The following is a 275,386-nucleotide window of genomic DNA, read 5'->3' as shown; positions in this document are numbered from 1 at the left end:
TTTGTATAGAAAAATAAACCCTGGTATTGTCCTCTGTGTACAGCAAAACAGACCTCCGAAATGATCTCTGTGTATAGAAAAATAGACATTCGAAATGATCCCTGTGTATAGAAAAATAGACCTCCGAAATGACTCCTGTGTATAGAAAAATAGACCTTCGAAATGACTCCTGTGTATAGAAAAATAGACCTTCGAAATGACTCCTGTGTATAGAAAAATAGACCTTCGAAATGATCCCTGTGTATAGAAAAATAGACCTCCGAAATGACTCCTGTGTATAGAAAAATAGACCTTCGAAATGATCCCTGTGTATAGAAAAATAGACCTCCGAAATGACCTCTGTGTATAGAAAAATAGACCTTCGAAATGACTCCTGTGTATAGAAAAATAGACCTTCGAAATGACCTCTTTGTATTGAAAAATAAACTGTCGAATTGTCCTCTGTGTATAAAAAATAGAACTTCGAAATGGCCTCTGTGTATAGTAAAATAGAACTTCGAAATGACCTCTGTGTATAGAAAAATAGATCTCCGAAATGACCTCTAGCTGTGTGTAGAAAAATAGACCTTCGAAATGACCCCTGTGTATAGAAAAATAGACCTTCGAAATGACCTCTGTGTATAGAACAATAGAACTTCGAAATGACCTCTGTGTACAGAATAAAAGACCTTCGAAATGACCTCTGTGTATAGAAAAATAGACCTTCGAAATGACCCCTGTGTATAGAAAAATAGACCTCCGAAATGACTCCTGTGTATAGAACAATAGATCTTCGAAATGACCTCTGTGTATAGAACAATAGATCTTCGAAATGACCTCTGTGTATAGAACAATAGACCTCCGAAATGACCTCTGTGTATAGAAAAATAGACCTCCGAAATGACCTCTGTGTATAGAAAAAAGACCTCCGAAATGACCTCTGTCTATAGAAAAATAGACCTCCGAAATGGCCCCTGTGTATAGAACAATAGACCTTCGAAATGACCTCTGTGTATAGAAAAATATACCTTGTAAATGACCCCTGTGTATAGAAAAATAGATCTCCGAAATGACCTCTGTGAGTAGAAAAATAGACCTTCGAAATGACCCCTGTGTATAGAAAAATAGATCTCCGAAATGACCTCTCTGTATAGAAAAATAGACCTTTGAAATGACCTCTGTGTGTAGTAAAAATAACACTGATGTCATTGTGTGTACTCGCTCTCTCTTCAACTGTATGACTCATGCGTTTTCATTTGTACAGAAAGGTGTTTAGTAGCACGGTTTCTGAATTATTTCATTCGTAATTATTTTTTTTTGACAAATAAAGATTACAAGTATACAGTTTCATGTACATGTAGTTAAAGTATATTAAAGTATAATATTATCACGTCAAAAATAAAACCTGATATTTTTTCTCGGAATTACGAGAAAAACATCCCATTGTTACGTGAATGTATCTCATTATTACGACGTAATTTTTCGTAAAAAGATGAACATTTTCAGATTTTATTTTCTATCTGACACTGTTAAGTTTTTTAGCATCTATACGTTAGAGCTGAAAATTGTATGTTTTTGAATAGTGACCCCCGAATTCGAACCGAAATGACATTAGTTACTATAGAAAACTACCTACAAAGCATCTCCACTGACATCCAAGTCCGACACAATTCGGTAATAAATGTATTACTAATAGACATTTAGCGTGTGTAATTAGTAATGCTCATTTTCTGTCAATATAACATCTTCATCATGTCTAAATGAAAAAAAAGTTTGATTGCCCAGTATTTCCATTTAATTTCATTCTACATTTTCTAACGTTAATTTCGATGCAGACATATAGGTATTGTTGGGATATATGATATAACGTAGCGAAGGTAAATGTGTGTATATTTACTATGGGGATACTGCAAGCTACTTTACCAAGGACTGTACATGGGTTGAATCCTTGTAGACACTATATCTGTCAATTTTAAAATGGGATTATCTGCACTTCAATTTTAGCATCGCATCGCAAATGTGTTTTTTTTCGTTTTGATGAAACGTTCGATAATATCATAAGCATAAATAAACTTATCATTTGCTTAAGAAGTGGATTGACCGATATTGAAATGACATCATAAAGATGTTTGACAAAAATATATTTAAAATTAATATGATAGTTCGGAGTATTCTGATTTGAACTCTGAACTATTAGCCTATATTTGGTTTCACGCTTACGCATATTCAACATGAGTACTAATCCGTACAGTCGATAACTCGTAAATCTGTATTTTAATGAGCTTTAACATAATCTTCATATTATTGCCCTAGTTCCTATAAAACAAAGCTGTAGACTGAACCTTATACCCACTAACGGTGTTACAGGGAATTACAGTCTTAGTCACACAGGGGAGCTATACGTTCTGTAGATTATTAGAGCGACTGACCATTAAAGCTAAAAGTTTAATAGGAAGAGATTAATCTCTTATGAGTAGTACGCAGTGATAAGTTCTCTCAAACATCTACAGCTATCAGACTGGACTGAGAAATGGAACTTACACAACAAGCAAGGCACTTAAATGATAACATGAACAGTGTAATTGTCATAGGAACCAAGACATTTGAATTGGATTTAGTTGTTGTTTGCGGTATCAATCAGCGACAACAAATATGATATCGGTGCACAAATATCATTGTTTCAAAACTCCGTTGTATTTCATAAGCAATATTGGATAACAACTCGATGTAACATCGTGACAATCAAATGTGTCCCTTCTATGGAGTGTTACATATGTTTATACCTTGTGATATTTAAGTAGCATAGTTTTAGGGAAAGGATAATTCACTGAGCGGAACATGGGGTCTAGTACATCAAAAGATTCTTCTACAGTCGTACCTAGAACGATACCAAAACCGGTACAGTATTTCATTTAGCTAAATGTTCATTATGAATTCAAATTGATGTAGCAAATATGTAGTTAAAAACGATTCATATTACTAAAGTGTATACCTTCTACAATTCATTATACCTGCTGATTTGGCCTTTCATTCAGTCAGAATTGTACAGTGTGTTTTCAATTCCGGTAAACATGTAAAATATTAATAATGTGAAATTTGCTCTGTTTGCTAAGATAATATTTTGTGATATTCTCAAAATACATACCGTCATCCATTTCATTCAAAACGGTGCTTCAAATTAAAAAATCGTTTCGCGGAAGTTTATATGTATATTTTAAATAGAAAGTAATTTACGGAGTCGATTCTTTTTCTGAGAGACAAAAAGCTATCAACTAGAAACTTCAATAAGTAAGGCAAATAAAACAATTTGCAAAAGCGTACATTCCTCGCGTTCTTCATCATGATATGTCCATTGTTACAATTCCCAGGCATTGAGGAAGCAGCAGAAGCCTCGAGTGGGGACTCTCAAACCCGATGGGACACCTGTGCCGATTCCTCCGCTCACAACCAAAGCCGAAGTATTACACGGCCTGAACTTTGACTTATTAGACGAAATAGCGTTACATGTAAGTATCTAATAAAACTAGCTTTCTTCATACACTAAAGTAATACATTATATTTCACTTCAAGAATCACAAAACACCTGTCGACAATCCTCTAGTTTCCTCTAGAATATCATCTTTCATCATTATCCAAAAATGAGTTTCCTTGCATACCAGTCATTATCCCCATGCATTACTCAAAGGTGTTAAAACATATCAATTATACTTAGTGTTATATGTGCCGTAATTTTCCCCCTCTACTATACTGTAGCTGTTATAAATTAATAAAGAGAAAACAAATTGTTGAAATTATCGCGCAGGTATGACACATTTTACTCTAAGCAATAATGGTTCATATTTTAAGAAAATTAATAATGAGCTTTTCACATCCAAAATAAAAGAAACCGTTAGAGAGAAAATCTAAATGAATAAATAGAAATGACATGTTGGCATCATTAGCTTCAAAACTAAAAAGTTCTTGAACTGAACAAGTATTATGTTTGGAGTTTATGTGACATGATTTCCCCCTGAGCTAATGCACTTATTCTTTGATATATATTTCAATTATTTCTTTTAGGCCCCTCTGACATTATTACTCGGGACATTTTGGGACGTGGTGGAACATCTCGTGATCACACCGGAAGGGGACGTTTTGGATGATCTGTCGAAGGCAAGAATGTTTTTCCGGTGGATGACGTCATTCGATGCCTATACTATTGACACGGAAGTGATTCCACCTGAGGAATCACCCCTTGAGTACTTCATGAAGATCCAGTATAACCTCGGAGACCACGCCCACATGTTTTACTGCCTTTGCAAGTACGTCCACTTTCTCTTGGATAAGTAAACAGACTTTTGATATCTAACGGTTTTTGTCGAACGCAGTGCAAGCAACTGTACGGGCTTTGTTTAGTTTGAATTAAGATTTCTTCCCTTAAACTGACTTTCATTATCTTGGTCCCAGTTCAATTTCGCTAAAAACAAAATACAATGTTAATACCATCTGTAAATCATCAATAACGTTGCTGCACTAGTAAGAATTGTTTAACCTTTAACCTTTAAAAGATTTCAAAATCAATTGCTCAGACTGCCTCGCCATCGACGATATTTTTGACATTAGAACAAATCAATTTTCCGGATAGAGTTACGGGTTGACTCAGGCGAAAATACTTTTTAAAATCCTAAAATGAATGAAAGAAAATAGCACAGTTACATGATAAACGAAGTATTTAAGTGTTTTAATTGATCTGTTACATCCAATTGTCATCTTTTGTTGTAGGATGGCCGACGTTCCCTGTGTCGTGATTGATGGGATGAGTAAGGGCGGAGGCTACGAGATAGGAGAGGCAGTGGACAGGGATAAGATGCAGGGGAAATGGAACGCAGTCTTGGTGTCGGGGGAATGGAGACTTATTGATACGTTCTGGGCCAAAGTAGCCGCACCGCGGCAGTCCTCGGATGTTATTTGTGTGGATTCCAAGGGAAGGATCACTCGCGAGACAGAGGATAAGGTCCTGGATTTCAGTGTTAACGAATTTTTCTTCCTTTGTGATGCTGAACATATGATTCACACGCATTTCCCAGACGATAAAGACTGGCAGTTGATGCATCGTCCAGTGGATATGGGGGCATTCGAACGAAACGCTTATGTCAGAGAGCAATACCATAAACTGGGGTTGTCTATCCCACAGGAATTAGGGAAAACAACCTGTGTAATAAACTCTGATACTGACGCAATAAAAATAGTACTCAACATTCCACAGGAAAATGCGCACAACGTCAAGTTCAAATATGGTTTGTTACAAACGAGGAAGCAAGTTGACACTGAAAAGGAGGTTGATATGGTTTTTGAACGGTTCGTTCGAATGGAACATAGAACCAATATCCTGAAATTAAAACTGCGCTTTCCCATCGCGGGTAAGTTTTTATTCGACGTCTATGCTGCGGACTCGTGGGAATCGTCTAGGTACGAATTAGTCTGTACATATATCATCAATGTTTCCATGAAAACAAAGAATCATCAGCCTTTTCCAGATTGCCCTATGCTTGGATGGGGACCAAATCCGTTTACCGACATAGCCGGACCTGTGCCTTTGGAACCAGAAGAAACTTCTATTCGAACTTCAGACGGGAAATGTCAAATATGTGTCTCTCGACGGGGAATACTGGACATTAACCATGCTTTACGAAATGTTCTCATGGATGAAGCAGTGCTTACTAAACATGCCATAGGAAAATTCGACGAAGACAAATACGTTGTCGATCTTATTCTACCAGAAGAAGGTGAATATGCTTTGAAGATATTTGCATCAACAGAACGGACATTACCAATTCCAACAACAGATTTGCTAACATTTCTCGTTAAGTATCGCAACTCACATGGAAAACGAACAAAGAATGTACCATTCCCAATCGTCGCAAGTGCCCATGTTGGTAAGAAAGATGCATACGCAAAGCTCGGAATCCAGGCTCTAACCTACCAGTCCGTGCACGTTGATGTGCTGGAAGGGGAGGGTAGTTTTGTGTTCAAAGCTGGCGAAAATGTGCAGCTTCTTTGTGAACTCGCTGGTGCTACAAAAGAAGGTCAAAGTCGACTGTCTGTGCAAACGAAACAAGAGGGAAATAGATGGATATTTGTGGTTAACATGCCAATAGCTGGAGTGTACTCACTCAATATTTTTGCTATTGAGAAGACTGACCCATTGACTCTTCATGAAGTACAAACATACATCGTGCAATCTCAAGGAAGACCTATCAAGGAAGTTAAGTTCACCGACGACTTTGGTCCGGATGATATCGTTGTTGAAACAATCAAAACATCTGAAGACAAAATTGTGATATCCGTGCCCAATCCTGTGGACGGTGAAGTATTGTACGCTAACATCAGCAGAAGAGATGCAGCGAAAAACGATATTGAAAACCGTGCAAGCGTATTCATTCAAAAGGATAGCTTAGAAATAAGACTGAAAAGTGACGGAGAGTACTTATTGGAAATATACGAAAAGGAACAGGAAAACGTTGTTACTACAATAGCACGATTTACAATCAGCAAAAGTCCATCATTTAAAACATACACGAGTGATATAGACGCTCTCGTGAAGATGCTTAGGCCACAAGAAAAATCCCGAAAGTTTAAAAATACTCTAGAACAAAAACGACGAAAGAAAGCCGCAGCAAAGAAGAAAAGAGAGGAAGAATTACGGAAAGAAAAGGAAGAACAAAAAAGAAAGGAAGAAGAGGCTAAGAAGAAAATAGAAAAGGAGAAAGCGAACAAGAAACATAAAGATAAAAACACGCCTGAAAATGAAGAAAATGCAGAAGAAAAGGAAGAAGCCCGAAGCATAAGTCCAGACACTCTAGCTACTGCATTAGAAATAGCTAAGGCAGCAGAACAAGAAGAAAAAGAGAAAAGGAGACAAACTACTGCATCACGCAAATCTAACAGAGACTCGTCTGAAGAAACAGATATTCAGGCTGAAAATATTAGTCCTGAAAGGTTAGCAGCTGCTGTAGCGGTGGTTACAACTGCACACACAAATGGAAATGCAAAGGAAAATGAAGATATCACACATAAAAGTGATAAATCAAATGCAGACACAAAATGCGACGCGACCACCGAGGAGTCTAACGAAGACATACAAAAACTCGACCAAAACGCCTTTGATGCTGCTCTGTCTATAATTGCAGCTGTTGAATCTAAATCTTCCGATGGCAAAGAGAGTCAAGTACCAAATATCGACACTGACACCATATCAGCTGCAAAGGAAATAATAGCTTTGGCTAATAAAGAAGGGGTGACAGGCGGTAGCAAAAATAGTTCTAGTGTATCAGCTCAAAAAAAGAACAGCAAGGCTGATGGAGAGACAATATCTGCGGCAACTAGATTAGTGAAATCGACTAAAACAAATATTATAGACAAGAGGAAAGACACAAAGAGTCACAAAGCTAGTTCACCTCGCAGGGAGGAAACCAAGGTTAGCCCTGAGACACTTTCTGCTGCTACATCAATCGTAGCTGCGGCAAAGCAAAACGCTAAAACGAGACATTGTGAGGCCGAGACGGACGGAATTGTCTCGGAGGACATCGAATCCTTAAAGAAATACGGTTCCTCTGAAGCTCTAAGTTCAGAAGTAATTGCAGCGGCATTTTCTATTGTGTCCTCAGCACCTTCAGATCAACGACATAAAGTCGGCAGTAATGTATGGCAGACAAAGAATTCAAAGTCACAAAGCATGGATAATGGGTTACCTAATGAAGAAACTGTTGATCCAGAAACGTTAGCTGCTGCAGTGGCTTTAGTAGTGGCATCCAAAAAGCATGACGAAGCGCGTAAAAGAAAAAAACGGAATAGTGCAAAAAAGAATGGCAAACCACAAAATACACAAACGCCAAGAAAATCAAGTAAAACATCAAGTGAGGCAAACACATATTCGCAGGATTCTATAGAACATTTGAATTACACAAGCGACACATCAAATCTGTCATCTAGAAGAGTGAAAAAGACAGGAAAGACTGGTACAGCAACGGTCAAATCTAATCATACTACAAGTAATTCCAAATCAGCATCACCAGTTCCTGACCCATCGTCTAAGAAGGGTACAATGCATCAAAAGAATGCCTCTAAAGAGAAGGCGGTTAACGATACAGCAAACATAAACAATGCGTCACCGACAACTGCCAACGGAGCTACCAAAACCAATCATCCGAAAAATAACGAATCTTCTGTCTCGAAAGCAGATGGAATTGTAAAATCTCAAGAAAAATCTCCCATTGTGGACACCAATGCGTTGGCAGCAGCAACGGCTATCATCAAAGCAGCAGGACGTACTGACCGAAATAGCGACCCAAAACAAGGGTCTAAAGACCTAGCAATTAAAGAACAACCCGCTGTAGATTCCGAAACACTCAAAGCAGCAGCTATGATTGTAGCGGCTGCCTCGCGAGAAATGGAAGGAGATAACAAACAGTCTTCAGGAGGTCAAAGGGACAACAATTCAAAAACACAGGGACATAAAGACCAAACACAAAACAAAAATGAAAGCGAACCTAACGACGAATTTGACTATTCCAAAGTTGATGTATTGAGCCCTGTTGCTCTTGCTGAAGCCTCTAAAGCTATTGCTGCCTCAATACAGCATATGGATGAAACGATTTCTAAACAAAACACTAGAGACCTGACGACTTCAAGTAAGAAAGGTCCGGATGCGAACAAATCGCCACGGAGGAGCTTTAGTCCAAACACTATTTCTAAAGCTCGTGCTATCGTAGCTACCTCTAAACATATTAACATTGAAGATCAGGATTCTAAAAGTGGTCCTTCTAAATCATCAAAACCAAAATCTAGTAAATCCAGTTCAAATGAATATACATGCGTAAGTCCTAATACATTGTCTTCCGCCCTAACAATAATTTCAGCATCTGAAAACCATTCAAAGACACAAAACGGACATATCGTTACTACAAGTGATAAAGTAAAGAAAGCGGAAACAAAAGAGAGTACAAAACAAACGAAAAAGAATAGTAAGAAGGTCAACGTTGTATCTGGCAGACTTAATATGAACGGTAACAAAGGAAGGAAGACTTCGACGACCACTACCCCGAGGTATAATAGGAATATCAACGAGGATAATGCTAATGATGACGATTACCCAACGGACTCATCGCTTGATTACAGTGACCCTGATTCTTATTCAGGGAGTGAAGATGACAGCGAGGAGGAGAGAATTGCAGAAGGTAGGTGCTGTATTCAATGAAGGTATTTTTTTTATATAAGCTTACCGGTGTGAGGATTTCTTACTACATTATTTGGCCTTTTACAGGTAATCAACAATTGTGTGACGTCACACAAGCAATAGCATGTTATCATGAAGTCATTTTTGTTATTGTATTTTATAGTTGAAACACCATCACGTATGATGATAAACAGGGTCAAAGCTAGAGTTTAGGATATACTTAACCGACGTAATGTTATTCCGCCTCGTCTTATTTTGAAACTCAGAAAGAAGAACTCAAACGCAAACCATGCTATCATAATAACTCATTACTTATATAAACTATGCGATCGTTTGCTTTACTTTGACAACGATGTAATAATGGAATAACATTAGCCGTTTTTGGTATTTTTTATCGGCGCATGATATCTTATGTTATCATATGGAAGGCAGAGTTAATATACTCTTCAAATAATGCGAATTATTTGTATAGCTTCAGAAGATACACGTATTTTCTTTATTACTTAAGTGGTCAGTGTAATACATTTATAATAAACACGCTTATGATTTCATGGTAATAACAAAGCAATTGTCATTCACTGTCAAAGTTCCTATAAGATGTTGTTATATATGATGTATTCAAAAGAACTGTGTTTATAACGAAGTAATTTCGTTTGTCTCCAAAGGTTTGATATAACTGTGGTTTAATATATACAGTACATGAATTTGTGTACAATTTCCCTTCATACTACTTTAATTATATACCTCTATACACCTAGCTACAAGAAGGAAAAAGAGTGTAGCACAAGCGATGAAGAAAAAAGACCTGAAAGACCTGGTATACCAGCTACAAGAGTTCCGGAAGACGAAGGACCCTCAGGACGAGGCGCTGGTCGGGGAGGCGACAAAAATGGTGTCCCAGCTTAGAGCTAAGGACGGTGAGCGGTTGTTGTCCAACTCTGTACTCGTTGTTAACTATAATATAGCTCACCTGTATTTGAAGGTATTAAGATACTGACCAAGTTCGGCATTTTTATTATATCCCACTGATAAGTCAATGATTGTTCGTTTTCTCAAATACCGTCAACTCTGCTTTTGTATTAAAACATGCTTGATAAGACGCTTTCTCTGGGTCCCATTTGGTTAATTTCAACATACATGCGACTTTTCCTGGTGTGTAATAACCGCATACCGTTATTTAAGATATTCAAAGATAATTATTCTTTGCACGACAGATTTGAAAATGGCATGCAATATCCGTGAGGTACCTGCCCTTGAGAGAGCTATCCGCAAGGCTAAGAAGGCTGACGATGGCAAGGCGATTACTATTCAGATTATTCTGGCATCCCAACTCCTCAAACGACTCAACCGTATCGAACGGTTATCACGGACTGTGCTTCAAATCAACCAGAATGCTCTTACAGAGATGAAGAAGTACGTCACTCCTCCACTAGGCGTGCACGAGTCACTCCACGCCACCTTCCTCCTCCTCGGGGAACAGCCTGCTGCTTTGACGGTAATTTGACAATGGTTAAAATATGATGATAATAATGTCCAAGAAGAATAAAAACAATGAGTATTTTGTCGATGGTACAATTAATTAAAGTGGATGCTTCGCCATATAACCGGTTATATTTTCGCGACTAAAAATTTTCTTGAACTTAAAACAAAAAATAAAATTCTTGGATTTGTGACCATCGCAATGTCTCAGGAAATCGCGAATTTTTCATCATAAACCGTTATGTATAATACTATGATCTTTTTAATAAGATTTGATTTTGAACTTTAAAAGTGGATGAGAACGTCTTTTCATTATCTAAGGGATATATTGTACTTATTACCATAATCATCCTCTTAAAATGTTTGCTAGAAAAATTCGATGTTAAAATTATACATACCCTCCTCCCTTATACAACAGCAATGACACGTTGACCTGTTAATCTTTCATCATTTGTCGTATCTATCTTCAGACCTGGAAGTCCTGTCAAGCACTTTTGTTCAAGACAGGGAAAGAGAATATAATGAGGCGGATATCAGAGTTCGACCCAAAGGTTACATCTAAGGTGGTGGCAGCTACGGCAAAGAAAATTGTCGCTCCTTATTCTGTAGTACAGATCCGGGACGCTAGTCTGGGTGCTTCTGCATTCTATGTATGGGTAAGTATAGGGGCACATCTTCTCTAATAACAGGAAACTATTTTGCTGTTTTTAGATCAGTCAATATGTTATGTATATGTCAATCGATAACGGCTAGAACAGGTAGTAGAGGCTATAGTGTGAGTTTCCTCTATCTGGTCATTCTTTTCACATTTCTTCCGTTTATTAGGATACAATGTTATCTTATGGATATTGCAAAAACATGTCATTTATGAATGGAACATATAAGTTACAATTTGTAAACCAGAATCAACCCATGGTACTTTATAACGGTTCAATTTCGCGGGTAGCTTATTTCCGACCCGAAGATCATGAAATAATCTTAAATTTAAAACAGTATTAACATTAGACTTAGCCAATCGCAGATGACGTTACAAAAATTATCTCTTTTTTGATTGGCTACGCAAAAACTAAAAACGGAATCTAAACACAAGTGACATATACATAAAACAATACTATCATATAAGTTCACGAATTAAAGGCCAATTAAATTTAAAGCGCTATAAAAAGATGGTTCATTTTCGGGGATTTTGTTAGGTGTAAAGCTGTTTATGGATGTTATGTTCCAGGTGAAGGGGATGATAGGCGAGATAGAAACAGCAGGAAGAAGTAGATCCCGAGGGGACAATGCCCGTTCGGCTCGTCAGCTGGCCCCTCGCTCAGCTGTCCTCATTGACAACACACTGGCTAGGACAGACACCATTGTCATGATGATGTGAATGGTTTCATGTCGTGATGGAACTTACCAATCTCTCTACTGACACCGATTGGTTTGTTGCCGTCTGTTCAAAATGGCGAGTGAAGCAGATTCTGGGCTTTACAGGAATAACATATCAAAATCATAAAAACGTATAGGTTATCCTTAAACATCAAAATTGGACATACGAGACAGCCGAGGAAGGTGGTTGTGTTGAGTCACAGTCAAACGTCATAATTTCAACGTCAACGATGTTGTTTGTGTAGTTGTTTATACTTGATGTATTTTATACATTTGTTCATCGTTATTGTATCAAGTTTCATTAAAAACAAATCGTAAGATGATAAAAATGCATTGTACATTTTGTAATTTAGAGGAATTCGTTTAGATAAGGTCATAAGATTGTCTCGCTACAATATAGTGGTTTTCCTCTGATATTTTTTTTTTTTTAATGTTGCTGACGAAAAGGCTCTGATATATGTTGATCGATCAGCTGGACGAGAAACCCCAAACCCCAAACAAGAAGGTGACAATGGAATGTGAGGCATGAAAATAGACTATGTCATTGGTTCCTCTCCATATTACATTTATTAATTGATACTTAATTTTTTCCGTTTTTGCTCACAGGTAACGAAAGATTCAAAACGCATTTAATAAATCTTATGTTAAAAAAGGACACTACCGGAGCATTCATGGAATGACAAACTCTTGTAATGTGTTTGTTTTTATATAAACTTTCAAGACGATGTACATATGTCACTGTAGTTTATTTGTTTTAATATTTTTGGTGAAATAATATGAGCACTTTATGTGTATGTCCCACATATTTCACTCTTGTTTTCAATTGGCAGCTTCTTCTTTAATGCTTTTACGTAACCATCGACTTGTTGTCGACATGTATCAAAATGTCATTTTTTTTAATTTCCAGTATCAAATATAAGCAGTTGTAATGAAATACTCACTTACTGTCTTTTTGCACATTTAGAAATACATTATGCGCATGAATTTTCTCACATGTAGGAATCAGTTAAAACTATGACTTATTCATTTCTCTCTTTTTTCAATTTTTATGTGTTTTGGTTACCTTTATAATGTATTTTTAGTATGTATCATTAACTAGTCAAATCGGTTTGATGGTATAGTGTGTTATTTTTGCGAGTCAACAAAATTCCCTCAACAATTACTAGATATACGGTACGATGTTTCCATCATTATACTCTCTCATAAAAGTAATAATCATATTGGAGTTATTTCCCTTCATTTTAATTATTGTGTGTTACTGTTAATGGTAGTTTGTAAATTATTAAATCACTTTTTTTGGTTTGATAGGAGAAGACTTATATGCATTGTTTGATGTCTAATCCCTTTGACTTTATCTTGGTCAATAAAATGAAATATGTTTGAAAAGAATGTTCAATAGTACATGTATGCAATCTACAGCGGTTATACAGAAGCGCAGAATGTACATGCAAAGATACATATCATTAGCATGATCCGGCATTAGTGCAACGGTAAACTCGAAATCACAATAAACATGTAATCGTGTGTTTCTATCTGTACTCAGATCTAAAACAAATACATTGAAATAAGAGGATTCTTAAAACTCAACTGTCAACATGGAATTATTTGTTTTTGTGCTTTGAAGTAATAAAATAATTCAGGTTCGTTTTAATATATATATATATGAACTGAAAATGATAATGAATATCGTTCCTCGTGCTTGAACACACGTGTTTAGAGACAAAAAAAAAATCAAAAATCATTTCTGTTAATATATGCTCAATTTAATTGTGTACATGTTAATTAAACCATATATATAAAGAAATAACAATGTAGCATAAAAAGTGAGATATTTTTGGGACTTCTGATATATGACATGAATTGTATTCATAAGGATCTTCCATGTCCAAAATAGATTCATATTTTATATGGTGGCCACTACTAAATACATCTGGCGCCCATCTAGCTGATATTGAGTTAGATTATTTTGTCATATGTCGGTGCATACACTTTTTGTTATAGGGATTAAAATTGCATTTTATTACACTAAATACAATGAGTAAAACTATAAGTTGGTCTTCTTATTCTTCTTCGATACTCAAGGGATTAATATCATATATTATATCCACCCTGAACTATATCATAGAAAAAACAACAACAAACAAACAAAAACTGACCAACTTCTTTAGAAGATTACAAAGAGATCGGCGCCCAACTTCAAGCCACACAGTCAACCTCAGTGTACCGTCTATTTGGTACTATTTCTATGACCATTGTCGAATTATATCCCTAACACGTCGAACCTAATTTCATCAGCGTTCCTTAAAATTATGGATATTATTAAATTAAAAAAAATCTACATAGAAAAGCATAACAGAAGTTAATGTAACAAATATAAGTCATGTCACTTTCTTCAAAGCTGACAATACAAAAAAAATCATTCAAATGAAGTATGTAAAGCATCGTTTATGAGAAATACCATTGATGAAGACCAGCATCTCTCTCCCTCCCTCTCTTTCTCCCCTCTCTCTTTCCCACCCTCTCTCTTCTCTCTGTATCGGCATTCCTACGCGCTCACCGACCCGAGAGAACCAAGCAAAGTAAACAGACTACTCACTACTTCCTTGGTTACGGCACTCTCATAACCAGGGTGTGTCTCAGATACGGCTTTGGAAACATGCCACTTCATTATATATATATCTAATTGCAGATGATGTTTTTGAAATTCCTTTGTCAACCTTAACTTCTCTTGGATAGTTTTAAATTAAGGAATTTTCTTACGTTAATGAATGACAAAACGGTGTTCTGAAATATAAACACTAAGTACACGTAGTGTGTATCAAATTCCATGTTCCTTGTGAGAGGAGCTAAATACCGTTAGGAAAATCGTATTAACGTAAGCGCTTCTTTTATTCGAATATATGTTTATGTAGATACATATTATTAAGAGTTGTAAACAAAACATTAAAAAATACGACTAAATACACAAAGACAATATTTTATATCATTAGGTACACACTCGGTATACGGAGCATTGTGAAGTACGGACTGTTGCCCTAATAATCCTATTTAAAATGACACCAATGGTCAGGTTAGGTCAACAAAGGTATTAGGCCTCTGTATTGGCTTTACATTACACACCGTGTTGACACTGTATTTTAAAATACAATATTATGTCTTTGTGAAATAAAACTTTAATTTTAAATATCACTAAACATACTCCAATCCGGTATCATTCCATGTAATACGGTACCAGGGCTGTCGGATAAATGTCGCTTCTAGACACACAGACTTTCGGAGAAACACACTGCGGGGTGTTAGTACATTCTACCACTAAACGTGACGGTACTGATGTCTACCATGGATTTTAAGTCTTATTCACCCCGTATATACTGTACTCGGAAACCTCCAAGTCTTTAATCATGGGAAGTGCTCCGTCTAAAGAGGAACCCCCTGAGGTAAGCAGATAAAACACATTTCTATTTTTTCCTATTTATCATACACGGATTTGGAATTTTGTTCAATAAAGCAATCGAAATTATATAACCGACAAATTAACGATATTTGCAAAGAAAAACTTCGAACAAAGTACCATTTGAATGTATCATGTAGTCTATGAATTATAATACATATGTATCACTATGTAAAATCTGTTATTGTTGGAAAAGAACAATATTCTATAATCTGTTTTTTTTATTGAAAACGGATGTGCCTACACAAAAAGAAATATTTCAATTGATGCCTTACCTAGACTGTTTCTTGTAAAACTTATGTATTTAGCATTTATCTTATTTTAAGCGCATTCTGCGTCAAAAATCTAAAATATGATTAAGCTAATAGCATTTTACTGTATGTCGCCTATATAGCCTTTGATGTAAATGTAATAATTCCTTGTTCCTTTAACCTAACCAAAATCATTTTTGCGGTTATATATGGTTGCATTGAAATGTAAGTTTAAAATAACCAAGGTATTTCTTTACCTATAAGGTGTCCGAGCTTGCGACAGACGAAGGGACGATAACCCAAGATGATTACCCCCCAGCCGTCCCACCGCGGACAAAAAAGCTTCAGATCACCAAAGGCGTTAGCTTCAAAAGTATCGACAAATTCGCATGTAATGTACGTTTTGCGTTGTGAGTCTTTAGTACATATTTTTACTCCATATAATTATTCAACACAAATGATTTAGGTACAAAATTATAATCCGCATTATCAGAACTTGACTTGACGAATTGACTATATCAACATGACTACGTGGTGATCTATATTAATATGGCTCCTCGAAAAAAATAAGCAATCGTAAAGTAAACTGTTTTAAGTTTTGGCTCTTTTTATGTTTGTCTGGATCATAATTGTTATAAAAGCTACATTGGAACTATACTAATCTGTGTATTATTCAAGTCGATGTACAGTACGAGCCGTTACGCCACTGTTACCTAAAGGCCAACGTAAATCCTTGGTATCGGATATAACAGTATTAAAGCAGTATAGATGGATCCCCAATGGATAACACATACATGTAGTGCAAGTCAGCTAAAGAATTTTGGCAAAATTTTGCTTTGATTTAACATACAGAGATCTATAATCCATCATGTTTTCCCATTACTTCCATAGCATATACCATATTTTTGACCAAATATATTATGAAAGGGTACATGTATTTCTCTGTGTCATCGTGACAGAAACTGGTCTTTGTAACAGGTACCACCGACACTTCTTTTCGGGTCGTTTTGGGATTTGATAGAGCATCTTGTGATGGCTATAAACTTTGATGTCCTCGACGATTTGTACCGTGCGAGGGCCTTGTTTAGTTGGATGACGTCATATAATGTCAATAACATAGACACAGATATCATTCCACCGGAAAACTCTCCGCTGGACTACTTTACAAAAATCAGATGGGATTTCGGTGACCACGCGCACTTGTTATACGCTTTATGTCTGTAAGTATATATCAATATAAAATATTTGAGAGAAAATAAGTCAAAGCATATGTGTTTCAGATATGTGACACACATTCCTTACTTTTTATTCATAACACTCGTTTCAAAGTTGGCGTTTGTACTTGAAAAGTATAGCAAAGGTACCTTTATACATATAAATTGTTTTACTCTAGTAATGAGGTATCAGTATAAGCATTCCTTATCGGCGAAAATAATTTATGAAGCTATCATTATGAATACAAAACGTTTTTCGAGAAGTAACATATTGCCATTTATTATCATTTTAAAACAAAAGGCCAATACTTTTCCTGCCTTAGTGTTCTACATACTCCAGAACACAATTAGTTTGTGACGTTATGGCCTAATCAACAACAAATTCATCTGAAGGTCTTATTCTTAGGGATTTGTTCGGGATTTGAATCAACGGCATGGAAACACTATTTGTAATGTTTTACCATTTCTATTTTTGACAGAATGGCTAAGCTACCGTGCGTCATTGTTAACGGCGTGACCAAACATGGCGGATATAACATTGGAGATCCGATAGACAAGAAAATACACAACTCGAGGTGGAACGCGGTGTTAATAAATGGTGAATGGCGTTTGATTGACGTATACTGGGCGATTTCAACCGTGGACGACGGAGGGAAGTATGACAAAATCTACGTCGACTTTGAAGGAAACCTGAGCGTCTACTCAAATGCCGAAAATGACGATGAGCATATGCAGCGCGCTAATGAAGCTTTTTTCCTGGCGGATCCTGAAAGCCTTATCTATACCCATTTCCCAGACGACCCCCATTGGCAACTCCTTTCCGAGCCAATCGACCTTAAGCAGTTTGAACGACAGTCATACATTCGAGAGAGATTTCATGAGATGGGAATAACTTTGCCTAAAAAACTTCAAGATAAGCCATGTGTGCTCCTATCAAATGGGAAACCGCTTCGAATACCACTAGACCTTCCCGAAAAAAGAAGCAAGGATTTCAGATTTAAATATAGCCTGATACAGACGAGTGGTACCCAGTCTGAAGACAGAGCAACAAGAACCGCACTGGATCGTCATGTGTTGATGCAACATGCTCTTGACAGAGTTCAGTTTACCCTTAATTTTCCCTGCGAAGGTATGTTTCGATTTGATATATTTGGGATGGATGTGACAAGAGCGGAACCATACAGTCTGATAACTTCGTATGGAATAAAATGTAAAGCTGCTACCCCGAATTGCCAGACCCTTCCTGATATTCCCCTGCTAGGATGGGGTCCAAATCCAGCTGCGTCCGCTTTCGGTCTCACACCAGCGACACCTATCGGATCAATCATCACTACAGACACGGGTGAGGTTGATATCCAGTTGGTGGCAAAGGGAGTATCGCAAATTACACACACGATGAAGAGTTTACACGTAGAAGAGGCAGAACTTAGCCGATGTGTCGTATCTGAGATCCACAAAGGCGTTTGTACGATCAGTGTTCGAGTCCCCATGAATGGAGAATATGGACTTAACATATTCGCAAACATCAAGGAAAAGGGTAATAGGAAAAACACGAACAGAAACCTCCTTAGTTTCTTGATAAGATGCGAAAGGAAATCTGAAGCACAATTACAACCATTTCCGAATGTGTTAGGAAATCAAGTTGGAATGAAGCCAGGTGCAGCAGAACTAGGTATACTACAACAAGGAGACGTCCAGGATAGAAATATCGCAGCCAATGGTAAAGCATCTATACAATTCGCTGTGCCAGAGAATGTCAGCTTACATTTCGAGCTCCATAGCCATGATCCACAAGGGAAAAATACAATGGTAGGAGAAGAAGAAAGATTAGACAACATGTGTAATTATGTCATGGATCTACCAGTGGCGGGCATGTACGCTGTGAATGTCTTTGGGACCAGAAATGAGCCAAATTCAACCATTAAAGAAGTATATAGTTGTATCATAGAATCACCGGGCAACGGCAGCTTCACAAATACCATCAACACGAAAACCAGTGGTCTCAACAAGAACGACGGAGGTTTGAAAATGTCCGGAAGCAACACAACTGGATTTAATAAGACGATTCACTCAGCGACGAATTCGGTTAAAGTACCAATGCCTGCCACACAAGGGGAAGTATTTCCATCTTTGAGGCGAAACGACGCGATTGATGAGGGTGACTCGCCTCCTGCATCTGTCATTGTGGCCAGTGATAATACACTGGAGATCAGAATGAAGGTACCGGGTGATTACATCCTAGACTTGTTCTCTAAGGAAAGCACGGGAAGCATCAGAACCATTGGGAGATACACCATTACATACGAGTCTAATTCTGCTAATGAGTCGGGTGACGAGTGTGAAGATGATCAAAATGACGAACTACAAATTCTTCCGTCCGGGGCGTTGCTGAAAATCGGAACTTCAAATCAATCTGATGATAAACCTGTGCTAGCAAAAAAGACACAACCGAAAAAGACAGCAGTGAAAACGGAAGGTAAGGAACATCATATGCATGTATACGGTTTTAAAAAAAGTCAACCATCTTATAGGTTCGTGATGGTCATGGAACAGCTTCCGTTAAAGGAAGAACATTTATTCATTATAAAGGTATTATTTTGTAACGTTATGTGTTTCTAAAGCAGTACATTTCATTGATGAGCAAGTATAACAACCTATATAATCTTATAAGCTGAATTCCGATCGCTTTCTTACATATGCTTGGAAAACCAGCATGAGAAGACCCAACCATTAGTATACTGAGTAACTGCTTGTATTTCAGTACCGAAAAAGTCACCACCGCCACCACCAAAGGTTGAGCCCGTGAGAAAAACGCCAGAGAAAAAGGAATTTGACGAGTTGGTGAAGTCTCTGAATCGTCAGTACAATACAAAACCGATCCCTGTCAATATTGGACTCGACGCCTGGTTTGATGCCAATGATAAAGAAAAAGCAATAGAAGGTATGAGGCTATGCATAATAACATAAAGTTGTAATTCATATTTCTTATTCATAATATTAGCGATAATATCATATCAATTGTATATCGATGTCATGACATCCGTCTTAGCCAGGGGTAATGAGTTTAAAGTACTTGATAAATATGCAGGTATTTGATCTCTCTACATAATATCGTGGTAAATTTGTAAATCGATATGTATATGTGAATAGACTAAATTATTTAAAAAATACATATCATTAATATCGGTAGATATCACCAAAGCATGCAGCTTCAAAAAACCTGTGATGCTGGAGGAGGCTATTGAGCGAGCTGTTGAGGTCCAAACAGCCAGCGGAGAGAAAAACTTTCTAGATCCACAGATCAAAGTGGCAGCTAGGGTTCTCAAGACGGTTACGAAAGTAGAAAAGAATTTAGACGATTTCTATGGCTTGCATTTCAAGTCTATGACAGAAATAAAGCGGTACCAGTCACCTCCCCTTGGCGTCCATCATGTAGTTGCGGCCACATTCCTTTTGCTTGGAGAGAACATCGAAGATCTGAAAGTATGCTTGGGCTGTTCTTAAATATAGTAATGTGTTGAATTTGATAAGATACAAGTGCCAATGTTTGAACGTATGTATATTATTTAAAAAAAGTAGACTAATTTCAATTAATTACCCTTCTCTTCTGTATGATAACAATAAATGTTTTATTTTATTCACCGAGTTCCAACTTGTATATGATTCAAAGTATTTTCTTTATCTACTCTTGTAGTGATGAAACAAAAAATTTTTATTTCAGAATCTATTATATTATTTTATGTGTCTCTTTATCAGAAATGGTCGCTGTGTCGTCGACTCCTCTCCCAGATGGGCAATCAATTTGTGTTCCGAAGGATGGCTTTGTTAGACGCCAAAACGGTACCGCCCATTGTCATTCGAACCGTAACCCGCATTCTACAGCCATTTACTGCCGTTCAGATCCGCGAGGCAAGCATGGAGGCAGCGACACTTCACGCATGGGTTCGTATACATTAAACATAAGTAATGCTGAGGAACACAGTCTGTGCAACAAGTATGTATTGTAATATTGTTTGGTAATATAACGTATTACAGTAAAACACGTTTAGAAGTAGCTATATAGCATAGCATGGCTATAACAGTAATTTTCGTGTCCCGTCAAAGTTTCCATGATATGTTTATAATATACGTATATAACGAACTGTTCTTATAACGAAGCGATGTTACTGGTCCCCAGAGGTTCGTTATAAACGTGCTTTATTGTACATTCACGTAGCATATCTATACGGATACAAGATATTGAAATCAAACATCAAATGTTGAGTTAATAGAAAATAAAGCTGTTATTTCCTATGATAACACACATTTTTGTAAGAAATTTTGAATGTGAAATAAGTACAAAAAATACCAGCATCCATCAAACTAAGTTGTTTCTCCATTCTCATTTTAGAATTTTTAAACTATATCAAATATTATTATGAAATATTGTTTACAGTATAAAATATCATTCGAATGATTATAGATGCAAATCAACATGCTTACATTTATCTATAGTTTTTTTTCTTCTCAAACTTAGATAATGCGGATTGTTAGAGAAAATAAGAATAAAGAAGAGCGGAGTCCCTCTCGTCTGTCGTACGTTCCGCCTAGACCAACTGCCATGCCGGAAACGACAGCATCCCAACAGACAGAAGTCATATAAGTCATTCGATCATCTTCTCGGAAATTAAAGTTTTAGCTTGATTAACAACGATGCAGTGCTTTTTTTTTGTTTTAATGTAGAAGAATGATAAATATAGTGATAGTTGCATTGTGTTTCCCTGTACAGTTTTGGAGGGATTTTTAATATTCTTCATAAAACTTTGAATAAGTTCTATACGTGACTATTCAGTCTGATTGCATGTACGTAAAGGTGATAATACTTCAAATAAGTTGTCATGGTTTAAAGTATTTTTGCATGATGATAACGAAATAGATTGTCTTTAATTTTAAATTACATACACATTTGGCAATTAATATCTCCCTTTCAAAAAGATATATATACATGCATTCCTTAAATTAATTAAAGTTAACAATCATTGACGAGTTTCTTGTTATTTTTGATGTAACAAAAACATTGCACACAATTGATAATAATCAAAATATCGAAAAATAACAAAACAAAAACCCTTACTAATCTTACCAATAATGCAACTATTTGAATACCTACATATAAACAACAGAGGCTGTTATCGATAGTAATATAGTTTACAATTACAAAATACATTTCAGTGTTATATATATAACAAAATGGTAAAATTTTAAATAAAGCATAACACTTATATTCATAGCATATTCTTGAAATAAAATTAATGCATTTTAAACTTAATATTCCTAATGACAAAAAAGTGGTTACTACAGGCAGATGTCACAGTACGTAGTATACATTTGGTTAGGTTTTAATAGTTTAACGTCCTATCAACAGCCAGGGTCACATAAGGACGCGCCAGGTTTGTTAGTGGGGGAAAGCAGGAGTACCCGGAGAAAAAGCACCGACCAGCGGTCAGTATCTGTGCAACTGCCTGGGATTCGAACTCGTGACCTAGAGGTGGAAGGCTTGTGGTAATATGTCTAGACGTAGTAAACAACGTGTTGTATTACTGATTTATAAACACTAAATGGCTTGTCCTTAACTTTTGTGTAACATTTTCCACCGCACTGTCCTGTGAGAGTGTCCCCTTGATTATGTTCCTTTCCGTCAGTTTTTCCACTGTAGAACCTTTCATATGTCTTATGTAATGTATTAGCCCTAGTTCCCCTAGCACGGTAACTGGTTGGTGGAGTCCCTGTATGTACTGTCCACTACCCATTCACTTTTCAAGTAATCATCGATCAAGTCTTTTTCAAATATTATCGCATCCCAATAGATGTATGGTTCCTGAAATTAAAGAGAGAGATTATTCAGGTGACAAAAACCCCATTTATTTATTGACATGCTTATGAGCGATTTTGTTGAAAGACATGATCAGTTTAAGTTAAAGTTAAAGGACGTATCAGATTTAGGAAGTGGATCACTAGGAAAAAACGCCATCGGAATTAGGTCAACACCTTGTATCTGCCTGTTAATGGAAGTAGAAGTGATTAGAGTAAGGGTATCTACTGCAGTGTTACTCTAGACAGTTGTCAAGTCTGAAGAGGGCTTCTCAACAAGGCATTCTACTTTATTCCATGATTGGAAAATATCTAGACTTGTCAATATTGACAAGATTATTCAAAACCCAATAATATGGTTTGAAATGATAAAATGTGATATATAGTAAAGAAAGCAGTACAACAAGTCAACAAAAAGCAAACAACGTCTTTTGACGGGCGTCGGAAAGATATTAAATTATTATAAATGCCAATATGGGTAGCATCATATGATACGTACCAATAATGATGGGTAATTTTTGAGCTCGTTGATACCTGGTGTTCATCGGTGAGGAGTCCGTATTTGCATGAAACTAGAGTTGGTTATCTCCTTGCAGTAATATAGCCTATCCTGCACCTATATGGACAAACTATACAGTATGCCATTGGATTTAAACTAAAACATAGTACACAGGCAGTATATCTTCAGGTCAATTTAACCCGAAAAAAATCTTGACCTAAAATTGACATGACATTCACTCGAAATTGACATTTCAAATGAAGAAAACTTTTGGTCTTCATGCGAATTCAGGTCAAAGTCTTTTCAGGTAAATTTGGCATGAAAAACTTCACCTGAATTTGACCCGAATTGACCTGAAGACATATGGCATTTATACCTTATATGTATATTTATGATTGATGTAAACATAAAATGATGATTGATCTCAAAACTGTTTTGTGCTTCTATTCTGTATACATGTGCTTTGTTCATGACAAAAACGAAAGCAGAAGATCGAAAATAAATAGACTATAAATATCAATACGGAAAATAATCATGAATTTTCCCGTTCGTGTCATAAAGATCACGTTATAAAACGTTTCTATCCTGAACCTGTATAGAGTATTTGTAAAATCATCGTTAGAGCATCCTCTTTAATCTTTGAACTGGCCAGATATTAACAATCCTTATTTCACTTACCAATGCGGTCAGGAATCGTCTGTTTGAATTAGGGATCAGCTAATGAAAAGCGTGCTTTGAAAACACCGATGCCACCGATTTTAATTGTAGGTTATAATTTATAAAAACGAAACATTAATCAAATATAAATAATAAGACAGCAATATAAATATCAAATCATTCAAATATGAAAATATGAAGAGATACAACACATATATCAGAAAATATACGACATACATATAAATGTAGATAAAACAGTATGTAATACTAGTAGGATTTAGCAGAGTTAATTAAATACGCTATAGATGACGTTAATTTGATTTGTAAATATATAAATTATCATTAGATATTCCTCAGTAGATATTTGAGAATTATGCAATATAATTCGAGTACCACTATACAACCTTCAATTTCAAATTTACGTATATCCGACAAGTATGATGTAAGTTTTTACGTATATCCGACAAGTATGATGTAAGTTTTTACGTATATCCGACAAGTATGATGTAAGTTTTTACGTATATCCGACAAGTATGATGTAAGTTTTTACGTATATCCGACAAGTATGATGTAAGTTTTTACGTATATCCGACAAGTATGATGTAAGTTTTTACGTATATCCGACAAGTATGATGTAAAGTTTTTACGTATATCCGACAAGTATGATGTAAGTTTTTACGTATATCCGACAAGTATGATGTAAGTTTTTACGTATATCCGACAAGTATGATGTAAGTTTTTACGTATATCCGACAAGTATGATGTAAGTTTTTTACGTATATCCGACAAGTATGATGTAAGTTTTTACGTATATCCGACAAGTATGATGTAAGTTTTTAATTTTTTTACGTATATCCGACAAGTATGATGTAAGTTTTTACGTATATCCGACAAGTATGATGTAAGTTTTTACGTATATCCGACAAGTATGATGTAAGTTTTTACGTATATCCGACAAGTATGATGTAAGTTTTTACGTATATCCGACAAGTATGATGTAAGTTTTTACGTATATCCGACAAGTATGATGTAAGTTTTTACGTATATCCGACAAGTATGATGTAAGTTTTTACGTATATCCGACAAGTATGATGTAAGTTTTTACGTATATCCGACAAGTATGATGTAAGTTTTTACGTATATCCGACAAGTATGATGTAAGTTTTTACGTATATCCGACAAGTATGATGTAAGTTTTTACGTATATCCGACAAGTATGATGTAAGTTTTTACGTATATCCGACAAGTATGATGTAAGTTTTTACGTATATCCGACAAGTATGATGTAAGTTTTTACGTATATCCGACAAGTATGATGTAAGTTTTTTACGTATATCCGACAAGTATGATGTAAGTTTTTACGTATATCCGACAAGTATGATGTAAGTTTTTACGTATATCCGACAAGTATGATGTAAGTTTTTACGTATATCCGACAAGTATGATGTAAGTTTTTACGTATATCCGACAAGTATGATGTAAGTTTTTACGTATATCCGACAAGTATGATGTAAGTTTTTACGTATATCCGACAAGTATGATGTAAGTTTTTACGTATATCCGACAAGTATGATGTAAGTTTTTACGTATATCCGACAAGTATGATGTAAGTTTTTACGTATATCCGACAAGTATGATGTAAGTTTTTACGTATATCCGACAAGTATGATGTAAGTTTTTACGTATATCCGACAAGTATGATGTAAGTTTTTACGTATATCCGACAAGTATGATGTAAGTTTTTACGTATATCCGACAAGTATGATGTAAGTTTTTACGTATATCCGACAAGTATGATGTAAGTTTTTACGTATATCCGACAAGTATGATGTAAGTTTTTACGTATATCCGACAAGTATGATGGTAAGTTTTTACGTATATCCGACAAGTATGATGTAAGTTTTTACGTATATCCGACAAGTATGATGTAAGTTTTTACGTATATCCGACAAGTATGATGTAAGTTTTTACAAAAACATCATTTTGCTGATAAACGATATTTTATTTACCTAGAGAAATATCGACCGAGAGCGGCTTTCATACTTCCTTGATAAAGTTTAACAAAATACTGAAATAATGAAAGAAATGGCATTTTGTTGACTAAAATCATAAAAGGGTAAATAAAAACTCAGAAAAATAATTAGATTTACCTATGTTAAATAGTTATATCAAAAACATCCTCGATATTCCATGGGTTACTATAACTACGTTATGTCATAACTGGACAATGTCATAGCGAAACTGAAGGCTCTATAGGCGACAACAGATGGAACAGGTAGCTTGGTCCTTTGATGTACATCAAAAGAATCAATTATCGGTTCACCGTATAGCTTTGAAGTTGGGCGTTGTCTGTAATATTAACATAAAGTTTGTGCTGTCCTGTGATTGGAATTGTTTCCTAAATCTCCTGAACTGCCTTCAGTTTTGTTGTCCAGTAATGGATATGACGACAGTGATAGTAACACCTAGAATAATATAAAAATCTGAACCATCAATCTGTTGTACCTTGGTCACAAGCCGATCCAGTCCATCCAGATTCACATCCTGCTATTGCACAAGTTCCGTAGAAGCGGTCACATCCTGGGACGGCACAGTGACACGTGTCGTTACAGTTCTCACCAAATCTACCAGGCCCGCACACTGAATAGATAGTCATTACATGTGACTGTCACATTTAGTTATTATACTATATCTTTTTTTGTTTTCACTGATTATTAAATACCGACAAGATTTTATACTAATGGATGATAATATATTTATTTGAACATAATGATAAAGATTACAATTTTTTTTTTCACAAATCAAATTATAAACAAAATAAGCAAAAATGAAAAAAACTACATGACAAGAATAAAGGGTTTACTTGATCTCTGAAGAACCAAAATTGAACGATTGACGTTAGAAAACACTGTAATTATAACTATATGTCACCTGTAGAACAGCTTGGCCCCTTCCATCACCTCTGACATCCGATGACGTCACAGATCCCGGTATCCGGGTCACATCCGCCCCTACCACAGTGACACGGTGTATAACAGGTTGGCCCAAATGTGTTCATAGGGCACCCTAACCAACAGAAAATGACGTAAGCATATTTGGTGACACGACCAAAGCATATCAATGATTTTAGACGGAAAATTATATTAATTTAATAATTTGTCTACTTCTTATTATTCCGTCTATGTATATAACAGTTATTTTTCTGACCGGTATTTATCCAGTATGACGTATTTTTTGGGGAAGCGAAACCCAGGTCGCTTTCTCTCGCAAACACATGACGCCATAATCAATCTTTACCCACAAGGGTAGATAAATATGTATTGTACAAATACAGAATACAGTTGAACTCGTTATTTCGAACTCATGTAACTTGATCACTCTGGTTTAATAGGAGTATTTTTTATCCTTATATTTTTATATCCGGTTTAGACAAGTAAACTGCATTTCATATTTTGATATGAATAGACATATTTCAGATAAACGGCGTTTATTTCACTAATAAACTAATGACATCACAATTATAGCGACAAGGGCAGATAACTGGCTTTTTGAGAACTAAAATAATTCGAATTTAAAATTTACCGAACACTTGCACCTCACACAATTCTACAACGGCTTCAGTTGTAGAGTAGTAAACATGTGATTTTGGTCCGTTATCAGCCGGACGTTTGTTGTAGAATATGACGTAACGACCATCAACATTGCATGGACGTGATTGGTTGAACGAGGGGAGAGCAGGATCCCTTGTGTTGTCATGGTAGCAGAGATGTCCAGTATTTGATAGATTGTTCATCGCAGTTGTATTGGCAACATAGAGATGAAAGCCTGAGAGACGGAAGGGATCTGAAATGTGTAATTAGTATACACCATAGATTAATATGTATCAAACGGAATCGGGGACGGGGATTTCATTTTGTTAATAGTAGAATATTTTTTTATTAATAAAATTACAAACTAAAACGCAATGTGACTTTTCTTTATCTCCTTACATGGTTTGTTTTTATCAGCGTTATTGACTTCGAAATGTAAATAGTTAACCGTAATATCGAAAATAAAATTAGAGAACGTGGTCTTAAACTGACCAAATACTGAAACATTGGTTACTTGTAAATTCAATCCCTTCTTTAATTCGATAATTATTAAATTTGTTGTTAGTTTGCCTGACCTTCTATCATTGTTTTTACACATTTTCTTCCCACAACTTTGCTTCGAAAAAAACAACCCCAAACAAATACATCTAGTAGATAATATTCTATGATACTTGTTGAATTCAGGGTTGAAAGTGTTAATCATTAGCATTGAGAGATTGTGGTACATAGTCTTTTACATTAAATGAGTACATTAATTATTAGTACTAATTACTAACATAGTTCTCTGTATGTGATATTGATGGATTTTATCCTCGTCATTTGTTGGAGATCAACACGCCACCACGCCTCAGGTTCTCCATGATCACTAGTACTACTACAGCTTCCTCCTCCACTGGACTCGAAATCCTTCCCGATAACCCCGTCCACAGCCTTGTTAGCTACCCAGCCTCCGGTAGTGCTACTTTGGGCTGCCGGCTTTCCTAATGCAATATTATCTAAAATTTAACGTTGAAATGATATACAAAAAATATCTTCATATACAAGTGATATATTTGTCTCTAGTGTAGCTGGTTAGATTTTAGTCTTTAAAACTAAATGACATGATTTGGGAAAATGTGCTAATATAATTTTCTGAATGTCGCGAAAGTTTTTTTTTCTGACAAAAAAGTTTTAGAGATAATAGCAACAAATATGAGATCAACATTCGTGTTCTCGTTCAACGCGAATTTCATGTTTTAACTTTATTTATCGAAAACAGAAGCATTACCATTCAAATATATGATTAGTGATGTCTAATTTGTTAAAGAATATAATAACTCTTTGTTTTATTGAGTAGTTCAGTTTGAATAAGATTATTTTGCTTATTATTCATAGCAAAATGTCCCTTAGAATAAAAATAACTATTCCTCGCCTCCTTTTTACCATATTTGATGCTTAAACACTTTCTCAATTAATGTTTTTAAGTAATATTTTGCAGAACATTTGCTCTTTTTGACGCTTTTGTAAAGTTGGTTTTCTGTATGCTAACATATTGTCTGCTTAATTCTCGTATATTTCATATGCTACACTTAAATATAAATCCAAAGGTCAACAGTCGATCATATTCTCTTTGATCTCTTTAACCCGTGTGCATTGCAATGTAACATATAACCAATCTCTGACATGAATTGAAAACACAAAAAATAAACCATGTAATTATTCAAAAATCTGTCAGAATGTACAGTGCCATTTTTTATATACAATATGTTACAAATCTATTTAAAGTACCATAAAAATAAATAATTATTTAGATATAAGTACGAGTTTCTTATTGAGTAGCTTGTGGTTACTTACATGAAGATTGAGCAAATTGAGGGAAAACAACCACACAGATGACGAAAAATAGAAACATGTTATTCTTGCAAGTATCCATGTAAGTGACACCAATGACAAAGCGATGCGTCGCTCCCATCTACCTCCACTTTGTTTAATACTAGTGTGTTACCGAAGTTAGGGAGCTATGGTTACAAAGGTAATCTTAGTGTTTACAGTTCGACAAAGATAAGATAATGTGTGGGAACAAACTTTTCCAGAAATAAATTCATGGATACATGATTACAACGATGTCCATTGCAAATCATAGTTATAAATTAATTAATCACTCTGATAACTACGGGAATATTCACATTATCTGGTCTAATTTCGAAACGATTTTAATCAGTCTAATATAAGTGTAAATGAATGACATATTATGTTTATCATATGGGGTTTTCAGTCGACTGGTTGATCACCCGATCAGTAGCGTTTTGGACAGAATCATTTAAAACAAAAGGTCGGTCAAATACAAATGAGCCTTAATAGATAATACGATCATCACTGTCAAGCATTACTGGTCCAGGTCAAACCGGAGGAGACTATAGTGTTTGTCCCAGTCTGTCCGTCTGTCCGTCTACCTGTCTGTCCGAATTTGGTTTCCAGAGGATAACCCGAGATAGAATTGATGGATTTTGATCAAACTTCACACAGTTGTAGCGTATGAGCAAATACAGCTTGGAGGTCAACTATAAAGGTCACTACTTCTAAAAATATATTGTTTAGTTTCTAGACGATAACTTGAGAACACATCCACAGAATTTATTCAAACTTCATACAATGGTAACATAGGAGATAACACAGCTTGAGATCGAATTTCAATTACAAAGGTCACTGTTACTAAAACATTGTTTCATAAATTTTAGTTTCCGGACGATCACATGAGAACACATCAACAGAATTTGTTCAAACATCATACAATGATAGCATAACTAAGCAATAATAATAACTTGCCTTAGATTAGAAAATGTAATGTAATGATTGCTTGCAACACTTACTGTATGTTTGTTTATTTACAAATGTCACCTTTTCTGCAAGGATTTCATCAAATCAATAAATGACGGACGAAGATGAGGTACCAATTTCTGCATAGTTTTGATTCTAAAGTGTTGTCTAATTTTAATGAATATATCACATTTGTGTTTGAAAGAACCCTGAATAATTCTTTTTTCGTGTGTACGTTATAAATAAATGCTGACTCTATATAAATGCTGATAGATTTTAGCATTATTGGATTGTTTTGGGGATGATATTCGTCCTATAACTTTAGGTGAAAGTGTTTAGATTTCGTATTGAAAATCTAAGTAAAATGGAAGGTCTTTCTCACACGAAGGATTACCATTCATTTGTAACCAACAAATCACACCACATATAACACACCAGCTAATAGTAATTTTCATCCATCAAATACAAGAACAGACGAATTAATATTTTCTTCAATAACAACAATTACTTACTTAACGCTATTACCATTATTGACAAGTTTAAGTTTCTTGTTTTATTTCAGAATTAAAGTATATAAAATAATTTACTTAACCAACATCCTCCAATTGATAAATTCTGTTTTGCTCTGTCGGTTTTTCATTCAGGTATAAACCCAAAATATAGAACATGGGGGATCTTTGGAAGTAGATGGAAACTGTATATTGAAAACCACTTCTACCACTATTAATATATTTCTATTCCAATTTTGCTTTCTGTTTTTGCCCTTGCGGTTAGGTTTTTATTGTGACATCATGCGTTAACGAGCGTAACGTGAACTTTTCAGAGGAAGTTACGTGAGTTTTTATCATAAAATAATGACGTCACAATGGATATATATCCGCAAGGGAGGTAGCTGTAATAATCAAAAATGGACTATTATACGATGTTGATAAAAACAAACAACAACATTTTTAATTCGAAAAGGGAGAGGAAATGGGAGTGTTCATCTTTCATAGTAACAGTATTTTGATCCCAGAGACACTTTACCATGGGGCTATACGTCACAAGTGTTAAAATCGAGATTATTAAACTGCGTGAATGACTGAGACCAGAACACATCGCCACTGTAAAGCGACGTGTGTTTGTGCAGTCTTGTAAAATATCGATGTCCTTGGAAAAGATAGCTGCTAGCTGAAGAGCCCGTAATGTCCTAGTTTGTCTCTCTACAGGATGAATCCAATTGACATTGCTGATACGTTTCACGTTATCGTAATAAAGACAATCGACTTTACAATATCAAGTGTATCGCTCCTCATCCAAGTCTTATCATAGTCACCTCTCAGAAAAAACCCAGACCAGTTCACATTCTTGCCTTTAAGTTTTGCTGATGCTAGATGACCTCCAAATGTAAATAGTTTCGTTTTCATTTATAAAGAGTTGCAATAAGAAGAACTGGCGTATCCATTTTTTCGCAATCACATCTTAACGCCAACGAGGACTTATTATATTCATGGTACAGCTATAATGCCTCCTGTACCATAACGAGTGCTGTAGGAGGCTCTCAAAATTCAATAGTTAGCTAACGATAAGCGTAAATAGTTGTTTTGTTCTCTAAAAAACCCATTAAATATGAGCATGTTTATACATTTCACGTGCTTCTGTTAATTTATGACCTACATTGTTCTGATTTATTCATCGTGACCTCGGAGAATATTTCTTACTGCTTTTGATTCTCTGCGTTTCTGCTGTAGCTTGTCTGATAATGTATATGACTATATACTGATATGGGTCAAGGAAATAATGTCAACGGTTGTTTTCCAGATAACACTAGATCCTTATTAACATATATTTGTAGGATTCGAATTGTTTGAAATAGTAAATATTTGAAAAAGAAGTAATTATAACATTGTCGAATTTTCGAGGCGATCTACCCTTTTGTCAAATAAGATAAATAGTTAGAGCGACTGACCGAAGAGATTATCCAGACAGTCTTGACAAAGGGGCAGGTCGCCCGAAAATTCGACAATATTCTGTCCACACTCTTAGAATTACTTCTTTACTGTATACTGAGAGATATTTGAACATTAATAAACCAACTCTTTTTTTTTTCAAAAAGAAATTTAATAACAATTTAAGAAAGAATTAGATCAATATGTAAATTAAAAAAAATCAACAGTAATGAATGTAGATTCTATCTTAATACGTATCGAAAAAAAGATAATTTTATGCATGCAAATGATCAAATTTCAGAAATGTATACAAATATTAAAATGACAAAGACAAATTATCACAGAATGATTAGATATCACAGATTTCGATCAACTCATAAAACTCACATGCTGTTTAAACACTACAAACTATAAAATATCTAAATATATAAATGTTTCATTTTGCATAAAACGTATTGTTCATAAGACCTAATTTTGTCTCGTGTCTGATAAGAATACATGAAAATATGACAATGAAAACCAGGCAAACCATTTATGACAAGGAATATAATTAAAAAATAATTATATATAATATCGAAATGTCATCAATATTAGTATGCATTGCTAAATTCAGTTACACTATACATGTAATATACATAAAAATGGTCCATATGGTTTCAAGTGATAATTAAACGAGGACAAAATGTAGATGCTAAATAGAAAACTGAAATTAATTGCCTGATGATAATAGAATGACAACTTGTTGGTAGTATTTGAAATAAGAATAGTATATTCTAAAAAAAATATTTTTCTTGTTTTAGTTTATTATATAAGAGATCCTTACCCAATTATCGACTGATAAAATTGATTGACAAAGTTGACTGATCTTTCTATAAATATATCGGGACTTACTTAAATCAGTGTACTGCAGTGTCAAAGTCATATAAGCGTTTGAATACGACATGATTATATCGTTGATAAATCAAGCGTTTCTAAAACGCCGATTAGTAACAGTCGTCAAACCTAGTGAGATAATAAGCAGACATGATAAAAGCGTATGATACTGTATTAAGACAGTATCGGAGCTCTAAACGTCGTTCATCGCACTTTGTGAACTATGATCTTTAAAGTTTGATAATGCATTCGCAAACGTTTTTCTCGAAATAGAAAATTATTAAGAAATGTTAGACTGGATATCAGATCCTTTCATTGATCATTTTGATATTTTACTATTCAATGGCTGGTATATCCTGAAATACAAATGTAAATGTTCATACTAAACTGTTGTATGTCTTTTAAAAAGCCAAGTAAAATAAGAAAACATTTTAGCATTTTGAATTCCGTCTATGCATGTGTTTATTGAGCAAAGAAAAAAAAGTTCATCCTCGGACTGCCAATTCTGTCGATTATTTTTTTCGGTTGATAAAAACATTAATCGACCACATGAGATAATTGCATATTATAAGAATTATAATTAATTGTTATTTACAATATCTGAATAATCTACAATTGTCATACATAAAGATGCGAACATCTCATAAAACAGATAACAACACATTTGCCGAAAAGGTAAAAACCAGCAACGTGATCATAAATGTGGTTCAAGGAATTTAGTTACATCAATTTAATTAATTATTTATGTATTTAAACATTAGTCCTAAGTTTGGGTTAATGGAGTCAAAGACAAAAGAACGAAATGACATAAACGTCATCAATAAAATACCTCAATGGGGTACTATATAGTCAATACTTTTTCTGCTTTTCTTATTTTTAAATTAAAAAACAAACCCAGTTGTGGTGTAATTATATCCTCATAAAACAGATAACAACACATTTGCCGAAAAGGTAAAAACCAGCAACGTGATCATAAATGTGGTTCAAGGAATTTAGTTACATTATTTCATAAGTCGAATGGTTCAAATGTCTGGACATATTACCATAAAGCTGCACTTCTTTGTTCTGATTTGGAAATCCATGAGGGACAGTTATCAGGTTCTGTCCTCTAGTCGGTGGTTTACATCCGCGTATTCCGAATTTCCGAGACATAACCTAAACCTGCCACGTCTATGAACTATGATTATGACTTAAAACGAATGTAACTAACTAATAAACATATATTCTGTATTTGCATATTACAGAGTTGTCTTTCCTTGTGGGTAGGTATTAATTGTGACGTCATGTGTTTACGAGCGTAACATCATACTTTTCGGAGAAAACGACGTGAATTGCGCGCACAAAATAATGACGTCACTATTTTTTTGTCACCCACAAGGTAATATGCAAAGACAGAATAGATACGGGACACGTTTTAGCTGAAATTGTCATCTTATGAAATTGAATTTCCTTTTTGATAAGACGATTGTTCTATTTATAAAAACCTGACACCTAGATGTGCATGAATTCTAATGCAAAACATATTGATATACATCGTATATGCATAGCTATAAAAATGAAATGTATATCATTAAGATTCATTTAACATGAAAATAATTAAAACTTTAACGTCAAAAACTATATATGAAAATACCAACATTGGAAAAATTGCAATAATAGTTTTGAAGGCACAATCAGCTTTTGATTTTCTTATGATGTTTCAGAGCAATAGAATCCTCTATAATCCTCACATTTACAACAGTATAAGTAGTCCATCATCGGCGCCGCTTGCTGGTGGTTTCCGTTGTGAGAACAACACATCCGTCTTCCTGATAATAATCAAGAAGGTCTGACCAGACTGGGTCGGTTCTCAGAAGGTTTCGGTTACCTAAAAACATTAAAAAATAACGACATTCACATCAGACAATAACATACTTACATGTATTTGTCAATACGATTCCATTCTAGTAAGAAGAAAAGGTTCAGTGACCTAAAAAATCACAATTAATTATATTTTTGTCCAAGTACCTGTTTGTCTTTCATTGGTAAAGGCAGTTTTGTTTTTTGCTCATATGTCCCATTAACTTGGCTTAGATTTTCTATTATGATATTTACTAGATATTGACTTCAAAAATTAAATGTGTGATATGAAAATTAACTTATCATTGGTTAAATATTTTTCCGTAATTTCGAATTTGAAAATTAATTGATGATTGTTTAAATATTATTTCCCCATCATCGAATTAGATTTTAATATCGATGTCAGTTGGAGACGGTTAACCATTTCTTACATCATAGGGTAATATTGAGTCTCGTATATAAAGCTCTTACAGTAGATCTACTTTGTGCGGATCACTCATGGGGTAGTACAATATGAAGAACCTTCATACCCATAGGAATTTTACGTCAAAATGTGTAGTTCAGAACACCGGTGACGAGACGTTTGCAGTACCTACCAATGATAATAAGTCCTTTCCGAGCCCTGGAAAGAGCGACGTTTATCTGATGCTCGTCTGTGATGAATCCAAGGTTCTCCTTGCGCCAGCCCAGTGTGGGGTTAGGTTCAATCTTGTAATCAGGCAACGACCTAGCCGTGCTGAATATGACGTAATCCCATTCTCCACCTACAATAATATACAAGGTATTAGGTAGTACGTTTATGGAAATTTTCGTTCCGCCACTCTATGACATGTCAGAGATGCTAACGATCGAATATCTAGTATTCCGTCTTTGCATATTCCAGAGTTAGCCCCCTGCCGGTAGGTATCGATTGTTACGTCATTTTGTGAGCGCAATTCACGTTGGGTTTTTTTCCCGAAAAGTATGACGTCATGCTCGCAAACACACCTACTCGCAAGGGCAGATAACTCTTTAATATGCAAATGCAGAAATGACACATAGGAGGTGAATATAGAAACTTGATAATGGTTTATTTTAAGGATGTATTCTTCTGAGGTGTCAGTCCCGTTGAAGTCTCGTTTCGACATAGATCAAAGAAGTTACGAGGTTTTCAAATAAAATCTATCAGTATCTGTAGCAAGTTGCCAGTTGAAAATTTTTGTAAAAATTACGTTTCTATTCTTAGTAGATTTTTTATACGGGGATTTAAAGAAAGTACCTATTTGGCGCCACTTTGAAAATGTCCGTTTTTTTCGCTTTGAGTAGAGCCAAAGTTCTTCCATTTTTTGCTTAAATTGTTTTACTTATATCGTCACTGACCCAATATTTTTAGCTGTAACGACTTAATTTCTAATTTTTGATGTAATTCTAGTTTCGTTCGTGGTTATTAAATATTACACATTAATGTGTGAAGTGATACGTTTTTGTCTCTCTCTTTTTTTATAAATTTAATGGTAAATTTAGCAGTTTTATTTTTTACTCTAAAATATTGAAAAATAATAGATATTAAAATGAGGCAAACAAGTAAGCATACGGACCCATCAGTTTTCTACCTGATTTAGAAAGAACAACCTTTTCCTTATTGATATGCAAAATATTTTCAAAAGTATCGTACCAGTGTTAAATCTGGCAAAAATGGCTGAAACTGGTGCATTTTTAACTCTAAATTAAGGGGTAGGGGTAATATATGTCGTTGTTCTTCTGAGAAAAAATATGAGTCTTATTAATCATAACTGCTATATTTTTAAAGAAGACCATGCATATCAAACACCTCATTTGGAAATTATGGCTTCAATCTCTGGTGTATATGGTCAAAACGCCAAATTTCCCATAAAATCCAAAATTTGGTCAATTAGATATCCTTGAGTGACAATAGATAAAAAACGAGCACATGGACATCCGTTTTAATTAGAGAAATTTAAGATAATTTTGACTTACATTCTTAAATAAAAATTGACATGCAATATTTCGAACAAATTTGTGTAGGATGGTTTTAGATCTTTTTTTTTAATTCATATTTTATTCATTATCAAAATATATTACAAGACATCCAAAAGCAACACACACTTAGATAAAAAGACACGAAAATAACAATAAAAAAAACATATAATGTTTGTTTTCAGACTCTCAGATGTGAAATTATGTAATATAATTTGAATTGTTGATTATTATTATTTTATAAACTCTTATAAAGAGGCAATCTGATGAGTTATGAATATTAGAAAAACATGATGGGAAAATTACTATTAGACGAGTCAATTAATGTGGATAAGAATTTGTTGCATACATGCATATAATTGATGTGTAGTAATAGGTATAAACGTGAGACACTATAACAATGACAACCTAAACAAGCTTACAGTAAGTGTTATAAACAACACATGTCCCCTGCCTTCAAGTACATTTCTCTAATCTATGGCTAGTTATTATTGCTTAATTATGTTTTATCATAGTATGAAGTTTGTGCAAATTCAATCTCAAGTTATCGTCCGGAATCGAAAATTTGTGAAACAATCTATTTTAGTAACTGTGACCTTTGGACCCTAAATTCAATCCCAAGTTATGTTTTCTCCCATGTTACCATTGTATGAAGTTGCAACCAATTCCGTTGATGTATTGTCAAGTTTTTATTCGGAAACTTAAGTTTGTGAAACAATCTATTTTCAGTAAAAGTAACCTTTGTAGTTGACTTTTGACCCCAATTCAATCCCAGGCTGTATTTTCTCCTATGCTACGATTGTGTGAAATTTGACCAAAATCCGTTGATGTTTTCTCAAATTATCGTTTTGAAAAGGAAAATTTTTCAAACAATTTATTTTTAGTATCAATGAGCTTTGTAGTTGACCTTTTGATCCCAAATTCAGCCCAAAGCTATATTTTCCCATGTTCTACCATCGTGTAAAGTTTAATTAAAATGCATTGATGTTTACTAAAGCTACCGTCTGGAAACTAATATTTTATTAAACAATCTATTTTTAGTAGCCGTGACCTATGTAGTTGCCCTTTTGACCTTAAATCAAGTCTCAAGCTGTGTTATCCAATATGTTACCTTTGTATGAAGTTTGAACAAATTCCGTTGATGTGTTCTCAACTTACTATCCGGAAATAAAAATTGGCGAAATTATCTATTTTTAGTAACAGTGGCCTTTGCAATTGACCTTTTGAAACCAAATTCATTCCCAAACTGTATTTTCTCATATGCTACCATTGTGTGAATTTTAAGCAAAATGCATTAACGTTTTCTCAAGTTATATCGTCTGGAAACTAATTTTTTATTAAACAATCTATTTTTAGTAGCAGTGAATTTTGTAGTTGACCTTTTGACCCCAAATTCAATTCCAAGCTGTATTTTCCTATATGCTACCCATGTGTGAAGTTTGATCAAAATCCGTTAATTTTTTCTCAAGTTATCAACTGGAAATGAAATCCGGACAGAAAGGCTAATGGACGGACGGAAGGACTGACGAACAGTCAGACACACAGACAGACAGACAGACAGACAGAAAGACAGACAGACAGACAGACAGTCCCCTATAGTCTCCTCCAATTTCACCGACAGGGGACTAACAAGCACAATATATTGTCAGTTAGCTATACAAAAATAAAATTTATTTTAATTTATATTTTCATAAATGTAACCATTAGTTTATTTGAGGAATTATCTGAAATTCATGTCTGTTGTCAATATCCGAAATAAGACTTTAAACGTTCTTAAAGGCCCACTACCTTTCCGGAGCAAAATTTAAAGGTTTCTTAAAAACATTAATAACAAAAGAAAATATATATAGATGGCTTAAGATGAGGTTACAACACCAAACATATACAAGATTTCCTGTCTAATGTACGATAAAAGTGGTTATTCATTTCGCTGTTTTGCCGTCTGGCGCAGTGATAGTCAACTACCGCGCGGCATTTAGGACGACGGCGGGAAACATAAAACGACCCGCGTTATGAAAATTAACATTTTATTTATTCTAATTAAACAGTTCTGAAAGTGATGATAAGTGTGCTAGTAAACGTATAGTTAATAACTTCTGCGACTCTACAAAATTATTGATCTCGTTTTACATTCCTATTTTAAAAATTAAAAGCCGTTTCGGAAAGGTAGTGGCCCTTTAAGGTAGCTCCATACTTTTGGGAAAACCCATGTCATTTTTTTCTAACAGGTTTTATTTTTTGCATCTTTCATGTAGATTTCTAATCTGTAAAGATAAATGGGTGTTCTCGACCTACTTTTTGAGATATTTGAGCTTGAAATATACCATCCGTACAAATTTGCTGGCCGAAAATAGAAAAATTCATAAAATTGTGTTTTCTGTAATATTAGGGTGAATGTAGTCTCGATCCTGATGATTTTTTGTCTTAAATTTCTAACGATAGAACAATATACAAAACTCTTGTAATTTTACAAATGCTAACTCATTTTTGTTATTTTCCGTTTCTATACGTAATTATCATGTTTTGCCATATTTCCGCCAGTAAAAAATCAATCAATAGGCCAAAAAGGAAATAAAAACCCATGTCAATTTCACAATATTTGTATATGATATGGCCAAGATAATATATTTTTCAAATATCATATTAAAACATGGACTCCTCGATCAAAATTTCACAATTTTGTAAGCTTGAAGTTTGTAACTCAAAACCCTACCCCCGGCCATTTCATCCAGTGCTAAGATGGGTCATAGTTGACTATTTTTCGAAAATCCTGCCGCAAAAAAAAAAAAAAAAAAAACATTCCCCATCAGTTCATATGTTTTTGCGATAGTATATCTGGTTTATGTCTGTTTGCTTTTATGATTTTCTCCAAATTTTGTGTTTAAAGGAAATCCGTATGCGATTTTTTTAGAATTCCGGAATTTTGGTCCGGCCGGGTCCCCTCTTATCATTTATAGCGACGAACGGCACTACTGGTGTTTGAAAATCCATTCCCATTTACGACAGGGAACGCAAAAACCTCAGAGATAGCATATAATTTTCACTTCACTGCTTTTATTTGATTTATTTAATTATTCTAAACATTCAATATTATAGACAATTTTCACCTATTGAAAAAATATCGTAGTGGGATGTCGTGGCGTATCGGAAACCATCCTGGAATTCAGAACAGCCTCCGCAACTTCCGGTGTAGCGTCATATGAATTGGCGCGGTTTTCAAAATTATGGACCTACCTTAACTCATTTTTAATATTTCTTTTCAAACTGATGAGGTTAAGATCAATTGTCAAATATTTTCTTTTATATATGAAATGTTTTATTGTCAATAAAATTACATTGTGTATGTGGAACTTTTTGTGACCTTTTATTAGTTTACCAAAAATGAATTCTGCTTTATCGAATCTAGGGTCGAGATTCTTTGCTATGATATTTATTCTCAAGCCATCATTTAACTTGGATACATTTTCACAATTCCATAAAATATGTGTTATTGTTTCAGGTTATGTTTTGCAGAAGAAACAGAGATTATTGTTTGATTCACAAATTTTAAAAAGAAGGGAGTTTGTTGTAAGAAATATATGATTTATTCCATATTGAAGCCATTGGAGTTTCGAAATTAGAAGTAAAATCAAAAGGAGAGGTGTTTTTTCAACGTTTCTTCATTAAAGTTAAAAGATATGTTCCATTTTCTTTGTGCAGTGGGTTTTTGAGTATTCCTCATTAATATTTTGTAAATGTCTTTAGCACTTTTATTGGTTTTTTTAGGATACGCTTTAGATTAAGGGGCATGTTTGGTTAAAAAAATGTTTTTTTTTTAACGTCAAAACCTTATTTATATTTTTGGATGAATTCATGATCAGAGTTTTTCAATCCCTGGTAATTAAAAAAAATGTTCGCATAGAGAACTTATGTTTTCATAATGTTATAAATAAAATTTACGCCCTTTTCGTACCATGTCTTATACAAGACAACTTTTCTGTTAATCTTTAATTTGCCAGTTCTCAATGACGTAAGCGATTTTCTTTGCAAACACCTAAGCGGCAACCGGAACAACCGGACAAGTTACCGAAGTGGCTAATATATAATAGTGCTTGCTTCTATGATTTACAATTCGTTTTAACTTAAAGAATGAGATATGCCATTTCTTATCTTGAAACAACACAAATCAGTAATAAGTTAAATAAAAGTTAAAGAAAATTAAAGGGATTAGGTGATAAATTTATAATTAACATGTAAACTAAAGCGGCAAAACATAGCTAACGTTAGTCTTCAGTGCATGAGCACTATGAATAAAACTATTGAATAGCAGACAAAAACACCGCGCCTATCGGCATATTTGGAACTTAAAGTGTATATGACTACATACAGGGATTAAGAGAATAAAAAGATAAGAAAGCATACATTGCTTTATTGAAGAGATTCGAGATGACGGAGCAAGGGTTTCGGAAGCGGTTCATAGATGGAAGACCAGAGAAGGGCGAGACATTTAGTCAGTTTGCGGTCAGACTAGGAAGATATTTCCAGATATGGCTAGTCCGTGGAAGAGATGTCCAAAATCAGCAGGTACAGTCTGGCAAGACATCTGGTGATACGATACCAAAAGACACATTTAACAGTTCGGGTTCGGTGAAGCGTTGCTACATATGTCAAAAGACCGATCATCAGTCATTCAATTGTCCCCGGAAGAGAGGTAACGAGAAAAACAAAGCCAATTGTGTTGCTTCTAAGGATAAGAGGAAGGAACGGAAGTCAGATGCTTTACAGGGAAAGACGGAACCGAAGAAAACTGATTTTGACAGAAAGTAACATTTATCTTCTTCCTGTAGTGAAACAACAGAAATGCCAGTTGTGCAGGGGTTCGTTGGAGATCAATCAGTATCAGTTTTGAGGGACTCCGGCTGTGAGCGCTGTATTGTCCGGACGTGTCTAGTGAGAGATGAAGATCGCACTGATGAGGCAGAGAGTGTATATTAGCTGATGGACAAAAACATGATGTTCCTGTTGCTTATTTGTTGACACACCATACTTTAAAGGTAAAGTACGTGCTTGGTGTATGGACAACCCGGTATATGATGTGTTACTTGGTAAAATTTAGGGAACAAGGAAGCCACATGAACCAGATGAGGATTGGAAGCGAGATGAAGGATTGGATGCGCTTGTTGTACAGACAATGGCACAGAAGCGGAAAGAGAATAAGCCTTACCGTCCGATCAAGGTTCCTAGCCCGAAAGACTTAGGGTCGCCAGTAGATATCAAGAATGCTCAGAAGGAGGATGACAGTCTGAAAACTATTTGGGAGATTGCGAAGAATGGAACTACCAAAGTGCGGTTAGATGGTGGGCAATCCATAGGACTGTTGTTTAGGGAATTTAAGAGCCCTACATGTGCAGTGAACAGTTGTTCAAACAATTTGTTGTTCCTAAAGTGTATAGACCGACAGTCCCACAGTTAGCTCATGAGTCGATGATGGCATGTCATATGGGAGCGAAGAGGACATTTGGCCAGGAATCACATCTGACGTAACAAGATACCGCAGGTCATGTGATGTTTGTCAGAGGACTTAACCAAAAGGAAAAGTTGGAAAAGTGCCGGTTGGATCTATGCCGTTGATAGACATTCCTTTCATCGAGTAGCAATAGATATTGTGGGACCAATGGATACAGTGACGGAGAGGGGTAATCGGTATATACTTACCTTAGTTGACTATGCGACGAGGTACCCTGAAGCAAATGTTGCGAAGGATGTATGCTGAAAGACCTCTTGACTGGGACAAGTACATAAGCGCTTTGTTGTTTGCTTATAGGGAAGTGACGCAGGAAAGTCTTGGTTTTCCCCATTTGAGTTACTCTATTGACGTAAGTTGCGGGGGCCGATGATGAAGGAATTGTTGACCAAGGATATTCCAGATCCTGATACTAAGACTACCTATCAATATGTGATTGATCTGAAGGAGCGTCTGCAGGAGACCTGCAATATTGCTCAAACCTGAGATCAGCAAGGACTCGTCAAGCAGCCTACTACAATAGGAAGGCGAAGGATAGGATGTGCTGCTTCCAACTAAGAGGAATAAGTTGTTAATGCAATGGAAAGTGCCGTTTGTTATATGTTAAATGAAGAGAAGAAGGGTTCCATGGACAACAAGGTCAATGTTGATGGCAAGGCAAATAAGTACCATATCAACCTTTTACGGCTATATGTGGACCGCAGTTGTGAAAGATGTACCAGGAGTACTATCGGTAATATCAGCTATGGCTATTGAAGAAGACGACGGTAATGATAATACCTTTCCAGGTGAAGGCATTGTTACACCACCTAAACCAACGAGGACCGATACATCTGAAGATGTACTCATATCAGAGTTGCTCAGTGAGAAACAGAAGAAAGAGGTGCATGATATGCTAGATGAGTTTGAGGATACTCTTACAGGTGTTCCAGGAAAAACCAATCTTGGAGAACATGATGTTATAACATTGACAGATTAGCCAGTCAGAGCAAAGAGTAACAACATACCCTACAACATGAAAGCGACCATACAAGACGAGGTCAAGAAGATGTTGAAGATGGGCGTGATAACTCCATCAGAGTCACCATATTCTGCTCCTGTTGTGATTGTCAAGAAAAAAGATGGCAGCAATAGATTTTGTATCGATTATCGACAGCTCAACAGAGTATCTTTGCGGGGTTATCAGGACATCGTTATTTTTCGCGCCTGGACCTCAGCAAATGATATTGGCAGTTGCCAATGGCAAAATCAGCAAAACAGAAAACTGCATTTTCGACTCCCATGGGCTTGTTCAAATTTTCTTTCATGCCATTTGGTATCGTGAATGCACCCGCTACATTTTGTCGCATCATGAGGAAGTTACTCAGGGATATGACTGGTATAGAGATTTCATAAATGACATTCTGGTGTACAAAAGGACACGGGAAGAATATGCTTCAGTCTTGAGAGAGCTATTCCAGAGGCTGTTGTCATCAAGTCCTATTCTTAAACTTCCAGATATTGAGAAGGAGTTTGTGCTACAATCTGATGCTTTAAATTACGGGCTTGGAGCCGTTCTTCTTCAAGAAGACGAAGGGGTTTTGTTTCCTGTAGCCTACGCCAGCCGGAAGCTGAAGGGCGGTGAAATATCATACGCTGTGGTAGAGAAAGAATGCCTGGCGGGGATATGGGGATCCTGAATTTTCAGAAGTACCTTTATGGACGGAAGTTCATTCTTGAGACTGATCACCAGCTACCTCTATACCTCAACAAGATGAAAGGTACAAACGCAAGACTCATGCGGTGGGCGTTGCAGATACAGCCATATCGTTTCACGATCAGGGCAATCAGAGGTAAAGACAACGTTAGTGCAAATTGTCTTAGTAGGTTGTAGGTTGTGTGAATTCACAGTATTTGTATGCATTCCAGTAATAGTAGTAAATGTCTTATGTGTTGTTTAGAAACAAAATCTGTTTTCCATTATATCATTTCTCGAAATGGGGGCATGTGTCCCATATCGACATTTGGGTTTGATATTTGACCTTTATAAAGGCAAGCAAGTCGAAAGTTAAAATGTAAGTATGTTCGAATTTCGCGGGTAAGAGGAAGCGCGCAAATTGCCTGGGTGCACGGACGGTCAGTGGATCGAGCGGGCAGGTAAACAATGGCGTAGTAGCGGTGATCGTATGGCAGTGGATACTACGGGATAGATATTGGAAATATAAGTGAATAAGCGTGAAATTCAGCTCACGGTAAGTATCGTTTATTTTCTTGTAGATATGTATGTAATCCGGCTGTAAGTTTGATGATTCTGTGAATGTTTGAAGGTATAATTAGTATCGTATCTATATATTCACTACAGTATACAGGTGTGCTATATATGTACGGTGAGCAGTGAGTGCAATCGTGTGTTTGTTTGATGTTTTGACGATTAGTAGGATTCATATTCATAATCCTAAACTAGATGTTTGTTTACTATAGTAAAGTATATGAATTACAAATAATGTTGTTTATAGTAATAGTACTTATGCTAGCGAACGATGGAGGTTTGTAAAATATCTTATGAGTTCAGTTGTGTTATATGTATTATCATGGAATATAGTCAGGGATAAAATGAATCTATATGTAATGGATAAGGAATAATGTTTAGCAATGTAGTGAATTTCGTTATTAATTTGTTGTAGCTTATTATTACCCAGTCAGGACTACGATCGACTGAGGAGTAAAACTATGGAAGCCCGTAATGGGCGACAGCCCGTTCCACTTATGTACTACTATACGCAGACTACAGACGCATATAGATAGTCTTTGTATGTCCATGAATAGACATTCATGCGTAGGAGATGTTTATCCTGAGAGGGTTATGTCATGAGTATACATTTCCCGTATATTGACACCTATGTAACGACCGGAAGTGTCCGACAACATACTGCGGTATGATGACCCGCTGGTGTCAAGGAGGTATACTTTGATCGTGCGTGGAGACATTCAGCAGCTGAGATACAGTTCAGCTGTATCCTAACGGTTACCGTATTGGAACATTACTGAACAGATGTGTGTTCGTCAACGAAGGGTTACATAGGCTATATAGAGTTAGACTTTGTTGTATATTATACAAATATAGCATTTTAATGAGGTCAATACATGGTTATATCGACCAAAGAAAAAGTATTGCGTCCGAGGTCGATTTTTTTTCTGTGGTCGATATAACCATGTATTAACCGAAATCAAAATGCTATAATTGTTTTATTATTTTTCTGGATTTTTTACATATTGAAATGAGTGTGAAACTAAATGAGCATCGCATTGTAAATTCTGCTTCGTGATGACAGTTACAATCCTATGATTTTGTGACAAGTATAATTCAAAAACAACATATGAAACAGTATCAGTTGATGCACTTCCAGCTTTTATTACATGAACCCAGTGCATGCGTGTTTGTAAATTGCATACATGTACATGTACTCCATTATACATTTAGCTCCATGTCTTAAGGACACAGACAATTAAATGTATTGTTTGTTCTCCGTTGAAATATTACACTTCGACGTCAAACATATATTAACAGATTAAGATACATTATCTTATGCTTAGTACTCAATTCCGTAAGATAAAAATCGTATACATACATTAGGATTAGCCTAGGCCTAATGTTGTAAGTAGCCTAGGTGGAATTTTAAAAATAAATATCAATCGTTTTCACTATTCAATGGCTCCAGACGCTTAATGAATGGTATTCGATTATTTCCTACTCTCCTACCGTGTTCATATTGAAAATTTAGAAGCTTAAACTGTAGTCATCAGCTGAAAGTCATCATCATCTTTGATAGAAACCGAAACAATCAACGTCGTCTGTCACATTTTGTGGCGATTCAAACTCAGGTCATCAAAGAGTTTGTTTCAAAGCGCCAGGAACACGAAGCGTTTTGGTAACGTACAAAATGTAGGTGATAACGTTATCTAAAAATAACCGTGCAATATACTTTTTTATCGGTGATCACGTGGCGTGTTTTTGACTAATGAGAAGTGACAAAAAATCCAGAAAAATAATAACGACTATATGACGACTGGGAGAAGCTACAAGACTTTGATAGTGTTATATAACTGTTTATGTAATATTTATGTGTAGGATAGGGTATATGTATATTAGATTGGCTAGGTTTCATAATAATATATGTGTAAGGATACTGATTTGTACAAGAGGTGTATGAGGAACTGCAGTGTGAGTGTTGGAGAGTATGCCTTTAACAATGTATTTGTTCATGTACATATTGTAAATAAATGTATATATTGTACTCAGTACTCATTGTAGTGATTTCACCAAAACTGCAGCATCACTATACTCGGCATACGTTTAAATCTATTAGTAGGCATACATATATCGCCCCTTATAACATTTAACCGGTATATTGAAATTAATAACCAGAAAAAGAGCATGTATGCATTTATTTGAGAGCTTGAAATATTTTGTTTACAACACAAATAGAGGAAACATGTACAGTGAAGTTTATATATAAGCGTAAAATAGGTCAGAGGTATACTTTAAAAGAGAGTTTATTTCCGTTGTATCACCGCTTTCCGCATAAGTTATTGTAATAAAATTACCGATACAAACAAACAAATCAAAATACATGACTTCTTATACAGCAGGCGATAAATAAAACGTTTCGCTATGTCCGGCACAGGCTGTATGTGTGCACGATTAATTCGGATTTATCGCTATTTGAATATTTTGACAGCCTTTACACATATCTCTCAGCTTTATTTAATGCACTAAGCACAGGTGTAGCAAGCAAATATAAGCAAAAATAATTTAATTTTAGCGAACACAGCATTTCAACTGAGCTTCCTTTCTTATTTAAGTATGAGTTAAGCAAACCTGTATAATACCTTGACTTGAAACAACTGTTCTGACATTACACCCAGTAAATCCGGCGTCTCCCAGAGATTTTTCAATGGCGTTGCACTGAGCTCTGTACTGGGACATGATGTTGATACACTTGCGCTGTACTTTCTCGATCTTCACTAGGCGGTGAAACGTCTTAACCTGACAATAAAAACAAGGCACAATTGATCTCAAACGGCACAGTGAATTGGCGGTTTGATTTGTTCAAAACTACAATTAAAGACCCTAATGTTTAAATCGCGTTAGAAAATAAATCCAACAATATCCAAGCATAATTCCTATTCTTGCACCTTTAAATTAATAATTGTTTTAAATGATTTTTTTTAGAAATTGAATGTTTGCCTTGCACCACTTGAGATTATTACAGAAAAAGACTGCTTGCATTATATGACAACTTGCCGACGATTACTAGTCGGTAGGTTGAAGCACACAAAATGTCACCTCCTCTATACAACGGTGTTAAAATAAGAATTCAATCACATTGATAGGCAAAATTAGTCATATTTATTTTGGCAAGGAACCGATTCTTTCTCTTGATAGGAAAAATATTTTTAAAATATCATTTAAAGTATGCATATCAAGTGTAGCAGATTTTAATGGTGATGCGATCGCCATCTAGCTTCGCGCTAGTGGGAATTTCTCTTTAACGCAGTCGGAATTACGGGGTCGTGGATTCGAGTCCGGCTAATGGCACACTACTCTTGTCTTAATACACAAGCAGGCATGCAAGCAAACAATCAAAAACAGATAAATACATACTACTTGATTAACCTCCTGTTGGTTACTACATGACCGTTCACTGCCTTCATCTGTCGAGACAGTGAGATATTCCTCTTGTCCCTCTACATGATAAAAGATGTATCGATGAGATGGATCTTTCCATAATCTCAAAGGATAATATTCTTTCCATAGTGAAGACTCTTCAGTGATCAACATATCGTCGTAAAACTGGGTCGAAACAAAGTGACATATTGAAGGATGCTGAAATAAGAAAAAAATAGATTTAACAAGTAAAATTCAGTTCATTTTACACTTCATCGACTTATGCGAAAATGATTTGTAAACTTTTATAACCCGTTTAAAATGCTTCGTTATGAATTTATTATTTAAATAATTGATAGAGAAAAGTTTAGTAATTTTTACGAATCTATGTTCAATTCTGTTGTAGATTTGCTCTATTGCATCGAGTTCTATTTTTTTTTTAATTTATTGGTTTTGTCTAAAACATTCCTCATGTTAAATGGTTGAAAACATGAAATGAAACATGCAATATGACTAAAAACAGAAATGCAATTATTTAGCATACACACCATGCGGTATTGTCTCTTGAGCATTATTGCTTTGTCTGAATATCGTTCAAAGAGTGACGTCTCCAGGCCCAACTTTGCTGCATCATGGCATGTTACAACAGGTCTAAGTTGTTTGTGATCACCGATAAGCACAACTTGTTCTGCTTGTGTCGCAATGATTGCGGCCATACATTCTGGTTCTGTGCACATCCCACATTCGTCCATGATGCATTGTCCAATCCTATCTTTTACCGCTCTCACGATCGTCGGATTTGTTGCCATCGTAGTTGTGCAGAAGATGACGTCATAGTGCTTGAGTTCTTCGAGTTTGGCCTTGTACTTCAATGTTTTGAAATCTTTCATTTTTGTTTTAAATTCCGTTGCCTTTTCAGGGTTTTTTATGGAGGGAAGATCACCTTTGAACTTACTGAAGTATGTGTCATATTCCCTTATTTCTTTCGCGTGTGGTTTGCCAGCCATCCGGATCAGGTGGTGAAGAGATTCGGCCCACAGGTCTTTATCGGGCTGCTGATCCTGTTTTCGAGAATTGATTTTGCCTGGGATGGGATAATCGCAACATTCATGTGCAGAGCCATAAACACGGACAAACTTTGGCGCTTTATTCCCAAGTAATTTCTTTGTCAGCTCTTAAAAGTGAATAAAACGAACATCACTGTTGAATTTGGATTTATTTCTTCTAAACCATGCTCACTGTTAATAGGTTACATTGTACTTTATGGTTAATATTGACGAAGAAGCTATTATAGTGCATCAATGGCTCACTGATATTAATTACAATAAAATAAGAATATCTTTATGGTTTATACTTTATAAGTGCTCATGAGTTTCATTATTCGGAATGTCAATGATGATAGATATATATACCGTCAATTTAAGCGGCGAAAGTGAGGAGTGTACGTATGTACACAATTGTAGGTTAAATATTGTGTTTCTTCTGGATAACTAACGAAGCTAAAGCTAATTAGAACATCACATGACAAAATACTGTCTCCTGAATGTCTACACACATTGGTACTATGGCGCAATGTTGCCCACATCTCCGGGGACTGTTGACGTTACGAAATAGTGAACGTGAATTTGTTGCGACGTCACTATAGCACGACGTCTTTTATAGCGTTGCGTTTTAGCAAGTTATATTGCCAATGTTTGTTTTATTAGGTAGTGTGTGAATAAACATAAAAGGGGAACATTTGAGGTTTTGTAAAAACGTAGAAATGAGCTGATAAAATAAAGGTTAAGTTACAACACAATGTAAGAAATGAAATCGTTTATAGTTCTACACAAAAACTCATGAATTGAATTTATTTCTGATTTTTCTGTTTTCGATCGATAACGTGTCATTTGGTGATCTCAAATGTTTGTCATGCAATGCAAATTATTTTGTTTTCACCATCAGTGCCAAACTAATCCATACATTGTCTTATTAGAATAACAATACCTACATGCTACGTGGTCGACTGATTTGTTTGAAGGACCACAGAAAATGATTTGTTTCCGATCGGTATCTTTTAGTGCAAGTTGCTTGTTTCTCTTCGTGAAGAGATACAGGAGTTTAATGCCAGTGTATGTCTTTCCTGTTCCTGTTAACACGAACGTAAACGGAATCACACAACGAAACAGAAGTTTCTAAATTTAAATCTAATTTAAAAAAGTGTTGTAAAATAAGTTATATATATTAGATTACGAAATGGTTACAATCAAGTGTCGATTTCATGAGCAATAAGTGTCAAAGCACATCGGCAGTGACCACATTTTTCATTTATCAACAAAGAAACCAAAAACAATCGTATTATTTTCCCCAAACAATGTAAGGATCAAAACCATGATTTGGTATATTTTCTGGTCACAACAATACAGGCTTTAGTCAATATTTCATACAGTATACATTGTATATAATATCGCATTTTCCGAGATGTAAATAATAGATACCTACCAAAATATCTGTAAATTGACAGAAATATTTCTAAAAACACTTGATATAGTCACAGTTTAGTTTCGTAGAACGGATTTTCCGTAAAAAAATCTTTGTTTTTATTTCATACTGGAAGTAAATCTTATTAATACGAAATCAACTAAAACACCACAACTACAGAACGTTTAATTCATGTTAACCGCGTAATGCAGGAGCAATATAAAAGAAAGTAAAGGACATAGAATCTAGCAAATAAATGAGCAAAGGAATCTAAAATGACGATTTTACCTGGAGGGCCTTGAATCAGTGTAAAATCAGTTGACAAAGATGCAACTATGGCCTCATTTTGTTCATGGTTATTATTGGGTAGTTTAGTTCCGTCCACATCAGTTTGCAATGAATACCCGTCGACCTCTGTTAAAAAGATATATAAAGACATTGTTTTCAAATTCAACTTAATCTACATGTGTATATCAAATCATTGAAATTAATTGAATGGGGATCTTACAGTGTCAACTCACCTGATATTGGGAGACTTTTCCCGAGCGCAACCGACTGTATCAAGCTATTGGCAGACTCAAGACACTTCAGAGCTGATTCTGGTCGTCTGAAATGATACATATAATATAAAATATTTTTGTGTGAAATAATAATACACTAATTAATACACTACATATTATATACACTAAATAGCGTATACTATTAGTGTGGCCTTTCATGTTCAAGTTCTCAACAAATTATTTTTTTTCTGAATGGCAATACTAATGTTCAGAATTTAATCCCTAATGCCGGAGAAAACGATCAATTACTGGATTAAAAACAAAAAAATTAAAATAGAACAGGTGTGCATTATATATGCTCTGACGTTATGATAACGAAATTTCAAATGCTTCTTGAAGTCGAAATCCTAGTGTATTATGTTCTGCAAAAATAGCTTTGAACTCACCTGATAGACACGGGAGTAATCATAAGCTCAACACTACATAATGGCTTGCCTCTTCCATTGGTCAACTGTTGAGGCGGCGGCGGACTTGTCGGATGCAACAGGAAACGAACTTTCCACACATCGGATTCCTTTACTTCTTGTATGCTTTCAATTTGCCCATGTGCTAGCCAAATGCGTCTTCTCTCGGGGTGATCCTTTGGCAACGATGATGACGAATCATTCAAGTGATATGAACATTTGAAACAGAGAAAATCTGAACTTTTGCGAGCGATAACGTTTTCTTTCTTTTCTTCTCGGTTTCCATCATTCAAAATGGCTTCTATTGGTGAACAACTGAATTTGATGTTCCTGTCGTCACAGAACAATTTTGTTAACTTGAACGTCCCATGACGATTATATAGTTTGATTGGCACGTCATTGATTGTGATAGAATCAGCTTTGGCTGCCATCGTTGCGGCTTCCATCCACAGTAAAGGCAACCATGTTTTCAGATAAGAATCAACCGTGTCATACTGATGCCTATTTCCTGTTCTTCTAGCATACTTAGTGAGATACCTCAAGGGATCTTTGGTGTGCAACAGACATAGCTTCACATTGTTTGTAAGTTCCAGCAGTTGAGGTGACGGTTCTAACACCCCTTTATATATATCCGCACCTAGCTGAACCGACATAATTTGTGCATGATTGAACGACACGGAGAATTGACAGAACTGCAATGGAATCGCATTTTCCCTTTCCTCGCAGCTAACATCGTTCACTGTCTCTGTACACGCTGGAACAAAATCTCTCATTTGATCATGTTCGTAAAATGGAGCGCTAATAGACATTGTTTTCTTGAATTCAGTCTTATTTCTGGTGGTGCAGGCCTTTAAGATATCTATCCAGCGCGTATGTTCTTGAAAGGTTGCTCTTTGATGTGGGTCTATGCGTAGCTGCTTTTGAAACCTCGTAGCTCGTCCAAACCCTGTATGTGAATAGATACGCTTTCTCCAGGTCAGAGATAAGATATCGAGCGGTCTTCTGGTATCTTGTTTTATTTCAGGCTTACGTGACACATTAAGCAGTTTAAGAGGAATCTCTTTGCTCCTTGGCGTGAAGGATTTCTTCCCTGGGAAGTAGATGGACATTTTGTCATTAGTTATTTCTTCAACGAATCCATTGCACAGAGTTGGACTGTTTCGGAGTTCATGACCACAATACAATGCTTTACATTTGTTCTCAAACAGTTTTGCCCGTCTTGACACTTGGTTCAGATGGATACATATTTCTTCGATTTCATCTTGTCTGTATGGTGAGGGTGTTTGATCGATTGCAGCGTGGATAAGGCGTTGATTTACCAGGTCTGTATATCGACGAATCGGTGACGTACACTGCAAGTATGGCGATATGCGTAGGTCGAAATGTTTGAAGTCTCCGGATTTCACGTGGCATTTATACTGGGCTAGCTCTTGAAACGACCTCCACTCGCGGAGTGCCAGAGCTTGCTCTGGGTGCAATTCGTCACATCCAATGACCGCCCACGCTTTCTGAAAATCTCCCTTCATAGCACATTGCTCCAGAAATGACCATACCCACGATTGTATTTCTATAGGGATTGGTTTTTCATTGTTTTGTTGAACGTTTGATATAAGTAATTGCCTTTGTTGTGATGGAAGAATAGTTGTCTTTTGGAGTCGTAAGATCAGATCAGTAGTGATTGGATATTTCAATAACCATTGTTTAACTTTTGTTACTTGAGGGGCATTTTGACATCTGAGAATTGGACTATTCGGAACGCTCGAGCACACAAAAATTGCAATGGTTTTGTTGGTAAGAATCATGAATTCCTCTACGAGGTAATGCGCTTCTGGTGAATCTGATGAATTCGAGGTCGTATTGAAACAGCTTTCGACTTTATCATTGCAGCTCATAGCGTCACCAAGACGATTACGCCTGAGATGTTTTGATATCTGAAAAAGTTTTGGAATTTGTGACGAAAATTTGCCGCAAGAGGTATTGCCGTTCACAATAACTTGAACCTCTTCGTATGAAAATTTGCGTCTTGAAACCACAACTGTTTTCTTTATAGAAGGAGGCCCATTGATCAAACTTCCATCAGAATTGAAGCGGAAGAATGTTGAGATTGCCCGCCTTCGTTGATTTGGTACCAAGCTACAGTGATTTTGACTAAGAGGCTCTGGTAACATGTGATAGGCTTGCTTATCATGATAGAACGTCATGGCTCTAAACTGTGCCTCATTGTCTATGTTACCTCCTTTTTGTACAACGGTTGCCACATCTGATATATGGACTCCAATTTCGATTTCTCCGTTTGGTAGTTCTCTCATGCTAAATGCATCATCTAAATCTCTAGAATCCTCAGGATCAATCGTGAAAACCTCTAGCGGTGAAGAATCGTCCGGTTTTGCTTGATCCTGTTCCATTACCAAACGGTTTGCTTCTTTAACCGTTTTTGGTCTGTATGTGGTTGGTATCTGGTGTTGGATTCGGAGGATTTCTAAACCGTTTCCAAGGTTACCTTCCGCTTCCATCACTTTGGTCACAGCTCCTAGTGGATAGACTCCCTCCCAGTGAATGTAAACGACCAGAAATACATATGTATGTATTTTTGTAGGTTCAATGGTAAACTGTTCTTTGAATTTTAAATTTCCTGTCTTCGAATCATATTCAAAAATATCAACATGAGGCATGTTGTTATCGTTTTTTTTCTTTCGATAAAGATGAAGTTTTGGCACTGTTTTATCAAGAGGTTTCATTTTGTGATATTCGAAACTGTCTATTTCACACACAAAAACAGGATGGTCAATGTTGGAAAATCGATTCCTGATTAATCTTCCAACGACCTCCCCGTTTACAGTTCCTACCTTTGGAGAACTTTTCTTGTCATTTCTCAAACATCTCGGATTTGTGAGCACCTTTACGACTACTTCGTCTTCTGTAAAATTTCGTCCGCATTTTGACCGACCACTTATTTCAATGTCTGTCATGTTTGATTCTGGTTTAATCAAAGTGCATATCGATTTGTGTGCTGTTTGTATATGAAGGGTACACCTTTTGTATTTCTGTGGTTGATTTTTAAGGAGGTAGTTTAATTCATCAACAGGCAAATTCACATTGTATTCTGTTTTGTTTTGTTTTCCGTTAGGAAGAGTTGACTGGACAAAGGACTCGGATAAATTCATTCCGCTTAGAATAACGTCACCTTCTTCCAGATATCTTTTGTCCTTCTTATTGAGTAGCTGCACACTTTCGTCAAAGAATGATCTCACTGAAGGTTGTTCATAACAATCGTCCTTGTCGAGATTCAACTTTAAACTGTTGTCAAATCGGCTCGATTCCAACATCTGTATGTCCTCTCCGAAATCGTCCTCACTTTCATCTAAACTCTGGTCCTCTATTGACTTGGCAGAACTAGAGTTATCAGCTGCTTGATTTGTTTGTCTTAAACGAACGGTTTTACGCCTTTTCTTTCTTTTTCGTGCACATTTGTTATGGATCCAAGATGGTTCTTTGAAATGGTCTGTTCCGAGATCAACGTCCTCCCAGCTCTGTGTCTTCATAAAGCAGCACACAAGTTCGACTTTTCTTGATTTTGCTACAAAAGAATCAAAATTATTTATGACTTTATCAAATGGCAAATAACATACAACACTTTACCTACTTAAAATTGAAATTACAAAGTACCTTCGATTTTGTCAAAATTTGAAGGAGAAAACAACTGCTTATAGTGATTGACCATTTGACATTATGAAAAGTTTAAAATTAATTGCTGTTATTACATGTAGGTCTATGGTCGAATGAATGCGCATATTATTTGGGCGAGTTTACCTTATATTATAGATCACCAAACAAATTGTTAATAACTTTTAACTCTGAAGTGTGAATATATATACAGAAGTCATCTTGTAATTTACAGTAATCGACGCATCGTCCTGGCTTTGTTTAATTTGTTACACGCGTTTTTTATTCTTAGCTTACACACTTCATGCACACTAAATGCTTTATGTTTTATCCTCCTAAAACCAATTATTAGAGTTATAAGAAAATAATTCAATTTCATATGTTACACTCATTTCCATTGGTTAGATCTTTGAGGTTATTTTTCCATAGACCGAAAAAAGTTGTATGTCAAGTATTATGATGTCATACATACAGGACGTTTTCGCGGGGTATTTTAAAAGCGGCACAGTCATTGGCCAAACTGAACTATTGGATAAGATATCAATACGCCACAACTCTATTTGTAATATTGTTAAAGTAAGTAAAATCACGGAAATTTTAAGCTTAATTAGTGCCTGATTGAGTTATCTAAATTATATTATAAGCATTATCTTTTGGGTTTATGAAGTCATATACAAAAACGGACGGACATACTTTTTCATAGACGCGAAGAATGTCCTTCCATTTTTTGTCTATGACTTCATAATCTCAAAAGATATTAAAATAATGTTTAAATATTATAACAAATGGTTATATAATAAAAGAACAAAGCCTCAGACCCTACATGTTTTTCCACATCCTTTTTAATCACTTTGATTTAGTAAGTTTTGTTAATTCGCGAACGTCTATAAATACATCAGCATTATAACATTGAGTGCTTAGTTTTTATTTTACTAAAATTTTCCGAGCTAATATGAGTGAATTGCCGTTACATGTTATACCTAATTAAAACAATTGTAAATAGAATGTATTACTACTCCAAATAACACCATAAATACTTATTCATAATACCTATATCGATACATCCAACCACCGAATGGATATAATCCATGTTTAGGAAATTAAATCACCTTTACCATTCTTTAGTTTTTTTTTGAAAAAACTTACGTCGACTTCTGTTGTGTTTTACATGTGAATTCTTCAGTTCTTCTCTTCGCCTGCTGTTCTGATAAAGTAATGACAAAGGATTAAAGTGCATTATAGAAATACACCAAACCTCTGACAGCATGTCTTGAAATACACTTTTTTAATATATATAAATACCAGACTATTTCAATATATTTACCAATAGCTATGCGGAACTGCAACCTCTAGCGATATATCTCAAATATACTATCTTTCTCCCTCACTCTCTCTATTTTTTCTCTGTCTCTATCTTTAATACATGAGAAGGATGGTGATGATGAGTAAAAAGATGAGGATATATAGAACAATACAAATAATTATATTTATGAAGAATGTAAAATATGTTTGTTTCTGATTGGTAACGATGAAGGAAATGTACTGCTTTTTTGTAAGAATGTATCCGGAAGAGATAAAAAAAAGTTGCCAAAACATTGTATTAGTTAAAATATATAATTAGTTTCCTAACACAAAAATAAGCATGAAACAACCAAATGCGAGCACATTATCTTATATCAAGCTAAATATATGGTTATTTGAACTAATATCCGATAGAAAAGTTTAAAATCGATCATCAGTTATAGATATAGATATGATAAAATATTAGTGCGATTTATTTTGACTTTGAGAAGTTGATAAACCTACCCGGGTAATCTCATTAATGTTTGTTCCAGCCAACCAATCAGAGTCAGGAACATCGTTTTCATGTAATGTCTTTTCACGCTCCATTGCAGCAATGATAGATGTCTTCAAATCACGTAATGCCTGGGTTTTGACTGAGTTCTTAAAAGAAGAGAACAACTGTAGTTATTTTAAATATCTTAACAGAATCACAACGATATACAAGTAACACAGATATATTACCTCAATACCTCAATGATGAACTGGAAAGAGTGTGATTTTAAAATGAGAACACAGATTAAACCGTTATCTGATCAAGAAAATCGAAAGTGTATTTCACTTTTAAAACAGCTGACGTTTACAAAGACTAGCACGCAAGATATACAGTCCATAATGTTATTAAAGATGCCAGAATCTCATTTACCTTCACCTTTAACTTAAATAATGGAGTAACAATTAGTCTAAATATATATATGAAGTATTTCGAAAAATCGTCAATATAATAAAAAAACCCGTTAACAGACATTAAGGTATGTGAACTGTGTTGAAGGAGTATTTTTCAACGGATTAGCATCTGGCTGAAATGTCAATTGGAACACCGATGCTAAAGTGTACAATACCTTTGTAAGCTCCAGCGCTGTATCTACTTTCTTTAATGCGACATCCATTTTCCCTATCTTCATCAACCCATGGGCCCATGTCTCTAACAGTTCAATATTTTCTGGGTAATTTGCATCTACTGTTTCGATAAAAACATAAATGGGAGATATGTTTTTTTTTTCAAATCAGAAGAAAATGGAGAAAAATGATAGTAGTGATACTGTTATATCTTCATATGTTCTTAATGAGATTTATGTACTTTTAACGCGAAGGAATGACTTATCGTTCAATATTGAATAAGTTAAAGAAATGGCTCTAGCGTCAAATCTTCAATAGTGTATTAGGTTTATTTCTTTAAACAAGACGCTTTCTGTTGGTCTAAGAATTCCCACGTCAGTGTCAGGTTTACTTACATTCTTTGCACTCGTTGACAACATCTGATGCATCACCCTGGAAAATACAGTTTTTCAAGGTTAAAAGCAGTAAGTTGGGCATTTGTAATTCATATTTCATGGTTGACTGTTGAATGTATAGACTTAACAGCGATTTTCCTTGCTGATAAATAAAACTATAGCAATGGAATATCTTAAATGCTTGATTAATGTTTTGCTGTTACGGTATATCTTTGATGAAAATTAATACATGTATATCTATTTCATTTTATTATTCCAATCACTTACATGGAATACGCGGTATCTCAGCAACACAAGTGTTGATTTCAACCATTTGTCGGTGATACATTGAGGTGCCTTTTGACTTTGCAGTAAAGTACGAAAGGTTACTAGGAGACTGCTATGAAAGCACGTATATGCTAGACTGTATTCCGATCCTCCATTTTTACTTCGATCAAGCTCCGCTGTTATTTGTAGCTTTACAGCAATCTTTGATATGTCCTACAAAATAACAAATGTTGGCATATATCATAACGGATTCCAATGGAAACAATACTAAAGCAGATATGTGAAATATACTTTGGTAAATACTGCTTGTGAATGGATTAGAAGTATAAAATTTAAATTCAGTGCATTTCTCACACTTTACGTGAGCCATCCGTATGAAGTAGATACGTTTCTTTCCTTATCTCTACTATTTACAATTGATGTTACAAACATAAATAACATGATTGCTTTTTATTATGCGTTATCATTTTCGTATTTTTCATAACCGTTACTGCCAGTGTAGTGATTATAGCTACGTGATATTGTCATACCTCAATCTGAATAGCCGAAGAAAAGTAATCCTCCCAAAGGATTCTTGCGCAATGCATATGTTCCAGTATATTTAGCTCTTCATCACGCTGATGGAGTATTGCTAGAAAAAAGACTATGATGACAATAATAGGACCAAAAAAAAATTCCACTCTAAAAGTCCAACTTCATCTCCGAAAAAAACTGATAAAGATCCATGACAATGTTAAAGTCGAATCAGAACTTCAATATCGATATTCTAAGATGAACCTCGCATGGATAATTTCTGAGTCAAGAATTATAGTAAAAACGGTAATGTACTAAAGAAAACGTAACCTGGATGGTTTACTCAGTGTACCAATGCTCGGTCTCAAAACCAACCTTTAGTATATCAAATTTAAACGTAATTAAGTGATTAAGTCTGTGTTTCCCTTAATAGCATGGCACTTTTGTGTCTTTGAGAATGAGCACATCTATTGTTTAGTGCCGAAAATTTCTTTCGCTTGTTCTCAATGATAATCAATAACATTGTGCGTGCTTTCTCGACCCTTCCCCCCTCCGCCGTGGTTGTAATTTAGTAATCAGAATCAAATTCGTCGGAAGCGTCTTCGATGTCGATGAACTGATGTTGCAAAAGTCCAGGGATGTTCGAGCTCTTCCAGTTTCCCACCTTGTGATTCACATATTGTATGATGTTCCATATTTCCCCAGCATGATAGAAAAGACACCAGATTCACATTTTTGAAGGGTTGTGTTGGTTCTCCTTAATCCTTAATCTTCGGAGTTCAACTGGTGAGCAGTTCCTTCGCAGATCAGGAAAATAATACTGCTCTTGGAGTTTCTTGTTGGACAGTTCCAAATATTACAATGCAGACTAATGAAATGTGAGTCTTGTTTTCATCATTCACAAGGAACAGTTCTAATCAGTCACCCTACTGTATTATGCGCTGACATTGAAAGATGTCATTCTCTTGGACACCGGCACAGGAAATAGGAAAGACTGATGTCCAGAGCATGCAGAAGGCTACCGGGTATACACAGAACCACTGGACAGTGCTTATGTCTTCACGGATATACCAGATGTGAAACAACCAGCACCTTCAAGAAAGTGGGAAAAGTAGACCATTGAAGACTCTAGAAAAGTTAATAGTTCGCTGCAAGTGCTTTCCAGGCTTAGCGAAGAGTAAAACATTTAACAATTAAAACCTCGTTAATGACCTCTGGGAAATCACCTATGGCACCTATGGTCGCACGAGGGTCCACAAGGTTGATGAATGGTGTATCCTACGAACTATGGAGATTGTGGATCTGGTGTAATTTCCATTATGCTGAGAAGTCTGAAACAGTATATACATGTGAATCACCAGTTAGAATCTGGAAGAGCTCTCACACCCCTGATCCCGTTGTTCCTGATATGAACTCTGGCCATGAATGGTAGATCATGAAAGATGACAAGCTAGAACAACAGTGGTAAACAGGTAATGTACTGTTATATCAGCTCATCGACATCGAAGACGAAGCTCTGGCTCCGACGAATTTAATACTGATAACACTATTACTCTTATTATTCAGACTGCCTGTACCAACTACCAGACATACCCAGTCACTTCAGTGGATAGGGCAGTGAGAGGAGAAAGCACGCACAATGATAATGATTATTATTGAGAACCAGTGAAAGAAATATGTGACACTGTAGTAACCAAATGACATTTTGCTTATGTTATACGCAGGAAATAAACAATAGATGTGCTTCTTTTTAAAGACACTTTCTTTTGAAAACTGTTAATGATATGGACGGAAACATTGCCTTAGCTTATAGCTTACATTTGTTACGCTATCAGTAGGTGTTGTGCAGTAATAAGTATGTTTGAGACGCTACTAGTCTACAAAATATCAAACATAAAAATGGATTATGTTAGAAAATTGTTAAGTCCCATCTAGATATTCAGTCATCTTTAAATTCATTTATTCTACTTATAAATCGTCAATAATCAATCCTCTATTTAGGGAAATTATAATGCACCTGGAAACTATAGTGTCATTGGTTTGCAGTTGGAAAAATAACAATCCTATGCCGAGTATACGCATCAGTTGATGTTTTGTAACCTTACCGATAATTCTATTTTGCATCTCTCTCTATATTTATTTATATATTTGTTGTTGTTTTTAGTGATTGAGAAAAGGTCAAGTAACTGAGTAGGAATAATAGTTTGTTGTATGGAAACATTTTTGCTGCGTCAAGCCAAATATGAAAAATTTGCTAAAAAATTACCATTTTTTATCTTAAATACGATTTTTTGATCTTCTGCATTTCAAATCACCATATGTATTGGATAATTTGGTCCTGGAATATATTTCTCGTTCTTTTGTGGTCATTTTGATACCTTATTTGTCCAATTCGGTTGAAAATGTCAATGTTATGACTATTTTTCACTTTTTAGTGAAATTCGAGTTGGCGGCCATCTTGATGATGTCATAACCGGAAGTTCATCCCAACTTATGCAATGTTAACTTTTTTATTTGTGATCAGTGGGTCAAAGGTAATATGGTAATTAGTATAAAAGACATGATAACGAAATGAACTACCTGTATAGTAAGCCTCCAGTGCCAAAGAATGATTCGAAGTCTGGAAGGAATAAAACGTCACTGTCAGTGGAATTGATATTATCATCGGTTTTATATTAATAGATGATAATCATCTTTAATTTGTGTCTGATTTGATATTGGTTTTGATACAGGAACATTGCAGGAAAATACAAACTATTGATTTTTAAAAGAAATCAGTATAAAGCATTTTCATGTTGTTAAAATTTAGAAGCTTTTTAGTAAAGCCTTTCATTTCGATTCATTGAAAAAGAAAACATTTATTGAGTTATTAAAGTTTGGTTGAAATGGTGACTATATTTAACCTCATTCTTTAATTCAAACTTACCTCTTTAAACAACCCTGCACATTGTAAGAGATAATAAACGTAGTCCAGATATTTCCTATCCTTTTCGGATGTATATGACTGCTCAATACGACGGTAGGTGTCCAATAAAAGTTTCTCTGCGTCATTCTTTCTGTTGTCTTGAACTAGCTGACGGACAGTCGCAATAATTTGATCCAACTCAGGTCGGCGTCCTTCCCTCGGCACATCCTCGTCACAGCTGAGTGAATCTTCAGCACTGTCACCCTCACTGGAGCAGGCATCCATGGCCTGGGCCATCGCTGTATGGTTAACACACACTACTTATCCAAGGATGTGGCCTGGCAATACGAACAACTATACATAAGAGCAGGATGATATTTGAATCTATATCCTCAAATTTGATTTTTTAGCATTCATTACTTTTTTGTTGTTGTGTTTGTGTGAAGATAAGGATATTAAAGATAAAATCATACATAAATTATTTGTTTTCAATAATAATGCTCTAAATAATGATTAACAGGAAGGGAAACTATATTCACAAATACGATTCAATGAACACATACAATACCCATGTATCGATTACTGAGATATCGGGTAGGTATCAACTTACTTTACAACACCAAACGCAAAAATCTTAATTTCAACATAACAGCTGCTAAAAATGTCAAAATTATATTATCGATAGCAAATTTCAGTTGAATGAAATGATACACCACTGACGAATGCTATTTTTTTGTGTTTAAAACAGTAGCAGACGACATTAGTATCTTTCTTCAGTTACAAAAGTTACTTACTTTACACCATTACCAACATTGAAAAGTTTGAGCTTCTTATTTTACATCAAGATAAAACTATTAGAAAAAAATAATTGCGTCCCTTAAGGAATCCATGGCACTATACACTATATGGAATAAAGTACTGATAGCGTATGCACTAAAAGCAAATTTAAAAAATAATTATGTAATTTTGTGTTAGTTAGTCACACATATGCACGATTAAATTTTAAGTATTGTTCGAGTGCTTAGTATCGTTCATGCTCTGTCGGCAGTGGAAAATCTTTAATGAAACTGCTTATGTCATTTACTTGCCTTTATGCTATAATTGAATTGATGGTATGCATGTATATATGATAATGTATTTATACACAGCAGAAAACAAATCCACAATCTAGTGAAGTTCACACATGTATATCGCTAAATTAAGACTTGACATAAATAATGATTTTATAATATCAACTAATTAAACTTATATCTTTCAGCTGATATGTAAAACAAGAGCTATGTTGACAAAATAGTCTGAACTGTACTAGACTATCCGGAACTATTTACTGGGTACAATGATTGATTTTGTGTGGATTACCACTGACTGCTCATACACCTACAGACTTACATATAAATAGACAATGTACAGTACAGATTGTGATTTCAGAAAACACTCGGTGTGGAAATTCTACAGGTCTATTAATAACAGCCACTGTGTGTATCGGAATGTAAACTTGTGCATATGTGTGTTTAATGTAAATAATATACAATACCCATGTATAGATTTATACAGATAATGTAGAAGGATCATCTTACTTCACACCACCATACACACAAAAAGCAGAATTTTAACATAATTTCAGTTAAGAAATGTCAAAATTATATTATCGATAACAAATTCAGTTGAATTATATATATGCACAGTATAATATTCCAGTAAATTTATTGTCTATTTCCATATTTAGAAATATATATATAATAAATTAACTGTTTTCACATGTAACATATTTATACACTGTACTTTATGATTTAATTGTTTGACATGTAATTTATTTTGTGTATTACATCTGAATTAGATTTCTTGGAATAAATAAAGAAAATTACTCCCAAATTATGGCGTATATCTATGATCAATTAAACAGAAATACATACAGGTAATCTTATCTAGTTGATATAACATAGATTGACAAGTCAAGAATATACATCATTAAAATCATGTTAAAGTATACAATAGTTACAATTTATTGATCTCACTCTGAAACTGATATACACGTACATTTATAAAACGTTTTCATCGAATTCATGGTTAAAATGTAGTAGTTTTTATTCGCTGTCAAGGTTCCCATTAATATATCTGTAATGTGTGTACAACGAACTTTGCTTTATAACGAAGTAATTTCGTTGGCCAAGAGGTACGTTACAACCGTGTTTTGTTTTACTGCAAATATATGTACAATGTAAGCTATTGAATAACTTTTTATTAAGAATAATGTTTAAAAGTGTGCTTTTATTTAAGTAAGATAACAACATACAATGCATAAGTAATTCTTCATATGCTACGTATTTCCATTCAAGCAAGCGTATTAAACAATGTAACATTAGGTTCGTTGAATTCATATTTGTGATTCTGAAATAACAATGGAATGTCTGTGATATACAGTAGGTGTGGGTGTGGGTGTGAATGTGTGTGTGTGTGTGTGTGTGTGTGTGTGTGTGTGTGTGTGTGTGTGTGTGTGTGTGTGTGTGTGTGTGTGTGTGTGTGTGTGTGTGTGTGGGAGGGGGTGATGGGAGATGGTGGTGGTGGGTGTTAGGGGTTCTTATGATATTGTTAAGATTTCATTTAAAATGATGTATACTCGACATTAAAATATTGTTCAAAGTCTAGAAAACGATACCAAACATATACTTAACGTCAGAATTATTTAAAATACGTCCTCTTTTAATTAGAACCAATGATAATGGAAGATAATCAAAGCTCGGCTGTATGAACACTGCTATATATTAAACAATTGTTTTTACTCACCATTCACTAGCGTCACAAACACAACACGGATCATTATTCATCATTCTTCTCTTTCTATACAATGAGTGTCTCATGTGTTGAGGAAATATTATAAGTGGGCTGTCGAAATACGTCACTGTTTTTTGTGATTGCTGTAGGTTTTTCTTAAACCTGTGATCTAATTATAGATTAAAGGTGTCGTCTATTAGATCAGCATATTAATATAAACATTACGATATGTTTCGAAGAAAATCATTTATTTCACTTTCGTTTCACTGAAACGAGTATTAATGGAACAAAGCTTTTAATGACTTTCAGTTTTATCTTATAAAAACAAACAAGAAGATATATTAATTTCAGCGTCAACTCTATTTTTTTGATGAACACACTGTAAGCACTAATACCTTTCTGTACAACTAGATACCTAGTCATGATCCGGACTTAGGACGAATGTACCATTCTTGTCTGTATAAAGTCATGATCCGGACTTAGGACTAATAATGTACCATTCTTGTCTGTATAAAGTCATGATCCGGACTTAGGACTAATAATGTACCATTCTTGTCTGTATAAAGTCATGATCCGAACTTAGGACTAATAATGTACCATTCTTGTCTGTATAAAGTCATGATCCGGACTTAGGACTAATGTACCATTCTTGTCTGTATAAAGTCATGATCCGAACTTAGGACTAATAATGTACCATTCTTGTCTGTATAAAGTCATGATCCGACCTTAGGACTAATATTGTACCATTCTTGTCTGTATAAAGTCATGATCCGGACTTAGGACTAATGTACCATTCTTGTCTGTATAAAGTCATGATCCGAACTTAGGACTAATAATGTACCATTCTTGTCTGTATAAAGTCATGATCCGAACTTAGGACTAATATTGTACCATTCTTGTCTGTATAAAGTCATGATCCGGACTTAGGACTAATAATGTACCATTCTTGTCTGTATAAAGTGATGATCCGAGCTTAGGACTAATGATGTACCATTCTTGTCTGTATAAAGTCATGATCCGGACTTAGGACTAATAATGTACCATTCTTGTCTGTATAAAGTCATGATCCGGACTTAGGACTAATGTACCATTCTTGTCTGTATAAAGTCATGATCCGAACTTAGGACTAATAATGTACCATTCTTGTCTGTATAAAGTCATGATCCGGACTTAGGACTAATAATGTACCATTCTTGTCTGTATAAAGTCATGATCCGAACTTAGGACTAATAATGTACCATTCTTGTCTGTATAAAGTCATGATCCGGACTTAGGACTAATAATGTACCATTCTTGTCTGTATAAAGTCATGATCCGGACTTAGGACTAATGTACCATTCTTGTCTGTATAAAGTCATGATCCGGACTTAGGACTAATAATGTACCATTCTTGTCTGTATAAAGTCATGATCCGGACTTAGGACTAATAATGTATCATTCTTGTCTGTATAAAGTCATGATCCGGACTTAGGACTAATAATGTATCATTCTTGTCTGTATAAAGTCATGATCCGAACTTAGGACTAATAATGTATCATTCTTGTCTGTATAAAGTCATGATCCGGACTTAGGACTAATGTACCATTCTTGTCTGTATAAAGTCATGATCCGGACTTAGGACTAATGTACCATTCTTGTCTGTATAAAGTCATGATCCGGACTTAGGACTAATAATGTACCATTCTTGTCTGTATAAAGTCATGATCCGAACTTAGGACTAATAATGTACCATTCTTGTCTGTATAAAGTCATGATCCGAACTTAGGACTAATAATGTACCATTCTTGTCTGTATAAAGTCATGATCCGAACTTAGGACTAATAATGTACCATTCTTGTCTGTATAAAGTCATGATCCGAACTTAGGACTAATAATGTACCATTCTTGTCTGTATAAAGTCATGATCCGGACTTAGGACTAATGTACCATTCTTGTCTGTATAAAGTCATGATCCGGACTTAGGACTAATAATGTACCATTCTTGTCTGTATAAAGTCATGATCCGAACTTAGGACTAATAATGTACCATTCTTGTCTGTATAAAGTCATGATCCGGACTTAGGACTAATGTACCATTCTTGTCTGTATAAAGTGATGATCCGAACTTAGGACTAATAATGTACCATTCTTGTCTGTATAAAGTCATGATCCGGACTTAGGACTAATAATGTACCATTCTTGTCTGTATAAAGTCATGATCCGGACTTAGGACTAATAATGTACCATTCTTGTCTGTATAAAGTCATGATCCGAACTTAGGACTAATAATGTACCATTCTTGTCTGTATAAAGTCATGATCCGGACTTAGGACTAATGTACCCCTGTACCATTCTTGTCTGTATAAAGTCATGATCCGAACTTAGGACTAATGTACCATTCTTGTCTGTATAAAGTCATGATCCGGACTTAGGACTAATGTACCATTCTTGTCTGTATAAAGTCATGATCCGGACTTAGGACTAATGTACCATTCTTGTCTGTATAAAGTCATGATCCGGACTTAGGACTAATGTACCATTCTTGTCTGTATAAAGTGATGATCCGAACTTAGGACTAATAATGTACCATTCTTGTCTGTATAAAGTCATGATCCGAACTTAGGACTAATGTACCATTCTTGTCTGTATAAAGTCATGATCCGGACTTAGGACTAATGTACCATTCTTGTCTGTATAAAGTCATGATCCGGACTTAGGACTAATGTACCATTCTTGTCTGTATAAAGTCATGATCCGAACTTAGGACTAATGTACCATTCTTGTCTGTATAAAGTGATGATCCGAACTTAGGACTAATGTACCATTCTTGTCTGTATAAAGTCATGATCCGGACTTAGGACCAATAATGTACCATTCTTGTCTGTATAAAGTGATGATCCGAACTTAGGACTAATAATGTACCATTCTTGTCTGTATAAATTCATGATCCGAACTTAGGACCAATAATGTACCATTCTTGTCTGTATAAAGTCATGATCCGGACTTAGGACTAATGTACCATTCTTGTCTGTATAAAGTCATGATCCGGACTTAGGACCAATAATGTACCATTCTTGTCTGTATAAAGTGATGATCCGAACTTAGGACTAATAATGTACCATTCTTGTCTGTATAAATTCATGATCCGAACTTAGGACCAATAATGTACCATTCTTGTCTGTATAAAGTGATGATCCGGACTTAGGACTAATAATGTACCATTCTTGTCTATATAAAGTCATGATCCGGACTTAGGACTAATAATGTACCATTCTTGTCTGTATAAAGTCATGATCCGGACTTAGGACTAATAATGTACCATTCTTGTCTGTATAAAGTCATGATCCGGACTTAGGACGAATGTACCATTCTTGTCTGTATAAAGTCATGATCCGGACTTAGGACTAATAATGTACCATTCTTGTCTGTATAAAGTCATGATCCGAACTTAGGACTAATAATGTACCATTCTTGTCTGTATAAAGTCATGATCCGGACTTAGGACTAATGTGTACCATTCTTGTCTGTATAAAGTCATGATCCGGACTTAGGACTAATAATGTACCATTCTTGTCTGTATAAAGTGATGATCCGGACTTAGGACTAATGTACCATTCTTGTCTGTATAAAGTCATGATCCGAACTTAGGACTAATAATGTACCATTCTTGTCTGTATAAAGTCATGATCCGAACTTAGGACTAATAATGTACCATTCTTGTCTGTATAAAGTCATGATCCGGACTTAGGACTAATGTACCATTCTTGTCTGTATAAAGTCATGATCCGGACTTAGGACTAATAATGTACCATTCTTGTCTGTATAAAGTCATGATCCGGACTTAGGACTAATAATGTACCATTCTTGTCTGTATAAAGTCATGATCCGGACTTAGGACTAATAATGTACCATTCTTGTCTGTATAAAGTCATGATCCGGACTTAGGACTAATAATGTACCATTCTTGTCTGTATAAAGTCATGATCCGGACTTAGGACTAATAATGTACCATTCTTGTCTGTATAAAGTCATGATCCGGACTTAGGACTAATAATGTACCATTCTTGTCTGTATAAATTCATGATCCGAACTTAGGACTAATAATGTACCATTCTTGTCTGTATAAAGTCATGACCCGTACTTAGGATAAGTGTACCATTCTTGTCTGTATAAAGTGATGATCCGGACTTAGGACTAATGTACCATTCTTGTCTGTATAAAGTCATGACCCGTACTTAGGATAAGTGTACCATTCTTGTCTGTATAAAGTGATGATCCGGACTTAGGACTAATGTACCATTCTTGTCTGTATAAAGTCATGATCCGGACTTAGGACTAATGTACCATTCTTGTCTGTATAAAGTCATGATCCGTACTTAGGATAAGTGTACCATTCTTGTCTGTATAAAGTGATGATCCGGACTTAGGACTAATGTACCATTCTTGTCTGTATAAAGTCATGATCCGAACTTAGGACTAATAATGTACCATTCTTGTCTGTATAAAGTCATGACCCGTACTTAGGATAAGTGTACCATTCTTGTCTGTATAAAGTGATGATCCGGACTTAGGACTAATGTACCATTCTTGTCTGTATAAAGTCATGACCCGTACTTAGGATAAGTGTACCATTCTTGTCTGTATAAAGTCATGATCCGGACTTAGGTATAATGTACCATTCTTGTCTGTATAAAGTCATGATCCGAACTTAGGACTAATAATGTACCATTCTTGTCTGTATAAAGTCATGATCCGAACTTAGGACTAATGTACCATTCTTGTCTGTATAAAGTGATGATCCGAACTTAGGACTAATGTACCATTCTTGTCTGTATAAAGTCATGACCCGTACTTAGGATAAGTGTACCATTCTTGTCTGTATAAAGTGATGATCCGGACTTAGGACTAATGTACCAGTCTTGTCTGTATAAAGTCATGATCCGAACTTAGGACTAATAATGTACCATTCTTGATTGTATAAAGTCATGATCCGGACTTAGGACTAATGATGTACCATTCTTGTCTGTATAAAGTCATGATCCGAACTTAGGACTAATGTACCATTCTTGTCTGTATAAAGTCATGATCCGGACTTAGGACTAATGTACCATTCTTGTCTGTATAAAGTCATGATCCGGACTTAGGACTAATGTACCATTCTTGTCTGTATAAAGTCATGATCCGAACTTAGGACTAATAATGTACCATTCTTGTCTGTATAAAGTGATGATCCGAACTTAGGACTAATAATGTACCATTCTTGTCTGTATAAAGTCATGATCCGAACTTAGGACTAATGTACCATTCTTGTCTGTATAAAGTCATGATCCGGACTTAGGACTAATGTACCATTCTTGTCTGTATAAAGTCATGATCCGGACTTAGGACTAATGTACCATTCTTGTCTGTATAAAGTCATGATCCGAACTTAGGACTAATGTACCATTCTTGTCTGTATAAAGTGATGATCCGAACTTAGGACTAATGTACCATTCTTGTCTGTATAAAGTCATGATCCGGACTTAGGACCAATAATGTACCATTCTTGTCTGTATAAAGTGATGATCCGAACTTAGGACTAATAATGTACCATTCTTGTCTGTATAAATTCATGATCCGAACTTAGGACCAATAATGTACCATTCTTGTCTGTATAAAGTCATGATCCGGACTTAGGACTAATGTACCATTCTTGTCTGTATAAAGTCATGATCCGGACTTAGGACCAATAATGTACCATTCTTGTCTGTATAAAGTGATGATCCGAACTTAGGACTAATAATGTACCATTCTTGTCTGTATAAATTCATGATCCGAACTTAGGACCAATAATGTACCATTCTTGTCTGTATAAAGTGATGATCCGGACTTAGGACTAATAATGTACCATTCTTGTCTATATAAAGTCATGACCCGTACTTAGGATAAGTGTACCATTCTTGTCTGTATAAAGTCATGATCCGGACTTAGGACTAATAATGTACCATTCTTGTCTGTATAAAGTCATGATCCGGACTTAGGACGAATGTACCATTCTTGTCTGTATAGAGTCATGATCCGGACTTAGGACTAATGTACCATTCTTGTCTGTATAAAGTCATGATCCGAACTTAGGACTAATAATGTACCATTCTTGTCTGTATAAAGTCATGATCCGGACTTAGGACTAATGTACCATTCTTGTCTGTATAAAGTCATGATCCGGACTTAGGACTAATAATGTACCATTCTTGTCTGTATAAAGTCATGATCCGGACTTAGGACTAATGTACCATTCTTGTCTGTATAAAGTCATGATCCGAACTTAGGACTAATAATGTACCATTCTTGTCTGTATAAAGTCATGATCCGAACTTAGGACTAATAATGTACCATTCTTGTCTGTATAAAGTCATGATCCGAACTTAGGACTAATAATGTACCATTCTTGTCTGTATAAAGTCATGATCCGGACTTAGGACTAATAATGTACCATTCTTGTCTGTATAAAGTCATGATCCGGACTAAGGACGAATGTACCATTCTTGTCTGTATAAAGTCATGATCCGGACTTAGGTCTAATAATGTACCATTCTTGTCTGTATAAAGTCATGATCCGGACTTAGGACTAATGTACCATTCTTGTCTGTATAAAGTCATGATCCGGACTTAGGACTAATAATGTACCATTCTTGTCTGTATAAATTCATGATCCGAACTTAGGACTAATAATGTACCATTCTTGTCTGTATAAAGTCATGACCCGTACTTAGGATAAGTGTACCATTCTTGTCTGTATAAAGTGATGATCCGGACTTAGGACTAATGTACCATTCTTGTCTGTATAAAGTCATGACCCGTACTTAGGATAAGTGTACCATTCTTGTCTGTATAAAGTGATGATCCGGACTTAGGACTAATGTACCATTCTTGTCTGTATAAAGTCATGATCCGGACTTAGGACTAATGTACCATTCTTGTCTGTATAAAGTCATGATCCGTACTTAGGATAATAATGTACCATTCTTGTCTGTATAAAGTGATGATCCGGACTTAGGACTAATGTACCATTCTTGTCTGTATAAAGTCATGATCTCGAACTTAGGACTAATAATGTACCATTCTTGTCTGTATAAAGTCATGACCCGTACTTAGGATAAGTGTACCATTCTTGTCTGTATAAAGTGATGATCCGGACTTAGGACTAATGTACCATTCTTGTCTGCTGTATAAAGTCATGATCCGGACTTAGGACTAATGTACCATTCTTGTCTGTATAAAGTCATGATCCGGACTTAGGACTAATGTACCATTCTTGTCTGTATAAAGTCATGATCCGGACTTAGGACTAATGTACCATTCTTGTCTGTATAAAGTCATGATCCGGACTTAGGACTAATAATGTACCATTCTTGTCAGTATAAAGTCATGATCCGGACTTAGGTCTAATGTAAAATTCTTGTCTATATAAAGTCATGACCTGTACTTAGGATAAGTGTACCATTCTTGTCAGTAGATAGCTCTGTTTCTGGTTTTCTGTACAGCTAGATACCTAGTCATGACCCGGACTGTTCTTAGGACTTAATATACTCAAATGATTCTTGTCTGTATATAGTTCTGTTACTATTTTTAGAGATTTATTTGTTTTGAACAATTGGTTAGTTTGATACAATATCGTGTATTACATGTTTAACAAATAGCTCTGATTACACGTCAGCAGGTAAAAATGCTTATGAAATCGAATAAAAGGACTTTTAATCACATCGGTGATAATGTTATCTGACTGTACCGACACGTACTACGTCAACAGATGATAACATGCTGACAATAATTCAGATATCGGAAATATCGCCACTGTCAGTTTTAGTACTCCCCTATAAATGACTTTGAGTAGGATGATTACATCATTGTTCATAAATAAATAAATGTTATCTTCACTCCTACTGTCAATAATGATCGAGCAACTTTCGAAAAATATTTTTTCCGAATAATCATATGACAATATAATTCATATGACAAGATAATTTAAGAAAACGTTTCAAAATTGGTAATGAATTGTTTTACAAAACACCTTGTTGATGTAATTTGGTATCATAATCTCGCTTTTATATTGGTATTCAGTATGGTTTAATCTTCCAGAACAACGACAATGATCGACACTTAATTCAATAAAACCAATACTGAAACCACGTGCGTACATGTTGATGTCCATTGAACAATAAGTAGTGCTATCGACGACAACGTGACCTATTGCAACTTCTTAGCGAGGGTTCAGAGCGAGTTACAAAATGAGAACTTCTAGGTGTTGTGTAGCCAACAGATTTTAATCCATAAATATAAAGCCTGTTTAAGACATGTGATAATAGTACATCAAAGTAATTTACATAAATCTCGCAGTCGATATAGGAAAGACCACCCCCATAAAATAGGAATGCAAAGGAATGTTTCTGCTTGAGAAATAACATCTTATATGCATGTACTACACGTGTGTTAAAAACCGACAGAAATAATAGTAGTATCACTTTTGTAAGACATTTTTTTAAGAAAAACCGTGTAACATACACTGTATGTTGGTAAACTCATCACTTATTTAACTATGCACGCTGGCCGCGTGCCTTTATAGAGAGCAACCAACTAAATGATTTTACATAGACCACAGTGTTAAACTTTGTTAAAGTTTTGTACTGTATTATTAAAACAAAGACATATTAGCTAGGTATTGTATTCTATAATTAAAGCCTAGGTTCTCATATAACACTAGATAGAAAAAAAAGTTTGTGTCCTTCTGCTCAAACTCCATCCAGGATAGCTTTATTGAAATCAGGCGCATTTTGCACTAAAATATCCGGAAATTCTAATGTTTTTACCTATTCATTATCAAAATTGATATTTTGAACCTAAATCTCAATATGAATTTCCAAATTGATATTATGGTTTTCTAGGAATAATTACCTGTCAGAAAACATTTTTACTTTTGAAATTCATGATTAGCCAGCCAATCAGCGGCCGGGTTAAAATTCTATCCTGGGCTCAATCTTGTATACACAGGGGCCATTTCGAAGGTCTTTTTTTATTTAGTTGGTTGATCCCTATAGCAGAAATTAAAAATCTAATACTCACCTATGATGTAAAGTGTATTTCGGCTGTATGTCAAATCTGTAATATTAACTTAATCGGTCAAGTGGTTTGTCCAGGACAGGGCTTCACCTTCGGACAGTCACCCGCGGAGTAATTCTGAAAACATGAAATGTTGAACTTACACACTGTGTTGATTAATTGCAAATTATGTATTAAATATTGAAATAGTATTAATGTTGTTTAAGTTAATTATTAGTTACATGATTAAACTTTCTGAATATAATGAAAAATAGGAAAAGTCCCCAGCCAAGGGGAGATAATCCATTACATAATCAGGTACCCCTATAATATAGAAAATGTCAAGATTTTGGAAGAAAACTAGATATACCAAACCTTTTTCACATTCAAATTTACCAGGAACATGGTTCCAGAGCCTTTCTGTTTAAAATAAACAAATTAAACAAAGATCAAACTGTAATGAGCTAAAAAAAGATGCATGTCTTTGTCCATGACTGGAATCTGAGCAACCAACACATATTTCCGGAAATCTTGAATGACCCTGAAACACCATTAATATGTTTCATTAAAGGAAAAAATATTCACAAAATGGTATTTTTCATCATTATAACATAAAATGCATACTTTTAATAAACTAATTAGCCCTAATATTACAATTAATCAGTACAATTAGTTAAATTAGCTTACCTGAGATGACTCCCCCGCATTTTGCACTACCACCCCCCACCACCCCCCCCCCCCCCTCCCACCAATGATACCTGGCAGGTCTAAATACCACACCCCAAACTAGACATTATGTAATACAATGTAATTGTCTCCCCTAAATGTTACCAATTTCAAATGTATAAGCTGTAACTTATGTTTTATACCTTTATGGCTCTCGGCACTCCAATATGGCAGAGATGACTGACCCCCAATTTCTTGATTTGACCGCTAATTCCTGGTTCACCTAAACTGGAACATGCATACAGTTCTGTGTACTAAATTCTGACAACTGAGGAGACCATGCACCGCGCACCCATGTGATCGTACCCATCTGATGTTAAACGCACATGTCACACGTTTACAGCCGTGCTAATTACCTGAATCTACGTTATATGTACCATTAACTTACTGGCCAATCCTAAATAAACTGCATGAATAGTCACAGTGACACATATTATTCTAAAACTTGGCGACTTACCTTTGTATCCATGGACTCACTCGGCTCCAGTGACTGACTATTATACTTCAGTTCTCTACTTTTCTTAATTCCGTAGTTTCCTGCGTATTACCCGCGCCGTGGTATAGTCCACAGGAAGTAAATTCAGGCATTTTTTTATGATTTTGTAAATAAACTACAGATAGCCTGCACCGGCAGATTGCCAACGGGTTATACTTCGATGGTATCCTTGAAAGCGTAGTATGTACTTATAATAGTACGTTTATGTGAAACTACTTAAGCATAGAAGGTAATAAAGAAGGTAAATTTGGTAATATTTTTCACAGATAGTCCGATAGCCCACACCAGGCATCATTTGATATAAAAAAATCGTATAGCCCGCGGGCAATTCGCAGGAAATTACGGTACCATCATAAAAACGTGCATTTGTTAAAATTAAAACATTTTCGATTTTCAAATACAGAATATTTTGCTCGCCTTGAATATAGATCAAAACATTCATGTAACAGTGTTCCATCAGTATTCCCCGAACAAATACTAGATATTTGAGCCGAATGTTTATTGAACTGTCTTTGACTTTTTCATCATATCTGTCAACATCTCGGCTTGGTTTATCCAGCTTCAAGTTTTGGAAAGAAAAAGAAGAAAGATGAAGATTCATTAACATGATTTTATTGACATCTATGTGTAGAGTGTGGATGAAATAAAACGAAAATCCACGTAAACATGCATGCAAATAACAAATATAATGGAACTATCATTGTTTATATTCAAATAATGTTAGGATATTATTCTATTATGGCACTTTCCCTCGGGAATTATTCTCCTATAGTATTGTCTGGCGAGGTATAGTCCTCTGTATTACTGTAACAAAAAGTGACGTTGTGTGTAATCTAACCAAACTTGTCATGATGTATACTAATGCACTTGTCACTCACTTTAAGTGTAAGAAAGCATAGCTATGTGATATTAATTATCCACTATAGAGATTATATGATGTTTCATATGGAGTATTTGTCTTTATCTAACCACTTTTTATTAGCATATTATTAGTCCCTAATTTGTAGAATACAGAAATCCGATGATGAGTTTGAATTTATCGCCCGTCGAATAATCTTAATTAATTAAAGATAATGAAAGTGTAAGGTCTTTTTGCCATTTGATTAATAATAATAATATAATAACTACAATTTAAAGCCTCGTCTACAGTTGTTGTTGGTATATTGTATATATTTTGAATGTTTTAAAGGCTAAATAGTAAAAAGTGACATGTGTATGATATTTTTGTAAGTTAACCGTGAAATATTTATTTGTGAAATATTAATAAATAATCATCATTAAAATGTATTTCTTATTAAAATGTTGCTGCTTCCATTTCAATATGAAGTGGTTTTAGTTTATAATACAGTTATATTGACGCACTGATAAGTCATCGCAATTACATTTAAAATAGCAGTACACACTTAACACTATAGATTACTCCTGCATTATGTAGCCAAATTACTTGCCACAATAGAATGTGTTATACGTTCATAACAAGCATGTTAATCAAAAGATACATAAAAAATTTGTGTCTATTTGAATATTTACACCTGAAATACATATTACCTCTGAGGACAGATCACGTGTTAATAGCTACCATTTCCTAATATTGATACAATAATAATTTAATCCCGAGTTTTTCATGCACTGATCAGTACTAAATAGCATATAACGATGTAGGCGCATTGATATTGTACTTGTATACATGAATACAATCGTACATCAAAGTTATAAAAAAACGTGTACACGTTAAAAATACTTCCAGTGCTGCATCTTTATAAAAAGTGGTAAAATTAGAAAGTTTAAACCTCGGACAGACGGAGAAAAATGTGTATAACACTTAAACCGTTTTCACTATGACAAAAAGAGCGACAGTGATAGACCATACAACTTTAATGGAAAGAGCAACAAAATAGCTTTCAACGTGCTGCCCAAATCGTCAATCACGGTTGAAAATGTGTGTATAAGCCCCTCTAAACCACTAATATGGGCACATAGGAAAATAATATTTTTCACTAAATTCTGAAAGGATACTACATGTAGGTCATTTTTAAGGGCAGTTTTCCACATTTTTTACATCTGGCTAAAATGTGGCTGATATTGTAGTTACACATAATTATATAAGGTGTAGCTTAAAATGAAGATATGGTGAAATATCAGTTAAAGGAACAATTCAATGAGGCTAATTCTGTTATATAACCATTTAATTTAAATATTTTGATTGAAACCGTTGAAATTCCAAATCGTTGATCATTACGATTAAGCAGGTATATCATGTATGCTGTACCCATACCCGAGCCAAAGTCACGTACGTTACTAAAATACAATACATAACCACCGAGGAATTGGTGAAATTATATCTAGACAAGAACATGCATCTAATAACGTAAACACACTACTGTAAGAGCGATTTGAGTAGTTCTAGACACAAAAAATATTTACTACACTCACAAGGGCAAAGGTTCGGCATAAAAGACGTCCGACCACAATGTGTAATGGCGGATACCAAGCGAGTTTGAACATTTTACATACATTTCATTACAGTGGGCTTTTCTGGCATATTACAGTAAAACCAACTGATCTAATTTCCATTAGAACTGGTTTGTTTCCGATGTATATGCAAATGTTATTGTACTTTTAGACTGAATTGCCCTTTTAAGAAACTGTATGCAGGTTTTTTTGAACTAAATAAGATGTTTTTACATATAAAATTGTAATAGCCATGACTATTGTATGCCTCATTAATACGAAAGATGTTATTGGGAGAGTACAAATTACAAAACTAAAAAAGTACATTCATTCTGTAAGCAAATATATGATTAATGCATAAATGGTTTACATTGAATGAGCAACATTATCTATAAAGCCGTAAAATATTTCAAATTTTGCTACATCCTTGAAATTAATGTGCTCTACTCAACACTACACTTTAGTGTTAAAGACTTGATTAAGCTTGAGAACATCGTACAACACAGCATTTCTATACGAATACAAAGAACTGTAATATTTGATGTTATGGTGCCATGAAGTATTTTTTCAGCACCTTTCCCCACAGAAATCTCGACATATTATATTCTTAGACATTACTGTACCCATTATCGCGATTGTTTTCAAAACATATTAAAAATAGTTAGGTGTGATGAAATAAAATAAATCTAATATCAATATATTCACAAAATATCTCAATTGTTTAGAAAAATATTTGATGTGAAAATATTCATGCAAAAGATGAGAAATACGTGTCTTTTTGTCACCAGTGATATTGTTTCTGACTACGGAGGAAATGAAATGCGGCCGCCGTTTCTCGATCTATTGTCCTGCCAAAAAAACGAATAAATTTTAACATGTCTTCATCAATGCTTGGCATTTTGAATAAATTATATAAAGATATCTAAATTATTTTCGATAGTGATTGATTCTTTAATCATTGAAATAACAAACAAAATCAACATAGTGGCCGATGGTCTACTTTGTATTTTGTCGTCTGGCTAAAAGAGCGCTTAGGTGACCCCGACCAGCGCTCTTTTGTGTCAAGTTAGGAAGACTGAATTTTCTCCCTTCCAACTTTCGTTTTTTAAGCTGTTGTCTGACATCATAGGAAGCAGACGATATGCAAATCGGTACTATTTATCTTAAAATAAAGCCGATAACATGCACCCCCCCCCTGACTTAATTTCATTCAAGTGAGTAAAGGATTTAACTGAAAATCGCCATTAGATAAATCTAAATATAGAATTTTCCTCTAAAACTTGAGAAAATGTTTGAGTGATAATTTTGGTATTGTGTGCTTCTTTATACACACAAAAAGTGTAAAAAAATTCGCATTTTGCATTATCACGCCAATTCAAAAATCTCCGATAATTGTATTACAGTCACGATAATAGGTCACCTAGCCTTGTATACTTAGGTGGAATATTGCTGTATCAAATACTTCATATACAGTAGTTTGGAAATGTGTATGGCTGTTTGACATATGGCACACATTCCATGAAGCAAAACTAATTGATGTACGGACAAATATTTAAATTAACTAGAGGCATTTCTAGTTTAACGCCTCAAAAAATTAGCATATTTAAAATATAATAGGAAAAGATGTGTTTATAATAACACCTTCATTTTATCGACAGCATAAAAATACTTTTAAAAGGCAAAAAACATGAATGCGCAGATCACAGAATTTTTTAAAGCGATTTTTTCCATGAAACCGGAAGTATGTTGTATTGACCGCTCATACCAGATATTCATTATGGTCGTCGCTGAGCGGAGCAATGAAATTACTAAGTCTTTCGCGTTTACCTTTCTCTAGATTCATTTGTCACTTCAGTTTGTGCCACACTAAGAAGATATGGACATCTGTTACAAAAAGACTAACAAGATGTTTACTGTGACTTGATGACGCAGTAATAGTGATGTTTACTCCAGAATCTGTGCCGTTAATAGAACTCCTCGGACGTCAGGGCCGAGTGAATCCCTGGTGGGCACAGTACTCCTTTGGTTTACGGAGTCTTGAACCCGGCGATGAGTGAGGAATTCATATTTGCGATCAAACAACACAGCCTCTCCTCTCATAGTGATCCAGAAGGCGATGATCCCCATACTTTGTCACATTTCAACAGGTTTTTGTTTCCTAAAAGATATTAAAGTTGTGCTTTCAGGATTTGACACACATAAAAAACATATCAGATTTTAAAATAGATCTAAAAATTATCGTTGTGAGTCAATATCAGTCGTTTTAAAATAACGTTTGAATTGAACAGTTTCATTTAAAATACAAAGGTTAAATGCCAGTCTTCATTGTATTTGTTGTGTTAGGTGATTTAACCTGATAAGGTCTTGTAACGGTGTTTTTGGACATAAGTTAAAGTTTTGCCTACCAATGCTGGACGACGTCCTTTTACGAGCTCAGGACAGGGCTACATCTATCTGGTGTTCGTCTGTGTGATGGAATCCCAGATTATCTGTTTACAGATCGCAGCCCAGTGTGGGGGTTATTGTGCAGCATTTTGTAATGCGTGAAGTGATCCGTGTTGGTGCTGAATAATGACGTAATCCCATTCTCCACCTTACGATGTATGAGCCACGCACGTAAAACAGTATAGTTCATTACAGGATACAATAAAAACAAATAAAGTAATTTCAATAATGTTATTAAAAGGTTAGATGACATAGGTTTAAGCATTGTAGCATTGACGCTGATTTCCTCTGTACACATGTGCAAAACTAGAGATTACTAATAGGGACAGATTCCTGGTCTATTAAGAGTTACATTAAAATTTGTACAATATAAAGGAGAAAACAAGTTATATTTATGTAATTATATTCTGTCAGGTTTTACTGTGTATAAACCCCGAAACGCTCATGTTAGTGAATTGCTTTGTGTGAAATGTTCAAACTCGCTCGCTGTCCGCCGCAATACAAATTGTGGTCGAACATTTTCATGCCGAACGCGATTGGTCCGCTTGCTCGTAGAGTAAGTGCAAAGCCTTTTGTGTAGAAACTGCTCAAATCGTCCTGAGACAGTAGTGTGTTTACCTATTAGGTGAAATTGTCTTTGCCTCGAAAATCATTTATCACCTCCTCAGTGGTATATGTAGTTCATTTGTTTAACGTGTGTTGACTTGGACTCGGGTATGAGTACAGCGTACATATTGTACCTGCTTAATCGTATTGATCAACGATTTGTAAATACAACGGTATCAATCAAAATACTAAACATTAACGTGGAATATGTCAATATTTTTATGTTATTAAATGTTTCATAAGAAATGTAGAACAATACATTTATGCCATATTTTGCTTCTTGGTTATGTAAAATAATTAGCCTGAGTGAATTGTCCCTGAGTAAAATGTAAATCTAAATTACTTCCTGTAAAACATGTTTTGATCATGACAGATAGCTAGTAATGCTGACGAATTAAATGAAAGCCGTTAATTACCTTGACTGGCCACGACAGTATGTACGTTACAGTTGATATAGCCAGAGTCCAATAGTGCCGACTTGATAGCGTTACACTGGGCGTTATACTGAGATATGATGTTGATGTAGCGGGGGTCCACGCCCTCCGTCTTCACCATACGGTGGAACACTGCTAGCTGTAAATAAAATATAAACGTTTCATTGATGGTCTCATTGTGAGAACAAATGAATGGTAACAAAATATACAAACTTATGCTGCAAACAGGAACCACAAGGATATAAAATACTAGCAAAATATTGAGAACACGATATAAAAAAAAAAACCAATAAAAAAAACCTCACCACTTTTTCAACTTCTTCTTTATTGCTACATGACTGTTCATTTCCTTCCTCTGTCGACACAGTTAAGTATTCCTCTTCTCCCTCTACGTGACAGAATATGTGGGGAACACCATGATATTTCCACAGCTCCAGGGGGTTATCTTCCTTCCATGCACGAGAAGGGGCAGTTTCAAGTTTGTTTTCGTAAAACTCCTTTGACACAAAATCGCATATTTGTGGATGCTGAAAAAACCCATAAAAATCGATTAAACATTCATCTTTACTTCGTCACTTGATAATATTGGATGAGTGGAAGTCATGTGAAAAGTTATTTTGGAAAGACTGCACAGATCCCTGAATGTATATATAAAGAAAATAATAAAAAGTAACTTAAAAGTTATTTTCAAAGTATACAATGTTTTTGTTGCATAAACTTAGCTTTGACATATTTTTTTATCCCGTCAGAACATTTTGGTATCTATGACTATAACTGAAACCATACAGCCAGCTATTTGTTGCATACCATTCGATATTGCGTTGTTAGAATAATCGCTTGTTTCGAAAACCTCTCGAAGAGTGATGTCTCCAGGCCAAGCCTTGCGGCGTGTTGACACATGACGACGGGCCGCAGTTGTTTGTGATCCCCGATGAGAACGACTTGTTCTGCCTTGGTAGTGATGATAGCAGCTAGACATTCTGGCTCTGTGCACATACCACTTTCGTCAATGATGCATTGGAAGATTTTGTTTTTCGTGCCCCGGATGAACTTGGGGTTAGTTGTCATAGCCGTTGTACAGAATATGACATCATAGTGCTGCAGTTCTTCTTGCTCTGCTTTGCTCAAAAGAGATTTGTACTCTTTCAGCTTTTGCTTAAACACATTGGCTACCTCGGGATCACCGATTGAAGAGCAACTTTTGAACGACTGGAAATACTTGTCGAAGACTAGGATCTCATCAGCATGGGGTTTTCCTTCTTGCCGAATTAGACGATGTAATGCGATGTCTTGAAGTTCCCTGTCTGGTCGGTTGTCAGGTCTGTGCGATTTAGCAGACTGAACATTTCCCGGAATAGGATAGTCCATACACTCTTGAGACGAGATCCATACATTCGGACCATTCTCGGCGCCAGCTCTCCAAGTTTTCTTTTTGTCCACTCTACAAGATAACAATGATGGTTTACCACATAATAAGTCGACAGAATACGAAGGGTTTTTGTCATTGTTGTGAATCTAACCCAAGAATCTGTGGTTTTACCAATAATTGTAAGAGATAATAATCTGAATATTTCAATACAAACGACGTTTTTTTATTGTGTACTATTCTTTCTGTTGTCTTGAACTAGCTGACGGACAGTCGCAATAATTTGATCCAACTCAGGTCGGCGTCCTTCCCTCGGCACATCCTCGTCACAGCTGAGTGAATCTTCAGCACTGTCACCCTCACTGGAGCAGGCATCCATGGCCTGGGCCATCGCTGTATGGTTAACACACACTACTTATCCAAGGATGTGGCCTGGCAATACGAACAACTATACATAAGAGCAGGATGATATTTGAATCTATATCCTCAAATTTGATTTTTTAGCATTCATTACTTTTTTGTTGTTGTGTTTGTGTGAAGATAAGGATATTAAAGATAAAATCATACATAAATTATTTGTTTTCAATAATAATGCTCTAAATAATGATTAACAGGAAGGGAAACTATATTCACAAATACGATTCAATGAACACATACAATACCCATGTATCGATTACTGAGATATCGGGTAGGTATCAACTTACTTTACAACACCTAATGCAAAAATCTTAATTTCAACATAACAGCTGCTTAAAAAAATGTCGAAATTATATTATCGATAGCATATTTCAGTTGAATGAAATGCTACACCGCTGACGAATGGTATTTTTATGTAATTTAAAACAGTAGCAGACGACATTAGTATCTTTCTTCAGTTACAAAAGTTACTTACTTTACACCATTACCAACATTGAAAAGTTTGAGCTTCTTATTTTACATCAAGATAAAACTATTAGAAAAAAATAATTGCGTCCCTAAAGGAATCCATGGCACTATACACTATATGGAATAAAGTACTGATAGCGTATGCACTAAAAGCAAATTTAAAAAATAATTATGTAATTTTGTGTTAGTTAGTCACACATATGCACGATTAAATTTTAAGTATTGTTCGAGTGCTTAGTATCGTTCATGCTCTGTCGGCAGTGGAAAATCTTTAATGAAACTGCTTATGTCATTTACTTGCCTTTATGCTATAATTGAATTGATGGTATGCATGTATATATGATAATGTATTTATACACAGCAGAAAACAAATCCACAATCTAGTGAAGTTCACACATGTATATCGCTAAATTAAGACTTGGCATAAATAATGATTTTATAATATCAACTAATTAAACTTATATCTTTCAGCTGATATGTAAAACAAGAGCTATGTTGACAAAATAGTCTGAACTGTACTAGACTATCCGGAACTATTTACAGGGTACAATGATTGATTTTGTGTGGATTACCACTGACTGCTCATACACCTACAGACTTACATATAAATAGACAATGTACAGTACAGATTGTGATTTCAGAAAACACTCGGTGTGGAAATTCTACAGGTCTATTAATAACAGCCACTGTGTGTATCGGAATGTAAACTTGTGCATATGTGTGTTTAATGTAAATAATATACCATACCCATGTATAGATTTATACAAATAATGTAGAAGGATCATCTTACTTCACACCACCATACACACAAAAAGCAGAATTTTAAACATAATTTCAGTTAAGAAATGTCAAAATTATATTATCGATAACAAATTCAGTTGAATTATATATATGCACAGTATAATATATCCAGTAAATTTATTGTCTATTTCCATATTTAGAAATATAATATATAATAAATTAACTGTTTTCACATGTAACATATTTATACACTGTACTTTATGATTTAATTGTTTGACATGTAATTTATTTTGTGTATTACATCTGAATTAGATTTCTTGGAATAAATAAATAAAATTACTCCCAAATTATGGCGTATATCTATGATCAATTAAACAGAAATACATACAGGTAATCTTATCTAGTTGATATAACATAGATTGACAAGTCAAGAATATACATCATTAAAATCATGTTAAAGTATACAATAGTTACAATTTATTGATCTCACTCTGAAACTGATATACACGTACATTTATAAAACGTTTTCATCGAATTCATGGTTAAAATGTAGTAGTTTTCATTCGCTGTCAAGGTTCCCATTAATATATCTGTAATGTGTGTACAACGAACTTTGCTTTATAACGAAGTAATTTCGTTGGCCAAGAGGTACGTTACAACCGTGTTTTGTTTTACTGCAAATATATGTACAATGTAAGCTATTGAATAACTTTTTATTAAGAATAATGTTTAAAAGTGTGCTTTTATTTAAGTAAAATAACAACATACAATGCATAAGTAATTCTTCATATGCTACGTATTTTCATTCAAGCAAGCGTATTAAACAATGTAACATTAGGTTCGTTGAATTCATATTTGTGATTCTGAAATAACAATGGAATGTCTGTGATATACACTAGGTGTGGGTGTGGGTGTGAATGTGTGTGTGTGTGTGTGTGTGTGTGTGTGTGTGTGTGTGTGTGTGTGTGGTGTGGGTGTGTGTGTGTGTGTGGTGTGTGTGTGTGTGGGGGGGGGGGGGGTGATGGGGGATGGTGGTGGTGGGTGTTAGGGGGTTCTTATGATATTGTTCGATTTTATTTAAAATGATGTATACTCGACATTAAAATACAGTTCAAAGTCTAGAAAACGATACCAAACATATACTTAACGTCAGAATTATTTAAAAATACGTCCTCTTTTTAATTAGATAATGAAATGGAAGATAATCAAAGCTCTGGCTGTATGAACACAGTCTATATATTAACAATTGTTTTTACTCACCATGTCACTAGCGTCACAAACAACAACACGATCTTATATTCAACATATCTTCTCTTTCTTATACAATGAGTGTCTCATGTTTGAGGAAATATTATAATGGGCTTCGAAATACGTCACTGTCTTTTTGTGATTGCTGTAGTTTTTTCCTAAAGCCTCATGATCTAACTTAAGACCTTATTTTACCAGTGTCATCAGTATAAATATCATGATCCGGACTTAGGACTTACGAATGTACGCCTTCCATTCATGTCCTGAATAAAGAAGTCATTTATTTTCACTTCGGACTCATACACACTATGCTAGACGAGTATTAAAAACAAGAACCCGACTTCGTATCATGATCCGAACTTAGGACTAATGTACCATTCTTGTCTGTATAAAGTCATGATCCGAACTTAGGACTAATGTACCATTCTTGTCTGTATAAAGTCATGATCCCGGACTTAGGACTAATGTACCATTCATGACTTATAAAGTCATGATCCGGACTTAGGACAATAATGTCTTCTGTTTATAAAGTCATGATCCGAACTTAGGACGAATAATGTACCATTCTTGTCTGTATAAAGTCATGATCCGACTTAGGACAAATGTACCATCTTGTCTGTATAAAGTCCATGATCCGAACTTAGGACTAATAATGTACCAATTCTTGTCTGTATAAAGTCATGATCCGGGACTTAGGACTAATAATGTACCATTCTTGTCTGTATAAAGTCATGATCCGACTTAGGACTAAAGATGTACCATTCTTGTCTGTATAAAGTCATGATCCGAACTTAGGACTAATAAATGTACCATTCTTGTCTGTATAAAGTCATGAAACCGAACTTAGGGCGGAATAATGTACCATTTTGTCTGTATAAAGTCATGATCCGGAACTTAGGAACTAATATATGTACCATTCTTGTCTGTATAAAGTCATGATCCGACTTAGGACTAATAATGTACCATTCTTGTCTGTATAAAGTCCCATGATCCGAACTTAGGACTAATAATGTTACCATTCTTGTCTGTATAAAGTCATGATCCGACTTAGGACTAATGTACCATTCTTGTCTGTATAAAGTTCATGATCCGAACTTAGGACTAATAATGTACCATTCTTGTCTGTATAAAGTCATGATCCGAACTTAGGACTAAAAATGTACCATTCTTGTCTGTATAAAGTCATGATCCGAACTTAGGACTAATAATGTACCATTCTTGTCTGTATAAAGTCATGATCCGGACTTAGGACTAATGTACCATTCTTGTCTGTATAAAGTCATGATCCGGACTTAGGACTAATAATGTACCATTCTTGTCTGTATAAAGTCATGATCCGGACTTAGGTAAAGTCATGACCGACTAATAATGTACCATTCTTGTCTGTATAAAGTCATGATCCGACTTAGGACTAATGTACCATTCTTGTCTGTATAAAGTCATGATCCGGACTTAGGACTAATGTACCATTCTTGTCTGTATAAAGTCATGATCCGAACTTAGGACTAAATAATGTAACCATTCTTGTCTGTATAAAGTCATGATCCGGACTTAGGACTAATAATGTACCATTCTTGTCTGTATAAAGTCATGATCCGGACTTAGGACTAATAATGTACCATTCTTGTCTGTATAAAGTCATGATCCGGACTTAGGACTAATGTACCATTCTTGTCTGTATAAAGTCATGATCCGGACTTAGGACTAATAATGTACCATTCTTGTCTGTATAAAGTCATGATCCGGACTTAGGACTAATAATGTACCATTCTTGTCTGTATAAAGTCATGATCCGGACTTAGGACTAATAATGTACCATTCTTGTCTGTATAAAGTCATGATCCGAACTTAGGACTAATAATGTACCATTCTTGTCTGTATAAAGTCATGATCCGAACTTAGGACTAATTGTACCATTCTTGTCTGTATAAAGTCATGATCCGGACTTAGGACTAATAATGTACCATTCTTGTCTGTATAAAGTCATGATCCGTACTTAGGAATAATGTACCATTCTTGTCTGTATAAAGTCATGATCCGGACTTAGGACTAATAATGTACCATTCTTGTCTGTATAAAGTCATGATCCGGACTTAGGACTAAATAATGTACCATTCTTGTCTGTATAAAGTCATGATCCGTACTTAGGACTAATGTGTACCATTCTTGTCTGTATAAAGTCATGATCCGGACTTAGGACTAATGTACCATTCTTGTCTGTATAAAGTCATGATCCGAACTTAGGACTAATGTACCATTCTTGTCTGTATAAAGTCATGATCCGGACTTAGGATAATGTGTACCATTCTTGTCTGTATAAAGTCATGATCCGGACTTAGGACTAATGTGTACCATTCTTGTCTGTATAAAGTCATGATCCGGACTTAGGACTAATGTACCATTCTTGTCTGTATAAAGTCATGATCCGGACTTAGGTATAATAATGTACCATTCTTGTCTGTATAAAGTCATGATCCGGACTTAGGACTAATAATGTACCATTCTTGTCTGTATAAAGTCATGATCCGGACTTAGGACTAATTGTACCATTCTTGTCTGTATAAAGTCATGATCCGAACTTAGGACTAATAATGTACCATTCTTGTCTGTATAAAAGTCATGATCCGTACTTAGGATATAAAGTGATGTACCATTCTTGTCTGTATAAAGTCATGATCCGACTTAGGACTAATAATGTACCATTCTTGTCTGTATAAAGTCATGATCCGGAACTTAGGACTAATGTGTACCATTCTTGTCTGTATAAAGTCATGATCCGAACTTAGGACTAATGTACCATTCTTGTCTGTATAAAGTCATGATCCGAACTTAGGACTAATGTACCATTCTTGTCTGTATAAAGTCATGATCCGACTTAGGACTAATGTACCATTCTTGTCTGTATAAAGTCATGATCCGGACTTAGGACTAATGTACCATTCTTGTCTGTATAAAGTCATGATCCGAACTTAGGACTAATAATGTACCATTCTTGTCTGTATAAAGTCATGATCCGAACTTAGGACTAATAATGTACCATTCTTGTCTGTATAAAGTCATGATCCGGACTTAGGACTAATGTACCATTCTTGTCTGTATAAAGTCATGATCCGGACTTAGGACTAATGTACCATTCTTGTCTGTATAAAGTCATGATCCGGACTTAGGACTAATGTACCATTCTTGTCTGTATAAAGTCATGATCCGAACTTAGGACTAATGTACCATTCTTGTCTGTATAAAGTCATGATCCGGACTTAGGACTAATGTACCATTCTTGTCTGTATAAAGTCATGATCCGGACTTAGGACTAATAATGTACCATTCTTGTCTGTATAAAGTCATGATCCGAACTTAGGACTAATTGTACCATTCTTGTCTGTATAAAGTCATGATCCGGACTTAGGACTAATAATGTACCATTCTTGTCTGTATAAAGTGATGATGATCCGAACTTAGGACTAATAATGTACCATTCTTGTCTGTATAAAGTCATGATCCGACTTAGGACTAATATGTACCATTCTTGTCTGTATAAAGTCATGATCCGAACTTAGGACCATATAATGTACCATTCTTGTCTGTATAAAGTCATGATCCGGACTTAGGACTAATAATGTACCATTCTTGTCTGTATAAAGTCATGATCCGGACTTAGGACTAATAATGTACCATTCTTGTCTGTATAAAGTCATGATCCGGACTTAGGACTAATAATGTACCATTCTTGTCTGTATAAAGTCATGATCCGGACTTAGGACTAATAATGTACCATTCTTGTCTGTATAAAGTCATGATCCGGAACTTAGGACTAATAATGTACCATTCTTGTCTGTATAAAGTCATGATCCGGACTTAGGACTAATAATGTACCATTCTTGTCTGTATAAAGTCATGATCCGGACTTAGGACTAATGTACCATTCTTAAAGTCATGATCCGGTCTGTCTGTATAAAGTCATGATCCGGACTTAGGACTAATAATGTACCATTCTTGTCTGTATAAAGTCATGATCCGGACTTAGGACTAATGTACCATTCTTGTCTGTATAAAGTCATGATCCGGACTTAGGACTAATAATGTACCATTCTTGTCTGTATAAAGTCATGATCCGACTTAGGACTAATAATGTACCATTCTTGTCTGTATAAAGTCATGATCCGAACTTAGGACTAATAATGTACCATTCTTGTCTGTATAAAGTCATGATCCGGACTTAGGACTAATAATGTACCATTCTTGTCTGTATAAAGTCATGATCCGGACTTAGGACTAATAATGTACCATTCTTGTCTGTATAAAGTCATGATCCGGACTTAGGACTAATAATGTACCATTCTTGTCTGTATAAAGTCATGATCCGGACTTAGGACTAATGATGTACCATTCTTGTCTGTATAAAGTCATGATCCGACTTAGGACTAATAATGTACCATTCTTGTCTGTATAAAGTCATGATCCGAACTTAGGACTAATAATGTACCATTCTTGTCTGTATAAAGTCATGATCCGGACTTAGGACTAATGTACCATTCTTGTCTGTATAAAGTCATGATCCGGACTTAGGACTAATAATGTACCATTCTTGTCTTGTCTGACCGTACTAGGATATATGAAAGTCATGATCCGGACTTAGGACTAATAATGTACCATTCTTGTCTGTATAAAGTCATGATCCGACTTAGGACTAATGTACCATTCTTGTCTGTATAAAGTCATGATCCGAACTTAGGACTAATGTACCATTCTTGTCTGTATAAAGTCATGATCCGAACTTAGGACTATATGTACCATTCTTGTCTGTATAAAGTCTGATCCGATTAGGATATAAGTACCATTCTTGTCTGTATAAAGTCATGACCGAACTTAGGATAATGTACCATTCTTGTCTGTATAAAGTGATGATCCGGACTTAGGACTAATGTACCATTCTTGTCTGTATAAAGTCATGACCCGTACTTAGGATAAGTGTACCATTCTTGTCTGTATAAAGTCATGATCCGGACTTAGGACTAATAATGTACCATTCTTGTCTGTATAAAGTCATGATCCGGACTTAGGACTAATGTACCATTCTTGTCTGTATAAAGTCATGATCCGGACTTAGGACTAATAATGTACCATTCTTGTCAGTATAAAGTCATGATCCGGACTTAGGTCTAATGTAAAATTCTTGTCTATATAAAGTCATGACCCGTACTTAGGATAAGTGTACCATTCTTGTCAGTAGATAGCTCTGTTTCTGGTTTTCTGTACAGCTAGATACCTAGTCATGACCCGGACTGTTCTTAGGACTTAATATACTCAAATGATTCTTGTCTGTATATAGTTCTTTTACTATTTTTAGAGATTTATTTGTTTTGAACAATTGGTTAGTTTGATACAATATCGTGTATTACATGTTTAACAAATAGCTCTGATTACACGTCAGCAGGTAAAAATGCTTATGAAATCGAATAAAAGGACTTTTAATCACATCGGTGATAATGTTATCTGACTGTACCGACACGTACTACGTCAATAGATTATATCATGCTGACAATAATTCAGATATCGGAAATATCGCCACTGTCAGGTTTAGATCTCCCATATAAGTGACTTTGAGTATAGGATGATTACATCATTGTTCATAAATAAATGTTATCGCCACTCCTACTGTCAATACTGATCGGGCAACTTTCGAAAAATATTTTTTTCGGAATAATCATATGACAATATAATTCATATGACAATATAATTTAAGAAAACATTTCAAAATTGGTAATGAATGGTTTTACAAAACACCTTGTTGATGTAATTTGGTATCATAATCTCGCTTTTTATATTGGTATTCAGTATGGTTTAATCTTCCAGAACAACGACAATGATCGACACTTAATTCAATAAAACCAATACTGAAACCACGTGCGTACATGTTGATGTCCATTGGACAATAAGTAGTGCTATCGACGACAACGTGACCTATTGCAACTTCTTAGCGAGGGTTCAGAGCGAGTTACAAAATGAGAAACTTCTAGGTGTTGTGTAGCCAACAGATTTTAATCCATAAATATAAAGCCTGTTTAAGACATGTGATGATAGTACATCAAAGTAATTTACAGAAATCTCGCAGTCGATATAGGAAAGACAACCCCCATAAAATAGGAATGCAAAGAAATGTTTCTGCTTGTGAAATAACATCTTATATACCTGTACTACACGTGTGTTAAAAACAGAAATAATAGTAGTATCACTTTTGTAAGACTTTTTTTAAGAAAAACCGTCTAACATACACTGTATGTTGGTAAACTCATCACTTATTTAACTATGCACGCTGGCCGCGTGCCTTTATAGAGAGCAACCAACTAAATGATTTTACATAGACCACAGTGTTAAACTTTGTTAAAGTTTTGTACTGTATTATTAAAACAAAGACATATTAGCTAGGTATTTTGTTCTATAATTAAAGCCTAGGTTCTCATATAACACTAGATAGAAAAAAAAGTTTGGGTCCTTCTGCTCAAACTCCAACCAGGGTAGCTTTATTGAAATCAGGCGCATTTTGCACTAAAATATCCGGAAATTCTAATGTTTTTACCTATTCATTATCAAAATTGATATTTTGAACCTAAATCTCAATATGAATTTCCAAATTGATATTATGGTTATCTAGGAATAATTACCTGTCAGAAAACATTTTTACTTTTGAAATTCATAATTAGCCAGCCAATCAGCGGCCGGGTTAAAATTCTATCCTGGGCTCAATCTTGTATACACAGAGGCCATTTCGAAGGTCTTTTTTATTTAGTTGGTTGATCCCTATAGCAGAAATTAAAATTCTAATACTCACCTTTGATGTAAAGTGTATTTCGGCTGTATGTCAAATCTGTAATATGAACTTAATTGGTCAAGTGGATTGTCCAGGACAGGGCTTCACCTTCGGACAGTCACCCGCGGAGTAATTCTGAAAACATGAAATGTTGAACTTACACACTGTGTTGATTAACTGCAAATTATGTATTAAATATTGAAATAGTATTAATGTTGTTTAAGTTAATTATTAGTTACATGATTAAACTTTCTGAATATAATGAAAAAATAGGAAAAGTCCCCAGCCAAGGGAGATAATCCATTACATAATCAGGTACCCCTATCATATAGAAAATGTCAAGATTTTGGAAGAAAACCAGATATACCAAACCTTTTTCACATTCAAATTTACCAGGAACATGGTTCCAGAGCCTTTCTGTTTAAAATAAACAAATTAAACAAAGATCAAACTGTAATGAGCTAAAAAAAGATGCATGTCTTTGTCCATGACTGGAATCTGAGCAACCAACACATATTTCCGGAAATCTTGAATGACCCTGAAACACCATTAATATGTTTCATTAAAGGAAAAAATATTCACAAAATGGTATTTTTCATCATTATAACATAAAATGCATACTTTTAATAAACTAATTAGCCCTAATATTACAATTAATCAGTACAATTAGTTAAATTAGCTTACCTGAGATGACTCCCCCCCCCCCCCCCACCACCCCCCCCCCCTCCCACCAATGATACCTGGCAGGTCTAAATACCACACCCCAAACTAGACATTATGTAATACAATGTAATTGTCTCCCCTTAATGTTACCAATTTCAAATGTATAAGCTGTAACTTATGTTTTATACCTTTATGGCTCCCGGCACTCCAATATGGCAGAGATGACTGACCCCCCAATTTCTTGATTTGACCGCTAATTCCTGGTTCACCTAAACTGGAACATGCATACAGTTCTGTGAACTAAATTCTGACAACTGAGGAGACCATGCACCGCGCACCCATGTGATCGTACCCATCTGATGTTAAACGCACATGTCACACGTTTACAGCCGTGCTAATTACCTGAATCTACGTTATATGTACCATTAACTTACTGGCCAATCCTAAATAAACTGCATGAATAGTCACAGTGACACATATTATTCTAAAACTTGGCGACTTACCTTTGTATCCATGGACTCACTCGGCTCCAGTGACTGACTATTATACTTCAGTTCTCTACTTTTCTTAATTCCGTAGTTTCCTGCGTATTACCCGCGCCGTGGTATAGTCCACAGGAAGTAAATTCAGGCATTTTTTTATGATTTTGTAAATAAACTACCGATAGCCCGCACCGGCAGATTGCCAACGGGTTATACTTCGATGGTATCCTTGAAAGCGTAGTAAGTACTAATAATAGTACGTTTATGTGAAAATACCTAAGCATAGAAGGTAATAAAGAAGGTAAATTTGGTAATATTTTCACAGATAGTCCGATAGCCCACACCAGGCATCTTTTGATATAAAAAAATCGTATAGCCCGCGGGCAATTCGCAGGAAATTACGGTACCATCATAAAAACGTGCATTTGTTAAAATTAAAACATTTTCGATTTTCAAATACAGAATATTTTGCTCGCCTTGAATAGAGATCAAAACATTCATGTAACAGTGTTCCATCAGTATTCCCCGAACAAATACTAGATATTTGAGCCGAATGTTTATTGAACTGTCTTTGACTTTTTCATCATATCTGTCAACATCTCGGCTTGGTTTATCCAGCTTCAAGTTTTGGAAAGAAAAAGAAGAAAGATCAAGATTCATTAACATGATTTTATTGACATCTATGTGTAGAGTGTGGATGAAATAAAACGAAAAACCACGTAAACATGCATGCAAATAACAAATATAATGGAATTATCATTGTTTATATTCAAATAATGTTAGGATATTATTCTATTATGGCACTTTCCCTCGGGAATTGTTCTCCTATAGTATTGTCTGGCGAGGTATAGTCCTCTGTATTACTGTAACAAAAAGTGACGTTGTGTGTAATCTAACCAAACTTGTCATGATGTATACTAATGCACTTGTCACTCACTTTAAGTGTAAGAAAGCATAGCTATGTGATATTAATTATCCACTATAGAGATTATATGATGTTTCATATGGAGTATTTGTCTTTATCTAACCACTTTTTATTAGCATATTATTAGTCCCTAATTTGTAGAATACAGAAATCCGATGATGAGTTTGAATTTATCGCCCGTCGAATAATCTTAATTAATTAAAGATAATGAAAGTGTAAGGTCTTTTTGCCATTTGATTAATAATAATAATATAATAACTACAATTTAAAGCCTCGTCTACAGTTGTTGTTGGTATATTGTATATATTTTGAATGTTTTAAAGGCTAAATAGTAAAAAGTGACATGTGTATGATATTCTTGTAAGGTAACCGTGAAATATTTATTTGTGAAATATTAATAAATAATCGTCATTAAAATGTATTTCTTATTAAAATGTTGCTGCTTCCATTTCAATATGAAGTGGTTTTAGTTTATAATACAGTTATATTGACGCACTGATAAGTCATCGCAATTACATTTAAAATAGCAGTACACACTTAACACTATAGATTACTTCTAATTATTATGTAGCCAAATTACTTGCCACAATAGAATGTGTTATACGTTCATAACAAGCATGTTACCCAAAAGATACATAAAAAATTTGTGTCTATTTGAATATTTACACCTGAAATACATATTACCTCTGAGGACAGATCACGTGTTAATAGCTACCATTTCCTAATATTGATACAATAATAATTTAATCCCGATTTTTTCATGCACTGATCAGTACTAAATAGCATATAACGATGTAGGTGCATTGATATTGTACTTGTATACATGAATACAATCGTACATCAAAGTTATAAAAAAACGTGTACACGTTAAAAATATTTTTTACTGCATCTTTATAAAAAGTGGTAAAATTAGAAAGTTTAAACCTCGGACAGACGGAGAAAAATGTGTATAACACTTAAACTGTTTTCACTATGACAAAAAGAGCGAAAGTGATAGACCATACAACTTTAAAGGAAAGAGTAACAAAATAGCTTTCAATGTGCTGCCCAAATCGTCAATCACGGTTGAAAATGTGTGTATAAGCCCCTCTAAACCACTAATATGGGCACATAGGAAAATAATATTTTTCACTAAATTCTGAAAGGATACTACATGTAGGTCATTTTTAAGGGCAGTTTTCCACATTTTTTACATCTGGCTAAAATGTGGCTGATATTGTAGTTACACATAGTTATATAAGGTGTAGCTTAAAATGAAGAGAAGATATGATGAAATATCAGTTAAAGGAACAATTCATTGAGGCTAATTCTGTTATATAACCATTTAATTTAAATATTTTGATTGAAACCGTTGAAATTCCAAATCATTGATCATTACGATTAAGCAGGTATATCATGTATGCTGTACCCATACCCAAGCCAAAGTCACGTACGTTACTCAAATACAATACATAACCACTGAGGAATTGGTGAAATTATATTTAGACAAGAACATGCATCTAATAACGTAAACACACTACTGTAAGAGCGATTTGAGTAGTTCTAGACACAAAAATATTTACTACACTCACAAGGGCAGGGGTTCGGCATACAAGACGTCCGACCACAATGTGTAATGGCGGATAACAAGCGAGTTTGAACATTTTACATACATTTCATTACAGTGGGCTTTTCTGGCATATCACAGTAAAAGCAACTGATCTAATTTCCATTAGAGCTGGTTTGTTTCCGATGTATATGCAAATTTTAATGTACTTTTAGACTGAATTGCCCTTTTAAGAAACTGTATGCAGGTTTCTTTCAACAAAATAAGATGTTTTTACATATAAAATTGTAATAGCCATGACTATTGTATGCCTCATTGATACGAAAGATGTTATTGGAAGAGTACAAATTACAAAACTAAAAAAGTACATTCATTCTGTAAGCAAATATTTAATGCATAAATCGTTTACATTGAATGAGCAACATTATCTATAAAGCCGTAAAATATTTCAAATTTTGCTACATCCTTGAAATTAATGTGTTCTACTCAGCACTACACTTTAGTGTTAAAGACTTGATTAAGCTTGAGACATCGTACAACACAGCATTTCTATACGAATACAAGAACTGTAATATTTGATGTTATGGTGCATGAAGTATTTTTTTTCAGCACCTTTCCGACAGAAATCTCGACATATTATATTCTTAAACATTAGATACCCATTATCGTGATTGTTTTCAAAACATATTAAAAATAGTTAGGTGTGATGAAATAAAATAAATCTAATATCAATATATTCACAAATATCTCAATTGTTTAGAAAAATATTTGATGTGAAAATATTCATGCAAAAGAGAGAAAACGTGTCTTTTTGTCACCAGTGATATTGTTTCTGACTACGGAGGAAATGAAGCGGCCGCCGTTTCACGATCTATGTCCTGCCAAAAAAACGAATAATTTTAACATGTCTTCATCAATGCTTGGCATTTTGAATAAATAATAAAGATATCTAAATTATTTTCGATAGTGATTGATTCTTTAATCATTGAAATAACAAACAAAATCAACATAGTGGCCATGGTCTACTTTGTATTTTGTCGTCTGGCTAAAAGCGCTTAGGTGACCCCGACCAGCGCTCTTTTGTGTCAAGTTAGGAAGACTGAATTTTCTCCCTTCCAACTTTCGTTTTTTTAAGCTGTTGTCTGACATCATAGGAAGCAGACGATATGCAAATCGGTACTATTTATCTTAGAATAAAGCCGATATCATGCTCCCCCTGACTAATGTCATTCTTGTGAGGTAAGATTTACTGAAATTCGCCATTTTAATCTAAATATTGAATTTTCCTCTAAAACTTGAAAATGTTGTTGATAATTTTGGTATGTGTCTTCTTTCTATACACAAAAAGTATAAAAATCGCATTTTGCATATCGCGCCATTCAAAATCACGATAATTGATACATCACGATAATAGGTCACCAGCCTGTATACTTAGTGGAATATGCCTGTTCATATACTTCATATACAGTGGAAAATCGTGTTGAAATATGGCACAAGGCATAACAAAACTAATTGATGTAAGACAAATATTAAATAACAAGCATTTAGTTTAGCCTAAAATAAATACAAATTTAATATATAGAAAATATGTGTTATAATAAACCTTCATTGTATCACAGCAGAAAATACTTTTAAGGCAAAAACATGAATGCGCACCACAAAGTTTAAACATTTTTTCCATGGATAACCGGAAGTATGTTGTTTACGCTCAGACAATTATACATAATGTCTCGCAGAGCAGCAATAAATACTAGTCTCCGTTTCCTAGATTCATTGTCCTTATAGCCACATAAGAGTATGACATCTGTACAAAATCTAACATGATGTTTACTGTGACCTCTGACGCAGTACTAGAGATGTTTACTCCAGATCTGTGCCGTTATAGAACTCCTCGGACGTCTGCCGTGAATCCCTGTGGGCACCTCTCCTTTTGTTACGAGTCTTCCGGCGAGGTGGGAATTCACTTGCGTCAACAACACAGCCTCTCCTCTCATAGTGATCCAGAAGGCGTCCCCATACTTTGTCACATTTCAACAGGTTTTTGTTTCCTAAAAGATATTAAAGTTGACTTTCAGGATTGACACACATATAAAACATATCAGATTTTAAAATAGATCTAAAATATCGTGTGAGTCAATATCAGTCGGTTTAAATAACGTTTGAATTGAACAGTTTCATTTGAAATACAAAGGTAAAATGCCAGTCTTCATTGTATTTGTTGTGTTAGGTGATTTAACCTGATAAGGTCTTGTAACGGTTTGGACATAAGTTCAAGTTTTGCCTACCAATGATGACGAGTCCTTTACGAGCTCTGGACAGGGCTACATCTATCTGGTGTTCGTCTGTGATGAATCCCAGATTCTGTTTACACCAGCCCAGGGTGGGGTTGTGCTCAATTTTGTAATGCGGAAGTGATCGGGTGGTGCTGAATATGACGTAATCCCATTCTCCACCTACATGTATAGCACACGAAAACAGTTATCATTCAGATAGATATAACAAATAAAGTTATGTCAAGGTTGTTGTTATGGTAGATGGCATAGTTAAGCATTGTAGCATTACGCTGATTTCTTTCATGCAAAACTAAAATTACTTAAAGGGACAATTCGGTCTAAGAGTACATTAAAATTTGTACAATATATAGGAAAAACAAGTTATAATAGAAATTATATCAGTCGGTTTTACTGTGATATACCAGAAAAGCTCATGGTAGTGAAATGCTTGTGAAATGTTCAAACTCGCTCGCTGTCCGCCATTACAAATTGTGGTCGAACATTTTCATGCCGAACCGTGTCCCTTGCTCGTAGAGTAATGCAACCTTTGTGTAGAACTGCTCAAATCGTCCTGACAGTAGTGTGTTTACCTTATTAGGTGAATTGTCTTGCCTCGAAAATCATTTTATCACCTCCTCAGTGGTTATGTAGTTCATTTGTTTAACGTGGTTGACTTTGACTCGGGTATGAGTACAGCGTACATATTGTACCTGCTTAATCGTATTGATCAACGATTTGTAATTACAACGGTATCAATCAAAATACTAAACATTAACGTGGAATATGTCAATATTTTATGTTATATGTTTCATAAGAAATGTAGAACAATACATTTATGCCATATTTTGCTTCTTGGTTATGTAAAATAATTAGCCTGAGTGAATTGTCCCTGAGTAAAATGTAAATCTAAATTACTTCCTGTAAAATATGTTTTGATCGACAGATAGCTAGTAATGCTGACGAATTAAATGAAAGCCGTTAATTACCTTGACTGGCCACGACAGTATGTACGTTACAGTTGATATAGCCAGAGTCCAATAGTGCCGACTTGATAGCGTTACACTGGGCGTTATACTGAGATATGATGTTGATGTAGCGGGGGTCCACGCCCTCCGTCTTCACCATACGGTGGAACACTGCTAGCTGTAAATAAAATATAAACGTTTCATTGATGGTCTCATTGTGAGAACAAATGAATGGTAACAAAATATACAAACTTATGCTGCAAACAGGAACTACAAGGATATAAGAAACTAGCAAAATATTGAGAACACGATATAAAAAAAACCAAAAAAACAACAAAACTCACCACTTTTTCAACTTCTTCTTTATTGCTACATGACTGTTCATTTCCTTCCTCTGTCGACACAGTTAAGTATTCCTCTTCTCCCTCTACGTGACAGAATATGTGGGGAACACCATGATATTTCCACAGCTCCAGGGGGTTATCTTCCTTCCATGCACGAGAAGGGGCAGTTTCAAGTTTGTTTTCGTAAAACTCCTTTGACACAAAATCGCATATTTGTGGATGCTGAAAAAACCCATAAAAATCGATTAAACATTCATCTTTACTTCGTCACTTGATAATATTGGATGAGTGGAAGTCATGTGAAAAGTTATTTTGGAAAGACTGCACAGATCCCTGAATGTATATATAAAGAAAATAATAAAAAGTAACTTAAAAGTTATTTTCAAAGTATACAATGTTTTTGTTGCATAAACTTAGTTTTGACATATTTTTTTATCCCGTCAGAACATTTTGGTATCTATGACTATAACTGAAACCATACAGCCAGCTATTTGTTGCATACCATTCGATATTGCGTTGTTAGAATAATCGCTTGTTTCGAAAACCTCTCGAAGAGTGATGTCTCCAGGCCAAGCCTTGCGGCGTGTTGACACATGACGACGGGCCGCAGTTGTTTGTGATCCCCGATGAGAACGACTTGTTCTGCCTTGGTAGTGATGATAGCAGCTAGACATTCTGGCTCTGTGCACATACCACTTTCGTCAATGATGCATTGGAAGATTTTGTTTTTCGTGCCCCGGATGAACTTGGGGTTAGTTGTCATAGCCGTTGTACAGAATATGACATCATAGTGCTGCAGTTCTTCTTGCTCTGCTTTGCTCAAAAGAGATTTGTACTCTTTCAGCTTTTGCTTAAACACATTGGCTACCTCGGGATCACCGATTGAAGAGCAACTTTTGAACGACTGGAAATACTTGTCGAACACTAGGATCTCATCAGCATGGGGTTTTCCTTCTTGCCGAATTAGACGATGTAATGCGATGTCTTGAAGTTCCCTGTCTGGTCGATTGTCAGGTCTGTGCGATTTAGCAGACTGAACATTTCCCGGAATAGGATAGTCCATACACTCTTGAGACGATCCATACATTCGGACCATTCTCGGCGCCAGCTCTCCAAGTTTTCTTTTTGTCCACTCTACAAGATAACAATGATGGTTTACCACATAATAAGTCGACAGAATACGAAGGGTTTTTGTCATTGTTGTGAATCTAACCCAGATCTGTGTTTACCACATAATAAGCTGAATCAATACAAACGTTTTTTTATTGTTACTTTGAATCTAAAATCCAGATCTGTGTGTGGTCGATGAGCGGTTATATTTATGAGCACCTTCTACGTTTTAAAACCAAACGCCAATTAGGTCATGGGCTAGGAGGGTCCCACATGCACCCTCCAAACCTCCGAACCAATATCTTTTGAACCCTTATGACCCACTGATCACAAATCAAAAATGTTTCCCAACAAAAAAATTATTATTAGTAATCAATTATTTGACTTCTTATCAATCAGTTAAAACAACAACAACAACAACAACAATGTATAGAAATGCAAAAGAGAATTATTGTTATACTATCATTTGGTTAACTCTTTACATAAAATGGGAAAACAAGACCAATCCTGCAGGTTTTGTAAATCTCACCTGGAAACAACATCTGTTTTGGGGATGTGATTAAGTTAATAATTTAATGAGAGAATTTAAACACGCGCTTACAGCCATAAATATTGAAGTTGATTGGGTAAAACATGAATTTAGTTTGGGAACATTTAAATTTTGTGATGCTGACTTAATTATAGACAATCTTATTTTACTTATCATTAAACAATACATATTTAAAATGAAATGTTTTGAAAATGAAATCAGCTTAATAAGCTTAAAAAACCATATACGCTTGGAACTAAAATCACAATAAAAAACAAAAACATAAAGTGTATAGAAATAGCATTGATTTGCAAAGTAAATTGGAAAAATGGCTTCAGTTATGAAAAATGAATTATGTTACTTATATATATATTACATATTAAATAGTATCTAGTTATTTAACAATGCTGTATTATATACTTAGTAAACAAAATTGCAATCACTCAGTATCAGACTGAATGATTGCACCCCCGTCCCCAGGTAATAATATTTTTGTTTCGCGTTTGTATGTATGTGTATGCATATGGGTGAGCGTATGTGTGTGTGTCTTTGTGTACATGTAAACATGTATGTGTATATGTTATGCGCAGGTATATGTATGCATATACATGTGCGTGTGTACGTATGTTTATGCGTAGACATGTTTGTATGTAACTGTATTATTTATATATGTATGTAAGTTTGATAGTGTATATGTGAGGGTGTGTGTGTGTAGACTGGATATAAAACTTAAGTTCAATGCGGTAATACATTTTGCAATTCCTTTCTTTACAAACGAATTCCTTTATCAATGAATTTATTTAATAGAAATACGATCTCTATTTAGATTGTTATAGAAAGTATAATGTTCAACTTTAGACCTTTTAAGTTAAATATGATCTATATTCTGTATTCTGTATGATATACACATGTATATTTGTAGGTATGCGTGTATGTGTAGATATGCAAGTTAATGTTTTGTATTGTCGTGTATTGTTTATTATGATGAAAATAGAATTTTTTTTTTAAATCATTTATAAAAAATGTTATATTCAGGAAATTCTAAGACGTAAGGAAACTGTAGTGTCAGCGGCTTGGAAAAAATAGCAATCATATGCCCTGTATACGCACCCGGTGATGTTTTGTAAACCAAATGATGGTATAACAATAATTCTCTTTGGCATTTCTATATATTTTTGTTGTTGTTGTTTGTACCGATTGATATGAGGTCAAATAACTGATTACGAATAATAGTTTTTTGTTGGGAAACATCTTTGCTGCGTCAAGCCAAATATGAAAAATTTGTTAAAAAAATACCATTGTGAGCTTATTTTTTTCATTTCCTGCGTACAAATCACTACATATAGGATTATTTAGGTCCTGATATGTATGTTTTGATATATTGTGGTCATTTTGATACCTCATTTGTCTACTTCGGTTGAAAAATGTCAATGTTATGACTATTTTTCAATTATTAGTGAAATTCGAGATGGCGGCCATCTTGATGATCTCAAAACCGGAAGTTCATCCCAACTTATGCAATGTTAACATTTTGATTTGTGATCAGTGGGTCATTAGGGTTCAGAAAAATATTGGTTCGGAAGTTTGGGGGGTGTTGGTGTATGTGGGACCCTCCTAGCCCATGACCTAAATAGAACGTTAAGACTAAAGGTTATTACTGAAAGAACAATATACTACACCTCGAATAAAACGATCGATCGTTAGATTGACTTGCACTGCTTACTTGCAACAAGATCAACAGATTTGTTCGATGGGCCACAAAATACGACTTGTTTGAATGGATTTCCTTCTTGATGCCACACTCTGTTCAGTTTTGTAAACAGAAACAACAGTTTGATGCCAGTGAACGTTTTCCCAGTTCCTGAAATAATTAATAAATTATCATATAAAATAGTTTGATGTAAGTCAATCCTCACTTTCCCGTTTAAAGTCAATACATGTAACGCATCCGCTTCAACGGTTAACGTGAATCATTGTTTAAGCTTAATATAAAACATGTCTACAAAATAATGCAAATCAATATTATTGATACATAAGAATAGCTAACAGAGGACACTTGATTGAACTAGGACATAAAGACCAAGAAAACTAAAATGATCTCAAACAAAAAGTTGGAGATGTGTTCCACATTTTCACATAATATGTCATATTTCATGTATATTATTGTTTCTGTGTAGCGACACGTTCGGGCAGGACGCGAAAAGACATGCCAGACTTGGTTAACACTAAATGTCCAGTCCCCCGTTTTATAGCAAGAACATCATGGGAATTTAAATATATAATTACCTGGTGGACCCTGGATGAGAGTAAATCTGTTGGTTAGTGCCTTTTGTATGGCTTTGTACTGTTTAGGGTTGTTCCGAGCTAACCCGACAACATCCACTTCTACCTCTATCCTCCTGGCTACCGCCAAATAATTCTTGCCTACAAATAAAGGCACATGTATTAATAAGAATTTCAGATCAATATTTCACTAAGTAGAAAGGATCAAATTGCTAAGGGATTTTTACCATTGTTAATAATAAGAGGCCCATTGGCCTTAGCGGTCTAAAAGATTTTAAATTTTGACAAAATATTCGTAATACAACGAATGATAAAACAGCAGTTTCAGAGATGATGACATAAAAAATATGTTATCATTTCTGAAAATGGTTTACTCTTTTAAAGTACTTATCGCATTGTAAGGACTATGTTTGATAATCAAGACATATATATACACATAAGGTCAAATTAAATCGGATTCAATACAAACCGAGAGGCGGAATCTTGTATCCCAACGCAACTGCTTGGGCCAAACCGTTTGCCTTATCCAAGCAAAGTAACGCAGCTTCTGTTCTCCTAAAAGTGTATGTTTGATAACGTTATCAAAACAGTTTTGAAAATCAACAATTTCTCATTCAGTCGGTCGAATTGAGAAGTAAAACAAGGATTATTGAATGATATATTTGTTTGCGATATTTTTATCTGAAAGATCTCAACTAAAGCAAGTAAGCTTCTTACCTGTTTGATTCTGGTTTGACCATAATATCTACACTGCAATGCGGTTTCTTGTCGCTGTTCAGGATTTGTGGCGGTAAACTTGCACTTGAAGGGTGAAGTAAGAAGTGCACTTCGATTCTTCCTTTCTTTTTCATTTTCTTGATCTTATCCACCTGTCCGTGCGCCAGCCAGATCCTCTTTCCTCCTGGTGATCCTTTCATGTGTTTGTATGTGACATCATCTACATCGTAGCAGCACTTCAGACAAAGGTAGTCTGAACTAGACACGTACTTCGTTTCATCACTGTTGTCGTCGTCTTCGTTTCCGTGTAAAAGGAAGTCCATCGACATATTGCTAAACTCGATGTTCCTGTCTTCGCAGAAGTCAAACGTCACGGAAAAGGTTCCGTCTTTTTCATTCAGCTTCACAGGAAGATCGTTTACTGTGATTGAGTCGTCATGACCTGCAATAGTTGCAGCTTCCATACGTATCAGCGATAGCCATACCTGGAGATAATCCTCTTTCGATTTATAGTTTTGTAGATGAGCTTTGCTGGTCGCATACTTTGCCAGGTATTTCACAGGATCACTTGGATGTTGTAAGCAGAGCTTGACGTTGTCAGTTAGATGAAGAATCTGTGGTGTTGGCACTAGTACTCCCTTCTGCGGCTCTGCGCCGATTTGCACTGAGAGAATTTGTGCATGATTGAACGACATTGTGAATTCACATAAATGTTTTGTAATCGCTCCTTCTCTGACTTCTGAGCTAACGTCTTTCACTGTTGATGTACAAGCGGGAACATATGACCTCAGCTGATCACCTTCTTGATAATCAGCATGTGTAGAGAAAATGCTCCTAAGCGATGCCGTATTTTGACTAAACAATGCTTTAAGAATGTCGGTCCATCGTGTATATTGCTGAAAAATGGCCCTCTGATGTGGATCAACCCTAAGCTCGTCAAGACCTCTCGTTGATGGGGCATATCCCCTGTGAGAGTAAAGTCGCTTTTGCCAGCGTAAGGTTAGAATGTCGAAAGGCCTATCGTCATCTGCGTCCTTTTGAATCTTTGGTTTAGTTGAAACACCAAGGAGGTTGAGGGGTACTTCCAGACACGCTTGTGGAAGACCATGCATTCCTGGAATTAGAAGCTGAATACTTTTGTCGGAAACTGTTTCTATGAAGCCATTAAACATCGCAGGACTGTGTCGTAGAACATGACCGTAAAACAAGGCTTTGCATTGCTTCTGGAACTGTTTCGCTCTCCTTGAAAATTCATTGATGTGACAGCAAATGTCATCCACTTCGCCTGTCGTGTAGGGAACTTTTTCTTTGTTAAGGGCAGCATGGATGAGGCGGTGAATCACAATATCTGCATAACGTCGAATTGGTGAAGTGAAATGAGTGTATGGGGAGATGTTGAGTGTGAAATGACAGCTTTCTTTTCGGTTGGTCACAGAGCCAAGGCATCTGTATTCTGCATGTTCTTGAAAAGATATCCATTCATTCCAAGCAACTGCCTGTTCAGGATGACATTCGTCGCTTCCGATAAGTTTCCATGCCTCTCTGAAGTTATCATTTTTCACATGTTGCTCTAAGCATGACCAAATCCATTTCTGTAGTTCGATCACGACTCGGTACCTCGCTTTCGGTGCGTTAGCCACCTTCAGCTGTCTTTGCGGGGTTGGCTTGATGTTTTGGAGTTTCAAAATAATATCAGCAATCCGCGGATAATCGTTCAGCCACTTTTACTTTCTCAGCTGATGGAGCATCCTGGCACCGCAATATCGCAGAATTTCTAAAACTTGAACACACACAAGCGGCAGCTGACATGTTTGCCAATATCATAAATTCTTCAACTAGAAAATGAGCTTCTAGTGTATCGAACATGGAATCACCTTCTCTCTCGTTTAACAAATCCACCTCAGTTGGGAGCGAATGCATTGAGTCACCCAGTCTTCTAAAGCGGCATGCTTTTGCAATCTTAAACAAGGCAATGATATCGGAGGCAAAAGCCTCATTTTTATCCGTTCGCTCAAGAATTATGTCCTGTACATCCTGGTAAGTGAATTGTCGTCTCGATTTGACAACGGTTTTCTGTATGCGTGTACGATTGGTGAGTTGCTTTCCATCTTGACTGAAGTACAGGAACACTGACAGAGCAAGCCTCTTCTTGTTTGGAAGTAGGCTACAGAGATTTTGACTGAGTGGTTCAGGTAGCATGTGATAGGGCTGTTTACTTTGTCCAGGGTAAAAAGTTGTCGCCCTTACTTTTGCTTCCTCATCAATAGGACTTCCTTTGTGGATATAGCTAGTAACATCTGCTATGTGTATTCCTACTTCTGTAACATTGTCATCTTCAAGTTGTTTAATACTCAGTGCATCATCGAGATCTTTTGAGTTCTTTGGATCAATTGTAAAGATAGACAGGGATTCGGAAAGATCGATCCGGCCTTCCGTTAAAATTGGTGTTGGTTCTTCTGGCATTCTGCACATGATACTCTGAACGCTTTGGACAGTATCGGAACTGTAGATTGTTGGCACTTGATGTTGAAGCTCGAGGATTTTCAGTCCACTGTTGGTCCCACCGTCAGATCGCATGACTTTGATCACTGCACCCAAAGGATAAACTGCATCCCAGCGTATGAATACGACCAGAAACACGTAACTGTGCTTTAGAGCTGGGTTGATATTAACAAAATGACTGTATTTCAGTTCACAGGAACTTGAATCGTAGTCATAAACTTCCACTTGGAAATCATTTTCAACATGCTTGTTGAATATATGCAACTTGGGGACTGTTTTGTCAAGAGGGCGCATCAAATGGTATTCAATTTCATCAAGTTCACACACCAGAACGGGATGATCAATATTTCGGAATCGGGTTCGATCCAGTCTACCAACGACTTTTCCAAAAGTCTTTTGTGCTTCTTGTGACTTCAGTGCTTTCTTTAAGCGCGGAATAACACTGCACTCTTTGCTTCCATCGCTAAGGATTTCTACGACCACTTCATCTTCCATGAAGTTTTTTCCACATTTCGATCTGCCACTGATCTCGATTTCTTTAAGATCCCCATTTGGTTCCATTAACTCGCCAATCGCCTTGTGGGCTGATTCGATCTTGAGAACACATTTCTTGAAACGGCGTGTATCATTTCGCAGCAACGATTTCAGCTCTTGTACGGACGTGTTATCTGTGTAATAATTCATCTTATCACGAAAACCACACCTGTCAACAAATCTAGGAGAGAGATCCGCTCCATACATAATCAGGTTCTGTTCTGTTTCTTTGATTCCTTCTTCAAGATTCTCTGCGTCGACATCCATACTCTGCTCAAACAGTGTCTCCGTATCGGCATTTCTTATCGACTCTGCATCAGAGCAATCGCTTTCAGTTGGAGCATATGAATCAATACAGAATATACTTGATCCAAACCTTTTGGAGACGTTGAATTCTCCATCACTTTCTATTGATTGGTCGTCGGCCTCTCCTGACCTTGTAATATGATCATCTACATTGTCATTAGATATAGATTTACCAGGTGATGCAATGTCGGATCCCGCTGTATTTCTTCTCCGCCGTTTTGTTGTAATATAACCATCACTAAAGGGCGATGCTGAGTGTGAACGGATTGTGTCCCTTTTCATTCTTTCCACATTACCCAAATTTGAAAAATCGTCAGAGGTCGACGCCACTGTTTTTCTTGCTTTGGCTGCAATGAAAACATATTTGTCTTTAATTTCACGAATTAGGTTAGCAATATAGAACTGTAACATATGATATAAGCTACATATTAGTACCTCTAGATTTAAATGAAACAATCCAATTAAGCAGATTATTACATAAAACGATTGTTCTATATTCCTTATGAAGAATGAAACAAAACATATTGATAATTCCACATTGTAATGTTATGATTAATGAACTTAAGTGATACTTTTGGGATTCCTGATCGTACAGTTATTCGATTACGGTAACGCGTGTACTCTACACCTATAACGGAGCCGGACTCACGTAAGGTTTGATTAAAGCTATCTGTGAGTTGCCTCTTTTGTAAGGGAATATACTTTTCACTTATGATAATGTATCTAAATAAGTAAATTACACTACTGTAAGAACGCTTGGAGTAGATGTATACGTAAGTTACCTTTCTCCAATGTGTCATGGCAGACAGCGATCTGGTGTTTGCATACACTGATTATGATAGTATATACATATGGGCAGGTCACAGTGATACAAATTACTCCAACTTCATTCCGTACGTAAATCGACATTTCAATACAATCTTTGACTCTTTTATTCCTACGTAATGACAGTTATTATGGAGTAAATTTGCTCGGTTTAGTGTTTGTTTTATCTTAACATCCTTTTGCAAGCCAAAGTCATTTAGCTTGTTGTATTCAAAATAAAAACAGGAAATAAGAAACAGTTCAAAATCAATTTACTACGCTAACTTGACATGAATAATGACTTGAACAAGAATTGGTGTTATTATGCTAGTTACTGACTACGTAAGATGTGAAAAAGTTAAGAAAAGTCCCCTTAAAATCCACGGTAATCGATGTGTCCTCCTACCTCAGATGATTAGATCTGATGGTTGTTTAAAAAGGTTACTCCTTAATTCTTTATCTTGTTTTTGTATTACAAAGCACAAAAAGAGATATTACGGTATGCAAAGCAGTTCTGAATCAATACTATATTTTTCAGATCTTCCCGTCTCCATACTCCAAATTCTGGCATACGATTCCGTTCCAATTCAAATAAAACTTGTTACATATCATTTCTCTTTATCATCGTAATTTACGTAGATATATATCTATATATCGGTTCCTAGGACTGTTTATAGTATTACATGGTCTTGCTGCGTAAATATTAATCACAATTAATATACTTTTTGAAAAACAAAATTACTATCTATAATCTCATTAATGATATCTCATATACTGTTATGACTTCTGAAACATATACTTTCAAATGCTTTCAAATACTCTTTCATGTCATTTGTATATATACATTTTGTTACCAGGGAGAGAACTTACATAGGCACTGCCTGTTGTTTGATCCCATTTCAATTTATTTGAAATAAAACATTGTTGAAATTGAAATCTTCGTTTTTACGAATTTGTTCTCGAGCGGCAAAAGGGCGAATGTTACTAGTAAATTAAAACAAATAATAGAAATACCGCATAATATGTAATGTATATCCTGGTTAAAACAACTCCCGTTAATAACATTACTAATAAATACAACAGCAAAATACTATATATTTCTAAATGAAGTGATTATATCATCGTATTTTGTTTAACCAGCTGAATAACTTAACCCACAAAATTCACTGCTATGTTTTTTGGCCACAAAACAACAAAGACTGTGTATATGTCGAAATTGAGCATTTATTAAATGCCAGTGATAAACTTGTTTTACATGCCAAAAAAGATGGGGGTAGCTTACAAATAAAAAACGCCATCCCATCATTATATCAACAGAAAGAATAGTATCAAATTTTAATTCTGATGCAAACAAATTATATAAAATCTTCTATCACACTTGTCTGGAGGAAATTACAGAAAGGGGAGGTGGTGGGTATTTTCAATTTCTTTCCCAGGTCGTTGCAAAGTGTGTGAAAAAATTTTCATCGAGAGTCACGTGATAAATCAACGTCACGTGACTACTAAGTAAGGGAGATAAATCCCAGATACGGAACATAATTTTATACTGATGAACCGGAGAAACATAATAATAGATGAAAAAATAGTTGATATAAATTACTTTATGCTGTGCATAAATCTAATTATATCATCGTATTTTGTTTAACCAGCTGAATAACTTAACCCACAAAATTCACTGCTATGTTTTTGGCCACAAAACAACAAAGACTGTATAAATGTCGAAATTGAGCATTTATTAAATGCCAGTGATAAACTTGTTTTACATGCCAAAAAAGATGGGGGTAGCTTACAAATAAAAAACGCCATAAACTTGAAATTAAATAACGAGTATCTAATATCAAGTGCCCCTAGAATACTATTTCTAAATGAAGTGATTATATTCCATATTTCTGGTACATAAAGCACCTCCTACTATACCATTCTTTAGTTTTTGTTAAAACTTACGTCGACTTCTGCTGTGTTTTACGTGCGAATTCTTCTGAATCAGTTCTTCTCTTCGTCTGGTGTTCTGGTAAAGTAATGACAATGAACATTAACAGTTATTTTCAGTGCACAAAAATAGTGTTTTAATTCATTAGAAGCGAGCGGCCTGATACTTACCCGGGAAACTTCATTGATATTTGTTCCAGCCAACCAATTAGGGTCAGGAGTTCGTTTATGCTCCATTGCATCCACTGATTCGACTGGGTTCTTGAAAGACGAGAAAAAGACGAGATAAAATAAAAATATCATTATCTGTACACGACAAATTTATTTAATTCAAAGTGCATCTAAAGTTTCAAACAGCTGATGTTCCCAAACATTTCGCTGTATATATGCAGCTGATATGAACGTTGTCAGAAGACATTTAACTTGCATACGTTACTTCATGTTTTATAATGACTGTATATATATAGGCAAATAAACACATACCCAACCCCAATTAGTATGTATGTCTATTTCTATCAAAACCGATCACACAAAATATAATAAGATCCCGAAAAATAAAAGGAATGTACGGTATCAAAGTTGGACCCGTGGTGATTCAAACTCTGTTGCAGGGTATTTTCAACTATTTAACACCGAAAATAAACAATTATGGCAAAAATTGCAATACCTGTCTGTACGCGAAATTGATGTTCCCCATCTTCAATAACCTGAGGGCCCACGTCTCCAACAGTGCAGTATTTTCCGAGTGCAGGTTATCTCCTGCTTCGGTAATTAAATACATTAATGCCTGGTAAGGTTTTTCTCAAACCAAGAAAGAAGCAAAATTGACATACTATGGTCGTTATATCGTTATGTCTTAGTATGTTATAATGACATTGAAGGCCATGGCCTCTCTTGAATAGAATAGTTTATAATTTGATATCAAAATGTCTGAAAAGCTGATACTGACTTCCAAATGTTTATGTAGTTTATTTGTTTACATAGGGTGATTTATTGGGTGTTTTTGTGACAGTTTTATATTTACATAGCTATTATACATACCTTAAACTCGTTGACATCATTTCATGCTTCATCCTAAAATATATTTTTGAATGAAAAAAAATATTCAATACTTAGCTGTGATTATAATCATGATAAATGGCCATCATATAATTTGAATAATGAATACACATTAATGAAGTGATCTTCTAGAGGTTATATTTTAACTTAAATTGCCTTTAAACATTTATGAATACCTTATATGACATTTAATGAGATCATAGAGTTAAATGATTTATGTAAATTTATCTGACATTAAATATTCACATGAATCAAGCGTTATTTCAGCAATACCAGTGTGGATTTGAACAGTCCTCTATAAACACCTAAGCGTCAACGCCTACGTATTATCAATATCTACTTGTATCTACAGACAGGTAAAGAAAATGTTCGCATTAAAATAACGTAGATTGACAACCCAACAATGCACGTCATGTAAGCAGTGAAATCATGTTTAACCTCCACCTTGGGTAGCATTTATTGTTCTCTTTCAGAAACTGAAATACATGTTGATTTCAGAAATTGCATAATCTTCTCTGCCATTCATTTTTTTTTTTTTTTCTGGTTTTTCTCTCACTGTTTCCCTTCTGTTAATCTTTTTAGGATATATGTAAGATTTAGAGCAAAAACCTTTGACAATGATGATAAATACAAGTTTAAACAAAAAATTAAGAACAAAATAACGATACGGCTCGGTTGTTTGTTGTATTTACATGTATATTTGTGATTCTAAAGTATTAATGTAAAGTGTATGCTCGAATAAAGAAGCAGTTTATCTGAAGTTGTTGGAGACTATAACGCACATTCTACATTAAAACATAACTCTAAATCAAGTTTGGTTTGGGTTTCATTAGTTTAACGTCCTATTAACAATCAAGGTCATGCATGGACGTGTCAGGTGTGTTGTTGGAGGAAAGTCTGAGTACCTGGTGAAAAACCACCGACCAGTGGTCAGTACCTGGCAACTGTCCCACATGGGATTCGAACCCGCATCCCAGAGGTAGAGGGCTTGTGGTAATATGTCGGGGCATCTTAACCACTCGGCCATTGCGGCCCCTTAATCAACGACATTATACAGATTTGAAAGCGTCCTTTACTAGTTTTCAACTGATAAAAATGGTTTTATGAGATAAAAGCAAGTAAAATACCACATAATTACCATAAAAGTATACAATAATATCAGATCGACGAAAAATAATATTTTACTTACCATTTCAATAGCGTTACAAGTACAACATTATCCAACTTTCTCTTTTAACCCCATATTTGAATAATCTGATTGGTACGTCATTATGTAAGTTGTGGTTGTTGTAGGATTTTTATGAAATCTTTGTTCTAATTATAGATTTAGGCTGGCGTCATTAACGACAGGTCTTATATCAGCATATTGATATAAACATTGCGGCATTCAAGGAAAACTCTTTATTTCACTTTCGTTTCATCTTCAACAAAACCTTTAACCACAAAATGGGTTTCAGTTTTAGATTTTAGACACAAATCAAGTAGCAGATGTAGTCATTTCAGCGCCATACCTTTTTCACAATCCCCCTCCAATGTTTGTTTATGATGAAATAAACGCTAATGCACTTCTTTACAGCCACAACCTAGCTAGGACCCTGACTGTACACGCTAAAACGATAATTTACTTTTATAATCAAAAATACTTCCAGTGCGGCAACTTTATAAAAAGGTGGTTACATTAGAAAGTTTAAACCTCGGACAGACGGAGAAAAATGTTTTTAACACTTAAATAGTTTTCACTATGACAAAAAGAGCGAAAGTGATAAACCATACAACTTTAAAGAAACTAAAACTTTTCTGTTTGATATTTAGTTCAAAGACATTCACGGTAATACAAGATTTCGTAATATAGAATTAGTGTTTACCATCAAAATTGGACCCATGTTGATCCCACTCTTTTGAAGCGCTATTTTCAACGGTTTAACATCTAGTGGAAATCAAAACACTAATGTTCGAAAGTGCAATGCATTTCTAAACTCCAGAGCTGTAGTTTTATTAAAACGAAATTCATGTTCAACATCTCATCTTTAGGAAGTATAATTACCTACGGTTTCGGTATTTAAGTACATAAATATATAATATGGCTTATCTTCAACAACGACAGATGTAAAAAGAACAAGATATAGTTGTTATACCATAATGAATTAATATGTTGCAATGGGATTTAAGACATCGTCCTCTCCATTGGATAAAATGAATACTCTACATTAAATCAAAAGGTTTCTGACTAGTGATCTTTTGTATGACTATATATAATCACGTGTTATGTACACCTGAACATACCTAAGTTGATAAAAAATGTGTATGTAGCAGGCCTATATATACGTTGTGGTTGTTGTAGGATTTTTATAAAATCTTTGATCTAATTATAGATTTAGGGTGGCGTCATTAACGACATGCCTTACATCAGCATATTAATATAAACAGTGCGGCATTCAAGGAAAACTCTTTATTTCACTTTCGTTTCACTGAACGGATGTCTCCAACAAAACCTTTAAACATAAATATTAGAGTATGACTTTCCTCAAACCATGATATATTTCTTTGCAGTATAACAACAACTGTTAAATAAATGTGCATATGTTCCTTTTTTCCCCATTAAACATAAGTAGCAAAATAACGATACGACTTGATGATGCGTTGTATTCATTTTTTTATTCTACAGTATCAACGATACGTGTATGATAGAAAGTAGACGTTTAGCTGAAACTGTCAGAAACTCCTTCAAAATAATGAATACTCTCCATTAAACAAAACTCTAAATCAGGGAAAGGACGATACATTCGATTCATCGAAGTTCGAATCATCGAGGTTTGACTGTATGTATATAAAATTAGATATATATATATATATACATTGTAATCAACATCTACAGATTTGAAAGGTGTCCTTTACTAGTTTGAATTTAAAATAGAAATACTGTTTCGGAAGAAACTGATGTAATATACCACCATAGTAAATATAATTAGATAGATGTAATAAATTATTTTACTTACCATTCAATAGCGTTACAAATACAACAATATCCAACTTTCTCCCTCTACCCCATATTTGAATAAACGAATCGGTAGTAACACGTCATTATTACATATACTTGGTTGTACGATTTTTATAAAATATTTGGTCTAAAATTAGATTAAGGGAGGCGACATGCCTTAGATCAGCACATTAATATATTCATTGCGCCATGATTCAAGGAAAGCTATTTATTTCAGTTTCGTTTCACTGAGCGGATATCTTTTAGCAAGACCCTTTCACCGCAAAATGGCTTTCAGTTTTAGATTTCACACGACCGGACATTTACAGCTACAGTCTAGGTAAAACTTGTTTGTTAAAGCCATGTCATACTTGAATTAATTGCGTGGCAGATCACAAAGGAATACTAGCGTGGCCTATGTATCATTGAACAGCTATTCTGTAAAAATCACATACTGTCTTTATAGAACACAATAGCAAGATCACACCGATCAGACAGGTTACTTAATGTTTTCTGTATGCTTGCCTTGAATATAGATCGAAGCATTAATGTATCAGTGTGTTCCATCAGTATTCCTTCGAATAAATACAAGATATTTGGTCAGAATGTTCATTGAACTGTTTTTGATATTTTATCATATCTGTCAACATCTCGGCTTTGTAAAGAAAAAGAAGAAAGATCGAGATTCATTTACACATGATTTTATTGACATTGATGTAAAGAATGTGAACGAAATAAAAACAAAATAATACGCAAACATGCAAATATCATATGTAATGGAATTAGCATTGTCAATATTCAAATAATATTAGGATATAGGTATACACGTATAAAGCTTTATATGAGATCCGTTATTAGAGGGTATTCTATGGAGACCAATTTAAACTCCAACTCACCTGTCATTCACTTTAAGTGTAAGAAAGCATAGCTATATGATACTTAACAAAGCAATGGTTTGTTACGTGCGTGAGAAAACGTTTGAAAAAATCTTGTATTTTTCATTATAAAAATCATACATAATTATATAATATTCCATTTATTAAGGACTTTTTTGGATTTCTTCATCTAACCACTTTGCATTAGCACATCATTGGTCCCTATTTTACACATTAAAGAATTCGATGACAAGTTTTGAATTCATCGCCCATTGAATAATCTTATTGGAATTAACCATATTTAATGAATTTTTTTTTTTTCGCCATTTGAGTTACACTACAACTACAATTTAAAACCACTCCTACAGTTGTAAAGACACTTTAGTTCTCCGCATGATATTTCATGTTTGTGTTTATGATATTAGCAGTGATCATCATTGAAAAATGATTCCGTAATAGCATACAAAATATGGAATCAGATGTTATAGTAGCTGAAACGATGATAATGATAATAAGAATATATCAAATATAATCTTTTTGCGACAAACCTGTTGTAGTTAGCGAATAACATTTTCCTTTTTATTTTTGTTACGAGAAATCAATGATGTTATATGAGATAAATAAATGGAATATATATATACCTAATATCACCGGAAAACAATGATGTTATATGAGATAAATAAATGGAATATATATATATACCTAATATCACCGGAAAACAAACGAATGACCTAACAAAGAGAAACGTATTAGGTCATGGTGAAAAAGTATCACATAAAAAAATCAATACAAAATAACATTTGTTGCATTTATGAGAGTGCATAAGTAATACATTATCAATTGCAGATCAAATAAATTATTATAGAAACAGGAATAAAATTAATTAATTATTATTTTCTACCTGAATTTCGCGTTTTATATTGCCGTACTGGTTTGAAACATTTTCACGGGAATTAGTTTTAACATCCTTCGAAACACACGGAATTCAATTGCATTAGAAAAGGAGTCGATATTCGGGTGGTTTATGAGAACATTAAAAATGAAATTGAACAGTTTAAAAGTGAGATAATAAAAAATAAAAACCAAATTAACCAGATCGACTAAGATGTATTGTTTTAGATTGTCTTAGAAGTATAAACCTCAAACACTGTATTACCTACATATACCTTATGTTAATATAGAATAAGTTTTAAACGTAATGAAGGTGAATTCAATTTTATACTTATTAATATTCTTTATGATATACAAAAGTATCGTCAGGTAATAAAGAATCAAAAACAAGATTTAAGATCATTAGACTCATATGGGGATATTAAAGATATTCGATCTGAGGGTTACGAAATGTATTCATACCTTAGGTTTGCGGATGGCAATACAACGTTTTTTATCCCTCATGCCTCGACATTGGTTTTCTAGATATTCTGTCATTTTGATAACAAATCAGTAAGAAGTTCTATGAAACAGGCAACTGGAAATCAAATTTCCGTAAACGAACATAATGCGATATTTAAACGTATAAGCCGCTGGTTAGGTCCTTGACAGTAATACCAGCCACATTTCTGGAATTGACATGATATTTTACAGAGTAAAGTAAAATATTAAAATATACTGATTAACTTAGATCTATCCAGCTGTAGTGCATAGGTAGCCATGTAATAAACTACATAAGAAGCAAGTGTACTCTATCTATAGGAGATATACATTATTACGCCCGTAAATATGACAGGGAAAGAGCTTTCTTAAATTTTGAAGAGGGATATGTAGTACTAAAATGATAATGCTGACAAAATATCTTAATGCTCGATTTTCTCAACTAAATAACAAAATGGATACCGTACATATTTACAAATATCATGAAGTGGAAAATCTAAATAGTAAAAAAGTGACATGTGTGTGAAAGGTTTATGAAATACTTGTAATTTAATCATGAAATATTTGTGAAATACTAAAAAAAATAATACAATTTCTCATTGAAATGTTGCTGCTTTCATTTCTATATGAAGTGCTTTTAGTTGATAATCGTGTTAAGAGTAGATTTTGTGATTGTTAAAAGATGCGTTGGCATATTTAGATTTATATTGATATACTGAAAAAACATCGCAATCAAATTTAAAATAGTCATACAGACTATAGATTAATTTTAATATTGTGATTTACATCAGAAAAAATAGCTGCACTTGATTTAATCATAACTTATTTGATCAAAAAATAAAAAAAGATTGTTCCTGCATTATGTAGGCAAATTACTTGCAAAAATCGAATGTTTTATACGTTATAACAAGCATACATGCTAATAAAAAGATGAGAAATTTAGTGTCTACTTTGAATGATTACACCTGAAATACATATTACCAAAGAGGACAGGTCACGTGTTAATCCATATCCTGGAACTAATATAATTGTAAGGTAATCCCGATTGTTTCCTGCACATATCGGTAATAAATATCATTTAACGATGTAGGTGCATTGATATTGTACATTTAAGAAAAGAGCAACAAAAATAACTTTCAACGCGCTGCCCAATTCGTCATAAATCACGATTAAAAATGTGTGCATTAAAGTGGCCCGGATAGCTTTTAATAGGGAAAATTGAAAAACCATATTTTGAACTAAATTCAGAAAGAATACTACAAGTTTGTCATTTTAAGGATATTTTCCACGTATTTTTATTTACATCTGGCTAAAATGTGGCTGATATTGTAATTACACATAAGGCGTGACTTAAAATGGAAAAATATTGCAAAGTATCACTTAAGAAACTGTATTCAGGTTTCTTCCAACAAAATCAGATGTTTTTACATATAATATCGTAATAGCCATGGATATTTGATGCCTCATTAATAAGAAATGTGTTATTGGTAGAGTAAAAATTACAAAACTGAAAAAAGTACATTTATTCTGTAAGCTGATATTTAATGAATTGATGGTTGACATCATTAAAGAACATTTCTTCAGAATGAGCAACATTATCTATAAAGTTCCTAAAATATTTGAAATATTGCTACATCCGCCAAATTAATGTGATAAGATCAATAATGATAAGTTGTTGTGGACGGAGATAACAGAAGAGAAAACTCAGCACTACCCATTAGTGTTAAAAGGCTTGATTAGGCTTGAGACATCCTACAACTCAGCAATTCTATACAAATACGGAGATAACAGAAGAGAAAACTCAGCACTACCCATTAGTGTTAAAAGGCGTGATTAGGCTTGAGACATCCTACAACTCGGCAATTCTATACAAATACAAGAACTGTGATATTTGATGTTATGGGGTATTAAGTACTTTTTTTACCACCTTTACGACAGAATTCTACATCTGATGTTTTTAAACCTTAGATATATATTATACACAATTTATGATTCAATAAAGGCGGCTAAACCTTTTTGGTTGATAAAGTACAAACATGAAATGTATTATAGATACTCGTATTATGTCAACCTATGGTACTCCACAATACAGTAATCGTTTACATTAATCTCATACAGTATTTAAATAATTAACATCAAAACAGTTTACAATGCAAACATCATGAAGATCTTATAAACATGAAAACATACTTTATGAAGTATGATATTATGTATACACGACAAACACAACAAAAAGATAAACTTAATGAAGAGATATACAATAATTGGAATATGCCTGTTCATATACGTCATATACAAGCAAATCTTGTTGAAATATGGCACAAGGAAAGCATAAAAAATCGATTTATGCAAGAAAAATATCACATAACAAACATTTAGATCATGTCTACCTGTTAGCACTATACCAATTAAACACTTATCAATGTACAATAAAGGTAACTGTATACAACACCGATTTAACAGATGATAACATTGCAATACATCATAGAGATATCAGTTATAGTTATAATACATCATAGAGAAATCATAGTTATAATACATCATAGAGAAATCATAGTTGTAATACAATAAATCCTAGAGATTTATCATAGTTATAATCAATACATCCTAGAGAAATCAAAGTTATAATACAATACATCATAGAGAAATCATAGTTATAATATAATACAATACATCCTAGAGAAATCATAGTTATAATACAATACATCCTAGAGAAATCATAGTTATAATACAATACATCATAGAGAAATCATAGTTATAATACAATACATCCTAGAGAAATCATAGTTATAATATAATACATCCTAGAGAAATCATAGTTATAATATAATACATCCTAGAGAAATCATAGTTATAATATAATACATCCTAGAGAAATCATAGTTATAATACAATACATCCTAGAGAAATCATAGTTATAATACAATACATCATAGAGATATCATAGTTATAATACAATACATCATAGAGATATCATAGTTATAATACAATACATCATAGAGAAATCATAGTTATAATACAATACATCATAGAGAAATCATAGTTATAATAATATAATAACAATACATCATAGAGATATCATAGTTATAATACAATACATCATAGAGATATCATAGTTATAATACAATACATCATAGAGAAATCATAGTTATAATACAATACATCATAGAGAAATCATAGTTATAATGCAATACATCATAGAGATATCATAGTTATAATACAATACATCCTAGAGAAATCATAGTTATAATACATCCTAGAGAAATCATAGTTATAGTACAATACATCCTAGAGAAATCATAGTTATAATATAATACATCCTAGAGAAATCATAGTTATAATACAATACATCCTAGAGAAATCATAGTTATAATACAATACATCCTAGAGAAATCATTGTTATAATATAATACATCATAGAGAAATCATTGTTAAGCCAAACCTGTCTATAACGACCGCTGAGGAGGAGACAGAAAACGGCCTATATAGACAGGTTGTTTATATTGATAATAATATTATACATTTTAAAAGGTCAACAATATATAGAGTCTACCAAAAATAAATTTGCATAGATAGTAAGCCTTTGATGTTTATCGACCTAGTTGGCATGTATAAAAAAAAATTAATTACTGAAATGGAACCGATATTTCCGAATCTCTTATTTTGATAATGCATTGTATTCCTCTTCCTTAAGATGTTCTATACATGTGGACTCGGGTATTTTGACAAGCACTGATACAAAAGATAGATTTAAATAGTTTATCATCCCTCTTCTTTCCGAGAAACAAAACGAACAATCTTCAATATTTCTTTCTAGAAGTAAATTATTTTTATGTAAGACAAACGACAGAAAAATTATCTTTTATATACAATATATACATGTAATTATACTTATAGTTTTATCTTTCCTCACCGTGCATTCAAATGGACGATACACTGGTTTTTAACAAAAAATAAGGACTTTAAAAATAGTTGTTACACTTTTTTTCTGTGTCCTGCTCTCTACAAAACGTTCACAAATAAACCAGTATAACAATCATGGGGTGCAATAACTAAAAGATAAAACAATACAAAGTGAATATTAAGAACATAACATGTGTTATAATACACTCTCATTGTATCACAGCAGAAAATACACACCAAAATATTTACATGGATAACCGGAAGTATGATGTTAACGCTCTGACAATTATACATAATGTCTCGCAGAGCAGCATTGATTCCTAGTCTGCGTTTCCTAGATTTAGAGTCATTATAGCCAATACGTGTATGGCATCTGTACAAAATCTATCACGTTTCTGTGACCTCTGAAACAGTACTGGAAATGTTTACTGTGGCCTCTGACGCAGTACTGAAGACGTTTGCTTTGACCTCTGACGCAGTAGTAGAGATGTTTACTGTGTCCTCTGACGCAGTATTGGAGATGTTTACTGTGTCCTCTGACGCAGTATTGGAGATGTTTACTGTGGTCTCTGACGCAGCACTGGAAATGTTTACTGTGGCCTCTGACGCAGTATTGGAGATGTTTACTCTGACCCCTGTCGCAGAATTGGAGATGTTTACTCCAGATCTGTGCCGTTATAGAACTCCTTGGAAGTTTGTCGTGAAGCCCTGTGGGCACCTCTTCTCTTGTTGCGGATCTTCCGGCGAGGTGGGAATTCACTTGAGTCAACAACACAGCCTCTCTTCTCATAGTGATCCAGAAGGCGTCCCCATACTTTGTCACACTTCAACAGGTTTTGGTTTCCTATAAGATGTTAAATTTGACTTTCAGGATTGACAGAAATACAAAATATATCAGATTTTAAAATTTTGTGTGTGTCAAAATATATTGACTTTTGTAAATGGTTTTCGTTTGCAAAATCATCCTTGTTCTGGCCTATCAAAATCTAAAACTATCATGAGTGTCAAAATCTGTCAGCTTCAATGACGTTTGGATTGAACTTTCAGTAAGTTTCAAGAAACAGATATAATTTGAAATGTAAAGGTAAAATGGCGGTCTTCATTGTATTTGTTGTGTTAGGTGATTTAACCTGATAAGGTCTTGTAACGGTTTGGACACGAGTTCCAGTTTTACCTACCAATGATAAAGAGTCCTTTACGAGCTCTGGACAGGGCTACATCTATCTGGTGTTCGTCTGTGATGAATCCCAGATTCTGTTTACACCAGCCCAGGGTTGGGTTGTGCTCAATCTTGTAATGCGGAAGTGATCGGGTGGTGCTGAATATGACGTAATCCCATTCTCCACCTACATGTATAGCACACGAAAACAGTTATCATTCAGATAGAGATATTAAATAAAGCAATGTCAAGGTTGTTGTTATGGTAGATGGCATAGTAACGCATTGTAGTGTTACGTTTATTTTACTCGTGCAAAACTAAAAATACTTAAAGGACATGAACCTTAAATATGTTCTGTATACTTGAAAATGGTTTACAGACGTTTATTGAATAGTATATTAAAACGATTGGTTATCTAAAACGACAGGAAAACGTGGGGAATACCTACCCCAAAAATAATAAAAATAGACCGTTACATTCTATTTTTGGAACACAAAACTAAAGCTGGTCGAAAACGAGGTTATAATGAACAACAAACTTGCTGTCACGACAAGGAATATTAGTTTTCCGCATTTTAATATTAGTTTCTAATTGTTGACATATGAATTATAAACCATATTTGTTAATAGCGTTATAAAACAATTCGTATCTAGCGTAAGAATAATAAGTCAAAGGTCAAACGAGACTTTTCATTCGAAGGGACACCGCGAAGGGAGGTCCTTCATTATTGCACATATGTACATCACTTAAGTATAAAGTGGGTTGCTCCCGTCTTTTGTATTTCAGCGATCCATTTAAATTTACCTACTTTCTCAATCGCGCATTTTACTGACTCTTGTCGAACTCCGTTTTTTATCGGAATTCATTTGGTTTCGCTTTAACCACGTTTTTGACCCACCATTTTGTTTACATTCATTTAATTTGTGCAGTGCATTATGGAAGATCACAAAAGTCCAACACTACTATTTTAATGACATTCAGTATTACAAAATGCGACCGGGTTGGTTCAAAGTACATAAATATGGAATTTTCATTATAATCATTTTATTTGACACATTTGCACAATAACTGATATATATTACTTAGTAAGGTATCTGACACGTCTTAAATATGTGTTTTACTCAAATTTACATGGTTTATTAGGGATCATGTCCCTTTGATAAAATCAGAGAAAAATGTCAATCTTAATTACTTCTAATAATGCTGACGAATTAAATGAAACCCGTTAATTACCTTGACTGGCCACGACAGTATGTACGTTACAGTTGATGTAACCAGAGTCCAATAGTGCCGACTTGATAGCGTTACACTGGGCGTTGTACTGCGATATGATGTTGATGTAGCCGGGGTCCACGCCCTCCGTCTTCACCATACGGTGGAACACTGCTAGCTTTAAATAAAATATAAAAAACGATTCTGTTTGAGAACAAGTGAACGTTAACAAAATGAACAACCCACGCTGTAATGAGGTTAAATGTACAAGAACACGATATAAAACTTAAAATTAAAAACTCACCACTTTTTCAACTTCTTCTTTATTGCTACATGACTGTTCATTTCCTTCCTCTGTCGACACGGTTAAATATTCCTCTTCTCCCTCTACGTGACAGAATATGTGGGGTGTACCATGATATTTCAACAGCTCTATGGGGGGTGTACCATGATATTTCAACAGCTCCAGGGGGTTGTCTTCCTTCCATACACGAGAAGGGGCAGTTTCAAGTTTGTTTTCGTAAAACTCCTTTGACACAAAATCGCATATTTGTGGATGCTGGAAAAAAACCCATAAAAAACGATAAAACTTTATTTTCTTTGTCACTTGATAACATCGAATGAGTGGAAGTCATGTAAAAAGTTAATTTGGAAAGAGTGCATAGATCCCTAAATGTATGTATAAAAAATAATTTAAAAAAAAATAATAAAAAAAGTAACTTGATAATTTTAAAAGTATACAATATTTTTGTTGCATAAACTTAGCTTTTATTTTTTATCCCGTTAGAAGATTTTGGTATCTATGACTACAACTGTAAACCATACAGCTAGCTATTTGTTGCATACCATTCGATATTGCGTTGTTAGAATAATCGCTTGTTTCGAAAACCTTTCGAAGAGTGATGTCTCCAGGCCAAGCTTTGCGGCGTGTTGACACATGACGACGGGCCGCAGTTGTTTGTGATCCCCGATGAGAACGACTTGTTCTGCCTTGGTAGTGATGATAGCAGCTAGACATTCTGGCTCTGTGCACATACCACTTTCGTCAATGATGCATTGGAAGATTTTGTTTTTAGTGCCCCGGATAAACTTGGGGTTAGTTGTCATTGCCGTTGTACAGAATATGACATCATAATGCTGCAGTTCTTCTTGCTCTGCTTTGCTCAAAAGAGATTTGTATTCTTTCAGCTTCTGCTTAAACTCATTGGCTACCTCGGGATCACCGATTGAAGAGCAACTTTTGAACGACTGGAAATACTTGTCGAAGACTAGGATCTCATCAGCATGGGGTTTTCCTTCTTGCCGAATTAGACGATGTAATGCGATGTCTTGAAGTTCCCTGTCTTGTCGATTGTCAGGTCTGTGCGATTTAGAAGACTGAACCTTTCCCGGAATAGGATAGTCCATACACTCGTGAGACGATCCATACATTCGAACCATTCTCGGCGCCAGCTCTCCGAGTTTTCTTTTTGTCCACTCTACAAGATAACAATGAGGGTTTATGCATAATAAATCGACAGAGTAAAAAAGGTTTCTGTCGTTACAGTTAATCTAACCCAGATCTGTGTTTAACACATAATAAGCTGATTCAATACAAAAGCTTTTTATCATTACTTTGAATCTAAAATCCAGATCTGTGTGTGGTCGATGAGCGGTTACTTTTATGAGCTCATTCTACGTGTTTTAAACCAAACGCCAATAGAAAGTCAAGAGTAAAAATATTCTGAAAGAACAATATACTACAACTCAAATTAAACGATCGATCGTTAGATTGAATTGCACTAAAATATACTTACTTGCAACAAGATCAACAGATTTGTTCGATGGGCCACAAAATACGACTTGTTTGAATGGATTTCCTTCTTGGTGCCATACTCGATCGATCGTTAGATTGAATTGCACTAAAATATACTTACTTGCAACAAGATCAACAGATTTGTTCGATGGGCCACAAAATACGACTTGTTTGAATGGATTTCCTTCTTGATGCCACACTCTGTTCAGTTTTGTAAACAGATACAACAGTTTGATGCCAGTGAACGTTTTCCCAGTTCCTGAAATAAATATAAAATTATCATATAAAATCGTTTGATCTAAGTCAATTCTCACTTTTTCGTTTAACTCAATAAAAACAACCCATCCGATTATACGGTTAACGTGAATCATTGTTTAAGCTTAATATAAAGCATGTCTGCAAAATATTATTGAAATATAAGAATAGCTTAAAGAGGAAATTTGACTGAACTAGGACAAAAAGACAAAGACAACTGCATAATGTCAAACTTAAATGCCCCAGTCTCCGTGAAGCTGGAGAAGTGAAGCAAGTTTATCACATATTTTGTCATATTTCATGTATATTATTGTTTCTGTGTAGCGACACGTTCGAACAGGACGGGAAAAGACAGGCCAGACTTGGTTAACACTAAATGCCCAGTCCCCCGTTTTAAAGCGGGAACATCATGAAAATTTAAATCTATATCTACCCGGTGGACCCTGGATGAGAGTAAATCTATTGGTGAGTGCCTTTTGTATGGCTTTGTACTGTTTAGGGTTGTTCCGAGCTAACCCGACGACGTCCACCTCAACCTCCATCCTCCTAGCTACCGCCAAATAATTTTTGCCTACAAATAAAAGCACATGTATTGATAGTTTTTCAACTCAATATTTCATCAAGTTAAAAGGACTTCGTCTCAGGTTATCTAAAAATACGAAGATTTTAAATCTTGACAAAATAAAAGTAATATATAACCGTATTTTCAGAAGTGATGGCCTAAAATATGTTATCATTTCTGAAAATGATTTACCCTTTTAAAGTACTTATCGCATTGTAAGGACTGTTTGATAATTTAGACATAATTTTGGACGCAATTTATATTATAAACATATTAGGTCAAAGAATTTCCAATTCAATACAAACCGAGAGGCGGGATCTTGTATCCCAAAGCAACTGCTTGTGCCAAACCGTTTGCCTTATCCAAGCAAAGTAACGCAGCCTCTGTTCTCCTAAAATGTAGGTTTAATAACGTTATCAAAACAGATTTGAAAATCAAGAATTTCTTATTCAGTCGGTTGAATTGAGAAGCAAAACAATCTTAAGGATTAATGAATATTTGCGATATTTTTTATCTGAAATATCTCGATTCAGGCCAGTAAGCTACTTACCTGTTAGATTCTGGTTTGACCATAATATCTACACTGCAATGCGGTTTCTTGTCGCTGTTCAGGATTTGTGGCGGTATACTTGCACTTGAAGGGTGAAGTAAGAAGTGCACTTCGATTCTTCCTTTCTTTTTCATTTTCTTGATCTTATCCACCTGTCCGTGCGCCAGCCAGATCCTCTTTCCTCCTGGTGATCCTTTCATGTGTTTGTATGTGACATCGTCTACATCGTAGCAGCACTTCAGACAAAGGTAGTCTGAACTATATACGTACTTTGTTTCATCATTGCTGTCGTCGTCTTCGTTTCCGTGTAAAAGGAAGTCCATCGACATATTGCTAAACTCGATGTTCCTGTCTTCGCAGAAGTCAAACGTCATGGAAAAGGTTCCGTCTTTTTCATTCAACTTCACAGGAAGATCGTTTACTGTGATTGAGTCATCATGACCTGCAATAGTTGCAGCTTCCATACGTATCAGCGACAGCCATACCTGCAGGTACTCCTCTTTGGATTTATAGTTTTCTACATGAGCTTTTCTGGTCGCATACTTTGCCAAGTATTTCACAGGATCACTTGGATGCTGTAAGCAGAGTTTGACGTTGTCGGTCAAATGAAGAATCTGTGGTGTTGGTACGAGCACCCCCTTCTGTGGCTCTGCGCCGATCTGCACTGAGAGTATTTGTGCATGATTGAAAGACATGGTGAATTCACATAAATGTTTCGTAATCGCTCCTTCTCTGACTTCTGAGCTTACGTCTTTAACTGTTGATGTACAAGCCGGGACGTATGACCTCAGCTGATCGCCTTCCTGATAATCAGCATGTGCAGAGAAAATGCCCCCAAGTGATGTCGTGTTTCGTCTAAACAATGCTTTAAGAATGTCGGTCCATCGTTTATATTGCTGAAAGATGGCCCTCTGATGTGGATCAACCCGAAGCTCGTCAAGACCTCTCGTTGATGGGGCATATCCCCTGTGAGAGTAAAGTCGCTTTTGCCAGCGTAAGGTTAGAATGTCGAAAGGCCTATCGTCATCTGCGTCCTTTTGAATCTTTGGTTTATTTGAAACACCAAGGAGGTTGAGGGGTACTTCCCGACACGCTTGTGGAAGACCATGCATTCCTGGAATTAGAAGCTGAATACTTTTGTCGGAAACTGTTTCTATGAAGCCATTAAACATCGCAGGACTGTGTCGTAGAACATGACCGTAAAACAAGGCTTTACATTGCTTCTGGAACTGTTTCGCTCTCCTTGAAACTTCATTGATGTGACAGCAAATGTCATCCACTTCGCCTGTCGTGTAGGGAACTTTTTCTTTGTTAAGGGCAGCATGGATGAGGCGGTGAACCACAATATCTGCATAACGTCGAATTGGTGAAGTGAAATGAGTGTATGGGGAGATGTTGAGTGTGAAATGACATCGTTCTTTTCGGTTGGTCACAGAGCCAAAACATCTGTATTCTGCATGTTCTTGAAAAGATATCCATTCATTCCAAGCAATTGCCTGCTCAGGGTGACATTCGTCGCTTCCGATAAGTTTCCAGGCTTCTCTGAAGTTACCATTTTTCACATGTTGCTCTAAGCAGGACCAAATCCATTTTTGTAATTCGATCACGACTCGGTATTTTGCTTTCGGTGCGTTAGCCACCTTGAGTTGTCTTTGCGGGATTGGCTTGATGTTTTGGAGTCTCAGGATGATATCAGCAATCCGCGGATAATCGTGTAGCCACCTGTTCACTTTCTCAGGTGATGGAGCATCCTGGCATCGCAATATCGCAGAGTTTCTAAAACTTGAACACACACAAGCGGCAGCTGACATGTTTGCCAATATCATAAATTCTTCAACTAGAAAATGAGCTTCTAGTGTATCGAACATGGAATCACCTTCTCTCTCGTTTAACAAATCCACCTCAGTTGGGAGCGAATGCATTGAGTCACCCAGTCTTCTACAGCGGCATGCTTTTGCAATCTTAAACAAGGCAATGATATCGGAGGCAAACGCCTCATCTTTATCCGCTCGATCAAGAATTATGTCCTGTACATCCTGGTAAGTGAACTGTCGTCTCGATTTGACAACGGTTTTCTGTATGCGTGTACGATTGGTGAGTGGCTTTCCATCTTGACTGAAGTACAGGAACACTGACAGAGCAAGCCTCTTCTTGTTTGGAAGTAGGCTACAGAGATTTTGACTGAGTGGTTCAGGTAGCATGTGATAGGGCTGTTTACTTTGTCCAGGGTAAAAAGTTGTCGCCCTTACTTTTGCTTCCTCATCAATAGGACTTCCTTTGTGGATATAGCTAGTAACATCTGCTATGTGTATCCCTACTTCTGTAACATTGTCATCTTCAAGTTGTTTAATACTCAGTGCATCATCGAGATCTGTTGAGTTCTTTGGATCGATTGTAAAGACAGAGTGGGATTCTGAAAGATCGATCCGGCCTTCCGTTAAAATTGGTGTTGGTTCTTCTGGCATTCTGCACATGATACTCTGAACGCTTTGGACAGTATCGTAACTGTAGATTGTTGGCACTTGATGTTGAAGCTCGAGGATTTTCAGTCCGCTGTTGGTCCCACCGTCAGATCGCATGACTTTGATCACTGCCCCCTTAGGATAAACTGTATCCCAGCGTATGAATACGACCAGAAACACGTAACTGTGCTTTAGAGCTGGGTTGATATTAACAACGTGACTGTATGTCAGTTCACAGGAACTTGAATCGTAGTCATAAACTTCCACCTGGAAATCATTTTCAACATGCTTTTTTGATATACCTAACTTGGGGACTGTTTTGTCAAGAGGACGCATCAAATGGTATTCAATTTCATCAAGTCCACACACCAGCACAGGATGATCAATATTTCGGAATCGGGTTCGATCAAGTCTACCAACGACTTTTCCAAAAGTCTTTTGTGCTTCTTGTGGCTTCAGTGCTTTCTGTAAGCGGGGTATAACGCTGCACTCTTTGCTTTCATCGTTAAGGATTTCTACGACCACTTCATCTTCCATGAAGTTTTTTCCACATTTCGATCTCCCACTGATCTCTATTTCTTTAAGATCCCCTTCCGGTTCCATTAACTCGCCGATTGCCTTGTGGGCTGATTCGATCTTGAGAATACATTTCTTGAAATGGCGTGGATCATTTCGCAGCAAGGAATTGAGCTCGTCTACTGACATGTTATCTGTGTAGTAGTTCATTTTATCACGAGAAGCATACTTCTCAACAAATCTAGGAGAGAGATCCGCTCCATTCATGATCAAATTTTGTTCTGTTTCTCTGATTTCTTCTTCAAGATTCTCCGCGTCGACATCCATACTCTGCTCAAACAGTGTCTCCGTATCGGCATTTCTTATCGACTCTGCATCAGAGCAGTCGCTTTCAGGCGGAGGAGATAAATTAAGGTCAAAAATACTTGATCTGAAAATTTCTGAGACACTGAATTCTTCATCACTTTCTATCGAGTGTTCGTCGCCATCTCCTAACCTTGCGATATAGTCGGCCTCATCTACAACGCTATGAGAGGAAACTTTGCTATTCCCAGTTGATGAGATGTCGGATCCCGCTGTATTTCGTCTCCGCCTTTTCTTCTTAACATGACCATCACCGAAGGGCGATGCTGAGTGTGAACGTGTTGTGTCCCTTTTCATTCTTTCCACATTACCTAATCTTGTAAAATCGCCAGAAGCCGATACTACTGAATTTCTTGCTTTGGCTGAAATGAAAAAAATATTTTTCCATTACTGTTTGGATTAAGCTGGCAATAATGAAATGTATGAACTAACAAAATACTATTATATCAGCTACATATTAGTACTTCTAGAATTAAAATAACGATAGTGATTAACATGTAGTTTGGTTAGGGTCGATTTGTGTTAGCTTGAAACGTTCAATGTGAGTTACGAAAAAAAAATCAGTTCCAAACAAATAAGTTACACCTACTATCGACCGATGTTTTGATGTTTGCATAACTATCATCACGTATAACTTGACAGCCAGTTTTCTCTTTCTATACGTTCTACTTAATATGAGTCCGATGTTCCTACTTTTATCATGGTATTGAAAACATTTTATCAATTTGACGGAAAAAGAAAACTCCTCTTAAAAGATGATTTTAAATATTTCTGCATAACCAAATAATTAAAGAATCTTACATGGATCTTTCAAGTGGACAGGGATATCTCAACCTGAGTGAAATGTTGATGGTCGAAATCCTTCAAGAGGGTTGGGAAAAATCCCTGTCCTCCTGATAGACCCAGTTTTGATTTTTGTCTCAGGTTAACGTTAACGAAAAATGGTGAAAATTCGGTTGTTTGACAAAAAATAAAATGAACGTCGCGGTGCATAAATATTCATGACGTCGTCAACAATAATTGTCGCATGTATTGATGACGTCACGCCATTGTCTAGGACGTGTGAGCTGTATTTCCCATACCTAGGTAAAAGGCAGTGTTTTCTCCCATACTTCACAGGGATATCCCGTGGTTGCTAGGGGAAAGATATCTCTATCTTACACAGTGGGTGTAAGACAGCTCACACGCGCTAGACAATAACGTGACGTCATCAAAACATGCGGCGTAACTACGGCGCTCATTGTAGATGACGTCATCAATTTTGACGCATAACGACGTTCCTGCGATAATGGCGCGATGAAAAAGCTGGAAACCAAGTGGAATTTCATCATTTTTTCTGCTAAGTATGGGAGAAAAAGAATCAAACATGGATCTGTGAAGTGGGCAGGGATATCTCAACCCTCGTGAAAGATTTTGGCCGTCAACCCTCGGCAAGCCTCAGGTTGACCGGCCAAAATCTTTCACTCGGGTTGAGATATCCCTGTCCACTTCACAGACCCATGTAAGATTCTATTAATCTGTTCCCTAGCAACAGCGGGAAAACCCTGTCAGTTATTGGAAATTATTCTTCCTATTCCATAACTAAATAATTGTCGCATGTATTGATGACGTCATGTCATTTTTTAGGATGTGTGAGCTGTATTTTCCCTACCCAGGTAAAGACAGGGTTTTATCCTGCAACTGTCACACATACTGACCGATAACTATTGCCGGATAAACTGGTGCTTTGTCCGTCAATACGATCACGTGAATTTGTTCCCCATCTGACGAAACTTTTTCTAACTTGACCCCAAACATTTAACCTTCTCGTGAATGAAACGTCATTCTGCCCAGCTAAAATGTGACGTCACATTCACTGGAATTACGTCATTTTTACGATATCGAAAAATCTCGAATGGCGGTGTCGTCATTTTCATGGCTCATGGCAAAGGTATGCATTATAAAGTAATTGTATGGTGGGTAATTATTTTTTTACCATTTGTATATTGTTTCAGTTGTATTACATACTAGACAGAATTGCCTGTACTGTTTGCGAATGCGATTATATATTTCCACGGTAGTAAAAAGGAGTTCACTCTCATTCGGTATAGTGAATGAATCCCTTCCTCCGCATCAAAGAAGCGTCTCGCTTCGAGCGAAACCAAGTAAATAACTAGCTTTCCTTTTGAATGTCATAATGGTTAATGGTTACAGGATTAACAGAATACGCGGTTTGTATCTTACAAGATTTATTTTGGTGCTCGACACGGAAAGCCGAGATTAATCGGCAAAGACTCGTCATCTCGGCTCTCCTAAGTCTCGCACCAAAATAAACCTCATATTGTAAGATACAGTATATGTTCCCTAGCAACAGCGGGATAATCCTGTCAGGTATGGCAGAAATATTATTTCTATTCCACTAAAGTGTTAAGCATCTTCCTTACTTCAGAAGTTATTATCACGGTTATTCTATTCAAAATGAATACCAGACAGGATATGTACATCGAAAGAAATCGGTTGACCGTTTGCATGTTCACTCTGGCTTTGAAGATGGGCGTCACACTTTTGTAATCTTTAATGAAGAAATGTCTTTATTTACCTTTACCTTTTCCTCGATAAATTGGGAGTATCTTTATGCCTATGATTGTGCAGTTTTTGTTTTCTCCTGAACACCTGAATCGAACGCCTTTGATTTTGCTATCACATAGTCAATGTATGTTAAAACAAGAGTAATAGTAACCTCCGGAAATCAAGAATACATTGAATACAAACTGATATTTCAGAAAACAATACTCACGCCTGCGATGTGGTTTTTTGACGTGGCTTTCTTTCAATTTCTCAACTCTGGGACTGTTCTGTACGATAGAAGAAAATAGTGAATTAATATGTTTCCATAAAACATTACCACTTATAACGACCGAGCACGTGTTGACAATTTAGATTACATCACATTAATGAGATAAAAGACAACTTACAATTTGAGGTTCCTTGAAATTGCTACCCTCCAGCCAAGCTTCGATTGGTCCTTGTTGGTCTCTTGCTTTGATTTGTAGGCATTCCTCTGTTGCAAGATCCTTTATAAACACTTCCAGGGACGATTTCTGCTTTGGACTCTTTAAAATAAATGTGTATTATTTTAAATCGCCGTGTAAACATTTCGGTCAACGGCCATGATAACGTAACGTATCTAACGTATACCCAGTGGTTTTCGTGGGCCATAAATATCGCGATTTCGCCTACAAATAATTTATAGAGTTAGAGAGTACACTTAATATGTCTATTACTAATATGTATTAGATGGCGCGGATTAATTTATGTGACAATACCAATGTCCCACGAAAACCGTATCCCGCAAAAATTATCGCCTATACTGTATACATAACTCATAAAAGGAAAATACTCAAAAAATATGTAATGAAGAAAACTAATCCATGTACTAGAAATTTTGAATCCCCTAACCTTAGCATGCAGAAGTGCCGATTCCGCCTTACGGACTGCCAGATCCAGTTTACCCATATCGTGTAGGGCATGGGCCCATATTTCAAGGATAGAAGGTTGGTCCGGATAATCAACCATTACTAAAAACAAAATGTGTATAAAGAGTTATTTAAGGAGGAATCTGGGTAGAATTTTATGCTATTGGGATATAACACAAAAGAGAAAGCGTCCGTTCTCTTAATAAACGAGGGAACACTCTTATCCTGTGAAATTCCAAATTTCATGTGATGGTTTTATTTCTAAAATCGTTACGCCGTTGTCAATATCTCCCAGGGTTCATTGCGGTTTCCACATTTCATTGAATATAGGGACCGCAATGCACCCTTTGAGAGATTACGATGTAACAAAGGGTGGTGCCATTTTAACGCTATGAATCGTTAGCAGTAATAACCTAGGTTACAGTTATAAACAGTTAATACAGCCATATTATATTGTTTGTTAGGATAGTTATCAAGGATTGGAGGCCTGATTTTGAAAATAAATGTACTGAAGAGAAACAGAGAACAACTCAAACGAATCAAGATCAATATTGGTTCCATATGCAAAAATAATGGCTGAATAAAAATGTATTTATTTATTTTGTGTAATATCAGTGACATAATTTAGTTAAGGACATTATCATCGTCATTGTTTAGTTACCTTTTTTACATGTTTCTGCTATCACCTGAGGCACTTTTCCCTTGAAATAGAAGAAATGCATGAATGTTATGTTCAAAGCAATTTCACAATAAACCATTAGAGGTTATGTGCTACAAAAGATTGAATACAAATAAAATATCAAGTAGCAAAAACAGTTTCCATGCCAACGTAACACTTACCTCATTTAGTCCACATCGCAGCCACTGAAGCAGTGCCTTAAGTTTACCGTCCTTTACACTAGGGCCCCACGGCAGTCTGTTGTACACAAACAACAGGTCATTGTATATAGTCCAGGGGATGCCGAGCGATCGGCCATCAGACTTCTCAAACTTTACATCAGCCAAAATCTGTATCTCCGAGGCGACTTTTAAGACTTCCTGTTCAAATGGAAGATAAACATAAAACGGTTTAAATCATGAAACAAAATCAATCCCTTTGTATAATTCCAAATAATAAAATATGTTCTTAACCTACAATAAGGATTTAATCATGACATTTTTGAGGTAAATCATCCAAGTCAACCAAAGAGGATTTCAGATGTTAATATTCCACGCATGTAATAATACATCCTCGATACTCCAGGGGACACTATCACTATCGTAATATCCACCCCTAGACTAGGTCATAGCAAAACCATATCGAGGATGCTTACAAGAGTAAAGTCGATGTTGTCACATCGAAGAGGATACTGAAGGGTAGGGGTTACATGTTTCACTACCTAATATTTTAAGTAGGCCTATATTGATATTGCATAAGGATATAATTAGTTTGGTTGTTTTCATATTAAATCCGACTTTCTGTTTGGTCTATTCCTTTAGCCTTTTCCTTACTATGAAAATATAATCGGAGAATAGCCCAAAAAACCGACGTTTTCCTAACGTCAAAATAGTGCGTTGCGTATTGATTTGGAGAAAAAATATCAACAGAATTTTACATAAAAAACATATTTTAAATCATCAAGTAAGTAGTCTGCAAAATTGAAATTTAAAGCATTGATATCACTATCTTTTAATTTCATCGGGTTATGTGAAAAATATATATGTTTGCATACTTTTGTGAGAATGGAAAACTTTTTTCTCGTTACAACATAGTGACGTAAAAATTCTTTATAAGCGCAGGAAGATACGTATACATTTATTTGATATTTGAATATATGAACCAAATTAAATGATCGTCTGCTATTTAGTGCCTGATAGCATACCTTTCTCTCTTTTCCTTCGTGCTTTAATCAGATTCATTCATTGTAAAATCAAGTATTGTGCTGATAGTGGTGCCGAATTAAATCAGTATCTTTATAGCAAACAATCCAACCTACCTGAAGTGATGCTTTAGATTTGAGAAACTCGTCCCAAATCTGTACAGATATTTGCACGTTGGACAAAACCGAGATATTCTGTTGATGAATGATGCCTGAAACATATCACCATATCGGTACGGTAAATAAGGGTTATAAACATACCACCATATCGGTACAGTAAATAAGGGTTATAAGCATATCACCATATCGGTACAGTAAATAAGGGTTATAAGCATACCACCATATCGGTACAGTAAATAAGGGTTATAAACATACCACCATATCGGTACAGTAAATAACGGTTATAAACATATCACCATATTGGTACAGTAAATAAGGGTTATAAACATACCACCATATCGGTACAGTAAATAACGTTTATAAACATACCACCATATCGGTACAGTAAATAAGGGTTATAAACATACCACCATATCGGTACAGTAAATAAGGGTTATAAACATACCACCATATCGGTACAGTAAATAAGGGTTATAAACATACCACCATATCGGTACAGTAAATAAGGGTTATAAACATACCACCATATCGGTACAGTAAATAACGGTTATAAACATACCACCATATCGGTACAGTAAATAAGGGTTATAAACATACCACCATATCGGTACAGTAAATAAGGGTTATAAACATACCACCATATCGGTACAGTAAATAAGGGTTATAAACATACCACCATATCGGTACAGTAAATAAGGGTTATAAACATACCACCATATCGGTACAGTAAATAACGGTTATAAACATATCACCATATCGGTACAGTAAATAAGGGTTATAAACATACCACCATATCGGTACAGTAAATAAGGGTTATAAACATACCACCATATCGGTACAGTAAATAAGGGTTATAAACATACCACCATATCGGTGCAGTAAATAAGGGTTATAAACATACCACCATATCGGTACAGTAAATAACGGTTATAAACATACCACCATATCGGTACAGTAAATAAGGGTTATAAACATACCACCATATCGGTACAGTAAATAAGGGTTATAAACATACCACCATATCGGTACAGTAAATAAGGGTTATAAACATACCCCACGGTACAGTAAATAAGGGTTATAAACATATCACCATATCGGTACAGTAAATAAGGTTTATAAACATATCACCATATCGGTACAGTAAATAAGGGTTATAAACATACCACCATATCGGTACAGTAAATAAGGGTTATAAACATACCACCATATCGGTACAGTAAATAAGGGTTATAAACATACCACCATATCGGTACAGTAAATATGGGTTATAAACATACCACCATATCGGTACAGTAAATAACGGTTATAAACATACCACCATATAGGTACAGTAAATAAGGGTTATAAACATACCACCATATCGGTACATAAAATAAGGGTTATAAACATATCACCATATCGGTACAGTAAATAAGGGTTATAAACATACCACCATATAGGTACAGTAAATAAGGGTTATAAACATACCACCATATCGGTACGGTAAATAAGGGTTATATAAACATACCACCATATCGGTACAGTAAATAAGGGTTATAAACATACCACCATATCGGTACAGTAAATAACGGTTATAAACATACCACCATATAGGTACAGTAAATAACGGTTATAAACATATCACCATATCGGTACAATAAATAAGGGTTATAAACATACCACCATATCGGTACAGTAAATAAGGGTTATAAACATACCACCATATCGGTACAGTAAATAAGGGTTATAAACATATCACCATATCGGTACAGTAAATAACGTTTATAAACATACCACCATATCGGTACAGTAAATAAGGGTTATAAACATACCACCATATAGGTACAGTAAATAAGGGTTATAAACATACCACCATATCCGTACAATAAATAAGGGTTATAAGCATACCATCATATCGGTACAATAAATAACGGTCACAAGCATACCACCATATCGGTACATAAATAACGGTTATAAGAATAAAACCATATAGGTACAGTAAATAAGGGTTATAAGCATATCCCATATCGGTACAGTAAATAAGGGTTATAAACATACCACCATATCGGTACAGTAAATAAGGGTTATAAACATACCACCATATCGGTACAGTAAATAAGGGTTATAAACACCATATCCACCATATCGGTACAGTAAATAAGGGTTATAAACATACCACCATATCGGTACAGTAAATAAGGGTTATAAAATAACCAAAATAATATATACAATATCGTACAGTAAAAGGGTATAACATACACCATATCGGTACAGTAAATAGGTATAAAATACCATATAGGTACAGTAAATAAGGGTTATAAGCATACCACCATATCGGTACAGTAAATAAGGGTTATAACATACCACCATATCGGTACAGTAAATAGGTTATAAGAATACCACCATATAGGTACAGTAAATAAGGGTTATAAACATACCACCATATCGGTACAAAATAAGGTTATAAATACACCATATGGTACAGTAAATAAGGTTATAAACATACCACCATATAGGTACAGTAAATAACGGTTATAAACATACCACCATATCGGTACAGTAAATAAGGTATAACATACACCATATATACAGTAAATAAGTTATAAACATACACCATATCGGTACAGTAAATAAGGTTATAAACATACCACCATATCGGTACAGTAAATAAGGGTTATAAACATACCACCATATCGGTACAGTAAATAACGGTTATAAACATACCACCATATGGTACAGTAAATAAGGTATAAACATACCCATATCGGTACAGTAAATAAGTTAAAACATACACCATATCGGTACAGTAAATAAGGGTTATAAACATACCACCATATCGGTACAGTAAATAAGGGTTATAAACATACCACCATATCGGTACAGTAAATAAGGGTTATAAACATACCACCATATCGGTACAGTAAATAAGGGTTATAAACATACCACCATATCGGTACAGTAAATAAGGGTTATAAACATACCACCATATCGGTACAGTAAATAAGGGTTATAAACATACCACCATATCGGTACAGTAAATAAGGGTTATAAACATATCACCATATCGGTACAGTAAATAAGGGTTATAAATATACCACCATATCGGTACAGTAAATAAGGGTTATAAACATATCACCATATCGGTACAGTAAATAAGGGTTATAAACATACCACCATATCGGTACAGTAAATAACGGTTATAAACATACCACCATATCGGTACAGTAAATAAGGGTTATAAACATACCACCATATCGGTACAGTAAATAAGGGTTATAAACATACCACCATATCGGTACAGTAAATAACGGTTATAAACATACCACCATATCGGTACAGTAAATAAGGGTTATAAACATATCACCATATCGGTACAGTAAATAAGGGTTATAAACATACCACCATATCGGTACAGTAAATAAGGGTTATAAACATACCACCATATCGGTACAGTAAATAAGGGTTATAAACATACCACCATATCGGTACAGTAAATAACGGTTATAAACATACCACCATATAGGTACAGTAAATAAGGGTTATAAACATACCACCATATCGGTACAGTAAATAAGGGTTATAAACATATCACCATATCGGTACAGTAAATAACGTTTATAAACATACCACCATATCGGTACAGTAAATAAGGGTTATAAACATACCACCATATCGGTACAGTAAATAACGGTTATAAACATACCACCATATCGGTACAGTAAATAAGGGTTATAAACATACCACCATATCGGTACAGTAAATAAGGGTTATAAACATACCACCATATCGGTACAGTAAATAACGGTTATAAACATACCACCATATCGGTACAGTAAATAAGGGTTATAAACATACCACCATATCGGTACAGTAAATAACGGTTATAAACATACCACCATATCGGTACAGTAAATAAGGGTTATAAACATATCACCATATCGGTACAGTAAATAAGGGTTATAAACATACCACCATATCGGTACAGTAAATAAGGGTTATAAACATACCACCATATCGGTACGGTAAATAAGGGTTATAAACATACCACCATATCGGTACAGTAAATAAGGGTTATAAACATACCACCATATCGGTACAGTAAATAAGGGTTATAAACATACCACCATATCGGTACAGTAAATAAGGGTTATAAACATACCACCATATCGGTACAGTAAATAAGGGTTATAAACATACCACCATATCGGTACAGTAAATAAGGGTTATAAACATAACAATCATATCGGTACAGTAAATAAGGGTTATAAACATACCACCATATCGGTACAGTAAATAAGGGTTATAAACATACCACCATATCGGTACAGTAAATAAGGGTTATAAACATACCACCATATCGATACAGTAAATAAGGGTTATAAACATACCACCATATCGGTACAGTAAATAAGGGTTATAAATACCACCATATCGGTACAGTAAATAAGGTTATAAACATACCACCATATCGGTACAGTAAATAAGGGTTATAAACATACCACCATATCGGTACAGTAAATAAGGGTTATAAACATACCACCATATCGGTACAGTAAATAAGGGTTATAAACATACCACCATATCGGTACAGTAAATAAGGGTTATAAACATACACCATATCGGTACAGTAAATAAGGGTTATAAACATACCACCATATCGGTACAGTAAATAAGGGTTATAAACATACCACCATATCGGTACAGTAAATAAGGGTTATAAACATACCACCATATCGGTACAGTAAATAAGGGTTATAAACATACCACCATATCGGTACAGTAAATAAGGGTTATAAACATACCACCATATCGGTACAGTAAATAACGTTTATAAACATACCACCATATCGGTACAGTAAATAAGGGTTATAAACATATCACCATATCGGTACAGTAAATAAGGGTTATAAACATACCACCATATCGGTACAGTAAATAAGGGTTATAAACATATCACCATATCGGTACAGTAAATAAGGGTTATAAACATACCACCATATCGGTACAGTAAATAACGGTTATAAACATACCACCATATCGGTACAGTAAATAAGGGTTATAAACATACCACCATATCGGTACAGTAAATAACGGTTATAAACATACCACCATATAGGTACAGTAAATAAGGGTTATAAACATACCACCATATCGGTACAGTAAATAAGGGTTATAAACATACCACCATATCGGTACAGTAAATAACGTTTATAAACATACCACCATATCGGTACAGTAAATAAGGGTTATAAACATACCACCATATCGGTACAGTAAATAAGGGTTATAAACATACCACCATATCGGTACAGTAAATAAGGGTTATAAACATACCACCATATCGGTACAGTAAATAACGGTTATAAACATACCACCATATCGGTACAGTAAATAAGGGTTATAAACATACCACCATATCGGTACAGTAAATAAGGGTTATAAACATACCACCATATCGGTACAGTAAATAAGGGTTATAAACATACCACCATATCGGTACAGTAAAGGGTACGTAAATAAGGTTATAAACATACCACCATATCGGTACAGTAAATAAGGGTTATAAACATACCACCATATCGGTACAGTAAATAAGGGTTATAACATACACAGGTATATATCGGTACAGTAAATAACGGTTATAAAATACCACCATATCGGTACAGTAAATAAGGGTTATAAACATATCACCATATTCGGTACAGTAAATAAGGGTTATAAACATATCACCATATCGGTACAGTAAATAAGGGTTATAAACATACCACCATATCGGTACAGTAAATAAGGGTTATAAACATACCACCATATCGGTACAGTAAATAAGGGTTATAAACATACCACCATATCGGTACAGTAAATAAGGGTTATAAACATACCACCATATCGGTACAGTAAATAAGGGTTTATAAACATATCAACCATATAGGTACAGTAAATAAGGTTATAAACATACCACCATATCGGTACAGTAAATAAGGGTTATAAACATACCACCATATCGGTACAGTAAATAAGGGTTATAAACATACCACCATATCGGTACAGTAAATAAGGGTTATAAACATACCACCATATCGGTACAGTAAATAAGGGTTATAAACATACCACCATATCGGTACAGTAAATAAGGGTTATAAACATACCACCATATCGGTACAGTAAATAAGGGTTATAACATACCACCATATCGGTACAGTAAATAAGGGTTATAAACATACCACCATATCGGTACAATAAATAACGGTTATAAACATACCACCATATCGGTACAATAAATAACGGTTATAAACATACCACCATATCGGTACAGTAAATAACGGTTATAACATACCACCATATCGGTACAGTAAATAACGGTTATAAACATATCACCATATCGGTACAGTAAATAAGGGTTATAAACATACCACCATATCGGTACAGTAAATACCGGGTTATAAACATACCACCATATCGGTACAGTAAATAAGGGTTATAAACATACCACCATATCGGTACAGTAAATAACGGTCATAAACATACCACCATATAGGTACAGTAAATAACGGTTATAAACATATCACCATATCGGTACAGTAAATAAGGGTTATAAACATACCACCATATCGGTACAGTAAATAAGGGTTATAAACATACCACCATATCGGTACAGTAAATAACGGTCACAAGCATACCACCATATCGGTACAGTAAATAACGGTTATAAACATACCACCATATAGGTACAGTAAATAAGGGTTATAAGCATACCACCATAGAGGTACAGTAAATAAGGGTTATACACATACCACATTTTCGGTACAGTAAATGACGGTTATTAGCATACCACATTATCGGTACAATAAATAAAGGTCACAAGCATACCACCATATCGGTACAGTAAATAACGGTTATAAGAATAAAACCATATCGGTACAGTAAATAAGGGTTATAAACATACGACATTATCGGTACAGTAAATAACGGTCACAAGCATACCACCATATCGGTACAGTAAATAACGGTTATAAGAATAAAACCATATAGGTACAGTAAATAAGGGTTATAAGCATACCACCATAGAGGTACAGTAAATAAGGGTTATAAGCATACCACCATATCGGTACAGTAAATGACGGTTATTAGCATACCACATTATCGGTACAGTAAATGATGGTTATAAGCATACCACCATATCGGTACAGTAAATAACGGTTATAAGCATACCACCATATCGGTACAGCAAATAACGGTTATAAGCATACCACATTATCGGTACAGCAAATAACGGTTATAAGCATACCACATTATCGGTACAGTAAATGACGGTTATAAGCATAACACCATATCGATACAGTAAATAACGGTTATAAGCATAACAACATATCGGTACAGTAAATATCGGTTATAAGCATAACACCATATCGGTACAGTAATTAACAGTTGTAGATAATGAGAATTGTTAAAATGAGAACCTACCACGGTAGAACATCTTCAACGCGTTACCAGGCTCTGCTATCTGAAATAAGAAGAGTTAGATATCGTGAAACTTGATGTTTTATCGCTAATTAATATTTACAATTATCCATAGAATTGCATATATTTTTCACTTAACTTTTGTAATATTATTCTATGGACAATTTTACATGCAAGTTAAGGAATTCGTTTTTAAGAAAACTTGTTGAAATTGGGGCCATGGTCACGAATCAAGTCAAAAACAGCTTTAAGTTTAGACTCATCACTTAGGCAATAACAGATCATAAAATGTTACGCCATTTTTGTTTGGCTAAGCAATGCCTCAAGTTTAAGATAAACTTGAGATAACCATATATTTTCTTTGTCTTTAGCTTATACAAAATTCACCTTAAGATCTGTATGCACACTTATGACTTAGATATAACGAGAGCAGTTCAACGAATTTAAAATATTTAAAGCGACCAATTGAAGCCATAAAACTGTTGATTAAATAAAACAATGTTCATACGAAATGTCACAGAAAAATTACTACGGATGACTTTAAGTGTAGTATTTTTTCCATCTGTTGTTGCATATTGTGGAGTAACCTGAGCCTCCCTTGTGGATAAGTATCCATTGTGACGTCATTGTTTTGAGAGCGAAATTCACGTCGTTTTCTAAAAAAGAAGCATGACGTTACACTCGTTATCAATACCTATCCACAAGGAGGGCAGATAACTCTGTAAAACGCCTGAATATATGATGCACTTACCGATTGGTACAAAGCCCCACATGCGTGAAAGTAGTGACTATAGTCCAGATACTGGTGCTCCTTGTCAATTTTAGAGGACTTGTCAAGTTTGGCATATATATCACCGATAAGTTTTCTGGCTTCTTTAAACTTTTTTCTGTTGATATGTATATTAGTCACAGCAATAAGCTGGTCTAACTCAGGAGACCTGATCGATGATATCATAAAGTCATCATTATCATCATCGTCATCTACGTCGTCGTACTCAGGTGTATAACGACTACATGAACTGGCCCCAGACGAGCCAAGCTCCAGGCTCATTGGGCTAACACTACTGCGACTTCTGTCTTCGTCTGAGGAGTCAGTGTCTTTGAAACTTTCTCGCTGATAAATTATTTCACATTTACTTTCAGCATTGTTTGATTTGTCACGTTGATCACAATTTGGATCGTGTTGGTTTGACAAATGGACATTATCAGTGGGTTGATCGTCCAAATTAGACGACAGATAAGCATCATCTACAGATGAGCACGGCTCCATAGTATTAGGAGGATCTGGAGGTCCTCCCCACCAACGTGTCTATACAAAGTGTCACCAATGTTTCCCATCAGAGGGGATGAGTTCACCACATATAATGTCCCAAGTCATACTCCATGCTGGCTTCATTCCTACGTAAAATAAAATATCTCCATAAATTATCTTCACAAATACGATTCAATGAACACATACGATACCCATGTATCGATTACTGAGATATCGGGTAGGTATCAACTTACTTTACAACACCTAATGCAAAAATCTTAATTTCAACATATCAGCTGCTTAAAAAAAGTGGGTGTTACGGGTTCTTATGATATTGTTGAGATTTCATTTAAAATGATGAATACTCGACATTAAAATATAGTTCAAAGTCTAGAAAACGATACCAAACATATAATTTACGTCAGAATTATCTAAAATATGTCCTCTTTTAATTAGAAACAATATCCCGGAAGATAATCAAAGCTCGGCTGTATGAACACTGCTATATGTTAAACAATTGTTTTTACTTACCATTCACTAGCGTCACAAACACAACACGAATATATAATGAGTGTCTCATGTGTTGAGGAAATATAATAAGTGGGCTGTCGAAATACGTCACTGTTTTTTGTGATTGCTATAGGTTTTTCCTAAACCAGTGATCTAATGATAGATTAAAGGTGTCATCAATTAGATCAGCATATTAATGTAAACATTACGACATGTTTCGAAGAAAATCATTAATTTCACTTTCGTTTCACTGAAGCTAGTATTAATGGAACAAAGCTTTTAAATGACTTTCAGTTTTATCTTATAAAAACAAACAAGAAGATGTAATAATTTCAGCGTCAACTCTAAATATTTCACGATTTCCGTATTTTTATGAACACTATAATCACTAATACCTTTCTGTACAGCTAGAGACCTAGTCATGATCCGAACTTAGGACTAAGTGACCATTCTTGTCAGTACATAGTTCTGTTTCTGTTTTGTCTGTACAGCTAGATACCTAGTCATGAGCCAGACTGTTCTTAGGGCTTAATATACTCAAATCATTCCGGTCTGTATAAAGTTCTGTTTCTATTTTTAGAGATTAGTTTGATTTGATATTGTTTATTATATCTTTAACAAATAGCTCTGATTACACGTCAGCAGGTAAAAATGCTAGTGAAATAGAATAATACAACATTTAATCACATCGGCGATAATGTTATCTGACTGTACCAACGCGTACTACGTCAATAGATTATATCATGCTGACAATAATTCAGATATCGGAAATATCGCCACTGTCAGGTTTAGATCTCCCATATAAGTGACTTTGAGTATAGTGTTATGTATGACACTAAATACATGTAGTTATGAGATAAGGGAGATAACTCCTATAGCTTTTTTATCAATACATCCTATAAAGGTCATATCATTAATCTAGGTTATAGAACTTTCTAGAATATAATCATGTATAAACAAATATGTTTCTAAACATGTTGATTTTAAGTAGAGATCTAGAATGATCTATTTCCAGAAACTTATGTGTGTTTATTTGTTTACTGCTTTTAGTTAGATATTTCTAGAAGTAGAAGGTTCTCCAATATTCTTGAATTAGGGTTAAGCTATATATACTCCAGCTGTCCAAGGCTAATCAGAACTGTAATGAGAACTGTAATAAGACATATCAAGAATTGTACAGCGCCATATAAGATTCTATTGGGAGAGCTATTGTGACTTTATCTGTGGATTATTACAACACTTTGTGTGGATTTATTCATATTGCCTGGAACTTTACAAATCATCGGTGGACATTCAATTTCCTTGTGGATTTGTGATTATTGTTAATTTGAAACCTGGAAGGATCAAGGATTATACCAGGACATTTGCATACAGATAAGTAATACTTTAAATCATCGTACTACTCTTGTACCACCACCAATTACTTTAGATATTGTAAACCATCTCTGTATAATATTGTATATATAATTAAATTGTGTTTTGAATTTAGCTGCTGGTTTCTCATTTCTGTTATTCGTTCATGTAACAGGAATTGGGGGCTCGTCCGGGATCGATATTCAATTTGTGAAATCTAACTTTGAAAAATTAATTAAGAAATTTTCAAAATTTGTGTACAAACTTTGAGTTTACATTTGAAACCAACAGCTAGATAAATATGACTACTATGCAGGTAGAACAGTTTGTTAAAGCGCCATCCCTGGAAGTTCTTTTGCAAGTTAGTAAGAAGGATTTACTGTTATTGTGTAAACATTTAGGCCTTACTATCAAAACTAATTTGAGGAAAGCTGAAATTAGGAATGTAATTATAAGATATTTTGTTGACAATGGCAAATTTGACTCTAGTGCATTAGATAGTATTGAGGAAACAGTCAGTTCAGAAATTCAAATTAGACAAATGGAACTTGAACATGAAATGAAACTAAGACAAATGGAAATAGATAAAGAGAAAGAAATGAGAGAAAGAGAAATAGAAAAGGAGTTAAGAGAAAAAGAAATAGACAAAGAAAGAGAGTTAAGAGAAAAAGAAATAGACAAAGAAAGAGAGTTAAGAGAAAAAGAAATTGAGAAAGAATTAAAAGAAAAAGAGAGAGATCAGATGTTAGAGCTAGAGAAGCAAAAAAATTCAAGCTGAAACAGAACTTAGAATGAAAGAATTAGAACTAGCTTCTCAAGACGGTTCAAGTAATCTAACTTTTAGGGGTTTACAAGGAAACAGAGGTTTTGATGTCAGTAGAAATATTAGGTTAGTTCCTCCTTTTCAAGAGAAAGAAGTTGACAAGTATTTTCTGCATTTTGAGAAAATAGCTGATAGTATGAAATGGCCTGAAGATAAGCTTAAAATGCTTCTTCAGAGTGTCCTGATTGGTAAAGCTAGAGACATTTATTCTTCTTTATCTGTTGATGACATTTCAAATTACCAAGTAGTCAAGAAAGCTATTTTGAAAGCTTATGAGTTAGTTCCTGAGGCTTACCGCCAGAAATTTCGAAACTCAAGAAAGAGAGATGAACAAACTCATGTAGAATTTGCCAGAGAAAAAGAACAATTATTTAATAGGTGGTGTGATTCTAAAGAAATTGATGAGGATTTCGGTAAATTGAGGCAATTATTGTTGATAGAGGAGTTTAAAACGTTGTGTCCACATAAACATAAAAACTCACTTAGATGAGAGAAAAGTGGAAACCCTTAGTGAAGCAGCAACAATGGCTGATGATTACGCTCTCACCCACAAAGGCTCATTTGTTAAAAACAGTTCTCAAGACAAAAACAGTACCACATGTACTAGTAAATTTGGTCAGCCTAGGAACCCAACCTTTAGTGGCCCTTCTAACGACAAACCTAAATTAGGTGATAAGACTAAGTCTGATTCTAAAACAGATCATAGGGCAGGTGTGGGGTCTCCTTCTGGTCCTGTTTGTAATTACTGCAAGAAAGTAGGGCATGCTATGTCTGAATGTTATTCCCTCCAGCGTAAGGAGCAAAGGCGTAAACAGTCAGTTCCTTCTGTGTTAGCTATGTCAAAGCCTAGTCAGAAACTTAGTGATATTGTGGAAGATTCTAAAGTGTCTGTTGAAATTAAGAGCTCAGAGTCTGATAGTGTCTTGGAGAAGTACTCTCCCTTCATTTCTGAAGGATTTGTTTCACTTACTAGTGATATCACCAACTTGAAACCTGTGAAGATTTTGCGAGATACTGGGGCTTCTCATTCTTTGATATTAGATGGCGTAGTGCCTTTGTCTGAGGAGACCTCATGTGGTAGTAGTGTTTTGCTTCAAGGTGTAGAGTTAGGTTTTGTTAATGTGCCTCTCCATTCTGTTTATTTAAAGTCAGACTTGGTTACTGGGCCTGTCACCATTGGTGTTAGACCGGAACTTCCCATAGAGGGCGTGTCGCTCATTTTAGGCAATGACTTGGCTGGAGAGAAAGTTAGGGTAGATCCCTTAGTGTCCAGTATCCCTGATAAAACAGATGATGCCGAGACTATTCAACAGGAATTTCCTGGTATTTTCCCTTCTTGTGCTGTAACTCGTTCAATGGGTAAGAAGGTTTCTGATGTTGCAGTAGTTGAGGATCATTATAGTCCAGGGTTAGGTGACACTTTCTTGGCTCATGATATAGAGGATATCGGGGGCAAGTGTGATCTTTTGAGCAATCCTGTAGACTTTGATAGTGATGGAGTTGTTCCTAACAAGGGTACTTCTTTGTCTGACATGATGAGCAAATCATCTTTGTCTAGAGAGGAGCTTATAGTAGAACAGGAAAAAGATCCTGAAATCTCCTTACTGTGTAATCGGGCTTTGAGTGAGGAAGAGGCTGAGAAAGTCCCAGTTTGTTACTTCCGTAAGTCAGGTGTGTTGATGCGCAAGTGGCGTCCCCCTGATGTGTCTCCCGAGGAAGACTGGACGGTTGTCAATCAAATAGTTGTCCCACCGAGGTATAGGCAAGATATTGTGAGTTTGTCTCATGACGTACCTATGGCAGGGCATTTAGGTGTGACCAAGACTTATAACAGGATCTTAGATCACTTCCTTTGGCCCAAGTTGAAACGGGATGTGGCTGATTTTTGTAGGTCTTGTCATACGTGTCAGGTGGTAGGGAAACCTAATCAGAAAATCCCTGTGGCACCTTTGCATCCCATTCCAGCATTTGAGGAACCATTTAGTAGAGTCATTATAGACTGTGTAGGTCCTCTACCCAAAACTAAGTCTGGGAATGAGTATCTTTTAACTATTATGTGTGCTTCCACACGCTTTCCTGAAGCCATTCCACTCAGAAATATTAAGGCCCCTAACATAGTCAAGGCTTTGGTTAAATTCTTTACACTGGTTGGTCTTCCAAAAGCTGTCCAATCGGACCAAGGTTCGAATTTCATGTCTAGTATTTTTCAACAAGTCATGTACCAGCTCCAGATCAAGCAGTATAAGTCTAGTGCTTATCATCCAGAGTCTCAGGGTGCTTTAGAACGTTTTCATCAGACATTGAAAAATATGATGAGATCTTATTGTTTTGAAAACAAAAGAGATTGGGACGAAGGTATACAACATGTTGTTGTTTGGCGTTAGAGAATCTGTACAAGAATCTCTTGGCTTTAGTCCCTTTGAACTTGTGTTTGGACACACTGTACGTGGTCCTTTGAAAATTTTGAAAGACAAAATTTTGGACGAAGATTCTAAAGTGAATCTCTTTGAGTATGTGTCTAACTTTAAGCAAAGGTTGACAAGGGCATGTGAACTGGCAAAAGAAAATTTGGCCGTTACTCAGACCAAAATGAAAACATGGTATGATAAAGATGCCCGTGCAAGAAGTTTTGATCCAGGTGACAAAATTTTGGCTCTATTACCAATACCGGTCAGCCTTTGCAAGCTAGATATTTTGGACCTTATGTTGTTGAGAAAAAGGTCGACCAAGACTTATAACAGGATCTTAGATCACTTCCTTTGGCCCAAGTTGAAACGGGATGTGGCTGATTTTTGTAGGTCTTGTCATACGTGTCAGGTGGTAGGGAAACCTAATCAGAAAATCCCTGTGGCACCTTTGCATCCCATTCCAGCATTTGAGGAACCATTTAGTAGAGTCATTATAGACTGTGTAGGTCCTCTACCCAAAACTAAGTCTGGGAATGAGTATCTTTTAACTATTATGTGTGCTTCCACACGCTTTCCTGAAGCCATTCCACTCAGAAATATTAAGGCCCCTAACATAGTCAAGGCTTTGGTTAAATTCTTTACACTGGTTGGTCTTCCAAAAGCTGTCCAATCGGACCAAGGTTCGAATTTCATGTCTAGTATTTTTCAACAAGTCATGTACCAGCTCCAGATCAAGCAGTATAAGTCTAGTGCTTATCATCCAGAGTCTCAGGGTGCTTTAGAACGTTTTCATCAGACATTGAAAAATATGATGAGATCTTATTGTTTTGAAAACAAAAGAGATTGGGACGAAGGTATACACATGTTGTTGTTTGGCGTTAGAGAATCTGTACAAGAATCTCTTGGCTTTAGTCCCTTTGAACTTGTGTTTGGACACACTGTACGTGGTCCTTTGAAAATTTTGAAAGACAAAATTTTGGACGAAGATTCTAAAGTGAATCTCTTTGAGTATGTGTCTAACTTTAAGCAAAGGTTGACAAGGGCATGTGAACTGGCAAAAGAAAATTTGGCCGTTACTCAGACCAAAATGAAAACATGGTATGATAAAGATGCCCGTGCAAGAAGTTTTGATCCAGGTGACAAAATTTTGGCTCTATTACCAATACCGGGTCAGCCTTTGCAAGCTAGATATTTTGGACCTTATGTTGTTGAGAAAAAGGTCGATGATGTTAACTACATTGTACAAACTCCAGGGAGGCGCAAGAAAACTCAATTATGTCATGTTAATATGCTTAAGAAATATGTAGATAGAGAAGAGAGCAAGACCTCTCAACCTATTGCTACTTTGGCCTCTGTACCATCACAAAGTGAAAGTACAGCTGATATTTGTAAATTAGACTTAGATGGTGGTGTACAAGATGTAGGTTTAGACTGTGGTGTTAAGTTACGGAATTCAGATGTGCTCGCGAACTTGGACAAGAAACTATGTCATCTATCGGAAAAGGAACGCAATGAACTTAAAGATTTGATACTTGAGTATAAACATTTGTTTCCGGATACACCAGGTAAAACAGATGCTATCTATCATGACGTGGATGTAGGCGATGCGCCACCTGTCAAGCAACATCCTTACCGTGTCAATCCTTTTAAAGAAGAACACTTAAAGAAAGAAATTCAATACATGTTGGACAATGATATTATTGAACCAAGCAAAAGTGAATGGAGCTCTCCATGTGTTCTGGTACCAAAGCCAGACAAGACATACCGGTTCTGTACTGACTTCAGAAAAGTAAATTCTGTTAGTAAAACAGACTCTTATCCAATTCCAAGGATTGACTCGTGTATTGACAAAGTTGGCAAAGCCAAGTATGTTAGCAAGTTTGACCTGTTGAAAGGTTATTGGCAGGTGCCATTAACAGAAAGAGCTAAAGAAGTGTCGGCATTTGTAACCTCGCAAGGTTTGTACCAGTACAAAGTTATGCCATTTGGTATGAAGAATGCCCCGGCAACATTTCAACGTCTTCTTAACAGCGTGATATCAGACCTGGAAGGCTGTGATGGATACATTGATGACGTCATCAAATACCACGACACGTGGGAAGACCATCTACGCGGGATTCGTGAATCCTTCGAGAGACTCACTACCATGAAATTGACTGTAAACTTATTGAAATGTGAATTTTGTCATGCAACTGTTGAATTTTTAGGCCATGTTGTAGGACAGGGGCAGGTTAAACCTGTTCAGGCCAAAGTAGAATCAATTATAGATTTTCCAACTCCTGGAAGCAAGAGAGAGCTGATGAGATTTCTTGGTATGGCTGGATACTACAGAAAATTTTGTCAAAATTTCTCTGTTATAGCAGCTCCACTTACAGCTTTGTTAAAGAAAAATGTCAAATTTGTCTGGTCAGACGAATGTAAGTCTGCTTTTGAGAAATTGAAAGCCATACTATCAAACTCACCAGTTCTGACTGCTCCAGATTTTAATAAACAGTTTAAACTGTTTGTTGACGCCAGTGATGTAGGTGTTGGTGCTGTTTTGATGCAAGAAGGTTCTGAACAAATTGACCATCCAATTTGTTATTTCTCGAAAAGGTTTGACAAACACCAGAGAAATTATTCCACCATTGAGAAAGAATGTTTAGCGTTGATTTTGGCCTTGAACCCATTTGATGTATATCTCTGCACTACAGTTGTGCCTGTGTTGGTCTTCACCGACCACAACCCTTTGACTTTCTTTGGGAAAATGAAAAACAAAAATCAAAGAATTCTCAGGTGGGGTTTGACTTTGCAAGAGTACAATCTTGACATCAAACATATCAAAGGGAAAGACAATATTCTGGCTGATGCTTTATCAAGGATTTAAACGTTACTTGATATTTCAAGAAAGTTTCCTTTTCAAGAAAACTTTCTTTTCTTTAAGGAGGAGTGTGTTATGTATGACACTAAATACATGTAGTTATGAGATAAGGGAGATAACTCCTATAGCTTTTTTTATCAATACATCCTATAAAGGTCATATCATTAATCTAGGTTATAGAACTTTCTAGAATATAATCATGTATAAACAAATATGTTTGTAAACATGTTGATTTTAAGTAGAGATCTAGAATGATCTATTTCCAGAAACTTATGTGTGTTTATTTGTTTACTGCTTTTAGTTAGATATTTCTAGAAGTAGAAGGTTCTCCAATATTCTTGAATTAGGGTTAAGCTATATATACTCCAGCTGTCCAAGGCTAATCAGAACTGTAATGAGAACTGTAATAAGACATATCAAGAATTGTACAGCGCCATATAAGATTCTATTGGGAGAGCTATTGTGACTTTATCTGTGGATTATTACAACACTTTGTGTGGATTTATTCATATTGCCTGGAACTTTACAAATCATCGGTGGACATTCAATTTCCTTGTGGATTTGTGATTATTGTTAATTTGAAACCTGGAAGGATCAAGGATTATACCAGGACATTCGCATACAGATAAGTAACACTTTAAATCATCGTACTACTCTTGTACCACCACCAATTACTTTAGATATTGTAAACCATCTCTGTATAATATTGTATATATAATTAAATTGTGTTTTGAATTTAGCTGCTGGTTTCTCATTTCTGTTATTCGTTCATGTAACAATAGGATGATTACATCATTGTTCATAAATAAATAAATAAATGTTATCGCCACTCCTACTGTCAATACTGATCGGACAACTTTCGGAAAATATTAAAAAAAAAATAATCTTATGACAATTTCAGTTAAGAAAACGTTTCAAAATTTTTAATAAATGATTTTACAAAACAACTCGTTGATGTAATTTGGTATCTCGCTTTTACATTGGTATTCACTATAGTTTACGTTTCAAGAACAACGACAATGATCGACACTTAATTCAATAAAACCAATACTGGAACCACGTAGGTATATTTTGATGTCCAATGGACAATAAGTAAAGTCCTACCGACGACAACATGACCTAATGCAACTTCTTAGCGAGAGTTCAGAGCGAGTTATAGATGAGAACTTATAGGTGTTATGTAGCAACTAGCTATAGGTCATATCAACATAAGGTTATTTACTGAATCTACAAGGTACACTTTTATCCTGAGAAAACCAAACTGTTCAGTCTTTAATCTAGGAGAGGAATTGATGTAATCTATTAGTGCGTTTCCCAATCCAAGCTTCAAATGTATTTGTATGTTAACGTAATCTTAGTTTATTTGAATAAAATATTGTTTTAACTAACTTAAGGATTAACATAAATAGATAATTTGTATTCGGAGACTACCGTAATAATGAGAATAAGGTTAGAACAGCGACGCCATCATTTTACGAAGAAATTCCAAACCAATCACAGTGCTCAGTGCAAACAAGCAGCTTGGAGTATAACCAGTTACTCAAGGGGTTTGAAATATGCATACTGTTGAAGATAAAGATGAAGTTTAACGGATACATCGTATCGGCTAATATTGCGTGTCACTTTCAGTTTGAGGTCAGTCTTCTTCATGAAGGATATGGATATCTCACTCTGCTCTCGGAGTTACTGTATCACGTAAAACCTTACCTAATTTGATGGGAGTGTAATATTTCCTTTTGTCCCTACCCTCTTATGTACGAGTATCGGCCTATGTTTCCTTTACGTTATTCCGTAGACTTGTATAAATATGTAATTGTTGTAATTTGTAATGTTTATCGATTCCTATTGTCAATACGCTGTACACTGTTTTTGGTATTGACGATCTCATTAGTGAGTGGTGGATTGTGCTATAGTAGCCCACAGGAAGTAAATCTTTGAATATCTTCCTCTTTATTAAAAAAAGTGCCGTTGTGTGTAATCTAACCAAACTTGTTATGATGTATGCCAATGCACTTGTCACTCACTTAAAGTGTAAGAAAGCATAGCTATGGGATACCTAACAAACCAATGGTTTGTTTTATGCGTGAGAAAACATTTGAACAAATATAATGAAAGAATTTTTTCTTAATTATCCACTTAAAGATTATACGATGTTTCATATGGAGTTTTAGTCTTTATCTAACCACTTTTTATGAGCATATTATTGGTCCCTAGTTTATAGAATACAGAAATCCGATGATGAGTTTGAATTTATCGCACGTAGAATAATCTTAATAAATTAATTAAAGATAATGAAAGTGTAAGGTTTTTTCGCCATTTGATTAATAATAATAATATAATAACTACAACTTAAACCTTGCCTACAGTTGCTGATGGTATATTTAGTGGAGCGGCTAAGGTCGATTTTTCGGCAAAAGCGTTCAAAGTTTGAAGAAAGCATGAAACTTTGCATATGGCTTCTTCAGGACATAAGGTTTCAGGAAAAAAATGGACCCCAAACAATCATGGTCCCTAGCGGCCGCCATATTGGTTTTCAAAATGGCCGCCAAAAATCACCTTCTGTGACCCTTAACTCACGTTCTATACCAGCTAAAGCCAAACTTTAAACGTCTACACCCATTTTATTGATACTTAGGAACATTCTGGTAGTGCTAAACGTCATGTAGAAGGATCGCCATTTTGAATTTCAAGATGGCCGCCGACTTTGCGAGCTATATCTTAATATAATGCATTGAAATGAATTGGCTGACTTTAAGCAAATATAGTGAGAGTACTTACATTTGTGTAGTGTTTGATACATAAATAATTTGATTCTTATTTTAATTTCAACATGACCGCCATTTTAAAATCTAAGATGGCCGTTTAAATTCAAGTTGTTTCCTAATTTCACTCTGTAAATTATCGAGCAAAAAATCAAATTAACATTTTTAAACGTCTACATCCGTATTATTGGAACTTATTATTATGAATATTTAGGATCATTCTGGTAGCGTTTAACTTCACGTAGAAGGACTGCCATTTCGTATTTCAAGATGGCCGCCAACTTTGCGAGCTATATCTATATATATATTGCATTTAAATTGATAGGCTGACTTTAAGCTAATATAGGGAGAGTATTTATATAGTTTTAGTGTTTGATACATCAATAATTTGATTTTTATTTTAATTTCAACATGACCGCCATTTTGAAATCCAAGATGGCCGTTTAAATTAAAGTCAATTCCGTATTTCACTGTGTAAGAGCAAAAAGTCAAGTTAACACTCTGAATATGTTGATATATATGAAATGCCTAAAATTGCAACTCTGCAGGCGTCATCAGAGGATCATCTTTCATGGGCTTTATCGAATTCTCAACTTGAACATCCTCAAAGTCGCAAGTCAACATCGATTGACCAAATCACTGCCCATTTGCTGATAACTTATACCCTGTTACTTCTATTGCGATCAATAAGGCGTCTATCATTCCTATCTGCCTTTAGCAAAGTTGATGAAAGTGTTTTCTTTTAGTGGCTAGGGCTTCTTTGTTTTTTCTCTCTCTTTTCATGATGTAAGTCAATTTACTTAGAGCCTTCTCATGGAAACCGCTATATCTTGTTTAAGGAGCTTGATATGTAGAACGCCAAAGAGTTCTCGGTGGTACAATCAGCAGCCAGCACTGCAGCCAGCACTTATCATATATCGACGGCAACCAGAACTAAATTCCAAAATGACCAATATCTGACTAAGTTAGTTAGCTGTCCAGATGACCAATATCTGACTAATTTAGTTTGCTGTCTATTGTTTGCACTTAGTTTGAAGGCTTATTGGTCTTTAGTTCTAAATCACTCCAATATATGCTCACCCAGTACTTGGTGCCGTTTGCATGTTTTACTGACGATGGCTATGTGTTTTAGGTGGAATTAGTTTGCATATACTGCAATGCTAGCATAGCGCTTCATATCTGTTCTTAATTTAACACCATCATCTGTCTTGCCTTCGCCACCTTCATCTCCAGTAATGAGATTGGGAGTTCTAGCTCGGAGGTTCAGCTAACATTTGTAAAGTTTTGACTTAAATGTACTTATGACTATCTTCGCAGGGACTTTGTGGTTAATTCTAGTGCCACTACTGTCAAACTGACAGACATACCACAAGGGGTTATGTCAGACGAGGTACACATCCAAGCTTTGGTGGAAAACCTTGCTATGAACTTACTCGAAGTCCTTCCTTAAGTGGAGTCTCCTGAAGTTGGAATCGTTCGGCATTACATCGAACCAATTTCCCTGACATTTTATCTGAATATTAACAATAGAGGGAATATCTTCCACTGAATCAACATCAAAATGTCCTGAGATGCGGTTGACGGCCCGGCATAAACGTTGTTATGCAATATAAATGCGACCATCTCATCAATGAAGCCTCCTTTGGAAGACGAATCCTAAATGATATCCTTGCAATTAGTACTTCTGCCTGCAGGTCTGATATTTCTCCATCACACAAAGTATCTCTCGGATGACTGCCAAAGTGATTTCGGTTAAATATTTTGATAATTCCCTTGCTGTGTTCAGGAATAGAGGTGTGATATCATCCATATGCATTAAGTAGTTGCAGTCATAATAAACCATTAGAAGCCTTGAAAGCCTCCTTGCTTTATCCAAAATATATCCGTTAGCTGCCATGACTATTTCCATTCTTCTAACAGATAACATCTTACATTCCACTTTCAAAAAGGAGATGATCCTCAATTGGTTTTGAGGAAAACACCTGCTCTGCTCTCTACAGTTTATCAGATAGCATATCTTTCTTCCGAATGACATTAAATAGTCTCTACAGTATCTTCTATAAGATTTTGGCACATCTTGCATTTATAGACAGTGTAAAGTATACCAAAAGGGTATTGTAATGTAGAGAAGATCTCCTTCAGGAAAAGTTATTCCCAATTACATGATATAGACGATTTCACAGATCAATTTGTTATTTTTTCTCTAATTAAATATTAACTTACATTTTGTGTTAAAAAGTCTCTGCCCAAGCCTCCTTTTGGAGTTAAAGCACTGAGTTCTTGTATGACTGTTATTTTCAGAATGGCAAATATTGCTATCGTGTAAAATTTGATTCTGGAACTATAATTATCTTTCAGGCATGTAAATGAATGTGAAACATGAATGTTTTTCAAGCTGCTGTACACTGAAATAGTTAAAGGTCTGATACCTGTCCGAAAGGATGAAATGATAAGAACGATGTCGGGGATCATAAACGACCCGCTTTATGGAAATTAACGTTTGCATTCAATTCATCTATTCATATTTGTTTAGAGAATAATGCTAGGTGTAATATTTACAGAAGTTAATAACATTTGGGACTCAAGTTTTAAAGTAATGTTTCATTAATTATCAGCCGTTTCGGTTAACTTATGTACCTTTAATTTAATGCTGCCAGTCATCTTGAATTTCAGATTGGCGGCCATTTTGAAAACTAAATAAGAATCGAATTATTTTGTATCAAAGGCTACAAAATATAAATATTCACTGTATTTGCAGGTGTTTTATTTGCTTAAAGTCAGCTTAGCCAATCATTATATTATTATTATATATAGATATAGGCACATGTAGTAAATTTGGCGGCCATCTTGGAATGCAAAATGGTGGTCTTTCTACATAAAGTTTAACACTACCAGAATGATCCTAAGTATCAATAACAATAAGTACCAAAAATATGGGTGTAGACGTTTAAAAATGATACTTTAATTTTTTGCTCGATAATTTAGAGTGAAATTCGGAAACAACTTTAATTTAAACGGCCATCTGGGATTTCAAAATGGCGGTCATGTTGAAATTAAAATAAGAATCAAATTATTTATGTATCAAACACTACACAAATATAAGTACTCTCTTTATATTTGTTTAAAGTCAGCTTATCGATTTAAATGCAGTATATATAAAGACATTGCTCGCAAAGTTGGCGGCCATTTTGAAATACAAAATGGCGGTCGTTCTACATGAAGTTAAGCACTACTAGAATGTTCCTAAGTATCAATAATATGGGTGTAGACGTTTAAAGTTTGGGTTTAGCTGGTATAGAACGTGAGTTATGGGTCACAGAATGTGATTTTTGGCGGCCATTTTGAAAACCAATATGGCGACCGCTAGGGGCCATGATTTTTTGGGGTCCATTTTTTTCCTGAAACCTTATGTCATGAACCCGAAATATATGAAAATATAAAGAAATAACACTTTTGACCACTTTTAAAGTACAATATCTGCTATTTTTGCAATACTTGAAATATGAAATCGGGTATATAGTAAGACAAACATTAGGTTAGTACAAATAAGTTGAAATGATACAATAATTCCAGTCAATCAAAGAAATAAAGAAGGATGAAAACGGCTCAAAACCTTTTGAATTTAGCTAGCATTACCGTTTTTGTTCTTTTTAGATGCAAATATTTATAAAAACTTACCCTGAACAATATCAGTTTATGTTTTATGTCTTAAAGGGTTACTTTTTCTTTGATATTAATGCATGATCGATAATACATTAGCTAGAAAAAAACTAAATATTAACCTGTCAAGTTGACTGATCGTGCCAATTTGAAGCGTTTTTATACTTAGATTTTTGGCAAAACACCCATTTTGGTAGTTAATATTTCGGAAAATAAAAAAGCAAATGCTTCCAAATATGTTATATCCTTTTTTGTATATTTTGTACTTGTTATTTTGATCATTTGTTGTAAAAACGGTATAAATATGCACATCTTATTTAGTATTAAAAACTTCCTATCACGTTAATTTGGCTGAATACCAAAATATGTCAAAGTCCATAAATCTGCGATAGAAAAATCTTATTTTTTCGAATATGCTTTATTCGTTTGTCTTAAAATTTTGCCAGTAAATAGATCAGAACTGTGATGATTTTCAGCTATAAAATTGAAATTGAACTTTAATTTTATTCCTTTATCTCATTGAAAATTATGTAACCCCCATCCGGTTCCATTATGGAAAAATGAAAAACGGTCTTGTACAAATATTTGATCAAAAAGAAACTTTAATCCCACTTTATAAAGAACGCTCCATTATGGTGGTAATATCTGCCAAAGGATTTTGCAATATGATTAGTCACAAAATATATATTCACATTTTTGATATTTCAACTTAAGGACTTAGCCAATTAGAGAAGTTTAGTCAAATGGCACTAAATGAGGATTTGGTCGACCTCACGTCTTTTTTATTTGGGGATATCTTGATATAGTTGTCTCTTTTAGGTGAGTATAGCCTACATAGAATCTGAATTGATAACTATCTAAACACTTATAACGGTACTTACTGAATAATTTTTGAATAAAAAAGACATAATATGTAATTTGGACTTCAAAATATCCTTGGAAAAGGCCAAAAGACCAACTTTGAGCAACCATGTTATCTCAGGTAGTGAAAGTAAAATGTTTTACTTTTAAAGCCTTTAATCAACAAGTTTTATTTAAAAAGATTCCACCAAAATGAGTATCAATGGTATTGTTGATAATAACAATTTTTTATCTTAACAATCCAACAAAAGCATATTTGGCTGTTACAAGGACATAATTATGCAATTTTCATGTTGTCATACTTTTTCCCTGTGTTGATTTCAACTTATGTTTTTGGCAATATGTGCTGTCCTTATAACGTTCTTGCCATACAGTAATTTTCTAGTATCTAATGATAACCATGTAAGTTTATATTTGGCTTCAAAGTTGGCAAATTATGCAAATATCCTTATTTTTCTGATTTTTTGGGGGTCAAGAAAAACACTTTCCCAAATTTTTATTTGTGGCGACTTTTTTTCTTGTATAAAACAAAGTCAGATCTGTATGAAAAACAAAGAAAAAATTCTGTTGCAATTATTTTGGGGTAACACCCTATCTTTACTGGACTATATGACAAAAAGAGCGAAAGTGATAGACCATACAACTTTAATGGAAAGAGTAACAAAATAGCTTTCAACCAGCTGCCCAAATCGTCAATCACGGTTGACAATGTGTGTATAAGCCCCTGTAAACCACTAATATGGACACATAGGAAAATAATATTTTTCACTAAATTCTGAAAGGATACTACATGTAGGTCATTTTTAAGGGCAGTTTTCCACATTTTTTACATCTGGCTAAAATGTGGCTGATATTGTAGTTACACATAATTATATAAGGTGTAGCTTAAAATGAAGAGAAGATATGATGAAATATCAGTTAAAGGAACAATTCAATGAGGCTAATTCTGTTACATAACCACAAAGCAAAATGTGACATAAATGTATTGTTCTACATTCCTTATGAAACATATAACAAGAAATATTGACAAATCCCACGACTTTGTTAAGTATTTTGATTGAAAAGCAGGTATAACATGTATGCTGTACCCATACCCGAGCCAAAGTCATGTACGTTACTCAAATACAATACATAACCACTGAGGAATTGGTGAAATGATATTTAGACAAGAACATGCATCTAATAACGTAAACACACTACTGTAAGAGCGATTTGAGTAGTTCTAGACACAAAAATATTTACTACACTCACAAGGGCAGGGGTTCGGCAGACAAGACGTCCGACCACAATGTGTAATGGCAGATAGCAAGCAAGTTTGAACATTTTACATACATTTCATTACAGTGGGCTTTTCTGGCATATCACAGTAAAACCAACTGATCTAATTTCCATTAGAGCTGGTTTGTTTCCGATGTATATGCAAATTTTAATGTACTTTTAGACTGAATTGCCATTTTAAGAAACTGTATGCAGGTTTCTTTGAACAAAATAAGATGTTTTTACATATAAAATTGTAATAGCCATGACTATCGTATGCCTCATTAATACGAAAGATGTTATTGGGAGAGTACACATTACAAAACTGAAATAGTATATTCATTCTGTAAGCTAATATTTAATGAATAAATGGTTTACATTGAATGAGCAACACTATCTATAAAGCCGTAAAATATTTCAAATTTTGCTACATCCTTGAAATTAATGTGTTCTACTCAGCACTACACTTTAGTGTTAAAGACCTGATTAAGCTTGAGACATCGTACAACACAGCATTTCTATACGAATACTAGAACTGTAATATTTGATGTTATGGTGCATTAAGTATTTTTTTCAGCACCTTTCCCACAAAAATCTCGACATATTATATTCTTAAACATTAGATATATATTATACAAAATATATTATTTATTCATCCAATGAAGGCGACTATACCTTTTTGGATGATAAAGTACAAACATGAATAGTATTATAGATACTCGTATTGGGTCAAAATATGGTACCCCACAATACAGTAATCATTCATATTATCTTATAAATATTTAAATAATTGACATCAAAATTGTTTACAATGCAATGGAAATATCATGAAAAGTTTATGAACATGAAAAATACATTTCATGAAGTATGTGTACACGATAATTATATAAACAAAAAATATCAATTTTATGAAGTTGGGTGGATACACGATAATGAAATAATATGGCTGGAAAAATGGAGATTTTTCTCAATTTCTTCTAAACGTTGTATTTAATGTCGGATTTCTAGGTATCTAAATAATCTTTACCTCACAATAGTTCAATTTAATAGCAGTTCCACCGACTTATAATCAATTTTATAAAACCAGGCCGTAACATATCGTGATCACGTCAAGTTACTGTACCCATTATCGTGATTGTTTTCAAAACATATTAAAAATAGTTAGGTGTGATGAAATAAAATAAATCTAATATCAATATATTCACAAATATCTCAATTGTTTAGAAAAATATTTGATGTGAAAATATTCATGCAAAAGAGAGAAAACGTGTCTTTTTGTCACCAGTGATATTGTTTCTGACTACGGAGGAAATGAAGCGGCCGCCGTTTCACGATCTATGTCCTGCCAAAAAACGAATAATTTTAACATGTCTTCATCAATGCTTGGCATTTTGAATAAATAATAAAGATATCTAAATTATTTTCGATAGTGATTGATTCTTTAATCATTGAAATAACAAACAAAATCAACATAGTGACCATGGTCTACTTTGTATTTTGTCGTCTGGCTAAAAGCGCTTAGGTGACCCCGACCAGCGCTCTTTTGCGTCAAGTTAGGAAGACTGAATTCTCTCCCTTCCGACTTTCGTTTTTTTAAGCTGTTGTCTGACATCATAGGAAGCAGACGATATGCAAATCGGTACTATTTATCTTAGAATAAAGCCGATATCATGCTCCCCCTGACTAATGTCATTCTTGTGAGGTAAGATTTACTGAAATTCGCCATTTTAATCTAAATATTGAATTTTCCTCTAAAACTTGAAAATGTTGTTGATAATTTTGGTATGTGTCTTCTTTCTATACACAAAAAGTATAAAAATCGCATTTTGCATATCGCGCCATTCAAAATCACGACAATTGATACATCACGATAATAGGTCACCAGCCTGTATACTTGTTGGAATATGCCTGTTCATATACTTCATATACAGTGGAAAATCGTGTTGAAATATGGCACAAGGCATAACAAAACTAATTGATGTAAGACAAATATTAAATAACAAGCATTTAGTTTAGCCTAAAATAAATACAAATTTAATATATAGAAAATATGTGTTATAATAAACCTTCATTGTATCACAGCAGAAAATACTTTTAAGGCAAAAACATGAATGCGCACCACAAAGTTTAAACATTTTTTCCATGGATAACCGGAAGTATGTTGTTTACGCTCAGACAATTATACATAATGTCTCGCAGAGCAGCAATAAATACTAGTCTTCGTTTCCTAGATTCATTGTCCTTATAGCCACATAAGAATATGGCATCTGTACAAAATCTAACATGATGTTTACTGTGACCTCTGACGCAGTACTGGAAATGTTTACTGTGAAATCTGACGCAGTCCTGGAGATGTTTATCCCAGGTCAGTGCCGTTATAGAACTCCTCGGACGTCTGCCGTGAAGCACTGTGGGCACCTCTTCTTTTGTTGCGAGTCTTCCGGCGAGGTGGGAATTCACTTGCGTCAACAACACAACCTCTCCTCTCATAGTGATCCAGAAGGCGTCTCCATACTTTGTCACACTTCAACAGGTTTTGGTTTCCTATAAAATGTTTAAGTTGACTTTCAGGATTGACAGAAATACAAAACATATCAGATTTTAAAATAGATCTAAAATATCGTGTGAGTCAATATCAGTCGGTTTAAATGACGTTTGAATTGAACAGTTTCATTTGAAATACAAAGGTAAAATGACGGTCTTCATTGTATTTGTTGTGTTAGGTGATTTAACCTGATAAGGTCTTGTAACGGTTTGGACATAAGTTCAAGTTTTGCCTACCAATGATGACGAGTCCTTTACGAGCTCTGGACAGGGCTACATCTATCTGGTGTTCGTCTGTGATGAATCCCAGATTCTGTTTACACCAGCCCAGGGTGGGGTTGTGCTCAATTTTGTAATGCGGAAGTGATCGGGTGGTGCTGAATATGACGTAATCCCATTCTCCACCTACATGTATAGCACACGAAAACAGTTATCATTCAGATAGATATAACAAATAAAGTAATGTCAGGGTTGTTGTTATGGTAGATGGCATAGTTAAGCATTGTAGCATTACGCTGATTTCTTTCATGCAAAACTAAAATTACTTAAAGGGACAATTCGGTCTAAGAGTACATGAAAATTTGTACAATATATAGGAAAAACAAGTTATAATAGAAATTATATCAGTCGGTTTTACTATGATATACCAGAAAAGCTCATGGTAGTGAAATGCTTGTGAAATGTTCAAACTCGCTCGCTGTCCGCCATTACAAATTATGGTCGAACATTTTCATGCCGAACCGTGTCCCTTGCTCGTAGAGTAATGCAACCTTTGTGCAGAACTGCTCAAATCGTCCTGACAGTAGTTGTGTTTACCTTATTAGGTGAATTGTCTTGCCTCGAAAATCATTTCATCACCTCCTCAGTGGTTATGTAGTTCATTTGTTTAACGTGGTTGACTTTGACTCGGGTATGAGTACAGCGTACATATTGTACCTGCTTAATCGTATTGATCAACGATTTGTAATTACAACGGTATCAATCAAAATACTAAACATTAACGTGGAATATGTCAATATTTTATGTTATATGTTTCATAAGAAATGTAGAACAATACATTTATGCCATATTTTGCTTCTTGGTTATGTAAAATAATTAGCCTGAGTGAATTGTCCCTGAGTAAAATGTAAATCTAAATTACTTCCTGTAAAATATGTTTTGATCGACAGATAGCTAGTAATGCTGACGAATTAAATGAAAGCCGTTAATTACCTTGACTGGCCACGACAGTATGTACGTTACAGTTGATGTAACCAGAGTCCAATAGTGCCGATGTGATAGCGTTACACTGGGCGTTGTACTGCGATATGATGTTGATGTAGCGGGGGTCCACGCCCTCCGTCTTCACCATACGGTGGAACACTGCTAGCTGTAAATAAAATATAAACGTTTCATTGATGGTCTCATTGTGAGAACAAATGAATGGTAACAAAATATACAAACTTATGCTGCAAACAGGAACCACAAGGATATAAAATACTAGCAAAATATTGAGAACACGATATAAAAAAAACCCCAAAAAACAACACAACTCACCACTTTTTCAACTTCTTCTTTATTGCTACATGACTGTTCATTTCCTTCCTCTGTCGACACAGTTAAGTATTCCTCTTCTCCCTCTACGTGACAGAATATGTGGGGAACACCATGATATTTCCACAGCTCCAGGGGGTTATCTTCCTTCCATGCACGAGAAGGGGCAGTTTCAAGTTTGTTTTCGCAAAACTCCTTTGACACAAAATCGCATATTTGTGGATGCTGAAAAAACCAATAAAAATCGATTAAACATTCATCTTTACTTCGTCACTTGATAATATTGGATGAGTGGAAGTCATGTGAAAAGTTATTTTGGAAAGACTGCACAGATCCCTGAATGTATATTTAAAGAAAATAATAAAAAGTAACTTAAAAGTTATTTTCAAAGTATACAATGTTTTTGTTGCATAAACTTAGCTTTGACATATTTTTTATCCCGTCAGAACATTTTGGTATCTATGACTATAACTGAAACCATACAGCCAGCTATTTATTGCATACCATTCGATATTGTGTTGTTAGAATAATCGCTTGTTTCGAAAACCTCTCGAAGAGTGATGTCTCCAGGCCAAGCCTTGCGGCGTGTTGACACATGACGACGGGCCGCAGTTGTTTGTGATCCCCGATGAGAACGACTTGTTCTGCCTTGGTAGTGATGATAGCAGCTAGACATTCTGGCTCTGTGCACATACCACTTTCGTCAATGATGCATTGGAAGATTTTGTTTTTCGTGCCCCGGATGAACTTGGGGTTAGTTGTCATAGCCGTTGTACAGAATATGACATCATAGTGCTGCAGTTCTTCTTGCTCTGCTTTGCTCAAAAGAGATTTGTACTCTTTCAGCTTTTGCTTAAACACATTGGCTACCTCGGGATCACCGATTGAAGAGCAACTTTTGAACGACTGGAAATACTTGTCGAAGACTAGGATCTCATCAGCATGGGGTTTTCCTTCTTGCCGAATTAGACGATGTAATGCGATGTCTTGAAGTTCCCTGTCTGGTCGATTGTCAGGTCTGTGCGATTTAGCAGACTGAACATTTCCCGGAATAGGATAGTCCATACACTCTTGAGACGATCCATACATTCGGACCATTCTCGGCGCCAGCTCTCCAAGTTTTCTTTTTGTCCACTCTACAAGATAACAATGATGGTTTACCACATAATAAGTCGACAGAATACGAAGGGTTTTTGTCATTGTTGTGAATCTAACCCAGATCTGTGTTTACCACATAATAAGCTGAATCAATACAAACGTTTTTTTTTATTGTTACTTTGAATCTAAAATTCAGATCTGTGTGTGGTCGATGAGCGGTTATATTTATGAGCACCTTCTACGTTTTTAAACCAAACGCCAATTAGGTCACGGGCTAGGAGGGTCCCACATGCACCCTCCAAACCTCCGAACCAATATCTTTTGAACCCTTATGACCCACTGATCACAAATCAAAAATGTTTCCCAACAAAAAAACTATTATTAGTAATCAATTATTTGACTTCTTATCAATCAGTTAAAACAACAACAACAACAACAAAAATGTATAGAAATGCAAAAGAGAATTATTGTTATACTATCATTTGGTTAACTCTTTACATAAAATGGGAAAACAAGACCAATCCTGCAGGTTTTGTAAATCTCACCTGGAAACAACATCTGTTTTGGGGATGTGATAAAGTCAATAATTTAATGAGAGAATTTAAACACGCGCTTACAGCCATAAATATTGAAGTTGATTGGGTAAAACAGGAATTTAGTTTAGGAACATTTAAATTTTGTGATGCTGACTTAATTATAGACAATCTTATTTTACTTATCATTAAACAATACATATTTAAAATGAAATGTTTTGAAAATGAAATCAGCTTAATAAGCTTAAAAAACCATATACGCTTGGAACTAAAATCACAATAAAAAACAAAAACATAAAGTGTATAGAAATAGCATTGATTTGCAAAGTAAATTGGAAAAATGGCTTCAGTTATGAAAAATGAATTATGTTACTTATATATATATATTACATATTAAATAGTATCTAGTTATTTAACAATGCTGTATTATATACTTAGTAAACAAAATTGCAATCATTCAGTCTCAGACTGAGTGATTGCAACCCCCCCGTCCCCAGGTAATAATATTTTTGTTTCGCGTTTGTATGTATGTGTATGCATATGGATGAGCGTATGTGTGTGTGTCTTTGTGTACATGTAAACATGTATGTGTATATGTTATGCGCAGGTATATGTATGCATATATATGTGCGTGTGTACGTATGTTTATGCGTAGACATGTTTGTATGTAACTGTATTATTTAAGGATTAAAGTCTCTTTCTGGTGGTTCTATCGAAGGATAAAGTTGAGTAGGGTATCGATATTTGGAATGGACCGCGAAGCGGTCCATGAAACAAATATCGATACCCTACTCAACTTTATCCTTCGATAGAACCACCAGAAAGAGACTTTAATCCTTATATTTACAGTCTTAACTATTATTTTCATAACTCAAAATTTACCCGTAATAGTGTTTATGGCATTTATAAGACTAAAATTGAATTATATCGTTTAGTTCCGACAGGCATTTGGAACAGCCACTCGAAGTGGCGGAAATTCCCGCCAATTTATCAATGAACATACAAATAAAATGAGTTCCGTCTTATGATGCATATATCTGGGGTTTCCCGGTATGGAACTATAAATCGTTTTATTTATCTTTTGTTAAAAACACCATGGTGCAAAGCCGTTTGGTTTTAATCTTTTACTTCGTATGATTACACACGCTTACACAATTCATAACGTGGCAGGATATTTAACGTAGTTGTGACGCGGCGTCCGATTCAAACCGCCTGTGTCAAGGAGGTGTGACAAACAGAGAGTTTCTTCAATTTTGTGATCACTTGAGTTCTTCTTAATCAGTTCACGTTTGAAATTACTTGAATACACGGATGTTTACATAGTTCCATGTCATTATTTCCGGATTTTGGAGATTTTCAAATGTATCGGACGTCGTTTCGATGAACATGTACAAACACAGGTAGGCCCACTACTGTAAACGTTTACCACTCTCACAATGTTAGCTTATATTTATATTGTTGTTTCAAACACTTCAGTAAATATTAGAGATATCTATAACAAGTATTGTAAAACTACAATTGAAGGATTCCGTTTCATTGATATTTCGAAACACCCAAACGTACATTGTGTATGTAAGGCCTACTCTCGCCGATTCACAGTAGATAACGTACAGGACTTGTCTGTCCCCCGAGGTGAACAAAAATGCATTATCGTGCTAGGTCGTTTTGGTTAAAGTTATGCAACTGAAAGACTGATGTTGTCCTGACATATCTTATCCATTTGCGTACAACCAAAGATGTTAAAAATACAAATAGGATGTAGATCTACATGTTGTAGCGAACAACACACACTCACCGACACACAACATGTAAACATTGCAACGTCATCGGAATGTGCAAATTTATCATACGCACGGAAGCATTGCTCAAAGAGGTAGTGACATAAACAATGTAACTTTTCTACATTTGTATTTACACACGTACATATAATATGTGTTCAAACCTATTTTGATACATGTACATGTTCATCGAACGTACGTTCGATACTGAAAACAAGTATCTGATTTGGACCATCATAAATTCATCCGCGCGGCTCCAAATTGCGCGTGACATACTCAATCTATCGAGAAATAAAGTTGAGTAGCCTTTGGTTGAAATCAACGGGGTTTATACTATCAATTCACCACTGACTGTAAATATTTATATATGTATGTAAGTTTGATAGTGTATATGTGAGGGTGTGTGTGTGATGACTGGATATAAAACTTAAGTTCAATGCGGTAATACATTTTGCAATTCCTTTCTTTACAAACAAATTCCTATATTAATGAATTTATTGAAAAAAATACGATCTCTATTTAAATTGTTATAGAAAGTATAATGTTCAAATTTACACCTTTTAAGTTAAATATGATCTATATTCTGTATGATATACACATGTCTATTTGTAGGTATGCGTGCATGTGTAGATATGCAAGTTAATGTTTTGTATTGTCGTGTATTGTTTATTATGATGAAAATAGAATAAAAACATTTTTAAAAAATCATTTGGTTTACAAAACATCAACGGGTGCGTATACAGGACATTCGATTGTTATTTTTTTCCGAACCGCTGACACTACAGTTTCCTGGTGTCTTAGAATTTCCTGAATATAACATTGGTGCATGTGGGACCCATGACCTAAATAGAACGTTAAGACTAAAGGTTATTACTGAATGAACAATATACTACACCTCGAATAAAACGATCGATCGTTAGATTGACTTGCACTGCTTACTTGCAACAAGATCAACAGATTTGTTCGATGGGCCACAAAATACGACTTGTTTGAATGGATTTCCTTCTTGATGCCACACTCTGTTCAGTTTTGTAAACAGAAACAACAGTTTGATGCCAGTGAACGTTTTCCCAGTTCCTGAAATAATTAATAAATTATCATATAAAATAGTTTGATGTAAGTCAATCCTCACTTTCCCGTTTAAAGTCAGTAAATGTAACGCATCCGCTTCAACGGTTAACGTGAATCATTGTTTAAGCTTAATATAAAACATGTCTACAAAATAATGCAAATCAATATTATTGATACATAAGAATAGCTAACAGAGGACACTTGATTGAACTAGGACATAAAGACCAAGAAAACTAAAATGATCTCAAACAAAAAGTTGGAGATGTGTTCCACATTTTCACATAATATGTCATATTTCATGTATATTATTTTCTGTGTAGCGACACGTTCGGACAGGACGGGAAAAGACAGGCCAGACTTGGTTAACACTAAATGTCCAGTCTCCCGTTTTATAGCGGGAACATCATGGGAATTTAAATCTATATCTACCCGGTGGACCCTGGATGACAGTAAATCTGTTGGTTAGTGCCTTTTGTATGGCTTTGTACTGCTTAGGGTTGTTCCGAGCTAACCCGACAACATCCACTTCTACCTCCATCCTCCTGGCTACCGCCAAATAATTCTTGGCTACAAATAAGGGCACATGTATTAATAAGAATTTCAACTCAATATTTCACTAAGTAGAAAGGATCAAATTGCAAAGGGATTTTTACCATTGTTAATAATAACAAGAGGCCCATGGGCCTTAGCGGTCTAAAAGATTTTAAATTTTGACAAAGTATTCGTAATACAACGAATGATAAAACAGCAGTTTCAGAAGTGATGACATAAAAAATATGTTATCATTTCTGAAAATGGTTTACTCTTTTAAAGTACTTATCGCATTGTAAGGACTATGTTTGATAATCAAGACATATATATACACATAAGGTCAAATTAAATCGGATTCAATACAAACCGAGAGGCGGAATCTTGTATCCCAACGCAACTGCTTGTGCCAAACCGTTTGCCTTATCCAAGCAAAGTAACGCAGCTTCTGTTCTCCTAAAAGTGTATGTTTGATAACGTTTTCAAAACAGATTTGAAAATCAACAATTTCTCATTCAGTCGGTCGAATTGAGAAGTAAAACAAGCATCTTAAGGATTATTGAATGAGATATTTGTTTGCGATATTTTTATCTGAAAGATCTCAACTAAAGCAAGTAAGCTTCTTACCTGTTAGATTCTGGTTTGACCATAATATCTACACTGCAATGCGGTTTCTTGTCGCTGTTCAGGATTTGTGGCGGTAAACTTGCACTTGAAGGGTGAAGTAAGAAGTGCACTTCGATTCTTCCTTTCTTTTTCATTTTCTTGATCTTATCCACCTGTCCGTGCGCCAGCCAGATCCTCTTTCCTCCTGGTGATCCTTTCATGTGTTTGTATGTGACATCATCTACATCGTAGCAGCACTTCAGACAAAGGTAGTCTGAACTAGACACGTACTTCGTTTCATCACTGTTGTCGTCGTCTTCGTTTCCGTGTAAAAGGAAGTCCATCGACATATTGCTAAACTCGATGTTCCTGTCTTCGCAGAAGTCAAATGTCACGGAAAAGGTTCCGTCTTTTTCATTCAGCTTCACAGGAAGATCGTTTACTGTGATTGAGTCGTCATGGCCTGCAATAGTTGCAGCTTCCATACGTATCAGCGACAGCCATACCTGGAGATACTCCTCTTTCGATTTATAGTTTTGTAGATGAGCTTTGCTGGTCGCATACTTTGCCAGGTATTTCACAGGATCACTTGGATGTTGTAAGCAAAGCTTGACGTTGTCAGTTAGATGAAGAATCTGTGGTGTTGGCACTAGCACTCCCTTCTGCGGCTCTCCGCCGATTTGCACTGAGAGAATTTATGCATGATTGAACGACATTGTGAATTCACATAAATATTTTGTAATCGCTCCTTCTCCGACTTCTGAGCAAACGTCTTTCACTGTTGATGTACAAGCGGGAACATATGACCTCAGCTGATCGCCTTCCTGATAATCAGCATGTGTAGAGAAAATGCTCCTAAGCGATGCCGAATTTCGACTAAACAATGCTTTAAGAATGTCGGTCCATCGTGTATATTGCTGAAAAATGGCCCTCTGATGTGGATCAACCCGAAGCTCCTCAAGACCTCTCGTTGATGGGGCATACCCCCTGTGAGAGTAAAGTCGCTTTTGCCAGCGTAAGGTTAGAATGTCGAAAGGCCTATCGTCATCTGCGTCCTTTTGAATCTTTGGTTTAGTTGAAACACCAAGGAGGTTGAGGGGTACTTCCCGACACGCTTGTGGAAGACCATGCATTCCTTGAATTAGAAGCTGAATACTTTTGTCGGAAACTGTTTCTATGAAGCCATTAAACATCGCAGGACTGTGTCGTAGAACATGACCGTAAAACAAGGCTTTACATTGTTTCTGGAACTGTTTCGCTCTCCTTGAAACTTCATTGATGTGACAGCAAATGTCATCCACTACACTGTCGTGTAGGGAACTTTTTCTTTGTTAAGGGCAGCATGGATGAGGCGGTGAACCACAATATCTGCATAACGTCGAATTGGTGAAGTGAAATGAGTGTATGGGGAGATGTTGAGTGTGAAATGACAGCTTTCTTTTCGGTTGGTCACAGAGCCAAGGCATCTGTATTCTGCATGTTCTTGAAAAGATATCCATTCATTCCAAGGAACTGACTGTTCAGGATGACATTCGTCGCTTCCGATAAGTTTCCATGCCTCTCTGAAGTTATCATTTTTCACATGTTGCTCTAAGCATGACCAAATCCATTTCTGTAGTTCGATCACGACTCGGTACCTCGCTTTCGGTGCGTTAGCCACCTTGAGCTGTCTTTGCGGGGTTGGCTTGATGTTTTGGAGTTTCAAAATGATATCTGCAATCCGCGGATAATCGTTCAGCCACCTGTTTACTTTCTCAGCTGATGGAGCATCCTGGCACCGCAATATCGCAGAATTTCTAAAACTTGAACACACACAAGCGGCAGCTGACATGTTTGCCAATATCATAAATTCTTCAACTAGAAAATGAGCTTCTAGTGTATCGAACATGGAATCACCTTCTCTCTCGTTTAACAAATCCACCTCAGTTGGGAGCGAATGCATTGAGTCACCAAGTCTTCTAAAGCGGCACGCCTTTGCAATCTTAAACAAGGAAATGATATCGGAGGCAAAAGCCTCATTTTTATCCGTTTGCTCAAGAATTATGTCCTGTACATCCTGATAAGTGAATTGTCGTCTCGATTTGACAACGGTTTTCTGTATGCGTGTACGATTGGTGAGAGGCTTTCCATCTTGACTGAAGTACAGGAACACTGACAGAGCAAGCCTCTTCTTGTTTGGAAGTAGGCTACAGAGATTTTGACTGAGTGGTTCAGGAAGCATGTGATAGGGCTGTTTACTTTGTCCAGGGTAAAAAGTTGTCGCCCTTACTTTTGCTTCCTCATCAATAGGACTTCCTTTGTGGATATAGCTAGTAACATCTGCTATGTGTATTCCTACTTCTGTAACATTGTCATCTTCAAGTTGTTTAATACTCAGTGCATCATCGAGATCTTTTGAGTTCTTTGGATCAATTGTAAAGATAGACAGGGATTCGGAAAGATCGATCCGGCCTTCCGTTAAAATTGGTGTTGGTTCATCTGGCATTCTGCACATGATACTCTGAACGCTTTGGACAGTATCGGAACTGTAGATTGTTGGCACTTGATGTTGAAGCTCGAGGATTTTCAGTCCACTGTTGGTCCCACAATCAGATCGCATGACTTTGATCACTGCACCCAAGGGATAAACTGCATCCCAGCGTATGAATACGACCAGAAACACGTAACTGTGCTTTAGAGCTGGGTTGATATTAACAAAATGACTGTATTTCAGTTCACAGGAACTTGAATCGTAGTCATAAACTTCCACTTGGAAATCATTTTCAACATGCTTGTTCAATATATGGAACTTGGGGACTGTTTTGTCAAGAGGGCGCATCAAATAGTATTCAATTTCATCAAGTTCATACACCAGAACGGGATGATCAATATTTCGGAATCGGGTTCGATCCAGTCTACCAACAACTTTTCCAAAAGACTTCTTGTGCTTCTTGTGACTTCAGTGCTTTCTTTAAGCGCGGAATAACACTGCACTCTTTGCTTCCATCGCTAAGGATTTCTACGACCACTTCATCTTCCATGAAGTTTTTTCCACATTTCGATCTGCCACTGATCTCGATTTCTTCAATATCCCCATTTGGTTCCATTAACTCGCCGATCGCCTTGTGGGCTGATTCGATCTTGAGAATACATTTCTTGAAACGGCGTGTATCATTTCGCAGCAACGAGTTCAGCTCTTGTACGGACGTGTTATCTGTGTAATAATTCATCTTATCACGAAAACCACACCTGTCAACAAATCTAGGAGAGAGATACATAATCAGGTTCTGTTCTGTTTCTTTGATTCCTTCTTCAAGATTCTCTGCGTCGACATCCATACTCTGTTCAAACAGTGTCTCCGTATCGGCATTTCTTATCGACTCTGTATCAGAGCAATCGCTTTCAGTTGGAGCATATAAATCAATACAGAATATACTTGATCCACACCTTTTGGAGAGGTTGAATTCTTCATCACTTTCTATTGATTGGTCGTCAGCCTCTCCTGACCTTTTGATATGATTGGCATAATCTACATTGTCATTAGATATCGATTTACCAGGTGATGCAATGTCGGATCCCGCTGTATTTCTTCTCCGCCGTTTTGTTGTAATATAACCATCACTAAAGGGCGATGGTGAGTGTGAACGGATTGTGTCCCTTTTCATTCTTTCCACATTACCCAAATTTGAAAAATCGTCAGAGGTCGACGCCACTGATTTTCTTGCTTTGGCTGCAATGAAAACATATTTGTCTTTAATTTCACGAATTAGGTTAGCAATAGAACTGTAACATATGATATAAGCTACATATTAGTACCTCTAGATTTAAATGAAACAATCCAATGAAGCAGATTATTACATAAAACGATTGTTCTATATTCCTTTTGAAGAATGAAACAAAACATATTGATAATTCCACATTGTAATGTTATAATTAATGAACTTAAGTGATACCTTTGGGATTCCTGATCGTACAGTTATTTCATTACGGTAACGCGTGTACTCTACACCTATAACGGAGCCGGACTCACGTAAGGTTTGACTAAAGCTATCTGTGAGTTGCCTCTTTTGTAAGGGAATATACTTTTCACCTATGATGGTGTATCTAAATAAGTAAAATACACAACTGTAAGAGCGATTGGAGTAGATGTATACGTAAGTTACCTTTCTCCAATGTGTCATGGCAGACAGCGATCTGGTGTTTGCATACACTGATTATGATAGTATATACATATGGGCAGGTCACAGTGATACAAATTACTCCAACTTCATTCCGTACGTAAATCGACATTTCAATACAATCTTTGACTCTTTTATTCCTACGTAATGACAGTTATTATGGAGTAAATTTGCTCGGTTTAGTGTTTGTTTTATCTTAACAGGAAAAACAGGAAATAAGAAACAGTTCCAAATCAATTTACTACGCTAACTTGACATGAATAATGACTTGAACAAGAATTGGTGTTATTATGCTAATTACTGACTACGTAAGATGTGAAAAAGTTCAGAAAAGTCCCATAAAATCCACGGTAATCGATGTGTCCTCCTACCTCTGATGATAAGATCTGATGGTTGTTTAAAAAGGTTACTCCTTAATTCTTTATCTTGTTTTTGTATTACAAAGCACAAAAAGAGATATTACGGTATGCAAAGCAGTTCTGAATCAATACTATATTTTTCAGATCTTCCCGTCTCCATACTCCAAATTCTGACATCCGATTCCGTTCCAATTCAAATAAAACTTGTTACATATCATTTCTCTTTATCATCGTAATTTACGTAGATATATATCTACATATCGGTTCCTAGGACTGTTTATAGTATTACATGGTCTTGCTGCGTAAATATTAATCACAATTAATATACTTTTTGAAAAACAAAATTACCATCTATAATCTCATTAATGATATCTCATATACTGTTATGACTTCTGAAACATATACTTTCATATGCTTTCAAATACTCTTTTATGCCATTTGTACATATACAGTTTGTTACCAGGGAGAGAACTTACATAGGCACTGCCTGTTGTTTGAAACATTGTTGAAATTGAAATCTTCGTTTTTACGAATTTGTTCTCGAGCGGCAAAAGGGCGAATGTTACTAGTAAATTAAAACAAATAATAGAAATACCGCATAATATGTAATGTATATCCTGGTTAAAACAACTCCCGTTAATAACCTTACTAATAAATACAACAGCAAAATACTATTTCTAAATGAAGTGATTATATTCTATATTTCTGGTACATAAAGCACCTCCTACTATACCATTCTTTAGTTTTTGTTAAAACTTACGTCGACTTCTGCTGTGTTTTACGTGCGAATTCTTCTGAATCAGTTCTTCTCTTCGTCTGGTGTTCTGGTAAAGTAATGACAATGAACATTAACAGTTATTTTCAGTGCACAAAAACAGTGTTTTAATTCATTAGAAGCGAGCGACCTGATACTTACCCGGGAAACTTCATTGATATTTGTTCCAGCCAACCAATTAGGGTCAGGAGTTCGTTTATGCTCCATTGCATCCACTGATTCGACTGGGTTCTTGAAAGACGAGAAAAAGACGAGATAAAATAAAAATATCATTATCTGTACACGACAAATTTATTTAATTCAAAGTGCATCTAAAGTTTCAAACAGCTGATGTTCCCAAACATTTCGCTGTATATATGCAGCTCATATGAACGTTATCAGAAGAGTTTAACCTGCATATTTTACTTCATGTTTTATAATGTCTGTATATATATAGGCAAATAAACACACACACACAACCCCAATTAGTATGTATGTCTACTTTTATCAAAACCGATCACACAAAATATAATAAGATCCCGAAAAATGAAAGGAAGGTACGGCATCAAAGTTGGACCCGTGGTGATTCAAACTCTGTTGAAGGGTATTTTCAACTGTTTAACACCGAAAATAAACAATTAAGGTAAAAATTGCAATACCTGTCTGTACGCGAAATTGATGTTCCCCATCTTCAATAACCTGAGGGCCCACGTCTCCAACAGTGCAGTATTTTCCGAGTGCAGGTTATCTCCTGCTTCGATAATTATATACATTAATGCCTGGTAAGGTTTTTCTCAAACCAAGAAAGAAGTAAAATTGACATACTATGGTCGTTATATCGTTATGTCTTAGTATGTTATAATGACATTGAAGGCCATGGCCTCTCTTGAATAGAATAGTTTATAATTTGATATCAAAATGTCTGAAAAGCTGATACTGACTTCCAAATGTTTATGTAGTTTATTTGTTTACATAGGGTGATTGTTATTGGGTGTTTTTGTGACAGTTTTATATTTACTTAGCTATTATACATACCTTAAACTCATTGACATCATTTCATGCTTCATCCTAAAATATATTTTTGAATGAAAAAAAAAATTCAATACTTAGCTGTGATTATAATCATGATAAATGGCCATCATATAATTTGAATAATGAATACACATTAATGAAGTGATCTTCTAGAGGTTATATTTTAACTTAAATTGCCTTTAAACATTGATGAATACCTTATATGACATTTAATGAGATCATAGAGTTAAATGATATATGTAAATTTATTTGACATTAAATATTCACATGAATCAAGCGTTATTTCAGCAATACCAGTGTGGATTTGAACAGTCCTCTATAAACACCTAAGCGTCAACGCCTACGTATTATCAATATCTACTTGTATCTACAGACAGGTAAAGAAAATGTTCGCATTGAAATAACGTAGATTGACAACCCAACAATGCACGTCATGTAAGCAGTGAAATCATGTTTAACCTCCACCTTGGGTAGCATTTATTGTTCTCTTTCAGAAACTAAAATACATGTTGATTTCAGAAATTGCATAATCTTCTCTGCCATTCACTTTTTTATTTTTCTGGTTTTTCTCTCACTGTCTCCCTTCTGTTAATCTTTTTAGGATATATGTAAGATTTAGAGCAAAAACCTTTGACAATGATGATAAATACAAGTTTAAACAAAAAATTAAGAACAAAATAACGATACGGCTCGGCTGTTTGTTGTATTTACATGTATATTTGTGATTCTAAAGTATTAATGTAAAGTGTATGCTCGAATAAAGAAGCAGTTGATCTGAAGTTGTAGGAGACTATAATCCACATTCTACATTAAAGCATAACTCTAAATCAAGTTTGATTTTTTTGTTTAACGTCCTATTAACAACCAAGGTCATGCATGGACGTGCCAGGTGTGTTGTTGGAGGAAAGCCAGAGTACCTGGTGAAAAACTACTGACCAGTGGTCAGTACCTGGCAACTGCCCCACATTGGATTCGAACCCACATCCCGGAGGTAGAGGGCTTGTGGTGATATGTCGAGGCATCTTAACCACTCGGCCATTGCGGCCCCTTAATCAACGACATTATACGGATTTTAAAGCGTCCTTTACTAGTTTTTAACTGATAAAAAATGGTTTTATGAGATAAAAGCACGTAAAATACCACATAATTACCATAAAAGTATACAATATTATCAGATCGACGAAAAATAATATTTTACTTACCATTCCAATAGCGTTACAAATACAACATTATCCAACTTTCTCCCTCTACCCCATATTTGAATAAACGGATCGGTAGTAACACGTCATTATTACATATACTTGGTTGTTGTAGGATTTTCATAAAATATTTGGTCTAAAATTAGATTAAGGGAGGTGACCCCATATTTGAATAATCTGATAGGTACGTCATTATGTAAGTTGTGGTTGCTGTAGGATTTTTATAAAATCTTTGATCTAATTATATATTTAGGGTGGCGTCATTAACGACATGCCTTACATCAGCATATTAATATAAACATTGCGGCATTCAAGGAAAACTCTTTATTTCACTTTCGTTTCATCTTCAACAAAACCCTTAACCACAAAATGGGTTTCAGTTTTAGATTTTAGACACAAATCAAGTAAATAAGCAGATGTAACGCCATACCTTTTTCACAATCCCCCTCCAATGTTTGTTTATGATGAAATAAACGCTAATGCACTTCTTTACAGCCACAACCTAGCTAGGACCCTGACTGTTAGTAGTACTACGCTAAACGATAAATTTTTATAATCGATTTAAAAAAGGTTTATTTTTCGGATAATCAAAAATACTTCCAGTGCGGCAACTTTATAAAAAGGTGGTTACATTAGAAAGTTTAAACCTCGGACAGACGGAGAAAAATGTTTTTAACACTTAAATAGTTTTCACTATGACAAAAAGAGCGAAAGTGATAAACCATACAACTTTAAAGAAACTAAAACTTTTCTGTTTGATATTTAGTTCAAAGACATTCACGTTAATACAAGATTTCGTAATATAGAATTAGTGTTTACCATCAAAATTGGACCCGTGTTGATCCCACTCTTCTGAAGCGCTATTTTCAACGGTTTAACATCTAATGGAATTGTTAATTAAAACACTTATATTCAAAAGTGCAATATCTTTCTAAACTCCAGAGCTGTATCTAGTTTTATTAAAACGAAATTCATTTTCAACATCTCATCTTTTGGAAGTACAATTACCTACGGTTTCGGTAATTAAATACATAAATATAGAATATGGCTTATCTTAAATCACGAGAGATGTAAAAAGAACTAGATATAGTCGTTATATTATAATGTCTTAATATGTTGCAATGGGAGTAAGACATCGTCCTCTCCATTGGATAACATGAATACTCTACATTAAAGCAAAAGGTTTCTGACCAGTGATATTTTGTATGACTATATATTATGACGTGTTATGTATATCTGAACATACCTAAGTTGATAAAAAATGTGTATGTTGTGGTTGTTGTAGGATTTTTATAACAATTTTGATCTAATTATAGATTTAGGGTGGCGTCATTAACAACATGCCTTACATCAGCATATTAATATAAACATTGCGGCATTCAAGGAAAACCTTTATTTCACTTTCGTTTCACTGAACGGATATCTCCAACAAAACCTTTAAACATAACTATTAGACTATGACTTTCCTCAAACTACGAGATATTTCTTTGCGGTATAACAACAACTGTTAAATAAATGTGCATATGTTCCTTTTTTCCCCATTAAACATAAGTAGCAAAATAACGATACGACTTGATGATGCGTTGTATTCATATTTGTGATTCTAAAGTATCAACGATACGTGTATGATAGAAAGTAGACGTTTAGCTGAACTTTGTAGAAACTCCTTCAAATAATGAATACTCTACATTAAATAAAACTCTAAATCAGGGAAAGGACGATACATTCGATTCATCGAAGTTCGATTATCATTCGAGGTCTTTAATTTGACTGTATGTATATAAAATTTTTGAGTATATATATATATATACATTGTAATTTCAACATCTACCAGATTTGAATAAGGTGTCCTTTACTAGTTCCGAGTAGAATTTAAAAGTAAAAATAGAAATACTGTTTCGGAAGAAACTGATGTAATATACCATCATAGTAAATATAATTAGATAGACGTAACAAATTATTTTACTTACCATTCAAAGCGTTACAAATACAACAATATCCAACTTTCTCCCTCTACCCCATATTTGAATAAACGAATCGGTAGTAATACATTTATTACATATACTTGGTTGTACGATTTTTATAAAATATTTGGTCTAAAATTAGATTAAACGGAGGCGACATGCCTTAGACATATACACATTAATATATTGTTGCGCCATGATTCAAGGAAAGCTATTTATTTCAGTTTCGTTTCACTGAGCGGATATCTTTTAGCAAGACCCTTTCACCGCAAAATGGCTTTCAGTTTTAGATTTCACACGACCGGACATTTACAGCTACAGTCTAGGTAGTACTAGTTTGTTAAAGCCATGTCATACTTGAGTTAATTGCGTGACAGATCACAAAGGAATACTAGCGTGGCCTATGTATCATTGAACAGCTATTCTGTAAAAATCACATACTGTCTTTATAGAACACAATAGCAAGATCACACCGATCAGACAGGTTATTTAATGTTTTCTGTATGCTTGCCTTGAATATAGATCGAAGCATTAATGTATCAGTGTGTTCCATCAGTATTCCTTCGAATAAATACTAGATATTTGGTCAGAATGTTCATTGAACTGTTTTTGATATTTTATCATATCTGTCAACATCTCGGCTTTGTAAAGAAAAAGAAGAAAGATCGAGATTCATTTACACATGATTTTATTGACATTGATGTAAAGAATGTGAACGAAATAAAAACAAAATAATACGCAAACATGCAAATATCATATGTAATGGAATTAGCATTGTCAATATTCAAATAATATTAGGATATAGGTATACACGTATAAAGCTTTATATGAGATCCGTTATTAGAGGGTATTCTATGGAGACCAATTTAAACTCCAACTCACCTGTCATTCACTTTATGTGTAAGAAAGCATAGCTATATGATACTTAACAAAGCAATGGTTTGTTACGCGCGTGAGAAAACGTTTGAAAAAATCTTGTATTTTTCATTATAAAAATCATACATAATTATATAATATTCCATTTATTAAGGACTTTTTTGGATTTCTTCATCTAACCACTTTGCATTAGCACATCATTGGTCCCTATTTTACACATTAAAGAATTTGATGACAAGTTTTGAATTCATCGCCCATTGAATAATCTTATTCGAATTAATCATATTTAATGAATGTTTTGGTTTTTCTCGCCATTTGAGTTACACTACAACTGCAATTTAAAACCACTCCTACAGTTGTAAAGACACTTTTGTTCTCCGCATGATATTTCATGTTTGTGTTTATGATATTAGCAGTGATCATCATTGAAAAATGATTCCGTAAAAGCATACAAAATATGGAATCAGATGTTATAGTAGCTGAAACGATGATAATGATAATAAGAATATATCAAATATAATCTTTTTGCGACAAACCTGTTGTAGTTAGCGAATAACATTTTCCTTTTTATTTTTGTTACGAGAAATCAATGATGTTATATGAGATAAATAAATGGAATATATACATACCTAATATCACCGGAAAACAATGATGTTATATGAGATAAATAAATGGAATATATATATACCTAATATCACCGGAAAACAATGATGTTATATGAGATAAATAAATGGAATATATATATATACCTAATATCACCGGAAAACAAACGAATGACCTAACAAAGAGAAACGTATTAGGTCATGGTGAAAAAGTATCACATAAAAAAATCAATACAAAATAGCATTTGTTGCATTTATGAGAGTGCATAAGTAATACATTATCAATTGCAGATCAAATCAATTATTATGGAAACAGGAATAAAATTAATTAATTATTATTTTCTACCTGAATTTCGCGTTTTATACTGCCGTACTGGTTTGAAACATTTTCACTGGAATTATTTTTTAACATCCTTCGAAACACATGGAATTAAATTGCATTAGAAAAGGAGTCGATATTCGGGTTGTTTATGAGAACATTAAAAATGAAATTGAACAGTTTAAAAGTGAGATAATAAAAAATAAAAACCAAATTAACCAGATCGACTAAGATGTATTGTTTTAGATTTAGATTGTCTTAGTAGTATAAACATCAAACACTATACTACCTACATATACCTTATGTTAATATAGAATAAGTTTTAAACGTAATGAAGGTGAATTCAATTTTATACTTATATTAACATATTCTTTATGATGTACAAAAGTATCGTCAGGTAATAAAGAATCAAAAACAAGATTTAAGATCATTAGACTCATATGGGGATATTAAAGATATTCGATCTGAGGGTTACGAAATGTATTCATACCTTAGGTCTGCGGATGGCAATACAACGTTTTTTTTTATCTCTCATGCCTCGACATTGTTTTTCTAGATATTCTACCATTTTGATAACAAATCAGTAAGAAGTTCTATGAAACAGGCAACTGGAAATCAAATCTCCGTAAATGAACACAATGCGATATTTAAACGTATAAGCCGCTGGTTAGGTCCTTGAAAGTAATACCAGCCACATTTCTGGAATTGACATGATATTTTACAGAGTAAAGTAAAATATTAAAATATACTGATTAACTTAGATCTATCCAGCTGTAGTGCATAGGTAGCCATGTAATAAACTACATAAGAAGCAAGTGTACTCTATCTATAGGAGATATACATTATTACGCCCGTAAATATGACAGGAAAGGAGCTTTCTTAAATTTTGAAGAGGGATATGTAGTACTAAAATGATAATGCTGACAAAATATCTTAATGCTCGATTTTCTCAACTAAATAACAAAATGGATACCGTACATATTTACAAATATCATGAAGTGGAAAATCTAAATAGTAAAAAAGTGACATGTGTGTGAAAGGTTTATGAAATACTTGTAATTTAATCATGAAATATTTGTGAAATACTAAAAAATAATAATACAATTTCTCATTGAAATGTTGCTGCTTTCATTTCTATATGAAGTGCTTTTAGTTGATAATCGTGTTAAGAGTAGATTTTGTGATTGTTAAAAGATGCGTTGGCATATTTAGATTTATATTGATATACTGAAAAAACATCGCAATCAAATTTAAAATAGTCATACAGACTATAGATTAATTTTAATATTGTGATTTACATCAGAAAAAATAGCTGCACTTGATTTAATCATAACTTATTTGATCAAAAAATAAAAAAAAGATTGTTCCTGCATTATGTAGCCAAATTACTTGCAAAAATCGAATGTTTTATACGTTCTTAACAAGCATACATGTTAATCAAAAGATGAGAAATTTAGTGTCTACTTTGAATGATTACACCTGAAATACATATTACCAATGAGGACAGGTCACGTGTTAATCCATATCCTGGAACTAATATAATTGTAAGGTAATCCCGATTGTTTCCTGCACATATCGGTAATACATATCATTTAACGATGTAGGTGCTTTGATATTGTACATTTAAGAAAAGAGCAACAAAAATAACTTTCAACGCGCTGCCCAATTCGTCATAAATCACGATTAAAAATGTGTGCATTAAAGTGGCCCGGATAGCTTTTAATAGGGAAAATTGAAAAACCATATTTTGAACTAAATTCAGAAAGAATACTACAAGTTTGTCATTTTAAGGATATTTTCCACGTATTTTTATTTACATCTGGCTAAAATGTGGCTGATATTGTAATTACACATAAGGCGTGACTTAAAATGGAAAAATATTGCAAAGTATCACTTAAGAAACTGTATTCAGGTTTCTTCCAACAAAATCAGATGTTTTTACATATAATATCGTAATAACCATGGATATTTGATGCCTCATTAATAAGAAATGTGTTATTGGTAGAGTAACAAGAGGCCCAGAGAGCATGTATCGCTCACCTGGTTTGTAATGCCAAGTAATGTTCTGAATACAGGTTCATTGTTTCTTTTCTGAAGGAATTTTAATATTAACCTCTAAATCCCCTATTGGGCCCCACCCCTCCTGCCCCCTGGGGACCAGAGCCAAAATTTATACAAGTTCTGTTCCCCTTCCCCCAAGGATGTTTGTGGCAGAATTTGGTTACAATTCATGTAGAACTCTATTACAAGTAGCGATTTAAAGGATTTACCTTTATTTCCCCTATTGGGCCCCTCCCCTCCTGCCCCTGGGGGACCAGAGCCAAAATTTATACAAGTTATGTTCCCCTTCCCCCAAGGATGTTTGTGGCCAAATTTAGTTACATTCCATTCAGAACTCTATGACTAGTAGCGATTTAAAGGATTTACCTCTATTTCCCCTATTAGGCCCTGCCCCTCCCGCCCCCAGGGGGTCAGAGCCAAAATTTATACAAGGTCTGTTCCCCCTCCCCCAAGGATGTTTGTGGCCAAATTTGGTTACATTCCATTCAGAACTCTATGACTAGTAGCGATTTAAAGGATTTACATCTATTTCCCCTATTGGGCCCCGCCCCTCCTGCCCCCTGGGGTCAGAGCCAAAATTTATACAAGTTCTGTTCCCCTTTTCCCAAGGATGTTTGTGGCCAAATTTTGTTACATTCCATTCAGAACTCTATGACTAGTAGCGATTTAAAGGATTTACCTCTATTACCCCTATTGGGCCCCGCCCCTCCTGTCCCCGGGGGACCAGAGTCAAAATTTATACAAGTTCTGTTCCCCTTCCCCCAAGGATGTTTGTGGCAGAATTTGGTTACAATTCATGTAGAACTCTATGACTAGTAGCGATTTAAAGGATTAACCTTTATTTCCCCTATTGGGCTCCGCCCCTCCTGCCCCCGGGGGACCAGAGCCAAAATTTATACAAGTTCTGTTCCCCTTCCCCAAAGGATGTTTGTGGCCAAATTTTGTTACATTCCATTCAGAGCTCTATGACAAGTAGCGATTTAAAGGATTTACCTCTGTTACCCCTATTGGGCCCCTCCCCTCCTGCCCCCGGGGGGTCAGAGCCAAAATTTATACAAGTTCTGTTCCCCTTCTCCCAAGGATGTTTGTGGCCAAATTTAGTTACATTCCATTCAGAACTCTAGGACAAGTAGCGATTTAAAGGATTTACCTCTATTACCCCTATTGGGCCCCGCCCCTCCTGCCCCTGGGGGACCAGAGCCAAAATTTATACAAGTTCTGTTCCCCCTCCCCCAAGGATGTTTGTGGTCCAATTTGGTTACAATCCATGCAGAACTCTAGGACAAGTAGCGATTTATAGGATTTACCTCTATTTCCCCTATTGGGCCCCGCCCCTCCTGCCCCGGGGGGGGGACAGAGCCAAAATTTATACAAGTTCTGTTTCCCCTCCCCCAAGGATGTTTGTGGCCAAATTTGGTTACAATCCATGCAGAACTCTATGACTAGTAGCGATTTAAAAGAAATGTTGACGGACGGACGGACGGACGGACGACGGACGGACGGACGGACGGACGACGGACGCCGCGCCATGACATAAGCTCACCGGCCCTTCGGGCCAGGTGAGCTAAAAATTACAAAACTGAAAAAAGTACATTTATTCTGTAAGCTGATATTTAATGAATTGATGGTTGACATCATTAAAGAACATTTCTTCAGAATGAGCAACATTATCTATAAAGTTCCTAAAATATTTGAAATATTGCTACATCCGCCAAATTAATGTGATAAGATCAATAATGATAAGTTGTTGTGGACGGAGATAACAGAAGAGAAAACTCAGTGTTAAAAGGCTTGATTAGGCTTGAGACATCCTACAACTCAGCAATTCTATACAAATACGGAGATAACAGAAGAGAAAACTCAGCACTACCCATTAGTGTTAAAAGGCGTGATTAGGCTTGAGACATCCTACAACTCAGCAATTCTATACAAATACGGAGATAACAGAAGAGAAAACTCAGCACTACCCATTAGTGTTAAAAGGCGTGATTAGGCTTGAGACATCCTACAACTCAGCAATTCTATACAAATACGGAGATACAGAAGAGAAAACTCAGCACTACCATTGTTTAAAAGGCGGATTGGCTTGAGACATCTACAACTCAGCAATTCTATACAAATACGGAGATAACAGAAGAGAAAACTCAGCACTACCCATTAGTGTTAAAAGGCGTGATTAGGCTTGAGACATCCTACAACTCGGCAATTCTATACAAATACAAGAACTGTGATATTTGATGTTATGGGGTATTAAGTACTTTTTTTACCACCTTTCCTACAGAATTCTACATCTGATGTTTTTAAACCTTAGATATATATTATACACAATTTATGATTCAATAAAGGCGGCTAAACCTTTTTGGTTGATGAAGTACAAACATGAAATGTATTATAGATACTCGTATTATGTCAACCTATGGTACCCCTAAATACGGTAATCATTTACATTAATCTCATACAGTATTTAAATAATTGACATCATTACAATGCAAACATCATGAATATTTTATAAACATGAAAACATATTTTATGAAGTATGATATTATGTATACACGACAAACACAACAAAAAGATAAACTTAATGAAGATTGATGAAAACACGACAATGAGATATATACTTATTGGAATATGCCTGTTCATATACGTCATATACAAGGCAAATCTTGTTGAAATATGGCACAAGGAAAGCATTAAAAATCGATTTATGCAAGAAAAATATCACATAACAAACATTTAGATCATGTCTACCTGTTAGCACTATTCCAATTAAACACTTATCAAGGTACAATAAAGGTAACTGTATACAACACCGATTTAACAGATGATAACATTGCAATACATCATAGAGATATCATAGTTATAATATAATACATCCTAGAGAAATCATAGTTATTATACAATACATCATAGAGAAATTATAGTTATAATACAATACATCCTAGAGATATCATAGTTATAATACAATACATCCTAGAGATATCATAGTTATAATACAATACATCCTGGAGATATCATAGTTATAATATAATACATCCTAGAGAAATCATAGTTATAATATAATACATCCTAGAGAAATCATAGTTATAATATGATACATCATAGAGAAATCATAGTTATTATATAATACATCCTAGAGAAATCATAGTTATAATACAATATATCCTAGATAAATCATAGTTATAATATAATACATCATAGAGAAATCATTGTTAAGCCAAACCTGTCTATAACGACCGCTGAAGAGGAGACAGAAAACGGCCTATATAGACAGGTTGTTTATATTGATAATAATATTATACATTTTAAAAGGTCAACAATATATAGAGTCTACCAAAAATAAATTTGCATAGATAGTAAGCCTTTGATGTTTATCGACCTAGTTGGCATGTATAAAAAAATTAATTACTGAAATGGATCCGATATTTCCTAATCTCTTATTTTGATAATGCTTTATATTCCTCTTCCTTAAGATGTTCTATACATGTGGACTCGGGCATTTTGACAAGTATTGACACAAAAGATAGATTTAAATAGTTTATCATCCCTCTTTTTTCCGAGAAACAAAACGAACAATCTTCAATATTTCTTTCTAGAAGTAAATTATTTTTATGTAAGACAAACGACAGAAAAATGATCTTTTATATACAATATATACATGTGATTATAATTATAGTTTTATCTTTCCTCACCGTGCATTCAAATGGACGATACACTGGTTTTTAACAAAAATAAGGACTTTAAAAATAGTTGTTACACTTTTTTTTGTGTGTCCTGCTCTCTACAAAACGTTCACAAATAAACCAGTATACCGATCATGGGGTACAATAACTAAAAGATAAAAAAATACAAAGTGAATATTAAGAAAATAACATGTGTTATAATACACTCTCATTGTATCACAGCAGAAAATACGCACCAAAATATTTACATGGATAACCGGAAGTATGATGTTAACTGACAATTATACATAATGTCTCGCAGAGCAGCTTTGATTCCTAGTCTGCGTTTCCTAGATTTAGAGTCATTATAGCCAAATACGTGTATGGCATCTGTACAAAATCTAACACGTTTCTGTGACCTCTCAAACAGTATTGGAAATGTTTACTGTGGCCTCTGACGCAGTACTGAAGATGTTTGCTTTGACCTCTGACGCAGTAGTAGAGATGTTTACTGTGTCCTCTGACGCAGTATTGGAGATGTTTACTGTGGTCTCTGACGCAGCACTGGAAATGTTTACTGTGGCCTCTGACGCAGTATTGGAGATGTTTACTCTGACCCCTGTCGCAGAATTGGAGATGTTTACTCCAGATCTGTGCCGTTATAGAACTCCTCGGAAGTTTGTCGTGAAGCCCTGTGGGCACCTCTTCTCTTGTTGCGGGTCTTCCTGCGAGGTGGGAATTCACTTGCGACAACAACACAGCCTCTCCTCTCATAGTGATCCAGAAGGCGTCCCCATACTTTGTCACACTTCAACAGATTTTGGTTTCCTATAAGATGTTAAAGTTGACTTTCAGGATTGACAGAAATACAAAACATATCAGATTTTAAAACAGATTTCAAATATTGTGTGTGTCAAAATATATTGACTTTTGTAAATGGTTTTCTTTTGCAAAATCATCTTTGTTCTGACCTATTAAAATCTAAAACTATCGTGAGAGTCAAAATCTGTCAGCTGCAATGATGTTTAGATTGAACTTTCAGTAAGTCCCAAGAAACAGATATAATTTGAAATGTAAAGGTAAAATGGCGGTCTTCATTGTATTTGTTGCGTTATGTGATTTAACCCGATAAGGCCTTGTAACGGTTTGGACATGAGTTCCAGTTTTACCTACCAATGATGACGAGTCCTTTACGAGCTCTAGACAGGGCTACATCTATCTGGTGCTCGTCTGTGATGAATCCCAGATTCTGTTTACACCAACCAAGGGTGGGCTTGTGCTCAATCTTGTAATGCGGAAGTGATCGGGTTGTGCTGAATATGACGTAATCCCATTCTCCACCTACATGTATAGGACACGAAAACAGTTATCATTCAGATAGAGATAATATATAAAGCTCATACAATGTCTAGGTGTTGTTATGGTAGCCGACATAGTTAAACATTGTATCATTACGCTTCTTTTATTCATGCAAAACTAAAATTACTTAATGAAATCAGAGTAAATCTAAATTACTTCCTGTAAAACATGTTTTTATCATAACAGAAAGCTGGTAATGCTGACGAATTAAATGAAAGCCGTTAATTACCTTGACTGGCCACGACAGTATGTACGTTACAGTTGATGTAACCAGATTCCAATAGTGCCGACTTGATAGCGTTACACTGGGCGTTGTACTGCGATATGATGTTGATGTAGCGGGGGTCCACGCCCTCCGTCTTCACCATACGGTGGAACACTGCTAACTTTAAGAAAAATTGTCTCCTTAAAGTCATGTCGTTATAATCACAATGGTATCTTGGTATGCTGCTATTTACTAATCAAACTAGAATGAGGTAAAAGTTTCACACACACCCTCACAAAAGAAACAATATGGAAAAGTGAAATTATTATAAAATGTTAAAGTAACCAAGAGGCCCATGGGCCTTAACGATCATCTGAAAATCATTTCAACAAATTATAACAGGAGGAAAAGAACACAAATATTTGGTGAAATAGAAACCGAAACAACAGTGTTGGGTCAGAGTAACTATTTATACACAATCTGTTCCCCTTCCCTTTAACTATAAACAAGAGGCCCATGGGCCTTAACGGTCACCTGAGTTAGAATATATAATGAAACAAATAATGAAATAAATTAAAGACATATAAACACTATATGCTGGGCCTTGAAGTTGGTCAGTGATTTATAAATTTGACTTTTTAGACTATGAAGAGTATTTGCTTCCATCAACCTGTGAACTTAGAGGTATTTTTTGAAATTTAATCATTTTGACCCTGTTTGGTCCTGCCCCTCTGGTTCCCCAGGGCGTCATCGAGGACGGATATGGATGTTAAAATGCTATATCTTAGGCTAATAATTCTACGAAAATTGGGCAAATAATGTTCACAAATATGTTAAATGTGTTTTCCCTATATAAACTATAGTAAACTTGACCCCCTCCCCAGGGAGAAACGTGAGACCCCAGGTTCATATAATTCACATTTTTGTAAAGGACCTTAAGACCTTTCTATTTATGAAAAGTATTTGATTCTACCATTTCCAGAATTTCAGAAGAAGATTTTTGAAGTTTTAGCCTATTTGACCCTTTTTTAGCCCCGCCCCTCTGCCCCAGGGGGTCGGCCAGGACCAATGTGGATATGATATTAAAATGCTATCTCAGGCTAATAATTCTAACAAAGTTTGACTCGTTTCCAATGAAAATTGAGCAAAACATGCCCATAAATGTGTTTCCCTGTATAAACTATAGTAAACTTGACCCCCTCACCAGGGGGGAAACGTGAGACCCCAGGGTCATATATTTCACAATTTTTGTAAAGGACCTTAAGACCTTTCTATTTATGAAAAGTATTTGATTCTACCATTTCCAGAATTTCAGAAGAAGATTTTTAAAGTTTTAGCCTATTTGACCCTTTTTTAGCCCCGCCCCTCTGCCCCCAGGGGGTCGGCCAGGACCAATGTGTATATGATATTAAAATGCTATCTCAGGCTAATAATTCTAACCAAGTTTGACTTGTTTCCAATGAAAATTGAGCAAAACATGCTCATAAATGTGTTTTCCCTATATAAACTATAGTAAACTTGACCCCCTCCCCAGGGGGGAAACGTGAGACCCCAGGGTCATATAAGACCTTAAGACCTTTCTATTTATGAAAAGTATTTGATTCTACCATTTCCAGAATTTCAGAAGAAGATTTTTGAAGTTTTAGCCTATTTGACCCTTTGACCCCGCCCCTAAGGCCCCTGGGGGTCAGTCATAGAAAATTTGTTAATAGGATTAAATGGCCTTCTCATACTGATAATTCTGACAACATTTGACTCATTTTCTATTACAAATGACCAAATAATGCACAAAATGTGTTTTCCCAATATAAACTATAATAAACTTAACCCCCTGCCCAGGGGGAAACTAGAGACCCCAGGATCATATAATTCACAATTTTTGTAAAGGACCTTAAGTCCTTTCTATCTATGAAGAGTATTTGATTCTACCACATCTGTGAGTAGAGAAGAAGATTTTTGAAATTTTACTCAATTTTACCCCTTTTGGCCCCTCCCACAGCCCCCTGGGGGGTGGGGGACCATATAATTCACAATTTTGATTGGCCTTATGCCTTAGAAGGTTTGTGCAAAATTTCATTGAAATTGCTTCAGCAGTTTTGGAGAAGAAGTCGAAAATGTAAATTGTTTACGGACATACGACGGACGACGCACGACGCACGCACGACGCACGACGCACGACGACGGACAAAAGGCGATTAGAATAGGTCACTTGAGACTTCGTCTCAGGTGACCTAAAAACAAGTCCGATAGACCTTCTACAGAATTATTACACATTGTGAACGATAAGGTGCAGAATATTCTGAGAGGAACCCAATATTCACTGAAAAGGACTCATTTTCAGAAAAAATGCACAGTTATATAAAATTATAAACCACACTGTCAAGAGAAACCTCTAAATTATTATTCATAAAAAGTTTAAAAACATTGAGAACAGGATATAAAACTATTAAAATTAAAAATAAAACTCACCACTTTTTCAACTTCTTCTTTATTGCTACATGACTGTTCATTTCCTTCCTCAGTCGACACAGTTAAGTATTCCTCTTCTCCCTCTACGTGACAGAATATGTGGGGAACACCATGATATTTCCACAGCTCCAGGGGGTTATCTTCCTTCCATGCAAATGAAGGCGCAGTCTCAAGTTTACTATCGTAAAACTCCTTCGAAACAAAATCGCATATTCGTGGATGCTGAAAAAACACATAAAAATCGTTTTTATATAACATTTATCTATTGCTTCATCACTTGATACCCTTGAATAAGTGAAAGTAATATAAAAGTCATTTTGTTAAGAGTGCACAGATCACTGAATGTATGTGTAAAGTAAATACGGAATAAAAAAAATGTTACTTGAAAGTTAATTTTCAAAGCATACAACATTATTGTCACATATACTAAGTTTTTGACCGAATTTTGTACTCCTTCTTGGTATATATAACTGAATCCATAGAGCTAAATAGTTATTGCATACCATTCGATATTGCGTTGTTAGAATAATCGCTTGTTCCGAAAACCTCTCGAAGAGTGATGTCTCCAGGCCAAGCCTTGCGGCGTGTTGACACATGACGACGGGCCGCAGTTGTTTGTGATCCCCGATGAGAACGACTTGTTCTGCCTTGGTAGTGATGATAGCAGCTAGACATTCTGGCTCTGTGCACATACCACTTTCGTCAATTATGCATTGGAAGATTTTGTTTTTCGTGCCCCGGATGAACTTGGGGTTAGTTGTCATAGCCGTTGTACAGAATATGACATCATAGTGCTGCAGTTCTTCTTGCTCTGCTTTGCTCAAAAGAGTTTTGTATTCTTTCAGCTTTTGCTTAAACTCATTGGCTACCTCGGGATCACCGATTGAAGAGCAATTTTTGAACGACTGGAAATACTTGTCGAACACAAGGATCTCATCAGCATGGGGTTTTCCTTCTTGCCGAATTAGACGATGTAATGCGATGTCTTGAAGTTCCCTGTCTGGTCGATTGTCAGGTCTGCGCGATTTAGCAGACTGAAGTTTTCCCGGAATAGGATAGTCCATACACTCGTGGGACGATCCATACATTCGGACCATTCTCGGCGCCAGCTCTCCAAGTTTTCTTTTTGTCCACTCTACAAGATAACAATGATGGTTTAACACATTATAAATCGACAGAATGCAAAGGGGTTTTGTAATAACTGTGAATCTAACCCTGATCTGTGTGTGGTCGATGAGCACATGCTTCAATTATCCTTATCCATTTCCCAGTTTCTAAGGTAAAGTTTGATTCAATTTGTCGTTTGAATCTATTTTGAGCTCGAGTTATCGTGTGGGTATTTGATCATTAGATTGAATTTCCCCATAAAACATATACTTACTTGCAACAAGATCAACAGATTTGTTCGATGGTCCACAAAATACCACTTGTTTGAACGGATTTCCTTCTTGATGCCACACTCTGTTCAGTTTTGTAAACAGATACAACAGTTTGATGCCAGTGAACGTTTTCCCAGTTCCTGAAATAAATAATAAATTATATAAAATGGGTTGATGTAAGTCAATCCTCACTTCCCCGTTTCAAGCTTAAAGGGTTAACGTGAATCATTGTTTAAGCTTAATATAAAACATGTCTACAAAATAACGCAAATCAAAATTATTGATACATAAGAATAGCTAACAGAGAAAACTTGATTGAACTAGGACATAAAGACCATGAAAACTAAAATGATGTCAAACATAAATGTCCTAGTCTCCGTGCTCTGACACATTCGGACAGGACTGGGAAAGACAGGCCAGACTTGGTTAACACTAAATGCCCAGTCCCCCGTTTTATAGCAAGAACATCATGGGAATTTAAATATATAATTACCTGGTGGACCCTGGATGAGGGTAAATCTGTTGGTGAGTGCCTTTTGTATTGCCCTGTACTGCTTAGAGTTGTTCCGCGAAAACCCGACAACATCCACTTCTACCTCCATCCTCCTGGCTACCGCCAAATAATTCTTGCCTACATATAAGGGCAGATGTATTTAATAAGATTTCTAACTCAATATTTTGCTAAATAGACCCAATTGAAAGGGGTTATCCATGGTTGTTAATAATGAACAAGAGGCCCATAGGCCCTAGCGGTCACCTGAGCGGATACAGAATGAAACAAATACATATAAACACTAACTATTGGTCCATCAGGCCATTGAAATAAGTCAGTGATTTTATAAATTTGACTTTTAAATATATGAAAATTATTTGGGCCATCAAATCTGTGAATTCAGATGGAGACTTTTGAAATTTTAGCCATTTTGACCTATTTTGGCCCCGCCCCTCTGGCTCCTGGGACATGACAAATATGGATATGATGTGAAAATGCTATCGCAAGGTAATAATTCTAACCAAGTTTGATTAATTTCCTATAAAATAATGCTCATAAAAGTGTTATTCAATATAAACTATAATAGATTTTACCCTCTACCCGGGGAAAAATCAGAGATTACAGGGCCATTAAATTCACAATTTTTGTAAAGTGTCTTAAAGATCCTTTTTATCTATGGTTCCATCAAATCTGTGAATTCAGGTGACTTTTGAACTTAGCCATTTTGACCTATTTTGGCCTGCCCCTCTGGTCCCTTGGGGTCGGCCAGGACCAATATGGATATGATGTTAAAATACTATATCAGGCTTATTTCCTATTAAATTTGAGCAAATAATGCTTATAAATGTGTTTTTCCCATATAAACTATAGTAAACTTGATCCCCTCCTAAGGGGGAAAACGTGAGACTCCAGACTCCAGAGTCATATTATTCACAAATTTTGTAAAGGGTATTAAGATCTTTCCATCTATGAAGAGTATTTGATTCTACCATTTCTGGAATTTCAGGAGAAGATTTTTATGTTTTACCTACACTTTTTGTATTTGACCCCTTTTGGCCCCACCCCTCAGGCTCCTGTGGGTCAGTCATGGAAAAATTGTTAACAGGATTCAATGACCATCTCATTCTGATAATTCTGACAACATTTGACTTATTTCCTATTACAAATTAGCATAAAATGCTCAAAAATTTGTTTTCCCAATATAAAATATAGTAAACTTGACCCTCAGGGGAAAACGTGAGGCCCCAGGGTCATATAATTAATCATTTTTGTAACGGACCTTAAGACCTTTCCATCTATGAAGAGTATTTGATTCTACCATTTCTGGAATTTCAGAAGATTTTTTTAAGTTTTAGCCTATTTGACTCCTTTTTGGCCTCATCCCTCAGGCCCTTGGGGGACTTGGACCATATAATTCACAACTTTGGTTGACCGTTGCCTATGGAAGGTTTCTGCAAAATTTCAGCAAATTTGGTTCAGTGATTTCGGAGAAGTCGAAAAAGTAAATAGTTTATCGAAATACGACGGACGACGGACGGATAAAAGGCGATTTACATTTCAACAAATGTTATTGCAAATAAGATGCAAATGGACTTGGCATCAGGCAAAGCCTATATTAGCCATCTCCAAACAAATCCGGTATGGTACAATTATCAACAAAATATTTTAACATTTATCATTTGATCTTGAATGAATATTATAAGTGTATCTCCCCAACCTGTTGCCGTAGAAAAATCTTTAAAAAATCCTTTAGTTTCAGATATATATTCTGCTATACATTGCAACAAATATTTATTATTTTCTTTATCACAATGGTCACGGCCATGTAGTCAAGTTTTTGTGTTAAAATGCGAGTGGGGAATATTAGGGTTATGTACTTTGGTTCTGAGTGAGGATCTTGGTTCATTAAATAATGGACATATAAAAAGATACTGTTCAGCTGTTTCATCACCAAGGCCACAGGAACATGTTGTAGAAAAGCGATTAGAATAGGTCATTTGAGACTTCGTCTCAGGTGACCTAAAATACAAATATTTTAAATTATGACACAAGTAACGAATTATATAACCTTTTTTTTATAAGTGATGGTGCAAAACTGTTTTATCATTTCTGAAAATAGTTTACTTTTTTTAAAGCACCAATCGTATTGTAAGGACAATGTTTAAAAATTTAGACATATATATACACACAAGGTCAAAAAAAATCCGATTCAATACAAACCGAGAGGCGGAATCTTGTATCCCAACGCAACTGCTTGTGCCAAACCGTTTGCCTTATCCAAGCAAAGCAACGCAGCCTCTGTTCTCCTAAAATGTAAGTTTATAACGTTATCAAAACAGATTTGAAAACCAATAATTTCTTATTCAGTTGGTTCAACTGAGAGTAGACTTTAAACAATCTTTTGGTTTAATGAATGAAATATCTGTTTGCGATGTATCCATATGAAAGGAGTCGACTAAAGTCAGTAAATTACGTACCTGTTAGATTCTGGTTTGACCATAATATCTACACTGCAATGCGGTTTCTTGTCGCTGTTCAGGATTTGTGGCGGTATACTTGCACTTGAAGGGTGAAGTAAGAAGTGCACTTCGATTCTTCCTTTCTTTTTCATTTTCTTGATCTTATCCACCTGTCCGTGCGCCAGCCAGATCCTCTTCTCTCCCGGTGATCCTTTCATTTGTTTGTATGTGACATCGTCTACATCGTAGCAGCACTTCAGACAAAGGTAATCTGAACTAGACACGTACTTCGTTTCATCACTGTTGTCGTCGTCTTCATTTCCGTGTAAAAGGAAGTCCATCGACATATTGCTAAACTCGATGTTCCTGTCTTCGCAGAAGTCAAACGTCATGGAAAAGGTTCCGTCTTTTTCATTCAGCTTCACAGGAAGATCGTTTACGGTGATTGAGTCATCATGACCTGCAATAGTTGCAGCTTCCATGCGTATCAACGACAGCCATACCTGGAGGTACTCCTCTTTCGATTTATAGTTTTCTAGATGAGCTTTTCTGGTTGCATACTTTGCCAGATATTTCACAGGATCACTTGGATGCTGTAAGCAGAGCTTGACGTTGTCAGTTAGATGAAGAATCTGTGGTGTTGGCACTAGTACCCCTTTCTGCGGCTCTGCGCCGATTTGCACTGAGAGAATTTGTGCATGATTAAAAGACATGGTGAATTCACATAAATGTTTTGTAATCGCCCCGTCTCTGACTTCTGAGCTTACATCTTTTACTGTTTTCGTACAAGCCGGAACATATGATCTCAGCTGATCGCCTTCCTGATAATCAGCACGTACAGAGAAAATGTTCCTAAGTGATGCCGTGTTTCGACTAAACAATGCTTTAAGAATGTCGGTCCATCGTGTATATTGCTGAAAGATGGCCTTCTGATGTGGATCAACCCGGAGCTCGTCAAGACCTCTCGTTGATGGGGCATACCCCCTGTGTGAGTAAAGTCGCTTTTGCCAGCGTAAGGTCAGAATGTCGAAAGGCCTATCGTCATCTGCATCCTTTTGAATCTTTGGTTTAGTTGAAACACCAAGGAGGTTGAGGGGTACTTCCCGACACGCTTGTGGAAGACCATGCATTCCTGGAATTAGAAGCTGAATACTTTTGTCGGAAACTGTTTCTATGAAGCCATTAAACATCGCAGGACTATGTCGTAGAACATGACCGTAAAACAAGGCTTTACATTGCTTCTGGAACTGTTTCGCTCTCCTTGAAACTTCATTGATGTGACCGCAAATGTCATCCACTTCGCCTGTCGTGTAGGGAACTTTTTCTTTGTTAAGGGCAGCATGGATGAGGCGGTGAACCACAATATCTGCATAACGTCGAATTGGTGAAGTGAAATGGGTGTATGGGGAGATGCTGAGTGTGAAATGCCATCTTTCTTTTCGGTTGGTCACAGAGCCAAGACATCTGTATTCTGCATGTTCTTGAAAAGATATCCATTCATTCCAAGCAATTGCCTGTTCAGGGTGACATTCGTCGCTTCCGATAAGTTTCCAGGCTTCTCTGAAGTTACCATTTTTCACATGTTGCTCTAAGCAGGACCAAATCCATTTTTGTAGTTCGATCACGACTCGGTACCTTGCTTTCGGTGCGTTAGCCACCTTCAGCTGTCTTTGTGGGATTGGCTTGATGTTTTGCAGTCTGAGGATGATATCAGCAATCCGGGGATAATCGTTCAACCACCTGTTTACTTTCTCAGCTGATGGAGCGTCCTGGCATCGCAAAATCGCAGAGTCTCTAAAGCTTGAACACACAAAAGCTGCAGCAGCGATGTTTGCCAATATCATAAATTCCTCAACTAGAAAATGAGCTTCTAGTGTATCGAACATGGAATCACCTTCTCTCTCGTTTAACAAATCCACCTCAGTTGGGAGCGAATGCATTGAGTCACCCAGTCTTTTACAGCGGCATGCTTTTGCAATCTTAAACAAGGCAATGATATCGGAGGTAAAAGCCTCATCTTTATCCGCTCGCTCAAGAATTATGTCCTGTACATCCTGGTAAGTGAACTGTCGTCTCGATTTGACAACGGTTTTCTGTATGCGTGTACGATTGGTGAGTAGCTTTCCATCTTGACTGAAGTACAGGAACACTGACAGAGCAAGCCTCTTCTTGTTTGGAAGTAGGCTACAGAGATTTTGACTGAGTGGTTCAGGAAGCATGTGATAGGGCTGTTTACTTTGTCCAGGGTAAAAAGTTGTCGCCCTTACTTTTGCTTCCTCATCAATAGGACTTCCTTTGTGGATATAGCTAGTAACATCTGCTATGTGTATTCCTACTTCTGTAACATTGTCATCTTCAAGTTGTTTAATACTCAGTGCATCATCGAGATCTTTTGAGTTCTTTGGATCGATTGTAAAGACAGAGTGGGATTCGGAAAGATCGATCCGGCCTTCCGTTAAAATTGGTGTTGGTTCTTCTGGCATTCTGCACATGATACTCTGAACGCTTTGGACAGTATCGGAACTGTAGATTGTTGGCACTTGATGTTGAAGCTCGAGGATTTTCAGTCCGCTGTTGGTCCCACCGTCAGATCGCATGACTTTGATCACTGCCCCCTTAGGATAAACTGTATCCCAGCGTATGAATACGACCAGAAACACGTAACTGTGCTTTAGAGCTGGGTTGATATTAACAACGTGACTGTATGTCAGTTCACAGGAACTTGAATCGTAGTCATAAACTTCCACCTGGAAATCATTTTCAACATGCTTTTTTGATATACCTAACTTGGGGACTGTTTTGTCAAGAGGACGCATCAAATGGTATTCAATTTCATCAAGTCCACACACCAGCACAGGATGATCAATATTTCGGAATCGGGTTCGATCAAGTCTACCAACGACTTTTCCAAAAGTCTTTTGTGCTTCTTGTGGCCTCAGTGCTTTCTGTAAGCGGGGTATAACGCTGCACTCTTTGCTTTCATCGTTAAGGATTTCTACGACCACTTCATCTTCCATGAAGTTTTTTCCACATTTCGATCTCCCACTGATCTCTATTTCTTTAAGATCCCCTTCTGGTTCCATCAACTCGCCGATTGCCTTGTGGGCTGATTCGATCTTGAGAATACATTTCTTGAAATGGCGTGGATCATTTCGCAGCAAGGAATTGAGCTCGTCTACTGACATGTTATCTGTGTAGTAGTTCATTTTATCACGAGAAGCATACTTCTCAACAAATCTAGGAGAGAGATCCGCTCCATTCATGATCAGATTCTGTTCTGTTTCTCTGATTCCGTCTTCAAGATTCTCCGCGTCGACATCCATACTCTGCTCAAACAGTGTCTCCGTATCGGCATTTCTTATCGACTCTGCATCAGAGCAGTCGCTTTCAGGCGGAGGAGATAAATTAAGGTCAAAAATACTTGATCTGAAAATTTCTGAGACACTGAATTCTTCATCACTTTCTATCGAGTGTTCGTCGCCATCTCCTAACCTTGCGATATAGTCGGCCTCATCTACAACGCTATGAGAGGAAACTTTGCTATTCCCAGTTGATGAGATGTCGGATCCCGCTGTATTTCGTCTCCGCCTTTTCTTCTTAACATGACCATCACCGAAGGGCGATGCTGAGTGTGAACGTGTTGTGTCCCTTTTCATTCTTTCCACATTACCTAATCTTGTAAAATCGCCAGAAGCCGATACTACTGAATTTCTTGCTTTGGCTGAAATGAAAAAAATATCTTTCCATTACTGTTTGGATTAAGCTGGCAATAATGAAATACATGAACTAACAAAATACTATTATATCAGCTACATATTAGTACTTCTAGAATTAAAATAACGATAGTGATTAACATGTAGTTTGGTTAGGGTCGATTTGTGTTAGCTTGAAACGTTCAATGTGAGTTACGAAAAAAAATCAGTTCCAAACAAATATGTAACACCTACTATCGACCGATGTTTTGATGTTTGCATAACTATCATCACGTATAACTTGACAGCCAGTTTTCTCTTTTTATACGTTCTACTTAATATGAGTCCGATGTTCCTACTTTTATCATGGTATTGAAAACATTTTATCAATTTGACGGAAAAAGAAAACTCCTGTTAAAAGATGATTTTAAATATTTCTGCATAACCAAATAATTAAAGAATCTTACATGGATCTTTCAAGTGGACAAGGAAATCTCAACCTGAGTGAAATGTTGATGGTCGAAATCCTTCACGAGGGTTGAGAAAAATCCCTGTCCTCCTGATAGACCCAGTTATGATTTTTGTCTCAGGTTAAAGTTAACGAAAAATGGTGAAAATTCAGTTGTTTGACAAAAAATAAAATGAACGTCGCGGTGCATAAATATTCATGACGTCGTCAACAATAATTGTCGCATGTATTGAAGACGTCACGCCATTGTCTAGGACGTATGAGCTGTATTTCCCATAAAAGACAGTGTTTTCTCCCATACTTCACAGGGATATCCCGTGGTTGCTAGGGAAAAGATATCTCTATCTTACACATTGGGTGTAAGACAGCTCACACGCGCTAGACAATAAACATGCGGCGTAACTACGGCGCTCATTGTAGATGACGTCATCAATTTTGACGCATAACGACGTTCCTGCGATAATGGCGCGATGAAAAAGCTGGAAACCAAGTGGAATTTCATCATTTTTTCTGCTAAGTATGGGAGAAAAAGAATCAAACATGGATCTGTGAAGTGGACAGGGATATCTCAACCCTCGTGAAAGATTTTGGCCGTCAACCCTCGGCAAGCCTCAGGTTGACCGGCCAAAATCTTTCACTCGGGTTGAGATATCCCTGTCCACTTCACAGACCCATGTAAGATTCTATTAATCTGTTCCCTAGCAACAGCGGGAAAACCCTGTCAGTTATTGGAAATTACTCTTCCTATTCCATAACTAAATAATTGTCGCATGTATTGATGACGTCATGTCATTTTTGAGGATGTGTGAGCTGTATTGTCCCTTCCCAGGTAAAGATAGGGTTTTATCCTGCAACTGTCACACATACTGACCGATAACTATTGCCGGATAAACTGGTGCTTTGTCCGTCAATACGATCACGTGAATTTGTTGCCCATCTGACGAAACTTTTTCTAACTTGACCCCAAACCTTTAACCTTCTCGTGAATGAAACGTCATTCTGCCCAGCTAAAAAGTGACGTCACATTCATGGAATTACGTCATTTTTACGATATCGAAAAATCTCGAATGGCGGTGTCGTCTTTTTCTTGGCTCATGGCAAAGGTATGCATTATAAAGTAATTGTATGGTGGGTAATTATTTTTTTTAGCATTTCTATATTGTTTCAGTTGTATTACATACTAGACAGAATTGCCTGTACTGTTTGCGAATGCGATTATATATTTCCACGGTAGTAAAAAGGAGTTCACTCTCATTCGGTATAGTGAATGAATCCCTTCCTCCGCATCAAAGAAGCGTCTCGCTTCGAGCGAAACCAAGTAAATAACTAGCTTTCCTTTTGAATGTCATAATGGTTAATGGTTACAGGATTAACAGAATACGCGGTTTGTATCTTACAAGATTTATTTTGGCGCTCGACACGGAAAGCCGAGATTAATCGGCAAAGACTCGTCATCTCGGCTTTCATAAGTCTCGCACCAAAATAAACCTCATATTGTAAGATACTTACCATGTATTCTCAGTATATGTTCCCTAGCAACAGCGGGATAATCCTGTCAGGTATGGCTGAAATATTATTTATATTCCACTAAAGTGTTAAGCATCTTCCTTACTTCAGAAGTTATTATCACGGTTATTATATTCAAAATGAATACCAGACAGGATATGTACATCGAAAGAAATCGGTTGACCGTTTGCATGTGCACTCTGGCTTTGAAGATGGGCGTCACACTTTTGTAATCTTTAATGAAGAAATGTCTTTATTTACCTTTACCTTTTCCTCGATAAATTGGGAGTATCTTTATGCCTATGATTGTGCAGTTTTTGTTTTCTCCTGAACACCTGAATCGAACGCCTTTGATTTTGCTATCACATAGTCAATGTATGTTAAAACAAGAGTAATAGTAACCTCCGGAAATCAAGAATACATTGAATACAAACTGATATTTCAGAAAACAATACTCACGCCTGCGATGTGGTTTTTTGACGTGGCTTTCTTTCAATTTCTCAACTCTGGGACTGTTCTGTACGATAGAAGAAAACAGTGAATTAATATGTTTCCATAAAACATTACCACTTATAACGACCGAGCACGTGTTGACAATTTAGATTACATCACATTAATGGGATAAAAGACAACTTACAATTTGAGGTTCCTTGAAATTGCTACCCTCCAGCCAAGCTTCGATTGGTCCTTGTTGGTCTCTTGCTTTGATTTGTAGGCATTCCTCTGTTGCAAGATCCTTTATAAACACTTCCAGTGACGATTTCTGCTTTGGACTCTTTAAAATAAATGTGTATTATTTTAAATCGCCGTGTAAACATTTCGGTCAACGGCCATGATAACGTAACGTATCTAACGTATACCCAGTGGTTTTCGTGGGCCATAAATATCGCGATTTCGCCTACAAATAATTTATAGAGTTAGAGAGTAAACTTAATATGTCTATTACTAATATGTATTAGATGGCGCGGATTAATTTATGTGACAATACCAATGTCCCACGAAAACCGTATCCCGCAAAAATTATCGCCTATACTGTATACATAACTCATAAAAGGAAAATACTCAAAAAATATGTAATGAAGAAAACTAATCCATGTACTAGAAATTTTGAATCCCCTAACCTTAGCATGCAGAAGTGCCGATTCCGCCTTACGGACTGCCAGATCCAGTTTACCCATATCGTGTAGGGCATGGGCCCATATTTCAAGGATAGAAGGCTGGTCCGGATAATCAACCATTACTAAAAACAAAATGTGTATAAAGAGTTATTTAAGGAGGAATCTGGGTAGAATTTTATGCTATTGGGATATAACACAAAAGAGAAAGCGTTCGTTCTCTTAATAAACGAGGGAACACTCTTATCCCGTGAAATTCCAAATTGGTTTTATTTCTAAAATCGTTACGCCGTTTTCAATATCTCCCAGGGTTCATTGCGATCCCCACATTTCATTGAATATAGGGACCGCAATGCACCCTGGGAGAGATTACGATGTAACAAAGGGTGATGCCATTTTAACGCTATGAATCGTTAGCAGTAATAACCTAGGTTACAAGTATAAACAGTTAATACAGCCATATTATATTGTTTGTTAGGATAGTTATCAAGGATTGGAGGCCTGATTTTGAAAATAAATGTACTGAAGAGAAACAGAGAACAATTCAAACGAATCAAGATCAATATTGGTTCCATATGCAAAAATAATGGCTGAATAAAAATGTATTTATTTATTTTGTGTAATATCAGTGACATTATTTAGTTAAGGACATTATCATCGTCATTGTTTAGTTACCTTTTTTACATGTTTCTGCTATCACCTGAGGCACTTTTCCCTTGAAATAGAAGAAATGCATGAATGTTATGTTCAAAGCAATTTCACAATAAACCATTAGAGGTTATGTGCTACAAAAGATTGAATACAAATAAAATATCAAGTAGCAAAAACAGTTTCCATGCCAACGTAACACTTACCTCATTTAGTCCACATCGCAGCCACTGAAGCAGTGCCTTAAGTTTACCGTCCTTTACACTAGGGCCCCACGGCAGTCTGTTGTACACAAACAACAGGTCATTGTATATAGTCCAGGGGATGCCGAGCGATCGGCCATCAGACTTTTCAAACTTTACATCAGCCAAAATCTGTATCTCCGAGGCGACTTTTAAGACTTCCTGTTCAAATGGAAGATAAGCATAAAACGGTTTAAATCATAAAACAAAATCAATCCCTTTTTATAAGTCCAAATAATGAAATATGTTCTTAACCTACAATAAGGATTTAATCAAGACATTTTTGAGGAAAATCGTCCAAGTCAACCAAAGAGGATTTCAGATGTTAATATTCCACGCATGTAATAGTACATCCTCGATACTCCAGGGGACACTGTCACTATCGTGATATCCACCCCTAGAATATGTCATAACAAAACCATATCGAGGATGCTTATAAGAGTAAAGTCAGTGTTGTCACATCGAAGAGGATACTGAAGGGTAGGGGTCACATGTTTCACTACCTAATATTTAAAGTAGGCCTATATTGATATTGCATAAGGATATAATTAGTTTGGTTGTTTTCATATTAAATCTGACTTTCTGTTTGGTCTATTCCTTTAGCCTTTTCCTTACTATGAAAATATAATCGGAGAATAGCCCAAAAAACCGACGTTTTCCTAACGTCAAAATAGTGCGTTGCGTATTGATTTGGAGAAAAAAATATCAACAGAATTTTACATAAAACATATTTTAAATCATCAAGTAAGTAGTCTGCAAAATTGAAATTTAAAGCATTGATATCACTATTTTTTAATTTCATCGGGTTATGTGAAAAATATATATGTTTGCATACTTTTGTGAGAATGGAAAACTATTTTCTCGTTACAACGTAGTGACGTAAAAATTCTTTATAAGCGCAGGAAGATACGTATACATTTATTTGATATTTGAATATATGAACCAAAATAACTGATCGTGTGCTATTTAGTGCCTGATAGCATACCTCTCTCTCTTCGTGATTTGATCAGATTCATTCATTGTAAAATCAAGTATTGGGCTGATAGTGGTGGCGAATTAAATCAGTATCTTTATAGCAAACAACCCAACATACCTGAAATGATGCTTTAGATTTGAGAAACTCGTCCCAAATCTGTAGAGATATTTGCACGTGGGGCAAAACCGAGATATTCTGTTGATGAATGATGCCTGAAACATACCACCATATCGGTACAGTAAATAAGGGTTATAAACATACCACCATATCGGTACAGTAAATAAGGGTTATAAGCATATCACCATATCGGTACAGTAAATAAGGGTTATAAACATACCACCATATCGGTACAGTAAATAAGGGTTATAAACATACCGCCATATCGGTACAGTAAATAAGGGTTATAAACATATCACCATATCGGTACAGTAAATAAGGGTTATAAACATACCACCATATCGGTACAATAAATAACGGTCACAAGCATACCACCATATCGGTACAGTAAATAAGGGTTATAAACATACCACCATATCGGTACAGTAAATAAAGGTTATAAACAAACCACCATATCAGTACAGTAAATAAGGGTTAAAAACATACCACCATATCGGTACAATAAATAACGGTCCTAAACATACCACCATATAGGTACAGTAAATAACGGTTATAAACATACCACCATATCGGTACAGTAAATAACGGTTATAAAATTATCACCATATCAGTACAGTAAATATGGGTTAAAAACATATCACCATATCGGTACAGTAAATAAGGGTTATAAACATACCACCATATCGGTACGGTAAATAAGGGTTATAATCATACCACCATATAGGTACAGTAAATAAGGGTTATAAACATACCACCATATCGGTACAGTAAATAAGGGTTATAAACATACCACCATATCGGTACAGTAAAAAAGGGTTATAAACATACCACCATATCGGTACAGTAAATAAGGGTTATAAACATACCACCATATCGGTACAGTAAATAAGGGTTATAAACATACCACCATATCGGTACAGTAAATAACGGTTATAAATATACCACCATATCGGTACGGTAAATAAGGGTTATAAACATATCACCATATCGGTACACTAATAAGGGTTATAAACATACCACCATATCGGTACAGTAAATAAGGGTTATAAACATACCACCATATCGGTACAGTAAATAAGGGTTATAAACATACCACCATATCGGTACAGTAAATAAGGGTTATAAACATATCATCATATAAGTACAGTAAATAAGGGTTATAAACATACCACCATATCGGTACAGTAAATAACGGTTATAAACATACCACCATATCGGTACAGTAAATAAGGGTTATAAACATACCACCATATCGGTACAGTAAATAAGGGTTATAAACATACCACCATATCGGTACAGTAAATAAGGGTTATAAACATACCACCATATCAGTACAATAAATAACGGTTATAAACATACCACCATATCGATACAGTAAATAACGGTTATAAACATATAACCATATCGGTACAGTAAATAAGGGTTATAAACATACCACCATATCGGTACAGTAAATAAGGGTTATAAACATACCACCATATCGGTACAGTAAATAAGGGTTATAAACATACCACCATATCGGTACAGTAAAAAAGGGTTATAAACATACCACCATATCGGCACAGTAAATAAGGGTTATAAACATACCACCATATCGGTACAGTAAATAAGGGTTATAAACATACCACCATATCGGTACAGTAAATAACGGTTATAAATATACCACCATATCGGTACGGTAAATAAGGGTTATAAACATATCACCATATCGGTACACTAATAAGGGTTATAAACATACCACCATATCGGTACAGTAAATAAGGGTTATAAACATACCACCATATCGGTACAGTAAATAAGGGTTATAAACATACCACCATATCGGTACAGTAAATAAGGGTTATAAACATATCATCATATAAGTACAGTAAATAAGGGTTATAAACATACCACCATATCGGTACAGTAAATAACGGTTATAAACATACCACCATATCGGTACAGTAAATAAGGGTTATAAACATACCACCATATCGGTACAGTAAATAACGGTTATAAACATACCACCATATCGGTACAGTAAATAAGGGTTATAAACATACCACCATATCAGTACAATAAATAACGGTTATAAACATACCACCATATCGATACAGTAAATAACGGTTATAAACATACCACCATATCGGTACAGTAAATAAGGGTTATAAACATACCACCATATCGGTACAGTAAATAACGGTTATAAACATAACACCATATCGGTACAGTAAATTAGGGTTATAAGCATACCATCATATCGGTACAGTAAATAAGGGTTATAAACATACCACCATATCGGTACAGTAAATAAGGGTTATAAACATATCACCATATCGGTACAGTAAATAAGGGTTATAAACATACCACCATATCGGTACAGTAAATAACGGTTATAAACATAACACCATATCGGTACAGTAAATAACGGTTATAAACATACCACCATATCGGTACGGTAAATAAGGGTTATAAACATACCACCATATCGGTACAGTAAATAACGGTTATAAACATACCACCATATCGATACAGTAAATTACGGTTATAAACATACCACCATATCGGTACAGTAAATAAGGGTTATAAACATACCACCATATCGGTACAGTAAATAAGGGTTATAAACATATCATCATATAAGTACAGTAAATAAGGGTTATAAACATACCACCATATCGGTACAGTAAATAACGGTTATAAACATACCACCATATCGGTACAGTAAATAAGGGTTATAAACATACCACCATATCGGTACAGTAAATAAGGGTTATAAACATATCATCATATAAGTACAGTAAATAAGGGTTATAAACATACCACCATATCGGTACAGTAAATAAGGGTTATAAACATATCATCATATCGGTACAGTAAATAAGGGTTATAAACATACCACCATATCGGTACAGTAAATATGGGTTATAAACATACCACCATATCGGTACAGTAAATAACGGTTATAAACATACCACCATATAGGTACAGTAAATAACGGTTATAAACATACCACCATATCGGTACAGTAAATAAGGGTTTTAAACATACCACCATATCGGTACAGTAAATAAGGGTTATAAACATATCATCATATAAGTACAGTAAATAAGGGTTATAAACATACCACCATATCGGTACAGTAAATAACGGTTATAAACATACCACCATATCGGTACAGTAAATAAGGGTTATAAACATACCACCATATCGGTACAGTAAATAAGGGTTATAAACATATCACCATATCGGTACAGTAAATAACGTTTATAAACATATCATCATATAAGTACAGTAAATAAGGGTTATAAACATACCACCATGTCGATACAGTAAATAAGGGTTATAAACATACCACCATATCGGTACAGTAAATAAGGGTTATAAACATACCACCATATAGGTACAGTAAATAACGGTTATAAACATACCACCATATCGGTACAATAAATAACGGTCATAAACATACCACCATATAGGTACAGTAAATAACGGTTATAAACATATCACCATATCGGTACAGTAAATAAGGGTTATAAACATACCACCATATCGGTACAGTAAATAACGGTTATAAACATACCACCATATCGGTACAGTAAATAAGGGTTATAAACATACCACCATATAGGTACAGTAAATAACGGTTATAAACATACCACCATATCGGTACAGTAAATAACGGTTATAAACATACCACCATATCGGTACAGTAAATAACGGTTATAAACATACCACCATATCGGTACAGTAAATAAGGGTTATAAACATACCACCATATCGGTACAGTAAATAACGGTTATAAACATACCACCATATCGGTACAGTAAATAAGGGTTATAAACATACCACCATATCGGTACAGTAAATAAGGGTTATAAACATACCACCATATAGGTACAGTAAATAACGTTCATAAACATACCACCATATCGGTGCAGTAAATAAGGGTTATAAACATACCACCATATCGGTACAGTAAATAACGTTCATAAACATACCACCATATCGGTACGGTAAATAACGGTTATAAACATACCACCATATCGGTACAGTAAATAAGGGTTATAAACATACCACCATATCAGTACAGTAAATAAGGGTTATAAACATACCACCATATCGGTACAATAAATAACGGTCATAAACATACCACCATATCGGTACAGTAAATAAGGGTTATAAACATACCACCATATCGGTACAGTAAATAACGGTTATAAATTTAACCTTATCGGTACGGTAAATAAGGGTTATAAACATATCACCATATCGGTACAGTAAATAAGGGTTATAAACATACCACCATATCGGTACGGTAAATAAGGGTTATAAACATACCACCATATCGGTACAGTAAATAAGGGTTATAAACATATCATCATATAAGTACAGTAAATAAGGGTTATAAACATACCACCATATCGGTACAGTAAATAACGGTTATAAACATACCACCATATCGGTACAGTAAATAAGGGTTATAAACATACCACCATATCGGTACAATAAATAACGGTTATAAACATACCACCATATCGGTACAGTAAATAACGGTTATAAACATACCACCATATCGGTACAGTAAATAAGGGTTATAAACATACCACCATATCGGTACAGTAAATAACGGTTATAAACATAACCTTATCGGTACAGTAAATAAGGGTTATAAACATACCATCATATCGGTACAGTAAATAAGGGTTATAAACATACCACCATATCGGTACAGTAAATAAGGGTTATAAACATATCACCAATATCGGTACAGTAAATAAGGGTTATAAACATACCACCATATCGGTACAGTAAATAACGGTTATAAACATACCACCATATCGGTACAGTAAATAACGGTTATAAACATACCACCATATCGGTACGGTAAATAACGGTTATAAACATACCACCATATCGGTACAGTAAATAAGGGTTATAAACATACCACCATATCAGTACAGTAAATAACGGTTATAAACATACCACCATATCGGTACAGTAAATAACGGTTATAAACATACCACCATATCGGTACAGTAAATAAGGGTTATAAACATACCACCATATCGGTACAGTAAATAACGGTTATAAACATAACACCATATCGGTACAGTAAATTAGGGTTATAAGCATACCATCATATCGGTACAGTAAATAAGGGTTATAAACATACCACCATATCGGTACAGTAAATAAGGGTTATAAACATATCACCATATCGGTACAGTAAATAAGGGTTATAAACATACCACCATATCGGTACAGTAAATAACGGTTATAAACATAACACCATATCGGTACAGTAAATAACGGTTATAAACATACCACCATATCGGTACGGTAAATAAGGGTTATAAACATACCACCATATCGGTACAGTAAATAACGGTTATAAACATACCACCATATCGATACAGTAAATAACGGTTATAAACATACCACCATATCGGTACAGTAAATAAGGGTTATAAACATACCACCATATCGGTACAGTAAATAAGGGTTATAAACATATCATCATATAAGTACAGTAAATAAGGGTTATAAACATACCACCATATCGGTACAGTAAATAACGGTTATAAACATACCACCATATCGGTACAGTAAATAAGGGTTATAAACATACCACCATATCGGTACAGTAAATAAGGGTTATAAACATATCATCATATAAGTACAGTAAATAAGGGTTATAAACATACCACCATATCGGTACAGTAAATAAGGGTTATAAACATATCATCATATCGGTACAGTAAATAAGGGTTATAAACATACCACCATATCGGTACAGTAAATATGGGTTATAAACATACCACCATATCGGTACAGTAAATAACGGTTATAAACATACCACCATATAGGTACAGTAAATAACGGTTATAAACATACCACCATATCGGTACAGTAAATAAGGGTTTTAAACATACCACCATATCGGTACAGTAAATAAGGGTTATAAACATATCATCATATAAGTACAGTAAATAAGGGTTATAAACATACCACCATATCGGTACAGTAAATAACGGTTATAAACATACCACCATATCGGTACAGTAAATAACGGTTATAAACATACCACCATATCGGTACAGTAAATAAGGGTTATAAACATATCACCATATCGGTACAGTAAATAACGTTTATAAACATATCATCATATAAGTACAGTAAATAAGGGTTATAAACATACCACCATGTCGATACAGTAAATAAGGGTTATAAACATACCACCATATCGGTACAGTAAATAAGGGTTATAAACATACCACCATATCGGTACAGTAAATAACGGTTATAAACATACCACCATATAGGTACAGTAAATAACGGTTATAAACATACCACCATATCGGTACAGTAAATAACGGTTATAAACATACCACCATATCGGTACAGTAAATAAGGGTTATAAACATACCACCATATCGGTACAGTAAATAAGGGTTATAAACATACCACCATATCGGTACAGTAAATAAGGGTTATAAACATACCACCATATCGGTACAGTAAATAAGGGTTATAAACATACCACCATATCGGTACAGTAAATAACGGTTATAAACATACCACCATATCGGTACAGTAAATAACGGTTATAAACATACCACCATATCGGTACAGTAAATAAGTAAAATAACATCGGTACGTAATAAGGTTATAAACATACCACCATATCGGTACAGTAAATAAGGGTTATAAACATACCACCATATCGGTACAGTAAATAAGGGTTATAAACATACCACCATATCGGTACAGTAAATAAGGTTATAAACATACCACCATATCGGTACAGTAAATAAGGGTTATAAACATACCACCATATCGGTACAGTAAATAAGGGTTATAAACATACCACCATATCGGTACAGTAAATAACGGTTATAAACATACCACCATATCGGTACAGTAAATAAGGGTTATAAACATACCACCATATCGGTACAGTAAATAAGGTTATAAACATACCACCATATCGGTACAGTAAATAACGGTTATAAACATACACCATATCGGTACAGTAAATAAGGGTTATAAACATACCACCATATCGGTACAGTAAATAAGGGTTATAAACATACCACCATATCGGTACAGTAAATAACGGTCATAAAACATACCACCATATCGGTACAGTAAATAAGGGTTATAAACATACCACACATATCGGTACAGTAAATAAGGGTTATAAACATACCACCATATCGGTACAGTAAATAAGGGTTATAAACATACCACCATATCGGTACAGTAAATAAGGGTTATAAACATACCACCATATCGGTACAGTAAATAAGGGTTATAAACATACCACCATATCGGTACGTAAATAAGGGTTATAAACATATCACCATATCGGTACAGTAAATAAGGGTTATAAACATACCACCATATCGGTACAGTAAATAAGGGTTATAAACATACCACCATATCGGTACAGTAAATAAGGGTTATAAACATATCATCATATAAGTACAGTAAATAAGGGTTATAAACATACCACCATATCGGTACAGTAAATAACGGTTATAAACATACCACCATATCGGTACAGTAAATAACGGTTATAAACATACCACCATATCGGTACAGTAAATAACGGTTATAAACATACCACCATATAGGTACAGTAAATAAGGGTTATAAACATACCACCATATCGGTACAGTAAATAACGGTTATAAACATACCACCATATCGGTACAGTAAATAAGGGTTATAAACATACCACCATATCGGTACAGTAAATATCGGTTATAAGCATAACACCATATCGGTACAGTAATTAACAGTTGTAGATAATGAGAATTGTTAAAATGAGAACCTACCACGGTAGAACATCTTCAACGCGCTACCAGGCTCTGCTATCTGAAATAAGAAGAGTCAGATGTCGTGAAACTTGATTTCTTTATCGCTAATTAAAATTTACAATTATCCATTGGGTTGCATATATTTTTCACTTAACTTTTGCAATATTATTCTATGGACAATTTTACATGCAAGTTAAGGAATTCATTTTTAAGAAAACTTGTTGAAATTGGGGCCATGGTCACGAATCAAGTCAAAAACAGCTTTAGGTTTAGACTCATCACTTAGGCAATAACAGATCATAAAATGTTACGCCATTTTTGTTTGGCTAAGCAATGCCTCAAGTTTAAGATAAACTTGAGATAACCATATATTTTCTTTGTCTTTAGCTTATACAAAATTCACCTTAAGATCTGTATGCACATTTATGACTTAGATATAAGGAGAGCAGTTCAACGAATTTAAAATATTTAAAGCGACCAATTGAAGCCATAAAACTTGATTAAATAAAACAATGTTCATACGAAATGTCACAGAAAAATTACTACGGATGACTTTAAGTGTAGTATTTTTTCCATCTGTTGTTGCATATTGTGGAGTAACCTGAGCCTCCCTTGTGGATAAGTATCCATTGTGACGTCATTATTTTGAGAGCGAAATTCACGTCGTTTTCTCAAAAGAAGCATGACGTTACACTCGTAACAGATGACGTCGTTATCAATACCTATCCACAAGGAGGGCAGATAACTCTGTAAAACGCCTGAATATATGATGTACTTACCGATTGGTACAAAGCCCCACATGCGTGAAAGTAGTGACTATAGTCCAGATTCTGGTGCTCCTTGTCAGTTTTAGAGGACTTGTCAAGTTTGGCACATATATCACCGATAAGTTTTCTGGCTTCTTCAAACTTTTTTCTGTTGATATGTATATTAGTTACAGAAATAAGCTGGTCTAACTCAGGAGACCTGATCGATGATATCATAAAGTCATCATTATCATCATCGTCATCTACGTCGTCGTACTCAGGTGTATAACGACTACATGAACTGGCCCCAGACGAGCCAAGCTCCAGGCTCATTGGGCTAACACTACTGCGACTTCTGTCTTCGTCTGAGGAGTCAGTGTCTTTGAAACTTTCTCGCTGATAAATTATTTCACATTTGCTTTCAGCATTGTTTGATTTGTCACGTTGGTCACAATTTGAATCGTGTTGGTTTGACAAATGGACATTATCAGTGGGTTGATCGTCCAAATTAGACGACAGATGAGCATCATCTACAGATGAGCACGGCTCCATAGTATTAGGAGGATCCGGAGGGTCCTCCCTACCAACGTGTCTATACAAAGTGTCACCAATGTTTCCCATCAGTGGGGATGAGTTCACCACATTTAATGTCCCAAGTCATACTCCATGCTGGCTTCATTCCTACGTAAAATAAAATATCTCCATAAACGAGCTATCTGAAATTCTTCTCATCTTACGCACATGATGTGAAATCTACAAATGTTCTCTTAAAAATGACAATTGTGTCTTGTGGCTTGTATTTCAATCCATACTCATTGCACAACATTTATAGATAGATAACCAGCAGCTATTTATAGATTTATAAATACCTATGACGCAGAAGACAAAAGTTTCATTTAGGTTTCACTTTCGGTTTCATACAATATACAGGTATGTACCGGCTCATAGCTTTCAGTTTCGAAACGGTTATAATCCATAACCTGAGCGTTTTATGTTGATATGTATAATAATCATTCACTTTAAAATATTTCCAATAGTAGGTTATGCATTTATCTAATGGTTATCGTTGGTTTTCTTTACTTTATCAGTCAGATGGATCTTTTCTCTGCTCTTCTTTACTTTTCCATTAAATATTTAACACTTTGGCAATGTTTAAAATAAGTGTACAATTTCTTTTTATCGGAATTTCTGGGGTTTTTTTCCTATAAAAACAAAAGAGAAGTATGTACTGAGAACTAAGGAGAATCTATACAAAGGATCCCTTATGCCATCTTGCTGTCCGATCGTTCCCAAAATAATATATGAACATATGATTTCTTGGAAGCTTACACATGAAAACTGAGACAGATCTCTTCAGTACTTTGGGATGATATTCCTAAACCTTCCTCTTGTATAAAGAGTTGCGGAGGGGAGCATTATTGTGGACAAAAAGCAGAACACAAGCTGAAATTTGGATCGAATAAAATACAACCAGAATCAAAGAGGGTTTTTGCTGGTGAATTTATAAGGTAATTTATCTGTCGAACGAGTCGGACAAGTATAAAATTCAGATTCTGTTTTAATTTCGTTTTCAATAATTATGACAAGACTGAGAAAATGACTGCAAAACCTTGTAACTAAGAAAATCGAAAGCCAATTTCTCAGAATTACTACAAAACGAAAGTTGGGAATACCCCAGACATGTTCTTTCTGAAAATGTCCATGCATATTTCTTCTGTATGCCGCGGCACTATTGATTTTATGCCAAGTTTAAAAAAGAAACATTGTGAATCATAAACTTCTTTTAATTTTTATCCTTACAAGCCATTTTTCACTTCTCTGCATGATTTTTTTTTATTTAAAACATATTTTTTATTGTCGTAAATAATTGACAACAGGGATTGGACACAAGTTTTGCCAACTTAGTAACGTCCTCTCCCGAATACATAACATGAATATATACATAATGGACAGCAGTGAAGACAATACATATATATAATATGAATCAAAATTTTCTATTATCAGAATGAAGGAGAAATGGGAAAGATGGAGGAGTATGGGAGAGGAGAATAGTTATTTATTAACTTATAATTATTTGTAAACGTGATAATTGTGTACATAGTCGATTATTTCCTTAAAACGTTGTCCATTATACACATTCCATAAAAAACATTACACTGGAGATCCACTCGAAGCCATTCCTTTCCTTGGAAATCTTTCAACTAAACCAGCCAGCAGATACAACTGATTTTTACTGTTGACATACATTTTGTATGTATAATATGTAATTTATTAATTAACTAAGATACAGGGTAGATATATAGGAAATGGGGTAGTATGCTCATAATGTCAAAACCTGCCAGTACTATCAATATAAATTTGGACTGCCTTTGCAATATTAAGGTTAGCATCATTTTCTAAATCTGCATCTTCTCTTAGTAATGTATCTAATGTGATGTCACCGGGGTACCAATGACGATCGTTTAATAATGCCTGTCGTATAATGTGATATTTTAGGCATGTAAGGAAAGAATGATAAGAGTCTTTGCACGTGAATCCACATTCACAGCGTGCTGAAGGCAAGATATTGGATCTGAAAAGATCGTAATTCAAAGTACTTGCTCTGTTTCTTAATCTACAATGGAGGATATCAAGCCGTCTAGTACCAAAATTTAGAAAACACAAATCGGTTTCTGGAAGGAAAGATTTATTTAAATTTAATTTGGATGGCCGAATATTTATTCAAAGTTATTTTAAGATTATTTAACACTTTTAACTTGTATTTTCTATGAGTAAATGTGCGGCCTATAAATTAAGCGCCAATCATGTACACGTATGTAATCCTACGAATATGTATGAATACAACCAAGGCATCAAATGCAGTACCAATAGAAAAGGTTATAATGTATTGTATATTGTGTTAGTACTGTGTATATACTTCCGTTTTAAGTTATTTTCATTTACGTCTAGACAGGCGATGACTGGTACAAGCACAATATCATAAATAGATCTAGTATACTGTATATAACTAACATATGTAATTGGTCCACGTTTAAACATCCTTGTGACTACAAATGTATACTGTTGGCGCAACATCCTGATATTGTTTTACCTTCCTCACCTTTCCTTGTTTTAGCCAGAGTATATATACATGTACTGAGTGGTGAATAATCGGCTGTTAACCAAGGTCAATCCGATGAATTATAGAAATTAAAAAGTCTTTAATTAGAATTTGCTTCTAGGCAAGATACAGCTGTCAAAGAGGTTATAATAACGTCAGACAAAAAACATCCCAGGGAAGCGATAAGGACTGATTATACCATGTCAAAGTTCCAAAGAGGTCGATAATATAGTGCATGTATGTATATCAAAATTCTGCTTAAAAATCTTATCAATAATTATCAATAATCAAAAATCTTATCAATAAAATAAGTGGCCAGTATTATACCTGTACAATATTAATGGACATAATATAGCTTATTTGCTCGATATACATCTAGATGTACAACTGTATATATAGCATTATATACGGTCTAAACAAAATAGCGTGGTAAGGTGGAAATTTTCAAGTTTAAGGTTATCTGTTACGTGCATGATTCAGTTCCTAAAAATAACTATTTCGCCGTGGGGCGATAAGTGACCATTTCGTGCACAGTTGACACTATACACTGGCATGTATATGTAAGTGAGGGCTTTTGATAATTAGAGACCTATATATTGCATGTGAGATACACACATTTCGGAGTAAAACATAACTAAAGCATTATTAAAGTTTATAATTACACGTTACGCGAGTATCACTCTGAATAAACAATGCACATATATACACAGCGCATTACTGATAAATCAAACAAACAAACAAAAAACATGTCGCCCGACAACAATTTGTTATCATCACGTGACTAAATACGAGTCAAATACGACGTTTCTGCACTGGTTCATTATAAAACTTGATATCTACGAATACGTTACAGTGTAAGATTGAACTTTAAACTGAATGAAACTTTAATCTAGTGACAATAAATCTCATGTAAATTGAATTCAAACAAAAACATACTATCAGAAACATCCGCCATCTTACGTAATATTGATTACACACACACACAACATTCAAAACAATGCAGATACACGCACACATACACGCGTCAAGGTATTTAAGAATATGTAGAAAAGGTTCCACTTACATGTTAACTGACATAGCGTCCTTCTGTAAAATCACTGACGTCTCCTTTCGTGTTGAATACTGTTTTGGTTTGAGTCATTTGACAGCGCTTTGTTTATACAGGACGTTGAGTGGGAAATTCCCTTTATTCCGCGAACTACTCTATTTTTAGAATGACATACTTTAAATAAACGCGATAGCTGGCCATGGACAAACGACGATATGTAAATAGCGTATTTCTATCTGATAACCAAACGACCAGATCAATGGAAATTACAAATCGTGTATTAATAGATTGGAAACAGGGAAGTGCTCGCGGAATTATACATCGTTTCAATCAGAGGCAGTGCGACTGAACTTTCTGTAACAGGCTAAATTTAGACTATGATTTTTGAAAATATCACCATAGACTTGCGTAAGTCCCTGCAGGGGTGTGCAGTCCCTTTGGACCAGGTGAGCTTATGGGATACCGCAGCGTCCGGCGTCCGGCGTCCGTCAACAATCGACTTTTTCTCCATAACCGCTGGTCGGATTTCAATAAAATTTGACTGGTAGCATCCTTACGGGCTACTAACTGAAAATTGTACAAATGATGGGGCTGACCCCCCGGGGGCCTGAGGGGCGGGGCCAAAAGGGGTCAATTTGGCTATTTCCAAATAAACGACTTCTTCTCTGAAACCAAGCATGGGATAGCACCCATAATACAATGGTAGCATCCTTATAGGGTTGGGATTCAAAATTGTACAAATGATGGGGCTGACCCCTAGGGGCCTGAGGGGCGGGGTCAAATGGGGTCAATTTGGCTATTTCCATATAAACGACTTCTTCTCTGAAACTAATCATGAGAAAGCACCCATAATGCAATGATATCATCCTTATAGGGTGGGGATTCAAAATTGTACAAATAATGGGGCTGACACACCCCCCCCCCCGGGGGGGGGGGCTGAGGGGCGGGGTCAAAAGGGGTCAATTTGGCTATTTCCATATAAACGACTTCTTCTCTGAAACTAAGTATGGTATAGCACCCATAATGCATTGGTAGCATCCTTATAGGGTGGGGATTCAAAATTGTGCAAATGATAGGGCTGACCCCCCGGGGGCCTGAGGGGCGGGGTCAAAAGGGGTCAATTTGGCTATTTCCATATAAATGACTTCTTCTCTGCAACTAAGCATGGTATAGCACCCATAATGCATTGGTAGCATCCTTATAGGGTGGGGATTCAAAATTGTGCAAATGATAGGGCTGACCCCCGGGGGACCTGAGGGGAGGGGTCAAAAGGGGTCAATTTGGCTATTTCCATATAAATGACTTCTTCTCTGCAACTAAGCATGGTATAGCACCCATAATGCAATGGTAGCATCCTTGTAGGCTGGGGATTCCAAATTGAGCAAATGATAGGGCTGACCCCCGGGGGCCTGAGGGGCGGGGTCAAAAGTGGTCAGTTTCCATATAAATGACTTTTTCTCTGCAACTTAACATGGGATTGCGCTCATAATGCAATGGTTACATCCTTATAGGGTTTGGATTCAAAATTTTGCAAATGATGGGACTGACCCCCGGGGGCCTGAAGGGTGGGGTCAAAAGGGGTCAATTTAGCTATTTCCATATAAACGACTTCTTCTCTGCAACTAAGAATGGAAGAGCACTTATAATGCAATAGTAGCATCCTTATTGGGTTGGGATTTGAAATTGTACAAATGATAGGGCTGACCCCCGGGGCCTTAAACGGCAATATATGCGAGGTCAAAAAGGTCAATTAGGCTACTATTTTCATGTAAATTACTTTGTCTGTGAACCTATGTATTGGATAGCATATTTGTATGGTATCAATAGCATCATTGTATGGTTGTGATTCAAAATTAAACTTTGTGAGTCAATTTTGCTTATTTTTCTAATTGTCAGATTCTTGTGATAATTACTAACAAAAAACCAGGTGAGCGATACAGGGCCTCTGGGCCTTTTGTTTAATCAAGAATTATAGCACGATTTCTTCTTCACAACAAAAACCCTTCCCCTATCGAGGATTCACAAACATGCACTAAATCTTAAACAAAATAGATTTTCGAATGTGTTATTTTTTGTAAAATTGTATTGATATCATGGTGAGAAATCCTCCATGAGGTTGTATTGTGTGTTGTTGTCATGTCAGTTTGTTTGATACAAATGATATAGGTAAAACCAGCCTAGTTTCTGAATATAGCATTAATATTTTACCGAGAAAACAGTATTGCATGGGTGGCTATGTGGTATATAGCATCAGACGACAAAAGTGTATTGCATGAGATAAAAACCAATATTACATCTGTCAATAAACAATACCCTCGTGACGTCACAATAGCAACAAAACTATGTTCTCTGTAACGTTTTCAGAAAGTAGTACAGAGATATCCTGCAACTTTCATGTATTACAAAATGGCGGGATGTCATAATTGTAAAATTTTAACAAAACATCAAGGTATGAGAGAAATTTTTTCTTTCATGGCAACAACCTCGGAATCCCAATATGTTGCATAACCCGAGGATTTCATTTTGTGACCCTCGGGTAACATATCCTATCCTTCATATTCACACATATGAAAGAGTCTTATAACATATATAGCTAAAGCATGAGACACCCATGGATATTAATCATTTATCGATTTCTTTTCATAAACACATGGCCTCCAAAGACAGGATATACATTAGGGAACTTTGCCAGAATCGTGATTTTTAAAAAATCGTATGTAATGTATTGGGCGGGAGCATACATGTAGTACGCCATCCCTTTTATACTAAATATAAACATGTAATTTTATCGAATTCGTCAGCTCTATATTTCGTACATTGCTGGCAGCAATCCAGACTAGATATCGTAATACGGGTAGTGCGATCACCCGTAGGTCTCCGGCGGTTGGCACGTGTACATGTTATATTTTGTTGTTTATATGCGATATATTCATATGAATAGTTTAGGGACGACCATACGTGAAATGCTTACTGCCCATGTCAAAATTTCTTAAGATAAAATGTGTTTTCCTTTCATGATCAATTCAGAAAAATATAGAACAAACTATTTCAATCAAAACAACAGTTAGTAATGAGAAAAATGGCATGCAAGATCATAGGGCGAATCACTGTAATGGGTATTTAGTTGATTAGTCGCGCATGGAATGGGGCTTATTTGTGTAAAAAGACCTGGAAAAAGTGGATTTGGACAAAACGGACCCTTAATTGAGTTGATTGTGGAACAAACCAACAATAGACAAATATAGACATGATACGTCAAGTATGTTTGGGTCACGTGACATGTAGTTTGTCATGAGTAAGGGATAACAATAACTCGCGGTTCAGATAAAAGGTATTGTTGTTCGTATGTAATGTACATGTAGATATGATATCAGGTGCATCAAAGGTGAAAATATCGTCGATAACGTTACAGCTGGATCAACATATTCAATGTTAGAATTGTCGTAGTGAATAACTTAGGGGTGATATGGGTTCTCATTTTTTGAGTTATAATTTATTTCTTTAGTTTTTAAATGTAATATACCAATTGAATAATTCAATTAAATAATACTCAATTAACGTCTTATTGAGTTCAGATCTTCATAGTTGCTTCCAGAAAATAAAACTCAATGTCGGACTACATGTTTACATGTAAAAGCATTCGCATGACACGGCATCGTCTATTTACCGCAAGATAATGTAATCATCAAGATTACCATCAAGATAAACTTCGCTTCATACACGATAATTCAATTTTGCTTGTTACAAGTATTTTTATTGGCTTGAAATTTACTTTATCAGCGCATAATCGGAAAAATGGCGTCGCCCTTTGTACCGTTGCTTCTGATTGGCTGAGATGACGACGTAATGATTTCATACATAAAAGAGTCCCAAAATAATTTTGAGTATTGAAGAGATTATCTTTAGTAAATTGAATTATAAGGATTAATTTGAATATTTTTTAAAGTTATGAAGATGTAACATAAAATTATGAGTGTACTCTCGTCATAATATTATGTATTATGGTGTTCATTGTACCCATTTCACTTCCTGTTAAATTTTCATCCTCTTCAAATCTTTGAACAGTCTTCGTTTCCCAAGAGTTACTAGTATATGATACGGCGTTCATTGTATTGTATCCATTCCACTGCCTGTTAAACTTTCATCCTCTTCTACATTTTGCCCAGTCGTCGTTCCCAAAGTGCTACTCGTATGTGTTACGGTGTTCGTTGTACCCATCCCACTTCCTGTATAACTTTTATCCTCCTTTGTATTTTGACCAGACGCTGTTGCCAAAGTGATACTCGCATGTGTTATAGTGTTTACAGTAACCGTCGAATGTCCAGTTGTTCTTGAAGAAGGTGCAATAGGTTTGCTCCCCGTCATTATATTAAGGCCAATGCTAATGGTAGGTGCTAGGAGAGAACTCGCAATGTGTCTCTCACAAATAAATTTGGCGAGAGTCACATCAGATGGCACCGCTATATAGTTAGAGCTTTCAACAAGCACTAGTCTAGTATTGTTGTCCAGGATATTTTTGGTGGGTGCCTTCCACATCTGCATGCCTATCACTGTACCATCGTGGAACCGCCATTGTGACGTTGTCTCGTCATAGACACCCTGTATGAAGTATTTGCCTTCCGCTGTAATAGAAAATGTCTTGTTGTTAATTGGACTATATTTTAAGATGTTTTTATTTAAAATTCTGTTTCTTATACAGAAAAAAAATAAATGTGCTTCGATGTGTTTGGAGTGAATATCTTACCGAGTATCTGAGTGGTGGAATACCACTCCCCGAAGGATTCAAGTCTCGCCAGATACCCACGATCCTCGAGGCACCTGGACCTGGCGTCATTGTAGTCGGTAAAAATAGAATATGGTTTGTGACAACCATTGACTGAAGGTTCATATAGGTATCCGTCATCGTGGTCACATCTGTCTGTAAAGACATTATATAAAATTGTAGTGAGGAGGATGACAACCTGGTGTAGTCATAGTAACGATTTAATGGCGTGGACAAGTCTTAACCACGACAACATAAACAATATAGCTAATTATCAATCACCACCATACCTTAGGTGTTATAAATCCTTTAATCAGGATCCTTTTATAACACAAATATATAAATACACCACACCACTCTCCAAGCAATGTCATATATACTATACATACAATGTAAACATGTTTTACCATCTAATGAGCCTCGTGTTTCGAATTTTCTCTGAAAGACCACTACATTTTCTACACAGAAAACAGACCTTGTAACACGAGAACAGTAATTCAGTAGACTTAAATGAAGCTACAATCCCAAATAAATGAAATACAAAATAATAAGGTATTAATTTTCTTCGTTTACTTCCCGCATTTAATCAACTCCTTCATTCATTTCCATCTATTTGTTCGTTCATTCATTCACTACAGCTTTGCTATTCAATTGGTTATGAACTTGTCAACATGTGTCAGTGAATGCTAATAAACAATGCAAAAAAACAGTACAGACCATGCTTCATATTGTAACACTTTGCTCCAAGTCTATGCTGACCAGTAGCTGTTTCGGACAATAGGGTGGAATGCAACCAGCAAAGTTTGTCACTTTTTGAGAACGAGAAGGACAGACACTGGACCTTTTCTCCACAATGGACCATACAGTGGGTGGCTGTGTCTCCGGTGAATGTGTCCACAGGCTCGTTATCACAAAGGCAGTCCACTAATACTGACTCAGAATGAAACACCTGTAGACCAGCACAATTAACCATTTTAACAGAAATGTCCGCACATATAAAGAGGTAAATAATAAGTCTGGTCTTGCAGATCCGTCTTGGTTCACACTTGACGGACATCATTCTTGTCTACTGAATCAAGATTCTATAGTTATACCAGGAAAGTTAGTTATATTTCTGAAGACATTTTATTATGTTGCCATGCGCATTGGTCCATGGTAAAATCAGGATGTGATTTATATCACAAAGTCGATTTAGACAGGAAATGGCGAAGGAATATGATTAATCATTCATAGGCCGGTTAATGTAATGTTCAAGGTCTCACATTTAGTAAATTATGTCTCTTAATTGTGACAGGGATAGAACTGGGACATATACATTGTATATCCAATTTATTAACACTGACATCTTTGAACACGGTCCGCGGTATGTCGTGAGGGCTGGAAAGTCTCATAATGGCGGCACTTCCGGTGCACGCGCTGGGTACAAACAAATCTACGTGTACCATTGACACAGTAGTAAAGCGATGCAAATGTGGTCGATTTCGTCCTTGATTTTGTCCATTAGAGTGCGGTTAACATTATTTTCATTTGGTATTCTCTAGATTGTTTACAGAACAGCATAAAATCATACAGGTGGGTGATAGATATTTTCATAAACAAGATAAACGTCACTGAATTTGGCCTAGCTACACATATGTACATGCATGTGTACTGTGCACATTCAGTCCGGTGTAGACAATAGTAATATATCATTTGGGTGTCATGTCTTAAAATTTACATATTTAATTCAATTTTAACATACATATGAATTACTTTTACTTTGGTTGAATATCTAGTCATGCAAACGCGTAATTTGTTTGTGAATGTACTTGGGGGGTTGGGGGGCTGCTATGGGTTTACATATGAAGCAAATTACATGGTGACTGTTTCAGTCTTTATGTGTGTGTGTATATATATATATGTATGGGACAAGGAAGTAATTCCAACCGTGTGGACAAAACAAAATTGTCAAATTATCGAGACATATAAAACGAACACGATTACATAATAGGATATGAACAGTAATGCGGGACAAAATAGAAAAATATAAAACTTTATAGCACAATGGAGCGCAATTAACCCTTCGGCAAGTGGCAGCCGAAGGCCAGATCTACAAAAATGTATCCATGCTGTTCAGCAGAACGCTAAAATATGAGCGATGACTGGAAAGCGTGCCACGTGTGACGTCAAATGTTTGGCGAAATTTATTTATAGTGCTCATTGGTATTGGATGTAAATTTAGTCGCTTATCTCCTCGGTGTGTTTGCAAAGATGCAAAGTCCCAAATTTAGTCGCCTTTTGATGGACAGCATATGTAAAGGATAAAAAACGCGTGGAACAGAACGGGAAAATGCTGGAAATAGGGATAATTAATTGAAAAGCAAGTGATCATTTGATGTCAATTTGTTTTAACGTTCGTTAATGCCTTTTGGATAGCGGGTCTGTAGATAATCCAGAATCTCTCTCTCTCGATCGACGTTTGGTTAGTGTCCAGTAGGAACAGTGCTTAATTGCAATCACCTGCATGTCTTTCCAACTATGGATGGGCAAGTTGAAATGTCAGGTTTGTTCTGTTTGATAGACCAGCGGTGATTGTTGATTCTGACGTTGAGTGGACCAACGTATTGCATTGTGCATTTCCTACACGAGAGGAGGTAGATGACATTGCTGGATTTGCACGTCAGGTTCTGTCTGATGTTGTTTGCTCTGTTGTTGATAGCACATTCACATTTGACCTCCTCTCGTGACTAGATTTTCCACACGGTTGGAATTATTTCCTCGTCCCTTATTTACCATTTGAAGTAATTCGTATCCAACAGACTTACGTTTGATTGGATGCCGTGTCATCTGGAAAATCTGGTTGATATTACATGTACTTCTTTGAACCTTATATATATGTGTAGATTTTCATATATCTATCAATGCTTTGTAATTCCCAGTTGGTGTAAATACCATCTTGCAGACATTTCAAATAGCAAAGAAATATATGATAATACTGCATACATGAATGTACAATACATGGTCAAAATAAGGTGCATTAGTAATATGGAAACTGGATGAAGTATGTACACATACAGTAATGCATACACATATAGAGCATCTACTTTTGCATATTACATTTCATTTCAAAATAATTTATTGTCAATAACTTAAGTGTATTACTACGTAAATACTAAGTAAAATGTATTTGAGATAGTAATATTCAATATTTAAAAACGCCCAGAGCAGGGGGAAATAACATTTAAACATAAATGATGACAATATAGATAACAGATTCCACAGCTTAAGAAGGCCAGAATGAGGGACAAAATACAGAAACAGACATACATAAAATATAAACAGAAAGAAGAAGAGAAGAGTAACTTGTAACATGAGTGAAAAAAAGAAAGATAAAGATAATAAGAGCAGAAAAAATAAAAACAAAGAACAAATGTAACATTCTTTAAGCACACAACCTTTTATGCATGGTACTCTCTCATATATACTGGATATACATTTTCATCCATACATTTTCTTTTTTTCCTGCAGTTTCACATGTACATTTACAGTGTATACCATAATTATATTTCTGTCAAATACATTTTTTGATAACATTTCCTCTTTGACAGGCCCCATGGCAGTGTCATAAGATGTTTTGAACCAGAAACCATCAATTTTTTTGTTCCATTTTGGTTTGCTTGTTTGACTGCTTTTATTATTCCAAGTGATACCAAGGATTGACTGGCTAAATTTTGTTTACTTTTTTATCATGCTCCTTAATCATGTGCTAATGATGTTGAAAACAATTTTATTAGTAAAATATGGCTGTAATGTTTAAGACAGCAAACTATCTATGAGAGTATGATTTCTTTCTAATACATTACTATAAGTATCAATTATTGATGGATATTAGACATACATGTGTCTTTTAAGACAGAAATATAATATTATTGGTGATTCAAGATAAAACTATTTTCTTTTCTTTCCAATTTCAATTCAAAATATTTTTTTGATCAACTAAAGGAAATGATTATTTTCTTTTCCTTTGTGTCTATCTGATATTCAGTACATGAATCTACAAACAGGTGTTGTTTTATTTGAATTGTATTTGAAGATGCCTAAGAATTCAATCAGTTAAATGTTAACTCTTAGTAGGTATGTGTAATACAAAAAAAATCTAATATTGAAAACCATTTTTTCAATGTTTGTGTCATTTCAAATCTTTAATCAATGTTGAAATATTTGTGATAAGTTTCAGCAATTCATTTCTTACATGTACATATTTTGTGCTAGCTGACAATGTCTTAAATTGTAAAATCAACTTTTAGGATATTCTTTGTTTTCAAATCTTTTTTTGTATATATAGATACTTTTTTGTACAGGAAGCTGAAGCCAATATATCACACCAGCTCTTCTACACTGTACTCACAGGAGTTTGAAAATTTGTATATGAAAAAATATATGGTGTTTTAACATATGTATTATATATATTCAGCTGAGCTTATTTCCACAATATTTAGTACACATACATGTACAGGGCTGCATACTTGATAGCAACATTCATGTAGAAGTATTTTATCAGAAACATGGACTTGTAACTTTCAAAAATCTGTTGATCTTTACACCACTGTATGGATGTACCAATATGTTCCATTCATGGGGTAGGCCTAGGTATAGATCCCATATCTTGAAAACTTATCATTGTTTGACTACTAAAAAATGAATACATGTATTATTCTAAACCTAACATGTACTGGTATTTTAACACCAGAAAGAATATTTCTCCATTAATATTGAAAATATTATTATTTTGTAATAGCTTTTTCAAATACATGTACCAGATAATGGGTTATTATTTTTAATGGCATTTGAAATTTAGACAGATTAATTTCTTTGAATGAAAGCAAGGACTACATAATTTTAAAACAATAACAGAATTGCAATATTTTTTCAACATTTAAATATTCACTTTAAGTATATTGTTTGTGCTGTAAAATGTCTTTAAATTGACCTAAAATGCACTACAGTATTAAAACTATTAATTATAATATAGTTAATGAAATACAATAAAAAAAATATATATGTACATATCTATGGTGCAGTATCTATGATGCATAAATTATGAAGTAATTTGTATATGAGCAATGATTTAGGAAATAAGCAGAGATATGACATAAATGTAAAAACCCTTTTCCTCCTCAGGTTTTGATGTGCAATCAAGAAACTCTTAATAGATTTTATAACTAATACTTATCTTGTAGTTCAATAGTTCAGTACACGTTACTTTCAATTAGTCCAGCGGATTCGTGAAAAAATATGCACATTTTGATAAAAGCATGCCACTTGGCACAAATATACTTAAGCATATAAGAAACAAAATAAGGACCCAGGCCACCTCAGATTTTTTCTAAATATAGAAATGGCGGCCATTTTCCAAGATGGGCTTTTGATATATTTAGTGGTAATTTTACTGAAGCGTTTCGTCAATTTGAAATAGGTCATACAATATTGCTTTTAATCCCCATAAGTTAACTTATGGCATTATAAAAGACATTTTCCAAGATGGCCGCCACCGAATTAGTATCATTGGCTCCATAGCTTCTTATTTTAACTTGTGACCGAAGTTCTTCCACACTCCCCATTCAATGGTAATTTTTCGAAACAACGACCTTGACAATGGTTTATGCTGGAAAAAATTTAAAATATCCCTCTATACAAAATGCCATCCATAATTCTTGTTTTGAATAACATAAGTTTTGTTCTTCGATAAAGCATCCTTGTGCCTGCCTCAGCATCATTGCTCGGTGTTTGATGCTTCAAAATTATCGAAAGGGATGGAAAACCATTTCTGCATAGTCGACCAGTACAAAGTATGTTAAGAACACTAGCACTGTCTAGTAGGCTTGTGCCTGCGTCGTTTGTTTGTTTGTTTGTTTGAATAATTAACATCCTATTAACAGCTATGGTCATGACATGTAAGGACGGCCTTCCATGTATGTAGTGTGTTGCGTGTATGTAATGTGAAGTGAGTGTTTTGGAAGACTGCGGTATATTCATGTTGTGTCTTCTTTTATAGTGGAATTCTTGCCCTTTTTGTAGTGCTATTTCACTGAAGCATGCAGAATACACCAAAAAATTCCCAATCCGGTCACATTATACTGACAACGGGCAAACCAGTCGTCCCACTCCCTTAATGCTGATCAATGCTAAGCAGGAGTATAGTAGAAACTACCACTTTTATAAACTTTGGCGTGTCTCGGCCAGGGGACAGAACCCATAGCCTACCTCATAGGGGCAAGCGCTCAACCGAAGGCCAAAAGTGAGGCGGTGTCAAGGGAGACGTTAGGAAGAAAAAACATAAGATCCTAAATTATGTCGCCTTTTACGGTCGTGCAATAGGGGCAGCAGGTACAATTCTAAAGCCCTAACTGCATGGCCATGTCTGCGTCGTCGTATGTACTGAAACTATTTATAATAATTCCTTTGGTAAGAAGCTCCACCAGTTGGACGTTGGAAACCTCTGCCTTTTATTTAATTTTATTTTTGACAAAGATGGTGAAATTTTATAAAAAAAAGATTTTTCTCCAGTAATAAGTCATTCTCTGAGAAGGGTATGCTGTCTGTACCGATACATTTCATTGCTTGCATGCATGGACTCGATCATTGCGCCTTCACCATATATATCTTGTATAAAATACAAGACAAGTGTTCAGTTCTGAAAATGGATAATCCATACCACAGATCACACCTGCAAGTGTCTTGACATCTCATAAGTAGAAAAGCTGATTATGTGTTGTCTTGTCGTCGGAGTTTTGGTCTTTTTCAATTTTAAATGAAGAGACATGTTGCTATGATTCAGCTACAGCCTTTCCCTCAAGGTAATGATAATTACTACTAAGTATTTGTAATGAGCCTGATAGATGAATATAGCATATAATTGCCTTTGTTATGTCTTTACTCTAAAGTTTCTTGTCCAAGATTTTCTTCACTGAAAGATGATGCCAAAGACCCATCAAACTACAAATGGGCAAACCAGTCGTCCCATTCATATTATGCTGTGTGTTATGCAAGAGCAAAAATATCGTTTTTATTGACTATGATTGAATCTTCCAATTGCAATTTTGACTTGTTATTTTTTCTTCAATTATCTATTTAAAACCATAAGTTTTAACGAATAAAGCTGTGAAAATCATTCAAATGGACAGACAAACATATATAATGTCTTATAAACGTTAGTTAGAACACACAGGTTATGCACTGTGAAATTCTTGTTTTTAAGCCTTATACATGTTTCGATGAAAACATACCTTCTGAAATCACTTTTCAGTTATTAAGAATACTGTACAAATGTGAAATGAAATTGTAGACAACAATATGGCTTCATGGTCTGACCGTATGTACTCATTTCACTACACTGAAGATGTTAATATAATGATTTTTAGCAGTTCTGCCAAAAATCATTTTCAGCTCTTATTTGTACATGTAAATTAAAACCTGTGAATTGAAAGTATTGTAATTCTCAAAATGTTGGTAACTTCTGGTGTTGAATAACATATTTAAAGCTCGTCTTGATTCGTGAGTATGAAAAATACGGCACATATAACTTTAATAGATAAATGTATCAAGAATTAAAGCGAATTTGAATTAAGGATTAAAAGCTAACATGAATTAGATTAATTATTTAAAAATCATAAATGAGTTCTGATACACCTGTAATAAGTAATAGGTGTGGCGGCAATATTGGAAAATGGCCACTATGACGTCATAGGCTATTTTTGGAAAAATGACCCAGGTCCTAAAAAGTTTCCTTTGTTTGTATTCTTGATATCTAATCAAATTGATTATAATCAAATCTTTAAATAATTTTTTATAACTATAACTTGATGCTGTTGGAATGTACAATAATAAGTAACAATTGTGGCAAACATATTAGAGTGTGCCAGCCATATTGGAAAATGGCCGATATGACGTCATAGGCTATTTTTGAAAATGGCCTAGATTCTAAAAAGTTTTGTTTGGTTGTGTTCTTGATGTCAAATCAAATTAAAACATTTAAATCTTAAATGAATTTTGATAACTATGACTTGATGCTGTTGGAATGTACAGAAATAAGTTACATGTGTGGTGGCCATATTGGAAAATGGCCGATTCTAAATAGTTTCCTTTGGATGTATTCTTGATGTCAAATCAAATTAATTATATTTAAATCTTAATGAATTTTGATAACTATAACTTGATGCGAAGATATGCAATAAGTAAAATGTGTGTGGCGGCCATTTTGGAAAATGGCCGCCATGACGTCATAGGCTGTTTTTGGAAATGGTCCGGGTCCTAAAAAGTATCCTTTGGTTGTATTCTTGATGTCAAATCAAATTAATTATATTAAAATCTTAATGAATTTTGATAACTATAACTTGATGCGAAGATATGCAATAAGTAAAATGTGTGTGGCGGCCATATTAAAAATGGCCGCCATGACGTCATAGGCTATTTTTGGAAATGGTCCGGGTCCTAAAAAGTTTCCTCTGGTTGTATTCTTGAATGTGATGCTAATTTAGATATAAAGGGATTAGAAATGCATCGCTGCAGTATTTTCCTAAAAAGCCATTTTGATGTGGTCATCTAGATTCTACATAAATATTGTGTCATACAATGTATTTACACAACACAGTTAATTAAAAAAAATCAATATACATATAGGTTAATTAACTAAATACAAACAATTGATTTAAGCTTTTAAAAACACTTTTTGGGCATGTCATAATTTGTAATATTTTTAACTGATGTGGATTTTTTATAGTAAATTTACCAATACATTATATATAAATAAATCAATTATTTGATTATTTTCATTATATAATTTTTAACTGATTACATGCCATAGAAAATATCACCTATAACAGGCCTAGTACTGTAGTTTATTTTTATTAGCTGGCATGCAAATGCCATGTGATTGTACAGAAGATCTACATTTTTGTATGTCTACACATGAAAAAAACATCCTGGCAACCCTATGGCGTGCCGAACGTTGCAAAATTCAATAAGGAAAAACATTTGTGCGAAAAAAATGTGTTTGTAATATATCGTTATATGTGTTCATTATTTTTAATTTGTGTGTGTGAAAAAATATTTGTGTGTATTTTTTTTATATTTGTGTGAGAAAAAATGGTTTGTTTGTAAAAATATATATTTGTGTGTGATTTTGTTTTATATTTGTGTGAACAAAATATCTTTGTGTGTGTGAAAAATATATTTGTGTGTGTGAAAAAAAATATTTGTGTGTAATTTATTCTATATTTATGTGTGAAAAAAATATTTGTGTGTAAAATATATATTTGTGTGTGATGTTGTTTTATGAAAATCACACATAAATATATATTTTTTCACACAAATATATTTTTCACACACACAAAGAAATTATTGAACAAAATTTTTATTTTTTACATATAAATATTTAAAAAATTACACAAACATTTATTGTTTTTACACACAAATTAAACATATTGAACACAAATAACGATTTATTACAAAACATTTTTTTCTTTACACATTTTATTTTACTTATTGAATTTTGCAACGTTCGGCACGCCATACAACCCAAGGAAAAATGTTATATGCGATAATATTATACATATATATAATACGCGTATAGATCTCTTACTTATGAATTAAATTTTTAACGTTTTAATTCTTAAATCGTCTTTCATATTCTCGGTTAGGCCTACCCATATACCTTCTATATAGCTCTACGGTCCTACGACTGGTGTACAATGTACATGTACACATGTATGCGGTAAATATTAATTCAAACAGGTTGTATTGCTGAATCTGACGTATAGGATCGTTATTTTCGTCCAAAAGGACATATTTTATCCAAGACTTATCAGAAAAAGTTATCTCAAAGCTCATTTATCAACTTAAACAGACGCGGGCGTCACATTACACTGCACTACACGAGCCACGTGGGCTGGTTGTAGCCAAGGCTGCCTTCGACTAGCCTGGAGCTAACCATGTCCAGTAAAGATAGGGTGTTACCCCAAAATAATTGCAACAGATTTTTTTCTTTGTTTTTCATACAGATCTGACTTTGTTTTACACAAGAAAAAAAGTCGCCACAAATAAGAATTTGCGAAAGTGTTTTTCTTGACCCCCAAAAAATCAGAAAAATAGGGATATTTGCATAATTTGCCAACTTTGAAGCCAAATATAAACTTACATGGTTATCATGAGATACTAGAAAATTAATGTATGGCAAGAACGCTATTTGGACAGCACAGATTGCCAAAAACAGTATGACAGCATGAAAATTGCATAATTATGTCCTTGTAACAGCCAAATATGCTTTTGTTGGATTGTTAAGATAAAAAATTATTATTATCAACAATAGCATAGATACTCATTTTGGTGGAATCTTTTAAAATAAAACTTGTTGATTAAAGGCTTTAAAAGTAAAACATATTACTTTCACTACCCGGGATAACATGGTTGCTCAAAGTTGGTCTTTTGGCCTTCTCCAAGGACATTTTGAAGTCTATATTGAATAATATGTCTTTTTCATTCAAGAATTATTCAGTAAGTACCGTCTCAAGTGCTTAGATAGTTATTAATGCAGGTTTTATGTAGGTTATACTCACCTAAAAGAGACAACTATATCAAGATATCCCCAAATACTGTATAAAAGACGTGAGGTCGATCAAATCCTCATTTAGTGCCAATTTGACGAAACTTCTCTAATTGGCTAAGTCCTTAAGTTGAAATGTCAAAAATGTGAATATCTATTTTGTGACTAATCAAATTGCAAAATCCTTTGGCAGATATTACCACCATAATTGAGCGACCTTAATAAAGTGAGATTGAAGTGTATTTCTGATCAAATATTTGCATAGGTCAGTTTTTCATTTTTCCATAATGGAACCGAATGGGGGTTATATAATTTTCATTGAGATAAAGGAATGAAATAAAAGTTCAAGTTCAATTTCATAGCTGAAAATCATCTGATTCAGTTCTGATTTATTTACTGGCAAAATTTTATGACAAACGAATAAAGCATACTCGAAAAATTAAGATTTCTGTATTGCAGATTTATGGACTTCGACATATTTTGGTATTCAGCCAAATTAACGTGATAGGAATTTTTTACTACTAAATAAGATGTGCATATTTGTACCGTTTTTTAACAAATGATCAAAATTACAAGTACAAAATAAACAAAAAGGATATTACATATTAGGACGCATTTGTTTTTTTTATTTTCCGAAATATTAACTACCAAAATGGGTGTTTTGCCAAAAATCTAAGTATAAAAACACTTCAAATTGGCACGATCAGTCAACTTGACATGTTAATGTTTAGTTTTTTTTCTAGCTATTGTATTATCGATTATGCATTAATATCAAAGAAAATGTAATTCTTTAAGACATAAAACATCAAAAGGTTTTGAGCCGTTTTCATCATTTTTTGTCTGTCGTCTCCGATTTGATACAAGCTCTCTGATTGACTCCTAGTAGCGATTGGACCAATCAGAGAGCTTGTATCAAATCGGAGACGACAGACAAAATATGGCCGAGATCGGTGATTATCTGTTTTGCATGACAATAAATGGAGCGTGGGGATCGCTAAGGAATATCAATGTGCAATTTTTATAAGCAAGTGAGTTTATATTGAGGATCTGCACTTCAGGGATGCATTCGTTGAATGGATGGCGATTTTATTCGGTCTGTGCTCATTAGGGAATCGTGACATGGGGATGTAGCGTGTACTTTTCCGACTAACGATTTTTACACGAATCCTCGTAATTCAACTTTCGATATGAAATAAAATTCGCCCATAATCCCGTCACATCATATACCTTAGTGACCAGTAAGGAATTGTCTTCAATGTTAGCTAACAAATGTTCAGATCGGATGATTTTTATGGTGTTCAGACATTTTAAAATTAATTACCCCATTTTCTGGAAATGGGATACAGGGCTAAGTAAACAACCTTTCAGTATTTTTAGTATTTTTTTTTTTTTTTTTTTTTTTGCGCGTCGTAAACCTGTGGTTTGAAAATGTTATTTTGTTCCACCGCTAGGAATTATGGGTTGGGCATCCAGGCTAGCCTTCGACTGGCAGCTCTCGAGTATGTAGTAATGTCAAACTCTCTGTCAGTCGAATGCTTCACTCCGAGAGTAAGGCCGTTTTCGTTTATACGGCTATACTGGTTGGACCGCTAATGGTCGTTTGTGAATTAAAGATAGATCTGGTGATTTTATATTATTTCAAACGAGCCTTGACAAAGCCCTAATAAGCTTGTATAAAAAAACTATAGGTCAGTGATGATTCATACTTGCAACGGCCAAACCGGTTGTTATGAATAAATGAAAATGGTCAGCCTCGTTCCGACATTTTAACTCTGATCAAACTCTCCAAAAACGAGGAATCTGAAAACGACCTTCACCTTCCGTATAAAATCTATTTTCATTTTACGCGAGTAAGAATCCTGTGCGTTCGGCTGCCCGAGTAATAACTGTCGACGCGAGATCTAGAGTTGCCATTCGAAGGCAGTTCAAAATGCGAAATCACGTCGAATCTCGCAAACTCTCGCACTTCGCTTTTCAAGTGAGTGAAGCAAAAGTTCCGAGATCTCAGTTGCATGTATTCGGGCGGCTACTATAGATTCCCGTACACCCGTGCATCCACATCATTGTCCTGGTTATTTCTGATGTAATACTGATAAGGACAAAAAAAATAATATGTCTGTTTAAGGTTACATTGGCAACAAAAGTACAATTGGTAGTAGACTAAAGGTTACACCCTTGTGCACACGGAGTGCACTACGTTTAGACTACAGGTAGACACGGAGTGCACTACGTTTAGACTACAGGTAGACACGGAGTGCACAAGATTTAGACTACAGGTAGACACGGAGTGCACAAAATTTAGACTACAGGTAGACACGGAGTGCACTACGTGTGAACACGGTGTCCACTACAGGTGGACATCGTGTCCAGGTACTTTCAGACCTAGACAGACAAGAATTATGGTGATGTGTTACAGCAAGGACGTATATGAATATACTTATAAATCCTTGGTTACAGTTAGGGATCGGGGAAGAATACGTTCTTCATTTTTTTTAATTACAACATCTACAATTTAATATACAGTATGTATAACTATATAATACGATATTTTTTTAGTATACATGAATAAAACCTTCTCACTGCAAAAGTTTAAGTATATATCTATTTAATTTTATATCAGTAGTTTCCATTTCATATCTTAAATAGTCTATATTACGTTTTCAAAAGTCAATGTTTTATGGGTAGATTGCATTAAATATATATATATATCATTTACATGAAATAGTAAATACAAGCATTTTCACAAGTCAAAAACAACTTTGAATTGCAGCAAAAACCAGTCATATTGTGCTTTTGAGACACTTTTTCTTTTATAATAACCTATCAATCCGTTGTATAGCGATACCCTTGTAGATCGTCTTGCATTAAAATACATACATTTTATAATACTTTTCTTTGCTATTTTAAGTTCTAAAAGTCTTGTACGTAAAAATAGCTCATTTACATATCCTTTATTAAAAACTGAACGTCTTTAAAAGATCATGCAGAAATTTGAATTAAATCGTCTTCAAACGACACTTATTGTTGGCTAGTCTACCTACAAGTACTTTTTATCTAGTCTACCTACAAGTACTTTTTATTCTTAATTACCGGTAAACACAATATGTTTATGATCCCAACCCCGCAAGTTATCTTGACCGTATATTTCGTCATGGTCCAATAATTATAACTTGTCAAACATACAGGTAAGCCACAGTATAATCCAGCTATACAGGTAGGTACCTCAAGGTGACCATCGATAGATGGCCAGAGGGCAGAATCGTTGCCTTCTGTGTCTGCACGGCTTTATGAGAATGGGGGCAGTATCATTGTACATGTGATAATAAACTTAGGACCTACTGAACGTATACGATAATCTTGCTCCGGAACCATATGTGACGTTAATAATGAACTATAAACATCGACAAACCTTAGCCAAATTTCGTTGTGGGAACTTGAAACTTAAGTAGAGATGGGACGGTATTCTCATCCTGTTATACCTTTACAGGGAGAAAATGTACTTTGTCGATTCAGGCCGTATAGAAGATGAGACTCATTTTCTGATAGATTGTGACTTTTATTCAGATTTGAAACTTTCTCTATACAACAAAGCATCTTTTTTATTTACCAAACTTCATAAACCTTGATTCTTCTCTAAAGTACAATTTCTTATGCAGAATACGAACCTACAATCCACGTTAGCGTCCACATTATATAACATGTACAGACGAAGATTATGTTTTGATTTTGTTTAATAATAATATTTACTAGTACATGCTTTTAAGAATCCCAACCTAGATAATAATACTGATCATGTATCTCCTTACCGATATACGATAGAACCGATACCATTTCACGATTTTAGATAAGTGAAGCTGTGCTCTTAACCCGTGACGAATTTTTTAACTGGATAATTTGATACTTTTTAAATATATATATATATATTTATTAAGTGTCTCGTAAGTCAGATCTGGCTGGGCATTTTTACTCTAACTGGTAAATTATTTATCATGGCTGTTTTTTACCCTGTTGTAAAAATGTGCGACACTCTAATAAATAAAATATTGTATTGTATTGTGATTTTAGAATTGTTTCAATGGAAGATTGTTAAGACACATAAATACCATTCTTATTAGATACATCAAGGATTTATAAGTGAGAAATCTCACTTATAAATCCTTGGATACATGTACATGCATGTTGCAGAGCCTGGGTAAACATGTACACCGTTTCCCGGGCGTAAATCAAGCATGTCTGTTACAACCTTGAATTTACCAATAATACATGTATATGTTATAATCAAAATTAATTTAGATTAGGTACTTATTCAACATTGTAATACGGTATTTTATATACATAGTCATGATAATCAGGTTTCTGATATATGTAAAAAGCCAGTGTACAAAATAAATAAATTCATGAAAAGATATTGGATGAAATATGATATTCCAATAATCTTGAAATAAATGTTTTAGTTAATTATACCTTTGGTATTTTGATTATTTTCAATTTTAATATATAAAGCTTCTTTATCAAATAAATTAAAATGCACTACCAGTTAAAATACATATCCCTATTGACTAGCATTGTTGTATAACTGTACGTATTTGTGTGATGAGTACAATGTATGTATGTAGAGAGGCTGCCACCTGCGTACAGCATGCTATAAATGGACCTCCTGGGGTTGGGACAAGGTACTACATGTATACAGGTGTTGTTAACTGTGATACACTTGACTGAACATATTGAAGGATGCAAAAAGAAGGCCCCAGGCCCCTGGCCCCACTCTGAACAATGTTAGGTAATTTAGATTATCATACCCGTGTGGTTGATGGAACAGTATGAAGTCCAAGTGACCATGGCAACTGCAGCCTAGGGGTCTACCTTTCGAGCAGGCATATTTTAAGTGTACAATATACTACATGAATTATCACGTAATTCACGTGGTTTGTAAAAGAAGGTCAGAATAGGATATTGTCGAATTATCAGAGTTTCTAGAATTAAAATAATTGTGACAAATTCAGAAGCTAATCAACAACTATGTATTATCAGGCATGTGACCTACATTTTAGCGATTAGTCCTTTGAACAGTGTTGATGCTCACGAGCAGCCACATGTATATATATGCCCGATACTAAATTTTTGCTGCTTACATGTTCCTCAATCGGATGACACAATAAAATGTAACATTTATGGACGATTTCTCATATTTCCAATGCTTTGCAACGCGCCAGGTTCCATAAAGCAAATGCATACGTAATATATATTTGACAGGTTTAACTATTTCCCGCACCTTGCCGTTTAGAAAACTATATTCCATACATACATAGTTAAACATTTTATGAAGAATTTAATTTATTTATGTTTATATGTCCTTGCTTTTATTATCCCCATCAATATATCCTTTTTAATCAAAATATTTTGCCGATCAAAATATCTCTTGGGCGACGATCTGCCAACACTGAAATTCTTACTCCACGCAAGGTTCATCATTTTATGTGTTCGAAAAAGAATTTCATCTACGTCCTTTGTTCTAAATATCCACAGTAAGATTTATTAGATAAAAAGTCAATGTTTAAACTACATATCACTAGCTAAGAAATATAGTTTTTAATGGGAAAATGCGGACTTGAACTATCCATTGATGAGACAAAACCAGTACGTGGTTTACCGTGCGCAGTTAATTTGCTACGCGGTTAATTTGCTTTTATAACTTCTAATAAACGTCCTTATTTATAAATTAAATTGTATGAAAATATGTATTGACATATACATATACATTTTGATTTATATGTATCTATTCAAAGAAACATTACAGTACAAATGATTTCCAGTAATTAACGGCAATTTTATGTTGCAATAAATATTATGTTTCTGATCGCAATAAATATTTCTATCTGTCAAAGTCCATATAGACTGCAGAATAAATATATCTTTTCTCATATCTCCTAACACATCATCTAGTCTGTCTGTGGTCTGGATGTAGTGGACATATTACCTGGACACGATGTCCACCTGTAGTGGACACCGTGTTCACACGTAGTGCACTCCGTGTCTACCTGTAGTCTAAATCTTGTGCACTCCGTGTCTACCTGTAGTCTAAACCTCGTGCACTCCGTGTCTACCTGTAGTCTAAACCTCGTGCACTCCGTGTCCACTCGTAGTTCACACCGTGTGCACAATGTGTAACCTTTAGTCTACTATCAACTGTAGGGTCGGTAGGTCGGCAGGATTTTTTTTAAAGGGACAATTCAGTTTAAGAGAATATTAAAATTTGTACATATATCGGAAAAAACGAGTTCTAATGGAAATTAGACCAGTCGGTTTTCTGTGATATGCAAGAAAAGCCCATGGTGTGTAATGTTCGAACTCGCTCGCTGTCCGAGTAGTGGCTGTCAGGCGCAGTCGTGACTGTAGCCGTATCACTGCTGGTACCGGACGTCTGCGGTCGGTGTGTTCTCCATTTGCCCACTTTTTAGAGAACAAAGAAAAGTGTTTGTATAGGAGAACAATGGCAAACCAATTATAGTCAGTTTCATAATAATTTTTACCTGTGCTTACCTGTATTTGTTTACCTGAGCTACCTATAGTTTGTCAAAAGTGGGGAAATAGAGAGATATCAATATGTACAGTATACAATACTATATATATTTTATGCATTTTGATAGAAAATTATGCATTATTTTTTATATGTTACATCTTTATAAATTTCAACATTGAGATACGAATAAAGAACAAAATAGCATCCAAAATTTAGGAGAAGTGTCACAGGAAGAGCAAATTGTTTTATTTACAAATTGTTTCAATTTCAAGAATTAATTAAAATCATAAAAACGTCTACATCTGTCGTTATTAAGAGAACCCAATCAAGACAATAATGCTTGTAATATTAGAACGTGTGCTTATATAGCTATATAGAGAATATATCACAAGAAACTGTTCAATTCTATATAATCTGATAATTAGCAGAATGTTATGACAAGGATTATAGTCTATTTCAGAGAAGTAAACCAGGATTTACCTGTGTTTTACCTGTGAATATCATTTATGCATAACATGTACATGCATGGAAATTTTATTACATGGACATATCTATTAATATGTTACTTTTTTGTAATCTAGTTATGTTCTTGATATTTTCATGTTAATTGAACACATCAAACATACAATTAATATTTAGTACTAACTTCAAAAGTTCTTTCTATCTTTTTGAAAAACATATAATATATACATACATACACTGTACAACTACATTAAACTTCATCTACATATACACATAAATGCTACCTAGAAAAATAGTTTATGGTAATATGGTCATACCTTTTATAATACATATATAGCCTCTTTTCATTAGAAATCACCTTTTTGACAATTTTACTGAAATACACTGCAATATATAGTCATTTTAGGGCCCCATTTGGCCGATTTGATTGGACAGGTGCGAACTATCCGAAGTAGCATATATTATAAAAAGTCATCACTATCTATAAATTTCAAAAATTAGCAAATCTTTGAACAATTTCTCATTGTTCTTCAGTTATAGTATAACATTCGCATTCTCTCAAACAATTTGCAGTCTGCAGAAGTCTATCTTCTGTAGAAATGCTTAGGTTTTTTAGAGTGTGATAAAAGTGATGCGCGTTGATATATATAATACATGTATTATCAAATTATGCAAATTTACTAAGTTTTGCAGGTTACTGTAATCAAAAGATATCTCAATTAATCCAAATATTGCATTCTGAATAAAAAGTATATTGAATTTATCAATATCGCATACTCAGTAATTATTTCATGGAGGATATTTTAGCGACCATCTGGATGTTTCCAAAACATTGCCAAAATATCATCCTAGATGAAAAATAGCTGGATTTTCTCAATGTCTAACATACAAATATATACAGTACATGTATGTTTGACTTTCTTGTTACTGTAGAATTGGAATGTCGGGACATCAGTAAAGTTTCATATACAATGTATCTATGGAATACAACTGTATATGATATAATTAATTAGATACATGCATATTTACATGTGTACTGTTACAATTACATGTATCATCCTATAGAATTGAACAGTTTCTTGTGATATATTCTCTATATAGCTACATAAGTACACATGCAAAGATTACAAGCATTATTGTCTTGATTGGGTTCACATAATAACGACAGATGTAAAAGTTTTTATGATTTTAACTAATTCTTAAAATTGAAACAGTTGGTAAAAACAATTTGCTCTTCTTATGACACTCCCCCTAAAACTTGGATGCAATTTTGTTCTTTATTCTTATCTCAATGTTGAAATTTACAAAGATGAAATATGATGGAAAATTTTCTGTCAAAATGCATTAAATATACTGTACTGTATATATTGATACCTCTCTATTTCCCCACTTTTGACAAACTACAGGTAAATGAATACAGGTAAGCATAGGTAAAAATTATTATGAAACTGACTATAATTGGTTTTCCATTGTTCTCCTATACCAACACTTTTCTTTGTTCTCTAAAAAGTGGGCAAATGGAGAACACACCGTTTCGGTGCATTCGAACGGCACTTTGTAATGTAAAAAGATAATAAGGAAAAGAAATCGTATAACTTACATCCCTGACTGTACCTGTGCTTTACAAAATATATAACTTACATCCCTGACTGTACCCGTGCTATCAAACATTTTATATATAATTACAGCACAACGACTAATAAAAAAATAATATTTATAAACTTTTAGTACTTTTGCTATGCTTCTTCACAATATAACGTACAGCTACATAAAATCTGTATAATATTTTTCCATGATGGCGTCTATTTCCCTATGATTGTCGATGCTCTATTTTGATTGGTCAAAAATGTAATAGACATGGAATTTCCAGTGTCGTTTGATCACAGGTTACCGGATTTGCAATGGCAATCTCTGAACAGGTTTTCATCGGTTCCAGGTTGACATTGCATTTTTTAAAGACCTGACCGATCGTCTTGATCAATCAGAAAAGGGGAAAACTCGCAGTCATATAAAAAAAGATTTCTGACTGTACCCGTGCTATAAAACATTTAAGTATTTATTATGGGTACATGAACACGTGTGGGGGAAGCGGAGTTAAAGTCATGTGTGCCTTAATTTTCATACTCACGAAGCAATAAGAACATTCAATATTTTATTCGCCATCACACATTACCAACATTTTGAGAATTACAATACGTACAACGTATATTTTTTTAATTTTACAAGTAGAGCTAAGAGCTGAAAATATTTTTTGGCAGTGCTGCTAAAAGTCATTATATTTTTATCTACAATACAGTAAAATATGTGCATACGGTCAGACCATGAAACCAGGTTGTGGTCTACAAATACATTTCACAGTTTTAATAATATTGTTATTAGTAAGGATAAATTGATTTCTGCATGTGTGTTTCTTGGTAAAGACAAAAGGCATACAAACAAGAATTTTACAGTGCATATAAGGTAACATACATGTTTGTTTGTTTATTTGAATGATTTCTGATGGTTTTCAATATATTACTGGGGAAAATAAAACATGTCAATTTCCGCCCAATTACGACACATAACTTTAAATACGTAATCGGTCGGATTGATAGGGTAGTTGTATCTTTTCCTTGTACTGGTGTTTGTAAGTAGGGTCTTCGGTCTCAATACCCCGCCCCTCTCCACTCAACCATATATCAAAAGAGTTCTTGCACTATTGTCATTTTCCAGAATATTTTCGCCACATTCCATTGATGTCATCTGAACATAGTTCAGTGTTTGAACGTGTGTGTATTGAACGGCATGCCTACATGTGCATGGAGTGCGTCTTTTCCCAGAGAAGCTAGGTCGTACTCATCTCAACTGGACCATTCGACAGGATACAAAAACAAGCATCCCTTTGTTCTCGTCCGTGTCGATTTCATTGTAGCAAATCGCTATTAAATTCTGCTGAAGCTCACCATAGAGGCTTCCTCCCACACAAGTGTTTGTGTTTTGATGATAGATCATTTATATTAATTTGAAATGCTCTAAAAAGAACGTATATAACTTACATCCCTGACTGTACCCGTCACATATAACATACTTACATCCCTGACTGTACCCGTCACATACAACATACTTACATCCCTGACTGTACCCGTCACATACAACATACTTACATCCCTGACTGTACCCGTCACATACAACATACTTACATCCCTGACTGTACCCGTCACATAACAACATACTTACATCCCTGACTGTACCCGTCACATACAACATACTTACATCCCTGACTGTACCCGTCACATACAACATACTTACATCCCTGACTGTACCCGTCACATACAACATACTTACATCCCTGACTGTACCCGTCACATACAACATACTTACATCCCTGACTGTACCCGTCACATACAACATACTTACATCCCTGACTGTACCCATCACATATAACATACTTACATCCCAGACTGTACCCGTACTATATAACATATCTAACTTACATCCCTGACTGTACCCGTCACATACAACATACTTACATTCCTGACTGTATCCGTACTATACAACATATATAACTTACATCCCTGACTGTACCCGTCACATACAACATACTTACATCCCTGACTGTACCCGTACTATATAACATATATAACTTACATCCCTGACTGTACCCGTCACATACAACATATATAACTTACATCCCTGACTGTACCCGTCACATACAACATACTTACATCCCTGACTGTACCCGTACTATATAACATATATAACTTACATCCCTGACTGTACCCGTCACATACAACATATATAACTTACATCCCTGACTGTACCCGTCACATACAACACATATAACTTACATTCCTGACTGTATCCGTACTATACAAAATATATAACTTACATTCCTGACTGTACCCGTCACATACATCCCTCACTGTAAGTTATATGTGTTGTATGTGACGGATACAGTCAGGGATGTAAGTTATATATGTTGTATAGCACGGGTACAGTCAGGGATGTAAGTTATATACATGTACATACGTTGTATGTGACGGGTACAGCCAGGGATGTAAGTTATATACGTTGTACAGCACGGGTACAGTCAGGGATGTAAGTTATACATGCTATTTGTGACGGGTACAGTCAGGGATATCAGTTGTATTATTATGTTTTAAGTGACGGATACAGCCAGGATTGTGTTTTTTTTGTATATTTTATAACATTGTTATATGTACATTCTGTATGTAGTTTTCCTCCGACTGATACCGACAATGATGAATATCTATACCTACAAAGTAGTAGAGTCTAATCATTTTTTTTGCATCGTACATGTAGTACATTTATGTCAAATTCGCCTGAAAGTAGATGAAAAGTTAAGTGTTAGGCGTTTTATTACATTCTACAATAGCAAACCCCTTTCTAGAAGCTCTATTTTAAAACAGGATCGACGGTGCAGGCGTATTAGTGACGGATAATAAATCAAATACATTATGTGCGTTGTTATGCTGACGTTCGAACGGTGACCGCCTTATATCCCTACGGCCCAATAGTCCGAAGGCCCATTAGTCCTAAGGCCCGTTAGTCCGAAGGTCCAATAGTCCTAAGGCCCGTTAGTCCGAAGGCCCGATAGTCCGAAAAAAATAATATAACTGGAATTGATATGTGAACAGTACTCGAAATGTTTATTTCGGTTTTCGATGCAAAAGATTTGTTGTAAATTTGCTAAGGTATACTTACATGTATGTGACTATAGATTTGATGAAAAATGATAATATACAACGAAATGTTGCGAATTTTAAAAAAGAGCATAATCTTGAAATACGTAAACGTATCTGATATTAAAGAGTATATGCATTTTAATTTACAATGCAATCCGGTTTAACATCACCCACCCCCCCAAAATATCATTATGCGGACCATTTCTGTCATTAAGGGTAGAATAAACAAGTCAAAGAAAGGGGAAGGAAACGCAAAATACATGTACATATTGTAAAATATAACGTATATAAGGTATAATAAAGGTCATTTTTCGGTAAAATTATATTATACACCTCATTTATTCATGGAGCAACGTTAACCCTAAATATAACATATAAACCTGTTTTAGTATTTTTTTTTTAATTTGATGTAATTTTGACCTCGCAATGCTCCATGAAGAAATGACAACTTGCCGTCCAATCGTCCATATAAATTGTCAGATCAGCACTGCAGAAAAATGTTTTCGTGAAAGTACAACTGTACGTTAATTATAACAACTATATAACTTGCAATATTTACTAATTTTCGGACTAACGGGCCTTCGGACTAAAGGGCCTTCGGACAATTGGACCTTCGAACTATTGGACCTTCGGACTAATGGGCCTTCGGACTATTAGGCCGTAGGGATATAAGGGTGTCACCGTTCGAACGGACCGAACCATTTATAGATAACAGGCTTTATTATATGGCTGTGTGTTTTGCTCGCTCCTGATTGGCTGAAACTACACTTTCCCGCCACGATACAACACGATATCAACCAGAAAATTCCGAACTATGCATTGTGACGTCATCCCAGGTTGATATAAGATTCCAGAACCCCCAGGTCGTACCCAAATATAGAAATCTTGAATTGTGACGTTCTGTAAAATGACGTCACAATCACTTCACAGGTTGATATAAGATTCCAATAGCTCCAGGTCGTACCCAAATATAGCGCAAAGGGAATTTCCGTGACGTCAAAAATCTATTGTGACGTCATCATTCAGCGAGATGTAACGGAGAGCAGCAGGTTTACTGGAATCGATGTGACTCTGCAAATATTTGTGTGTGCATTTTTGTCAGAGTTTTCAAATTATAATTAAAATGTATTACGTGGTGTTTTCTCTATTTTATTGATATTATCAGCCTTTATATTCCTCCTCGAAATTATTCAACCGGATTATTGAGTATCGGGGAGAGGGGCTACTCAATATCATGAAGAGGAAATACATGTACATATACATGTAGTCAAATGGTTTACATTATGTAAATGCCATATAATAAAACAGATATCGACCTGTTTTCAGGTGGATACGGTGATTTATCAACCCTCGAAAGTGATATAACCCTCGGCCTACGGCCTCGGGTAATATCATTTCCTCGAGTTGATAAATCACCGTATCCACCTGAAAACAGGTCGATATTTGTATAATATATACATCCGGCACGATTACAGCCTTCCAGTACGTACGTGGACGGGTACAGTCAGGGATGTACAACGTAGCTGACAGCCCCTGTTGCGCTGTCCGCCATTACACATTGTGGTCGAACATCTTGTATGCCGAACCATGTCCCTTGCTCGTAGAGTAATGCTATTTTTTGTCTAGAACTGCTCAAATCGCTCTGACAGTAGTGTGTTTACCTAATTAGGTGAATTGTCTTGCCTAAAAAATAATTTATCACCTCCACAGTGGTTATGTATTTCATTCGTTTTACGTGCGTGACTTTCGCTCGGATATGGGTACAGCGTACATATTGTACCTGCTTAATCGTATTGATCAACGATTTGTAATTACAACGGTATCAATAAAATCAAAGTACTGAAAGTACTGCTGCGGTAAAACTTCTGGATGATAGGAGTTGATTCGAGTGTTAAAGATTGATAAGTCAATGGTTATATTATCAGTATAACTGCAAATTGGAAAACGATCCAAAGAAAACAGGACTTAAACTAAGGCTGAAAAACTAATACAAATAATTGTTTTTTTTATTTGGTCGTAATAATTTATCACATTGATTTATTTTCTCGCATTTTGTACAGGTCCAGTTATTCTAAATACACATAATGCATTTCAGTGCAGAACCTTCAATCAAAGAGGAAGTATTTATGTTGTCAAGTTTATATAAAGAAAAGTTTCAGCATTATGGTGACTTGTAATGTCAAATTAAATTGATTTTTTTTTGTTAAAAACTAAACAAGCATTCTTCAGATATCAAGAAAAAACTTACTGGTTATAATCTCATATAATGTTTAAGCAATACCGTACACGTATTTGACCTTTAATGACTAATATGAATGACATCAAGGATTTCCTTTTTAACAAAAATGTATCTAGCAAGTTTAAGAACACCATACTATCTATAACTACAAAAATTAATGGTTGTCAGACCGTGTAACATATATAACTAACGTATATTGTCATAAAGGATGACTTTCATGCTTCATAACTTCACTAATACTACTTTGGCAACATATCAGGGAGAAAGAGGGGAAAGAGAGGGAAAAAAATCTCTGTCAGCTATCAGCTGTTTACCGGTATATGCTTTATCAAGTTTCAAGTACATGAATGTATATAAATTAACTATAAAACTAAATAACCTGAGTTAATTAACTAAACGACATGTAAATGGCACGAAGAATGTTTTTTGTCAAAACATGTTTATATTTTTTCTCTATGTCTATCAAGTTTGTAGTACATTACAACATATATTCTAACAAACGGTAACGGCACGAGTTACCTAAATGACAGATATTGTCATCAGTGTCCTTTTCTAACTACAATTTGTAAATATCTTCTTATTAAACATTATGGAAAGTTGTTCAGCAAAATTTGGAGCAAGGATAGGTCCAAAATTCGGATCGCAAATTCACTCAGAAATTTTACTTTGACATGATAATTTACTTTGAAATTTGACTATTGGTTCCAAAACTGTTTTCATAAGGCTTGAACATGATAATTTACTTTGAAATATGAATATTGGTAGAAAAACTGTTCTTACAAGGCTTGGTTCAAGAAAAAACATAATTGTAGTATATGATTTAATGAAGGATAGTGACACGCTTACTTTTTACTGTTTTGATGAATTGATACAAATCTATCAGATTAGTACTAAATTTGTGGAATATCACGGTTTTATTATCTGCTATCAGAGAATACCTGAATTAGGCTGACTCTGAAATATGTCAAATTTGTTTCCTACTTACATTAAATATTTCATATTGATCTGTACAATGTAATGAAAAAATAACATACTCCTACCGGGAAGAGAAGATGGGAAGACTTAATTAGTTCAGTCGAATCATTTGAATTGGGTTGATATTTCTAAAATTTCCTTTACAGTAACGAAAATTATAAGCTTCAGTGGTTTCAATATATATTATAGCAGATTCACTCAGCAATTTTACTTTGACATGATAATCTACTCTTAAAAACATTGTGTTACAAATTATATAAGTACATTTGCCTAGTACAGAATAGTACGTACATGTATTACAATTTCATTTATATTTTAAACACCTCCGAATTTTTTCATTTAATTTGCATAAACAACCAAACGATAAGATTTCGTTATAAAATGACACTTAATCCTCTAAACAATAGAACAGCCAACTCTAGATCACTGCTTATTGTTTTGATGTGGTCATGAACAATGTATCACACCTTCACGCTTGGCTGCACACTGCTACCGATACGAAGAGATGTATATATGGGGTGGTTATCTATCCTTTAATCTTTGAAATATTTTTCTCGAAAACCCAGCTCCCTACCGCTCCGAACCGCTGTAAATGAAAATGTGTATGAGCAAGGGACGTCAGAAACATTATATAACATGTGTTGATAATATGTATAACAGTATTTACATTAAAACCTATCTATTAAAACCACCCAGTGGTCTGAGTAAAAGTGGTCTTAATAGCGAGGTGGTCTTAATTCTGAGGTGGACCAGGTTTCTTCTATGATCATGACGATCAAGAACAGAAACTCTGTATCCTAGCTGACCGGTACATAATATATGTACTGTATTTTTGTTTCAAAATTGAAATTTTATGAAAAATGCAATATACATGTATATATAAATGTATATTATATATATATTTTTTTTAAATTTTTTTGTTCAATTTTTTGCATTTAACACATTTACAAATACATGGGACATCAACATAAACTTGACATGACATATACATTACATTTATATAAAAAAAAAACCATAAGAAACATAACATAGCATGCTGAGTATGTACATGTACGTGTGGGGAAAAAAACAGTTTGATATATTTTGGTTAAGATAAATTTGCAAATTACTATATTTGATCAATTAGTTTTGTCGGCCATTAGAATCTTAATCATATCATATTTTAATGCATGCGTATCTAATCAAAACCAATAATTTACAAATATTTTTTAAAGTTTGATAAATTAGGGACATATAATGACTATACCATTTATTACTAGAGAATAGACATATTTTTTCATTAAATAAAGTTAATGGTGTGTGATTATTTAAATCTTAAACTGAATTTCACTGAAGTAATTGTTGACAATCTAAATGAAAATACTTTTTCTAGACATTACTTTCTATTATGTTTTAATTATATTTCAAATACATATCGTTAGTTTAATCAGAGATTTAGATAGTTATTAAATTATCTATGTCTCTGGTTTAATTATCACATAGTATCACCTGAGGTAAATGAGAATCTATGTGTTTTAAAATTAGTATTGATCTGTGTAAATTATTATTAATATTTACGTAAATCGATTTTAATTATCCCGCCATGTGCAATGATTGGTCAAATAATAACTTACGATCACAATCGGTAAAGTGTTTGAAAGACTACTGTGCAATAGTCAAGCGTACTTTTAACTAATGCAAAACACCGATTGTTTAGCGCAACAAAATAGATGACACATCTATTGAAATGAGATGATTGACGTACGGTACTTCATAAATATCTGAAATAAGATCAATATATCTCATGCATTAAAGAATTTTAATTCCATTGGCGTTACACGTATGAGAAAGAACTGCCTAAATCGTTCGATCTCGCCACCAGGGCTATCGAAAGAACGTTGCATTACTTGTGGTTTCGATCACGTCAACTGCCAGTCACAAGTATGCAAATGATGGCGATTAACACTCTCCTAGTACAGGTAGATAATCTGATAATTAGGTCGACGGAAACAAAAGACTGACTGATGTACCTGCGGGTAGTTGTTCACGGGTTGCTGCGTGCGGGAAGGTGAGGCACAGCGAGGTGTGAAGTCACATGTGCCTGTGGTCATAATCAAAGGGTCAATTAGTGTTAATTTAGTGGTCGTTGGGACTATGAAAATTGGTCGTAAAACGGAATAGCGGTGTGATTGTATTTCTGAAGAGAAAAAAAGTCGGAACTGAAAATAAGTGGCCGTAATAGTGGGATGTTCGTAATTTAGTGTATATGCTATGTCTATGTTTGGAATAAACTTTTGGAAAATAAAAATAAAATAAAACAAAAATAAATATAAAGACAAAATAAAAGAATATTTTCAAGCATGGTGAATTAACAACAAATAAAAATATGAAATAAAAAAAAATAAAAATAATCTGCCGATGATAAGGATTGAACCTGAGCCGTCAGCATAGAAAGCTCAGGACTTACCACGACACCACTTATTTCTGCTGATTGGCTTGTGAATATCATTAACTTAATAATGAAATGCAGTTCACTATATTTTCGTATTTTCTTCGCAATCCACTTAAAATGATATTGATGCTGCTGAATAAGTTTACAGAATGATTCTAAACTAGTTTATATTGTATCTGAGTGCAAATGACAACTACATATACCACAAATGTGTGGTTATTCAGTTTATTCTTCACGACACCAGCCGGGGGGGGGGGGGGGGGGGGGGGGGGGTAAAAAGCTAGTTCCGGAATTGCGATCCCAATACTGGTAAAACCAAGCGATCCCAATACTGGTAAAACCAAGTTTTACCGTAAATATTAAATAATGACGTGGAATTTGTCAATATTTTATGTTATATGTTTCATAAGAAATGTAGAACAATACATTTATGCCATATTTTGCTTCTTGGTTATGTAAAAAAATTAGCCTGAGTGAATTGTCCCTTTAAGTGTCTTTTATTCTAAATAATGGCCGGAACCGGTCTGAGATCGAAATCCTGTCTTTTATTTTTTTTTCTAGAAAAGTGGGGTGGAAATTAGGGTCTGGGGTAAAAAATTAGGGGCGGTCGGGTAACCCTTAACAGACATATTATTTTTATTGCCTAATGTTTATACACAAAATGTTAGAAATAATATTTTTACCTGAATAGTGTCACTGATAATTCGTCAACATATATTAATGCACCCTCATGAACGATCGTCAAAATGTCTCTAATGTACTGTACAGTGTAAAATTCAGCAATGATTAATAATTTGTTGAATTCATTACAAATATGCCAAAATGCATAGACTATTCGAATTAAACGCAAGCGTAATTATGACATTCTATATTGTTTTCAATCCAAAAGTTTTAAAATATCTACATGTAGAAATAATACACTATACAGTGAATATGCCACCAAGGATTTATAAGTCTCATATACATCTGTACGTCCTTGATACACCTGTCAGCATTTGGTATTGGAACATTCTAAAGATTTTCCCCACATTGCTACATATGTATGAAAACCTGGCTGTTAATAGGATATTAATTAATCAAACAAAGAAACAAAACCTTTCTCGACGATGAATAATACTATCAACAGTTTAACAACGTTATTTCCTCTTGTGTTATGTTATCTGTACCAACAACTCGTGTATGTGAAAGCTAATGTATAAGATACGTCTCGTTTTTGTAAATGAACATCAAATAATCTTCAACGTATGTGCGATTCCGAGACGGATCATCCTCGATACTCCAGGGGTTCCGATCACTTACGATCTCTACACCCCTGGACTATCTCATAGTGAAATTGAAGGCAGCTCAGCTGAAAATATTTGACCAATCACAGACCAGCAAAAATTTCCTTTGAAGACTACAGAGAGAGCGACGCCCAACTTCAAAGCCACATAGTCAACCACAGTGTACCGTTATACGGTTCTTTTGATGTACATCAAAGGACTAAATTACCTGTTCTGTTCTGTTGCCTCCAGTTTTACGATGAGATAGTCCAGGGGTGTAGAGATCGTAAGTGATCGGAACCCCTGGAGTATCGAGGATGGAGACGGATGTGCACGTTAACTCACGTGAGAAATAGTAAATGTCTCAAAATCAAAACTGGTGTCGTATTTGCATTGATGAAAGTTGTTCTTTCTATTTATATTTCATTTTTAATTCTCAGTGTTAAAAAAAAATTGTTTCAATTTCCCCGTACATACATTTTGTACGTAACTTTCATTTGCTACGGGAAACGTACAAATACCAGGTACCCGAAAGTTCTTACATGTAAACGCGTGCGTCTTCAAACGATACCCCGTTAAACTGACTGGGCAAATATCTGAACGTCAGCGGTAGTGTACAGACCTGAGAATTGACGATTTTATTAAAGCTACCTAAGCAAGAACTGTTTACTCTTTAACTCTTCAGTTCGGCGCGGCTGCCTGCTAGAGACCTAGTTTGTGACCTTTACAACATGGCGCTGTCCAAGGTGACCGACGTGCTAGCAGATCTCCCCGTCGTTGTGAAGGCGTTGGGAGGGACAGTGCTTGCTGGGGCAGTGTTGGTCACTGGATGGAGGCTGATCAAAGGGCGTCAAACCAAAAGGTATACAACAGCCTACAGTGTAACGTGTTATACATTAGTTTAACAAGGAACGAACACGTACAGTGTATGTCGCCCATATTTTACACGAGTTAACTCCCCTTGTCCATATCGTGACTAACATTCTACATTAATTTACTAATAAGTCCTTTCCTTTCTCGCTATGATAGCAATTTTTCAAATAGAAAGTAATATGTAACTGATATAATCATTATTAAGGCAAAGTTTATATATTGTTTCTGCATGCGTATCATGTATCGATTTGTCTTTTAATAAACTGTGTATTTATTATCTGTATTGTTCCCTTATATTACTATCATACACAGTAAACATTATTAACAGTGTAGGCATCTATTCACTATCCTTACAGTAAAATCTACCCTCCTAACACCATAGTCCTCCACCAGATCGGCCGAGGTCCAAATGTCCCCAGCCTTACTCCATTCGCTATCAAACTGGAGACGTACTTCCGGATGGAGGGTATTCCCTATGAGGTACGTAATACAGTAAAACCTGTCTATATAAAGGACAACGAACAGCGAAAAATGATCTTACTAGTCAAGTGTGGCATTCATACAATTGTGATATTGCGCTAAAAGTGAAAATTTCGCAACTCTTAAAGATGCTCCACCGCTGACAAATAGTATTTTTTCACTATCAAAAACAACAGCAGACTATTTAGTATTTTTCTTCAGTTACAAAAGTTACTTACTTTACACCCTTACCACCATTGGCAAGTTTGAGCTTCTAATTTTAGTTTAAGTTAAAACTATGAAAAATTATTAATTGCATCCCGAAAAAATTCCGGGCCACTATATCTTATATAGAATGAAGTACTGATTGCTCACACACAAAGGCAAAATAAATTATTTTATATTATTTTTTGTGTTAATTAGACATATACATACACGATTAAACGCCAATTATTGTTCAAATGATGAATATCATTTATGTCCTCTCGGCGGTGGAGCATCTTTAAGATAGTGGTGTAAATATACAAGTGATCTTTATACAGAAGTGGTCGACAGACATACCAAGTAGCAATGATAAGTGTTTATGTATGGGGCTTGGCATTAAAGATTTCTCTTCTCCAGTTTCATATTTGGTGGTGTGAACAACATAAAAAAGGGTGTTCAGATATGTAACTTCATCGTGAAATCATAGTTCAATGTTGTTATTTTTAACAGAACAGTAATGTTGATAGGGTGTGGGTGTGTGAAGCTATGGAACTTCATAATTTAATTGTAATTTGTATCCTGAATAACTTAAAAATTTAAATATGGTAGGTGGAGCATAGCTGGTCCAGAACAGCCAAGAAAACAGGGAAGGTTCCCTTTATCGAGTACAATGGAGAAGAAATACCAGACAGCGAGTTTATCTTAGAGTTTCTAAGTAAGGAGAAAAACTTAGACCTTACCAAAGGGCTCACACAGGAGCAGATTGGAATCGGCAGGGCCTTCCAGAAAATGGTGGAGGAGGATCTATACTGGTAGGGTAGAAGATGCCATGTTTAATGTTTTTCTTTAATTCCTGTTCTTTGTATAATCTATCTTTAAAGTTCATGTTCTAAGGTGGAAATGAGATCAAAATACCATGGGACATGTGATTTTAGTCAGGAAATTGCGCCATGCAAAATCTCCCTATTAAAAGCATCTCTTCGGAGAAGATATCTCCCCATTAAAACTTTCTTTGGATGAGATCTCCCTCTTAATAATTTATACAGCTTTATTTATTTATTTCTTGCATCTATATAAAATTATCGACAGCAAAACTAAACGTTGACCACCCTAGTCGTTGCAATGGTGGCTTAATTTTGTTTATGTTTATTTATGTGTATTTTGAAGGTGTCTTGTTGCTGACCGATGGGTACTGGACGAAACAAATGGCTCATACAAAGCGTTTAAACTGTCTGGATTTGTCACGTAAGAATATCATTATGTTCATTGCTTAGTTTTCATTAATTTGAAATCAAATTGATATAATCAAAGTCTCTGTGGTGTTTTCTGCATTTGTTATCAGCTGGAGCACCATTATTTCAACACTTCGATGTACATAAAATGGACCTCCGTTGAAAATTGACCTCGGATCAGTTTTCAACGTTGAAAACGACCCCGAATGCCGTTGAAAATTGAACACGCCGTTGAAAATTGACAGTGTCTAGGGTCATTTCTCAACGGCAGGTCTGTTGAAAAATGACCGTTGAAAAATGACCTTGGCAAACTATCAACGGATGGTCTGTTGAAATATAACCCTAGTACATTCACATATATAACTGTTGCACAAACATAATTCTCGAATTCTGTTATCGCCGTTCCTAATATAAGCGACCCTTCTGTGCTGGTATTTAAATTACGTAATCACCTCGATTTGAATTGAAATTTGGTATTGTTATAATCGTAACAAATACCTCAATTAAATATTTTAAGTGCTTGTATGTTTATTATGGAGAATACGGCACTACAAAACTTTCTTTTTTCTATAGTCATTTTGTTCGTCCGTGTAGATAATGTTAATTTAATTGTTCTCAAACTGAGGAATGGCTATATAACACTGAGGTAACGTAGTAAACAAAAAGGAATTGTTGTTTTCAGCTGCATGCTAAGTTTGTACTATCTATGTGGTGTTCGCTTCCGAGTACCAGTGGATAGTGTTACAAAACTATCATTATGGGATTTTTATGATTATATTTTCAACGATTTTACGTTTGTCAGATATTCAGTAATTGTTAATATATATTTATTCCCTGCAATACAAGAATGCATGTATTATATATCTGCGTATGGATCAGTTATGTTGTGTTCTGCGTATGGTTATGTTGTAATATTTACATTTTCGTTGCATTGTTACTACATGAGCCTACCAAATTCTGTTTCGGTTCATAGGACTATGATCCGAATGCGCGATAAGTGGTTGAAATGCAAATATCGCGGTTCATGATTTATTTTCCTGTAATGCAGTGGTGGTTCATATGCCTATGATCCGAAACGGAAAGCAGTTTAATGCTTAAATGTGTTGTTGTGTTGTTTTGTGTTTTTGTGGTGTTGTTGTGTGTTGTTTTGTTGTTGTGTGATGTTGTGTTGTTGTGTTGTGTGGTGGTGTTGTGTGTTGTGTTGTGTTGTTATGTGTGGTCTGTCATGTTATTGTGTTGTGTGTCATGGGTGTGTTGTTGTGTGGCTCTGTTTTGTGTTGGGTTATGTAATTGTGTTGTGTGATATTGGTGTGTTGTGTGGCTCTGTTTTGTGTTGTGTTATGTTGTTGCGTATTGTGTTGGTGTTCCGTGTTTGTGTAATATGTTGTTACGTGATGTTTTTATGTATTTTTTTGTTTTGGTGTTGTATTGTTGTTGTGTTGTGTTGTTGTGTGATGTTTTGTTGTGTGATTTTGTGTTGTATTATGTTGTGTGATGTTGTGTTGTGTGATGTTATCGCGTGTTGTGTTGTTGTGTGTTATTATGCTGTTTCTGGGTTGTGTTGTATTGTTGTTGCGTGGTTGTGTGTTGTGTTAGGTGTTGTTGTGTGTTGTGTTAGGTGTTGTTGTGTGATGTTTTGTTGTTATGTTATGTTGTGTTGTGAGATGTGTTGTGTTTTTGTGTTGTTGTGTGTTGTTGTTAGGTGTTTTTGTGTTGCTGTTGCGTGTTTGTGTGATGTGCTGTTGTGTGATGTGCTGTTGTGTGATGTTGTGTTGTGTGATGTTGTGTTGTGTAGTGTTGTTGAGTGTTGTTGGATGTTGTTGTATTGTTGCGTGGTTGTGTGTTGTGGTGTGGTTGTGTTGTGTGTTGTTGTGTTGTGTGATTTTTTGTGTTATGATGTTGTGTCGTGTTGTTGTGTAATGTTGCCTTGTGTTGTGTGGTTGTGTGTTGTGTGATGTTGTGTTTAGTCTGATGCGTTGTTGTGTGATGTTATGTTGTGTTGTCTGATGTTGCGTTATTTTGTTGTGTTTTGTTGTGTGGTGTGATGTGTTGTTGTGTGGTGTTGTGTAATGTTGTTGGTGTGTTGCTGTGCTATGTGATGCTGTGTGGTTTCGTGGTGTTGTGGTATCGTGTTGTGTTGTTGTGTAAAACGAGTTCTTATGGGGTCACTTTTCAACGGGGTCTATTTTCAATGGGTCGGTGTAAAAAGTTCGCTGAAAGTTCAGTTTTCAACGGTTTTCGGGGTCATTTATCAACGTTGAAAAATGACCCGAGGTCAGTTTTCAACGGGGGTCCATTTTCAGCGTTACACCGGACATATTTAGAAATATGTGAATCAATACAAAATATTAGGAAAGGGAAAGATGAAATGGAATATTTAGTCTGGGCTTGTTCTTTGTTTTAAACTATGCTTTACTGAGTAATGCATTGATAGGTTTGATTGGGACACACGTATTTTGTATTTATGATGATCCGTTTTCATAGAGATACGGACACTTCTATATATTTATACATAGATAGAGATGTCCGTATCTCTAGACCCAACGATATTCTGAATTATTCTCTATCAAATATTAACGATTAACGACGGGAAAGGAAGGTGAAGTTTGTTGTAGCGATTTACTGTTTACTTTTCAATCATACAAGGCTTACGTTATGTTAAGAAGACGAATTTGATCGTACTTTGATCTTCCAAGGAACACTATGTTTCTGTGCTTGTGTTGTAGCCACAAAGTGAAGACTATGAAAGCAGCAATTACTTGTTAATTAAGATGACGTCAGGTTCTAATAATTTCTACTTCAAAACATATTTGTGTTATGGATACCACATGTACAGTCAACGCACGACTATAGTATAGAAAATATCTAAAAAAAATATTACAATTAAAACTTTCAATATGTTTCATATATGAATATATTTTCATAAAAATGTAATAAGTTTAAAACATATCACCATAATTGAGTCTGCAACAAAAATCATAAACGTTTTTCTTATAGCTTTTTAGCTAAACGAAGCCTTAGAAAACAGCTTTGGAACCGAGGGATATTGCGGTATACACCAGAACAAATCCGTCACATCATGACAGAAGATCTGAAGGCTTTATCTCACTACCTTGGTAAGCAAAACTGGGAGCATTGTCACAAAGTTGTGATTAACTCAAGTTTGATTGATTGTACGGCAACGTTGATAACATTTATACTCATACAAACTGTATCTGCACAATTTTTATATGTTTTGCCTGATATCATTCCGCCAGAGTTAATTATCATTGTCAGTATTGTATTTTATGTTTAACTGGACATCCAAATATCCAAATAACATCTTATTTTACCTATTATTTCAGGCCCAAAGAAGTTTTTGTTTGGTGACAAAGCCTGTAAATTCGACTGTGCCATTTTCGGTTTATTGGCTGAAATGAAATGGGCGTCATTCGGAGGAATCGCATCATCTGTTATCAACGGTAAGACTTCTGCTACTAATCGTAGATGTCTTGTTTAATATGCAAGTAAATGTATACTTCACAATAATCAATATAATGTTTCATTTTATACACTACCGTTTCCTGAAAGGAATAGTGTTTAATCTTTCCAAAGACGACGGTTTTGAATTGATACTTTAAGTTTAGCTCAGCTGACATTTCGGAATATGAATTCATTTCATGGTACGACATAGGTCTGTCCGTCCGTCCTGGTGTGATATCATTTATTGTCATTTAAATCGCTACGAGTCGCAACGTACTGAACAAAGTTATTATATCTAACCATTGTTATGTAATGCTAGCACAGGCCACTGGAGTGAAGGACTAGGGAAATAACCTAGTATTAATACTAGTAGTTACTACATTTAAAACGAGATGTAACTAAATGATGACCAACTCGTTGAAACGGATTTTTAAAAAGTTATTTTATAAAGTAAAGGTAGCTTATTTATGGATTTTGTTAATTGATCAGATATTATTTTTATAAGATTCTGAATATACAGATTTTTTTTTGTGTGAATTTTAATTGGTTTACTTACAGAGTACCCTAGCCTGTGTGCTTACTGTGACCAGATGAAGGAGACATTCTGGTCGGATTGGGACGAACTCACCCAGACGGACTGTAAACGATAACAAAAGCTGGCTGTATGGCCACTAACTAATGAGGATTTGCACAATAACAAAAGTTGCTGTTTATAGTGACAAACTAACGATTTGAAATGACGTATTTTGCTGCTATACTTACGATGATTTGTATGATTAAGCACTGTAGTACTCTATGTGTTAATTTTAATACTAGGGGTAGGTTTTAGAGGAAGTTATATTACAAGTATGAATAGCATTATAAATATTTCCACAGCTGACTTCAAGGAACGGTCTCTTGTATGCACCTGTATTTTAATTAAAGTTTTGTACGCAGATTTACAACTTGTATATCATATTTTTACATGTATGTTATCATATGCATTTTCATATGAATGTTTAGATTAAGACTTAGTTGACAAAGTGTATTGAGTTGGGCGTGTTCAGTCATGTTTATCGTTATATTAATTTAAGGAAATAAAGAATGTGGGGTAAATTTGTGAAAGATTTTCTGAATTATCTGTCCATATTTATACTTTATACTTTTTATCCATTGAAATCATCGACTGTTTATGTTATTCATCATCCTGAGAATTTTCGCTAACATGAAAGACTGTGAATAAAGTGTAGTGAACCGCATGATAACCCTGTCAGTGAACCGCATGATAACCCTGTCAGTGAACCGCATGATAACCCTGTCAGTGAACCGCGTGATAACCCTGTCAGTGAACCGCATGATAATCCTGTCAGTGAACCGCATGATAACCCTGTCAGTAAACCGCATGATAACCCTGTCAGTGAACCGCATGGCATGATAACCCTGTCAGTGAACCGCATGGCATGATAACCCTGTCAGTGAACCGCATGATAACCCTGTCCGTGAACCGCATGGCATGATAATCCTGTCAGTGAACCGTATGATAACCCTTTCAGTGAACCGCATGATAACCCTGTCAGTGAACCGCATGATAATCCTGTCAGTGAACCGCATGATAACCCTGTCAGTGAACCGCATGATAATCCTGTCAGTGAACCGCATGATAACCTGTCAGTATACTGTATGATAATCCTGTCAGTGAACCGCACGATAACCCTGTCAGTGAACCGCATTATAATCCTGTCAGTGAACCGCATGGCATGATAACCCTGTCAGTGAACCGCATGATAACCCTGTTAGTGAACCGCATGATAACCCTGTCAGTGAACCGCATGGCATGATAAATCTGTCAGTGAACCGCATGATAACCCTGTCAGTGAACCGCATGATAACCCTGTCAGTGAACCGCATGGCATGATAACCCTGTCAGTGAACCGCATGATAACCCTGTCAGTGAACCGCATGGCATGATAACCCTGTCAGTGAACCGCATGATAACCCTGTCAGTGAACCGCATGATAACCCTGTCAGTGAACCGCATGATAATCCTGTCAGTGAAACGCATGATAACCCTGTCAGTGAACCGCATGATAATCCTGTCAGTGAACCGCATGATAACTTGTCAGTGAACCGCATGATAACCCTGTAAGTGAACCGCACGATAACCCTGTCAGTGAACCGCATGATAATCCTGTCAGTGAAACGCATGATAACCCTGTCAGTGAACCGCATGATAATCCTGTCAGTGAACCGCATGATAACCTGTCAGTATACTGTATGATAATCCTGTCAGTGAACCGCACGATAACCCTGTCAGTGAACCGCACGATAACCCTGTCAGTGAACCGCACGATAACCCTGTCAGTGAACCGCATGATAACCCTGTCAGTGAACCGCATGATAACCCTGTCAGTGAACCGCATGATAACCCTGTCAGTGAACCGCATGATAATCCTGTCAGTGAACCGCATGATAACCCTGTCAGTGAACCGCATGGCATGATAACCCTGTCAGTGAACCGTATGATAACCCTTTCAGTGAACCGCATGATAACCCTGTCAGTGAACCGCATGATAATCCTGTCAGTGAACCGCATGATAACCCTGTCAGTGAACCGCATGATAACCCTGTCAGTGAACCGCATGATAACCCTGTCAGTGAACCGTATGATAATTCTGTCAGTGAACCGCACGATAACCCTGTCAGTGAACCGCATTATAATCCTGTCAGTGAACCGCATGGCATGATAACCCTGTCAGTGAACCGCATGATAACCCTGTTAGTGAACCGCATGATGATACCCTGTCAGTGAACCGCATGGCATGATAATCCTGTCAGTGAACCGTATGATAACCCTTTCAGTGAACCGCATGATAACCCTGTCAGTGAACCGCATGATAATCCTGTCAGTGAACCGCATGATAACCCTGTCAGTGAACCGCATGATAATCCTGTCAGTGAACCGCATGATAACCCTGTCAGTGAACCGCATGATAACCCTGTCAGTGAACCGCATGATAACCCTGTCAGTGAACCGCATGATAATCCTGTCAGTGAACCGCATGTATGATAATCCTGTCAGTGAACCGCACGATAACCCTGTCAGTGAACCGCATTATAATCCTGTCAGTGAACCGCATGGCATGATAACCCTGTCAGTGAACCGCATGATAACCCTGTTAGTGAACCGCATGATAACCCTGTCAGTGAACCGCATGGCATGATAATCCTGTCAGTGAACCGCATGATAACCCTGTCAGTGAACCGCATGATAACCCTGTCCGTGAACCGCATGGCATGATAATCCTGTCAGTGAACCGCATGATAACCCTGTCAGTGAACCGCATGATAATCCTGTCAGTGAAACGCATGATAACCCTGTCAGTGAACCGCATGATAATCCTGTCAGTGAACCGCATGATAATCCTGTCAGTGAACCGCATGATAACCCTGTAAGTGAACCGCACGATAACCCTGTCAGTGAACCGCATGATAATCCTGTCAGTGAAACGCATGATAACCCTGTCAGTGACCGCATGATAATCCTGTCAGTGAACCGCATGATAACCCTGTCAGTGAACCGCATGATAATCCTGTCAGTGAACCGCATGATAACCCTGTCAGTGAACCGCACGATAACCCTGTCAGTGAACCGCACGATAACCCTGTCAGTGAACCGCATGATAACCCTGTCAGTGAACCGCATGATAACCCTGTCAGTGAACCGCATGATAACCCTGTCAGTGAACCGCATGATAACCCTGTCAGTGAACCGCATGATAACCCTGTCAGTGAACCGCATGATAATCCTGTCAGTGAACCGCATGATAACCCTGTCAGTGAACCGCATGGCATGATAACCCTGTCAGTGAACCGCATGATAATCCTGTCAGTGAACCGCATGATAATCCTGTCAGTGAACCGCATGGCATGATAACCCTGTCAGTGAACCGCATGATAACCTGTCAGTATACTGTATGATAACCCTGTCAGTGAACCGCATGATAACCCTGTCAGTGAACCGCATGATAACCCTGTCAGTATACTGTATGATAACCCTGTCAGTGAACCGCATGATAACCTGTCAGTATACTGTATGATAACCCTGTCAGTGAACCGCATGATAACCCTGTCAAGTATGGAAGAAACTTATTACCGTATGGAACACCAAAACACCTGTAGTACGTATATAATATGGCAATATTAAAATATGACAATTACATCGCTTTTGATTTATCACAGAAGTTTCTTTATGGCAAAATTTATTAATATAAAGCCGATATTGCAAATAAAAGTTGTCAAGTTTGGCGTAACCTGATCCATATTCGTGTGTGGCATAACCTGATCCATATTCGTGTGTGGCATAACCTGATCCATATTCGTGTGTGGCATAACCTGATCCATATTCGTGTGTGGCATAATCTGATCCATATTCGTACCCCACAACCAGACCCAGGCAACACAACCAAAGGCCAAAATGTTGGACGCCATTTTCTAACTATTCCACATTCACAAATAATTCGCCCCGTATAGCATACACTTTCAGGCACGCCTCGGGTTGACCTACCAACAGTTTCCACATTTGGATTTGATATATTCCTTCATTTCAAACCAAGTAAACCCAACTGAATTCAGACTCATTTGATTGGTATTAAATTAATGGAAGATTTCATTCATTCGCACCATCAACACCAATATTATATCACTGGTGTAGATAAGTTAACATATCAATCAGAGAAAGGGAAAGCGCAAAGGTTACACATTATGTCAAGTTTAATTGATCTTAAACTGACGGCTAAGCCTTCTCTATAATATGATTCCTGTTATAAATTTCTGAATTGGTTAAAGTAACCTGAATCATTTACATAACAATAACTGGATATGCAAAATATACAAAGAAAACATTATCTGTCGAAAATATGAAACATGGAAAAGCCAATAACAGTCGCAAGTATTTACATTAACAATTAAAATTAACATTGCGATTAAATCTAGTATGTTTAATATTTTAATTAGGTTGGTTGGTAATTCTAAACTTAAGGATGTATCTAGATAGAATTCTATAAAATCAATTTGTGTTAATAGTCTCTCTCAATGTGGAGCGCGCAACAGAATGTCAAATTAATTATTTGATCCCAGAAACGTTTAGAGTTACCTACCTTCCTATATTATGATACAATATTATTACCTATATGTGTGAGCGTATTTTTCATATTTTGTTTAGGTTGCTTTAACATTTTAAACTAGTAGAGCGACACATTTCTATATAATTAGTTTTTGTTTATACATCATGTCCTACATAGTAAAACCATTTCCATTTACTGACATACGATAGCAAATTGATATTTGGGAATGTAGCTAAATGATAGCTCAAACGTTCAGCTTTACAATATGGTGCGTGTCACCGTAACAATACTAATTATTGTCTAAGAGCAATACAAACTACTCTCATGGAATAAAGGAAGATATTTTGTAGAACATACATGTACATGTCATTTTTTGCGGTTGTTCATATATTTCCTCATCCTCGAAGTATTTCTCACATGATCTTCACAAACTTACATCCAAACAAGTTTATTATCTGTTGGATACTTTGTTTCCATCTCCGTTTTTGTCTATTATCTCTTGGATACTTTGTTTCCATCTCCGTTTTTGTCTATTATAATTTGGATACTTTGTTTCCATCTCCGTTTTTGTCTATTATAATTTGGATACTTTGTTTCCATCTCCGTTTTTGTCTATTATAATTTGGATACTTTGTTTCCATCTCCGTTTTTGTCTATTATAATTTGGATACTTTGTTTCCATCTCCGTTTTTGTCTATTATCTCTTGGATACTTTGTTTCCATCTCCGTTTTTGTCTATTATAATTTGGATACTTTGTTTCCATCTCCGTTTTTGTCTATTATAATTTGGATACTTTGTTTCCATCTCCGTTTTTGTCTATTATCTCTTGGATACTTTGTTTCCATCTCCGTCTTTGTCTATAATAATTTGGATACTTTGTTTCCATCTCCGTTTTTGTCTATTATAATTTGGATACTTTGTTTCCATCTCCGTTTTTGTCTATTATAATTTGGATACTTTGTTTCCATCTCCGTTTTTGTCTATTATAATTTGGATACTTTGTTTCCATCTCCGTTTTTGTCTATTATAATTTGGATACTTTGTTTCCATCTCCGTTTTTGTCTATTATAATTTGGATACTTTGTTTCCATCTCCGTTTTTGTCTATTATAATTTGGATACTTTGTTTCCATCTCCGTTTTTGTCTATCATCTCTTGGATACTTTGTTTCCATCTCCGTTTTTGTCTATTATCTCTTGGATACTTTGTTTCCATCTCCGTTTTTGTCTATTATAATTTGGATACTTTGTTTCCATCTCCGTTTTTGTCTATTATAATTTGGATACTTTGTTTCCATCTCCGTTTTTGTCTATTATAATTTGGATACTTTGTTTCCATCTCCGTTTTTGTCTATTATAATTTGGATACTTTGTTTCCATCTCCGTTTTTGTCTATTATAATTTGGATACTTTGTTTCCATCTCCGTTTTTGTCTATTATAATTTGGATACTTTGTTTCCATCTCCGTTTTTGTCTATTATAATTTGGATACTTTGTTTCCATCTCCGTTTTTGTCTATTATAATTTGGATACTTTGTTTCCATCTCCGTTTTTGTCTATTATAATTTGGATACTTTGTTTCCATCTCCGTTTTTGTCTATTATAATTTGGATACTTTGTTTCCATCTCCGTTTTTGTCTATTATCTCTTGGATACTTTGTTTCCATCTCCGTCTTTGTCTATAATAATTTGGATACTTTGTTTCCATCTCCGTTTTTGTCTATTATAATTTGGATACTTTGTTTCCATCTCCGTTTTTGTCTATTATAATTTGGATACTTTGTTTCCATCTCCGTTTTTGTCTATTATAATTTGGATACTTTGTTTCCATCTCCGTTTTTGTCTATTATAATTTGGATACTTTGTTTCCATCTCCGTTTTTGTCTATTATAATTTGGATACTTTGTTTCCATCTCCGTTTTTGTCTATTATAATTTGGATACTTTGTTTCCATCTCCGTTTTTGTCTATCATCTCTTGGATACTTTGTTTCCATCTCCGTTTTTGTCTATTATCTCTTGGATACTTTGTTTCCATCTCCGTTTTTGTCTATTATAATTTGGATACTTTGTTTCCATCTCCGTTTTTGTCTATTAAATTTGGATACTTTGTTTCCATCTCCGTTTTTGTCTATTATAATTTGGATACTTTGTTTCCATCTCCGTTTTTGTCTATTATAATTTGGATACTTTGTTTCCATCTCCGTTTTTGTCTATTATAATTTGGATACTTTGTTTCCATCTCCGTTTTTGTCTATTATAATTTGGATACTTTGTTTCCATCTCCGTTTTTGTCTATTATATTTGGATACTTTGTTTCCATCTCCGTTTTTGTCTATTATAATTTGGATACTTTGTTTCCATCTCCGTTTTTGTCTATTATAATTTGGATACTTTGTTTCCATCTCCGTTTTTGTCTATTATAATTTGGATACTTTGTTTCCATCTCCGTTTTTGTCTATTATAATTTGGATACTTTGTTTCCATCTCCGTTTTTGTCTATTATAATTTGGATACTTTGTTTCCATCTCCGTTTTTGTCTATTATAATTTGGATACTTTGTTTCCATCTCCGTTTTTGTCTATTATAATTTGGATACTTTGTTTCCATCTCTGTTCTTATATCAACCTGTTTTATTGATATTGACAGCATAGTTTGGTCTTCTGGAGTGAATAGCAGGGAGGGCTTTATATATTAAGTTTTATATCTATATTGATGCATGCTTCTTGACTTCATGTAAACATACACATATATATGTTACACTATATCGCTATTATTGGTTCCAATAAATGGACACTTGTTTGATATTTTTCCTGATGATCTAAGCTATAACTTATGGAACGCTTTTATTCTCTATCTGAAATATAAGGTAGTCTTTTTCCCAGTAACATTATTCAATGAATCATGTAAGTAACACTGTATTTGCCTTTCGCAGAAGGGCTCTTACACCATTTTCCATATTCAACATATTTAATTTTAAACACAAACTTATATCACTCTCATATTATTAAAGATTTGAATCTAAAGCACGTCACAGAAAATTGATACCTTGTACATATCTCCACTATATTGACTCTTTCCCCCACTCGATATGGACTTGTATTCTAATCCCGGTGACGGAGCGAGTCCTTGCGTACCTAGCATTATCTCCCATTGTTGAAACTGGACCCATGTCCACTCCCGGAAGTTTCCTTTCTAACATTCATTGTTGATATGTCTAACCACTCATACGACATTTGTTTGTTCGCCTCTAACACCAAGTGAACAGCCACTGTCAAACTCTCTGATAAACCAAATACTTAACTGATATTTGCCGAGATATACGATTTGTCTTTGACGTATGGGGGCGACCACGTCGAATCAATTACCTTTTAAAGATATTCAGAAATATTAAACAGGCGTGTTTAAGACATTCCAACCGATTCATGTGTCAGTGTATCATTATCTCATAACATGAGTTGCTTTTTAATCCTTTCTGGTTTTTGATGAAATTAATTAAAAGGAGAAGTATTTAAAGTGTAGTTGGTATGTATACATTGAAGGAGAGACTATGCGTGCCAAACAAAATGTACAATAACGTACCATCTCTAACACAATAAAAAATAACGATGGCGTGAATCTCATACATAGACACTTAGATTTATTTTGACAACATATACGAAATATATATAGAATATATAGTACTGTTGATAATGAAATAATATATTAGAAATAATAATAGAGAAATTCACAGATTTACGTGTTAATTTTCGGTTTAAGAATACTTTTGAGGCTAATTTCTCCATTTAATAAAACAAATATTTAACTGTTCTCGAGTTAACAGCATTTTCTGGGACACTATTCAATATTATCACATGACTCAATACGTAAATGACTGCTTTCTCAACCACAACCGTGAATGGTCTCTGTGGCTGGCCGTTGTTCCTTTTCAAATCTCAAGTTAACGTTATTTGCGTCGTAATTCTCATACTCACGGATCAAGAAGAAATTGTTAAGTGGCTTATGCGGGTACATTGTCATCTAAACCTGAAAAAGACATTAAAAGCAAGAACATTCACAGTGAAAACAAGGGTCTCATCATACATGTCTGTCTATTTGAATGGTTTTTACAACCGAAGTCATCAAATCTTACATATGTGCGTTTTTCAATAGAGTTCTGAAGAAAATATAACGTCTAAATTTTTGCCTAGATTTGGCACATATCACTTTTCAAAAGGAGCAGTTTTTTTGTCAATTACAGGAAGTGGACTCTATTTAAACACGTCGAAGCCTGAATTGAAAGGCAAAGATTTATTTATGTAGATACTTGCATGTTTAGATGAATCTTCCTCCATATTAGAGTGTCAGTTAATGGTTTGCTAATCACATCAGGCTGTTGTTCATGTCTTTTTTATATTTAAGGATATTGTCATTGAGATTCCTCTTTGTTCCTCCATACTGCTGTTTTATTCGTTTGTTTCGGTCGTTCCTCCCCAACTGAAAATCAAATCAAAATTAAATGAATAAGGGGACTTCCCTCAATAATGATTGCATCATATTCAGATATCCTCCAAATCAGTGGGAGATCTTTCTATTTTGAAATCAATATATGATTTACTTCATTCTGGATTTAACTTTAGGTATATTCTAGTCCATCAGGTTGAACTTACTATTAGTCTTTTCTCTGCTAGGTCTATCTTTTGTCAGTCATACATGTATACTCTTCTATATTGAGATTATCTTTCAGGTGTTTGAATTAATTTACAAACCATGGATTAAAATCAATTCTCCGACTATCGATAAAAGCCTTACATATTTTCACAATATTTTAAAATCAGTAGTCGTGATTTTAATATAACAATTTTAAGTTTATTTGCCATCCTTACCTTCGTTAAAATAGTTTAACTATTTAAATATTTTTTTCTGTATTGAGATTTTGTTATCAAGCCCTTTTCTATAATATTAGCTTTAGTGTAAAACTCTTAGATCTGTGTTTGTGTTGTGACTCACTGTGTACCTCGTTGGCCGGTTGCCAGGTAGGTATATCGCTGTATGTAGACGTGGGGTAGCTCACACCCGACCTTCTCAGATACAACGTAGACACACTCGACGACGGTTCTGTAACAGAGCCGAACACTTACGAACATTAACGAACTTCACTAACGAAGGAAACAAATTTTTTTCTCATTAAGAAGATGGATACTACTTGTGGAGACTTTAATCCAGCACTGGACAACAGCGACAAGTACACCGAATCAATAGAACTCTCAAACAAATGTCGCGAGTTTTACAGACGGAGGATGGAAAATATGGAAATGTCTAAACAACGACTGTCACCAACATTCCGACCCACTCCAAGGAACAAAAAGTCCTCGATAGACGTCGCCATGGAAAAACTGGGATCAGAAATGGTGTGTATATTTCTATAGTTCATGGGTACAGAAAATTTGTCGATAGGTCTTTTACTTTTTGATGGTCTGAAATTATATATATATTTCAGTTGTTTCTAAGGTTCAAAAATGGTGTCTATCAAACTATTGTTTTCTTAGGTTCAGAAATGGCATGTTTAGATCTTTTGTTTTGTGAGGTTAAGATATTGGGTTTTATTTCTGAGGTTTAGAAATGACATGTGTAGATCTGTTGTTTTCTAAAGTTTAGCAATAGAAAGTATGTACAAATTTCTTTCCTTGTGATGAGAATGGTTTATGTCTGTTTCTTTGTTAACTCATAAATGGATTATGTATTTTACTGCTTTCTTATCCGAAGCAATTGTGTGTATGATTCTGTTTACTTTTTCTCTCACGTATTGCTAATAATTTCAGTGCCAAGCATTAAATCATTATTGAACGTGATTCTGAGTTTCATTTAGATATAGAATGTAGAAAATAACAAAATATGACTTAGGTTAAAATCATGTTCCTCTCACATAATCAATAGTAAATAATTAGACATCGGTACCGCATTGTATCTATATGCTTAACTCATTATTATAGAGTTGTATTCTGTATACTTAGTGATAACAGTGCGGTAACAAGTGAAGACGGCAATCATTAAAATAATTAATCGACAAAATATAAAGTTTTCGTAGATTTTTGAGTGTCACTGTAATAATGTGTTATTTTCGCGGTACAGATTTTATCACGATTTCGCGAGGCAATGCTATGGTCGCGAAAATTTGATCCACGAAACATTGAAAATGGATGAATTATATACATTTTACTTCTGTTGCCAATTTGCGAAATATATCACCGCTAAAATTTAATTTTCTTATTTTGAGACTTAATCGCGGAAGTATTGACTCGCAAAAATAACCGGCTATATGGCATTTCATTGTAGTGTTTTGCTGGCAACATTTTTTAATTAACCAGTACAAGTCAAAGACTTTTTGTTATTATCTACCTACATTCTGTGAAATGAAATGAAAAATGGTTAATTTATAACAGGATCAAAAACAAAATACGATAGAAAGAACGAAGTTTCTTTCCTAACTAATCCTAACTTGGGAAGTAAATATTTTACACATTTAAAATCGCGCATTCTGTTAAGATCTTCATTGTATAATGTTTTGAATGTAAAAATATAGCCCAACTTGTTTTTAATTTTTCAATTGTTTTGTGTATTAACCAAATTATTATTATCTGGTTACAACTTATTTACCATACTAACACATTTGAAATTTAGTGAAGGGAAAAGTTCGATCATAGTACTAAACAAAACAATACATAAAACAAGTACTGTAAAACGATGGTACTACACACACATAACCCGATGAGCAATAGATCGCTTCAAATGAAAATGTCCTCTGTTATTTATACAATTGTTATACAAAGAGTTACAACTTTTACCAAATGTCTTAATCCCTTAAACATATGAAAAAGTCGAAATGAATGTAAAGTTTGAGTTATTGTCAGGTGCCTGTGTCAAGGAGGGGTAAATAGTGTAACGTGGTGTCTCTCTCCCGGTAACCAGGACCAAACACAGCGAGAGAAGTGACATAAACAAACAGACGTTTACTTTCATATGATTCCATTGTTTGTCTACTATTTACAAAGCCCAGACATGAAAGAGACACGCCCCCTGATTGGCTCCCGTGTTTAGCCAACGTTATGATGACGTCAGACACTATGACTTGCAGTAACCATGACTAATCAAATATAAACTGTCAGTTAAAACTAAAGTTTTGTAGCTGGTTGTCAATTTTGCAGTTGCTTGAAAGTTGAGAACTTAATCACTTGATTAGTAAAAACATGGTTTCTTATTTGCTACAAAATTTTTAATTACCAACTTAACTTTGATCAGAATGGAATAATCTTAATGAATTGTTGTCACGGAAATCATTTTGAAAAAGGGAACAAATCTGCTTTATCATACGTTGTCGGGTAATTTAATATAAGCCGGTACCTCCCATGTATTTTCAATTGAAACTCAATAATGTCTGAATTCGACTTTATACACAAAACCTCCAATAGTTTGATAACATATAAATTCCCAATTGTCCACCGACCTCGTCAGGTATTGAGAATCAGTCAGTTGTTATGACAACCAGGGCGTTCCCCTCCCATCGTGTCAATTTGGATACCACAAGTCATGCCGGGAGCACACTATCGCTGTTATTTATACAGAAAAATAGTTCCTCCAATTTCACGATTTAAAGTAGACCATTGGCATTTAAATCTTTTCATTGTATTGCAATGTCATCCTAATTATTTTTTTAATCTTAATGAGAAGTTAGAGGCTATAAGATTTCACAGTTATCAGAAGACCTTGGCGGGTTTAATGACTACTTATATTCTAAAGCAGAGACAGATGTCGCCTCCTTTTAAAGCTAGAAATGTCAAAAGATCTCTGTGTGAGGAAAAGATGGGATCGTTTTCTGGATGCATTTTAAATGTCAACTATTTATATAGTTTCACTTAAGATATTTCCGTATACAGGTAAAACGATTCTGTGAAATTTAAATTTATAGGCCCACTCGCTGTCCAAAATTGATAAATATGGGAGAAATCAATTGATTCGTAATTCCAGCAATTAGAATGCATGACTGGATGAGGTATATAATGCACTAACTGATATCGAATAACCTCGCCATAAACACCAACGATACTATGATTAATCGTGCAAAACTCATTGTTAATAGACATGCATATTTGCGGTGATGGAACTGATTTTATAAAACACGCAATTTACTTACACGGGATGTTTTCGTCCTTTCTTATTTCTGCACACAGCAGTAAAAATGTTCGACTGTGACTTTTGTTTATGAAAGATAACTGAACATCCTTGTCGGCAGTCAAGATTACCATGTACAGAAAACTTCCGTATGTGTTGGTAGTTAAATGGTTATACCATTTCCAATTGTTTTAATAAGTTAGGCTGTTAAGCTTTTAGGTGAATGTTGCTTTCGGGCTACTTTAATGTAATCGCAATTTTGGGATTTACGTCTTTTTGTGGTTTTTTTCCTACATACAAGCATTAAATCTGGCTGGCATCTTTGAGTTCAATAGCTCTTAAAATGATAGTGTTGTGCCTTTAGATTCCTTGGGGAGAGACCTACGATGACCTCAGACCAGTTTAAATCACCAAATCGATAAGCCTTCAATGCACTTTGCACGGTGCTCTGGCGCCATATAACTTTGTGTGGGTCCTGAGACACGGGTTTCGAGGATCAGCCAAAAAGCCTAGTAATACAGGTATTTTTCACTTCCATTAGATACTCAGTCTGTAAATACCTCGGATAAGCAGGGATTTACTGGCAAGTAGCGGCTATAGCACATAAGGCCATCCCTCTCTTAAATGTAGGCTATTGATTTTGTCATTTGTAAAATTCAAGACGTTATAAATTCATTTTCCATTGATGTTCTAAACTTGTTTCCAAGCGCTTTTCCATCACATCTACTTTGGGCCTATACAGTTTTTGAATGGAAACACACAGAAACAAAATGGACCCTTTGATTTATAATCTAGACCTAACAGTTTATCGTTTAAGGACTTACGAACGGTGTCCCGAATATGAAGAGACTGACAATACTACTCAAACTGTGTAACACGGTGTTGAAATTATAATAATAATATATAAATATCATCGCCTAGTTGTTCAAAACAAGATTAGGTAAATCTTCGGATTAGAGACAAATCCTTTTTCTACTCTCAGAAATTTATTAAAGACTTTATGAAATATCATTGTGCAGAAAAGCGTTTAAATTTCCATAAAAATTTGCCCATGGAGGTAAAATAGTTTTACCGTGTTTTGAAAATTAACGTTAAACTGTCATTAGAATAATTACCTATAGAACATCTACGCATACTTTATTTATAAAACACGAGGAGAGGGCTCAATACAAATATGTTGACTCCAAAGGGATATAGATATATGTTGACTTGAAATGGCTGTAATTGTATGCAAACTCGAAAAGTTGGCATCCGACATACTCATGCTCCTTAATTTTTATTTGGATTATAGGCCATGTTAATGACATGGCCAGTCGAGACATACGTACGTCATGTCGCAAAACAAGACCGATGTTTTAACTATTTGACACATCTTTTTTGGCACCAAGATAGCATTGTTTTAACCTCACGTATTATTTCCAGTCGTTATATTTCACACAGAGTGGCATTTTTGTATCGAACTTTGGTCTAGGCTAACAAAAGTATGAAAAACTAGGATAGTCAGTCTATGCAATGGAAGAACTACATATTAACATGACAAAAAGGAAAAAAACCACCGTAATTATCTTGGGTAATACCTACTTTTGGATGAAATGTTTAATAAATATCTTTCTATTGCTTTTACAGACATCTCTAATGGACCAGGACATGTCGCTGATGAAGCAGCTGCTCATGCTAAATGAGGCTATCGAGGAGTTGAAGTTCCACCGTCGCTACAGCAATAGTTCCCTCCCGGACAGTTCGTGCGACCTGGACTCCGACGACGGGTCGATGTCCGAGACAGACATGTTTGGGTCTGATGACGCCTTTGTTAAAATCTGTAATAAATGTCACCATGACAACGAGTCGTCAAATTCTGTTCCGACACCACGTGACAATATAATCACAACCAAATAGGTCAACCTTGTTCACAGCGAATGGTAGGGTTATTGTTCGTGTCAGGAGCGGAACACACATTACGACTCGGGGTTCGAATCTAGTTATGGTTCGTCCTGTACCGACAGCATGTGACAATTTTTTACACAGGTGCTAACAATTTTTACAAACACGTCATTTTAAGACATGGAAAACCTTTTACAGTTTCCTGTTTTTTTACAACGATGGCTGTTGCCAGATGTTTTCATTCCTCCATATGTTATTTTTAATATCCATTGTCATTGTCCGAAATCGTCAGAACTTCACTGAAGCGCTGATACATCTCGCCGATATTTGGAGCTGGGTGAACATTTGTTGAATCCTTTGGGATACATTCCGACTGGTTGGCTGTATTAGCAACCGTATTTAGTTAGTGTTGTGTCCTCCCACTTCCAAATGTCTGGTTAATACCGACGGTATCCACAATGTGGATAGACACATTACTTACCATGCTGGGAAATAGATCAACAGCCCAGAGCAAGGACCAGCTGTCCCGGGAAACGGAGCAACAGTCCCGGGGATAGGGAAGCATAGCCTCTGGAATAGAACACAACGACCTAAGGGAGAGTGAACAACCGCAATACTAGCCCCGGGGACTAACCGGAACAGACCCCTCAAACGGACATATCTAACACTCTAGTACACGGGGGCACCAGTCCCAGAGGAAAAGAACAGCAAATACCAAGGGACGAAAACGTAAAAATCCGGGGCAAGAATTACCGACCCCAGAATGTGACCTCAGAAAAATGTAATTTGTTACTTAAGATGTAAATTGCAACATCAAGCGAATGTCATATAAGTCAATGATCTTGAGCATTAAGAACTTTGCTCAGAGAGTGTGGCGCTCGCACAAGCACAAGCTATTTGCAAAAAATAAGAACATGGTAACAGATGAGGCTTGTCCTTTCATCTTTTTGAGATACAACCATGACAACATTGGTCAGACAATTCAAATTATTATAGCTATGCTAAACTCTTCAATCAAAAAACGAATCTTTATGTAGTTGGGGTCACATGTGAAACAAGACACACGAGCTTATTTAGACTGAAACAAGAGGACTTCATTTATCAACAAATAGTTTGTGCTTGGAACATCCGGGTTCGATAACTCGGGAGAAACTTTCGATTTATTTCGGATCAGGAATATTTAGGATGGAATCGCGTGATTATTAACCATGACAACAAGTTTAATAGGAGTAATATCATAATATGTCTCTTGTTTGTGTCAATGATATAAGACAAGAAATTTGTTTCATCCAAACACGTGCTCCATCCTAGATTCCCTGTGGTAAACGACAGGTGGGACTATTGTCCCGTTCTGATTTACTAATATTAAATGAAATTTAATTTCAAAAATATATTAGAATAAGTAAGCTTATTGGAAATATTTGTACAATATGAAGTATTGATTTGATTTTTTTTATTTCTTTGCCATAAATACCATTTAAAGATGCTCCACCGCCGACAGAGAAGATATTCTATTTATCATTTGGACGATAAATGATCGTTTAATCGTGTATGCATGTGTCTAATTAACACAAAGGTACCTATAAAATAATTTGTTCTGCACAAATAGTACCTCATTCCAAAAAGGCATTGTGTCATAGAGGTTTTTCGGGATGCATTTAATTATTTAAATACATTGACAGTTTTGTGATTCTTATTTTACTACAATAAAAATGAAGTAAAATAAGAATCACAAAATGTTCAATGATGACAATAGTGTAAAGTAAGTTTTCTGAAAAAAATACTAATACATCTGCGTCTGTTATAAATAGATAAAAGTTACAATTCGTCGATGGTTTGGCATCTTTAAACTCCTGACGTCTTCCCTCAGATGTACAATATTTTTAATTAAGAAGAAATAAAGGGACAAAATAAATAATTTTCACTCTTTTGCAATGGCTATTTGACTTTTGGCAAGCGTTTGTTCTTTCAAATATTCATGATTTTAAATGTTTTAATACCTTTTTTCCATGAATGAAATGGATTTTTATCCAATTAGTCCCTTTAATAAGGTTTTGTGTTTAAAAGAAACAAAGGCCATTTAAATCCAAAATCGAACATTGTGGTAAAATTTTGATGATTCATGACCGAAGTTGAGAATGTTCTATGAAAACTAATCGGAAATTCTCTATATTATAAATTTCACTTTGGTCCTGCGTACGGACGGTAATACGTCAGAACATTTTTGGTCCTGCGTACGGACGGTAATACGTCAGTACATTTTTGGTCCTGCGTACGGACGGTAATACGTCAGAACATTTTTTAGACTCTTTGTCTTTTGTAACCGGACGCAGCTTATAATGAGGATGGATAACAAATGAGGAAGGTGCTGAGAGATTTGTTGAAAGAGTGAGGATTGATGTTACGAGAGATGAAAGAGGCTGGAAAATGTTTCCCTCTCTAATTATGTGAAGCAAATTAATTTAAAGGACATTCTTTCATTTGATTGCTAGTAAATCAAAAAAAGGAAGGAAATATCGAAAACTTAAAAAGTGTATTTTATACAATAATACTGCATCGATTGATTCACTCAGATTAACTTTCAGTATTTACAGTATTTATTCCTTGTAATTCATGAATTCTGCAAATTATTAAGAATTTGAACAATTTACTGAAAATGAAGGAATGTCCTGTTATAAGTTATACTTTCTATGCATTGCAGTGATTCTACTTTTGCAATTATGATGAGTAATGTGATTCGGTATTTACTTTTGAATATCCAAAATAAATCAAAATCTTTTAGGAATACATTTGTTTTCTTTCTTTTTAGCAAAACTTTTTAAACAAAGATTCAGCAGCCTTGTAGAAACCAGCCACGTAACTATGGTAGAAATCAAATGGCTAGTGAGTTTGCAAAAAATGCCATTTTTACTCGTCTGGGAAACTGAAGCAAGAACATGTGGAATTGTGAAATGTTTTGTGTCCGTATTTTATCCGCTACCGAGTTGCGACAGGGGTTAATCTAATTTCATCGGTCCCAAGTGCCATGGGCCTGAAGCCTAACACCTCCGGTGGCTGAGCTGTATAGGATAATTCACACAAAGGAATTCTGTAACACAAAGCAATGGTTCTTGGATACAATCTAAGGTGGATCAAGGAGTCTACATGTCCTTTATGGTTAGCAAGCATTTGTGGGATCTACATCTATTAGGACGTATTGTAGGTAGACATTTGTGAGGTTTGATTGCTACAGGTAGAAATTAAGGTAGATGGTGCTTTCAGTAGAAACAGTTGACAGCAGCGTTTTTCATTAATGAGCATGCCACATCTCAGCCATGCAATGCTCACCGAAATTAGTCAGCTAGATTAGATTATCAACGTTGCTATAACGATATCCACGCCTTTAAAACGTCACATTTACATTTTCACAGATTACGTTTTTAACGTTATTTTTTCAGTTACATGTCTAAATAGTATTTATAAAACAAAATATACAATGTTCCAATAACGTCAATGTAAGGTAATTTTGATAGCATACTCTAATGCATGTGTTATTATGTTATTTGCGGAATGTTAAAACGACTCCTTTAGTCAGTAGTCTGGATGTCAAAGACATTTCAACTCTTCAGACTTATACATTCAGCTGTGACAGATATTATGGACGTTTTCGTTGTAGATTTCTGCAGTAATAATTATAACAGGACGGTCTGGGTTTTTTCCTGCCATTTAGATTAAAATAGATATCGCACAAAAAAAGGTCGCCGAACATTTAGTTCGTCATACCGTTTACCGGACAAATCAGTCACAGTAAGATCTTTGTTTACTTAAAAATAGACCACCGTGGTGTTCTATATAGGGTGGCGGATATCGAGATAAAAATTTAATTAAATTTGCAAATGTTTAAATATGTACAAAGTAAAACGGGGGCACATTGATTTTAAGTGACTACGTAAACACTTAGGTATAATGTTTATGGGTTTTCCTTTGTCAATTAAAGCAGACTTCTTTCATTTGAATCTTTTAATTAAATTGTTAATTGAAATAGAACCTTATGACATTTAAAGGGACAATCCGGTCTAAGAGTACATTAAACTTGCACATATTTCGGAAACAAGCCAGTTCTAATAGAAATTAGATTAGTCGGTTTACTGTGATATGTCAGAAAAGCAAAGCCCACTGTAGTAAAATGTATGTGAAATGTTCAATCGCCATTACACATAGCCTTGTATGCCAAACCCTGACCCTTGCCTGTGTTGTAAAGAATTTTTTGTCTAGCACTACTCGAAACGCTCTTTCAGTTGTTTTAACATTATTAAATGCATGTT

General features: G+C 35.2%; 14 protein-coding genes and 1 long non-coding RNA gene across 27 annotated transcripts; 5 read left to right on the top strand and 10 right to left on the bottom strand.

The window, feature by feature from the left end:
* The first annotated feature begins 2,817 nt into the window (after positions 1-2,817).
* Positions 2,818-14,229, top strand: LOC138325958 (titin homolog). Its single transcript, XM_069271984.1, has 8 exons — positions 2,818-2,877; positions 3,348-3,485; positions 4,039-4,280; positions 4,741-9,194; positions 9,952-10,110; positions 10,408-10,688; positions 11,143-11,328; positions 11,898-14,229. The coding sequence occupies exons 1-8, from the start codon at positions 2,818-2,820 to the stop codon at positions 12,045-12,047; spliced, it is 5,670 nt and encodes a 1,889-aa protein (XP_069128085.1). The 3' UTR covers positions 12,048-14,229.
* A 1,062-nt stretch (positions 14,230-15,291) lies between these two features.
* LOC138325955 (uncharacterized) lies at positions 15,292-21,655 on the top strand. The gene is made up of 8 exons (XM_069271983.1): positions 15,292-15,483; positions 16,013-16,144; positions 16,727-16,968; positions 17,442-19,438; positions 19,724-19,903; positions 20,153-20,445; positions 20,719-20,904; positions 21,479-21,655. Exons 1-8 carry the CDS (start codon positions 15,448-15,450, stop codon positions 21,602-21,604), a joined length of 3,192 nt encoding a protein of 1,063 aa, XP_069128084.1. The 5' UTR covers positions 15,292-15,447; the 3' UTR covers positions 21,605-21,655.
* Positions 21,656-21,735: 80 nt separating this feature from the next.
* LOC138325956 (uncharacterized) lies at positions 21,736-24,481 on the bottom strand. The gene is made up of 3 exons (XR_011208845.1): positions 23,990-24,481; positions 23,312-23,428; positions 21,736-22,819 (listed from the first exon to the last, which is right to left on the bottom strand). It is a non-coding gene; the product is annotated as an uncharacterized lncRNA (long non-coding RNA).
* A 1,989-nt stretch (positions 24,482-26,470) lies between these two features.
* LOC138326365 (fucolectin-5-like) lies at positions 26,471-29,507 on the bottom strand. The gene is made up of 5 exons (XM_069272479.1): positions 29,392-29,507; positions 28,335-28,553; positions 27,551-27,811; positions 26,900-27,034; positions 26,471-26,608 (listed from the first exon to the last, which is right to left on the bottom strand). Exons 1-4 carry the CDS (start codon positions 29,468-29,470, stop codon positions 26,925-26,927), a joined length of 669 nt encoding a protein of 222 aa, XP_069128580.1. The 5' UTR covers positions 29,471-29,507; the 3' UTR covers positions 26,471-26,608; positions 26,900-26,924.
* A 4,503-nt stretch (positions 29,508-34,010) lies between these two features.
* Positions 34,011-64,613, bottom strand: LOC138326529 (3'-5' exoribonuclease HELZ2-like). Its single transcript, XM_069272628.1, has 18 exons — positions 64,473-64,613; positions 61,710-62,026; positions 61,364-61,403; positions 58,801-58,901; positions 58,271-58,483; positions 58,004-58,040; positions 57,611-57,729; positions 57,015-57,152; positions 56,355-56,412; positions 51,528-55,122; positions 51,103-51,188; positions 50,870-50,995; positions 50,065-50,249; positions 48,670-49,293; positions 48,119-48,340; positions 47,344-47,500; positions 35,591-35,758; positions 34,011-35,022 (listed from the first exon to the last, which is right to left on the bottom strand). The coding sequence occupies exons 2-18, from the start codon at positions 61,983-61,985 to the stop codon at positions 34,910-34,912; spliced, it is 6,258 nt and encodes a 2,085-aa protein (XP_069128729.1). The 5' UTR covers positions 61,986-62,026; positions 64,473-64,613; the 3' UTR covers positions 34,011-34,909.
* Positions 64,614-80,614: 16,001 nt separating this feature from the next.
* On the bottom strand, positions 80,615-82,075 carry LOC138326364 (3'-5' exoribonuclease HELZ2-like). The gene is given in 4 exon segments (XM_069272478.1): positions 80,615-80,811; positions 80,978-81,199; positions 81,480-82,055; positions 82,058-82,075. Coding segments are annotated over 4 exon segments (981 nt in total). The 3' UTR covers positions 80,615-80,646.
* Positions 82,076-93,520: 11,445 nt separating this feature from the next.
* LOC138325953 (3'-5' exoribonuclease HELZ2-like) lies at positions 93,521-143,481 on the bottom strand. 3 transcript variants are annotated; one of them, XM_069271973.1, is made up of 19 exons: positions 143,346-143,480; positions 142,314-142,960; positions 141,566-141,605; positions 134,123-134,217; positions 132,987-133,184; positions 132,808-132,847; positions 132,130-132,248; positions 131,646-131,783; positions 131,468-131,525; positions 125,351-129,053; positions 125,106-125,191; positions 124,672-124,809; positions 124,105-124,242; positions 123,035-123,666; positions 122,655-122,747; positions 122,493-122,621; positions 122,210-122,366; positions 120,996-121,163; positions 118,990-120,661 (listed from the first exon to the last, which is right to left on the bottom strand). In XM_069271973.1, the coding sequence occupies exons 2-19, from the start codon at positions 142,830-142,832 to the stop codon at positions 120,474-120,476; spliced, it is 6,639 nt and encodes a 2,212-aa protein (XP_069128074.1). In that variant the 5' UTR covers positions 142,833-142,960; positions 143,346-143,480; the 3' UTR covers positions 118,990-120,473. The 3 variants fall into 3 exon arrangements, with proteins under 3 accessions (XP_069128075.1, XP_069128074.1, XP_069128073.1); XM_069271974.1 differs by lacking the exons at positions 118,990-120,661; positions 120,996-121,163; positions 122,210-122,366; ... (4 more) ...; positions 124,672-124,809; positions 125,106-125,191 and adding exons at positions 93,521-97,384; positions 97,622-97,789; positions 98,596-98,752; ... (3 more) ...; positions 102,844-102,981; positions 103,310-103,395 and having other exon boundaries at positions 143,346-143,481; XM_069271972.1 differs by having other exon boundaries at positions 122,493-122,747.
* On the bottom strand, positions 105,110-114,206 carry LOC138325954 (probable exosome complex exonuclease RRP44). 7 transcript variants are annotated; one of them, XM_069271979.1, is made up of 6 exons: positions 113,688-114,206; positions 110,674-110,706; positions 110,300-110,394; positions 109,804-109,893; positions 109,648-109,711; positions 105,110-107,246 (listed from the first exon to the last, which is right to left on the bottom strand). In XM_069271979.1, the coding sequence occupies exons 3-6, from the start codon at positions 110,327-110,329 to the stop codon at positions 105,250-105,252; spliced, it is 2,181 nt and encodes a 726-aa protein (XP_069128080.1). In that variant the 5' UTR covers positions 110,330-110,394; positions 110,674-110,706; positions 113,688-114,206; the 3' UTR covers positions 105,110-105,249. The 7 variants fall into 7 exon arrangements, with proteins under 7 accessions (XP_069128080.1, XP_069128077.1, XP_069128079.1 ...); XM_069271976.1 differs by having other exon boundaries at positions 110,300-110,391; XM_069271978.1 differs by lacking the exon at positions 113,688-114,206 and adding an exon at positions 111,881-112,060.
* A 15,633-nt stretch (positions 143,482-159,114) lies between the features above and the next one.
* On the bottom strand, positions 159,115-169,484 carry LOC138325949 (3'-5' exoribonuclease HELZ2-like). 3 transcript variants are annotated; one of them, XM_069271967.1, is made up of 9 exons: positions 169,021-169,484; positions 168,764-168,849; positions 168,295-168,432; positions 167,734-167,871; positions 163,890-164,521; positions 163,389-163,610; positions 163,065-163,221; positions 162,090-162,257; positions 159,115-161,852 (listed from the first exon to the last, which is right to left on the bottom strand). In XM_069271967.1, exons 1-9 carry the CDS (start codon positions 169,482-169,484, stop codon positions 161,665-161,667), a joined length of 2,193 nt encoding a protein of 730 aa, XP_069128068.1. In that variant the 3' UTR covers positions 159,115-161,664. The 3 variants fall into 3 exon arrangements, 1 of the variants encoding a protein (XP_069128068.1); XR_011208843.1 differs by lacking the exon at positions 159,115-161,852 and adding an exon at positions 162,669-162,791 and having other exon boundaries at positions 162,122-162,257; XR_011208844.1 differs by lacking the exon at positions 159,115-161,852 and adding an exon at positions 162,669-162,788 and having other exon boundaries at positions 162,122-162,257.
* A 2,409-nt stretch (positions 169,485-171,893) lies between these two features.
* On the bottom strand, positions 171,894-176,960 carry LOC138325950 (uncharacterized). 3 transcript variants are annotated; one of them, XM_069271968.1, is made up of 6 exons: positions 176,504-176,958; positions 175,305-175,337; positions 174,929-175,020; positions 174,432-174,521; positions 174,276-174,339; positions 171,894-172,708 (listed from the first exon to the last, which is right to left on the bottom strand). In XM_069271968.1, exons 3-6 carry the CDS (start codon positions 174,956-174,958, stop codon positions 171,894-171,896), a joined length of 999 nt encoding a protein of 332 aa, XP_069128069.1. In that variant the 5' UTR covers positions 174,959-175,020; positions 175,305-175,337; positions 176,504-176,958. The 3 variants fall into 3 exon arrangements, with proteins under 3 accessions (XP_069128069.1, XP_069128071.1, XP_069128070.1); XM_069271970.1 differs by lacking the exon at positions 174,929-175,020 and having other exon boundaries at positions 176,504-176,960; XM_069271969.1 differs by lacking the exons at positions 174,929-175,020; positions 175,305-175,337 and having other exon boundaries at positions 176,504-176,960.
* A 7,853-nt stretch (positions 176,961-184,813) lies between these two features.
* Positions 184,814-215,982, bottom strand: LOC138325952 (3'-5' exoribonuclease HELZ2-like). Its single transcript, XM_069271971.1, has 18 exons — positions 215,825-215,982; positions 211,695-212,342; positions 210,934-210,973; positions 203,111-203,205; positions 201,982-202,179; positions 201,803-201,842; positions 201,134-201,252; positions 200,650-200,787; positions 200,472-200,529; positions 194,364-198,066; positions 194,107-194,192; positions 191,887-192,024; positions 191,396-191,533; positions 190,518-191,149; positions 190,015-190,236; positions 187,570-187,726; positions 187,155-187,322; positions 184,814-186,809 (listed from the first exon to the last, which is right to left on the bottom strand). Exons 2-18 carry the CDS (start codon positions 212,280-212,282, stop codon positions 186,622-186,624), a joined length of 6,708 nt encoding a protein of 2,235 aa, XP_069128072.1. The 5' UTR covers positions 212,283-212,342; positions 215,825-215,982; the 3' UTR covers positions 184,814-186,621.
* A 1,757-nt stretch (positions 215,983-217,739) lies between these two features.
* LOC138326363 (uncharacterized) lies at positions 217,740-221,600 on the bottom strand. Its single transcript, XM_069272477.1, has 3 exons — positions 221,289-221,600; positions 220,554-220,727; positions 217,740-220,431 (listed from the first exon to the last, which is right to left on the bottom strand). The coding sequence occupies exons 1-3, from the start codon at positions 221,542-221,544 to the stop codon at positions 219,914-219,916; spliced, it is 948 nt and encodes a 315-aa protein (XP_069128578.1). The 5' UTR covers positions 221,545-221,600; the 3' UTR covers positions 217,740-219,913.
* Positions 221,601-250,427: 28,827 nt separating this feature from the next.
* LOC138325948 (failed axon connections homolog) lies at positions 250,428-257,058 on the top strand. The gene is made up of 7 exons (XM_069271966.1): positions 250,428-250,586; positions 250,954-251,077; positions 251,870-252,072; positions 252,428-252,505; positions 255,490-255,608; positions 255,837-255,953; positions 256,513-257,058. Exons 1-7 carry the CDS (start codon positions 250,456-250,458, stop codon positions 256,602-256,604), a joined length of 864 nt encoding a protein of 287 aa, XP_069128067.1. The 5' UTR covers positions 250,428-250,455; the 3' UTR covers positions 256,605-257,058.
* A 181-nt stretch (positions 257,059-257,239) lies between these two features.
* Positions 257,240-259,864, top strand: LOC138326528 (fap1 adhesin-like). Its single transcript, XM_069272627.1, has 6 exons — positions 257,240-257,298; positions 257,487-257,600; positions 257,914-258,075; positions 258,469-258,708; positions 258,793-258,990; positions 259,483-259,864. Exons 1-6 carry the CDS (start codon positions 257,240-257,242, stop codon positions 259,862-259,864), a joined length of 1,155 nt encoding a protein of 384 aa, XP_069128728.1.
* Positions 259,865-266,103: 6,239 nt separating this feature from the next.
* LOC138325947 (uncharacterized protein T25D10.4-like) lies at positions 266,104-273,867 on the top strand. The gene is made up of 2 exons (XM_069271965.1): positions 266,104-266,443; positions 270,828-273,867. Exons 1-2 carry the CDS (start codon positions 266,228-266,230, stop codon positions 271,095-271,097), a joined length of 486 nt encoding a protein of 161 aa, XP_069128066.1. The 5' UTR covers positions 266,104-266,227; the 3' UTR covers positions 271,098-273,867.
* Positions 273,868-275,386: the final 1,519 nt, after the last annotated feature.

Source organism: Argopecten irradians, chromosome 6, assembly GCF_041381155.1.
Source record: "Argopecten irradians isolate NY chromosome 6, Ai_NY, whole genome shotgun sequence".
In the NCBI taxonomy this organism is placed as follows: domain Eukaryota; kingdom Metazoa; phylum Mollusca; class Bivalvia; order Pectinida; family Pectinidae; genus Argopecten; species Argopecten irradians.
The sequence above is the reverse complement of the archived record's forward strand: the minus strand, read 5'-3'. Positions and strand labels throughout refer to the sequence as shown.

Bases quoted from the DNA above. Each gene is read 5' to 3' on its own strand.
- LOC138325958 (XM_069271984.1), top strand. From the start codon at position 2,818: ATGGGGTCTAGTACATCAAAAGATTCTTCTACAGTCGTACCTAGAACG. The intron at 2,878-3,347 runs GTACAGTATTTC...TACAATTCCCAG, and splicing joins CTAGAACGATACCAAAACCG to GCATTGAGGAAGCAGCAGAA. The intron at 9,195-9,951 runs GTAGGTGCTGTA...CTATACACCTAG, and splicing joins GGAGGAGAGAATTGCAGAAG to CTACAAGAAGGAAAAAGAGT.
- LOC138325955 (XM_069271983.1), top strand. From the start codon at position 15,448: ATGGGAAGTGCTCCGTCTAAAGAGGAACCCCCTGAG. The intron at 15,484-16,012 runs GTAAGCAGATAA...TTTACCTATAAG, and splicing joins CTAAAGAGGAACCCCCTGAG to GTGTCCGAGCTTGCGACAGA. The intron at 20,446-20,718 runs GTATGCTTGGGC...TCTCTTTATCAG, and splicing joins AGAACATCGAAGATCTGAAA to AAATGGTCGCTGTGTCGTCG.
- LOC138326365 (XM_069272479.1), bottom strand. From the start codon at position 29,470: ATGGATACTTGCAAGAATAACATGTTTCTATTTTTCGTCATCTGTGTG. The intron at 28,554-29,391 runs GTAAGTAACCAC...GTTAAATTTTAG, and splicing joins TCAATTTGCTCAATCTTCAT to ATAATATTGCATTAGGAAAG. The intron at 27,035-27,550 runs GTAAATTTTAAA...TCTGTTGGTTAG, and splicing joins GTGTGAGGTGCAAGTGTTCG to GGTGCCCTATGAACACATTT.
- LOC138326529 (XM_069272628.1), bottom strand. From the start codon at position 61,985: ATGGCCCAGGCCATGGATGCCTGCTCCAGTGAGGGTGACAGTGCTGAA. The intron at 57,730-58,003 runs GTAAGTAAACCT...TTATCGAAACAG, and splicing joins TGTCAACGAGTGCAAAGAAT to TAGATGCAAATTACCCAGAA. The intron at 50,250-50,869 runs GTAAAATCGTCA...TCGTGTTAACAG, and splicing joins ACTGATTCAAGGCCCTCCAG to GAACAGGAAAGACATACACT.
- LOC138325954 (XM_069271979.1), bottom strand. From the start codon at position 110,329: ATGGGGAACATCAATTTCGCGTACAGACAG. The intron at 109,894-110,299 runs GTATTGCAATTT...TCGTCTTTCAAG, and splicing joins TCAATTTCGCGTACAGACAG to AACCCAGTCGAATCAGTGGA. The intron at 107,247-109,647 runs GTAAGTTTTAAC...TTTTCATTGCAG, and splicing joins AAAACACAGCAGAAGTCGAC to CCAAAGCAAGAAAAACAGTG.
- LOC138325953 (XM_069271972.1), bottom strand. From the start codon at position 142,832: ATGGAGCCGTGCTCATCTGTAGATGATGCTTATCTGTCGTCTAATTTG. The intron at 132,848-132,986 runs GTAAGTGTTACG...TTCTATTTCAAG, and splicing joins TGCGATGTGGACTAAATGAG to GGAAAAGTGCCTCAGGTGAT. The intron at 131,784-132,129 runs GTTAGGGGATTC...TTTATTTTAAAG, and splicing joins CGGCACTTCTGCATGCTAAG to AGTCCAAAGCAGAAATCGTC.
- LOC138325949 (XM_069271967.1), bottom strand. From the start codon at position 169,484: ATGGAAGCTGCAACTATTGCAGGCCATGACGACTCAATCACAGTAAAC. The intron at 168,433-168,763 runs GTTTGTATTGAA...CCTTATTTGTAG, and splicing joins ATACAAGATTCCGCCTCTCG to CCAAGAATTATTTGGCGGTA. The intron at 162,258-163,064 runs GTAATTAACGGC...CTATACATGTAG, and splicing joins TACTGTCGTGGCCAGTCAAG to GTGGAGAATGGGATTACGTC.
- LOC138325950 (XM_069271968.1), bottom strand. From the start codon at position 174,958: ATGGGGAACATCAATTTCGCGTACAGACAG. The intron at 174,522-174,928 runs GTATTGCAATTT...TCGTCTTTCAAG, and splicing joins TCAATTTCGCGTACAGACAG to AACCCAGTCGAATCAGTGGA. The intron at 172,709-174,275 runs GTAAGTTTTAAC...TTTTCATTGCAG, and splicing joins AAAACACAGCAGAAGTCGAC to CCAAAGCAAGAAAATCAGTG.
- LOC138325952 (XM_069271971.1), bottom strand. From the start codon at position 212,282: ATGGGAAACATTGGTGACACTTTGTATAGACACGTTGGTAGGGAGGAC. The intron at 191,534-191,886 runs GTAATTATATAT...TATTTATTTCAG, and splicing joins CCTCATCCAGGGTCCACCAG to GAACTGGGAAAACGTTCACT. The intron at 186,810-187,154 runs GTAGGTAAAACT...AACATCTTATAG, and splicing joins TAAAGGACTCGTCATCATTG to GAAACCAAAATCTGTTGAAG.
- LOC138326363 (XM_069272477.1), bottom strand. From the start codon at position 221,544: ATGGTTAATTGTGCTGGTCTACAGGTGTTTCATTCTGAGTCAGTATTA. The intron at 220,728-221,288 runs GTCTGTACTGTT...ATGTCTTTACAG, and splicing joins GTGTTACAATATGAAGCATG to ACAGATGTGACCACGATGAC. The intron at 220,432-220,553 runs GTAAGATATTCA...TTTCTATTACAG, and splicing joins TTCCACCACTCAGATACTCG to CGGAAGGCAAATACTTCATA.
- LOC138325948 (XM_069271966.1), top strand. From the start codon at position 250,456: ATGGCGCTGTCCAAGGTGACCGACGTGCTAGCAGATCTCCCCGTCGTT. The intron at 250,587-250,953 runs GTATACAACAGC...CTATCCTTACAG, and splicing joins AAAGGGCGTCAAACCAAAAG to TAAAATCTACCCTCCTAACA. The intron at 252,073-252,427 runs GTAGGGTAGAAG...TGTATTTTGAAG, and splicing joins GTGGAGGAGGATCTATACTG to GTGTCTTGTTGCTGACCGAT.
- LOC138326528 (XM_069272627.1), top strand. From the start codon at position 257,240: ATGATAACCCTGTCAGTGAACCGCGTGATAACCCTGTCAGTGAACCGC. The intron at 257,601-257,913 runs GTCAGTATACTG...TAACCCTGTCAG, and splicing joins AGTGAACCGCATGATAACCT to TGAACCGCATGATAACCCTG. The intron at 258,991-259,482 runs GCATGTATGATA...TAATCCTGTCAG, and splicing joins GATAATCCTGTCAGTGAACC to TGAACCGCATGATAACCCTG.
- LOC138325947 (XM_069271965.1), top strand. From the start codon at position 266,228: ATGGATACTACTTGTGGAGACTTTAATCCAGCACTGGACAACAGCGAC. The intron at 266,444-270,827 runs GTGTGTATATTT...TTGCTTTTACAG, and splicing joins AAAAACTGGGATCAGAAATG to ACATCTCTAATGGACCAGGA.